General features: G+C 38.3%; 4 protein-coding genes, 2 long non-coding RNA genes and 1 other non-coding gene across 23 annotated transcripts in view; 1 reads left to right on the forward strand and 6 right to left on the reverse strand.

Moving 5' to 3' along the window:
- Positions 1–93,651: 93,651 nt before the first annotated feature.
- mctp2a (multiple C2 domains, transmembrane 2a) lies at positions 93,652–132,240 on the reverse strand. Of its 4 annotated transcripts, none has more exons than XM_047822469.1 (23): positions 131,968–132,231; positions 128,411–129,142; positions 128,268–128,321; positions 126,266–126,377; positions 122,615–122,757; positions 122,441–122,517; positions 122,210–122,321; positions 122,071–122,106; positions 120,057–120,206; positions 119,369–119,502; positions 118,928–119,108; positions 118,729–118,822; positions 118,460–118,562; positions 118,002–118,104; positions 117,712–117,813; positions 117,417–117,491; positions 117,074–117,193; positions 105,342–105,461; positions 103,616–103,657; positions 99,661–99,770; positions 98,892–99,001; positions 98,100–98,197; positions 93,652–94,260 (listed from the first exon to the last, which is right to left on the reverse strand). In XM_047822469.1, the coding sequence occupies exons 2-23, from the start codon at positions 129,104–129,106 to the stop codon at positions 94,201–94,203; spliced, it is 2,832 nt and encodes a 943-aa protein (XP_047678425.1). In that variant the 5' UTR covers positions 129,107–129,142; positions 131,968–132,231; the 3' UTR covers positions 93,652–94,200. The 4 variants fall into 4 exon arrangements, with proteins under 4 accessions (XP_047678425.1, XP_047678426.1, XP_047678428.1 ...); XM_047822470.1 differs by lacking the exon at positions 131,968–132,231 and adding an exon at positions 130,770–131,868; XM_047822472.1 differs by lacking the exons at positions 93,652–94,260; positions 98,100–98,197; positions 98,892–99,001; positions 99,661–99,770 and adding an exon at positions 99,781–100,603 and having other exon boundaries at positions 131,968–132,240.
- A 1,839-nt stretch (positions 132,241–134,079) lies between these two features.
- On the reverse strand, positions 134,080–213,364 carry mef2aa (myocyte enhancer factor 2aa). Of its 8 annotated transcripts, none has more exons than XM_047822474.1 (12): positions 213,054–213,364; positions 206,640–206,762; positions 186,430–186,647; positions 175,063–175,266; positions 156,220–156,351; positions 156,018–156,152; positions 153,410–153,638; positions 142,293–142,477; positions 140,610–140,633; positions 138,414–138,540; positions 137,911–138,034; positions 134,080–137,696 (listed from the first exon to the last, which is right to left on the reverse strand). In XM_047822474.1, exons 3-12 carry the CDS (start codon positions 186,481–186,483, stop codon positions 137,363–137,365), a joined length of 1,548 nt encoding a protein of 515 aa, XP_047678430.1. In that variant the 5' UTR covers positions 186,484–186,647; positions 206,640–206,762; positions 213,054–213,364; the 3' UTR covers positions 134,080–137,362. The 8 variants fall into 8 exon arrangements, with proteins under 8 accessions (XP_047678430.1, XP_047678431.1, XP_047678429.1 ...); XM_047822475.1 differs by lacking the exon at positions 213,054–213,364 and adding an exon at positions 210,519–210,916 and having other exon boundaries at positions 186,430–186,643; XM_047822473.1 differs by lacking the exon at positions 213,054–213,364 and adding an exon at positions 210,519–210,916.
- On the forward strand, positions 193,607–195,308 carry LOC125146204. Its single transcript, XR_007144700.1, has 2 exons — positions 193,607–194,599; positions 194,867–195,308. It is a non-coding gene; the product is annotated as an uncharacterized LOC125146204 (long non-coding RNA).
- Positions 213,365–240,279: 26,915 nt separating the features above from the next.
- Positions 240,280–241,972, reverse strand: LOC113652748. Its single transcript, XR_003442932.2, has 3 exons — positions 241,819–241,972; positions 241,540–241,714; positions 240,280–240,685 (listed from the first exon to the last, which is right to left on the reverse strand). It is a non-coding gene; the product is annotated as an uncharacterized LOC113652748 (long non-coding RNA).
- Positions 241,973–253,292: 11,320 nt separating this feature from the next.
- Positions 253,293–262,690, reverse strand: fan1 (FANCD2 and FANCI associated nuclease 1). Of its 4 annotated transcripts, none has more exons than XM_027162025.2 (15): positions 262,374–262,690; positions 260,164–260,244; positions 258,309–259,446; positions 258,009–258,149; positions 257,698–257,905; positions 257,105–257,338; positions 256,865–256,996; positions 256,674–256,782; positions 256,187–256,306; positions 255,700–255,864; positions 255,438–255,606; positions 255,221–255,321; positions 254,887–255,081; positions 254,489–254,617; positions 253,293–253,761 (listed from the first exon to the last, which is right to left on the reverse strand). In XM_027162025.2, the coding sequence occupies exons 3-15, from the start codon at positions 259,381–259,383 to the stop codon at positions 253,624–253,626; spliced, it is 2,916 nt and encodes a 971-aa protein (XP_027017826.2). In that variant the 5' UTR covers positions 259,384–259,446; positions 260,164–260,244; positions 262,374–262,690; the 3' UTR covers positions 253,293–253,623. The 4 variants fall into 4 exon arrangements, with proteins under 4 accessions (XP_027017826.2, XP_047678610.1, XP_047678612.1 ...); XM_047822654.1 differs by having other exon boundaries at positions 258,309–259,443; positions 262,374–262,675; XM_047822656.1 differs by having other exon boundaries at positions 258,309–259,443; positions 262,348–262,675.
- Positions 262,691–265,982: 3,292 nt separating this feature from the next.
- The window catches only part of cbfb (core-binding factor subunit beta), a 37,643-nt gene continuing 15,267 nt past the window's right edge, over positions 265,983–288,358 (reverse strand). Inside the window, exons 4-7 of one of the 4 annotated variants that reach the window (XM_027161540.2) lie at positions 274,635–274,751; positions 274,219–274,314; positions 273,691–273,738; positions 265,983–268,567 (exon numbers count right to left, since the gene is read on the reverse strand). In XM_027161540.2, the coding sequence (XP_027017341.1) occupies positions 273,709–273,738; positions 274,219–274,314; positions 274,635–274,751 (243 nt within the window). In that variant the 3' untranslated portion in view covers positions 265,983–268,567; positions 273,691–273,708. The remainder of the gene's footprint in view (positions 268,568–273,690; positions 273,739–274,218; positions 274,315–274,634; positions 274,752–288,358) is intronic. The other 3 variants (XM_027161542.2, XM_027161539.2, XM_027161538.2) reach the window with 3 other exon arrangements.
- LOC113652801 lies at positions 276,795–276,905 on the reverse strand. Its single transcript, XR_003442948.1, has one exon. It is a non-coding gene; the product is annotated as a U6 spliceosomal RNA (small nuclear RNA).

Genomic DNA, 288,358 nt, shown 5'->3' on the forward strand with positions numbered 1-288,358 from the left:
GTGGTAGACTTTGTTGTTTTGTTGTGAACACACAGTGATCCTTTACTACCTTTTGTGTGTACAGGCATTCCATCTCAGTTTTAAATGGAAAACAACTTCCACCAAATTTTTCATTTTCTCGCACATGTATGAAAGTTCAACCATATCATATGCATTCCATGCCTGGAAATGTAGACTAACAGAGAGCCATGAAATTGCATTAATCAGGCTTTTGAAAGTCAGGGAGTGCCTATGAAATGTTTAAAATTCCAGTCTAAAGGAAGGAATGAGATGATGTGTTAATATCAGTCACCCTTACTTCATGTTTCAGTTTGAAGGAGCTGGAAAGAAGCTGACCTGAGCAGATGAACACATTGTGAATGCACGCCTGACAGCAAAGAATATCGACATCATACTATCAAGTCACAAAAAGATGATGACCCACTTCATCTGAGCCTGGCCTTAACCTAAATCTTTCCCATCAGCCAAGCCCCCATTGAGTGCTGATTATCAGTCACTGATTATTCATCAGTTCCTTAATGAAAGATTCTGGTGGGACTTCAAAGTACTCACAAGTCACCAGCAATGACCCAGTAATTGTAAGCAAGTAAAATGGAGAATTTGATAAAAATGTAAGTGCTCAAATGCATTCTTCTGTTTTGATTCATGTATTATTGTACTGATTAAACTATCTATTTTCCATGTTGTATAGAATTATAGCAGTCCAATCTCCAACTTCATGATGTACATACTGTATTAAGAGAACTGGGAGAGGTACCTCTTTTTTCAACATAATTATATTACAATTATACAAATATCTGTTTCATTAATTTGTAGATGGTTCACTAGTATTGTTAGTATAGTATTGTTAGTATTGCTCTTTGAAATCCCACCATGACACACAACCAAAAAAAGAACAAAACAGCATATTCTCTCAAGCTGTGTAGTGAGTAATGTGTAAATCTGCTGGATACCATTCTCTTGCTGCTCAGGACCAGCTTGGTATCACCTGGGGTTGGGATGTTCTGAGCTTCTTTCTGTCGCATGAACTTCTACCCCCCTACCTGTGATGGACAGACAGCCTAACAACAGTGGCTATTGATGCCATGCTGCTAAAAGAAGGGTTGAAGAGGGCACATCTTTGAGAATCAGCTTGCCTTGGCCTCTGAAGGACCTAGCAGCTTGATCCCATGTCACACGAATGGACAGAGCTCATCTCTCCCCATGATTTTGTCTTTGAGCACTAAATGGTTAATTGTGATCGAAAAAAGATGGATTTCACATAAAGGGTTAAGCAAAAGAATATAGGCAAAGGGAGGGGCCTCTTTATGAAAGTATCTTTATGACAGTGTCAAGCTGCAAAATAAAGTGCATGAAAAGCTAAAGAAAAAAACTGAATCAATGAAGAAGTATAAAAAATGGTGACAGGGGAGGGAGGCGGAGAAAAAATTGAGAAAGAGATCAAGTAGAAAAATCGAGTGTTCAAGCTCAAGATGCTGACCCTTTGCAATGCCAGAAAAAAGCAGAAGATTAGAAAGTGTTTCCTGCTAATTTCCATGGAGATTTCTGTCATTCCTACAAGATGATTCATTCCTACTTTGATTGGTCCAACCCCCTCAGCCCCCCACCGGCATGGCTGGGGTGGTCTGGCCCATCAAGCTGCTGCTGCTCTCATGGGTACTGCCACGGCCCCATCTCTGCACCCAGCCGTCCTAAGATTACTGGAGCGGCGCTGACGTCTCTATCATTGCGTACCACCAGCTTGCCCTTATTCTAACAATCACACACATCATGCCCTCCCTCCCATAGACACACACACACACACACACACACACACACACACACACACACACACACACACACACACACACACACACACACACACACACACACACCACACAGACCTGTCAGATGATGGCTTCATCAGTTCACACTGCAAATTCCGACCTTTTTTTTTTCACCTAACCCTCCTATCATGTTTTCCCATCCATGGCCTCTTCGAAACATGGGCCACACACTTTCATGTTCTCCCAAATATGGAAACTTTGAAGCAGAACATTTCACGTTCTGCTATTGTTCTGCCTTTCTCCCTCATACTTGCTGCTTGCTCTATGGTTCTTCTTGCCACATCAAAGGAAAGGCAGAGGTCACAGGTAGCCACCGGCATGGAATATGAATGTAGCTGGCAATGTGGCAATATGGGAAATCAATCCACTAAAGATAGTAGCATCTACCTCATCATTCTCCATCATGTTCACCAGAATACCCTTCAGAATTGCTGTATGCAGGAAGCAGTATGCATATAATTCATTAAAGAGAGCCTACATTTTATGTTTTGGTTACATTTCCATTATAACAGTCTTGTAAGGGATCTATGTATTCTTGATTACAGTGCATTAAATATATACATATTTAATGTCTGTCATTAATGGTGCCACTCATTGCTAGTATGCTCAGCACATAGGCTCTGCACATTAATGCATGATAGGGACTGTAGTGATAAACATTACACTCCTCATGTTCTCAAAAGTGGAATGTCTTATTCTGAGTCCATTTACATATCAATCCTGAATTTTATTTACATGTCATATGCCATATATTACAGCGGAAAACTCAGTGTTGTGATGATTTTTTGGATCTGTGGCAGTGAGAAAAAAGCTTATGATCAAAACAGTATGGTGGAAATATATCAACTAAAATGTAAGTGGCACTGTGCTAAATCCCATTGTCAGAGGATTTGAGGTTAAGGCCTTCTGTCCATATCATCCTACCCTTTGATATAAATATCTATGAAATGCACCTATATCTTTTTTCCACTGGATTGTCTCTTTGGAAAATCTTCGATAACACTACTGGGTATATTTTCTGTTCTGAGAAATGGTTATACAACCTAGCACACTCTTCAAAAGATAAAGTTATGAGATGTGAGGAGTTGAGGGAAACACATTGCAAGGAACCATTGATTAACTAAAATATGGCTTACAGCTGGATAATCTTGTTTTGTGTGGGTACTTAAACATGATGATTCACTGTATTGAGGCTCTTGGTTTTGGTGGTTAATGACACCTCTCAGATAAAAATGATCTGGAAGTCAGCTCCTGTGTTAATGCTGGCTGCACATGATTGAGACTGAGGTTTGGGAGACGAGACTGAGAACTTGTATCTTGAATACACAAAAGCTAAGTTAGCATGTCTAATGTCCGTCACTTCATTGAAAAAAAAATAAATTGAATAAGTCCCTAATTTAAAGTGACTTGATCTACCTAAAATGATAAAAATTAAACATATACCCTCCTAGGTATGACTACCAGACCAGGCATTCTCACCAAGCTCCAGAAACCACAATATAAAAAGATGTACATTCAGCACTTTGGTAATGCACTTAAGGCATGCCACAAGTAGTGCAGCCCAGTAGTGCTATGGCCAGGATATGGGTTTTTCCACACTTTCACAAAATGGACAGTGAGTTGTTCCAGTCAAATATGGAGCCACTCTGTCTAGAGATCAGATGAAGCTTTTTTTCCTTTGATGTGCAGTAAACAGTAAAGGCATTTTTCAAAATTAAACATTCAAATATCCACCTTAGAACCTATTTATCTTTAGAGACCCATTTGGAATGGCCACCAGGTTAAGATTCTTAAAGGTGAAAAAACTGGGAGAAATCTAATAAAATCCTGGTGATAATGTAGTATTTTTAGCACTATATGATAAGACATGTGTTAAACATTTTATCAGTAATATTACTTGTTCCATTAACAAAACTAAATGTATTATTATTATTATTATTATTATTATTATTATTATTATTATTATTATTATTATTATTATTATTATTGTGTGTGTGTGTGTGTGTGTGTGTGTGTGTGTGTGTGTGTGTGTGTGTGTGTGTGTGTGTGTGTGTGTGTGTGTGTGTGTGTGTGTGTGTGCATGTTGTGGGCTGGGTTGGGTGACATTAACCCCATTAACCTATTATTCTCCCTTCAGGTCTCTTCCTGCTTGGAAAATCTAACCCCATAACCACAACACCAGCTGTGTCAATTCATATTCACAGTTAAAAAAAACTTAATGTGTAATTTTGTGCATCATTTATGTTAATGTTCAAATATTAAATAAACAAAAGAATCAAAATTAGCTAAATTTGCTAGAACTACTTTAATAATAATAATAAATTTTATTCTCATTCATCTTTTTGTTATTATTACTAAACACCTGGGGCAGGCAGAGCATATGTGGGCTTGCTCTGCCAGTCACCAAGCAGCCAAGACTCAATAAGACTAGACCTCTAAGAGCTCCTTGGTTGCCTGATGGCAGGGCCAAGCCAGAGTGGTGTGCTCTTCCCCCTTAATGCCCCTACTCCATTGATCTTTCCCGTAACTGCGGCCCTCCACACAAACCCATACTGCCCCCCCCCCCCAAACACACACACACACACACGCACGCACACACACACACACACACACACACACACACACACACACACACACACACACACACACACACACACACACACACACACACACACACACACACACACACTTCAAAGGTACATATTTACTCTTGGAAATTTAGAGAAAGTGCAGCTGTGGATGCATCGGACAACCTCAATCAATAATGGGACTGGTCCTTCTGACCCCCCCCCACCTTCTTTCCCCACTGTCTAATAAAGTGCTTCTTAGGGCCCGTGGTCTTCCCTACTAGTCTTTTGAGGCTGGCTCCAAGCAGCACTTACAGGTCCCCTCTCTACTCAAATACCCACCCCATATCACTTCTCGTAAATAGAGATTCTTTTTTGTTTTTTACTTCCACAGTTTTCTGCATCTCATTGTTTTGTAGCACTACAGTTGTATAGAATTTCATTAACTTATTATGTATTATATGTGATTTAAACTTTGCATATGCCATATTTATTCTGATATATATTTTGGTTGATTAAGGTAGCTTATTAAATAAATTATGGTAGAGGTGGGCTATTAAATTTCAAATATGGGCAATTTTGGAAGAATATGTAAATATATTTGAAATATATTTTGAAAATTTTTGAAAATAAAGGTATAAAATAAGTTTGTACATTGTTGAATATTTGTTATTTAATATGTTAATAAACTTAAAATAATGTAGCTTTGAGAATTAGTTAGTGTTTTAAATCTTTCTTGTCTCCATCTCTGAAACTGCCACAAATGTGTTCAGTTGTTCTTTGATAATTTTTGGAATGAATATTATGCCTACTTGGAAGATCTCTTCTCTTGTTTTAGACAAAGTTTCCTACTGAGAAGCTGATTATCGTAATTGTCTTATCCACTTCTGAGACACAAATGTGTATTAAGATGAAGGGATAGGCTTTCTGCAGTTGCAGAATTGAGGCAATCACAATCTTTTGTAATTATGTGCAAAGATATACTAATTACTGATGATTAAGGCTACTGCCTGCAGATTTCTTCACCTGTCTACATCAATTATATGTAAAAAAAATTTATATATATATATATATATATATATATATATATATATATATATATATATATATATATATATATATATATATATATATATTTATTTGCCCGCTCCGTGTTCAGGGTCTCCACAGCTGATTGTGTGGTCCACATATTAGAATTGGTTTTCTCCCCAATGTCAACTAACTATGCCAACTAATTTTTGTTCTAGCACAAACTATGTTACATTCCTTAAATGTTTTTGGATTATAAAGATATTAGAAACTGTTAAACTACTTTTTTAAGTCAAAGTGATAAAGTTTTATTTTCATACATTTGTATTTTCAAACATAATTTGATAAGACCACATGTTTACTATAAATAAGTGTCTAGAATAAATGCTAATGAAGAAGACAAACAATGGCACAAATAATAAAATAGAAATTGAGAGAAAACAGTAGCTATTATACTCTCCTTATACATTCCTAAAGTCTAATAGACATTATTTATGCATTGCAGTAAACGGTGTGGTGAAGCAACAAAATAACAAGCCCAAGGTAACAATTATTTATATGTATGTATGTATGTTTGAGTGTGTGTGTGTGTGTGTGTGTGTGTGTGTGTGTGTGTGTGTGTGTGTGTGTGTGTGTGTGTGTGTGTGTGTGTGTGTGTGTGTGTGTGTGTGTGTTTCTCTTTTCTATTACAGCCACATCTGTTACATGGTGCTTTGAGGTTCCTTCATTTTTACAGGGATTCCATCAGAATGTGCATTAGGGAGACACCTGCCTCTGCTGCAGTTGTTTGAGTTCTCAGATGCTGCCACATCTGTGACAGACAGCACTAAAAACACAGCCTTGCTTCACTATCATCAATCCTGACTGTTTACTTTCTCTCTCTCTCTCTCTCTCTCTCTCTCTCTCTCTCTCTCTCTCTCTCTCTCTCTCTCTCTCTCTCTCTCTCTCTCTCTCTCTTTCTTGTCTCTTTCCCCACGGCTTGCTAACTCGCTGACAGCCATTTGTTAATAGGTATCAGTTTGCAGAGAGTGCAGCTGGAGGGACATGCTGTAATCATCTTTATCTTAGGGCCCTGTTGGCAACACACCTCTCTCACTCTTGTTACGCTGGCGCACACTTGCCATTGAATGGCTGTCAGGCAGAAAGGGTGTGTGGGCTGTGGGAGCAGGTAGTGCAGGGGAACACTTACTTTTCTCAGAAAGTCAGAGAAAAGCTTAAATGGCATTTAGCTACATGCACTGTCATTGCTCACACTCTCAATTATTTAAAAAGGAGACCTCCCAGAATGTTAAGCAACTCCACATTTCCACAGATTTATTTAGCAGTGTATGTGTGTGGGTGTGAAAATTGCTTACTACTGTCTGTAACAAGGAAAAAACAAAACAAAAAAAAACAGCAAAAGTAAGCAAACACTATACAAGACAACCTTGTACAAACGCAAAGATGAAGAACATTAGGTTTGATGGGAACTTGATGGGAACTGTTAAAATTCTTACATAAGAAATGTCAAAACCATTTATTCCCTTTTGTCCTATCAGTATAAACTGTCAGGCTGCATAACTGTCCTTTATAGCAATAAAGGAACAATTCAGCTGCAACACATTCCTCCTTTTTTCTGTTTGTGTTTGTTTTGAAGATATGACAGAAATCAATTATAGAATACAACCACAGGTTTATCCAATGTATATCCTGTTGAACAGTTAGTGATATGCAGCCTTTATTGGAGTAATTTCTTCATCATTCACACTTTAGTGGTAGCAATGGTGTGCTGCTGAACAGCTATTGGATCTGGTGCCCAGAGGGGATACAGAAATGCCTGTGATGCTAAACCATTTTACTTTTTGTTCAGCTCTGTGTTAACAGTGAGCCTAGCTAAAACTGTTTTGGTAGTAACTGGCTCTAAAAAATTAGAGTTGATAGGTTACTTTGAAGTGAAAAAAGACTATTTATTACTCCTTTGGCCACTTCGTTGAAATAGAGGGGTAGTGTTCAAAACACAATAATAGATGTCTGCTGTAAACATGCTGGAATTATGTATACTTAATTAAGGTTTCAAATAAACTTTTTTTTTTATTGGGAAGAAGTTATTGATAATCTACTTTCTGAGTGTTTACAATTAGTTTTGTCATACTGATTGACTGAGTTTTTTTTACTAGCTTTACAGTATAATTGAATAGGAGATGATTGGAGAAATCTCCCTGATTGGCCAGGGTCTCTGTATTTTCTTTCTTTTTTCCTTTATACTCTTTTTCTCTGTGATGTCCATAACACTCCTGAAGTTGCTGCACTACTTCTTTTTCCCTATGATAGTTTTTCTGCATTAATGCAGGTTCTTCTGTAGGTTCAACAAGCAGGGCCCATGCAGTTCATGATGTGTCATCTGGCAGCAAAACTAATTACCAATCAAAATCTCAAGCTGCAACAAGAGGTTATCCATATAAAAACTGCATATGAAAGAAAGATGAAACGTGTATGGATTGAGAATTGGCTCATACTCAATATGTTACAAGCTCTTGTAACCCAGACCTCATGATCTTTTGAGGGATACCATTAAGTTCAGAACAACAAATGCACTTAGTCACTTTGGGAGAAGCCATGTCTCTCTGTAGGCCAATTACTGGTTCTTAAAAGCCTGGGGCATTCTGCAAACTTTGACACTTGGATATAAAGACCAAACTGTGAGAGAAACACTGCAGCTATTAAAATCTTTATAATTCCACAAATCACAAGTGAGCCGTTTTGCCCCATAGCTTGTTGGGATACATCCTTACTGCTATTGTAAGGGTCAAAAGGCCATAACAATGGAGGGAAGAAATCGTATTTTTGCAACTCGGTCTGAAAGAAAGATCTGGTCTTTTTAATTTATTTATTTATTTTAATATATGTTTTCAGAAGATCTCCTCTGTGATATAATTGCCTAAAGTGTGTGAACAATTGTCTAGGCCTTCTAATGGAGGGATGAGCCTATCATCAGTCAGGAGTCAGAAATATCTTTTAACGGGTGTTGTCTGCCCTGTGTTGTTAATGTGCTTGACAAAGTAAAAATAAAAGATATTAACAAAAAACCCTAATAGTCAGCTTCTCCAATTTAGCTTACATGTCCTTTTATTGTCAACAAAATGATATTCAAAACAGTGAAACTTTTCGACGTTGTTATCTTGGGAGGATTTACTGTGTGCATTGCCCTTGAGTCATTTAAATTTCATGAGTTAAATGTTTTAATTTTCAAATATCCAATGATACATGTGTAAATTAATTAGCCACTCATATGGTGATGTTAGATTACTTATCTCAACAAAGTGAAAGCCCAAAGTACCTGAGAGGGTCATGTAATTATGTGTAAAATCACTCCAATTAAACATTGCAGTGTTAACTTTTGGAGTGCACACACTCAGCTTTCAACTCTGCATAATATAATTAGGATTTTTAAAAACATTCTAAAATGAGGTACAAGCATTGGGAGCTCATACTGTTTCCAATGCTTTTGAGTTAAGAATGGTACTCCAACCCTAGATGCTTCCCAACTGGAGTGCTGATACTGTACTGTAGGTACTCTGATGGTTGAGGAGATTCTCATCTTCTGGTTGCTAATTACCAGAGCTGATAGTGCTGATGGACCATATGGGTCATGCAAAGGATGTTCTATCTATAAATCAGAAGGTCAGGAGGGTGGCATCTCATCAAAAAGGTGAATTGCCATTGGGATCCTAGAGCCTGATGCTCTGTAGGGAAAACATTTAAGGTTCTCCCAACAATTCAGAATCAATAACTCTTAACTGGGTTCCCACCTCCATAACATTAAAGAGCCAGACCTGAACTAGCAACTGTTTCCTTAGTCTGTTACTGGCATAAATGAAAAAGTGTTTTTGCATGGCTGTATGATGAAAGAATGATGAAAGAATATAAAATTGAACAAGCCACGCATTTTACTTCTTCTGAGAGGAAATACAAGGAAGATATACTGTATTATTGCTTGCCCTCAAGGCCATTGGGTGGGCTGTTTGAATCACAACCTCATTCTACTTCCCTGTGATCTATTTGTTATTACTCCCAGCTTCAATTGTTGTGAAATTTAGGTTTATGACATGGACAATAGCATGATATTCTATTGAAATGCTACACTACACCTGGTATAGTTTCACTTTTTCATTTGCACTAATGCTTGCATGTCTTCCACTGTCACTGACACTGAGAATGTATAAATATTAAAATAAAAAATATATATGTCTGCATAGTTCAACTCTTTCAAAACGGTAAAGTCTTGGAATACTTTAAAAATGCACACCAAAAACATTTCCATCAGAAATATGTGAATTAAAAAAATTGAGACTGTTGCTAAATAAATGTAAAATCTACTTTATGTGCTATACTCTAAATAGTACTACCTAACATATGTAATAAGTGAATTCTAACAGATTTAAAACTGCTTTATTACAGTACCTATATGTGCTGTATTTTGTATTGTGACATGATTCTCTAATATCAGAAATTTTACATCACCTACTGTATGATCACATCCTGAACTGCAAAGTACAGAAAGTCTGCAAAATGCTATTGACTCTTCTAATTAAAGCACATGCCCACCTGGGAAATCACAACTATTAGCAGACATTATTTGTAAGCCAGTGAGAAAAAAAAAAAAGCATTTTACCACTTTCTTCACTGAGATAGTTATCGTCCTTGAGCTATGCTGGAATGTAGAAATGGTGATAGAGATGCAGGAAGGAAGTGACCTCACCTTGACGTTTGTTTTGTTATTGTGGTGCAGGGTTAGCCAGATTATAAATAAAGCAAAGCTGACACAGGGGAGATGTAGCAACCTAAGGTGAACACCAGATCTGGCCTACTCTTCAAAATCTTAGTTAAAGGCTGCCAAGACTGGATGTACAAGAAGGATTGTTTAGTTGTTTTCTTGCCTTGCAGCACCATATAGTTTATCTAAAAAATATTTGGCAGTTTTTCCAGAGTAACACTTTAGGTTTAACTTGTTTGGAAAGAATGGCATGTAATGGATATATTTTATGCCCTGTTTGTATTGTACTATTTTCTTATTAACAAGACAGGAAGTGAGGATGAAGTGAGAACAATTTGGACAAATGTGGAATGTCTTGTCTAGTGAATTAAAAAAAAAAGCCCACCAAAGTATTCACTGTTTATAGCAGTTTTCTATTTATCTGATTCATCTGATTCTAAAGTGTTAAGAAACAACCCAGAAGCAATCAATGGCTAGAATGTTGCCAATAGAAAAATTAGCAAGGTAAACGGATGTTAACTTGCAGATGTTGTGGTATAGGGCAGCATTGCAGCTTATGACAAACAACTGATTAATTTGTAAATTCCCATTGCACAGCTGTTATTCAGGCTGTTTGCCATGGACAAGAGAGGGACGGACAGAAACAGTGCACATCCAGATGCTTTAGGTGCAAGAGTAAAGGCAATCTGTCATTACTGGGTACTAACTCTGATGGATGCTGCTTTGAATGAGTATTGTTATTATTTAAACATGACAGAGTAAAGAATGGTGACAGAGGTTTTAAGATGTCGCTAACTTTTCTTTTTCTTCACAGCAGAAATGACCTCTCGTTTAAGTACCAGCTGGTAATTAAGTCAAATGCAGCTTTTTTATTCTCTTGTACATGGGACAAAATGGACATGCTGACTTATCTGGATTTAGTTGGTCTCAGAAATCTGATTTGGTTAAATGTTGTAAATCACATCATGTTTTTAAAACATATTCTTAAGTAAACAGTTCAAAGAAAATAAAAGCATGAAAAGAAATGTTCACAAAATCATATTAGTTTTTCATTATTATTTTTTAAGGAATGCATTTGCATTACCACTGTTTAAATACTGTGTTTTTGTTAACTTCAAACACATATTCATGCACATAAAAGTTCTTGAGGTCCTTCGATGAATTCTTGGATGAGAACATTTAAAGGTCAGTTCATGAAGTACTGTTCTGTAAGTTATGCAGTGATGTGTCTGAATATATATAACCACAAGTGCACCATGGAGGGCAAAGGGGATTTCCAGTTGGGAACTCAACCCCAAAATTCATTGAAGGACAGTGATTGGTCGATTGCCCCATGAAGCCCACTGACCTTTCATTCCTTAGGGTAAGGCCAGGTAAAAGTGGACCTTCTATTCAGCTACACAGGATCAGACATGTTCTGCACAAATAAATGCCACTAGGGACAATGCTGTGGGATGCAGCCAAGCGTTGGGGTCTCCATCTGGGACTCAGGTGAGGCCTGGTCAGCCAAACACAAGGGCAGAACCAGAGGAGTGCCTCTATGGGATCATATAAACAACACTTCTGCAGAACTAATCTCACACTTGGCTTACACTGGCTGCCAAACCTCATTAATGTCTTATCTTCATTTTTTGAGAAGAATATGAGTCAGAACACATACAAAAATGGAACTTCTGTATATTTTCTTAAAAAATTTATTGATTTAAAAAAAATACATATTTTGATAAATAAGATAAATTAAATATTGATCATTTTATTAGACTTATTAGATTTAGGTAACATTTATTATTTTCTCTATCAATCAGCTTTTATTTTTTATGGCTGCTGGTAGAATAGGTATAATATGATGTATACCCCTCAATACATATATTTTTTATAGAAATGTATATTATGTAACAAAAAGAAAAATGTCAAAATATAAAAAGCAAAGAAATGTTGTAAATGAGTATTTCACACAAGATTTAAAGGTATTTTAAGATATTATGTATATTATAATTCTGTGCGATATAAATTATTTATATTTTATTTTTTAAAGTGAAATTTTTTTTCTGAAATTCCCAAAAGTTAAGCAATTATATATTTTTATATTGACAATATTCCAGAATTTTTCTTAAGGAATAAATATATTTTCTGTTAATTGCATATTTTCTATTAAAACAAAAAGTTTCAAACTGTTAGAAAAATGAAGGTTTTTATGAAAGGTATAGCATGCTACAGTATGTGGAGAGAGATCCTGGGTCAGAAACGGTTTCAGCCAACATATTTTCAGTTGTAGGATGGAAAGCAGTTCTCTCTCCAGCTTGGTTTCACACCACAAATCTTGCCATCTAGACTTGGGAAAGTGCAGTCCTGTTTGACTCAAGAGCTTTGATCTTAGGCTGGCTACTCTGATGATGGTTGTGACCACTCAGTACAACCATCTGTCTGTACCAGGTAAAAGGAAGAAGGGTCTTGCTGCTTCATTTAAAAGGAGGCATGAGTGGAGTAAAAAAGGGAAACCAAGAAACCTTTCAGCCAGCAGGTCTTCAGACAGACTGACTCTGGAGGAAACAGCAGAAAGCCATTAACTAACCACAGTATTGTGGTAATCTATTTGCAAGGATGAGCTACAGACAGCTCTGAACTAGCCCTGAAACTTTTTCCCTTTATCTTTCTATCTCCTCCTTTATCTCTCTCTATCTATCTATACCCAGTAGCCCAGTGCTGTGGCAGCTTTTGCCTGTACAAAACAGCATGACAGATCAATGCCTGGTTCTAAAATCAACGGAAAAGGTTATCCTCTAATCCCATACTGCTATCTCTCTTGTCTTTATTTAATGCTCTCCCCTCTCACAATTTACAACCAAATAACTTCTCTCTTTCCCGCACTCCCTAATTAAGATGGAGGCAGAGGGAGCAGCAGACTTTTTTTCATTCCCTTACTTTTTTGTGGCCTTCTTGGTAATGCTTGCAACCTTGGTGGGAAGAGTATGAAAATGGATCTGATGGACTGCATATCTCCAGCTCCACTCAACAGACTCCAGCAGATATGGGCCACATGACTGACAGCTCTTAGGTCATCCTCCTATTTCTCACACTGGTGGAGTGTGGGTGATAAATAAGGAGGGAAAATAGATTGAGAGAGAGATAGATATTTGGAATGTCTGAAACCTTGATTGCTTTCATCATGTGGTGCTATCTGAGCTATTGTGCACCACAGAATTATTAGGGTTCACCATCTATTGTCACATGGGAGGCATCATGTGTGCTGCAATACCACAGAAACTATTCAAAAGCCTTTTCCTTGAAGAAAGTAGTGTGTATGTGTGATGGGGAATATTGACAAGAGAAAGGCAAGCAAGAAATGGTTCATTTGGGCTGTCAGGCTGGGTCACCTACTGCTCCCTTGAAAATGAGTGACATCAATGGAAGATCTCAATTCCATATTGAACACTGGGTAACGCTATAACCAGCATCTCATATCATAAAGCTGTCACTGCATAAGGTTGAAATACACAAGAAGTTTTAAACTGTATTTGGTGCTTATTTATGCCAACTTTAATATAAGTTTGACAGGCACAGTGGAAATTATATATGTCTTTTTTTTCATATACAAAAACACAAGAAAGAATTCCAGCTCCTGCTCCATTTCTATCTTTTGATTCACAAGGCCACAATAACCTGACAGCCTGACAGTTTTCTGAAGGTCAGGGGAGTGGGCTCCTGTGCAGAGTATGTGCTCCATGAGACCTTCCCCAACAGCCTTCTCAAGTCTCCCATTGCCTTTGGGGGGTTTGGGGGATTGATTATTCTCTAACTCTTTCTATGGAACATTGTTGTTGTGCCTTTCTGCACAGAGAAATGACAGCAGGACAGACTCTCACCTTTCTGGTCAGTGCCTTCCCAGGCTCTCCACTGGGAAATGGCTTCATCCTCTGTCTCCTTCTCTATTTTTAACTTTTTGAATGTTTATGTTGGTCTTTAAAGCTAGTCGCGGCGCGTAGTGGGATGCTCTGCAGCCTGGCACAGCCGGCCCCCATAAAGCCTGCTGGGAGACATGGTGAGTAGACCTGCGAGTCTGGGCAGGGCCTGAGAGGGGCGGAGGCGCGCTGGGACTGGCCCATCCCGTTTGGACAGAGGGGGGTGTGAAAAGCAAGTCTCCCCTCCTGAAAGATCATTTCATCGTTGGCTGGAACCCCTCATTTGTCCTGTTGTCTCTTCCTGTTCTCACAGCATGCCACTGTTGGGGCCTTTTCAGGATGTGGTTCTGTCTTCTTACTGGGTTAATGTATGTACTATGAGCGTTGTTTCCCACTTTGACATCTTCGTTGACTGAGAACATGCATGTCTGCTTTTGTGGCATTCACATCAATATTGATTGTGAGTAAGTCATGTCTCTTTTCCATTGTGTGTATGCCTTCTGATCTGAAAAATAAGTGTTAACCTGTTCATCGCTCTGCCCTGGCATGTCCTCAGCAGACGCCATATTGATTTTGTTTTCGGCAAGATCTTCCATTGTCCATGGCCTTTACCGCTGGGATTAATCTAATTGTTTATCTCTGGATCCCGTTCCTGCCTTTGCTCCCTTCTGCCTCATTATGTGCCAAGATTTGACAAGTCGAGTCTCCACACTCTCCAATCACGCTTTACAACATGTCGATCAGCGGAACACTACAGATGGCCTGCCTCTCGGCAGACCCTCCCACATGGAATGTTACAAATATGACAACATGGCACACTTGTGCAAATTCAGCAACACACATACACTTCTACACTGCATACACTGTTGGATGCACTTGAGCACACACAGAGAGTCTCTCAACGACATATTTTGCGACAGAGGAACAGATATGAACTTTCAATATGTGAATTCTATACCTGGATAAATCTTTTCCATAATACAAAATAATCACAATATTTCTTTATAAAATAAAATCTTAATAAGTTAATTTTACACTTGACAAGGTAACAGCATGAATAATGACTGAAAGCACTTAGTACTAGAGCCCTAGCATTGTAGCGGGTCACATTTATAATTCTGCAACACTATTCCAGCAAAAATAAATAAATAAACATTGCCAAAAAGACTGTCAAAGTGCTTTTCTCACCAGGCTGAGTAGAGTTTACTTGTATTACAGAGATCTTTTCCACTTTTTTATATATCTTTTTCTCTTATTCTTCTCTCCTCATTGTTTTTCAGCAGCATCCCAAACGGTCTCAGGCACATGGAAGCCCTGTGGTCAGGTTTTATCACTGAGTTAACTCTACAGAAGTGGACCAGATCAATATAAACATTCTCCAAGAGTAGTGGGGTGATGCATGAAGCAATCCAGAGCCTTGTGGATGTGTATGTGTGGGCATGTGTGTGTGCATATGTGTGTACGTGTGTGCTTGCGTGTGTGCATGCATGTGTGTGTGTGTGTGTGTGTGTGTGTGTGTGTGTGTGTGTGTGTGTGTGTGTGTGTGTGTGTGTGTGTGTGTGTGTGTGTCTGTGGATGCCTTCAGGAGAGAATCGATGGGCTGACAGAGGCCTTGCTTTGTTCTCTCTTAGCACTCAGATGTTCAACGTGCTTTACATGATTGCTTAAAGGTTTTTTGTTGCTGGCTTGCTTGTTTACTGCACATATTTTTTTGGTTTCACTTCACTTATTCTTTATTGGGGGTTGGCATTAATATGTGCTATAGGAGCTACAATTACATTTAATGCTAGGTATCCTTTCACTTATTATATTGTTGCTGTTATAAGTCTGTTATACATACATTCCATCACCATTTACCTATTGAAATGCAAATGAAAGAAGCACCCCTAAATATTCACATCAGAAAATCACTATCTAAATCTGTACTAATAAATTAGTGAAAAAATAATTCATTATGAGTTATCTAAATATATTTTAAAAATAAATACAAAATAAAAAGTACAAATTAAATAATGTGTACTTTTTATTTATATTTATTTATTTATTTATTTATTTACAAATATATACACACATTAAATGAAAGATAATTTTTAAAACAAACAAGAACATGTTGAACTGAACTATTGTTTGCCCACAGATATCTTCAAATTTCCTCTTTAGAACAACAATGATGGAAAAAATTAAAAGACTCTCTTATGTGCAAAACATAGTTGATAGGTTAACTGGTGTAGGCAAGGCTTCCTTTTGCACATCTTTGCTCCTATAGGTTTTTTTCTTCTAATTATATGTGTCATCTCTTCCACTATCATTTTCATTAGCAACACATTAGCAGTTAGCAACAGAGTCTTCTTTATTTATGTGTATAGTCATGTGTCAAAAGCATTTTAGCTGTGCTTTGGCTGGCAGGTGTAATTTCTTATCATGTGCTATGAATTACTGGACACTCTTCCTCTTTGTATTAGATTATTATTTAGTATTTTTTGAAAATTGTGTCTTTCTGATTTCATGGATTATAATATATTAGTTTAGAGAGGCTCTTTAGTGTCTGTCAAGGCCAGAATTCTTTTACTGATTTCCAAATGTTGACATTTATTTCTAAATTATATTCCAAAAATACAGCAATACAGCAAAGTTCATCATAAAAATGTCACGGGAATCATTACTATTCCTATTGTTTATTATTACACTTATTTAATTCGATTAAAATTCAAATTTGTTTGTAAAAGCACTATGCAAGTGAATTTGAATTGAATTAAATTTAATTGAATAATTGTATGAAATGGTTTTCAAAAGATATTTTAGGATTTTTTTAGCCATAAAAAGCAGCTGCATTCCAAATATTGGCAAATGTAACCTACTGTGGAAAAATAATATAACGAATGTATTATAAGAATCTTTGTACTCTATATATTATTATTTTTTTAATTTGCAATAATGACGACAAAATACACATGTCTTCGGGGTTATCTTAATAATATTTTATTTCACATAAAATATTTCTAGTGTATGCTAATCAGAACATATAACAGCTATTGTGCTAGTTTTACTAAGTGCTCAGTTATGGTTGTAAATGTCTTCACAGTTCTCAAACACTACTTAAGAGATTTCTCCCCAAGCACTTGCAAATAATAACCAACACTATCAGGCCACTTGTTCATGTGGTGCAAACTTTTTAGACACTTCCTAAAAAAATTCCCACTCCACTTCTCAACAATTCTGATAATGAATGTTGCTGAGAATAGTTGATCTCAGCATCTAAGTGTCTGGGTCCTTGTTCTGCACATTCATGTGAAGGGCTTTTTTCAGAACTTTGTCAGGTTTAAGTCGAAAGGACTTTTGCTGTATATCCTTGTCCATTCACTTATGCAATTCCATCTAAAATTATTTTTTAAAAGTTTGCTAAAATTCCTTCTCCCAAGACCTTGTGTGTATGAAGGCCATGTCTCTTCTGAAAGGTGCTGACCACTGAGACACAAGTAGGTGTCAGTAGACATGTTCTGTGATTTTGTGGAACCTTTAGAAGAGTGAGTTCTTTGGTGCACCCTAATAAGACACACAGATGCTCCCTTGTTTGAGTGCGGCCCCCATGTCTTATTTGTACTCTGGCCTCACAATCTCAGATAGAGCCCCCATCGGCTGAGCTGGAAGGTCTCATTAAGAGAGACGAACGAAAACCCAGGGTCAAGGTACATAAAGGTGCTGTGAGCTAAGGAGCATGCTGCTAAGATGAGCTTGGAGCTTCTCCTTGGATCAAGGATTCAATCCTCTTCAGACCTCTGGCCCTCCCTGCCATGACCTCCCATCTCAGCTATTATTTGATGAAGCGGCGCTTGATAATTATTTTGCGTGGATGGAGAAGAGGGCACATGGTGTGAAAGGAGGGTGTCACTCAGAGGGAAAGGATAGCAAGGGATGACAGAAAGGAGAAAGCAAATCAGGAGAGAGAGAGAGAGGTGGAGAGAGAGTGCAAGTGAGAGAGAGAAAAAAAGATCAAAAGCAGGCCTTTCACTTTTCATGCCTCAGAAGGCTCCAAAGAGGATAAGGAACAATCGGTCCTAGGGTCTCCTGTCCTCTCTGGCAATTAGACTCAGCTGATGAAGTGAATGGTATGAATGGCAGGGTTCAAGGCCTTCTCCAGGATTCACACAACAGGGTGTGTTTTTCCCCTTCTCGTCCTTTCTTTTGCTTTCCCCTCTGAGTGGCACGAATGCAGCTGAAATATTTCCAAATGAAGACAATGTGGTCCAAGGTGCCAAATCTTAATCACGGGGGCTGATGAGACTGAAGAGGCGGGAGGGAGAGAATAAGGGTGTGAGAGCTGTTCAGGAGAACACAAACTCGCGTGTGCACGCACATACATTCAATACTGTGTATTATTGTGCCATATCAATTCAAAAACAATTCAAATAAAAGATATACTTTCTCCAGAAAATTGTCTTTGTTCAACTATCCACTGTTGTTTGAGTATATGAAAGAAAAGAAAGCAGGAAAATACAAGACAGTGTATATTACAATAAGACAATTACCAGAGTGTTTTAGATTAATGGACCTCACAGATGGTGCTTTGTCTGAAACTGATGGCACTCTGGGGTTTTTGTGGGGTTTTTTTAAGAAATACAGAGGAAATACAAGGCTACAATTTATAAACATATAAAAAAGATAAATAATTTAAAATGAGATGTTAAAGGAAACCATGTTTAAGGAAACTCTTGGACATTCTTATTAGCTATCTTCCTTTCTCTAAGCTTACTTCTTTCTTTCAAGATAATATCTTCGTTTTTTCTTATTTAAACTGAACTTAATTTAGCATGAGTGTAAGGGTTTTCTCTTTCTTCCACTGCACCCTTTGGTGTGTTTTCTCAGCCATTCCTAATACACTATATAGCAGTAAATGGCTCCAGAGGCCCTGCCCATGCTGCCACATTGCACTAAAACCTTAAGATGCTTAGTGATATTCTTTAATCTGGCCCAGTGATGATGTGTTTAAAAGAACAATTCAGCTTGTCCAAACTTTGAGGGTTCAAAGTCCCAGAAGTATGGGGTCAGAATGCCAATGAGCTAAATAAAGATTGACCAGAATAGACTTTGAAGGGGATTTGAAACTTAGGCTTCTGAATCCCTTTGATCTACACAGAGTTGCAGAGTTGCACCACTATGATGCTAAATATCAAATACAAATGGCTGCCAGCATTTTATGTGCTTGGTCAATAATTATTTATTATTTTATAAACAAATAACATTTGCATATAAGACTTATCTCAGTAAAGTTCGTTGTTTTGTAGATGGTTCGTTGTTTTTGTTTGTGATAATACACAGTATATGCAAAATACATTTATATATATATATATATATATATATATATATATATATATATATATATATATATATATATATATATATATATATATGTGTGTGTGTGTGTGTGTGTGTGTGTGTGTGTGTGTGTGTGTGTGTGTGTGTTTTTGTAGATAAATATGTACCATATTTTAATACACAGATATATTCTACATATAGAACATATAGAATGCACCCATTTGTCTTTTTCTGATAAGGTGCCAAGAATTTGACTACAATATAATAATGTGCATTTGTCAGCAATGTAAATTTCTAATTTGCTGCCGCCTGTAAAACAATTGGTGTAGTAATTCACATTACATAAATATAATCACAAATAGTGCTAATGAAACATAAAAATGCAGCCAGGATTTCAGATAATGGCTGTCTTGTTATAATTGCACGCATATTTTTCTTTTTCTCTGTGACATGGTCATTATTTGGCAGTCAATGCTTATCTGCAAAATCACCTAGGATTAATCACTTGGACTGTTAAAAAAATGTTGAAGTTGTCCAGATTATCAGTGTAGGAAAAAGAATAATAGTTATTTGTCACTGTTTTAAGCTGGCTGAAAAAAGGGATCTAACAAAATTTAAGCACTGTCATCACTGCATAATCTTTGTGGATGGCAAAATGCACAGATTGCTATGTTTACAATTGTCTATATGTATATATATATATATATATATATATATATATATATATATATATATATATATATATATATATATATATACACACAGGAAAACCTTTGTGATCACGTTTACAATTTTATCTGCAGACAGGGATTGGGTATAAACTTTGGTTAAGTAGTCCTAATAAGTGGAACATGCACACACACTGTAACAACATCACATAGTCAGACTGTACATTTCAATGACTTCATACATGGAATGTACTATGCGTCGTGAATGTGACAGTTTGACAGGGAAAATGAAAGGTCATAGTCTCAATACATTCAAACCTGTGCGTTCTGCATTCTGAAGTGGCTGGGTAATAGATTCATACTGTGAGTTGTCATCATATCGGTGTTCTGAAAGTAGTGATAATTACTAAGAATTAACTAATTAGAGATTGTTAGAGATTGTTTTAAAAGACTCTGGTTTAAAAAGAGACTTTTTTTAAAAATCTGGTAGATTATTGTATTTCAAGTTTGTGCCATATTTCATTGGTTTCAATTACAATTTTTAACATAATGAAAATGTGGATACACAACCTCATACATTTCTTTATAATATTGGAATCAAGTGACATTTCTGTATTCAAAACAGACTCTGTTATATATTTCCTGCCTTAAGCATCTAATTTAAGCCCCTGTGTTTTCCAGTTTTCTCACACACCAAACTACATTTTAAGTGTCTGTTTTATTTTTAAACCATGCCAACAGTTGATCAGCTCATGTAATAAGGAATTGGTGCTTCTGTTAAACTGATATTGATTTGTGTGGCAGTTTGGCAAAGGGCCAATAATATATCTTAGTTCACACAGCACTTAGCTATTTGCATGCGGTAGAAGACATGTTTAGACGACATGCCGGCTTTCACCACCATGTGATATGTTAGTTTTCATCACCTTTTATGGCTCTTGCAAAAAAAAAAAAAAAAAAGGCTACATTTAAGGTATATTTGGCTGAGCTCTACTGCAGTGGTTTTATTTTAATTACCAGCAATATATGAGATTAACTCTTTTTCTTGCACTATACTAAATAAAATGAATTAGTTTAGAAGGAATAAATAGATACATTCACAGTGGGCTCAGACAAGGGTGAATTCCCCTGCCTATAAGTATGCTCACCCTGGGATGGCTTGCTGCACAGAGAGGGCGGAAGTTCTCACATGGGGAGCTATCTTCATGGCAGCACCTCCACTTCATTCTAGCCATGTCTTTGCCTCTTTTATCTACATTAATTTTTCTTGTCTCCCTCCTTCAAAGTATCTATTAGCAACATACCACTATCTGTTTGTGGGGTATTTGCTCCTTTTTTTTCCTTGAATGTTTGATATATTGGAGAAAGAATGATTCTTCGCTGCACTGAAACCAGCCCGTGGCCTCAGTAAGACAAATTGCTCCAGAACGCCTAAATGGCAGTCAATGATAACTCATTGTAAGGAGAGTAAGTGACTTCCAATGGAGTGGCTGGGGGACTGGAGAGTAATGGCAGTGCACTGGTGAAAAATAGATGTTTAGTTCCCTGTAATTACTCCATTAGGGGGCTCTCTGTTAATCTACCAAACGCTGGCAAGTCATTCTCATGGCAGTAGCCAGTCAGTGAAAGGAGCTGCTAGTAGATAGAAGGGATTTGTTATACATTTTGAGAATTTCTCAATACACAGAATATTATCAAATATTTATTTTTATTGTAATCCCATCTAGAGCTACTCTGTTATAGTATATCGTATTTCATTAACACATTTATAATACTGTATTGTAGGGGGAAAAATCCTATTTGGTTATGCTCTATTGGTTAGATCAATAATATTTTTTCGTGTTGAAGACTGCAACACCTTGTCTGCTATATCCCTGACAACTAAAATATTAAGCAATTCAATAGCCAGGCAGCAGGGACAAAGGAGGACAATTTGTTGTTGCCACATCCAAAGAAGTCCCATCCCTAGACAAACATAATGATAAATGTTTTGGGGACCATTCCTAGAGATCTATGGCCTGTACTTTCTGGACAAAGACTAGAGATGGTGGTTGAGGGGAAAATAGAGAGGAAACAGTATGGACAAAACTGTCCGTTATGTATTTATTTATTTTTTTACTAGACTCTTTAAAGCATCTACAATTTGTGCACCCGCAGTTTTGCAACAAACTATGAAGGCAAACAACCTGCACTCCCCATCTGCTTGTAATGTCATCACTCAAGATTAAATGGTGCGCTTCTTCTTTCTGTGGTGGAAATCAGTCCTTCATTTTGTTTAACTGAACGGACAGTAAAAGCCCCTAATGTGACACCTGCCCCATCACGATAACAAATAAGATCTTTCCTTCCTTATGCTGTCAGTAAAGGTATGAACATGATAACTGTAACTTAGCATTATACACTCATACTGTGTTTTAGGTTAATCTGATATTAATTATGTGTTTCTTTTTTCACACCCAGGCTCATTTCATGTTAAGGTCTAATACATACTGTGTGCTCTTCATAACTTGTTCGTTTTAAGATGTTTTTTTTATTAATTAACTTATGTTTAATTAAGAAAATACATAATATGATATACTCATAAATGTAGTAAATAATTAGACAAGTTGAGAACAGAGGTTATAGCACATGCACTTAAGAATCAGCCTTAAAATTCAGTACAAACGTTAGAAGTCAAAACTCTAAATGTATAGGAATCTAAGATATAGAAAATATAGATAATGGAAATATAGAAAAGGGTTATTCTTATCTTAAACCCAATACTATCGTCTGTTTTTGTCTGTACATAATTTCACCTAAGTAAACGGACCCAATAAGCGTTTTGGATCATTCTGAGCGCGTGGAGCGCTCGCGCGCATGTGAGTTCACAGGGTTTGTCTGTATAATTTCGGATATGTTTCTGAGAACGTTTCCAACTGCAGATACGGACAAGCGTTTCACACAGCTTCAACAATGGCTCGACGGCTCAATTTTTCCAATTTGATGGACTATAGCGCCGCTTAGTGGGGTAGCGACATCAGGCTTTGCTTTGTGTTTTGCACTTTTTTTATTAAGAGGTGTTTTGTGAAGCGTGACACTTTGCCGAGTGCTTTCTCAGGTCAGAATTCATTTTATTCACTGTACTGTATACCTCACTTACATGCCATCCTGTTCCTCAGCTTATGGCCATATGGCGCTAATAAGGTAGTGTATTTTAACACATATTAAACAGTTAATAAAATATTCTTATGTATATTGTAAGGATATGTGTACTATATATATATATATATATATATATATATATATATATATATATATATATATATATATATATATATATATATATTCTAATGTTCCTCTATAAATGACATGGTTAAGCTCTCTGTAAAGCTATAATCATTTTAACTCAAAGATGAACATGGTTTAGTGTTTGTGTAGGTTGTAAAGTGTTTCAGACTTCAGTTTCAATCTCCAATGTAAAGCTGTACTGCAGGAGAGCTAACACCAGCGTGGGTTCTGACCTGCTTAAAAAACCAAGGTTTACCTTGATTAGCTGTGATTGATTAATTAATAACAGATCATTTGAGCCTGCACACTGAGTTCTCACTGTGTACCAGCCCTGTGGCAAGGTGGGGGATCAGGCCAGGAGCATGCTGTGGGTATAATTGTGTTCAGCAGGGTGGTCTTGGGCTAAAAGAGAAAGAGAGACAGACAGCGACACCCACCTCCTGCTCTTGGGAGAAACCTGTTTTAACATGTTTGCTCAATGCTTCCACTCTTTCTATGACACCTAACTACAGGGTATGAAGAAAGAGCTTGCTGATCTAAAGCTCCCCAGCCATATGTTGATGGGCACTCCTTCTTGCGCTAGTAATCACATCCAAGTGATGTCCTCCATTTAAGGTTACTGTACACCATAGCAGGGCAATTGGTACTTCCTTCTTTGTGTTTTTTTACCTGCTATTTAACATATTAAGATGCCTTTGGTTTCAGCATCATTCAGATCAGACTGTATGATGGACATTTATATATATATATATATATATATATATATATATATATATATATATATATATATATATATATATATATATATATATATATACATACGTATATATATACGTATATATATATATATACGTATATATATATATATATATATATGTTCTCCTACTTTGTGTCTGTATCCCTCCTTTTGCATTTGGAAAATTCAAAGGGTATGTTGTCTGGGTTTGTCTTGGCTTACGTTGTATGAGCTACACATAACATTTGCTATTAAAAAGCTTGTTGTTTCTTTTCCTTTTAGATTCCTTTTTTTAAATAAAAAATATTTTGTGTTTGAAGCCATGCAGAACCAGTGACTGGCATCCTGTAGGATGATGGAAAAGGAGAACAAGTGGCATGCCTTGATTATCTGTGAAGAATGATGTGCTGAGTGGAGCTAGGGTTGTTTTGACATCATAGTCTGCTACAGTTACAGTAACACCAGCTCATTTTTTTTTTTTTTTTGTGATAAAAGAAATACTTTATTTTCAACCATAAACACGGGAATTCCTTTAATATCTTGCAAGGTAGTCTGCACATTTATCACATACCTAGTTTAAATTTATGTAATGTAATGGTGTGATGCAGTATTTTAAGAAGATAAAAATATAGGACCTAGTCTATCATCATACAGAACTACACCAACTGGCTGGTCGCTGCTGCTCAACAGCTGGTTTTGTTAAAATTAAGAAATCTCAATAACCAAATGGCATGACATGTTGATATAAAAAAAAAATTTGCAACTATTTTAGAAATGTTATGTTTTTCAATGTATTGTGGTGTTCATGATTATCCACAGGCAAATATGTGGAGCATCAGTAGGCCTATATCTACTGTAAATGTGTCACAGTCTAGTTCTAGTATTTATTGTCTGCTCAGATCTGGGATTTCTGCATCACACCAGTCTAGTAATAAGTCAACTTGTACTGTTAGATGATATCTGAAATCCAGACCCAGGATCTTTGCTCCCTGGGTTTTAAGGTGCCACTCCTCTGTGAAAAGCTGTTTTCATTTGACGCTCCTGCTGCCAGTTATTGTCAACAAATTCGAGAGGTCCTAAGTCCTGAAATGAGTCTTGTATTATTTTAGACTGGCTTGAATATTACACGGCAGGAGGCTGAAAATGAGACCTTCCATCAAAAGATTGCCTGCAGCGCGGTCTACTCTGTGCAGCCTTCACCAGATCTCACACAGAGTGAAAACACACTCTTTGACCACATGATTATATATTTATTAACAACTCTTTTGATGATTTCCCCCCTTTTTGTCTGCTGTAGGAGTGAATAAGAAGGGAGGAGATTATAAACTTCTGTAAGAAAATAGGAAATAGGTGACCTCACTGAACTAGGGCCATTTAAATATTATAGACAGTGCATGCAAGCAGAAGTGAATGATAAAACGATGTTTTGTCCTCACTCTAGGCTCAGTGCTTCACAGGACAGGGGGTTGTTTTTTTTGGGTAGTGGAGAATAAACAAACACTATAACATTAGTTAATGTTGAAATAAATTGTTGTTATTGATTGCATTATTTTAGTATTTAGAACAGTATGGCTCAATGAAATTTCTCATCATACTGAGACTTTATCTAATCATTTATGAAAGATCTATAATATCCTATATTGTTTCTGCATGAGTTACTGTATGGAGTAAAGCATGAAAAATATAGTACAAACCTCCCAGAGAAACTAATTTATTTTCATATAAACATTTGCTGGTGCTTTACTGTATTTGTTGACCTATTGATAAGGTTAGTCTGATTTAGCTTTAGATCAGTTTAGTTGGGTTTGTTAAAAGAGGTACCGCAGGGAAAAGGGAAAAGTCAGAGCACAAACCCAGGGCTTAATCAAGGCAACTTCAGCTGCCAGTGACCTTTGGGAGGGATCCATATCTCTTTTCCCTGGAAGAAATGGTGATGATGGCAAGCAGTAGTGTGCTTTGTGTCTAGTGAAGATATTGAGTGTTTGAAGTGTTAACACTGACACTAAGCCTCTGGGGCATGTGGGCCAAGGCAGCGTGTCACACAATGGGATGGAACTTGGATCTTTACTTCTCTTATGCTGACCTATGATCCCGGCTGGTTTTAGGGTTTGCGCTGGCTCCCGCTCCTAGGAAGCAGTGTCTGCTTTGATCAGGTCATCAACTGCTGCAAAGATTAAGCATTACACAACCCATGCTGGGAAATGATGCATTTTACTGCACCAAGATTGGATTTGAAATATACAGTATTTGAACCATTTTTAATTAATAGCTAAAATAAGCCCTGAACAACTTATTATACTGCCAATTCTGTACATGTTTTTAAATGATTATTTGTAATATAATACACCCTTTATGTATTTAAATAAAGGTATAAATTATATTATTTATGTATTTAATTATTTTAGTATTCGCAGTATTGGCACATTTGTTACAATAGGTTTTCCTGTGATTGCCTGCGGTAGTCAAGCTGGTGTGATCTATTGAGGCTGTACATAAAAGGGCTTTCCATTCACACAGAGCATAGCTACACCCTAGCTACTTTTTTTTCAACTGCCTGACCCTGCTCTTTCCTTTTTTCAGGCTGAGTGGCCCAAAATGAGGGATGCTTTCAAAAGCACTGTCTGCTTAAATCAAATCAGAGGTCCTTTTCGACTCAACCCCCTGATAATAGCAAGCTGGAGGTAGGAAGAATGCTGACCCTATCTCCAAGCCTAGATCAGAACTTGGCCCAGTCAAAGCAAGCCACATTTACACAGGCCAATGATCTGTGATAGTCAGGGTGAGCAAGGGCACCAGATTGGGTCAGAAAAGCACACTGAAATGTGTCACTCTGAGGGGTGTCCTCATTGTTTTTAGTCATAGAATGAGCAGGTCACCCTTGAGGTTTACTGAAGACATGGAACTCTAAGGATATTGATTATGAGAAACCTTGAAGCAGTTAGATAAAATATAGAATTATATGTATTCCTATTAATAATTTATGTATCTATTTAAAATGTATACCTATTAAAAAAACAGTTCCCATAATCTCTTACGTCATATCTTAAACAGACATAAGAAACTTTTAAATGTAGCAATTAATTCCTATTCTATAAAGCATTAGTGTGCAGTCTCATGCTTCATTCATGTGTAGATTAAGCCCAACAAAGATTGCCCATAAAGGATGCACTTTACTGTATATTTTGCTGCATATTTGAGAATGTAGAAGCTAACAGTACTCATGTTGACACAGAATTATTGCCAGAGTGATTTTGCCCCTGGGGGGCACGGTGTTGGGGGTTTGATTCCCGCCTCTGCCTTGTGTGTGTGTGGAGTTTGCATGTTCTCCCCGTGCCTCGGGGTTTTCCTCCGGGTAGTCCGGTTTCCGTCCAGGGTGTATCCTGCCTTGATGCCCGATGACGCCTGAGATAGGCACAGGATCCCTGTGACCCGAGAATAGTTTGGATAAGCGGTAGAAAATGAATGAATGAATGAATGAATGATTTTGCCCCGCCTCTGCTTGACATACATATACACACAAAACTCTCACACTTTTTACACACAAACACTCATACTCTTTTCACAAGAAAACAAGACTTGTGAATTCATCAGGCTTCTGAATGAATTTAAACCTTGATTTCCTTTTATAAAGGCATGCATGCTTTGTGCATGTGTCTGAATTTTAAATGCAGTGGTGTCTTCCTTTCCCAATGACTTCTGTGGAAAAGCCCAGTGATCTCATTCTCTGCTTGACTAGAATGTTGCTGATTCTTTCCATTGCAGTGTTACTTTTGCTTTAAAATAAGCCTCAGTGGAAGCTTAACAATAGTATATCACTGCAGGCTACTCCTCTTCGAGTCCACTGAAATTGGAGAAAATGCTTAATTTGTGCAGCTTTGATATTGAGATCCATGTTGACCTCCTGCTTTTCAAAGAAAGAAAATTAAATGTTTCACTAGTTTGAGATATGAGAAGACTTGCATTGTTCGTGTCTGTGCGGTTGTACTTTTATTCTGTTATTCATATGGGAAATGACTACAATGTTTTGATTACAGTTGGTAATTATCCTGTAAGCTTACAAATATGCCACCAAATTCTAGTAGTACCTGACATAATGTGAAAGTAATTCCAGAATGAAATACAAAGTAACCCTTGTGCGTGGAGAATAATCAGTGCACAATAAGCAATTTACAAGTAGTCTGAGTGTAGTTATATTACCCTGTTTATAGAGATAAAGTCTAAATCACTGCTTAGCTGCTGAGGTTCATGTCCCAGCAGGGTTTTTTTAGCAAGTCGATACTCCTTGGCTTTATTGAGCGTAAACTGAACCCGGTTAGTCTCAAGGTTTAGAGACCCAGGCACAGAAATAACGGCCATGCATGAAGAACGAATTATTCCGCCCACTCACACGGATCAAAGGCTAAGATCATATGGCCGCGAGCCACTGTATTATAGCTGTTGCTGAGAGTCGCACATGGACTCTCTAGCACAGAGATCCTCTTCCATTCGCTCCTCCGCTGTTTGGAGACCAAAGGAGTTTAATAGGGTGTATCTGAGGCAGTTGGCAGTTGTTCTTTAGAGAAATCAGTCAAGCAGGAAAGCAGATACTGTCGAATACTGACTATAGTTTACATATTACAAGTCTCAAATGAACTCATTATGACTTCAGCAGGGACTTTTTTCTCATCTTATTTTGTGAACAGTCTTAAAGGTGACACTTGGAAGTTCTTGCACAGTCTCTTAAAAGCAGTAATGGGGCTGACTTTTATAAACTGCTTTTTGGAATGCATGGTAGGATTTCAGCGCTCTTTTCCCCTTGCCGCTGTGTGACGGAACATGTGTATTAAAGTGACATGTGACAGTCACTCAGAGATTCGCTCTGTCAGGTGTCACACCACCACAGTAGTCTGGTTAGTGAAGCCAAGCATTCAGCATTCAGGAAGAGAGACAGGAAGGGCATCACAGACAATGGGTAATTGTTGACCATGTGTTGTTCTTGTCAGAGGGTGTATTTGAGATGAGCATTTTGTCAGACATCGGCTACAGCTCATCTCTCACCAAGGTTTCCATTGTGTTTGTGTTCACAGTCAATGAGTCAATCTCACATCACCAGTTTTTGTAGGAACAGATTACAATAGATATATATTTTTTTTTATGTTGTGGACAGAAGTGCATTAGTGTATTTAACCCCCAAGCAGAGGGGTTTAAGGTGGTTAACGGAGCATAAATTAGAGATTCCCTGAAGATCCTGGGTTCTGTGGTCAAATAATTTGGTAAATTAGGCATAAAAATGAGGATGCTCATAGAGAAATGAACTTAATCGTCATTGTTTATTTATGATGAAGGATCTGTTATGGCCATCCCATTGTATTTAAGCTCAAAAAGTGGAGCCAAAATGCTTTGACATATAAATGGTTAAGGCAAAAAGATTTGTGTTTGCAATGACCATTTAAGGGAATTGAACCCTCATGAAACTGCCATCTGAACTGAACTGAAAAGTATATGTGCATAAGCCTAAGACTGTGAATTCATGATGCATTCAATCTTCACAAATGTCTCTGTAGACAAGCCTCAAAACAGCCATAAAAAAATCAACAATCCAGCTCTGTATTTTCAAGTCAGGAAGCTTTTATTGTCATTTCAATCACATATAGCTGATGCAGTACCTACAGTAGTGTTCCTCTAGTACCTCGGTGTTACATACAGTAAAGACACAGAGCTATAAGACAACACAGAACTAAGGGCTAAAAAGTACATTAATCTACAGTATCCACACGCAGTGCATATGTGCAACCTTGAGCAAACATTCAAAACAATACACTCAAGACCGATACATAAAATAGTGTCAACTAGAATACAGTCTGTGTGGTTTTAAGTGCAAAAAGGATGCTTTTATTGTAAACATTTATCGACATATGACAGATTGCTGAGATGTATAGTTGAATGTGTCTCAGTCCTGTCTTTGCATATTGAGGAGTCTGATGGTTTGAGGGAAGAAACTGTTACATAGTCCCTTTGTGTTGAGTACCTTTTTCCAGACAGTATGAGGGTGGAGTGTGTTTGTGGGGGTACTTGGTGTCGTCCACAATGTTGTTGGCTTTGCAGATGCAGTGTGTGTTTAAATGTCTGTGATAGAGGAAAGAAGGGCTCCAACGATCTTCTCAGCTGTCCTCAGTCTCCACTATACAGTATTGCAGTCTGAGACAGTGCAATTCCTAAATCAATGCTATTCGGGATTATCGTGTTTGCTTATATGGAGTCCCGCCATATGGAATGTGTGCATATTTTGTTATGACCATAGCACTTGATTTTGGTCCTGTCTGTTCAGAACACACATTGGCAATTAACGTTAACCATTAGTCTAACCATGAGCAACATTTTGAAAGTCACTTTTCACAATACATCATACCTGATCTGACCCTTGTTTTTATGCACTTTATATTTTCCATATTCAAATAAAAATCTAAAACTGGTTCATACCTTAGAACTAGCATGAACTCATATTTACCCTAGTCATTTTGAGTTACATGTAACATTTTCTCTCTGTAATTTCAGGTCCAAATAAATATAATGGTGAATTGCAAGCATCCAGCACTCAGCCATTATTTGAAGAAACCTTTCCCCTGAAGGTCAGGGGTTACAAGGCATCGTGTAGTCACATCTCATTCCAAGTAACTGTAATGACCTTTACTTTGAGATACCAGTAAATGGAGGATTTGTGAGATCTCTGTACTGTCACATTCAATATGCTCCGATGGTTATCAAACATAGCTTCATTTTGGTGACCCTTGGCCCTCTGATATGACCTATGCCTTGTGGAGGACTGAGCAGCTCCATTTTGCCCTTTGTAAAAAATTAGCTAGAGGGTAAGATGATGAGACCTTTGAAGGATGAGAGCATTGTGTCATTCAGAGATATTTTAGTTGGCTATAATCTGACAAAATAATTATAGCAGTGAATATCTACAAGCAACTGAAAAAAGACTGCCTTATGCTACCTTATATAATGTAAAGTGAAATATATTAATTGATGCTCTGGATGATTCAATTTCATTATTCCATGATTTCTATGAATACAATCCCGTTAGAGTTGTTGTCTGTACTGTATAAGTGGTGGTTAAAAAAATAAATATGAAAATATATTACTTTTTATGTGTCTTTATCAGTTTACTGCAAGCTATTAAATGTCCTTTATTAATTAGTATGATTTTGTGAAGCTTGAAAGGCTTTTGGTAAAAGAATCACAAGAAACTACACCCAGAGAGATGGTCTTAAACTCAGTGGTTGCCAATTTAATGCACCTGATCGAAAGCAAGATTTACCCTAGTTTTGACACTGAGGTCAGGTAGTCAATATTTATAATTGCACAGCCCACTGAGTTTCAGGCATCAAAATGACGATCTCCCTTTTTATCTGTGCAGGCAGTCTGTAAAAAGAGAGAGAGATAGAGGTCAAAATGTAGGCTTTTATTTAATCATGTTGCACAGACCAACCTTAATTAATGTTTCAGTTAGTTGTCAACAATGTATTTCCATTTTATTATTATTATTATTATTATTATTATTATTATTATTATTATTATTATTATTATTATTATTATTATCTAACTTGTTTTGTTAATTTACTGATGGATGAATAATAGGGATCAGTTATTCCAATACTATCTGATACTGTTCCACATATTGTTTTACAGCAGTATGCAGTTTACCTACATACAGTATAATGTTTTAACAGGGCAGCCAAATATTGCAGATAGGTGGTGATGCTTGGAAATCTAATGTAATTATACATTGATTTCAAGAAAAAGGGTGTTCACTACATTCTCACTGAATATGTTGACTGATACACCGATTTGAAATAAAAATGCTTTGCCTAAACACATTTTGAACCAATATGATACCTAGCATACGATACTACACTACAAGGCAATTTTTTGTAACTTTATGGACTTATGTGGCACTTCCGCAAACTTTGGCCACAGAGATGCAGGCACATGATTGTCAAGAACGAGCATTCCAGGTTCCACGTCAGTTTTTGACAGTTTTTGGAAGGAACTGGACAAACATGTGGAGGCAAGGGAGAACAAAAGGAAAACACACACACACACACACACACACACACACACACACACACACACACACACACACACAAACAGAAGTCCTTTCCATCCTATATGCTTCAGTGAAAAATGGTCAAACAAAATCTTCAAATTGGGAGCTTCTCAAAAAAGCTGTTCTCACATATACTTCCTACATACAAATCATCTACAAATTGATTAAATTAATAGAGTTTTTTTGTGCAGCCATCTAGAGGCCAGTTCTGCAGTTTAGCCAGCACCCCAGTAAACCTACTTGATTGTGAGGTAGCATTTAGGTAGCACCAGACAGAATCTTGCCAATGCTTGCAAATCCCCTAAAGGTCTTGTCATTCCCATCTGATCTTAAACGATGCTGTAAAATTGCAGTACTGTTGCAGGCACCTATTAACTGCCTGTACTTTCTAAAGCCATTTTATGGTCAAATGCCCTTGGCTTACAAACTTACCCATATGTCTTTTTTAGTGGTATGTTTTAAATCTACTCTGTAGGGGCAAGCCTGCCAACCATGTCTTGTCGTTTTTTTGTTTGTTTGTTTTTTAACATCGACTGATCTAGAGCTAGGGGGCATGGTGGCTTAGTGGTTAGCATGTTCGCCTCACACCTCCAGGGTCGGGGTTCGATTCCCGCCTCCGCCTTGTGTGTGTGGAGTTTGCATGTTCTCCCTGTGCCTCGGGGGTTTCCTCTGGGTACTCCGGTTTCCTCCCCCGTTCTAAAGACATGCATGGTAAGTCGATTGGCATCTCTGGATGTCCGTAGTGTGCAATTGCGTAAGTGAATGAGTGTGTGTGTGCCCTGCGATGGGTTGGCACTTCGTCCAGGGTGTATCCTGCCTTGATGCCCGATGACACCTGAGATATGCACAGTCTCCCCGTGACCCGAGGTAGTTCGGACAAGCTGTAGAAAATGAGTGAGTGAGAGAGTGATCTAGAGCTAATCAAGTGTAAATGATATCTACTGTATGCTTAAAACAAGGCTGTCACTATTTTATTGATAGATTTGCTTCCAGATGACTTACTGCCTGATAATTTTTCCTTATGTAATTATTATAGGTTATTTGCATTTTTTCTGTGATTTTTAACCTAAAATCTACTTAGAAATATTCATATTTAATGTTGTACAGAAAACATGAATCATTACAGTGCTTTGGGTCCATTCTTTATGAGCATGCTGAAAACTAATATGCTCTGGTAGGATAATAATTGGCTCCAAATGCAAACATTTGGGCTTGCTCTGCACCCTGTCTCCTGTATCCCCTTGTGAGAAGCCCCAGTCACAAATCAGAACATCTGGAGCTCCTCAGAAATAAAGTAATCAAAATTGCCGCCATGCTGGCCTGTGAAGTTTATCCCCAGGAGACAACAATCTGGTTTAAGTCTTATAAACAGTGCTCTGATCATATATTTCAAAATGCATCTGTTGTCAGAGGGTCTAGTGCACATTTCAGAAGTTCTGTTTGGAGACTGACATTACTCTCTGCCACTTTATTTCCTGGGATATTGTCATCATCGGTGTCTTGTGGGTTCTTTAGTCATTTCTTTCTAACTACAACCTGACAGAGTAAAAAAGAATGAAATGTATGTTATCTGTACTTTTCCATGGGGAAAGTCCTCTTATTTATGTTATTTTGTAAGGTGAACAAATGAAGACAGACAGAAAAACCTGAAGTAAACACACACTCAGACACACACACAGAAAAAAGAAACCCACCCACTGTCAAAATGCACACAAAATTAACAGCCCATGGAGCTCTGACAGTCACCACAGCTGTGCATTTTACGCTATGCAAAGCCCAATAATTAGCACCCAGATTTAAGCAAGGAAGAGAAAAGGAAGAACAAGGGGAAAAACTGAGCCAAGAATGCACACATACATGCATCTATCCACTACTGTGCACAACATGCTGCCTTCCTTGACTTGCCCATTTGTTTCCAGCCCTCAGTACTCTTTCTCTCTGTCTCTAAGAAGGAAAAAAAAAGCACAGGACTGATTTGAAATGATTTGTGTCACTGTTACAGTTGTCAGCTTGAAGCTGTCAGGGAAGGGCCATATTCTTCCTCTGTGAATGCAAACATGCCAGCTCTGCCTTCATACGACAAGAGTGGATGACAGTCCAGGAATATCTCAGCATGTGCTTTTCTCCCTCTGTAGTCTGCCAGCTGTTTGGGTCTGGAAATATATTGTTCAGAGATAATGGTGGCATATTTATATTTTATATAATGAGCTGTTTCTCAATTAGGGCTTTCTTTCTTTTTTTTTTTCCTTAGCAGTACCTATCTGTAAAATAATTGCGGTTATCTTACGTTTGAGTTAATTTTGTTCAGAGGAACATGCTAAGGTTGGACGTTTAAGAGAAATACACTCTTCTGTCAGGACCATGCCTTTCAGAACCTGTTCAGTCCCGAACAAATAAAAAAATATAAGATCTATATTCTGCTGAAGTGGAGAAAGAAAAACAGAATATTCTGTTATTTGTTCTAAAGACTGTAGTGCCCGGATGAATCAGCAGGCTTTTAGGACAAACTTGGCTGTCATGAGAAATGAAGAGCCTGGCCAAGCATGTTGACTGATTGTTAGCATTAGTGGCTGTGAGGGTGATTAATATGGTAGCCCCTGCTGTACCACCCCAAAAAAGAGAACAAGTACAAGGGAGCAGGAGAGAGAGTCTAGCTTGAGTATCAAACAGAGGTGGTCGATGTTCATCCCTTTTTGAAGTGGATAGTGCAGAGACTGGACGTAGGGGGCCACCCTGGCAGAATGAATGGCTGTGTGATTCCAGGTGCCAGTGCATTAATTTTTCAAACCTAAATAAGAGTGAATGTGTAACTAGGCCTTAATGAGCTTGTTGTGTGGGTTGCTGAGAGAGCTGCAGCGAGCCAGTGAGTGCACTGAGCACTGGGCTGTGCACAATTCCTTCTATACATAATGGCTACAGCAGCCCGACACAGTATCCTGTAATATATCTTGTGTCCTAGATATTTATAATAAACATTATAGTACAGTACACTTACAGTAATACATTTCATTTCCTGTGAATTGTATATGTCAGCATTAATTATTATTCACCATCAAATAAGTATTAATCATTATGGCTAATGAACATAATTATTACCAATTTTCTGCTTAAAAAACAGAGTTGTAAACACAGTGCTCTAAGGGTTACAGTTTGCTTCTTAATTAATAGAAAACCCTGTTTCATCGTGAATAATGTTTAAGCAATAATGTCTTCCTTCAGTAATAAATTTATGTCTGAAAAGTCACACACATGAAGAGAATTGTTTGCTCAAACTGAGTCAAATATGACATAAAATGTACTAAATTTGCAGTAAATTATTATTGTCATTATTGGTCTTGACTGATTTATTTGAATTTAATAAAGAAGTCCTATTATCTAATCCACCTACTGATTGGAAAGAAACCTGAGAATCCAGAGGAAACCCACATACTGTACAGTGATGCAAAATAGTGTTGGCCCCCTTCCTGATTTTCTATTTTATTGCATGTTTGTCACACAGTAATGTTTCAGATCATTGAAGGCTAGCACTTTTTCACACAGAGCCATCTAGGTTTGGATTTAATTTTCCCATAAAAACCTTCATTTAAAAACTGCATGTTGTGTTTACTTTTATCTTTAACTAATATTTAAATTTGTTTGATGATCTGAAACATTAAAGTGTGACAAACGTGCAAAAAAAAAAGGAAAGGGGCCAACACTGTTTCACACCACTGTATATCAGAGAAGAGCACTCCACACAAGTAACCAAAGCTCAGATTCAAAGATGATCTATGGGCAACAAACTAGCTGCATGAACACACTTCTCTGATTTGTATAGGTTTCTATGTTAATACACAATATTCCAAATTCATTAAAATTCATTATATATCTGCTGTGCTATACAATGCTTAAATAAATGACTGATCCAAATTACTTCAATTAAAATCTGTATCAAATAAATAAATAAATAAATAAATAAATAAATAAATAAATAAATAAATAAATAAATAAATATTCTAATCCCTATTATCTATTATTCATTTACATGCAGAGTATCTGTGTAGGGTTTTAACTGTGGCCTGTATATCCAAACTTCAAGCCTTCTAAGAAATTCTACAGAGAAAAGTGACCTGCCAGAATGAGAAATTATCATATAGGCTTTGACAATTACAATTAATTGTCTTTTAGCCATGCAGTGTGGCATTCAGGCCATGGCAGATCCGGACATGGATAATGAGAGCTAGCAAGCTGTTTCATTGGTTTGTGTTCAGCCAATCCTTAACAGAGGTGTTTAAAAGCCTTTTCAATGCCAGAGAAATTGGCACCAATCAAATGAAGATAAAGAGGGGAAATGTGTCATAATAAATAGTGGTCACTGTTTGTGAAGGCTTAAGTGCAAGTAGTCCACTAATAGTTTCCATTGATGGTGATAAAACAGTTTCACATAGTGAAGTTCTCTATTACAAACACACAATCATCTAAGAGTCCATAAATCATCTATACATCACTATTATCATAGTAGCTGTAAACTCATTGGGCTTTCATTGCCCATGGTCATGAAACGTGACAGAGATTCATGTGTGATCTGTTTATTTTGTATTTTGCCTAAGATTACTTAAGGACTATTATGCAGTGGTTGCTGTTAGCGGTCTTCTACCCTTCTTAATAAAACCTATGCTGTAAAAGCATAGCAAATTTTGGAGCATCTAGGATGTTAAATTATTATTACTGGCTATTTTCTATCAGCTTGTTATATTATGTATTATACACAAATCTTTTTTCAAAAACATTATTTTTTAATACAAGTTCTATTGTGCTCCCCTGCTAAAACTTGTCTTGTATTCTAGTGAAATGGCCTAAATAGTTTTGCATCCATGTCAAAGTTAAAAAAAACATGGTTTTGGGAAAGTTACAAATAGATGCCTCACTGCAAAACAAACCATCCAAACAGCTGTCACCTGCAGGCATGTTCATTTGTCATTATTAGATAATAAGTGGTGAAAAGCCACCCGAAAACCTCTATTACCTTTTTGTACTCTGCACAGCTTTGCTGCTGATAACAAACGAGGTTGGACATGATGTAAAATTAAATTGCCTTTTTTGGCCAATTAATGGCTTTAAGAGGGAGTGCAGCCCTGGTGCTTTTAGGGGACCTCTCCTATCACTCCCTCCAGGGACAGGCCTATCAACTCTTCATTCTAATCTGTTCACATTTACACGGGGTTTTTTTTCCCTTCCAGCAACTTTGAAACACTGCAGTGATGAAATGTCTGTCATCTGCTTGTACATGATTAAGTGAGCCTGATACCTGTCAGACCAAAGTTTAGGAAGTAATTTTTTACTTCCTTGTGTGGAAATTAGTTTCTTCACTCCCTGAAGTGGTTGAATAATTAGTTATAGTTAAAAAAAATGTTTGATAAGGTGTCGACACCTGATGTAATACTCATTAATTTGATTTTGTTGTAATCACTGTTGTCTGTTTCTCGAATGTCAATTCAATTAAACTTGTCTCTGTTTACAGCAACAGCATGGTCCTCCAGCTCCTCTTCAGTATTAGTGTAATTAACTCCATGTTTTTCTCTAGCTGCCAAATGGTTTTTGTGTGCAGTTTTCATGTTCATTTACTAGAACATTGGATTCATGGTAATTGTTTGCATTTGGCATCTGTGGTCTCTAATTTAAGCATTCATTGTGTTAAGTGTGTCTTGACTGGGTCTGCTATAAATATCCTCCTGACCAGCAGTGTTTTCCACAGAATGGTGGTAAGAGGATTTTACAGATTTTTTAGGGTATGATGTATTTAAAAAATACTAATAATTGAAGATAATGATCCTTTTTTTTTTTCATTTATAGCTTGGATACTAGGAACATATTTTCTAATTCCACATACTCAAGTCTCTCTCATATCTGTCATTCTGCATATTTTACTGACATTTTGACATTTCTTCTCATATCTATTTCTTCGCCTAGATAGTTTCATATCAAATTAATTTTTATATTTATGAAACTCCACACAAGTAACTCAAATTGTAGGTTTTTATATTCCAGCTTCATTAAAATTCATTATACTTCTGCTGTGCTATACAAATCTTAGATACATTACTGATCCACATTAGTTCAATTAAAATCTGTATTAAATAAATAAATTCTCCCTCTGTATTTTTAACCTAAATTCTAAAATATTCAAAAATATCTTCTAAAATATCTTCTAAATATATTTCTGTGTTGCCAAAGAAACAATTATGCAAGAGTAAAAAGATTCATCAGTACAGTAATTCTTTAAGTGTTTATATTAAATATAATATGAAATAAATGTTTAAATAATCTTCCAATAAGGATAAGAGAGCTAATTGCTTGTGTACTGCTTAGCTATAAAACAGTCTGATGCTGCTGAAAGAGCACCCATATAACTGGCAGCATGAAATATAAAAAAAAAAAAAGGGTTTTATTGCAAGACTAAATTAAAGTGCTTTATTTCACTCAGCAGGGTAATGGGGACCTGTGATCCTATTGCTGTAGTGCATTCTCTGTCTAAAAAAAATTGGTATATATATATATATATATATATATATATATATATATATATATATATATATATATATATATATATATATATATATATATATATATATATAAGACCCATATATATATATATATATATATATATATATATATATATATATATATATATATATATATATATATATGTACAATGTATGTGCGTGTGTATATAAAGTTAAAGCCGTAATACATGTTCAGATATTTGTAAGTTATATTTACTAAACCAGTGCAAAAAAAACTCTACACACTGCATTTTCAAAGTGCATGAGTCACACCCAGTTCATTGAAAAGTGAAAAGTAGGCTGCTCTCCCCTTCCCCCATCACTCACTCACTCACTAACCCTTACTTTTCCTCACCCTGACCCCAGCTTTGTTAATGTCCATGCCAAATTGGCAATAAGGCAACATCGTTTTCTCTGAACTGATAAAAATAAATTGTGCATTTACTTGGGCAGTCAACAGAAACCTCTTATCTGGACTGGCCACCCAAGTATCACCTATATGTGTGCTAAATACTGCCAAGTATTGGTAAGAAGAAGAATACATCAGTAAATACACTGATGTGGAAATATATGGCTCAGATCAACATGGCCTCAGGTGATGATTTAACACTGACACTTAATGAAGCTAGTGAGCATGAACTAATTCATGATTGAGGAGGATGCATGTCTCTCCCAGGCTTTCTAAAGGAAGTTAGGGGATACAGCCTTTGGATTGAGAATGTTTCCCATCCAACTCCATCCTGCAGTACAGCTCCACTATTCCAATAATAGATTAGTTCAAATGCCAAATTGTGCTTTTCTCCGACATATTGCCCACACTATGTGGTAACATCATTGTGTTTGTGTTTAGTGTGTGTGTACATGAGCTTGTCTGGTGGGGGTTGGTGTCAGTGCAGCAACGAACCAAGAAGACTTGGTTTACCATTTCAAAGACGGCTGTTTTTCAAAAGTTTGCACACACACTTGCACACAAGCGCACTCCCACACACTGGTTCCCCAGCTTGTGGACGTGCAACGTGGGCCGCCAAGCCTGGTGCGAACAGATGGGAGAAACAAACCGGTGCAAAATAAAGTTAAACTAGAACAAAATGACTGTGTGAGCGGCGCTGCCGCCCTTTGTTTGCCAGGAAGGTGATCCTCAGCATCTGGGGATGATGGAACGCATGATTAAAATTACCAGAGGGAATGATTAATATCTCCTTAAAGCGCACACTTCCAGCTTATCAATCATCCCATTATGCCGCAAAAGTTAATTGTATGAGGGGAGGGTTGGACCCAGTGAACCGTGGAAAAGTAGCCCGGCCCTCAACATGTTTACTTACAACAACAGAGATCTGGAATTCTTGTCCAGCATTACAGTCTTACCTCGACCAGCATATTATCCAGCACCGTGTGTTTGTCATTTATAGAACAGTGGCAAACTTTTCTGTCTTAGTTTCTCATGGTAAAGGTGCTAAGCAAGATAACTATTTTAATGATATCTAATGTATGGGTAGATGTAAATTTTCATGTAGTAAAATAGGACTTTGCTTTCATATAGCTTATATTGATTATTTAGTGTAATTTTATGTCACATGCATGCTCAAGGGTGTGATTGATGGGGATTATTTCTAAACTAAGTTTGAATGTGTGTGTGTGTGTGTGTGTGTGTGTGTGTGTGTGTGTGTGTGTGTGTGTGTGTGTGTGTGTGTGTGTGTGTGTGTGTGTGTGTGGGTGTGTGTGTGGGTGTGAGTGTGTGTGTGTTGCTGTGACAGAGGGCACCAGTGGAGGTACGGGTGGGGGGTCTCTCCTCTCTCACCAGCCCAGCTTGCCCTTGCCTGATCTCCCTCCCCCTGGTTGCCGCTGTGTCCTCCTCTTTGCCCTCTCTGCTCTGCTGCACTCATACCCTTCCCTCAGCTTTCTCCCTTGCTCTCTATCTCTCTCATCCCCCCAAGCCTCTCCCTGTGTGCCCGCGCTGCCTGAGCCAGCTGCTCCCACTTCATCTTCTGCAGCGTCACTAGCCGGGGGTATTAATCATGTTTTTTGAGAGGGACACTCCGCTATTTATCTCCCTGACACTTCCTGCATTCAGAGGCCCATTGCTGGGCACAGCCCATTGAGTAGTAAGATTACACATTACCGCGCTCCATTGCCTCTCCCTGCCCTCACCATTGACTGGCCGCTCAACGGTGGTATCGCACTTGCACCGTTGAACGTAATTTATGCTGTATGTGTATGAGAAAGACTATACTGTTCCCTTTTCCTCACTGTTCTCTCACCTCTCTGCCTTACTTTTGGCATATGTGAAGCATGTGCACCCTTCATTGCAGTGATCCGTCCGTGCCTTAAAACACATGATGCAGAGGCTAACTGTTTCCCTGTGTGTTTATTCACAGAGTGCACTGTTCATACAGCATAAAGCATAAAGGAACATTTTGGAATTCTTTAAAGAAGTTAAACTTTAATTAATTTAAATCCCAGGGTTACACATTTAACTTACAGAATGTACAGAGTTTTTTCAGTATATTTAACAGTAAATTGTTATGTATTAGAATACAAACTATTCAGCTATAATGTTGTGTCAGTCAGCTGTATGGTCTGGTCTTTATCAGCAATCAGGTCTGCGCTGAACTCAGAGTTTACGATGACCCATTAGTTCCTCAGTAGCTCTCGGCTGCACTATTATAAACTGTTGTTGAAATTACATTATTTACTTTTACACAATTTACTGTCCAGTGTCACCCAAATAAGGATGGGTTCCCTTCTGAGCCTGGTTCCTCTCAAGGTTTCTTCCTCTTATCATCTCAGGGAGTTTTTCCTTGCCACCATTGCCTCTGGCTTGCTCATTAGGTTTTTCTAATTTAATTCTTTTAATTATTTTTACATTTTAATTGTATATATTCACTTATTTATTTTTATTCTTATTTCTTCTTCTTCTTCTTCTTCTTCTTCTTCTTCTTCTTCTTATTATTATTATTATTATTATTATTATTAATAATAATAATAATAATAATATATTATTATTATTATTATATATTTATTTATTTTTCTCTCTCTTCTGTTTCCATACTTATGTAAAGCCACTTTGAGACAATGGGAAATTGTTAAAAGCGCTATACAAATAAATTGAATTGACTTGAATTGAATTCAGCTATTCCCGTCATTGGAAATAGCTTGTACTGTAACATGTTTGACTCACTGATTCAGTTGTTATATTTTATGATGCATTTGTATTTATGCTGACAAAACATTAAGCTTCAGAAACATCTTATGTCATAGTCTGTGCTGCTAAATAAAAGCATTGGAAGGACTAGAATGCCAGTAGTCAGTGAATGCTTATGCTGGTTTTTAATCCAAGTTAAAAATAAAAATCATTGCTACCACAACTAGGAACAGCAAACAGGAACTTAGGACAATCTGTATTTTTATAGTTTAAAATGATGTAAATTTAGGCAAAGGTCACTGTGAAACCTCCTAAGAAGTAGGTTTTTACAGCTGGTATTAATGAATGGCAGATGACTGCACTGGGGAATTTAAACACACACACACACACACACACACACACACACACACACACACACACACACACACACACACACACACACACACACACACACACAAACATTTATAAAGGAGTATTCTTGTAACCATATACATCATCTTACAGATAGAAACAGACAAACATGCTGTTTTCATCAGACATTTGTCCACATGTCTTCTGCATATTTGTACCATACTTGCAATTTAACTGTGGGATATAGGTGGTGAAGTATGGAATTGATTCAGAGATATGGCTCAGGGAGTCATCTTTTATGCCACATCAGAACATCCAAGAACAGTACCAGCAGTGCTTAGTGTAGCTTCAGTGTGGGAAGTGACTTAATGACTCTACAGTGGGACTAGTACTAATTCTCACCCACTCATCTTACAGTACAATGAATATTTGAGAGATTTACACTAGTGCAAGTACCTTACACAAATGCCACCTGACATTCTGCAGGAACGCAAATCATGTCATGCTAATTTGGCCTTCACTTATCTTGTAAATCTTAGTGGAAAGAGTGAAGGGGTGAGAGGTGGTCATTATCAAGAGAAAACAGCCTGCAGCAGCTCTGGGGCTTTAGTGGTACAGGCTTTTTCTTTTTTCTTTTTCCTTTACCCTCCACTCCTCTCCCTTGGCTGTCCCTATAGAGATGTCATTGCCTGAAGAGATATAGTAAAAGCAGGGGAGGAGTTAGGAACAAAGTTAGAAAAAAGAAAATGCTATCCATCCTATCAGCATGTGGGAATACCAGATCATTTTCCAATCATAACTGTTTTCTTTGGCCTGAGGACTTCAATGGGCCTCCAGAGAAGTGATTACTGGCAGAGAGAAATGCAGCCTATAAACCTCTCTTCCCTCCATCTTTCTCCCTTCTCTCATGCTTTCCTCATATACTCCCCTTTACTGAAGAACTGATTTCAGGCCCATATGATCTGAATTCCAAGTGTGAAATAAGCCTAAACAAAAATTATTTTTAATAAACAAAAGAGAAAGATTTTCAGGCTCGTATCTACTTACCATTACATTAGCTTTGTTTTCTCGTGCATAAAATGGGAAATAAAAACATTTTTACTGCACATTTTTATGTCAGAGTTACTTTAGATCACGGCTCAGCAGCAATCCTTTCTGCTCCTATGCTTTAATAAGGCTGTTTAAGCACAGGCCCTTCCGAGGCTAAGTTGTTCCTACATTGCCAGCTAATCTTTAACAAGAAATATAAGCATCAGAGCAGCATGGGGGGTGTGACACTGTTTACCCAGCCTGTAATTGGTTGGTTTCTAGAGCATGCATAATGAGGTGAAGCTGATGACCTAAGAGGTTGCAGACAACTTAATAATACATGCATTCAGCTAGGCACAAGAGGCCAAAAAGGTGGTGTGGCCTTGTTCATGTTTACTTGCTCTGTAACTTTGGAGAAATTTTCAATCCCTTGAAAAATCAGTGAATATAGTGGTATATGAAGCTTTCACACACAAATATTGAGTGCATTCTATTATTATTATTATTATTATTATTATTATTATTATTATTATTATTATTATTATTACTGAATATATTATTATTGATATATTATTACTAATTAAAATCATCCTGGAGTATTCAAAAAAATCATATCTTTTTGAAAAAAATTCTGAGTAATCTGTGTCAGAAACACAACATTGTTTGGGTCAGGTTTAAGGCCATTGAGAAAATGTAAACATATAAATTCCTTCTTTAAATGTTTTACATGTTAATTTAATAATTAATAATTTGTTTTTGTTTTGTTTTCTTCAGTGTCAGCTATCAGTATTACTGTTATTGTCAACAGCTTTTCTGAGATCAGCATGTAGGCCAATTCATACAGTATAACAAATAAATAAATGTATTAAATTATTAACAAGCACAGAAATATATTTGTATTAAATTAAATTTGTGCCTTAAGAGATTAAATTGAATTTTACTATTTCATATTATTTTACAAAGTGGGCAGTGTACACAAATCACGGACAGTGTGAAGTTATTGTATCTGTCGTGCAGGAGCCAGAGGCTGCTTATCTCCACAGATAAGAAGCTGAGAGGCAGTGCTTATGCTCGGCTGGCTTTGACATAGAGAGCATGAGTGTAGCTCTCACATAAAAGCCTCTGGCCTGCCCTCAAAAAAGCCAGGAAATGGAGCCCAGAACAACTCTCTGATAACAAGGATCTGGCTTCAAACAGGGACAACTTCAAATACCTCTGTGTCTGTGGTTGTGTGTATGACCGTCGTGCGAGTGCGTGTGTGTGTGTGCCTGCCCTCTCTGTCTCACCACCTAATGACACTATGCGGCTTCAGCCACAGCACGAGGACATACATTCCACTCACTTTTGATGAACTGAAATTTGCTCCACTAGAAAGCAGACAGCACATGCCACAGAAAATTCTCCAAAGGGAGGGAGATGAAAAGGGCAGGACTGTCTGTGCACTGAAAAATTCTGCCACAAGTATCAGAGCTCTGACAAAGTCTTATTCTTGTTCTGTTATTTAGTACATTAGGGCCTCTCTAGATGATGGCTGTTTTTACTGAGTTTGTTTGTTTAATGTCTTCAGTGGAATGGTACAGTATGACTAATACAATATGGTTTTAGTCATGGCATATTGCCATATTATATTATTTTGTTATAAAAAAAATAGAAAGCATAGAATACAGTTTAGATATTGAAGTCATAATTCATATATTTGAACTATGGATAAAGTACACATTTAGGATCTTACGGTTTTGCTATTGCTGTATTGTTTATTGAGCAGGTGCAGTTATTGGGTAGCTTAGCAAAGCAATGGAAAAATACTGTTTGATCTGATTTTCTCAATACTGTGGTAAAATGATCTTCTAGCAATAAAGATTAAGCTATTGGGAATAATTATTACAGATTTTCTTATCGCATTGTACCATCATATTGATATATCAAATCCCTAGATAGAAATGTGACATTCTTTAGCACTTTTTTGAAGCAAATGCACTCACTCTCTCTCACTCATTTTCTAACACTTATCCGAACTACCTCGGGTCACGGGTGAAGCAAATGCAGTGTGGGTAAAATGTTTTCTGTAAACAGTCATGTAGACAGCCCGCTATAACTGAAATAGTATTTCTGAAAAATAGATATCTCCATAATTCCACATTCCCATAGAACATTCACCTTCCTTCCAGATATTCTTTATGATTATTATGCTCAGGACTGAGCATGCCCAAAGAGAATTCCAAGCAATAATAACAACAATACTAACATGATGAATCACCCCTATATATCAGAAATTCCTAGAGGACCAGGGCAACCTCTCCTTCCAAATGTTCTATTGATGCTGATCACGGCGTGTAAAGCTGTGGCGTGACCTCTCTTTACCCACCTCCCTGAGACCCCCCTACCTACCCCCGAATCCCCCTACCACCCCTCCTTTTCCTCCAAAAGAGAGAGCTTTCAGTCTCCTCTCACTTGATGAGCATAGCATATGTCTTTTGAATAAAAAATAAGGGCCACAATTTATTTTTAACTGTCATTGTCTCTTTATGTTCTATTGATAAGTGTTCGTGAGGTTCCAGTGTGGGACTAGATTCCTTCTTATATTTGAGGGTCATAATTTGAGCTGAAAGTGTGTTTCATCATGTACTAAACAATTTTCTAAGAAAAAATAAATCTTATAAAAATAATTATTTTTAACAGGGCTAAAATAATGTAAAAGGGAAATTTAGTGTATTTTAGTTTTGATTTAAAAAACAGCCATGCACATTATCATTTACAGTAATAGTCAACATTTATACTTTTCCCTCACAAAAAGACAAAAAAAAAAACACAATAGAAATGTGCAATTATTTCAATCTGACTGTTTAAATTATCTAATTGAAGTGTTGTGTATTTAATGGCTTGTTCATTAAAGGTGTTGAAATGAAATAACCTCCTGTCATTTCTTCCTCTTCTTTTTTTTAAATGATCAGATTTTTGACCGTTTATTATAATTAGATCAAAATGAGATAGAAATATTCTGCTCACTTTTGTATTATATCTAATTATGGAAATGTGCACCAGATGAGGAAAAACCCAAATGACAGAGTGCTGGTCATGTCCTGTAATTAACTGCACAAAACTCATTTAGAAATTTCACTCTCTAATCAGAGTACACTTAACTTTTCCCTCCATTGTGATTGTACTGGGCTTTAAATTAATTTTTAGAAAAAAGTATAATTAATCTAAGATTTTTATTTGATCATTTGTAGATGGAGGGCTGAAAGCATATAGAAGAGACACAGATTTCTTATCCTAAAAGTGTCTATCATACATAGATGTCCCAAGGGGTCTGAATGGCAAAGTAAAATTAAGAAGAGCTTAAACTGTGCAATTGGCAGTAATGAGCTATCATTGCTCAAATTACACCAAGCACTGATTGGGTTTAAAGTAATGAAGAAAACAACATGATCAATCATCATCAAGGTGCAAGTGCCTTAGGGTTGGTGGCCAGAGTCTGACACTCAGTCTGTGGTGAAGCTGCAAAGAAGAGACTGCAGCCCTCTAGCACATGCTAACCTGGACAAAAATTCCTTTATAAGATTAGAGACCCTACTCAGATGCAACACCAGACAGCATTATTATGATGATTCGGTATTGCATACCTCCACCCTTGCCATCATCTGCAAAATAAATGACAGATTGTGTCCCCTGTGGCACTCTGGAGTGTGTGCATGAATGTTCATTGTGTTGTGCTAGTAAGGCAAATTTTTATTCAAAGATTTCAGTATTTAGTTATTCTACAGTGCTTTTCCTCAAAAATCCCTCTCTGAAGCAGAATATGTTTAGCAAAAAGCTACATTAAATAGCTATTTTAATATGCTCATTTTGTTGAATAGGTATGCAGAGAAGCACTCACACCACCTATTGTCATTTAAATCTGCCGTCCTACTTATGCCAGTCAAAGTATGCTGACAAAATGGTTTTGAAAAAGTAACTTGTGTTGGATGTCATTTATACCACAGTTCACTAGCCGGTTATTCTAGATAAGGAAGTCGCATAATGGAGCAATTCTAAGTAATATTAAGAGGAATATGCAGATGGCGATGGTGAAAAATCCCTGTGGTGATTAAGTGCTATTATGAGATGAATAATGTAGCTAATCACCAGAGGAGTTGGATCTGGGTGGGATGGATATAAAGCATATTTTAGGGGGGGGTGGGGGGGGGGGGGGGGGGTCAGCTAATTTGAGGAGAAACAAATTATACATACAGCAAAAGTTGTTTCTTTGTTATGCATATTTATCGACTAGCTTCATGTCTGTGTTTGGCATTTCACCTCCTTTGTTTTAAAGGACCAGAACTTTCCCAGCCTATTGAATGGTGGTGGTGGCATTAGTGTGCACAAAAGCTTTCAAAGTTGCCCATCATCAATAATGAGGTCTCATTTACACAAATTACTCTGAACGCTGATTAGGTATTATCTAACAGCAAGGGTCATCTTGATCAATCATCATCAGCATGCCAGGCGCCAATGGACATCAAAAGGTTAACCTAGATTCAGAGGGCACATGGTGATGTCAGCAGAAATCATTGCAGCCAGGCCACCACACTGTCGATAGAGCAGCTAGACAATTAGGTAATGATTAAAATAGCCACACACTGAAGTCAATAAGAAAATGAGCCATCTCGGCATAATTTAAGAATGATTTGTTTACCGATCCATGCGAAAATGGGGGAGTAGAGTGGTGCAAATCACACCAAACCATTGGTACCTCTGTGAACTACTTTTAGGGTTTAATGTTTATCTAAATGTAGTAAATATTCTAATCAACCTTTTATAATTAATCTATTCTGGTTTATTGTTACTCCAGACATAAACGCCCTAAATATCCCCCAACACACACATACAAAAATGCATAAAGAAATCTGTGAATGTGCATGAGCTTGCATTATCCTGTAGTGTTATAATGTATGTATCTATAGTGTGTTATAAATGTGTTTGTGTGTTGCTGTGCTTTGGGTCAATGCAGCTTCATGAGAGCCAGAGGAAGAGAGGAACAGTTGGCAAGCGACTCACTTATGCAGAGAAGTGCTAATGATGTCCATGACCAGAAATGATGGACATACAGGTCTAAAAATAATGAAGTGCTCTAGAGTGTGTGTTGTTTGGACTTATATGAAAGGAAAGTATCTGAGAAATATCATACTCTAGAAATCTGGGTGTGAAAAGGGCAGTAAACAATTACTGGTTTTCATAAACAAGTAATGTTATATTGATTTTAAAAATACATTGTTCTTATCAGGGCTAATTAGAACATGAAATCAGGGTTACTTGGCTTTTACTCCCAATCATGGACTGCATAAAAATATGGCATTTATTTTCAGCATTGTTTCCCAAGCAGTGCTGCAAATAAATAAAAATAAATAAATAACTTGAAATTCAGACTTTAAAATGAGCACAATGTTCCCAGACATGTCTGCCATATAGATATAACACTTTCCGTATTTCAAGAATACACAGGCATTATTCATCTTATTTATTATTTTATAAGTAAATACAAGAATATAGACCGTAGGAATATTGCACTTCATATATAAGCAAATTCCTCTTCGATCTCAGTGCTGAGATTCAACTCCAAATTCCTGCTGATTTGAATAAGGAAATGAAAGGCCATCTAGGCTCTGCGCTTCCAGTGTTTGCCTACCACTTTAATACACTGAGCTGGAGTAAGAACATGTGTCACCTAATTTTTGAAATTATTTGCTCTCTGCAGGGAAAGAAGTGACTGCAAATATGAGTGCAGAATGAGAGCACAGGGGGTCCTCCAGAGGCCACCGTGCATATATTCGACTATACTCATGAGAAAAATGTCTAATTCTATGACATTGCTGCCTGCCCGATTGACATTCATAGTATGTATTGTCAGCTAGCATGAAGAAGCTCTTGTGGTTTTGCCTTTACGGTACTATGATCTGAACTGCTTGTTCTTTCTCTCCTAGGCAAAGAGACTCCATTGTACAATAAATGTAATCATTGTGAGATGATACTCCGATGTGCAATTCCAATCAGTGTTTTCATTTAAAACTAAACGGAAAGCAGAGAAGCTAATTGTGTTACGGATAGGCCACTTGTCTCCTTCTCTTCCTTCCCTAATATCCTTGGATGGCTTGACATGGTATTTAGGCATTTCTGTCTTGGATTACTTGAAAGTAGAGCCGTGTTCTCTTCACACGCACTAACTGGAATCAGATACGGAAGCTACGAAGCCCTTTAGTTGAAATTTGGCAGCGATAATTTCATTGAAAACATGTTTTGTGCCGAGAAAATAGCATTATTACCTAGTTATCTGGATTATCTCGTCCATAAGGCCTTTGATGTGTGCACAGTCACTGAAACACAGTCTCTGATCTTTAGGGGCTTGGATGAGTAGATCAGATCCAATTGGTGAGAAAAAAGCCCTTCATTTCAAACATAACAAATCATATCATGAGAAAACCCTAGCATCAAACTGAGAGCGAGAGAGTAATACAGCCATGACAAGTGCAGCTCTGTTTCATCTGAAGCTTCTGAACATACGTAAATTATTGAAGATATAGTTATCCTCTTTACTCAAGTTCATCCAAGACATGACAAGAGTCAGTGTGATATTTTATTGCCTAATATTCATATTTGGATATTTTGTAGTTATTATTTCTGGGGATATGTTTTGCTAAACAGCTTAGCATTTACTTACAGTAGCTTGCCCATTATAGACTTGTAAGATTATTTCTGATTTATTGAGTGATTGATTGCTTTTCATTTGCCACATTTAGCATTTATAGCTATACTGTAATATGTATATGTTTCTTCCATCCCAATGCACTTGTGAGGAACGGTATATTATATTCAGAAAGAGAAAAACAACAGCATGAAAAGATCAGTTTAAATGGAAAAGCATACAAACAAAGCAGTGTTTACAAATTTCTAACTGAGAGTCAAATTGCACACCGTAAGCAGTGTTGTTTAAAGTAGTAGAAAGCAATACTTGAGTAAAAGTACAAGTATCGTACTAGAAAAAGACTTTGGTAGAAGTGAAATTCACCTTTTAGAATATTACTCAAGTAAAAGTCTTATAGTATCTGATATTTACTGTACTTAAGTATCAAAAGTCATTTTCTGATATTTAATGTACTTAAGTATTTGAAGTACAAGTAAAAAGTAAAATTTCAGTGATTTTCGGTAGGCATACAGTAAGAGCAGGGGCGGTTTTAGGGTTTCATCTTTAGGGGTTTTAGCCCTCAGTGAGAATTTAAAACAAGAATATATTATTATATGATTACATAGTAAGCCAAAAGTTATGGTATTATTAAATGGCAAAAGTGGACACCACAATTTTATGCATGATGTAATGATGTCAGTCTTGAATCAAATCAGTTCATGTATGTGTGCATTCTCTACGAACAGTGTGTCCAATGAATGCAGTCATTAATATAAAAATATTCACAAGACAAAAACCAAATCAATAAATGTTATTTTTATTTAGTATTGAATGGATTGTTTGCATTAATATTTTGTTTGTGCTACAACTCTGGTAATAAGAACAGTGAAATTTCACTGCTTTTGGTTGCCGTATTTGCAGCTTTCCGTCGATTAACGTTATAGATAAACGCCTCCTGCTCTGACTGCGCGTGCACGCTGCGCGTACCTGTGCTTCTCCGTAGAGCGTGCGTACGTGCGTAATACAATCTAGGAGCAGTGATTCGCCAAACCTCCCTTATTACAGTCGCACACATTTCTTCTGATTTTATTTTGTAGTAACGAGTAACAAGATGCTTAGTGGAAATATAACGGAGTAAAAGTATACATTTTATCTAGGAAATGTAGCGGAGTAAAAGTGAAAGTTGACATAAATTTAAATAGCGAAGTAAAGTACAGATACGTGACATTTCTACTTAAGTACAGTAACGAAGTATTTGTACTCCGTTACATTACAACACTGACCATAAGCAGCACTTATGTGAGTTCTTTTATAATCATCCTGCTCAGGATCCGTGTGTGTTGGCACACCCAAAGAAGGTCTCCTTCTTTCTAATGTCCTATCACCAATAAGCTGCATTATTTTGAATTTCTCTGATTCATATTTAATAACAACCACAGCATAACATTTTTACATGCACTAATACTGTATGTATTTAAAATCCCCTTTATTTAAATTTTTCTTTGCAAAATCTAGTTTTCTGACTAATCTATTTTTATACAGTGCACAATGTGGTGCAAAAGCTGTTACCCAGGTCAGCTGGTGGTCTTTAGTCCACATGTTCTCTACTATAGTGAGGAAGTATGTGGCATGCTGTGTTTATCCACCTCCTAAACATACTCCTCCAGCTTAGATCCTCTAAATAAAGCAAATCTAATAACCCGGAAAAAACACTGTGGTCACCTTGCCTATTGGATAGCAGTGGGGCAGCATGCTGATATGGCATGTGGGTAAAAAGAAAAAATATGCTGTAAAGTGGGATTATAAACCGCACTGCCTCCAATTTTCTCTGTTCACTTTTCTCTGTTCAGTCAGTGTTACAAGTATTATTACTCCCACTATTTACAACCACCTGATTGGAGAGATTATTAAATTAACCACAGGACACCAGCCATTTATTTACTGGAACAGACGAAATTTGTCATGTAATGGATCCTAAGTAGGAAGATTATGAACTGACTCACTTTAATGCTGCTTAGGGAGTATGATTTGTACAGATAACACCCCAATTTGAATCTCAGTGGCTTTATATTTCACTTTGTCTTTAAAATGGTGGTCCAAGAAGTAAGACAGAATACAGGCCATATACAGAGGTGTTGAAAAAAAAAGTTTCTGTCAAATAAACAGAAATAAGGGAAACCGCTGCACCAACTGTTCACTCTCACTCATTCTCTCTCACTCATTTTCTACCACTTTATCCGAACTACCTCGGGTCATGGGGAGCCTGTGCCTATCTCAGGCGTCATCGGGCATCAAGGCAGGATACACCCTGGACGGAGTGCCAACCCATCGCAGGGCACAGACACACTCTCATTCACTCACACACTACATACAATTTTCCAGAGATGCCAATCAACCTACCATGCATGTCTTTGGACCGGGGGAGGAAACCGGAGTACCCGGAGGAAACCCCCGAGGCACGAGGAGAACATGCAAACTCCGCACACACAAGGCGGAGGTGAGAATCGAACCCCAACCCTGGAGGTGTGAAGCGAACGTGCTGCCCACTAAGCCACCATGCCCCCCTACCAACTGTTCATTTCAATAAAAATATAGAATAAAAGTGGCAAAATTTTAAATGTAATTTATCTGTAATGAGCAGGCCAGAGCCAACAATGGCAAGGAAAACTTCCCTGAGACAATATTAGGCATAAACCTTGTGAAGAACTGGACTTAGAAGGAAACCCATCCTAATTTGGCTGACACTGTAGTGTGTAATTATAAATATTGTCCTTTCTACAGCGGTATAAAATCAAGAGATGTTGTGCATCCAAGTGCTCATGAGCAACTTATTGGTCAGTGTAATTTCTGAGCTTGTTACAGATTTAACACTTATTCCTTCCTGCTAAAGCCTTCAAACGTTCATTCATCAAGATAAAATGTTTTAATAGAGCTACTGTGATTGCAAGTCCAATTCTACTATACATGTTTCTATTTATCATTAATTTATATGTAGCTGATATAGATGATAAATGTACTGGTTTGTTGCACAAACAAACAAAAACCTGGAGACATAAAAAAAATCATTTGGCGATAATTGGGTTTGTAACAGAGTTGACATTGGCAGTCTTCTTTTACAGCTAAAGTTAAACTAATTTAATTTAAAGGAATTTATCCAGAGTGTCCTGGTTGTGTCCCAGCAACTGCCATACTACCACAGTCAGGTTCCTGACTATCATCTCAGCTGTAGTAGTCCTTCCTCAGCCAAATGCACTGGATTATGTGTTATTTTATATCATGTGGAATACTTTATATATTTTATATAGTTAATACAGTAGGTTTTACAGTATTTTTTACTTGCAACCTAATTGTCAGCAATTTTTAATGTGCTTTTCTAATGTTCATTTTCTAATATGACATTATATATATACACAAATATATAAAGAGAATACAAATTCAATCCATAATTTAAGTGCATATTAATATTTGTTACCTAATTACGTAATACAAAAAAACCTAATACCTAAACCTAATTTAAACAGCTCTTGATAGTAGACTGTTAACTTTCAATAAGAAATTAATATAATTCATACTTTTCTAATATACATTCAATTCAGGTTTAGCATATTCAATTAATTAGATGCTTACAAGCTGTGATTGGCAACCGCTGCTAAGTACCTCACACTGCCTAGCATTTATTAGCATGATTCTTTCATGAGGACTGGACAGAATGTCCTACTCTTTAAGCTATGCTTTTCAAATGACAGATTCACTAAATCATTGGCAGTAAATAAATATGATCCCTGTGCAGACAGCTGTTGGTGACAGCTTTGTTGTCTTGAGTGTCTTCATGCTGTCAGTCTCACAGAGCTAGAAGTGAGGTTTATATACTCTGACTGGTAGCTAGTGAGTGGAGGACATCTGTACATGAATCAATTGTCAACATCATTGTTTCTTGACAACTCCATGACAGCAACAAATCTCAGAGATACGTTGCCATGCACGTTCCCCTTATTATGGTGGCCAAAGTTTGTTGTATTTATCTATATCGAACACAACTATGTTGGCAGAATATTACAGCTATCTTATTAGTAAAGAGCTTATTTAAGACTTTATTATTTAAGGAACAAGAGAGCGTTGGGCAGTGATTGTTGAAGTTCTTGCTATAAGTAATACTTCAAGACCTTGGAAATATTTCTATTTGTCAGAATTATTTTAATGAGTATTGTTATAAATGTTACTTTAATGCCACTTAATATATGTATGTGAGAGGTTTTTCTACAGTACCAAGATTTAGCAAGAACTTATTTAGAACTGTTTTGTACTTATTGTTGATCAAAGTTTAATGTCTCAAAAATATCTTGAAATCAGAATCAGAATCAGCTTTATTGCCAGGCATGTTTTCACATGCGAGGAATTTGTTTTAGTGACATAATCTCCACATTGTAACAGAATGACATATGTAGTATAGATGAAATTGTATGTACACATTTACAGGTGTGAAATGTGCAGTTTAAATAAGCATGAAATATACATATGCAAATAGTATACAATATATACAATTTGTATGTACACATGGGCAATCAGAGATACCGTTTTATAATAAGTCAGATGGAACTTTATAATTCCTTATCATGCTAAATCAATTGCTGCATAAAACATGGAAAGCTTGCAAAATGTCTTTTTTTAAAGGTTTCTCTTTGAATTTTCAGAAGATTTAGTGAGCTCACTTTATTAGTCAAATATTTCCTTCCTTGAAAGATCAAATGAGATGAAAAACGTGAAATGAGTTTTTCTGGAAAAAATAGAAAGAAAAAAGAAAAAGAAAGGACAGGCTTGACATCAGAAGAAAGTATGGAAAATATCCTTGTATTATTACATCTAAAATAACAGATTATTTGGCAGCTAGATGGCTTTTCTTCAGATATAATTATAGATACCAATATATAAGAAATACACTAGTGTCTTTCTTTTCAACTGTATCAAAAGTAATCTGCACATATTTATACATTAGTATGATTGTAGTAAACTTGGTAATGTATTTGCAGGGGTGGAAAATGTTTGTTATTTTACTTCATAATTATAATTATTGATATGTGGCTGAAACAACAGCTACATAGCTTTGATATAAGCTACAGGACTGCAGTGTTGAACTTGAGGATGTGTGCCACTAACTCTACCTCAGTAAAATATATAAACATGCCATTAGATGCAATTTGGTTAGCTTATGGCTAAGAGCACTGACACTTAATAGAGACCAGTGTTTGTTTGTTTTAAGCTCGACCAGCCACAGTAATCGGCTTGGTCTCTCTAACACCTAATGGCTCTTAAGCTCCATTGGCTCTGTTCTTTAAACACCTCACATCTTTGTTTTGTCTTCCTCCATGCAGCCTGCTCCATTCCAAATCTGATCAATTAAAATGACTTTAGCACTTACAGGCACATCGATAAGTACTCCCCTCTGATTCACCTCTTCCTGCTAGGTTGGACTAGGTTGCATCTAATCAAAGGGCTTCCCTGTCATAAATAAAGTAGGGTTGGGTGATGACTAAGATATCATGTCAAAATTCTCAAAAGCAAAAAAGTATAAACTTTCCTGATGAAGTATAAAATGTTCCTGATAAAATACACACATATAAAAGCAATTTTCAAGCAATGCAATAGTCACGCATTAATAAAAATGCTAAATGACACTTTTTCTTAATAAATACAAAAATATTTTAACAAAGTGTAAAAAAAAAGATAATAATATTATATTAAAATAATAATAAAAAATACAATAGTGCTGGGTCTTAAATGAAAGCTGCTTTGAATCCTTCTATCACTTTATGTAATCCCAGATAGACTCAATGATGTTGATATGTGAGGACCAAACCATCACATCCAGGACTCCTTGTTCTTCTCTACACTGAAAATAATTCTTAATGACATTGGTTGTATGTTTGGGGTCATTTGGGGGCCAATCAGGCAGTACTGAATGATGGATAAGTATCTGCCTGTATTTATCAGTATTGCAGACAATATCAATCCTGAGCAAATCTCCAACAATCTCTATTTGCAGAAATGCAGCCCCAAACTTGCAAAGAACCCCCGCCATGCCTCATTGCTGCCTGCAAACACTCATTATTGTACTGCTCCTTTGGCAAACAAACTGCCACATCTACAGCCAAATATTTCATATTTTGACTTATCTGTCCAGAGCACCTGCTGCCTTTTTTCTGCACCTCAATTGTTTTTGTGTCGCTTAGCTGTGATTCCACGTTGGATGTATGGATTTTTGGCCTCACTTTTTTTATGAGGACCACTTCTGGCCAGACCTCTCCAGACAGTAGATAGGTATACATAGGGCCCACTGGTGTCCACTTGTTCTTTGGCATTGCTGGACATCTCCTGATGTCGAATTATGCGTTATGCGTACATATCCATAACCTCAACTTAGTAGCAGAGCTTTGCTGTTCCTCACCCAGGTTTGAGCTCCTACATAGCTGTTTCAATTAATGTGCTTCAACCAACCTATGAAATTGATGATCAATAGCACCTGCTTTGTATAATTAGTTAATCATACAATTGACTCTGATTCTTCAAAATCTCTTACTTTGTGTAAGTGTACAAAGTGGCTAAGCAAATGGTAGTCACACCAAATATTGAATCAATTTAGATTTTTCTTCTGTTGGCTCACTTTGCATTTTATAAATTGATTAAAAAATGAGAAGCTTCTAGTCCTCTTGGGTACCTTGAAATGATATAGAAATATGAAACTCCAAGTTAAGAACAATACATATGTAAGAATTATACTATGTGATACTGATTTTTTTTTTAAAGGATTTTATGCAAATGGAATTATGTGCAGCAATTCTATCCCACATCATAAAGACATTTGCAGTAACAAGCTCACGGTGAAATATAAAAGATCCTGTGGAGTTAAAGAGACTAGATACCCATACACCTATTTAATACAACCTTTTATTTGCCTTAATTGTTCTACAGCTTCTGTATTGTACATAATCAGATATAACTCAGATGATGATGAGTCATGTTTCAAGGTTTCAGTAAAGTTGTAAATAAAGAGCTGTGTAAGGTTAAGCTGTGTGGTGTTTCTAATGTAACAATAACGTCCTAAATAATTTCTAAAGCTTATCAATAAAGATATCATCAGGAAAAACAACTCTGAGCACTTGAAATCTATGGCAGTTAAATAGATACAACCTGAAATTCAGACATGAAATAATAAAAATACAGATTAAATGTAGTTTGCTTCAGCTTCATGATTGGGTCAGTCATATGTTGTCTAAATGTGTGAATGTGCTGAAGAAGCATGCTACAGTAAATGGTGAGAACATCCATCCACCCATCAATCCATCCATCCATCCACCACTCCATCCAATCTACATACACTGGGACATGGGAGATCTAAAGCCTATTCCAAGGGACTCTGAGGACAGGGGACATCATGGATGGGATGCAAACTCATCTCAGGACACAATCAAGATTAAAGCAGGCCACGTAGCAGAATATTTACTGACCATTTCATAGCGCTGACAGTGAAAATTGTTCCATAGCAGCTCTACAGTGTAATGTGTTTCCTTACAGAGAACTTCACCACTTTAACAATTAAGCACACCACTTTTAATCCATTCATGTAGAGCATCTGCTGTACAAGTCCCTGTGAATGTGCTGTAACATAAACATATTAGAATGAGGACAGTTATATAAACTAAGGATTACACAATATTCAGAACTGCTGTACCAAAAATAATCCTCAGTACTTCTTGAAAAAGAATTAAGAATTAAAATCTGCTGAGGTTTATTGTGGTTTTTTTATGTAATAAAAAAAAATTCTGTTTAGGAGCAGATGATGGTGTTCTATTTAGAATTTTTTTTTTATTTAAAATTATAAAATGTTTTTCATGGAATTGTTCATTTTTCCTATTTTAAAAAGCAATAAATAAAAGTATCAATATTAGCTTATTTTTTAATGAAACATTACTGCTTTGCTGGCAAAATCTGGTTTGGAATATACAGCAGCCTTTTAAAGAACAAATCTTTTTGCCATTTTGGTAAATAACCTCATACTTCATGTGTTTGACACACAGTAAATATGTGATGTGAATGGGTGTTTCTGGGGGAAGGTTAGCGAAGCATAACTTCTCCCCAGCTGTTTGTAATGCCAGCTAAGGGAACTGAATTCACATTCTGAAACTGAGTGCAATAAACAATATAAATCATTCTTTGCAGAAACATAAAACTATCAAAGTGCAGATACTGTATGTATTTGAATGAGAAGGTTGAAAGAGCAGCATTTATGCGGCAGTTTCTCTTCTGATGTGACAATTTTATAAGAGCTCTATGAGCCACAAATATTGCCTGGAGTAATATTCAAGGCTATGTAAGTATTAAATGTATGGCCATATTTGTGTGTATATGTGTGTTTGTGTGTGTGTGTGTGTGTGTGTGTGTGTGTGTGTGTGTGTGTGTGTGTGTGTGTGTGTGTGTGTGTGTGTGTGTGTGTGTGTGTGTGTATGTGTGTGTGTGTCTCTAGTCTGCCTGTAGTAGAAGGCAAGGAGGTTAGGCACCTCAGGGTCTAGGGCAGTACTCAGGCAGCAAGCGAAAGCAAATATGTAAGGTCATTCTACTTGGACTCTGACTGTAAATTGAGGCCATTGCCTTTGGCCGTTGACATGATGCCAGGAACCTATTGGAATTTTTGTGTGCCAGGCACCTATTATTAGCTGAGGAACAATCGCTTCAAAGACACAGGTTATGGTGCATTCAATTAACAGGTCTGTTCTATAGTAAAGAGTTTAGAGTGCGCTCTCTCTCTCTCTCTCTCTCTCTCTCTCTCTCTCTCTCTCTCTCTCTCTCTCTCTCTCTCTCTCTCTCCCTCTGTGTGTGTGTGTGTGTGTGTGTGTGTGTGCATGCCTGTTTCTTTATGTGGTGATGTGGTGTCAAGGTTTTGTCCATGATTAAAAGCTGGCTGCAAAAGCAAAGCAGTGGAGATAGGGGTGGGTAGAAACACTTGCCCTGGAGCTCAGGGTCATGACTTTGACATTCCAAACCTTCCATCTGTACAACTGACTGACAGAGGAGGAAGCTTGCTTATGTGTTTTCACATGGGAATCACAGCTTGCAGCAATTTAAAAAAGAAAATGCAGCTAGGAGAATTTTGTGGGAACATTTAATTGAGGATGATTTTTTCTCTCCCCATTCCATTGACGTGGTAGAAAGTTTGTTGATTCAAATAACATTTTTAGTCAGAATAAAGGCACAGCTGTGTTTTCCATTCGCCCTTAAGGTCACAAACTTTGCATTAGCTAATCCCCATTTCTGACATACAGCATTAAGGCTGATCATAATAAACCCCTCAGAGAAAAGGATTTATTGTGCCATCATTTACTTAACATCAGTAAATTGTGTATCATTCTGTTACATTTTCTTTAATGTGAAAAGGAATTCTAATATTTATTAATTATTGTAGATGCATACCCATACACATGACCATACCTATATGTGCTTATTGAACATTGCCATTCCAACCATAAGCATCAATATGGAACTGATCCCCCTTTTGCTGTTCTTATAGCCTCTTCTCATTTGCGAAGGTTTTCAATTAGATTTTTAATCTGGCTGTTTCATTTAATTCCAAATGTGTCTTTATAGACCTTGATTTGTGCACATTGGCATTGGCATTTTGGGACAGGTTTTGGCTGGGTCCAAAAAGCTTACAGAAACATTCAATTAAAATATGTGCCTCATCTTCAGATATGTGCCTCAATGATGTGCATTCTGGGATGCTTTTCAGCTCACTCATTACATTTTGATTTTTTATTAGGCATTTTATAATTCTACACCATTTTATGTAAATTTAAGACACAGTTGTGTGTGAAAATCCCATGAGATCAGCACTTTTTGTAATAGTCAACCCTACCCCTCTGGCACCAACAACCTATGTTCTGGTGTTTGATGTAAACTCTGTAAAATCTGTAAAATGATGTAAAATCTAAACTCTGTACCTATATCCACATGATTGTAAGCAGATTAGCTGCATAATTCCATGAATGAGCATGGAATTAAAGTATTTCTAAGTGTTTCTATTAATGTGTTAACTAGTATTTTCTGTGAAGGTATTCCTACTGGGGGATTTTGGTATTGCACTGTGAATTTTCTTTTCTTGAGTGGAGATACCTGTATCCACAGTGTTTTTCCTGCTTGCCCCATGGGCATCTTTTCCAACAGTAATGAGGCCTGCAGGACCAAAGAGCTTCTTGTAAAAACAGTGAGTAATGAGAAAGAGCTTTCAGAAAGCTCTTCACTGAGATCTCAAGGTTGTAGGAAGGTGTATTTAAAATCTGCCTGTTTTCCACAGCAAGCAAACAAACAAACAAAAAACTAAAAGAGATACTACAAAGCCTGGAACAGAGGAAGTGTGTGCTATTGACATGTCATGCTGACATCCGTTGAAGGCTGACTTCACCTTATTTCCAGTTAGATTTTTTTTTTTTCAATGATTTCACTAAAAAAGTTTCTGAAAGGTGTGCCTTTGACTTCTGTTAAATCACATGTATTTTTGACATTTCAAAGATGTTTTCAGCTAGAGTAATCAGAGCTCTGGGCAGGAGTTTCAAAACAGTGTCACTTCAGTCAAGCACTGCAGAGTAGTTCATTCAAATGTCACACATTTCTGTGTGCACAGCATGAACTGTTCAAGGTCAAAAGATGATTCACTTTTAGATCAGCAATTTGAAGTGCTGATTGAATTAATTGAATCTAGAAAACTGGTTTTGCTTCTTTTGAAGTAGCAACACTTCCCCAAAGTGAATATTTCTACTATTTCTTCTGCCGCAGAGTGAAGATATATTCAGTCCTGCTGTATAAGCTTTGTAGTGGATGGGCTTTTATTAAACTGCACATTTTCACTTTCTGTTACTGCCATTTTAATTGACTTTTCAACAGTGGACAGCACGTTTACTACTTTTTAATCTTTTGTAACTGTCAAAACACACTGTACTTAAGCCATGTAATGATAAGTTTGGACGCAAATGGTTCCATGCTCCCTAGAAAAGAGAGGCTTCATCAGTACCTGCCAGCCTTAAGCTGTCCTCACGTCATGCGTCTCCAGCTGTAATAACACTTTCCTGGCCCTCAACCTTGCCACATTCAGTCGTAATTGCCCCTGACAAGAGGGCAAATCATCAGTGCAGCGGCCCTGATAAGCATTGCAGCCAGATGACAGCCCACAGAAGTGTATTAGCAATACTGTGACATATCACATTACCACTGTGAATGTAATAAACCTGATCACTGAATACGGGGGCCTGAAGAGAAGCTAGTTTTCTTGCAGCCCTGTGGGGCTATTATGGCCCATTTATTGATGCTGATAAGTTGTCAAACCTCACTATGTCTGTTCCCCTGTGTCTAACTTTGATTATAAATGCATATGCTCATATCGCAGCTGATTAATCAGTTATGGATGATGATTTGAGTCATACATAAGCAGCAATAGTGTTTATAAAATGTACTTGAATTATTAGAGTTCATTTAGCATGGAGATCATAAGCTGCAGTAAAGTTTCCTCAATTTGTTTACTTTTGTTTTTGATTTTCTTTTCACTTTCCAAAAGTCAAGGTTGTTTGAGACAGTTTGTTTGGGAAGTTCATATACAGACACCAAGGTCAAATGTCAAAGGAGAATCAACTTGGATGCCTTTGAGTTGAACATTTAGGCCAATTTAAGTTTGGCATTGATTTGAATAGGAATTACTATCTGACCTTTGAATATTCTTAGGACTTCTTCCCTTTTTGGCTGAGAATCAACTCCATCTCTTGGCTGTATGAGGAATGATACTGTAGGTGAACTGTAAAGTGTTATCTAACTGTTCTATAGAGAATTGCTTAAGATAATTTTGGGTTTTAAAATAAAGTGCTTTATTATACAGTTTAGGGAGTGTTGGAGTTATTCATTCATTTATTTATTTATTTGAGAATTTATTTATTTGACAATTTAAATAAACAGTCTTTACAAAAAATCTGCACAGTGTTGTGTATCTATAGATTTTTTTAATTTACCACAGTTGTTCTAGTAGTTTGCTATTAAAGTGCCCTTTAGTTTGACTCAAATATAAAATTACATTTAAGTGTCAATTTTTAGAAGTCTATTTTCTTTAACTACTTAAACACTTGTGTTCTGTCTAGAGTATAGAGTAACCAGATACCAGCCAGGACACTGGCACAGGTCTCGAACCTGATGACTTGTACATGTTTCAGATATAAATTATTTCCATGGCTGCTGGGTCTTGAGGGATCATATTGTGTCAGCTCTGGTTCCTGGTAACATTGTTTAATGGCATTAACAAATTTGCTGCTCTAGTGTTTCACTTTTATCTGGGAAATCTTAAACGCCTTCATGGTGAATGCTTGCTTATGATATTATCATGACTGTGCCGATTCTCCACTGTGGGTATATCGGATGGCTATTAACTGTGGGGCAGCAGTGAAAATAACCCAGCTCATAAAACACTGTGACTATGACTAACAGTCTCACTGCATTTCCTGTTGTAACTGAGAGGTCAAGCAGAGAGGCAGAAAGAACAATTTTAATAGAGGCAGACATAACCTTTGTTACTTTTTTCCTTTGCAGCTCCATAGGGCTCTGTTAAAACTCTCATTAACCTCCTTTTTAAGTTCCCCTGCCACATTTGATACCACTTTTTGGCCTAACATCAATGGTGTCATGCCTAATGAGGCCAAGTGTAAAGTACTGTGTCAAAAAATGAGTGTCTCCCAAGGTTTGCAGTGTTAAACAAGTCGCCTGTTTTTCTGTAATTTTCAATTAGGAAGATATTTTTAAAATGTGTTTCAAATATTTCACAGGCCTGACACTATGCATTACTATTATGTCATGCTGAGTGAACTTGCTACAGAATTTCAGATTTATTACAGAATTATGATCTCAGTGTAAAATAACATAAAGAGTTTGTTTATGGTTAAAGCATCTGCATTAATAATGTCTTTTTAAAGGAAATGTATTTTTTGATTCACATCATTAAAACATCCAGGAATTCAGTGTAATAAAAAGTAACCACCAATAGCTATAATTATAAAAAAGTCCAGACTAACAGTTTTAGATGACATACATATAGATAGCCACCTTTAATTTGACAAATTAAAACTGTTATAGACATAGCAAGTAATCTGGCATTTCTAATGTGAATCAGTGTTTTATTAAGCAGGAGAGAAGATTCTGTCCATACTGCACACAGCACTCACCTTTCCTTCTGTCTCTCAGTACTGTTTCCTTTGTAACAGTAAAACCCTAAATATAAACATATTTGAACCTAATTGCTATACACTGGGATTGTTCACAGAGCTTGGTGGGGCTTGGTGGTGGTCCTATATTATTAGACAAAGTAAAAAAACTTCTCAGAAAAAACATCTCAGAATGTTATCTCCTTTATCCACTTTATACAAACAACAAATAATTTGCAAAGGATGGAATATCATTCAATTTATTTATTTTTGTATTATGGCAACAAATATTACAACTATTCAGCATTTATATTAGTATGTGCTCAGGGCCTAAGTGGACATTTCTGTTTTCACTGCCACCTGACTAGAGCTTGTGACGTTAATCGGAATGTACGTGGAATAAAGGGCTGCCACAAATGATTCCAAGGGACCATCTAGACATGTTCTGTTTCTCCAGCCACAGCAGACATGACACATTTTAATTTCAGCAGAAGGAAATCTGGCAGAACCCATTTCATCCTGCACACAGGGAGAGAGGGATTTGCTATGCCTAATGGAGTTCAATGATTGCAGCATGTCAGATAACTAATAACCATAAGGAGTGTATGTATTTGCTTAGTGATGAGACAGGAGGGTGTTAAAGGATGATAGAATAGGACATTTGTTGGTGAAAAAAGGAGGGGTTGCTCTTTCTTGTCATACAGCAGAGCCAAACTCGACGATTTCCAACCAGCATGTCAGTCGGGATGAAGGAAACAGTGTCAAACGCCTCCTTTAAACCGGACCTAAGGGAGTGTGAGCACTGTCATCACTGACAGCTATTTATCAAAGGTGACAGTTTGCAAATATCTCAATCTGTGTAAAGGCACGTAGGGTGCCACTGAGCAGGGCTATGAAATTGGAGGAGCCAGAGTTTATATTATCGGCCCCTTAGCAGAGCGCTCCAGTCAGCTCACAGGCAGATGTTGTAGGCAGACGCATCATGGCTGCCCCCCTGGACAGTCTAATCCTTTCTGCAAAGATTCAAATTAAGTTGTCTAATAAAATTCCACACTCAAGGAACGTTAGAGTTGTTTATTGGAACTGGGTCACTGGTAATTACAGGATTATAAAATGAGAGAAGTGGAAGAAATGCTTAGAAATCCTCTTTTCCAGGACAGTATAATAAAATTAATAACTAAATAAAATATATGACTCATGGGAAAATGCAGTATATAGATTAATACATTATTATTGATTGGTGTAGGATCCAATATGGGCCTGGATTAGAATGTTCTTGATTTAATTTGTTGACTAAACTTGAAACTGTAATTGAACTTGAAAGTGTAATTAACTTACAGTACATGTAGGGCAAAAGCTCCAGGATCCCCAGTTCGACAATGAGCTCGGGTTACTGTCTTTTGCATGTTCCCCTGTTGTCCATGTGGGTTTTCTCTGTGTTCTCCAGTTTCACACTACTGCCTGACATGTTGGTAGGTGGATTAGCTACTCAAAACTGCCCCTTTGTGTCAATGAGAATCTGGATCTATTTTTACCCTGTGTCCTTGTTCTTGGGACTGGCTCAGGATCCACTGTGACTTGGAGCAATATAAAGCTGTTATTATGAATATGATTTTTTTACAGTTACTATATTTAGTGAATGTTTATTAACTTTTACAATTCATTATATAAACAAAAGATAAATTAAAAAAAAAGATTGTGAGATGCACTTCACCTGACCAGCTTATTACTCATTGGAAATCAATTTGATACTTGAAAAGTTATGAATCCGAACTAAGGTCAATTAATTTGAATGATCATTAACCAAATTTGTGCTCAGAACCATATAGCTCTCATGATATCTATAATTGTAATAAATATAACCAATATTATGTTTAATTATTTTTTCAGAATTTTCAGATTTTTCATTCTTTTGTCCTTTAGGTCTCTTTCTGTGTGGATAATTGTAAATAAATGGCATCTTCTGCACACTGGTGGTTGATGCTAATGACTGAACACTGAATACCAAGTTAGTACTCGTACTTGTCACGGTCGTGGGATAAACCAGACCCAGGATGGCAAAATAAACAGGGTTTAATAACAAAGGAACACTAAACATGACACGGACTAAAGACAGGACAAGACAACAGTAGATTCCGAGCTGCACAAGGCACACAGTTAAATAGACAGGGTGATCACAATGGGAAACAGGTGTGACAAGGGCGGGGCAGACACGTGATGAAGAACATAAACACATGCACGTGGCCAAAGTCCGGGCTGTGTCCTGACAATGCTGTCATTCAATACATTTATTCGTTTATTTTTATATAAAAACTTTCTATTATCATACATCAGAGTGAAATTTCTAAAAGAAAAAATTTGATCAGTGAATGCCATGACTTTCGCTTATATTGCCACTTGAGGTCTCAAAAATGCATTAAAGTGTGTCCTGTGTTTTAAAAAATAGGTAGAGCAATATTTGGAATAATTGTTTTCCAAGCATAAAACCATTGCATAAATTGTACAGCTAAAAGCAATGAGTTGCTTGTTGAACCTGAGGTATAATTATTAGTAAACGTTAAGACTAATAATCGAATCAAATAAAACAGCATGATCTGTAATTTACATATTTTGACAGTAATACAGACTTGAAAAGTGTTAATTCCATTTTCTTAGATTAGGTTATAAACTAGTCGCTTTATCCTAAAGACTAACAGCTTACACATGTTGTATTGTGTTTTGTGGGAAATTTTGATATTTAGCTACATAATAAAAGTTCAGTAATCTAAAATTCAGCAGAATATTCCAGGCCAAAATGTTACAAATAGAAAGAAATCTCTTATAGAGAAAATTATATGCATATTTATGTTTTGGTGTTCTGATTAAAGCCATACATCGCTTCAAGGGTCATGAAGATCAAAGTGAATGGGAAACTCTGGGTCAGTCAGCAGCTGAACACTGCAGCTGTACAAACATTATTAAATAAATCTGGGTAATATTTTCTAAAGGAAGCGAATAATTCAGTTAAATAATGAAGAAAGAGATGTTTGGAGGAGGACGAGTCATACATGGCTTTCATGAAATCATTCCCAGTATGTTGGTTCTTGTAGTGTTTGCTTAATTGCTGCAATATTCAGTCTCATGCTCACACAGCTCTTACAAACATGGACATGGTGAAATGCACATTAAATTGTAATTATGTTAAGTGCAGGCATGTGTAGAATTAGGAGTTCTTACGGAAGAACCAATGGTCCGGTGAACTCTGAGGTCAGCAGCAGACTGTTATAATTATTGCAACTGCTGAAATGGTTCCATTCAGAATTAATGCTTTATTTTGTTGGGCACTTGTTTCTGTGTTCACCGTTTACAGTGGCGCTTAGCCCTCATGTATTCTGTTTAAAATAGAGGACTGGCTGGGTAAAAATAATCCCACATATGCAAGCATTCAAAGCCATAAGGTCATGGTTTGTTTATAGATGAAGGCTATCAACTGTGCTCATATGTAATAATGAAGCTAACCTGCAGAGAAAAGACCATACAGCAAATCACTCTCTATTCATTATAAATGCAGGCATTATAACCGCATGGAAACTATGCAATTCATTCAACTCATCACACTTAATAACCAGTGATAGCTTGCTCTCAGGACAAAACCTTTCATTAGTAGTTTCATTCATTTAATTATTTTACAGACCTGTTGGTCATTGCTCTATTCAATAAGCAGAAAGTTGCTGCTGCATATTATATGAATACATTATTTATGGGAATATACTTTAACATTTATCAGAGCCGAGCAACTTACATTTATCACATCAATCATACATCTGAGCAGTTAAGTGTGAAGGGCCTTGCTCAAGGGCAATAGTGGCAGCTTTGCAGTCCAGGAATTTGAACTCATGACCTTCGGATCAGTAATCCAGTAGTCCAACAGCTTAATCATTGTGTTACCACTCTTGTGAATCTTGGTTTGGATTGCATTCTTTCTAACTGAACACTCTTGTATAAATGTAACCACAAGTATAGATTTCACCTAGTAAATACAATTATGCATTTTTTTCAGACTACACATTCTGTCCTGAGGAGAAGAATAGGGAAAACACACACACACACACACACACACACACACACACACACACACACACACACACACACACACACACACACACAAACAAAGAAATAAGAAAAAAGCCTGAGAGTTAGTTTACGTTGGTAATATTTTAATTGGGTCTGACAAATTTGTTTAGAAACAGTAACAGAATCTAACACATTAAAGTGCATAGCCAGCAGATGAACACGTAAAAGATGCTTCCTAAGGGAGCTATGCAGCATTCCCATAATGAGTGAAGGTAATGAAAAACTTCACATAGACAGATGTATCCATTTAAAACAGTAATAACTACAGTTAATATGGCAAAGAGAAGATTAGACCCAACTTCCATTAAAGCACATGTTTATCCAGGCACTGTTGGGACCTGCCATTTTTTATTCCTGTCCCAGGAAGCTCAGTAAGCGTCTGGGCACTATCATTGCCCCTCAAACAAGGTCAATTGAGTGATAGAACTAGGACAACACCGGTGAATGTCTTTCCCCTGAGAGCTGAATACATTCACTATGTGTAAGTCTTATGTTCCAGCATGTGTCAGCAAGTTGACTGCTTCAGTGTGTGTTAGCAAGCAAAGAGAACTGAGATCATCTCATAGAAACTAATATTTTTGAAAAAATGTGTCTATTCATTCCTTCATTCATTCATTCATTCATTCATTCATTCATTCTTTTGTTTGTTTGTTTGTCCATTTACTATAAACATCAAAATGAATGAGTATTAAATTAACATACATTACATATGTTAAATGAATGACTTAATTCTAGTTGTTTTTTAATGGGTATTTTATTAAAGCTTTTTAACCGTAATGTGATATTTACTGCAGAACATTGTTTAGTGTTCACTTTACATGGCCTTGAAGAGTAGTTATATAAAAATATGCCTTTACTAGCTTAATGCTTTCACTACCACAGCGGTAGCAAAATTAATTCACCTCGGGTACAAATGCTTTGATTTCCCATTTTAGTTTATATCCCACAGCACAACACCTTTGACAGTGTGATAAAAGAAGATAATAAGCTGAGTTGCTTATATTACAGCCCAGCTGTTCAGTAATATTTAGAGTGATTGACATTTAAAGTGTAAGATGTTTGTGGACACCTCACCATCACACCCAGGCCTTTCCCAAAAATGTTGACACAAAGGTGAAAGCAGCATAATTGTCTAAATATGTCTTCTGCTCAGACAGACAGTGCCTCTGTGTGAGGTTTGTGAAGACATGGCTTGCCAATGTTGGAGTGGAAGAACTTGAGTGGCCTGCAGAGTGCCCTGATCTCATCCTGACTCTACACCCTTAGGATAAATTGAAACGCAGACTACATGCTAGGTCTCCTCTCCTAACGTGCTTGACCTCACTAATGCTCTAGTGGCTAAATAGGCAAATCCCCACAAAAAACAAGTATACATGCTGGCTTCAATTATTACTAACAAAGTGACACTGATGTCAAAGTATAAGTTAACCTGTCTATCACACTTGACAGTATTGCCAAAATAATTAATGTGTTTGAAAGTTGACTACATAATCATTGAACATACAGTCTAGACTCTAGAAGCTTGTACTACTGTATGTAACTCTGTACAACTGTGTTCAATATTAGCACTTGCTTTTTCTCTTTTCCCCCATTTATTTTCCCTTTTCCACTTTCAGCTCAACACATTTCTGTATGGACATTATCCACTCCTTAATCTTTTCCTTTTCCTTTCCCATAATATAGTAATATATGTATTTTTGTAATATAGTATCTTATAATAGAAATGTTTCTGGATATCATAGAAGCACAGCCTGCTCCCATAATTTGTTTTTATTAGCAAAAATATATTCTATTTAAATCTGATTTAATATAAAGCAGGATCTTGCCATCCCATTATTTGAAATATATCCTTATTTGATGTAAAAACCTGGCAAGCCTGTTATTAACCGTCCTGTCTGCTGCTCATCCTTTGAGCATATTAGCATTTATTGCAGTTCCCATTTTTACCACTTGAAGGAATAGCTAAATAGCACAGTGCTCTACAACTGTTTAAGAAAGTCTAGTAAATCAAAGGAACATTAGCTTATATATGCAAACAAGAACATTTTGTAAATTTGTTTGTAAACTAAAAGAGGCAATTAGTATTTCAATGGATGGGATTATGAATAAGGTGCCCCTAGACCATGGAAAATTCACCACTGTGATGTTAAATTTGCATTAAATAATCCTGCTGGTAGTAAAGCTTATTTCGCTATGCACTGTCAGTTCACCTTTCCCCACAACTACAATTAATGCATGTGTCACCTGATTAGATCGCTTTTGTTTTGTTATATTATATTATATTATATTATATTATATTATATTATATTATATAAGAACTGAAGTATTGTTTAGAGTCCTACCTGCATTCAAACTCTATCACTATAGACAAAGAATTTATAATTATGGTCAAACATGAAGCTATAAAAATGAAACATCTGATTATATGGCATAAAAATAAAAATAAAAATCTTTTTTTTTTTTTTTGACAATTTAGCCCACTGCTGCAGAGTGAGGAAGTCATCAAGCACACAAATATGTTCAAACACTCATTCACACCTACCTTAATCTGGAGCGTACCTATCAGATTTACATAATGTTCAACAAGCTTTTTCTTTAGTTTTAGGACAAAATGACATTGTAGAGCATTTTCATACAGTAATTATTATTATTATTATTATTATTATTATTATTATTATTATTATTATTATTATTATTATTATCATTATTATTATTATCATCATCATTATTATTATTATTGTTGTTGTTGTTGTTGCTGTTGTTGTGGTTCTGTTGTTGTACTCTGATCTCTGAGATTGTCTCTAAGTTTTATAATTGGCAAGCATTTTAATTATGTATGAAAGTTGGCATCTTCTATGGCTTAAGGTGAATGAAATTCATATACCATGATGTAACCTCTATATATTTGTTTTAAATCAACTCAGTGACTCAACATCTTGTATGCAGTATACACACAGACATGCCATGTTGGCTGTTTCCACCTCACGCCTACCCACACGCATCACGTAATGGCCAGGGTGGAGAAATGAGCATTTGGCGAGGGCTGTATAGGCGGAGGGGACGTGTTAATTGAAAGTTAGGATCACTTTGTGGCCATTACAGGGAGAAACATGAGACGTGTTAGGCAGGCAGCACCTGCTGTCGCTGGGCTAATTGTGTCGGATTTGCCTGTGTTTATCAGGAGCTGCAGCTCATCATGCTCCTGCCTCTAGTTACAGCTGTATTAATACCTGAGTTTGACATTACAGCAGGAGGTTTGACATTACACTACATTCTGACCCTCAGCACATCCTTTCCAGAGATTCCTGCTTTAAAAGCCACAGACCCGTTTATGGAAGCTTAAAATGTGAAAATGAATATTCCAGCACTTCTACATTCATTATTTGGATTATTTTGAACGTGTATATCCTTACTTTTTGTAAATATTCATGAAAAGACTTTTCAGCCTTAACCCTGGCAATTCATTTTGGCACATTCGCCATTTATAGCAAGGCTCAGTCTCAGAGACGCTGTTCTGTTCCAATTAGATGTCATGCTATAGGAGGGTGTTTGAAAGCTCTTGAATACCAGCTTCCTTGCATATGAATGGGCTGCACACAGACCCCGAGTGCTATGTGGGTGACTGGCAATGAAACCATACTGTGCTTTTGAGGGCCAGCTAGGGGCGATGGCGTATAATCTGATTCCGACTCCAGCAACCCCCGCTTTTATTTTTAATTGTCCCACTGTAGCATTTAAGAGCTATTGATCCCCGGAAAAGCACTAAGTTAAAGAATCGCTATTACTGTTTATATTCCCCGCTTGGAGAAGGCACATCAAAGGACATTTTAATGTCACAGACTTTCTGAGGGAATTTGAAGCCCAGGTTTGAACAGGCCAGCCTATGAGCGAAAAGGACACGCAATAGACAAATGCAAAAACAAATGCGAGGGCAATTTACGGCTAATCAAATTGTGTCCAAGCATTGATTTTTTTTACAAGTAGAAGTTTACCATGCATGGATTTCAAAAGCTGATGGCATTTAAAAGTCAAATGTTATGTTCCCATGGTTAATCCTAATTCGGGGAGAAGAAGAAGAGGTGAGTTATTATTCATGAGGTAGATCAGTTGATAGACAATGACCAATTAGTGTTAAGCCATGTAAACAGTTTTGAAGGTTTGTGCAACATTTTTATTTTTAAGTACATAAACTCTTTCTCCTGAATTGTATATTAGGTATTAGGTTCTGCCTGTTTTTTTTTTTTTCTTTAGAATTTTTATGCCAATACATAAGAAATTTTAAACCATCAGTTCATATGTTATAAAAAAAAAAACTTTAGATTAAATAACTTATCACCAGTGATAATGTTTAAATTAAATTTGACTTATTAAATGATCTAGGATGAATGACTGTATCCAGGATCGGCGCTTTACTGCTTCTGCTTCCTTCAGCACACATCCTCCCACATTTAATCCTTAAGGCAACCTTTCTTTAACAGACACCTTACATATTTTTGCTCACAAAATATGGTCCTTTTTGATGAGGCCTCCTCTTTCTTGTACCTAAACTCCCCAGATGTTTTGATTAGCAGCGACTCGTATGCTGGTCAGATCCCGGGATTAATGACGGATAATTTGCCCGCGGTTGGCACTGCATTTTGTGGCTCTGCCAGCCTTTCGGATGCCATATGGGCAGAAGCAGCTGTTTTCATTACTCTCCCTTGCCCAGATGTGTCAAACAGGATGCCGGCTTCAATCGGCAGCCTTGCTGGCACTCGACAGGGGGTACTTTTGACTTGCTTGGCAGCTAATTACTTTAATGTAGCTGAGGACGGAGGCCCCTGCATGCTTCTTTAAAGGGCCTTTTGCAAACAGCCGAATGCCAGCTGTCATCTCTACACACAACAAGGGAAGATGGATAGGTTGCAGGCTGGAAAAGTCAAACAGAAGTATGGTGTGCATAGGCATGTTCGAGAGCCATATCCAGTCAACACAGAGAAGGACATGAAAACACATTCAGTGGCTTCTTGGACCTTCATTTCAGATCTGCCTTGGCCTGTTGCATTAGCACTAACTTTCATACAGAGCATGGATGATTTCCTATAGTTTAGTCTTCATTTGTAGGGTACACAGCAAAGGTGTGGTGGAAGTGTCGCCAAAGCCCCATGCAGATGTTTTAGGCATGCTCTACGCATGTTTGGCTGGCATCATGCTGCATCAGCTGGCAAGCCAGTATGAGAGCAGAATTGAGACCACTGCCAAGGTCACTGTTCCCTTTTACATAAGAAGCAATATGGTCTTGACAGAGCAGTGTGGGCTTGTAGACAGCACTTCTGTATTGTTGACTTCATGTGATGTGCAATGACACATTTTTCTAGAAGAATACCAAACACTGTTGAAAAATGACAGCCGTTAAATCGAGCCTTTCACACGGTGCATTATTCCCAAGAGCTGTATGACATACATTCAACTAAACTGTTCCTTGATTTTAAGTCATTATCACACCACAGCAGTAAGTTGTTTGATAACTACAAATAATGGCTATGTGCATTTCATCAATACCATCATTACACCAAACACATTCTATTGATGCAGCTTCATTATGGCGATTTCCCCTATGTACAGCACAATGGCAATGTAGTAGAGCAGCCCCACTTAAAGGGTTCCTACAAGTGTCTGTTCATTTTGTTGTGCATCAGTAAGCCCTCACATTTCAGGCTCTATAGGTTTAATGCTGTCATAACAGATGGAATTAAGGTGAAGACAAACTACTGCTAATTGCCAATCAATATGAATGTCATCATCTGCTACATCAACAGTGATCAAAAACAGCCAAATGGAAGTGCAAAAGAGGGGTTATCATTCATATATAGAGTATATGCAGTAGTTTCATGGTGCAATACAACATATAAGAGAAATGACTCATGAGCAAGTGTGCAGACTGACTGTCTTCCCTGTCTGAGTGCTGGGTAGCTGGCACGATGTTTTTAAGTATCGATCAGTTGTCTGTCTTTGCAATCAATAAGGTAAACACTACGTTTACAAGTGTTTACAAGTACAATTATTATTATTATTATTATTATTATTATTATTATTATTATTATTATTATTGCATTTCTAAGATGTAGATTATACCTTCATTTTTTACAAAGAAACTTTTGATTGTGTTTTATTAAGATTCTGTGCCAAGATTCTCTAGCACTCCTGCCCTTTTCTCTACTCACTAGCAGCCATTAGACTCTCTCTCTTATCTGCTGTAATTCTTTGCAAACGTAACAGTGCCTTGCATTGAGCATCATACTAAAGGACTTGACACTGTTTGTGTCTGCAGCCCACTGCTTATGACTGTTAAGAGTGCTTCAGGCTGAAAAACTTCTGCAAGTGCTTTACGCTGAGAGTCGTTCAAAGTTTGCTGAGAGAAAGCTACAATTAATTCTCCAGAGAAAAGTGAACAATTGTGATAATTTGAGCTTCTGTGAATCTACAGGTTTAGTCTTAGATTTTTACCAGTGGAACATGAAAGTATGATGTACTGTATGTGTAATTATAGCTTTGACTGTAATAATTATTTATTAGTCACAACTAATCATTACTTTATATGGTTTTATCAGCTATTATTAGCTGACAAAATATCCATGCTTATGAAAAGGATTTCCTACTGTAGTTTTTAGCTACTGATTTTGAGAAACAGAATCAGAATATGAATAAGAATATGATGTATTGTCAACTAATGATGTGAAATTAAATCTTAGTCCTGATATTTTCTGGTGCATTATGACACAAAACCAGTGGAATAGGAATTATATTTGATTTTCTAAAATTTGGTATTTCTAATTTCTGATAGTTTGGTATTTCTAATTTCTGATAGTCACAAAAATATAGTTCAGAAAGGAGAAGGGGAGGTTTTGGCACCATATTACGCTCATTCAAATCTAACTTTGTTCCCTAAACTGGAAGATTGGATTTTCTTTATTAAATTATCTCTCTTGTTCACACACTCAAGGGGGCCATTGGCTCTAGGCACTAAAAGAAGCAGGAGAGGGGGAGGCAGGGAGGAAAAGAGGCAAAAGAAAAAAAACCTGGTCTGATTGTTAGATGTGAGGCTGGCATAATACTGGTTTGGGGAGGAGAATGAGATGTTTTGTTCTGCCAGTGCCCTTCTGTAAGAAAGGGTGCATTCGGTCTGGCTTTTTCTTTTTTAAACAGACATCCCATCTCTCACTTTTTCTCTCTCACTGTCTCTCTCATGTGAGAGTCTGTTGTGTGCCAGCATCAGGCCTTGAGCCTCTCACCACTTTGGGTCTTTGATGTAGCCCCACTGTGTTGTGGCCCCCCTCGTGCATTCTGATTGGTCGATAGCAGACAGGGCGGCTGGAGCATCGTGGGATTGGAGCAGGGATGAAAGCAAGCAGGGCAGCAAAAGGGCACCTACACACAGAGCCTGGCCTGTGCCTCTAGCTCCAGCCTCAACGGCCTTCTCTGACCGCAGTGTGAACCCCACTGTTAGGCACCTTCACATAGCCCCATAACCCTTCACTATCCCTCTTTCACACTTTTTCTCTGTTTTCTCTCTTTGTTTCTTTTCTATAATTCTAGACTCGAGATGTTTCTACTTGCTAGGTGCTATGCTGGACAAAATTTTGAATTTCACCTACTGAAAATCCTTTTCTTAGGGATCAACTGCATTTAATGCTCGTTAACTCCACATATGACAAAGAACTTGATCATACTGTATGCTCAAATAATTACAATAGAAATGAACATCTGAATTCCTTGGCATAAGTCAATATCCATTTAATGCGAAGCAGATGAACACTGTCCAACATCTGTCAAATTCTAACTTGAGCTCCGTGGGAATTTGATTAACCATAAAATGGTGCATTATGTTATCCCTGTCAGGGCCATTTAGTGTTGCCAGAAGGTCACTTAAAAAAAAGACATTTTTGGAGCAATAACAGCTCTGTTTCAGCACAGCTGTATGCCAAGAGACCAGACCATCTCAATGCTTCTCTGTGTGTCCATCTCCCTTTTTTATAGAGAGAAAATGTGATTTTCTTTTACAACCCCAGAAATAGAGAAATAGCCCTATAATATAAAGAGCCTTATAATTCATAAGAGAAAGTTTAGTCTTGCCACTGTTTGCATCAAAAAACTTGATAGCATGATTGTGACCTAATAGCATTATACTGTGTATGTTTGGACAGTCTGATATTAGTATATGTGGTGGTTTCCTATAGTTTGCAAACAATATATCCAATATTTAATCGCAGTAGTAACAAATCAATAAGGTGGTTAAGCAAATTAGTGTAGGTGACCTCATGCATGAAGATACTATGGAAACACTCATAGACACACAAGATGAAAATACAGAAAATAAATGAACACCACACTACATGCAACAATGCATGCTCTACTACTTCATTTTAAATATTAGAAACTGAAAAACAGCCCAAATCTCTCCTCTAAACAGGGTCATGCCCCAGCTCTCACAAGGTGCCTTGTCTGACTCTCAGAAAGCCCTGCATAATTAAGATCTATCCTGGTTTTTTTTTTTTTTTTTTTTTTTTTTTTGAGGACTGAGATCTTAAAGCTGACCCTGTGTAAATGCAGTTGTCGCAGGGGTGACCTGCCTTAAATGAGGGTCACATTTCAGGTGCTGGAAGGTCAGGAGGTCACAGAGGTTGGCTGTCTTTGTGAACCTGGTTGCCACGCTCTTTCAGCCCCTCAGCAGAAATGTGCTTTCGATTGGGTTAGTTCCAATAAGATGCTGAATGGCAAGGGGTCACCTCATCACTTGTGAGATGTGAAATGTGACAGACAGCAGGAGCCGTGCCAGTACAGCCACCAGACGTGTGGTGTCAGCAGTCATGCAGCATGTCTCATCTTTACTATCTATCTATCTATCTATCTATCTATCTATCTATCTATCTATCTATCTATCTATCTATCTATCTATCTATCTATCTGTCTGTCTGTCTGTCTGTCTGTCTGTCTGTCTGTCTGTCTCTGTCTGTCTGTCTGTCTGTCTGTCTGTCTGTACAATGGATTTAAAATGTCTACCCACCACAGTTAAAATGGCAGAACTCCTCAATGTAAAATTACAACATATAAAACATAAGTGGAAAGTAATTATAACTCTTAATAGTGTTCAGCTGTTTCTGTAGGATTTTCTTGATATCTTCTTGATTTCATGTGACTGCTGAAACCATGATCCGCAAAAAAAGATTAGAAAGCACAGTATGCAGTAGTATCTCACTTATTAAACGGTAACAAGCATGAGAGGGACATACAAAAATTTCCAAAACGTTAGATGTACCATGGAATTCTGTAAAGGCACATCATAAAGAAATTATGAAAATGGAGGACCAGAGTGACATCAGTAAGAACATCCAAAATTCATAAAAGGACAAGACAAAATCTTACAGTGAAGGTTGCCAAGAGACTTATTTTCAACATTAAAGGAGCTGCAGAAATATCTGACAAGTACTGATTCCACTGTCTCATATTCTTAACATGTCTGGGCTATGGGTTAAGGTGGCTAGATAGAAGACCTTTTTTTTAAAAAACTTCCAAACTGAACTAAATCACTCTAATACATCCTGAGACCAATTACAAAAGGAAATTCAATAATTCCAAAATGTTTATTTTTCTGCAAAAACGTGCATCATCAAAAGAACACCATACCCTCAATGTAACATGGTGGTGGCAGCATCATGCTTTAGAGTTGCTGTTCTTCAGCCAGCACTGGGGCATTTTTCAAGGTGGAGGCAATCATAAGCGGTTACAAATATCAGTCAATTTGAGTGTCAAATCTTCAGGTCACCTAGTAAGCTGAAGATAACAAGGAATTTCACCTTTCAGCATGACAATGACCAGAGAAGCATACATCTAAATCAACAAAGGTATGGCTTAACTAAAAGAAGATCAGTGGTTTTGAATGACCTGAGAACTAACTATTAGATAGACTAGACAAAGTGGTATCATAAAATCAAAAGGTGTAGTTTTAGTTTAGAGTAATAGTTTTGACCTCACTCACAGTTTTTTATTTAATATTTACTTATTATTGTGCTAAAACTTACATTTATTTCCACATATTGATATTAAACTCAATATTTAATGTATAATGTGTTATTTTATATATTTAATATTTAATATTTAATGTGTTAATGTATCTTTTATGCTTTTAATCTAGAAACGTGTAATTTCTGTAATTTATTAATCATTGTAATTAATCTGAATACAATATAAACAACACAGTGTTATGAAATGTTCATATTTTGCATCATAGCTAAGAACAACTGTATATTTACAGTACCTTTATATTTAATGTGAATTAATGGAAAGTCATTCAATCTAGAGGAAAAAATAATTACATTTATTTCAGTTGAAATCACTAACTTTTAAAAGTCAGCAAATCATTTTGTTTAGCATATTTAATGGAAAAATCTTAAAAACATAAAAGGAAAACTCTTCAAAGTCAAAAGCCTTTATATTAATTGAAACTTACTCCTACAGTGTTGTCCTTACATCCGTTTATTGAAGTAGTAATTTTTAACACTTTAAAATAGTACAATCAATCTATGATGCCAGAAATATTTAATAAAGCTTATATTTATCTTTTTCCCCTTGCTGATGGTGTAGGCATTTTAAAAAGTGGAAAATACATGTGAAAGTGCTGCACTGCTGGCTGAGCTTTTAGGCTCTCAGAGCATAGTGTCGGTCAGAAACAGCACTCGTTCCAAAATCCCAGAAGCCGTGCCTGGCTCAGACGAGCCCACATTAGCTCAGGCATGGCACTCTGAGTGGAATGAAGCACATAAGCTTGCATGCACGCCACACAAGGGGCTTTATCAAACATAGATCAATGGACAGACACATTCTCCCGGAGCACCCGCACTGTTAGGGTAAATACTGTATCTTCTGGGAACTGGGAGGTATTGATAGGTTTAGTCTGTTTGTATGTGGTGGGTAGAGCGTATGCATTTATCTGTATATATGTATCCCTGTCTCCAACCATTTTTTTCCCTTTATCTGCAAACAGAGTGGTAAGTAAAGCATTGTGAGGCATGGGAGCTTTTCACAAGGGGACAAAAGGTGCTAGAGGCCAGGGGAGGCCGGGTACATCCCACTCGGCGGGCTCCACAGGCCCCTGGCCTTCCAGCTGTAAATTGGCGGACAGTGAGTATTTAAGCCCTCTGCACTCTTTAATGAGTCCAGAAACAACTGGGAAATTTTCCCTTGCTAATTGTCCCCATAAAAGGGCAGTATTTTTCTAAAGACCAGCAAACATTAATAGCCACAGATTGCACATGTTCAAGGACCTTTATCATAAAAGAATAATGTATGATAAAATGAATGAATAAAACGTGTATTCGAATTTCGAGTGCTGCATTGCTCACTATTATTTCTTTAACCTTTTGTATTATGCTGTGGATTTCAATAGGACTGCAATTGTATATGTAACATTGTGCAATTCAATGAGCATGCTATAAGTGCTTATAATGTGCTCACTGGAAATAAAGCCAAATACAATTACTTTAAGACAGTGTAATGAAATAAAGTTTAGCCATGTACATTGCTGTGCAGTCTCTGTGGAAAAAAACATATTGATTTCCTTTTTTCCATGGCCTTTTTAAGAGGGAATTGAGCTAAATGAAAATATTTGTGCCCCTGAAACCATGGGGATAAGCTATTATTTGAAAGCAAAGGTAGAGGAAATCAATGGTAATGTCCCAGGTGATTTTGTCTCAGGAACAACCATTATGAAGGACCCTGCTTACCTTCTTGCATTTACATGATGGAAAAACTGCTTTAAACCAAATGCTACCATCAATCCTCTTATATTTTCCAACCTTCTCAGTATGCATGCTATTGCAAGCAAAGAGCTGCCACATGCCCTTTCAAATGGCTGGTTTAATCAGAAATATGAAAATGCCATGGAAGATGTTAGCCTTGAGAGCTGACACCATGGAAGGAGGATTTACAATAAAAAGGCCTGATTAGAGAAAGGATATGACTCTATGAATCATGTGCAAATGTATGAAATTGAGTGACGACAAGGCCATGGCACCAGGCAGCCAACAGAAGGCAAGCCTCAGTCAGAACCTCCAACATGTTGTTTATTTGATTCTTGGTTTTCCTCTGTCAATCACAGCCACCTTCTCTCCTTCAACATCACTCGAGATCCAGATACCAAAGGAGAGAGAGTAAGAAAGCTGGAACTTTGGCCCTATTGTTTAACAGCTGGTGAGTAAGGACGGACACTGCAAAATTATTTTGAAGAGCAGGAGGCACACGCCAAGCTTGGTGACCTTTAACTGCACTCCTTTAGCTGAATCTCATCCAATTAGAGCACTGTATATTTTCCCTAATAGCAGCTGATGAGGCAGGGCGTATGAGGCAGCACGCCCTGGCCCAGCGTTGCTATGCAGCGAGATGGCTGCTTAGCAGCGGCGGAGCGCTGGGGGATAGGTGAACAGAGAGGTTTAATTTGATAGGGTTAGAATCCTGCAGGCTCCGAGGTCGTGGGTCATCACAAGCTCGTCTCGCACTGAATATGAAGAAATCAGAAGTAAATTGCTTACATCTGCTGCTGGTGGCTGGGGGCCGGCTGTGATTGGCTCCCAGAGGTGGGTACCTTCTCGCACTGGTGTAGTAAGGGGTCTAGGTGTAAGGGAAGCTTACAATTGAAGTAATTCTGCATTAATAGATGTTAAAAGCATTCCCAAGGAGGCTTTTTTTTGGGGGGGGGGGGGGGGGGCAAGAACAAACCTTGTATGGTGTATGAGAGTATATTTATATTGCTTAAAACATAGTTCTGGAAAACTGAAAATTGAAAATGATGAAAATGTTTGGAATTTCTATCCGTGTTAGATGTGAATTGATAGGTAGGTCATGTTTTAGCTGAGAATTCAAGCTCAAGTTTGATAATAATATGATTAAAGTCACTGATATTCATTAACATATGGAAAGAGCATTTGTAAATATGTACAGTATTTATGTAAATATCGATTAAAAATGCATGTATAAGCTAATGTTGGATTACAGAAAAATAGATACAAATATATATGAATATATGGTATTTAAACACTTGGATAAAGATTTAAAATATAAACCCTTTATCTTTAATTGTCAAATCTCCCGTATACTTCCATCTCTATAGCCCACTCGTTTGGGAGTGTGTCCAATGGAAAATTAGACAGGCTGTGAATTATTACAAATGTTCTGGCAAATGACACTCTGTTGGAAGGTCTTTGTCACCAATTATGTGTCCATTAAAAAACAGTCAATCAGTCAATGTGCAAATAGCTAATCCTCTGAGGGCACCGTCATTGACAGGCCGCTGTCGATAGTCCATCTGATATGATTTAGCTGTTAAGATAGTCGGCACTCACCTTAATCTGTCCTCTCTCAAACAAACCGCATGTATGCCCTGTTCTATCAGTGCTGATAACTTTAGTAAATGAGAATTGATAGTCGATGAATCATACATTTAAGTAAGTCAGTTTGTGCCGACATTACCAATTTGCAGTATTTACTTGTGTCTTGCTGCAGGCCACAATTTGATGTGTGTATTACTACTTAAATTGTCTTCAGAGTTCAGTTTATTTACCACCCACCAGTGCTGCACATCTGTCCACACAGCAGCCTCTACATTTGACTAAGAAATAACACAAACTTGATGTCTAGCCAGCTAATCTGATTTCTAAATAAGTGGAAACTGAGACTCTGTTAGGTCCTGCGTAAAACTCTAGCATTATGTTCTCATATTGTAGTTATGGTTTTAGTGGGTATCATTTTCCCAATCAAAACAAGTGCTGCAAAACATTATTACGTTATGTTACCATTTTCAAACAAATAACTAGATATGGTCCAGATTTTGAACAGTCAGTAGACCTTCCACAAAGCCATTAGAGTCTGAGAGAGAGAATAAATTATATTACTTATGCACCATTGACAGCCCCTTTGATTTGCAATATAATTTAAAATCCTGCAGAATTCAAGAGCAAATTTCAAAGATACACAGATAAACATAAATCACTCATATGTAGCAACTTCTATTTATAACTTCTGGTGATTATTTTTATATTTTTTAGCATTCTACTAGCTTTGCACAGAGATTGTAGGAAGAGAAAGGAGAAATTTTAGATATTTCAATTGTTAACAAATCATACTATTTGAACAGTTTTCTGAGGAAGACCTCTTTTGTGTTTATAAATGGTTCACCAGAAACAACTCACTTGGAACCTGGATGATAGGTTTGAACTTTATGATCTTTCAAAATTTATTTCCTGTGTCAGTGGCTAATGACAAATGCTTTGTTTTCAGAATTTAATTTCAGAGTGTGTGTAAATCTGTAGTCTTTGTACATTGAGATAGATAGATAGATAGATAGATAGATAGATAGATAGATAGATAGATAGATAGATAGATAGATAGATAGATAGATAGATAGATAGATAGATAGATAGATAGATACGTTTCTTCTCATTCATCAAAATAAAAGTGAAAAGCAAAAGTGCTTAGTGTTGGAATCTAAACAGGAAAACATTTTATAATCTCCTCTTGTCTTTCATGTTTATTGTGCTGGAAGTGGCTTGCTTTAAACATAGGGCCAGGGTAATAGAAATATCAGAAGGTCAATCGGGGGTTAGTCAGTTTCCCTCCACAGGAAATGAGCTTTTGCCGGGCTGTGTTCCCAAAGTAATGAGCAATGCTGCTGTGTTTAATCTTTGCTAATATAGTAAAAATAACTAGATGAATTATTAAAAACAAGCAAATATGGCCACATGTCTTGCAGACCACAGCATGTAAGCTGTCACACTGATGTGCTGCATGTCGAGCTGAACATAGCTGAACTTGTGCTGATCTTGATCCTATATAGTAGCACATTGAATTCTGGTACATCAAAAATCAACGGCTGACAAATTTGTTTGACAGTAATAAGTATTTTCTGCAAATATATAAACATATGCACCTTTTACATTCTAGCTGTATAAAGTATATTAAGTATATAAAGTATATTTTAGTTTTTCATTGCCATGTCCTGAAAACCGTCTTTGATTATTTTTAAAATTCACTGTTAATTATTTTGTAATGAAGTCAAAATACTTGTTTTTACTATATAGAAAAAAAAATAATAAATATGAATTCATAATGTGCAAATAGATTCTTTGTTTTGTGAAGTGTATGATTGGGCCGTGAGACACAAATTGTCTGCAGTTGTCCAACACGTTTGGCGACTCAGCAAAAGCTACCATTCTTGTAGCAAATAGCCTCTGTTCCAAATTTCCATGATAAAGGTGGGTATAAAGATGTAAAAGCATGAGGAAGAATAGCTGAAGAAATGTAGAAGCCCTGTTCATCTCACATAATATGTCCCTTTTTATGCACCATATACAGCACTGGACACACTCGGATGAAGGCAAATATTTTGCCAATAGTATGTACATACTTATTCCTATGATGCTAATTTGCTCTGGTCATTTCCATCATGTCATTCTGCCCTGAAAAATTGCAATTAAGTTTGGAGAGATAAAAAAGAGAGGAGGAACGTCAGACATGCCGACTACTCTGCATTTCAAGGCTTGATTGGACTATCAGCTAGTCAGTATGCCGCCATGGGTTTTGTCGCTGTTAATTGATCCTTTCTGTAATTAATGTGAAAAATGAAGGCCGTGTCTCAGTCCTCTGCCTATCTGAACCAAGTAAAAATGATGGATGTAGCGAGAGATATGACTTGGGATCTTACAATATATTAGAAAAAAAAAGACTGGTTTTAGTTCACCTTCAAAACCTAAATAAAAATAAAATAAATAAATAATTTTTTTTTTATTTTTATTGTGTATGTGTGTGTGCTGTGTGTGATCTGAGTTCATTAGCTAGCCCTTCACAGGCTAGTTATTAATTTGCATGTAGAGGCTTTATGCCTTTAATAAGAATTGTGTGGGTTATTGTAACACCAAGCTTCAGAGTCACACATTCACTGGGTCTCTCTCTCTCTCTCTCTCTCTCTCTCTCTCTCTCTCTCTCTCTCTCTCTCTCTCTCTCTCTCTCTCTCTCATATCTGCAGTGTGTTGTTTAGCCCACATGAACCATGTGAACAAGGCTCCATTAAGTTTAGAATAGCATGAGATCCCAGCTGTTTCCTTTCATGTTATAGCGTGGTATAAAATCCATAATTGTGCTGGATAGTCAGAGAGTGAGTTCACAATCATTTTTGTTTAGAAAATGCTTATCATGCTTATTATTTTACACTATTGTTTATCTAATTTCATCTGTTTTTTAACAATTCTTTTTTATTTAATATATTCCAATCTTTTGATCATAATTATATAAATTAACTCTTTCATTTTTTGCTTTCTAATTATTACCATTTTTCAGTGTGGCTTCATCTTGGTCCAAGTCTGAATGCAATTTAAAAATATTAAAAATAATAATAATAATAATAAAAAGTTACCAGAAGAGAAGTGAAAACAAATAAAAAGATTTCAGCTAAAGAGTGAACATGGAAGTGTCTGTTTCTATCTAATTAAATGTGAGTAGGAAGTTCCTACCTGCATCTGCCAAATGAGTCATGTTTTTGCTTTTTGTGGTGCCACACTGCCACCTACTGCTGATATATGTCCACTTAACAAGTACTGCGAGTTACTACGGTTTAATTAGAGCTTTATTGATAAAATATCTGCAAATACCTGGTTTAAATTATAACAGAGGGTTAAAATAGAGAAACCATCAGCTAATGATGTCGGTATATATACAAAGAATATGTTAGATTTGAAATGTAAAGGAAAAAGTGTAGAAAGGTTTTCTCCAAGAGAACTGCTCATTGAAAGCACATCTCCATTGGCCTCTGAATATTAGGCTAATAAATAGATTACTGACAGAATGGAACAGCTGCAGAAAACTGGTCTATTGAGAATTCAAATTATTTATCTTGTGAGGTCTTCCAAGGATGTGGTCAGGCTCTCAGCCCTAGAATAAGTTTTCAAAAAGACCAAGCATGTTGTTGTAGCTAGAGGACACAGACAGAAAGGATGAGCGGGGGGCCGAAGTATGTTTCCAGAGCCTTTTCCTCCCACGGCCTGAGCAGTGGCTGTAAGGAAGTCTTGGCCAGGCCACCTACACACATCTTCTCACTGCTGTTCCACTACCACTCTTTCCTTTATTTACTCATCTATTTTAGATCACCCTAGCCTGCTTCCCCACAGCTCATGCCCAGCTGTCTGGATATCAAAGAAACTCTAGTTTTTGATGATTTTATTAAATCTTCTCTTCTTTTTTCTTTTCTTTTTTCTTTTTCTTTCTTTCTTTCTTTCTTTTTTTTTTTTTTTTTTTTTTTTTTTTTGCTCCAAACTGTTTTCCTACATTTCGGAGTAATAACACACTTGGATATTCCGGGATATAAATATCACTGGTATACACACTGGAATTAACGTTGCAAGTTCTGTGCAGTTCTCAGTAAAATGGACTATACAGGTGCAAAAAATGGACTTACTGTTCAGTGTGTATAATAATCTCTAGAGCCATTTCTCTCCTATGTGACTGCAACCTCAATGTTTGTATTCTCATGTGTGTACATGTGTGTTCTTTTAATATCTGCGTGTATGTTCAAAAGCCAGCAATACTAAGTAAAATGCAAGGAATCTGTTCCTTTAATTCTAAAGGTTAATGGAATACAAAGCGTTCAATAATTTTAGACTATAATGCTATGTTAACATGGCAATTTCAGCAATTTCATCAGGGATCCCATTTGTCAGTAAGGTTTTAAAAAGATTGATATTACAGATATTGTATTCATGTAGTGGTATTCAGCATTTAATTTGTAAAAAAAAATTACTTTTTCAGTACAGCATATTCTACACAATAATATATTTATATTCACAGCAAAGTCCACTAAATCATATAAAAATAAGTAATACATGAATACATAATTTTTCTTCTTTTGATAGTCGTCAAGTGATTTCAGTGGTTTATCCTTCTACATTTTTTCTCTCTAATAGTGCAAACCCTTCTCATATCGGCGGCACTCAATAGCACAGTAAAGTTTAATAACCCTGACTCACTGACCCGCTTTCCCTCTCTTTCTTGTGTTTTCACAGGCATGGCAGCAGAAGCCTCTCCCCCAGCCGTAGCTGCCTGATCAGGGACCTGCACCGCCACACCAGCGTGCCTATCTTTGATTGTTTTAGTTGATTATGCACTCCTTTTTAGGGCCAGCTGTTTCTGCGCCGCTTGACAATGCCCTCCAGGTCAGGTATAAGAATAACAACGGGGGCGTCTCTTTCTGTGCTCCTTAGAGACTCTGCCTGGACCGTTCCATTAGCATGCATAATTCTGTCCATCAAACTGGCTTGTGTGCAACATATAGAGGAGAGTGTGTGAACAGTATAGAGATGTGCTTTTCATTAATTCTATTGCTTGCCTCTCACTGACTGGCATTTGTAAGCTGAAGTGGCAAACAAAGCTGTGTTGATGAGAAGGACAAGTGGTTCATAGAAGCTTGAAAGAAGCATCACCATGGCCCAATTATGTTCATTTTTTCATGTGCACGTAGACTGTCAGGTGATTTGGGCTATGGAATTTTTTTTAATTCTTTTTATCACCTCCTTAATTTTTTGCTGAACCCTCTTGCAGTGATGGAATCAGACTGCAACTGTAATAATGATGGTAATTTGCGTGATAATTGTTATAACAACCAAGCCAGCTCCTACCATCCAGGGCCTTAACCACAGTGGGTCCCCAAAGAAGGAGCCTTTATCGTGAGCAAAGAGCAAGCAAGCTTCCTGCAAGCACCTCGCAGATAGCTAGGCAAGCCACACACATGCTCTTAATTCCCTTTGACAGTCTGGGGCTGCTTGCCTACATGCTTAAGCCTTGGCTTTCTCAAATTGCATGCAGTTCTAAACTGACGAAACAGCAGTGACGAGAGCTCTTTAGCTTTGACTGACAGCTCCTGTCAGCATGGCACTGTGGGTAAGAGGCACCTGCTTAGGCCCTGGCCATGTGCATCACTATAATTAAGCAAGGTAGAGAAAAAAAGAAAAATGAAACTAACACAAAGTACCAGATTATACCCTCAGGCCTGATGCTGAAATTCCACCAGACCAATAAGATTAAAGCTAAAATTTCTTGCTTTGATTATGTAAATTTTTTTTATGCAGTTTGCCTGTTGAAGGAGAATCTATCACAAAAGTGCCACAAACCACACTGAAAAGTGCTGGCAGGCACTGCAGTGTGTTTGTGTGTGATCAGAGAATGTGAGAATCTGAATGTAAGGACCACAGACAGAGAGTCTTCAGGCCATGCTTGCATGAATCCTTGGTCCTCGGCCATCTACATGGGAGGTGGCTTATTCAGAGGCCAGAGGCACAGAGCTTCTGATTGAGACGTTGATGGCGCAACAAAAGTGGGTGACTGTGACGGCGCTTTTTTCTGCACACACTTTCAACACAGGCCCTACAGGCAACGTGAAGAAGGAAAGAAGAAACACAGTGAGCTAAAGAACGGTCTTTTCACTCAGAAGAAGGCGAATCAAATGAGAGCCTGGGCATGAGGTCCACAGGTCACCAAGCAGGTGGGGGAGAGAGGCATGGAGAGAGCGAGAGAGGAAAAGCAGGGAAACGTCACATCTGGGCTGAATTAGAAAGAAGTGTGAGAGGATTTGACAGGCAGATCTGCTTTCTAAAGTAAGTCCAGGTTATAGAAGCAGTGGGGGGCCCCAGATGAGAGTGATTAAGAGCCAAGTTCTGAGTAGCAGGTGCCCCAGGAAAAGCCTAAAATCTCAGACTAACACTCCTCAAATGTCTGAAAACCATATTATTTTCTGATATATTTACAAAGCAAATTAGCATAATAGAGGTGTGAATGCTGTCCGCGACATCCAGATATAATATGCTGGAACCACACGGGTAAGCAAAATTGTACTTCTGCCTAAAGTATGTCATTCCTTTGTTATACACTTTTTATTCCCTACCAGGCCGACATATTGTACAAATTTGCCATAATTTGTAGTGACTTGGCTGAAAGAGATTTAGCAGGACTCAAACTTTAAAACTGCACATGCAGAAATTTTGCACAGGTTGTGATTGCTTCCAAGAGCAGTGAAAAGTGAAATAAAAAAATTGTTCCTGGGTAAGAATTGTGCATTTAAAGATTATTACTGTATGCCACCTGTCTGGCATCTATTATTACATTTGTGAAAGTATAGGTATAAAATTGAGACATTTTTCATTCTGCAGAGTTTATTTTAAACTACTTTTATGTATAGTGTGCCATCATGAATCACATCATATGAGACATCTAAATCATACGGTGCATATTATCTCGTCAAACTTTCCCTTAGGAATGAACTGTGATGAAGAAAACCTGACTTGAGACTTTCCTAGTTTGCCAGACAAGGCTCAAAAACCTCAAAAACAGAGCCATATTAAACAAACATTAATGTCAGCCGCTCATAAATAAAGTTTTTAGGCACATTTGAGCTTAATCTGAGAGTGAACACATATTTTTCATTCTTTTTTTGCTCTTCTTGGAAAATTCTAATTGTCCACCTGACTTTGCTCCATGCAATGCCATCTTAACTTAAATCAGTTATTCAGCTTTTTGGCCTTTAAGGAAGACATTTTTAGAGGATAGTTTAGAGGATAGTTATTATGTAGTGTCTACCTGTGTCAGTGGTGTTAGTTAAAAGTTGAATCCACGGGGGACCATATGGAGCTCAATATCAATTTACAAACAACATCAAATGAAAGACGGAACAAATCAATAAATCAGTGCATCCCTGGGTAGGTAGCTGGTTTAGTCTTCAAATTTCTTGATTTGTACGTGGCTCTATGTTCATCCTCTATATCTCCCTCTCCTTTTCTGTTTTTCCCTTAGCTTGGGGGAAGGAATCCCAAATTATCCAGAGGGTTAGGGGGCGCAGTGCCCCGAAGCCCGAGGCCCCATAGCATAGCTAACATATTCAATGGCCTGAGGCGAGAGCTGGGGAGAGCGAGGCTGCCTGCATACTGATACCCAAACTGAGCAGACAGTAATTGGTGCAGTGCAGGAGAGGGGCGAGGAGGGCACGCATGGAAAGATGATGCCTTTGTTTCTCTGTGTGTCTGACACCCAGACTCCTCCTCCTCCTCCTCCTGCCACCATCATCAGCCTACCCCCATCCTTTGCACACACACCTCTCCTTCACACTCAAAGTACTTGCTAATTGGTCTCTTGCTGGCTGCCTAAAGACCCGTGGACATTCCTCTATTCTTGTTTTGTGCAGGAATATGTGTTATGTCTTAACTTGACGTGATTTTAAGACTATTAGTAGAGTGTAGCCTGGGGTAACTAAAACTGTAGCATTTTGACAAAATGATTAAATGTTTCATTATATACCTGTATTTTACCAAAGATCTAAAGTGGAGGATAGTTACTTTTAATTAAAATGAATATAATTATTATTAATATAATATAATTATATAAAATGGATGCTTCTTCATTTCTAAAATAAGTAGTATATATTTTGATGCTTAGTGTGAAAGAGGCAGATGATTAGTTTGTGTTTGACAATGTAAACCGTGCACTAAAATCACGGATAAATTTGCCTTTTAAATTGCTGCTAAGAAATGTGACAGGTTTTATCTCTTCTTTATCAGATCCAGGAATCAAAACAGAAATGCAAAAAAGATGTGAACACACTGTCTGCCTGTCATCCTCTCATTCTTTCATACAACTTTTTGTTACATTTGAGTCGAGTTGTACCACAGCAGTCAGTGGAAGAACATGACCACGTGGGCCTCTCAGCACTGTCAAAGCTAAAGAGGAGGATCTAATGCAGGCTTCAGTCACTGGCTAATTGGACCCTGGTGGCTGACATTGCAGACTCACGAGTAAAACAAACAGTACTTTAGCATTCACCGCCACCGGGTGCTTTAAACCATGATCATAGAGCAAAGTGGTTACACTGCACCACCATATCTAATTAATCTGAGTCTGAAGCTTTTTCATGCAATTATATCTTTCCAAGAATCACTGGTATGTTCATTTAGGACGTGCACAGTGGCATGCTTTAGATCTTGAGCAGAGTTCACACAGGCCATAATTAGCAGGCCTTGTTAATGAGAGTGATGGAGACTAACTAGGCCCTGAGCATGCCTGCGTTATCGGTGGCAACAGAAGATGACGACTCTGATCCTCCAACTATGTGTCAAAGCCTGAAGACTAGCATAATGCAGCGACATCTCTGACCATAATGAAGTAGATAATAGATGACAGATAATAGTAGATATTATGAGTGCATTTATAAATACTTGACAATATTTAAATAGTATTCGCTATGTCCTTATGTTTTTATGGATGCTTATTTCTTCAAGAGAATGGGCTGGGGAAAATTCTTTATTTCTGTATAATATCAGTATATGCATATGATAATCTGTGTTTGCATAGTGCTCGCCCTGGGCTGTTTAATATGAGTTTGGCTCCTGATGATTTTAATGGTCTTCAAAATATTTCAGCTGCTTATTGTCTCTTTTTGGCTGTTGCTTATTTCCAGGACACTATACATATTCATTCACGTACTATGGAATGTGTCAAATAAAGGTGTCCTAATTGTGTCCTTGATGAAAGGCCATTAATATTGAACACTTCTCCAGTCACCCACTCACTGTGGCAAATTCCGTTTTTTTTTTAATCTCTTTTTCTGCGAGACAAAAAGCAGATCTGTATGCGTCTCTAATGATACCTGAATCCCAGGGGCAAGAGCAGGGACTGAGTGCGGCTCTGCCAGATTCATCAAACCAAATATTGTGCTCTGGTCTCAGGAGGCTGTGAGTCGCACTGTGTTATATCACTGTTAATTAAAATGAAATATGCTATTAAATTATACTCTGTATTGTTGTCTGACAGAGTGCGCGTCGGCTAAATGCAGACCATTTGAGGCAACAATTGATAGTTAACAAAGGTTTTACACTTCTTTTTTCTACACCATGTTTCTATCGCAATCTCAATGCTGTTGCTTCTGAAAGACTCTCAAGGTGCTTCCTCAAGGGTACACAAAGCAATTCTGCCGAACTCAAAGAATGATAAAATATGTCGAAAGCTCTAGATTTATTAAGAAATTTTTATTTTTTAAATTGTTTTGTGAAAGATCATCTTTTCCTATTAACATTCTTTAATATGGGAAATTTCCCTTGATTAATGAAACAAGAAAAAGAGGGCAAGAGAGAACATCTCTGTGCACTTTCTTATCTGTGTGTTGAGCTTGTCTGGCATGGCCATTTGGATGTCATGACATTGTTCCCAAAACGGTCAGCTGGTCTCCACTCTCTCCTTTCATCTGATCCTGCCCTTTCTGATCCTGGAGCCAAGCTTGTCAGGCCTGCACCTGTAACACAGAGAACCCTCACCCTCACAGGGCTGCAGGCCCGTGCGCGCGCACACACACACACACACACACACACACACACACACACACACACACACACACACACACACACACACACACACACACACAGAAATGCTGCTGCCTCACTGATGCCTCGGTGCCTAGCCATGAATTGTTGAGATTAGCAATGAATAGTTTTATTTCAAAATTGGAAACATTTATTCAAGCAGCACCTCCATAGAGATACTTTTTAAAAGTCTTAAATACTCCGCTGTCCACATTTAAATGTGAAGAAATTATGCCTCTGTGTTCGTAAGTGTGATACTTCTTTTCTAAACAATTTTGAACACACAATAATTTTTCTGCACAGTTGTGATCTTAAATGTGTTTAAATGATTCTGTTCTAGATGAGGATTTTAGCTCATTGGCACACTGCACCAGCAGGAGAAAATATATTGCTGTTGTTTATTCTAGAGACTTGGCAGTGCTATTCCGTAGGCCTTACTGATCTACACTGCACGGAAAGAGAAAAGTGCCTTTTTCACCAGTGTTATTAGCTGCACTCTCAGCATAAAGGTTTAAGGTCCTCAGGTGATACTGGCTATGCTACCACCACAATCTCGGAGTGTTGCAAATCCAATCAAGACTGCCATTTGGATCTCGTTAGCGGCTGATTCTAGGCAAGCACTGCTCTTTATTGGTGTCACAGTTCTCTCGCATGGTCGTCCCTGACCAAGCCTCCTCTGGTTAGGGACTAATCTGTGTTTATTTGCACTAGCTCCCGAAGAAAAATAGATGAAACCGAAAATGATGTGACACCTGTTAGTGAGCAGGAAGCATTTGCCTTCTGCTACTTTGTCTGGAATACAAGTCTGTGGCCTTAATGAAAGCAGTCACACAGCAATAATGGAGGAAGAGGTGTTGAACAGGCACAAGCTTATTAGAATGAGGCTGGCTTCAGACTGGCATCACTCCTGGAAACAAAAGAAAACTGCCCAGCAGCAAAAGATGTCATGCAGCAGTTTCTTTCAGTTTCTCTCCCTCTGTTTGGTGGAGGCAAGTTTGATTCCTGCTTCAGGGCTGCAAATCAGAGAAATGACTAAAAAAAAAGAGAGGAAGAAAACAGGTTGTAGGGGTCCTTGCACACAGCCTGCCCGTGGTGCTGCCTGAAGGACTACCATGGAAACGACAGGCTCTTGAGGGACATGCCACAGCTGCAGGCGCATCCTTTCTGACAGACTGATGAAGACATCAGTAGCACGCAGAGCACGATGACAATGAGGACGAGAGAGACGATACAAGCAGTGTTAACTGCTGTGCTGTTGAAATGTTCATTAACAAGCCTGTGAAACATCGAGGGACTTGAAATGCTTTCAGGGACCATATTGCCTGTTTAGTCTTCTGTCGAAATCTGGGTTCCATATCCCAGGGGATGAAAAGTAAATTGATAAATAATTTCTTGAATATGATTATGACCATAAAGTGGGTGCTGCTGCAAGAACATTTCCCCAAATCCTTTGTCTGCTGTCATTGAGTGTATGGAAGGAGTAATGTATATAACACTGGCATAAGCTAACTTGACAGCTAAGGAAGAAGTTTTGGATCAGCAGATTTTTTTCTATTTTACTGACAGACACAGTGATGACAGCTTCATCTGCAAGGGACAAAATCATGAACAGTGTCACAGTGTTTATTTAATGCGAAGTACGTTTATTTATAAACATGTGTGTAGACGGAATTAAATGTCACTTTAACTGATAACCGTGGTAGATCTTTGATCTTTTTTTTTACTAGAACTATAATTGGATGCATTTCACTTCATTATCAAAATTGGCATATTTAAAAGAAATCACACCTACAGCCAAAACACTTTATGTACACTTAAACCCATCCTTTTAAGTTTTTTCCAAACCCAATGTCTAGTGCTTTTCTGCAAGCAACTATTGCAGTTAAAACATCGGGTGTGTTTTTAGTGAATTGCTGTCTCTGTGGTGGAGTGTATGTCTGCGTGTTGTGTGTATGTGTGTGTGGGATTCCTCTAAGCTCACCTCCACTCCCCCTCACTCTGAAACGGACCCCTGGTGGCAGCTCCTATGAGAGTACTGTGATGTCTTTATCAGACTGTCAAAAAGAGAGAGAGAGAGATTGCCTAGGGCTCTGACGGCTCCCCTGAGGCCAATCAAACTCTTCACGCTGCACCGAGCGATGCTCTTTCACCAGAAAGCAAACTGTGGAGGAGAGAAAGGAGTTGGGAGAAATATTCAGTGCTCCATTTGGAACAAACTTTCCAGTGCGCTTGCTAGCATGGCTATTTTTACAAAGCGGTCTGTTTAATTATTTACAAGGCTACATAAAGGAGAAATAGAGAATGACAACTTTCTCTTGGTCTCCAGTTTCCTGAAAGACAAAGGATATATTCCTCCGATGATGTATAGGAATTGAAGTCCATGCCAAAACTCTTCATTCACATCCCCAAAAGAGACTTCATAGTTATAATTAGTGTAATGATCATCATTCAATAAAAACAATCATATGAATTCTTTCCATGGTTCGGTTTAAGTTGCAACACTTTCAAAATTTAGTTTTTTTATGTAAAGGCCCCACTGATGGAGGAGAGAAAGGAAATGTGTATATAATATGAATAAATAAGTTGATGAGGCAGAGAAGCCCCATTTACTGTACTTGGGGCTCCATCACAGAAAGCAACACTACACACTGATGGGTCTGCTGGAGAGCCATTAGGCACTGGAGGTGATTTTAATGAAAATGGGAGAGACTAAGTGCAGGCAATGGAGAGCATTCACTCTCTGTATGTCTGTGTGTGTAAGAGAGAGTGAGAGATGAGCTCTCTCATCTGGACCTTGTTATTGTGATAGAACAACAAAAGCAGTGCATTAGCCTGCTGCTCTGGACACATGCAGGTCTTTGATGTGTTGATGTGAGTGTGGGTCTGTCATGGCCAGAGTCCTCTAGTGAAGCTGGGATACGCTGGATAATCACACGGCCTCACCACACGCCACTGTGTTTACACAGAGATAACATCCTTCACAGTTAATGGTAGTATTGAGCATGTGAGCAGAAAAAAATAACACACTCAAGAAGTCAAATCATTAGTTAGCTTTATAAGTATAACTTTTTTTATATAGAAAATAAATAGAATGAAAAATACAAATCAAATGAACCATACACATTCATTAGTACATTTTACAAAAAGCCATATTTGCATTATTAATAAATATAACTTTGCATCACAATTTCTGATTACATTAGTCATCACTGTTTGCTTTGTACATACACATGCTCTTTTCATTAAAAATAAAATTATTAATAGACCAACAGGACATTTTGTGTTGCTTATTAAGTCATAGTTTTATTGTATTCATTGATTTATTAATTGCTTGTTGTTTTTCATGTGTTCTGCTTTTTTTTTACCTTCTTGATCTCGATCATGATCTATTAACTGCATTTCAATATGCTGGTCTGCAAATCACTGAGTGACATAATGTTTGCACACACACATACACTGCCATTTGAGAGAAGCTGAGCAGCCTCCCCACAGTGGGCAAGTCTGATCGGTGGGGGCTCCACCTGATTCTACAGGAAGGGAGGGGACCACTTTCAACCACTGTCTCGCCCTTTTATCCATGAGCACTAGCGCTTCTTCTTCTGTGCACTCTGGATGCCAGGCGCTCTCATCTCGCTATACTGCACCTGTAAAAACAAATAGCACTTTGGTGGGAGGCAGGTAATCTGAGCTCAGGCCGACACACACTAATGGCTCCCCTGAGAAGAGTTGCTTGCAGGGGAAAAGCACAGCGGCATACCTGTAATGAATCATTTTTTAAAACACAGGAGCAGAGGGGATTAATCACACCAAAGAAGAATTTGAAAAGTGAATGGTTCCTCACCAATGCAGCAGCATATAAAATAACCCCCACCCCACCAACCCAAAACACCCCAAACCAAACTATACTGGATGCAGATGTGTAGCAGTAAAGTAGCCCTGCTAGCCCAGGGCACTAAGAGCTGGCAAGTTGCAAGTTATGTCCTTTCATGGAAACTTTCTGTTCAAGACTAATTATAGCGGCTCGTAGGCAGGAATGGCTGTGTGTCTGGGCTGTGCTTCGCTTGATCGTGTGCTTCTGCTGGTCTTTCCAACTTACACAATCCCTTTTATTGCAGACATCTTGATCTACAACCTTTGCCCCCCCGCCTCCTTTTAGAATCGCTCCAGAGCCTGTGTCAGAGATCTCTCCATAGGGTTTTGCTACAGACCCACACAATGTTACTAATCATTCACATCTTTAAATTTAGTTTAAAATAAATGGATGCCATATCCAGCTTACCATCATCCGAAGTTAAAAATACTAAACTATTATTACATACATCAGTGTTACATGCCACTGCAAAGTTCTTAAGAGTAGCTTATGCAATAGTTAACTTATCAGGAAATGACACAGGCACACGTGTGGATATTAGAAACCTTGTGTAGACGCCTGTTAGACACGGGACTGAGTATTTAAACTGCAAACTGGCCCGAGTAATTAATACAAGCAGTGATCTATTACCATAAGTGTTTAAAAGTCAACCGCATCCTTACAAAAGGTAGGAATAGTTAAGTAGATTACAGCCACTTAATCCTGAATCAACACTGGGTTACACTCTTGGGGCTGCCGGGGCAATAAATTGTTAAGGGAATTTGAAAAAAAAAAAAAAACTCCAGTAAATAATAATAGTACACAACAGCCTTATAAAAAGCGATCCCACTAACAAGACAAGAGGGATTACATGTCCTCATCAACCCTGTCCTCACTGTCTTTGAGAATAATCATAATGAGACTAAGTGCAACTTTTTCTCTCACTAATACATATCGTAATTCTGTTTCTCAAAATAAGTGTCTACAGTAGTAATCGAAACAGTAGGACTGCTGAGAAACACTGCTAGAGCCATGATATTTATATTTAGGCAGCTATTTTCAGATGCTGTACAATCTTAGATTAAAGTGATCATGCTCCTATGTATGCTTCCAGGACTTCTATTTTTTCAGGTAAAAGCTAGTTTCATTTAATAAATAGATTTAGGATTGCTTAAAAAAAGCTTAACACTTGACACATATGGGAAAAAAGTTATGTCCAAAGCCTAAAATAAATAAAATGCAACATCAGCAGGAAAAAAAGAAAATAAAAAAGGACAAGATTTGAAATTCAGCTCATAGATCTTTTGTGTTTATTTTCTCACAAAACAATTACCTGGTGGTGTAGCTGCAAGGTAGATGAGCACACATTAATTACCTGCCCAGATTGGAAAATGGAGAGATACAGAGAGAGGGAACAAAGATAATGGTGGTTGCATAAGAACATGAAACCAGCCTCAGTACTGACAGATGCTTTTTGTTTCAGGACAGAGGAGCTGTTGTAAGAAGTCCAGTTTTGGGGCTCTGGGTTTGAAGATCTGCATAGGCACTAATTACCAAATCACTTCTAAAAACAAAGAGATGATTCAATCTGAGCTTTTATAATATTCATTCATTCATTCATTTTCTACCGCTTATCCGAACTTCTCGGGTTACGGGGAGCCTGTGCCTATCTCAGGCGTCATCGGGCATCGAGGCAGGATACACCATGGATGGAGTGCCAACCCATCGCAGGGCACACACACACACACTCTCATTCACTCACGCAATCACACACTACAGACAATTTTCCAGAGATGCCAATCAACCTACCATGCATGTCTTTGGACCGGGGGAGGAAACCGGAGTACCCGGAGGAAACCCCCGAGGCACGGGGAGAACATGCAAACTCCACACACACAAGGCGGAGGCAGGAATCGAACCCCGACCCTGGAGGTGTGAGGCGAACGTGCTACCCACTAAGCCACCGCGCCCCCCCGCTTTTATAATATGTTATTATTTATTTTATTATCATATTCTTTTTTGTCTTTGAGATTTGTAATAAAAGGTTTTTTTGGCCAACATTAGAAGCTCAGTGTTGCTCTGACTCACTCCTACCTATCGGATTATTTTGGCACCTTAGTGCAGAGATTCTACAAAGGAAGCTAAAAATGATAACTAAAGTCAAATGCTAATCAAGACAGAAATGTTTTAGCCTGGATAAGTGCCTTAAGTGCAAAGAGAAGGCCACAATTTCTATTGCCAACTTAAGACAAACCGAATAAAACCTAAAAGCGAATAAAATAAAAAAAGCGTTATGAAAAAGTATGCTTTAAAGAACCTGAAATTAATCGTCTGTCCATGCCATGGAAGTTCTTCCCTGACTCAAGCCACGTTTACAGTCATGTCAGAACAACCTCACCCCTCTGATGTCACAGTGAATCGTGTATCAGTTCTATACCATCACATAGGGCCTTGAGTACAGCATTGCTTACTTAGATCTTCATTACTCCAAGATCACCATGGTTCCATCACACACAAACAAAACTGATAATGAGAGAAGAGGCTGGAGTGAAACCACCGAACAGAGATCAAACTGGCCCTTATTCATCAAAGCTGTGTAGAAATGAGTACATATTTAGATTTATTGCACCCAGCAGACACACTTTTCAGAGCAGCTAACATTTATTTCTATGAACTTACCTTCCAATCAGTAGGACAACATCTTAAGCACTAGCTATCACTGCCAATTTACTGATATACCATTGAAGTACACAGAATGAGGTATAAAGTGTATGTGTACAAGTGTAAAAGATTTGATTTATGTGCAGTTCATAAATCAGCTTCAGCTTCATGGAAACACGTTTTTTCCACTAGTCCCTTATTTATACTGTATAGAATGTTTATACAACACGCCCACCTAGGTTTTTTTGCAGGTGTTTTGATAATGATCCAGGAAAGAGAAAACATTGAGCATTTTTTTTGTACACAATCTGAAAAAAGAATAGGATGAAGTTGTTTGAAGTTGATTTAGATGTGTTTTTCTTTGAGGATACAGCAGAATAACATGATTGTTTAGGACTTGTGCTTTGTTTAGATGCCCCACTCCCCCCATAAAAAAAAATAATAATAATAATAATAATTCACCTGCTGAATCCCAGCCATCAGCCTGCTCTCCACATAATACAATAGCTACCGACTGAGGAGGTTGAAGGCTAACATGTGCTTCCTTCAGGACATGTGACGCCAGCCAACCTCATCTTTTCAAACGGCTGTTCATGCTGTGTCACAGTGCAGCGTAACACACTTGGAAGAAACATCTATCTGCCATCTTCTGCACACATGAGCTCACAGATGCCCAAGATTGGCTAGTGTTACTGAAAGGGAGGGTATGCCATCATTCCCACCCAGGGAGAACAGCCAATTTTGTTCCATTGGCTCCCAGCCACGGAGGGCTGCAGCATCGTCAAGATTTGGTGTTAGGATTTCACACTGTTGCAGTATCATACGTGTTAACATTTTTAAACACCCTATATAACAGGTTTGGCAAACCAAGCCTCACCTGACTGTAAATACAGTGATGGTGAGTAATGTATTGTCATGTAACTTTGCAGTAGATATCAGTGAATCAGATATTGATTATTTTTGTACTCTTACCTTCTGAACATCAGATGGTACTCTCCTGAGAAAATCCAGTACTTCGTTGTTTTCAATGGCATGTGGGTTGCGGAGCTTCTTTGTAAATTTATTAACACCTGCAAAAATGATAGATAGCTCGATAAACAGATAGACAGGCGAGCAGACAAAGACAAACATTTACTGAAAGGATAAAAGTGTAAGGAAACGGTTATTAAACTTCCCAGGATGTAAAATAAAAATAAAAAGACTATGTGTTTGATTGCTATGTGTTGCTATTTGGCCTAATCTTTGATATAGTGTGGTTTCTTTGATATAGTAGGTGTTATAGTGTCTTTCCTTTTTGGCAAGCACAGACCACAAATGACATTTTCATCACTAATATATTACGCTCAATATATACAAAGAAGGCTTAGAAGGGAAAATCATTACATCTTTGTACTGACTCAAGGCAGAATGTTGTCAACATGATTTTAAGAAGTTGAAAGTTTTTATGAGTTTCTGCAGCACAATCATAGATATGTGATATTACCATGCAGTTTACCTTGAGGGCACACACAGAGCCTCATTTGAGATCAGTACATCTGCGCGCCCCTACACTGCCGAATAAGCAACAGTAGATCAAATTCCCAATTCTGATCTGCTAGTCTAGGCAGCACGGTGAAAATGGATGACTTTTATAATGCCTTTAGTCAGCCGTCACTAAGCTGCCAGGTGCGATCATAAGCAACGGTGATGTGGTAATATTTCCTAAAATGTAGATGGAATAACAGAGTCAAACACACTGCTGGAAGTGAATGCTTGCTTACTTACCCCATAACAAGACAATGTAGCGCAAAGGGATGAAGTAGAGTGTAGCTGTAGCAGTGAACAGGACACAGCAGGCCATGAAGGACAAGAATGGCACTGACCAGTTGAAAGTGCTGCCAAAAATGACATTTCAGTTTATTTAGATAGGGAAATGCACAGGCTTCTCAATATACATCTTTTTTTTTAACTTTATTTCATCCATATAATTACGAAATTATTTCAAATCATTTTTTTGTATAGCAGTTTTAAAAACGGACATTGTCACAAAGCAGCTTTACAGAAGTATAAATATTCAGAAGAGGAATTATAGTATTATTTACAGATTCTTTTAAATAAGCTGCAGTGTACATTAGCTGTAATATTATTTCTTGCAATTTAATTAAACTGTATTTGCTGGTAAATTCAACTTTGACATTTTGGTCATTCTTTGGACAAGATCATGTGAGCTAAAAGTGTTTACTCTATGCACCTTCAACAACAGCTTAGCAGCTCTTACAGACTGCTTCACAATCCCACAACCTGTCGACTTGAGAACTGCGATAATTATCCATGAACATGCAGTACTAGTAATGAATATATAAAACATCTAATTACACTGGCAGGAATGCAAGTTATTTAAAGTATTGTTATATTTGTGTGAAAAAAGGGGCTTACACACAGCTTCACTGGCATTTGAATATCATTTAGAGTAAAATGCATTCTTTTTCTGGCCAGCAATGTATATATGAATAAAGTCCATAGCAGAAGGTCATGTAGAAAATTCACCACTTACTTCTTTACCCTTTCTCCTAAGCTTGCTATTTCATCAAGAACACATTGGACAGTGAGCACAATTTCATGTACCATATGGATTTTCTCCATCAGGCCTCTTTTCTCTGATTCCTAAAGAAGAAAAATACAAGTGATGAGGGATGTCAGTCACTGGAAAACGGCAGATAAAGAGAGGTTTATTTCCAGTGTGCTATCAAAAGTAATTCATCTGCTCAATGGTCTGTAATGAGCAACTGCAACTTTGAATCTCCTCAGTGTTAGGGAGCTTTACAAAATGAGCAACTTACTGTGTTTCTGAGTAAGTAGAAATTCAGCTTTTTCAACCCCAAACAATAGAACAGCATCACAATCAAACATTAAGTGTTGAAAGAAAAAATGGCCATCAGCAATCAGGATGAACACACATTGATGTGTGTGTGGGGGAGAAAGAAAGAGAGAGAGAGAGAGAGAGAGAGAGAGAGAGAGAGAGAGAGAGAGAGAGAGAGAGAGAGAGTTGTCCAATCCACAGCTCTACACTGGACAAGTGTTGGCTTGTTTTTGCAGAGTGCACACCAGCAGGTATCACACTTCTCAGTGCGAGGGCTATCAGCGAGATTGAGTGTAGCGTTGCACTTGAAAGATAAATCTATTACTGTCTGTGATCTTATGTAAGTGAACTTGCGGGAGTGTACGTAATCTTATAATGCAGAGTGATGTTTTTACTTAATATGAGATGAATGGGAAATCCCATTGCCGTTTTGCACTTGATGCATCATGGAGTATCAGGTTGCAGTGTAATTCAGACACACACACACAAAATGGACTTTTGTGTGGAGGCTGTCCATTTTACTTAGGGAAGATTGCGAGTATAATCTCAATTCCAAAGTAGAATGATCCCATCAGAGATTCCTCCAGCAATGAAGCCCTGGTCTTGGAGCTCTCCAGAGGCGAAGGGATGCAGAGAGCTAGAGATAACAGGAGTAATGTAAGCTAAAGGGAGCCAAGAAGCCCTACATCAAAAGGACAGAATAATGACAGGAATAATGACATCTAGAGAGAGTGGCGAGTCAAAGAGTGGGGGATGTGGGTAGGCGAGGCATGTGATTGAGGGGAGGATGAGTGGTGTCTGTGTTTGTGTTTAAAAAGCAGTCTCTTTCCCCAGACAGTGCAATGAGAGTCTATATCAGCCCCTGGGAGAGAAAAACAAGACTTACAGTCATTTTTAATTCCCTTAGACACAGGAAACCAGAGGAAACTAGCCATTCAAACACTCGTTATGTCTACAACATACTGAAACCAGGGTGCAACCCAGACAAAATGCCATGTTTTATGCTCCCTTGCACTTTGGGACCAATCTGTTTTGTTTAAGCTTACATCAAGACTGAATTGTATATTTGAAGAAAATGTATTTGTCCTACAGAAGTGAAATGTGACAAAAGTGAACTAAATCTCTTAAATTCTCTGTCTTTTGACAACCACGTGGACTTTTACATATGTGGCTTCCCAATGTAGAACTCACTGACTGTGTGTTATATGTTTAGGTCTAATGGGGTTTAAAAGAACACAGAATGATTGAAACATGTTAAACTCATCAATAGGCTCTTCTTGTTCTTACAATTTATCTTACAAAACACTCCGAAGGAAATAACAGTTAACAGATAACATTACTCACTTCATGATTACATGTTTTAATCTGTGTATTGATTTAAGCTCCTTGAAAAACCAAACTTCACAAGAACAACAGTCATTTTCCCAGTGATATATTCTATTGACAATTCTACTGATTAGAAACCTGTGCCATTTGAGCTGATTTAAGAAATAGATATAAATACTGGAGATATAATTCACAAGGGTTTTGAGTCAAATTAAAATTGAAAAGGAAACGGTGAAGGACAATTTCAGCATTATTCGCTTATTTCACAAAGCCTTAAGCCATGTACAGATAATTAAAATGCATGTGGATTGGGGTTCACAAATGTAACACAAATGGGAACAAAAGGAATTACAAAACAGAAGCCGCGAGGCTCAGAGTGTCCGAGAGTATACCATATGGATCTACTATCAGCATTATGTCCTTGTGCTTCATGATGAAGGTGACACATTGGAGGAAACTGACAGGGGTGGAAAGGGCAGAAATATTACAGTTAATTCTATGGGGTGGGTTGGATTTTGTGTGTGTATGTGTGTGCATATTACAGGTTTCGGTCAGTTCTCTTTCTGTGTGATCCTCCCCAACCAGACCACAATGCCTCCCAGTTATCTGGGACACAGAATCAGGGAATTATTTTCTCTGTTCCTCTCGTTTGCTGATGCGATTATACCAGCGTCGATCTGCAAAATATGACTGTTACCTAAGGCCAAAGGGACATCTTATTGCCTTCACACATGATTGTACATGATCTCTCATAACCCCAGGATAGATTTTTGTTCAAAGGCCAATTTTTTTAAAACTCCTTTAGGCTTTCTTTTACTGAAGTTTACATACTGTCTTCCGTGCAGGAAAAAAAAGACATCAAAAGTGGTAGCTGTAACCTTCTAGCTTTTATTCGTTTTACTTATTATTCATTCATTTATTTATTTATTTCCATGCTTTCATAGAGGGTGGAATGCTCTGCTTTTTAATCTGCCTATATTATATAGAATTTTTAAGTTACAGCTTTTGAGCCAATTAGGTCCATTAAACTGATAAAAGTTTATGATAAACCAATTATTTTGCTTAATTGGCTAAATTAAAAGGACACATTTAATTTTCATATAATGTGAAAGTGCTTGGAAACAGTAAGTGTCTGAGGAGAAATGAATCCATTAGTTCTGATATTAAAAACAATCTCTGCTCATTGGCAGTAGGATCTGAGCTGTCAGCGTTTCTTTACTGCTAAATATGAAACAAATTAAACAAATTGCTGGATAATAAAATAAGCTGATGTTATTTTCAAGTCAACATGGCAAACACATATAAATTGAATGTACATTCAGTACTCATATACCTCCTGCAATTCTAATATCACTATTTCTTTGGGTTCAAATAACATTATTTTCTCCGTCCAAGATTTATCACAATTGCCTGGCTGCTGGGCACGAACACATATATATTGCGCATCATCTTTGAATTAGCTGTTCAGCTCTGTATTTGGAAGAGAGACCTGCTTTCAGCAGAGCGGTTCCTCTCTGAAGATGAAACTTGCCTGCAGTCATTGCAACTGAATATATTTAGCACTTTATGGATATGAATCCTGGGCCTGAAGCCACACAGTGCCGGGGTCAGTGCTCACAGGCTCGGAGCTTCACACTTCCACAGTCAGAAAGCAATAACACATCATCTTCCTTAAACTCAGTCCTCTGTGGAGAAGACAACATGGATAATATGGCTATAAGCTATGACTATGACTATACACATTTTAACTGGTTAAGCCACACACTAACTGAAATTGCATCTGCAATGAGATTTAGGACTTTTAAATGATTTATGATTCGTAAAAAAGGAGAACACAAAATTTGTGTTTACCTGAAGCCTGTAAATGATTGTTGCACTTTGAGAACGAGGCACCATTTATTTATTTAGCCCAAGTTCAACTAAAGACCGGCCTCCCTATTCATAAGTGTCTGTTGTAAAATTTTTCATACTGTATCTGTTCCCCAGAGGAAGGCTTACTTCAATTAATGATTCCATTCTGTGCTTATTTCTGGGTTTTAAAGGAGTGCAACGAAGCAACCAAAATCCATTTGTGGTCTGAGGTTATTCCCATGAGGCCACACTGACACTGGAGGAAAAATGTACTTTACTGAGACAGTCACAGTGCCTGTCCTCATTTCAAGTCAGTTTAACTTGGATGTTGCGAGTTAAACACAGGCTGAACAGACAGTGCGACATAGAACAGCAGCACAAGGTCAGACCCAGAGCTCAGTGCACTTACAGACTGTAGCTAATCAGAAACAAGTGGAAAAAACAAAGATAAGACAAAAAAAGAATAAAGTACCTTTTCATCTTCATCTTCTTCCTCTGCAGCAGAAGTGCTCTCCTTAAAGAAAAAGAGAGTGCATTTAGAGAAGTCTGGAAGGTGGGGACATGGAGGCAGCAGAGCATTTTTTTTTCTAACAAACACCTCGTAATGAAAACCTTCTCTTGTATGTCCACCCCTATTGGGAGAGGCCCGTTGCCTTAGCAACTACATCATGGGGTGACCTCACACAAAAAAGAAAGGTGAGTGTGATGGGGCCTTCTTCACAAGAGCCATGTCACTGCCAAGCAATCTCATTTCTTTACAACATAAACACACACACACGCACACACATTCACACAGAAAACAGAAAGGGAGTGAAAAATGAAAAACATTTAATTTGGACTGCCTGTGCTTGCATCGCTTCACATCAAGTCATTGCTCTCCCTGGGCATATATGGGATGTGACGCTGGTGTTCTGATTCTACTGGGGAGAAGAGGTCAGGACTCTGCTGTGCCCAGACTTTAACATTATTCAGAGAGCACAGCTCTGCTCGCAGCCTGAGACCCAGGCTACAAGAAAAGGAGAGTGTCGCTAAAATGATGGGATGTATTCTGAATTAGGACTAAAGGGACAAATATTGCTTTTGAACCAGTGGCAACAGAGGTCACACCAATTGCATAAAAATATACATTAAATCTAAATTTAAAGCAGTTTATAAAGTAGTATATATAAACCACATATATATATACTAAAATATATTAATTCTGGTCTATTTTTTCTACTATTAGAATGATTGCCATAGTTTGTATATATATGTATATAAGAAGGGTAGACAATAATAATAGGTACAGTAATGTTTACATGACAAAATCCACAATGAGAGGTTGATAAGCTGTGTGAAGGTGTGGGACAGCCAATAAACATTGTGCTATTTATGTAAATATATATAATACTAGGTAGATAAGATATAAATCAAATAAAATTATCATAATAAATATAGTGTAATATTGTAAAGTATCTAAAAATATATAATAATATCATCAATAAAATAAAAGGTGCCTTAGGCAGTCATTGTCAATGACCAAGTTGCAGGTTTTTTTCTAAAAAAAAATAATAATGTATACTAACAGTTTGTTATTGAAATGCCCAAGTGCAGCTTAAAACTTAAATAGAAATAGAAATATAATAAAAGGTCTATTGCATTTGTTCCACTGTATTAAATTGTCTACAATATTACAAAAAATATATGGTGTAATTATAGAATTGGTTCAATGTGGGTAAATTACGGGGCTCAGAATATGTGGACACCAGACACTCATACATGCTGGCTGAAAATCTGATTTAGCTTTTGGTATAATAACCTCAACTTGGTAAGGCGTCCACATACTTTTGGACATATAGTTTATTTTTAATAAGATTAAGCTTTTCTGTTTACTGATTATATTATTGGTTTGTAGGGGATATTTTGTCAGATAAATTTAGAACAGAATGTTGATCTTTTTCAGCAGTGAAACTTTGTAGACTGTGACTGATAAGCACAATGCTGTGTGTGTATATGTACATTGACATGTATATGCAGGTCTTGATTGTGGCTATATTAGCTCATATCATTACCATTAGTCTGTGAAAATGTAAGCTATTTGGTTGTATTTTCGAACACCACAACAAATGTAGAGCATGCTGTTGATCTACCTGTTTGTACAGATGGGGGTTTGCTACAATACCGTGTGTGTGGTGTGTGTAAGGTGTCACTGCACTCACCAGGTCCTGACTGTGGCTGCCCACGCCTGCCGTGATGTGGAAATAGTTCCAGCCGATGAGCAGCAGGAGGAAGAGAGGCAACATGAACAGCTCAAAGTGCCACACTGTCAATACAAAGATCTGAAAGAAGGAGAGATGGAAAGGGAGGACAGATAAAGGGAGGCCATACAGAGGGTTAGACAGACAAACTGTGCAGTGGGCAGCAATATACAACATTCTCATGCCACCTCCTCAAATACAAACAAATGTGTCATAAGCCCTCTCAGCCTACAGAAATAACCTAAGCAGAATGCCATGCCACATTAATGTCTCTCCTGAGCATTGCAATCTCACAACCTCTGTCAGGCAGTGTGTGTCTGCATGCACACGTTAGCAGCACAGTAGCAATTTTAATATTTCAAAATTCCATTTGCATCGATTAACACCATGCTGGCGCTGCGTAATTCCTTAGCAGCAGAGCTGGCCAGATATTGGCTGACATACTGTTTTCTGACTTCAACACAGAAAGAAAAAAAAAACAAGTGCTGCTAGCAATTTGCTTTCTTACTCTGTGAAAAGCCCATAAAACCTGGTAGCAATAATACAGATTGTGCTGAATGAACAGTCCTTGATAATGGGAAAAGAGGAGGCACTTAACACTCTGCACCTCTCAGCCGAGCACTAATTGGACAGCCACGCTTAAGCAAGTTCAGTGGTGGCCTAATGAGTGTGTCTGTGGAGCTTTCACAGGATTTGTCAATCAAGAGGGAAGATGAAGAAAGGGTTAGAAATGAGTTAGAAGTGAACGGAGTTGTTTGATTTGTATGTATAGGATGTTCAGCAAACCATTGAAAGGCATTAACAGTTATGCTGTTTAATCAAACATGAGGCATAATTAACAATAAATGAATGCTATTCTAGAAAACAATTATGTGTTTTAGAGACATTTTTAAAAACACATAGGTGTTTTGGATTTACATGCAACTTCTCACTTTCTTCTGAATGAATGCATTATTCATGCTGCACCTGGAAGTGCTCAGCAGAAGAAAGTCAGCTCAGTAGTTGCTCTGATCGGATTAATGATGTTCAAAAATCTCCCACAGATTCCCACTGCTGGACAGTGCAAGGTGATGGACACAGCAATGCAAGCCTCCATTTAAGTCTCTTCTCAAATGTTTTTTTTTTAATAATACAACACACACTTCCTACTCGTTGTTTACTCACTCCATATGACATCTATTTTCTGAATGCAAATCTATGAGGAAACTGTGCAAATACAGTATATCAGTTACTTCTGACATGCATCCTCACTGCTAACACTAGTCAGCTCGCAAAGATGAGCATTTCAGAGAGGATTTTATCTAATATTCCTAAATGTCTCTACACTTTATTTAAACATAATAATCATAACAGATGCAAGCAAGGAGCCAACATAATATTCAGTTTCAGTTGTGTAGTAGTAGCAGTTCTCTGGATTCATAGTATGCAATGACATCTGGCTAACAAAGCAAACATTGAAATGGTATCTAAATAAACCTAAATGTGTTGATTACTAGTATTTAACAGAAGACATGTTATAGATGCAATTTATCCAAAAACAATTGACCCAAATCGCCACTTCTACTCGTTTGTATGGCAATATAATATCAGTATTAAGATTAAATGATGTCTCAATAAGCTCTTCTGAAATATCATAGACATTGTTACTTATGAACTGCTGAAATTTTTTACAGCTTCATTATTAAATATTTGTTTAATATTTGTTAGAAATTCTAATATTTATTAGACTTTTTAATGTATTTATACGGACAGTAAATAAGGCATCATCAAAGTTGTTGTTTTGTTTTTTTTATTTTTTATTTTTTACTGCAGGATTATTGTACTTCTGGCAGTGTGTGTGAGCAAACAGATATATCATGGAATGTTGTGTTGAAATGCCACCGAGAATTCATGATATGAAATTTTTGATATAGAGCCTACACCTAGAGTCTAGCCTTAAGAGACAGGCATATATTGTTAGAAATAGCAAATAGGTGAGCGTGTTTGCACCAAGCCGACCCTCTAATGTAATCATGAGTCCTCTGCCAAGCTCAGGGTCAACTTCAAAATTTCTGTCAGTCTGATAAAATAAGCAAAGTATATATACAGTATATATATAAAACACACACCTGGTACAGAAAAACAGAAGTGTGTGTGTGTATGTGTGTGTTTTCATGGTGAGTGATGACAAGAAAGTAAGAGCAATTCCAACAAAAAATAACAAAAGAATTTCTTAAATTCTTGCAATATACTTAGGGGGTTAAATACTTTTACCAAATGTCTTTTCAGAAAAATAGTTCCTTAAGTATAGAGCAATTTCTTCAATTTCTTTATTTTAAAATTTATGTTGTGGAATGATTTGTGCATGTTTTCCTGTGAAGTATCAGTATTTTTGGAGGTAATCGTATTTTGCCTGCGTGGGTATGCATGGATGTGGACTTCATCTGAGACAGGATTAAGACAGACTGTTGCTGCAGGCTTTAGGTTTTAGCACCGCTAAATAGCAGCATTTCCTATCATACGAGCCAGTGTGCTCTGGAGCCTGAGACTCCCTGAGCATGATGCTCAGGACAGGTTCACAAACACACACACACACACACACACACACACACACACACACACACACACACACACACACACACACACACACACACACACACACACACACACAGCCACTGGGGATAAGTGAACTGTGTCTAATGTGCATGTCTTCTAGCCCACTGAAATGGCAAGATACAATCACTGGCCACTTTAATAAATAGAAGCTGTACATTCAAAGAATTAACCAAGTAAGCAATCATTTAACAGAAGTACAATGCATAAAATAATGCAGATAGAGGTCAAGAGCAAGAGCTGATGTGCATGTCAAATTTCTAGAATGGAAAAAAAAATTGTTCTGTGATCTTAGTGACACTGGGATGGTTTTTGGTGCCAGATGGGAAGGTTTGAGTATTTCAAAAACTGTTCTTCTGGGATTGTCACATCCAGCAGTCTCCAGAGATTACACAGAATGGTGTGGAAAAAATGCAGTGACCTTCCATTCTGTGTTGATGTTGATGAGAGAGGTCACAGGAGAATGGGAAGTGGTTTGAGCTGACTGGAAATCTACAGTAACTCACATAATCACTCTTCACAAATCTAGTGAACAGAAAAGCATCTCAGAATGCACAACACATTAAACCTTTAGGCAGATGGGCTACTAACAACAGGCTCCACTCCACTCAGCCATGAACAGGAAACTAAATCCTCAGAAGGATAATAAGACAAATATTTGTCTTAGGAAGATAGTCGGGCACACATTTGTGTGTGTGTTTGTGTGTGTGTTTGTGTGTGTGTGTTTGTGTGTGTATGTATGTGTGTGTTTGTGTGTGTGTGCGTGTGTGTTTGTGCGTGTGTATTTGTGTATGTGTGTTTGTGCGTGTGTGCGCATACACAGAGGGAGAGCTGTGCCTGTCTGGTCTGATTGGGAGTAATCTGCATCATACTGTGTCACAGTGTCACAGGTAACCTGCTGTTGCTAGTACCTTTCCAGAGAGAGAGAGACAGAGAGGAAGAGAGCAAAAGGAAGCAAGTCTTCAAAAATGACACTAGCCCAGCAGGAAAGCTGAACTCCTTCACCCTCACTGCAAAAGCTGCTACATTAACCACTAAAGTGGAATTGCCTGGTCTGTATCTTCCCGAGAGAAGAGAGGGAGCCCATTCATTTCCATGCAGGGAGCCAGGACCGGGAATCTGTCACAGGTATTCATAATAACACACTAATGCAAATTCTTGCTCAGCAGCATACAGGCTTGGTGGACAAGATAAAAGCACAGTGCAATTCAGTGCCTCGTGCCTTAAACACAGTGCTTAAATGAGAGGATAAACTAAAGTGGCAGAAAAATCTCCAGCTTGCCTCCCACCATGTGTGTATGCTCAAGCTTCAGCCCAAGTGTACTCAAAGTACAGCCTTTCTTAAACGCTAATAAAAATGTCCCAGCAAGTGCCTTGGAAAGCTGTTCCAATTCAGTCGCTAGGGCATTTAGACAGGGTCCAACTAGTCAAATGGCCTCCAACTAATGAGCAGAGACAGTGCTCTACCTTCCCCCATCTCCAGAAATATTCCACCATTCCTGCAGAACTAATTCTCCTCTAACTGGTTTGTGTATTATTAGCAGAGAGTGTCAGTGATTAAAGAAGGTAGATAAATTGCACCCTGTCAGCCTTCAGAGTAAATTAGTGCTTTCTTCTATATTGTAAAGATGTGGTGTAATGCTTTATTGATTAAATTTAACAATATGCCAACAGTAGATCTATGTGACCAGCAATAATTATTAACCAATTATAAAGAGAGGAACCAACTAGAAGCCATAAGTCATCATTGGGTTATTTGTTTTGAAACCATGCACAATTGAATAATGAATGAGAATTAATTTGAACAGGCATCGCCGTGTTCTGGCAATAAGAGCTGTCTTTAGTGAAAACCATTCACGTGAAAAAAGGTGTGCACAATGTTTAACTGGATGTCTAAGGCAGAAAAAGTTGACAGGTTTAATCAAAAAGTAGCAAAACAGCAGTGTACGTTTGAGTCGGCTTGACACCCAGAGAACGTGTGCTTGGGGAAGAGCGGCCATGGCACAGCCACTCCACCTGCAGGGTTAAGAACAGCCCGGTTAATAAGATTCTGCCTAATGCATTTCTGTGGATCGTTGAGCTGATCCGTCTGGCTGGGTGTAATTCCTGCACCTAATAATAAAGCACTCAGCGATTAAAAAAGTGTGAATAAAACAACTCCAGGAGCTGCAGCTAGAGCTGGCAGAGGGTGCTGCCACCCACGCTGTCCCTGGAGGGGGAGAGGGAAAGTCATGGCAGAAATGAAAGGACAAAAATGCTGCACGATTAGTTTATACAATCCTGCAAATTGATTAAATAGGAAATGGGGGGTTTACAGAGCGGCAACCAATCCACACTACTGACTGATGCACAAAACAGCAGCTTCTGGGAAAAAAACTGCTCTTTACCGTCAGGGCTACGTGTTAACATTTACCATAATGGGAGTACATTACAGCTCCCTCCTGCTTAAATCAAATTCCTCTGCATTCTGCAGATAGAAGGGAGACATAATTAACCAAATAAATGAAAGGAGGAGAAGCTGAATAAATCAAACCATAAAATCAACTATTGGCTTAAAAAAAGAGGTAACTTGAACACTGCATTTCAGCCCGCTGTAAAAGAAAGATTTGCAGATTGATTCAGGTTAAAATGGTGTGTGTGTGTGTGTGTGTATATATCTATATATATTTATATATATATATATATATATATATATATATATATATATATATATATATACACACACACACACACATACACCATTTTATAGATAGATAGATAGATAGATAGATAGATAGATAGATAGATAGATAGATAGATAGATAGATAGATAGATAGATAGATAGAAAGTAATATTAGAATTTTTGTGAGCTTCCTTCCAACTGATGATATGATTCTGTATGTGTCATCTTTCTGTATGCGAAAAAACAAGATGGGGAAGTTTCAGTCTCTCTCATAGATTTATGTTGTGTAGCTGCCAGCCAACGCACTGAGGGTCAGTGAGAGGGCTATGGAATGATGCCAAATTATAAAAAAATATCAGAAGTTTAACAAGACTGACTACTGGTTATAGGCTATGTGTGTGTGTGTGTGTGTGTGTGTGTGTGTGTGTGTGTGTGTGTGTGTGAGAGAGAGAGAGAGAGAGAGAGAGAGAGAGAGAGAGAGAGAGAGAGAGAGAGAGAGAGAGAGAGAGAGAGAAAGATTTTAAATGAAAAGTTTTTTTTTTCTAGGTGAGTCGAAGGGCAGCTGCAGTAATCTGCATTGCTTACTCAATTAAAATACAAGAAAGATGATATTAATATTGAATCAAAGCCCCAGTGACTCGTGTGCTCATGTCTGACTTTCACAGCCTGAGAAATAGATAGAGAGAGACAGCGAGAGAGAGAGAGGAACAATACATGCTGTGTGGATAATGTTGGCTAAAATTATATGCAGTTCTTTGTGAGTAGAGCAAGGACAGAAACAATAATGTGTAATATGTGCAAACTGGGACTTAAAGTTTGTGTGTAGGCCAGGTAAAGTGGCTAAGTGACCAGGCACCACCCACATAATGTGTAGGAAAGAAATGGATGGAAGACTGAGATATTCAAGTAATAGTGGTGAGAATGGCTGTGTATGTGTGTATTTTTTTTAAATTTCAGATAGACTTTGACAAGAGCATACTGCTGTGCCAGGAAAATATACAGGACAAAGATCATTTAAAGGAACACATTCAAAGTGCAATTACACACATAACACCAGATGTGTTAACACAAGTTCATCATGAGTGGGACTCTGAGAAGACTCTGTGTGTTTCTAAGAAAATGTCAAGCATGTAGAGGATGTTTTGTAAATAAAGTTCCATTTGGCAAAATAGAGTTAATTTCCACAATGTATGGAGACTTTTGGGGCACCCTCTATATATCATAAGCTATTCTAATTCTAATTAGTTAAATACTCATGATTATTATTTGAAAACAAAAAAAATCCACAAAAAATGAAGTAGAACTTGTATGTACAAGACCACAGAGTTTCTCATTTTTCCCCACTGAGGCCCTGCAGTTGCCAGTGAGATGTTCTGATGTGTGATTGTGTGATGCACAGGGAGAAAGAGAAACAAAGGCAAAGATGAGGGGAAGAGGCCATATACGAATGGTGCCGCATGGCTGTCAGTGGCTGCCACACTGACCCTGCCTCCATCTCGCTGGCCACCAGTGTTTAATCCGTGTCGGGAGCATTAACACTCAGCCACATCCTGGGTGACAGATCCGCCATGCGAGCCTTCTTCCCCTGAGGCCGCTGGGGCCCAAGTGTCAGTTCTGCTCACACACGCATAAACTCTGCTTACACACACACACACATCACAGCGAGTGGGGCCAAGCAGAGGCCAGAAACAGCCATGGGCAGTGATGCCTGGAGAGAACTGTCCTCTCTATCCTGAGAGACATAGAGTATCTTAGCACTGTTCATTACGAACACACACATTGCATAAGGGCTTGCAATAGGAACAGAAGTGAAGCACTCTTTCTTTTTAGTTAAAAGAAAAAAAGAAAGATTGTTTTATAATTAAAGAACAAATATACCATTCTTTATATTCAGAATTCTATAGTACATACGTATATAGTATATAGTTAAAATATCCAAATAAAAATCTCCTCAAAAACTTACCGAAGAATAAATCAGTGAATGGTCTTAAGTATGTTGGACTGTTTTGAAGCTGTTTTCACTGGTGCAAGGACATGATTGGCCGATAGTAGGCCTGTCAGCATGTGTGATGAGAGCTGGGTCTGTGAGGTCAGCACAAAGCTGCGATGACGCCAAGCATACATGTCTCAATAACGCTCTCAATAACTGTCAGAGTGGCAGCCGTCATACCACGCTGAGCGCCTGCTGCACTCTGCCTCGTTAATTATTAATCGATTAGAGGATGGGTTAAAGAAAATCCAACCTGCATGCAGTGTATATAAACGCCATCAAGGGTCCTTGTGCTGTCATTTCCACAACATAAAAACTCTGGGACTCGATGACAGGTCCCTGAAGCACCCAGAGCCTGTTGCCGAGAGGAAAACACATTCAACACACACTCACACACACCCCTCAATCCAACTGTCCAGGCTGAAATACTTGGCAAACTTTCAAACTTGTAAAACAAAGATTATAATACAGATAAAGAAGGATTTGCTCACACAGTTATGTGTGTAAAAGGCTATGCTTTATAATTACTAGTGAATTAAAAAGAGCTATGCTGGTTAGAGTGCTAATTGAATCGATTACTACAGTCCAAATAAGTAAGTTTAAGGCTCAAACTGAAGCTGCACTGTGACCCTCTTTGGTTCTCATCCTGTCAGCTCAGAGAGACAGACACAGAGGAAGAGATAGAGAGAAAACCCTCCATCATGGCTGCCAACTGTGTTTACAGCTGCACGACATCAAACATTCATCAGATGCCATCTTTACAGTCTGTGATGTGAAGCAATCAGCATTTCACAGCCTGTCAAATGATGTCTAAACCGCTTGCTACCTGGCAGTGTCAAAAAGAAAAACGTCTCTCTCTCTCTCTCTCGCACACACACACACACACACACACACACACACACACACACACACACACACACTCACACACACATACTCGCACCCACACCCACACAGATTTTCCGTTCCGGTCATGACTACTGACAGCCAAAGCAAACTAACGTGTTAAAATATTCACATCACTTAAATACTTAAAACATACTAATGACAGTAAAGCATGCTTCTCTTCTCTTCTCTTCTCTTCTCTTTCTTTTTCTTTCAACAGTTTTTTGACCTTTTCATTTATGCTAAGGAATTTTTAAAGTTACGAGGAACTGCAATTTGGCTGTGTAACTCATTTAGCCTGTAAAACAAATTTTCATTCTATGTGAATAAAGACAGAAAGATTTTCTCCAGCTCGCTGCCATAAAAGCCTTCATAGTTTCCTCTTGCCTCGGTGGAACAATATATGCTGTATATGTTTTTGGTAGTGCTATAACACCATCTGCAGGCCGAAGTAGGCAATGCAGAGAAGAACTCTGGCTGACCCCTATACGGTCCCTGCATGCCATGGCTCTCTCTCTCACTCTCCATCTCTCTCTCTTCTTCTCTCACTGAGAAAGAAAAAAAGGTGGAATTTTATAAAAAAAAATATAGCTTTCTTACTCTTTCTTGCTTTATTTCTCCCTCTTCTGTCTGTCTCTCTCCTACACACAAAGCAGTGTGTTTGTCAGGTGCAATTTCTAGACTCATTACCAGAAGATAAACAAGTGATAAATTATATTCCTAGCTTTTTTCTGTTTGCAGGGCTGCAGACACCTTCTAAGCGTTCACCAGGTGTTTCTCAGACAAAGGGCTTTCAGGATTATCTAATGAGCCGGTTACTATTTTTAAATGGAATGCCATGGTGTGAAATAGAGAAGAACTTCAAAAGGCCCACTTTCATTTACAATGAGATTTATGCAGTTAAAAACAGCACCATCGCTAGACACAATAAACTCCATGCTGAAGTACACACTTTAAGGAAATTCTGTAAGGGCTTCCATGACCTGCTGTGCAAAAGCTTAGTGAATGGCCTTTAATAGCATTCGGCACTGTATCCATAATATCCACATATAAAGCAGTTTTTATATGAGGCTTCTGAGTCAAAACATATCAATGTCAACTGAAAATAGACCACAAGTACAAAATATTAAAGCCAGTGTGACAGCTTGTGCTTAGTCTGCATGATCACATAGAGATGCACTTTATGAGGCATACACATACAAATCTCTGTGTGTGGATTAAAAAAAGAAGACAAGCTGGGAGAGGGACTTGGTATAAGCTCTATCCTGTCAGGAGGTCAGCATCGCCCTCTTGGGTATTTCCAGCAGCAGGGTGAGTGTGTGTTCCTGGAAGAGGTGTGGTTACCAGAGCCTATAGCGCCGACAGTCAAACCACACTGTGGTGAATGCATTAGAAGTGTAAAACTGCGATAGAGTAAGAACTGCAAAATCCAACTGCTCTATAAATAATGAATTGCAATGTATACTATAGCCAAGGTTCACATGTGGTGTAGCCTGGAAAGCAGCTTTCAGAGGAAAGATGCACAGTGTGGTCTAATTAGGCACTGAAATCTGAAAAGCAGGCAGCGTCCCTCTGCCCAGGTGTGACTCAGTACCTCAGCTACTTCCATTCTTAAGACTTACAGACAAGTGACAAATTAAAGTACAAACCACAGTGTTAGTGGAACAGCTCCAGTGTGCCTTGGAATAGATTCTTCAAGTCTGTAAAATTGTAGTTGACGAATGAAACAAGTATTCTTACAAAAGATGGTGGTGAAGAGTACTTTCTTATATATCAGTCTAAATTCTCCTATATGTGTTAAGTAGGCTAAAATCCAGTGAGTGAGAAGGGTATAAGCATATAACTATTGTTAGCTACTGCCGTCTTGGAAAAGAAAATTAAAAACTATTGATAGACAGTGACCTTTCCTGCAAAGGGGACCCAAGACATTAAATCAAAGAGAGATCAGTCTTTGCATGTGTGACAGTGACTATTGTTTTATCATTATGTAATAATGGGCTTTGGTTATTGATCTACACTCATTGGTCAATTTATTAGGTCCTTGTCTTTAGTATTGAACACCTGAACATTTCTGCAATTAAACAGTAAAAAGATCATACGGCATATACATTTCTCTCTAACCTGCTTTCTCCATCTTTCTCCCAGGAGACCTAGTTAACCACCCTTCAACACTTTACATACAGGAACACTGTTCATTCCAGCAGCACAGAGGAGGTTTCAGGTTGAACTCAAAGCGCCTGAAAAGCCTGGAGTCTAAAAATATCGGCCCAACTACAGTGTAGCAGCACACTCCATAGGCTTCTGGAACAACGCAGCAAGGGCAAGATCTGGTAGTGTGCAGCATGGCACAAAGGTAAAGCTGCACTTTGTTGTGTGCTAAATGAACTCCCACTAAAGACAATACATTTTGCACTAGCAAAAATGACAAAAGTCTAAATTATTTTATTTTCAAATTTGAATAGCTGTCATAGACTTCTATTGCAAATAATCTGCAATACCTTCTTTAGTTCAACTTTAGTCTCACAAGCCAGAAATCTAGCACCTACAACCGCAAACAACCGCAGGATTTACCTCTGGTCCAGCTGCGTATCACATTTACTTTCCACTAACTGCTTTAAACAAAACTGTAACAATCAACTGTTAAAAAAAGCATATAATTGGGAATCTATTTTTTTATTTTATTTAACTGACTGTGATGAATATGAATGAAGCATAAAGATCCAGAATTACCGAACAAATGTGGCATTTTCATATATTTGAATTTTCATGATACACCGCAAATAAGATCTTGAAGTCATATAGTCAGAGATATGTAGTAAGTCCTATTATAAGATAATAATAAAACAAATATAATTATTACACTCCATTTCTAGTCACTACTGCACATTTCATGCTTGAAATAGTCTTGTTGTATTGGTAGGTCTTTTTTCTCATTTTAAGTAGTTACTTCCAGAAATCAAAATTATTTACCAACAGAATAAGAACATTTATCATCTAACCTGGCTAAATATTAGTTCATTAAATGTAATCTCATAAAAAGAACTTTTACAAAAAAGGTGCCTATGTTCAAGATATTTTCAATAAACAGCACCACTGTTTTATTGCACTGATCTCTGCTTCCTAATGTATTTTCACTGAATGGTGTTGTTGAATACAGGCTGGTAAAGTGAACAAGGCAGGGTTCTTATTTGTGTTTTTACTGTTTATGAGATAAACAGCAAATTGGAGCAAAAATTGTACAAACTATAAACACCAAATCTTTAAATGTATAACATTTTGTGTATACAAGCCTGTAGTTTGTATTCCTGAAGTACTTAAGTTAAATTACATTTATAAAGTTAGAAATCCAGCAATGGCTTACTTGCTAAATTTCACACTGCACCAAAATTGCCAATTATTTGTTCTCAATTAGGAAACCATTTGTTCAAGGACAGATTAACAGCGAATGTCTACTTTGACTGCAGCTTTAAAGTGAGAAGATAAATGTTCTTAATCATAGATGAGTGATTACTTTGTCAGCAAAGGCTCTATGGAGGCGTTATATAGACATCCGTGGGAGAACTTACCAGGAAAGCAATGATGCTCCTCTGAGTGCTCTCCCACTGAAAGCAGCTCTTAATGTACTGCAGCGTATACAGAATGGCCATGCTGATCCTCCTCACGCGGTAAATGTTGCGTGCTAGCAGCTAATGGGCGACAAATCAGTAGTTAGTAAAATGCCTGGCATGAAATAATGTTCACAATAAGTGAGGTGCGTAGAGGCTTTTACAAAGGACACTTTAAGGGTGATAAATATTAATCCATCTAGTCCACTTAGGACTCTATGATGATGGGAAACCATGTAAGAAACATAGTGCTACAGTACTGTTCTGAGAAAGATGTAAATCTACTGGTAATAAGAATACCAACCTTCTTATTGAACTTTGGATTATCCTCGTCAAGTTTTGTTTCTTTGGGGTGGAAGGTACGGATGGCAGCTCTGACCTTAGACATGAAGAGATTGACACACTGTTGAGCTTAAACCATTCTAAACAGTTCACAATGTGTTGTTGAAGTTAAAGACAATGTTTCATCAATCTTCACCACATCCAAAATGTCATTGTTTTATTAATCTTAAACACTTTCAACCCTCCTCCACCCCTTCCAAAAAAAAAAAAAAAAAAAAATCAATCAATAAATAAATAAGAAACAGGGGTATTCTTACTGGATTATAGAAAATTTTCATCTCCAGTGTAATGCTTCCTTTCGAAGTGTCTTCCAAATTGTACTTTTTCAAAAGACTGGTTACTTGTTGTCCATTAGAAACCTACATGATTTATAAAGTGTGTTAATACTATCATGAACATATGTTTTTAAGTTTATTCTAATTAATAAAATTAATAAAAGTAATTATTCTATTAGATTATTTCTAATAAAAAATATAATCAAAGCAAGTAAGTACAAGAAAGTAAAAAATCTATTTGTTTATATTTTTATATATTTTTTTTAACTTACAGTAAGCAAAGGAATAGCAATTTTCCCCAGAAAGTCTGGTGCTTTGTCTCCATCTTCACTAAAAACTGTCAGCATAAGGACATCGTGGATATCCTTAACTGGACTGTGGAAAAGGCAAAAAAAATAAAAAATACTCAAAGTGCTTCACACTAAATGATATTCCGCATGGCTATGTGGAAATTAAGAGCATATGAATAATAAAAAAAGATCATTGACTACTTTAAAAAGCAATGTATACAATCTAAATCATGTGTGTTTAAATATTATTGTTATAAATAAAATTATAGTACATGTGTTACTTGTCCTGAATAAACATTTCTGCAGCGAAATACTTAAGTGTGTTCATGGTTAGCACCAGCTACTAATAAGAGATTGTGATGCTTTGTGTTGTGCCATGGGACCAAACCGAAATCTGTATGTGAATGTGAGCTGCATTAAATGATTAACATGCCACTCACAGTGTAAATGCTGTTCTCCATTCTGGATTGAGGGTCTTATAGATGGTTTGAGTTTGCAGCTTGCTGTTCCCAAGTTCCAGCACGCAAAATGGGTCACTCTTACCTAAATAGGTGAAAATTAATGGTTGCATACTGTAAATGTTAAACATTAATTTCATTTTTAACTTTGTAATTTGAATTCTAAAAAAGCACTATACAGATAAAACTGAACTGAACTGAATTCAAGGGAAACTGCAGAAGCATTAGTTAGCTTCTCAATAATTGAGTACCATTCAGATCTGTAGATGAAAGGTCTGTAGCCCGTAAAACCTTGACCTGGAGATAGCCAACATCCTGTAAATTATCCAGTGTGTTCTTCAGACTCTGTGCATGAGACAAGCAGTACCCTTTAATTTAAAATTCATTTTTATTTAATTTTATTCGAACAAAGAATGAGATCATTTAAAAAATGAAGGACCAGACACTAACATATTTCTTGAGTGTGCTTTCATAGGTGCTTGGATTTTCTAAGGATGTGGAGCTCATCTCAGAGACAGAGACTCCAGAACAGGGGTGCTGTGTGACCAGAAACACCAGCCGACCTTTGCCTGTAATCATATTGAATGTCTGTGTTGTATTGGCTGGCAGCTGTGAGAGATCACGTTCAATCCTGCACATAAGAGCAGTTGCTGTTAGAAATCAATAATAGGCCCTTTAAAAAATACAAATCTATAGATCAATTTAAATAAACAATTAATAAGCAATTTATATAAGCAATTTAAATAAGCTAAACTTATTTTCCTCCATCCAACTGTGTCTTGAGCAAATACACTATTGTTTTTTAAAAAGAAATTTGACAGAGAGGGACTTGTGTCACTGCTTGTGTTAAGGAGAATGAAATGTAGGTGATTTGTGGTGCTTTGAGCTCACACGCCCCAGCATTCTTCACACTTTCTGCCCTTCTTGCAGTAGAGCTCGACCAGCAGCACATCTGGTTGTCCATCCTCAAAACGGTTGAATTCAAACTTCTCCCTCCACTGTGGATTGGTTTTAATGCACAGATTCTGATGGAGAAGAAGAAGAAAGGTGTCATTGCACTAGGCAGACTAAAGCATTGTCACAATCAGAAGCAAGACTATTTAATCTTTCACTCTAAGTCTGAGTATTGATGGGAAAGGAGGAGGCATGAAATGATCATTTTGGAGAACACACTTCTAATTCCTCCCTGGGATTCCACATCTTGACACCAACCGATTAGAATCATCTTTGCTCAACAAACAAGCAAGCCCAAACACAGCTGAAGCTGTTAAAAAAAAAAAGACGAGAACACAACACTAGCACTGGGTGGATTCATCAGGGGGAGGCCAATGCACTGAGGTAGAGCCAGATGAGCAATGCATGCTGGGAACGCAAATGAGCCTGGAGAAATGCTGCTACACAAGCATTAGAAGAGCTGCGGTGACAGCCACAACCAAAACAATGAGTCAAACAGTGAAGCCTGAGAGAGTGCAATCAGAGAGACATAGATGAAGGACATACAGAGCTTCAGATTGTGCTGCAAAATATGAAAACAGCCTTTGTTTACATGAGAGAGAATATTTAGAGACAGAAACCTCACCTTACTTCGGAACCTCTGATCCCCCAGTTTGAAGCGGACAAAGACATCCCCTTGGCCACCTTCAGGCATGTCCTGCCCCTCCACAAGCACCACAGTGTATACCCCATTCCACACTTGGCTTTTCTGCATGGCAGCCGCTCGAAGCTGACCCTGAAACCAGCAATGCATAAAAAACAGACAGAGGCTTTGTTTCATTTTCAAACAACAATGTATGTAGAAATAAGCAATCAAATAAGATTACAATTGCCATTAAATTACCAAAGGGAAGCAAACATAAAAAATTATGTACAAATATAACAAGCATCTCATGTGTGATGAGAATGGCTGCATCAAAAGCATTTCAGTTATAACTGCTCAAAACTGGCAAAGTCCCTCCTGCCGATATGCACACTGAGACTATTACAGGCAATGCAGATGGATTGCCTTGTGGTGAAGAGCTTGATCGCCATGCACTTTAAAAAAAAATACGACATATATAAAAGGCTGGCCAGGTCTGCCAGAAATCAAGCAGCACAGAGCTATTAGCGCAGCGATGCTGGTGTGGGACAGAGCTGAGCGTATTCCCCATTAACACCCCTGCCTTACTTCTCAATGTGATGGTCATGTCTCCATAAACAAGGCTCTTTAAAAAGCGATAAGGGGGAGGGCAGAGGGTTTGGGAGAGAGATAGAATGCTTGTCTGAGCCAAGTCATCCCAAGTGTTTATTTTGGACAAGTAGTACTATCAGCATGGCCAATAAAACAATTCCACTTAACAGTAAGTGGGCCCTAAAGAGAGGCTATTCCTGGTGCTAAAAGGGTCAGGGGGATTGACTCCATATGGTAGGACAGCATGGGGACGAGGGGGCCCGGCCCATTTGGCTTTCTATCTATCCACAGCTGGGATATTACATCTTAACATCTGGGTTATAGCTCTCCATGCCTGGGAATGAGCCACACCATCCCACACTGGCAGAGTGCCTCGGAAAATGGAAGGGACCCACATATACACACACACACACACACATATGCACACACATACACACACACCACACACAGTGGAGCTCAAGCGACCCTGTCAGAGAGAAGCAGCACCACACGCTGTGTGTTAGTGCAGTTGCCAGCCTCCATCTCAGAGGCAGTGTGTGTGTCAGCGTGACTGTGATGGCGGGTGTGTGAGAGAGGAGAAGAGCAGATGAGAGGACCATCTTCCGTCTCTCTCGTATAGGTGTCAAATAGAGCCGGGCCTCAGCTGCACTAGCACAGACATGTGATTCGGAAGAACCATCAGTGTAAAGCCCACAAAAAAAATCTTCACAAATAAAAAAACAAACACATTAAAAATCTCATTAAAGCCCTGGTCTAGTCCAAAACTAAGATTTTGATTCTCTTATTCCTCTTTGCACTTGCTTGTGTTTGTCAACCTTGACATTTATATGTTGAAATTCTTTGAGTAAGGTTAAGGATATACTGTATACGCGGATATGTGAGACAAGTACTATCATGACACCAGATATATGCAATAGCAGAAAAAGAGCAAAAATCAGCCTCTGTCCATGAGCCTTAAAATGTATATGCAAACTGACTCTTTGCTCTGTTAACCAAATGAATGCTAGTAAACACTGGCTCGAGGCTTAAATAAATCTTTAGTGTCTTAGAGCTAAAATGCAAAAAAGTTAACATGATCAAATCACTGCAACATGTCATTCAGTCCAGCAGTTTCTTAGTATTTTGTGTGAAATGTATGCTTATCATTCTAAAAGCAGAATGTATGAACCATAAGGTGAGCTGGGAAAAACAAAAGATATTATACAATGATTTACTGCCCTCCAGTGGCCAGTTATAGAACAACCGAACATATTTTATGATTCATAAAGAAAAGGGAAACCTCAAGGATTTCACTGCTATTATCTCTCAGACTGTGAGACTGAGATAAAAATTCTCAGAAAGAAAAATATGAGAAAGAACACCAGGAACATTATAAAATATCATGAAGTTATCTTTATGAAACATTCAAGTAGAAAACCTAGTCTACCTTATTGAAGCTTCCTTTCCTCTTAAGTGGCCATTTCTGAAATATAAGCAAGAGACATGTTTGTCACTCAATCTGTTGCTACATTAGACTACATGCTTGTTGTGCCTGACATCTGTTGTATTTTGTATTCAGGACATACATTTCGTTTGGTGGGCCCCTCACAGATGGACACACAGGCGTCTAAGATTATTACTCCCATGTCTTCTTCCAGACTGCCAGGGTCTTTCAAACGCAAGATCATCTCAGATGTTCTGAAAGAAACACCATCTTTATAGGTTGAAGGTCAATAGGTTGAGTTATTCTAAGACTGCTACCGTTGATCAAGCCTGATGATGAGCAACAAGAAAATATGCAAATGAATGTGTCATACTTGTCCAACTCCAAGTTACTGAGACTGATGGTGCTTGAACCCATGAAGTCCCGAGATCTCAAATCCCGGTCGTACACCTGCAGCGGAATTACAAGTAATTGGAAAAAAGGTTTCAAGATATTTATGTTTAGACACAAAGTAATTTCAGTGGCTGTTGTGTGATCTTGTACACACCTTAACATAGACATTCTGTTCAAGGTCCCTGATAGACATGGAGAAACACTCGTTCCACGCAGGATTAAGGTTCTTGTATACAACTTTGCTTTTGTAGACTGTCTTGCCATTTATTTGGAATTTGACATACGGGTCACTGGTACCTGTAGAAATAGTCAGAGTGAGCTCAAATAAGACATTGTGTCTTATAAAGGAGGTGATGAAGTAAAAAATATGTCAAAGTGTAATGAATAACAGATAAGCAATTAAAGAATGAGTCATGTGATTGAGCATGCATGTGGTCCACCCAAACTGAAATCCACACACATATACTCACTACCTCCCATACACACACGCTTGATATAGCAGCACTGCCATTGCATCGGGAGACGTGTCATAGTGTGGGGGAGACGGACCTCACAACTCTTAATTGGTTAATTATAGAACAAAACAAACTCTCAGCAGCACGAATCCTGCATATTAAAACGCCTGAAATGAAGCGCAACCGGTGTTAAGCTCCAAACCCTGTTAAGTGACTCCATCCTGCTCAAGCAGGACAAAGAAAAGCAGATGGACAGACCGTCTTTGTCCATGATATGGCATGCAGACTGAAGTAAAAAAAAAAAAGAAGAAGACAAGGGGAGAGAAAAAAACAACAAAAAACAACATGAGCGGATAGAAAGAAGCCTGTGGCTTCGTTTGTGTGGACGGATAAAGGGGGTGCTTGAGAAAAAGCGGCGGGTAGCCTGGAATCACATGACAAAAGGCCCTGTGGGGACGGGCTGTCAGGACTGTCAGCGTGCCGCCTATCCAAATGAACAGCTCCAGGAGGCAACCTGACAGGAGGAGCTGCGGCGGGACTGAAAAAAAAAGTGACGGCAGAAATTAACGGGCACAGAAGAAGGGAGGGAAGGTGAATGTGAGGGGTTTGTGGGCTTGTCGGGACGCTTTTTAGAGGACATAGAGGCGGTTTGTGTGTGTATGTGTGTGTGTGGTGTCAGCCGGCCGTGGGCTGGGCGTTAATTGTTAAGCAAATAGAGGTAGTATGGGGGAGGGGGGTTTACCACATCCCCATTATGCCATCCTGTCACATAAAGTAAGGATTCAACTAGTGAGGAGACAGTGAAAGCCCACGGTCTGAATGGGGTACATCAGAACTGCAATTTTGAGAGCTGTCAGGTACAATATGCATAGTCCATCATGGTTTGACCGAGGTATTTTCTACTCGTCAGACAAAGTTTGAAAAGTAAACGGGAATATAATCGGGCAAATCCATTATGCTGAACACATGACAAACATTGTATAGGTCATTATCATTTGTTAGCTATTAACATCTGCTGTCCGCTTCAAACTGTAACTTGTACCACCTGCTGCCCAATGAAGGTCATTCTTCATAAAGGCATTCTGCTAGACACAGACTACTTCTACTACATCCCATGCTACTACTGCCTAAAACATTCATTCATTCATTCATTTTCTACCGCTTATCCGAACTTCTTGGGCCACGGGGAGCCTGTGCCGGGGATCTCAGGCATCATCGGGCATCAAGACAGGATACACCCTGGACGGAGTGCCAACCCATCACAGGGCACACACATACTCTCATTCACTCATGCCTAAAACATTTCTTTATATAAACTTAGGTGAAGGAACCTTAATAATAATTTAATATTATGGCTGCAAACACTATACTGTATATGTGCTCCTGGTTTTGAGACTACTCTGTGCTTCATGCTACAAGCTTAACCTTGGATTAGTGGTCTATAGTGGTCATATTATTTATTATTACTTTTATATTCCTGATTATATTCCTCTACAATTAATTGCATTGTAATATTCAATATATAAGAACAAAGGGCAGTTGTGGCTTAAGCAGTTAAGGCTCTGGATTGTTGATCATGGTTGAAGCCCCAGCACTGCAAAGCTGCCACTGTTGGGCCCTTGAGCAAGGCCCTTAACCCTCACTGCTCCACAGGCTCTGTATCATCACGCTGACCCTGGGCTATGACCCCAACCTCCAGATGCAAAGAAATAATTTCACTGTGCTGTAATGTATATGTGACAAAATAAAGGTATCCATTCTATAGGTTTCTGTATTAACAGAGCAATCCTTCTGTAATACCAGTTCATGTTATGACCAGCAGATGGTGATGTATCAATTTCAATTACTATTAAATCCAGACTGTGTCTGTCAAAAGAAAGAGAAAAGTTTGAAATCTTCTAGTCTGTCTTTATGTCCATAAAATTCCTGTCCCTGTTTTGGATGATCTGTTCATCCTTCTCATAACAGATGATTGATCATTCTGGAAATAGGGGGAGTCGAGTTATTGCCAGATTGAACTGGCCACGAGAAATATGCCGGGTATATTGCAATTATGAGAAAATAATGAGGGGATGATAGTAATTAACAGCCTCTGGGCATACACCTGTGACACTCATCAGGAGAATTAGGTGCCCAATCAGGTTGGCAAAGCCTTTCACATAAACTGGCACAAGATCTGAAGAAATGTTTCTGGGCATCAAATAGAACTGCACTTGTTCCATGTGCGCCTAAGATTGAAGTAAACACATATCAAACCCAAGGCTGTTGGAAGGATTCATGTGTGTCAATTTCTCATCAGCAAAACACTGCAGAACATAATCTAAGCCATCGTTCCAGTGGCTCGTCACACAACAGTTAGGCCTGGCTGATCTCATATTCACTCTACAGCTTGTTTTACCATTGAGTTGGCCCATTTGCATACTTTCTGCTCTGAAGAAAAGTCTCTACAACACTGCATTTGTTCATTAACATCAGCATAACAAATACATGGCCTCATGATTTGTTTGCTAGGCCAAAACACACTGGCCATCAGGTGGAACAGCTGTTTGTGAAACTGTTTTAACATGAGAACCATTAGGGAGAACCTACATTCTGGTTAGACCACATGCCTTGCTGTTATCTCATGACACCACTGCTAGCGTCTAATAGCTGAAAGTCATTCCATTCATTGAAAAGAATGGAAGAAGAAAGTGTCATCTATTTTGGTTTGCATCACTATGCAACAGTGTGTTGCAATGGTTAATGCTAGGCACAACAGAAACAAATCACACGTACACACATATATATTATTTTATGACAAGTACAGCCAGAGCATTTCCCTTCCTCATAGGTTTTTTATATGAGAAGATTCTTTAATATATTTTTCAGGTACACATTAGCAAGATCCGTTAAAGTCTGCATTGTCTTAGATGTTGAACATGAGCTACACATTAACCAGAACATTTTAGATTTCCACAACAGGTTCCATTAGAAATGCATAAATAGCCTGTTGGATCAGTTTTTCCAGGTGCATTCCAGAGAAACAGTAAACCACACACTGCCCTTTAAATATCCAACATGACAAACACTGCAGTCAGACAATACCTGGATTAAGAATGCTGCTCTTCAAGATACCTCTCATACTCCCTCAAGTTAAATATATCATGTACTAAAAGGCATGAATCATGAATGCCTTTTGATATGATCAAGCTCAGAAAACCAACAAAAGGGTTGGATCTCTGTTGCACTATGCAAGTAAAAACAAAACGGAAGTATTAAAGTCATTATATGAACATAAAACGAGGCGAGAAAGGAGGAAAATATGATAAGGAAAATGCAGATGGAACACCACAACATAATGACAGGCTTACCACAGCGGTCTTTGATGGCCAGGTTTCTTCCCTCCTTCAAGTTGATGGTGAGGAGATAATGAAGTTTCTGACCTGCTGGAGTAACCTGGGCTTCACTGCTTAATCCTGAGCTCTGTGTATCACACATAGCATTATATACTTGGGTATTCTCCCTCATTGTGGGGTTACAATGTGAAGGACAATCGGAAGCAACAAGGAATGATTTTTTTAAGGAAAAAGGAAAAAAATTCAAAACTCACAATAAACAATTTGCATAAGTTTGCACATCGCTAATCCCCGATATTCTTTGTTCAATAACCTTTTGATTTTATTGCAAGTCTCTTTTTGGGTAAGAATCTCATCTTGACTAGGCAATGTGTTCCCTCTTTTATAAGCAAAAACATTCTAGCCTGCTTCAGGTCAGGTTTGTTGATTTAGACGTATGCCTCTGGTTATTGTCATGTTGAAAGGTGAAATTCCTTTTTATCTTCAGCTTACTAGGAGACCAAGATTTCATAAATTGAATCTATTGAAATTGACTGGTATTTGCAGCTATTCATTATTTTTTTCTACCTTGAAAAATGCAGTTCTGCTGAAAAACAGCAACCCTAAAGTATGATGCTGCCACCACTATGTTACATTGAGGGTATGGTGTACTTTGGTGATTCATTTGACATCTTTGCAGCAAAATAAACCTTTTCGAATTATTGAAATAGTATACCTATTATAACTGGACTCAGGATGGATTTGGGTGATTTAGTTCATTTTTTTTTTTTTTTTTTTTTTGAGAACAGCCCTAACCCATAGCCCAGACATGTTAAGAATATGAGACAGTGGAATCAGTACTTGTCAGATATTTATGCAGCTCCTTTAATGTCGCCATAAGTCTTTTGGCAACATTCACTGTAAGATTTATTTTTGGATGTCTGGTCCTTAGTGATGTCATACTTGTGCTCCATTTATTCTATATGTTGATAAAGGTCTCTTTTCTAATTTATACCTTTTAACATGTGAGATACCGGGTGTGTTTTTGCAGACCACGGTTTCAGCAGTCTGATGAAACCAAGATGATGTGAAAAAAATCCTATTAAACAGTTTACCTTTATTTGGGAATGTTTTTTACTTATTCTGTGTGATAGTTGAATGAGAGTTACCATTTGAACATGAGTTTAAATGTGATTGGTTAATTCTGGCCACATCCTCAATTATAAATGGGTTTGCACACCAGATTATTGTAACATTTTTATTTTTTTATATTTTTTCCATAAAATTGATTGTTTTTTACTTAATTCTTCTATGGTGTGATTTCACAAATATGTGTATGTTATAAAGGCATTCTAACTGTTTGGTTTAAACTTGTTTTTATTTGTGTGACCTGACAATGACAGTGTCGAAAATTGTTAGGCAGTAAACACAAGAGTTTGTCAAAGATGCTGTTGGTGCCATAAGGATATGAGTTACATCCAAGGCCATCTGTGCTAACCATATCTTGTTTTTTTCTTTGAAGCAGAACTCCTTGCTCTAGCAGCAGCTTTCCATTTCATATGTGGCTATACATAGAGATACACTCTCGGGGAACACTTTATAACTCAAGAGCCATAAATAATCTTCCTCAGTTTACAAACACACCAGAAGTGAGGTTATCAACTTTTGGGCATGTCATACGCCCTTCTTTGATATCCAAGCAGGTGAGATTTTGTTGCTTTTGCATCCTGACACCTCATTAGAGCTGCCTCCAGCCAATAAACGGATCAGTGTCTTTCTTTTTATTTCTCTTGACCTTTAATGCTCTCATGTAAATCTTTCTTTTGACTGGTTTATTTACAGCCTAGACCACTGCAGCACTTGTTTTCAGTAGTATTAATCTTTATAGATGTTCATAGAATTCTACCTATAACTCTTCAAATTTAAAACCAACTCACATTTAAAACTAACTATACATTGAATTGTCTGAATTTTGTGAATTGGTGAATTCGAGCTGAATAATTGATAAGCTAAAAAGACGTTTCTTCACGTTACTCACTTTAATTTCTCTTCCTGCGAAATTGGTGTCATAGTCATTGGTCTCGTTGGTAATCTGCAAGAAAGAAGACTGGTTGGTTACAAACATGAAATAAGTAAAAGCAGAAGCGCTTCTTCTACTCGCTTCAGAACTCCCCAACTCACTTCGTTCTTGTCCTCAGCTGATCCGATGATAAACATCTCTGTGGACCTTGGTGTAAAGGGCTCTAACACTGTCAGCTCATGCTCAGGCCAGATGTAGGAACGGTCTTCAGATGGTGTGCTACAAGCTGACTCACTGTCCTCTATGTACCATATGGTGTTTTTTTCCCGATCCTCCATCCGTTTGTCTGGTTTATCCTTTGTAGCAGGTACACTGATAAATGCTGGCCTCTCTGATGCTGAACACATGCTTGCTGGTGGTGTGTACAGGGGAGTAAACGGGTCCAGGTTCCGGCCTGTATTTGGGGTAATAATTTGATCCAAAGGAGTGACTGAAGCACTGTACATCCCAAGAACCTTTTTTGAAAATGGGGATTCTGGGACAGCGTATGAGTCAGTGGTCTTTGCAGATAATGTTGTGTCTGTGGCAGTGAGACTATCAGTTAGGCTAGAGGTTTCATACTTTGTTTCATCATGAACCAATACAGGCATTGGTCCAACAAATGAGTCTGGGAATGAAGACTGAACAGTTGAGTCTAGAAGAGATGGCATGGACTGATCACAACGCAAGTCTGGTACTGAAATGCTCCTCCTGTATTTCAGGGGAGTCTTCTTAGCTTTCTTCCCCACCTTCACATTAAACAGGGGCTTGGTTTTATCTCGCAGTTTGGAAAAGACATTATTCTTCTTGGGGTCCATTCTGACTGGAGATGAATTTGCTTATTTCTTTGATGACTGAATGAAAAAGAAAAAGCCCACATGAGTTTTGCTCAAATCAGTTGCATTTCAAACAACATTTACATACAAATTACATACAGCTTCCACCAAAAGGCCAATTCTTATGTTTGCTGAATACTGAAGATGTTTGGGTTTGAGATGAAAAGATGAATATGAGATGATAGATATAACTAAATGTGTTAAACAGTTTAAAAGCCAGAAATTTTTATTTAAACCCACTCAGGGGGAAAAGTGGAAAGCCAAACCCAACTGAGCAACAGAAAAATAAGATTATTATTAATAATACCAAAGAAAAATGTAGAAAATGTATACAAAAGTACAAATATGATATTGTATGATATGCAACCAAATATTAAATGTCATTTATGTTTATTTACCTTTAGGACACTAGCTATACCACCAAAGGTGTTATGTTCCAAAACTCATCTACATATAAAATCAGCAAATTAAAGCTAAAATCCTGATCTCAAACCCTAATGTGTTCAGTGTATAACTAACAGTAAAGGACTGGCCTTTGCTGTTTCAAGAGTGCAAGCTTATGACAGTAGAAGAAAAGAAAATTAAAAAAACAAGTAAATAAATGAACAACAGTGAAGTGTGCTGGTGTCAGAAACACAGGAACTTTACTGCCACTGGTAAGCATATGGGCTCTGTTTGAGGTAATAGACTGTAACAGTTAGAAACCACTGTTTAGCACAAAAGAAACTACAGAATTCAAAATGCAATCGCAAGCATTTAACAATAATGGTGTTTTCTGTGGTTTAACACTCTTAATCTTTATCACACAGTGAGCAGCTCATTTTAAATAAAAATACTATTTCATAAAATATAGTTTCATCTGACTGTATATCTGATCCCACTGTTATACAAAAGGCACATGAACTATATCTCATCTAGTTGAGAATGTTGTAGATCACCTGCCCTGTCGAACACAGAGAATTTAATCTATAGATACCATCAGTGGTGTACTGGACTGAAGAACTGTATGTTTCCTCATTCCTTATGTTAAGGAACACATTCCTTAAGTGTTGGAATCGTTCTACTTTACCATTAGCACAATAGCTAGACTGGCAAGTCATATCCAATTTTATCTAAGGGCAAAACCACAACAGCACAGGCATGTGTTGTCATTTACTAAATCAGTATATTTTACATAAATGTTGCAGATTAAGCAGATAAATGATTGGAACGTGTTATTCACCCTGAAAGCTTTAGAATGTTTATGGCTAGGTTTGTTTGCATAATTAAACATAGACAAGACGAAAGCACAAACACAATGCAGATTTAAATAGATACTGATTTCTGCAGCATGAAACAATGATATAAACACTATTATTGTTGTTATTATTATTATTATTATTATTATTATTATTATTATTATTATATTACTACACTGTGTAAATGAACTGCACTAAACATAAATATAATATATATTATAAACCTGACTTTTCCCATTATGAATTGAGTTCATTACCAAATGCTACAATAGACTTTAACACATTTAACAACATTCAACAAGTTTCAACGATTTTTAGGGATGGCACCGAAATTTTTTTGAAAAAAAAAAAAAGACACGTTTCCCATAAAGTTAATAGTGATAATCATAAAGTGACTCAAGGATTACATCAAAATGTTCTCTTCTGGTCCACTGTCCAGCTGAGTGTTGTGATTGCCACAGTTCTTCACTTCACAGCGTATTACTAAACCCTCCTCGACTCTCCTTCAACCGGAAATGCTGGAAATGTTTGTGCTTGCAATGTCAAAACATTTGATGAAAAAAATACAGACACAACATTCTTTGTTTAAGTGTTGCCGGTGATGTATTTTTTAAATTGATCTGAACACGGTGGTCCTATCATATTCTCATGTCCATACTAGGGGTGTACCAACACATCATAACACAATGCATTGTGAAGGAAACGTGTGAAATCAGCATCCTATTAATCATGCAAATCATGCAGTTGCTCTGTTAGTGCACCAGATGTCCCAGTCTGTTTAACCAATAGAGTTAAACTATCTAGAGAGCACGCATGCTCGTTCACAGAGAGACTGCGAGATCATCCATTCATCACCATCAAACAAGATCATGACTATGACTACGTTCTATGGTTAGCACGGCCATGTCATAATAGCTTCACAGAGCACTTTAGTAAAACAACACCATCCTCATGCCTCTTGTGGCTCTTGCGTACAAGAAAGAAGATGTGGGCATTTTAACGTTGATGCTGTATTTTGGCTATGGATCCCATGTTTTAGTAAATCATTTTCAATGGATTGGAGATAGAAAAGAAACCTATTTTCCCACTGTGCACATAATATTGCTTAATATTATACACTATTGCAAAAGCTATGGGTTTCACAACTGCATGAAAAGTTGTAGATTAAAGAAAGAGAAACATTTTAAATCCTGACCTTTTGACTAAGACTCATGACCCTCCTAAAGTCCCTGTATTCCACCCAGTCCACTGTAGGGAAAGTCAAGCTAGCAGAAAGCTAAACCCATGCTACAGACACCTGACTGCTAACCACTATGTCACACTATTGACCTGGGAATGTTGTTTATACCACATTCATGGTGCTTTATCCAGTTTCCTCAGAAGATATTTTCCACTTTAAGTTTGTTGCACCTGTCTAATAAACGTGCTAAACGTGTACTATGAATATGTACAGGCTGTAGTTAAGAGGTTATATCAGGAATTGACCACAGTTTTAACCGCTCAGTTCACAGGAAATGTTCGTTAAGCAGTTGCTATGACGACGCTGAGATCATTAGCATGTTAGCTGGAGAGAAGACAACAGGTAAAAACAAACCAAGTGCTTACCTATAAGTACTGTAGTTAAAATTTAGTGAATTTAGACTCGTGAGTTTCCTTGTGTAAAGAATTAATCCGACAAACTGTTTAACACGCAGAACTTGTGAAGTTGTCTGTCTGATTTGACCGGTTTGTTGTGTCAGTTAATGGGAGGAGACCAAAATGTCATCACTGTAGTTTCAGCTTTAAGCGCCTTCACTGTAGTTTCCTTATAAATCCAGTCTGATCAGCTATTTTTAAACCACAGTGTTACTCGAACTAAGCTGACATTCAACATGAAGTTTTTTAAAAATAAAATTAGAGTAAAAATAAGAGAAATAAAAGAGCAGATAAACCCAATTACTGAACAATTGGGAAACAGAGGTGAGGATGGTTTGTGTTTAGCAGCTGGTTTATTATCATTCTTAAAAATAAGAATTTATTTCATAATCTTGTTTTTTTTTCGGATTTTAGTGATGTATCAAAACGTTCTGGTATGAATATAAAGGCGTATTATTGTGACTGAGGCGATATGATGTGATAATAATTATGTTTTGACTTGTAAGTGTGGTGTCTCCCCCTGCTGGGCATATTGTGTAACAGCAAGTCACATCAGCAGTGCGGAAGCCGCCTGTAAAAAGAATGAAACTATTACAGTAATAAACAATATGCCATAATATTGTAAGTATAGGGATAGATAATAGGGGTATGTGTTAGAATTTGATGTTAGAGTTAGATAGTGATTTAATTTTCATTTTGTTTCTGTAAAGCCACTCTGAGATAATGTCAATTGTTCAAAGTGTTATACAAATAAAATTGAATTGAAATTGAATTATAGTCTTGTATAAAAGTCTTGTATCTTTGTGATATATTATTTTAGAGAGAGAGAGAGAGAGAGAGAGAGAGAGAGAGAGAGAGAGAGAGAGACGTTTGCGGTGTGTAATAAATTAATTCTAGGTTTGTGGTTCTCTCTTGTGGCACTATTCCATCCATACGCTTCAGCTGCCAAAGGCATTCATGAAGACTTTAAATCAGGGGTGTAGCGAAAATATTAGCAAGGGTTTAGTCAGCAGAGACTAACATCATATTACTGATACAAAGGTCACTGCTGTATTTTGACATACTATTAAATACTGCAGTCTGCCTTACTGACAACTGGCATGTGTAGATATAGTATTCCTATATTTTTTTTTATAACATATTTATTTGAATATATTTATAATATGGTTTGTCACTGTATACTAATAGAAACACAACAGCACCCATTATGTGGGAAAACTCGTGTGTAATTAAATGGTTATATGATTTCCCAGAACATGTCATCGAAAGGTTTTATGATATCCAAAGGCTGCTGTGATGACAGAAAACATGATCATAAAGAGAGTAGGAAATAATCAAATTCTATATTTTAGGCTGTTGTTCTGTCATACATTATGTACCAGTAGTTCCTTTTTTTTCCCAGTAGTTACATTTCTTTCTTCATCTTTTTCTTTCTTCCAGGTTCTGAGTAATGTCATGTTAAAGCTTTCGGTTGTACAGTTTATGAATGAAAATGAAAATGCTGATTACATTCCTACTTTTAATTGAATATCACTACACATTTAAACCGAAACTATTTACTCTCTAGCTTGCTGTAGGATTCTGTACATTCTGTACATATATATAAAATCCATGGCAAGAACAGGAAAATAGCATAAGATTAAGTTCCTGCCTGTGCATTATGGCGTATGGAATGTGGCCAACACCACGTGTGAAATTTCAGACATCATACACATTCATCTTCACACATCCTATCTAATCTGCAGTGAGATTTTCCTAAAGTGCTTCATGAGATGTTTTCATGTTTTTTGGATATGACGATCAAGGTCTAAAACTCCCTCAATGATGTAATAGGAAGGCACATACAGTAGAGTTTATATTTGAGGTTACATTTAGGTTTTTAATAAAGCGGACAGTTTCTAATGTTCTGCACTTCACAGGTGGACAACGTCTACTCATATTCAGGGATTTGTTCACTTCAATTTGTACAGAATAAGCAAGAGAATCTATGTTTACACAGTTAAAGCCAATATATTTACTTAAGTGAATGCAGAATACAAATTTGTACAACAATCCCTAGCATAATATCTTAGTCATTCAATAAAAAGTTCACTAGAATATTTATTGTATAATGAAGATAAAACAACACATTCAAGGGAAATAGAATGCAGATTAGCTTAAATTTTCTCTTGAGTCTTTTTTTTTCATCTAAAACATTTCATTTCATTCATGGCAACAAAGTCCAGCTTGTGCCGCCAAACGGTTTGAGCATCCAAACCGCAAACAGCTTCTTGAATTGAACTAGTAACTACAAACAATTACCAAATACATAGTTCTGTTTTTAGAAAAAAGCCATAAAGCAAAGCAGTGTACTCTTGCACAGCAAAGTAAAGTTCTCTACAAATTGTTTTCCTCCTGAAACCCTTCATTTCACATTCAGTTCATTTTGTGATGTCATAAGCAGCACTCAGACCAAGACGAGCAACTTCCTCTCTTTAGATTTCCTATGTATTTCTTGTATGTGTCTTCTGGGGGATTGATAGAAAAAATAGCGGTTTGCCCATTTTTTAAAACATTGGGAATGAAATTAATGTTGATGTAAAATATCATGCACAATTTAGAACTCTTTGGAATGAAGCTCTAAGGTGTGCATGTGAGGAAAAACTCCCTGATTCCTAATCTAGCTCGCGCGCACGCGTGCGTGTGTGTGTGTGCATGTGTGTATGTGTTTGTCAGTGTAAGTGCCCTGCATAACATTGCTCCACAGTGCAGTTTACAGCACTGCAATGGCATTATTGTGTTATTGCTTATCTACCCTGAAAGGCATTAATTGTGGTAACAAATTAGTGATAGACATCAAAATGGATTTTTAATGAACTTTTTGAAACTTCGCTCGCAGCTAAGCTTGTTCCCACACTAAGGCAGAACAAGCGGCTGACACCAGGGTCTACTTTAAGGTTATTCAGCATGAAATGGCTTTCTGTGGTACTTATAAAGTAGCCAATAAAAGAGTGTGCCTTCTTTATGTACAAGCACTTAATGGTTTAAAGGTTAACAGTCATTTTCTAAACTGTGCACATACAGAGCATTCTGTTCATAAGCAAGGAAATGTCTTTAATGGCCAGATGATAATAACCAATTTGAATTCTAAACCCTAACATTGTGAATGTTGTGGGAATGAGCCTTTGTGATAGCGCTGTGTGCTGGGCTGTGTGTTCAGAGTCTGCATAGATTAATATCAGCTTATTGCCAGCTGCTATGGTGCCTGTGAGGGCAGAGAGGTATCTAAAAAGGGGACGAGAGCACACAAAGTGGGGGAAATAGATAGCAAATTTAAAGAGAGTAAGTTTTTTATTTTTTGCCAAACCTGACTGTAGAAACATGTGCAATCCAGCAGAGAGATTGGTTTTGCATTGTCTAGCATTTGAGCTGTCTTTTTGCTGCTGAATCCCCTGATGCTTCTTCCACCTTAAGGGGGCAGTGAGGTGCGAGGCAGGCGAAAGAAGCATGGACCAAAGAGCCTCAGTGTGGAGAGATAGATGCGAAAACAGAGAGTCACGCACACACACACACACGCACATGTACACACACAAGATCAGAGTGTCTGGCGCTTCCAGAGTGGCCTCACTCAGTCTGGAGAGGATCAATAATCTAGCGAGCCAATTCACCAAACAAAAATGGGAAGTGTGTTCTGTACATCATATGTATGTATGTATTAGGTTATAGTATTTACAATATGTAGATAATAATGGGGACATTACATGACTGATGAAGAGTTCCATCAAAAGGAGTTAAGTGTATCAAGGTATCAAGTTTTGTTTAAATTGTGATTGGAAAAAAAAAAAGATTCCAGCGAGAGATGTGTCACTAATTGGCTTGTGAAAGGTTCATTGCCTTGAGGCTTGAAATCAATCCTTGGTTGTGAAAGCAGGCAGTGTGTTCAGCAGCCTTGGCCAAAACCCCTCCCACAAATGTGTACAGTAAAGAAAGAAAAAACTTTCCTTAATGTTACAGTAATCCTTTTACAAAAACAAAAATAGAGAAAAAAGAGACAGTGGAGTTTCAAACTTACAACACTGGTACAATTTCTTAAGGACAGACATTTACCATTATTAATGGGAAAGCGACCCATAAAACATCCTTCTTTCAAATAAAAACACTTTGATTATTAATAGCAGTAAGTCAAATTCAAAGAAAGTACAGTATAGTTAACAAAATAGTAAATATTAACCAGTGAATACTCTACTTATTAAGGATCTCGCCTTGTAAACCTGGCAGTAATCCACAAAAATATACTTTTTTTTCTTCAATCCAGTGAAAGTACAATACGTACGTACTTACACCGATGGTGATATATATTAAAGTTGCTATGTACATAACAAAAAGGAAAGGTTTGGCTCAAATCTTTAATTTACAAACAGAACACTGAGTGTTCATGGCTTTAGATATCTGTTTATAGATCTGGTTTGTAGTTTTTTCCAGAGTAACAAAATACATTACAACAGAACTAAGAGGAAATGAATAGTGAAAGAGAAATGAGAAATTTTCAAACCAAAATTTTAACTAACAAACATACTTTGGCTTTTAACCATTGTTTGAGCTTCAATTTCATTTAGGACTCTTGTCTCCAGTTTAGCTGGGCTACTGTTTAACTTGTTTTTCATTCTAAAAAGAAAAAAGTTGTGTTGCAATAACAAGTAACACAAATGTTAGACATGAACCTCCCTTTGTAAACCAAAAAACCTTTTTTTGATACATGGTCAATCCTGCAATAAGTTAACTTATTTAGGTGTGTATAAAGTTAGATTATTAAAGAGGCCAGCTGGTGAGGTTGCTCTGGTTGTGTGCAACCTTGCAAATTCAACAGCAGAAACAGCTACAAGTGCCAGACCAGACCAGACTACACTATCCTGATACATCTCCATACATCTTTTTGTTTTTTCTCCTTACATGTTGGACCTTTGCTAGATCTAAACTGCATGACGTACCTGGTTACAGCTGTTGTAAGTAACGCAACGTCTGAAGAACTGATTTCTCTCTCACCACTCAGTTGCACCATTAATTCTGATATGTCAAGACAGCTGAAATTTCCTTCTGTGCGCCCACCTCCTTCCAAAACAAGTCAAATTAAAATAATCCAATAATAACAGTTTACCCAACTTCAATTTCAATATGTTGGGATATCTTGAATTTTCTTTGCCATGCCCACAGCCTTCCCAAATCAAAATAAAGTTAAATAATAATAATAACACTAATAATAATAATAATAATAATAATAATAATAATAATAATAATAATAATAATAATAACAATTATGACCCTCCCTACATCTGGCCTGTCACTCACTCACTCTCTTTCTCCCCCCTACTCGGCCCTCCCTGGTCATTTATGTTACCCAGTCCATACGCATGCGTTTGACAGAGGGGCTGTGGCGTTCGTCTGCTCCGGGTGCGAGGGCTCGGCTCAGGCCAAGAGGCGGTGAGTGAAAATCAGCACGTGGGTCCTCGCGGTCACTGCCATCATACGATGAGCAGGAGGAGCTCAGGCTGTCCACTGGTGAGCGGCCCATGTCAGGACGGCTGGAGGAGGGAGGGTGCTGCTGCGGGAATCCGGATGGAGTAACGCGCTCACGTGGAGGTGAAATGGGCTCTGATTTGATGGTTAGGTTCGGGCTGGTGTTAAGGGACTGGTTGGAGCCCTGAGGTAAATGACCACCACCCCTGAAAAAGAACAGGATAAAAATAATGAATACATGTGTACATCCATACGAGGGAACTCTGGACACACACATAGCGGTTCGCACTTTTGACTAAGAGTGTGACGTTTATTCCATGTAAAAATTGTTGTTGCCACCATGTGCTTTTGACCATATGGCGGCTTGTACGCATGTATGTATACATGCATGTGTTTCTGCACGCTGTCTGTATTACTCACACCAGTGAGCTGAGAGCTGCTTGGCCCAGTTGGTGCTGTTGCCATGCCGACATGGAGCCCAGAGAGAGCCCTGGAGAACCAAAGCCTTGCAGCGAGGAGAGATCAGCGCTGCTCAGGGAATATTCTAGAACAACACAACACGGGTCAGGGGTCAGTACAACACACACCCACACACCCCAGGAGAACACACATCACACTCCTCCGCATCTCAGAAGAACACACCTCACACACCTACGCGCCTCAGAGAACATTCTGCGTGTAGCAGATGAGTGTGTGTGCATTCACGGCTTGTGAATCATTACTTGATGATGTGTATATAATCATATACAGTATATCATATAGGTGACAGATGATGCTATGTCTGTTCACAGTAAGAAAGGGTGAGGCTGAATGTCAGTGTATAAAATGTGTCTATGTGATTAATGAGAAGTGTGTGTGTGTGTGTGTGTGTGTGTGTGTGTGTGTGTGTGTGTGTGTGTGTGTGTGTGTGTGTGTGCTCTCACCGGTGTTGTAGGCGGTTGGCATGCCGGAGTAGACCAGGCCCTGCGGTGGTAGGCTCGGTGTGGTGACAGATACCACAGGTGTGGCAAGGGGCTGGGTTGCCTGGGAGCTGCTTATCCTCTGAGTGTTCTGCACAAACCACACCAAAGCCAGATACACTTCATTAAAACACACACCCCTGTATTTGAGTATCATTACTTTGAACTATTAAGAACTATGGTTTTAATTTAAGATATGATATATCTACATTCAGCAGTTTTTTTACCAATGGCCCTCTATCAGCAGTGAGTAATTACAAAACTAGCTAATGTATGTCTTAGGAATAATAGTAAAAAAGTGCTAATAGCTTTTTTTTGCCCACCACAGTGGGTCGCTGTAGCTTCATTAAAATAATACAATGCACTGTATTGCTTGGCTCGACAGCGTTCACCAGCCACCAGTTCATAAGAACAACAGGACATGCTCCACATTACAAGTGTCTGTACCATAACTTACTTTAAATATCCAAATGAGCTTATACTTCAAATGGCTTGTGCTACTTAAATATTCATGCCATTCTTCCCTTTATGTTCTATTATCCCAAGCCAAAATCATTGCAGGCAAATCTTTCCTCAGCTAATAACCTGTACAGATTCATACAGTAAAAAAACAACTCCACATAATCTTAGACCAGAAGAGCACACACATCTACTGTATAGCGATTACAGTCAAAAGTCATTTTCAGAAGATATCGTTATAGATTTAATTTAAAGTAAATAAGGGGAAGATTCCTTTCAAGACTTTACCTTGAATTCCCCCAAGTGCTTTATTCAGTGTCAAAACAAGCCAGTTGCCTGGTGTGTTTAAGGTATTGCAGTGACTTGTTGTGAATACATCTCAGTGTGGTGACAAGCATGCAATGTGTGCATTCCCTCACTCCTGGAAATTGTGTTCATGCGGTTTAAACACTCATGCAAGCATGCACTTCTATCATTGTCGAATATTTCCATTGACTTGTCTGTAATCATAGCTAAATAACTGCATGTACCCTCTTTTGGCCATTTTTGCAAGCTATTTTACTGGGACCTGCCAATTGTCCCTTATAAGGACAAAATTGGCACATATTTCTTTCATTGTGGAGACAATTACACCCTTTACTAACAGGCATGGTCACAAAAACAACACACACACACACACACACACACACACACACACACACACACACACACACACACACACACACACACACACACACACACACACACACACACACACACACACACACTCCAAACCAAACACTTAAAAAGAATGCAGTACTAATAAATTGTAAATGATCTCAATTCAAAGAGTTAATCTTTAACTTCAGAGTTCAGCTGCTGAATATTTTCACATTAATACAGACTTCATTGTGGTTTAAAAGTGAATAAAGGTCAGCCTGTTTCTGAAAAAGTCATTATTCTGCAATATATTCATTCAAAAGTTATGGTGAGAAGTTATTCTGTCTGAAAACGAACTCAATGAATATTCATGTAAAAGACCTATAGGCATCTCTAAAGGAGTTGCACGTCCTCATGGCTCAGTTAATATCTCCATATCATTTTGCATAAACCTCTGTTCTTTTTGGAGAGAAAAATACACAGTTAGCTGTGGCTGGCCTCTCCCTGCAACGGATGACATCATTCCAGCCTGTGCTCTATCTTTGTATGACATCATCCCAAATGAAGTAACCAGACTCTAGAAAAGGAATAAAACTCTCTGGAGAGCAAAAACTTGAAAAACTAGAGAGCTACATGTAAATACTGAAATGACTGGTCAATAAGTCTCTCTCTCTCTCTCTCTCTCTCTCTCTCTCTCTCTTCACACACAGAAGGAAATAGAGAGAGAGAGAGAGAGAGAGAGAGAGAGAGAGAGAGAGAGAGAGAGAGAGAGAGAGAGAGAGAGAAATAAATCTACATACATCAGGAACTGAGGTAGTTGGCACTGAGCAGACTGAAAAAGAGCATGCGAGTGTAAGTGAGAGACATGAGCTCAATCCAGACTGGCTTTGCACAGCACACTGGTAAACACATCCAAAGTCAGTTAAGCCAGGTTTAACCAGCATCCGGCTCAAGTGCGTGCACTCGTATTAGTTATGTCTTTTTTAAAAGAAAAATGTGTCACTTTGCTAGTGTAAAAGGTGACAGCTGAAATTCTACATTCAGGCAAACTATGCAACTCACCAACTCCATCTCCTCCTCCTCTGACTGATTCCAAACAGAAAAAGAAGAGAGGATTGGATCAATGTAGAACACAGAGACACCCCTCTTCCATACCTTTATAAATAAATTCATTCAAATCCAGCTGGTGGAGATGGTCTTTAAATGCTCTCAGGGACTTGACCTCACTACTAAGATGTGCTTAACCTTTTATGTGAGTCTCATCAGTATGGTGGCCACTGAACCCAAACGCTGCATGAAATTCTTCTTTATATGTAAGGCTTTATACGTCCCTACACTTCCATTACCAGACCTTCCTGAAGGGGATGGGGATGGGGATGGGGATGGGGGAGCGACACCACAGGGGAGTAACAAAATGCACTGGGCTGAGGATATACTGTAGTAATCCTACAGAAAAGTGATGGCTGATAAAATTAGCAGCTAAACAGCTTTGGTTTAACATGTGAGAATAATGCTATTACAGCTACTCCATCAAAAGTTTGATAATTAAGTGGGAAGATACAAAGTGTTACGGGTGTAAAATATGTATATCAGAACAAAGATGTGAAACTTTATTTAATTTGTCTAATTGTCTGGATCTGCACAAGTATCATCAGCTTCCATGTACCTAACAAATGAGTTTCTGTTAATCAGGAGATTCAACTAAATAGTAGCAGATCTGTCTTTACACGAGGATATAGTTGTGGCTGGTCTTCCATTTGTGCCCAACTGTCTTAACACTCAATCAATAACATTGAGGAGACACGACAAGGGCGACAAGATATTATCTGGCTCGCACTCTGGGCTTCTGATTAAGCCTTCATCCCTACTCTGTCACACTAGGGATGTGATTAATTTAATGCCATTATATCCTAATGACAGGCTGTCTGCAGGGCACACCGCCTGCCCCTGCATTAGCCTGTCTGTCTGAAGCACACAGAAGGGGAGTCCTCAATCCTTACACACACACACACACACACACACACACACACACACACACACACACACACACACACACACACACACACTCTAAACCACTTAATCCACCAGGCAACTATCGCCAGCCTGGAATGTAGATTCTATTTTGATTCTTATACAAACCCCACTACTTCCAGATGCTGAAAAACAAAAACCCACATACTCACATCTTACACGAAGCAGCCAATGTACGAGAATGACCCTATGTAACCTTGGCAATATTATCGCAAACAACTCAGTAAGAACTCCAAACCGAGTGGCACGCAATGCTGAAACAAGCCCATCATGGTCCAATTCTGGAAAGCTTTTTTTTTCCATTTTCCTTTTACCTTTGCAATGATTTATGAAGGCGACAGGCTAGCATTGCCTCAGGTGTTGAATGTGGACTGAACTGTCAGGGCCTTAATTATAATCATTAGAGAGGCCCTCTAATTTCTATATAAATAATTGAGAGAGTGCGATGGCACCTGGGCCTCAGAGATATTCCACTTTGCTGCTTCTTTCACATCTACACCCTGACTTTTCTTTTGGTATACACAAATGCAGAGTGAAATAAAGAACTTCAGACAGTAACACTGTGCAACAAAGCTTCATTATCAACAAGAGAAAAACAAAAGTAAAATTAGAAAGCTTTCTCCTGCATGTTTCGGTGTGTCCTGTATTACATTTATGCCCAAAGTGGAGACAAATAACATCAAATAACAAATAACATACTTCATTCATACTCACCAGTGGAGGCATCATCCCCTTACTGGACGGTGGTATGACCACTCTCAGGTCTGGCTTTCGGTTCCCCATTACCATGTTCCCCCCTGGCGGAGGAGGTGATTTTGTGGGCATAACTTTTCCCAGTCCATTCCCACTGCTGGTACCCAGAAGTCCCGGCGAGCCCCTGGGGTTCACGAAGCCGTTTCCTGTGGAGACACACCGAGATGTAGCGCATCATGGGACGTTGTTCCAATCATCCGATTCCCATCAGCCGCAAGCCGAGTCGACAACACGCCATTACGCAGCTGCAGTCATGGCATAGAGTGGCATGCAACGTTAAGCGTTCCCAACCCTCTGGGAAAGTTATAATAGACTCTTTAATTATCCTGCACATTTACGAAAATAAAACGAGCATTTTAGAACTGATGAGCCCTCGGTTCTCTCAGTGAGTGAATGTATCAAAGCCGGATTTGTGCGTCCATGGGTGAGGGAGGCAATTCGGTTTAACAAATGTAGTGTGACTTGAGCTTTTTAAGATGCGAATGGCTAAAGTCGTTAGAGTTGAGCGCAACCAAAAAAACTATTAAAGCTCCAGTGGGAAAGAAAGTACAAAGCTTTACTACCATTTCGTAAATAACAACCTGTCCTTTTATGTTTACAATCATTTCTGGACCTGTCCTAAAAAGAGAGATCCTGGACAAAGGATACAGTATGTATTTCAGATTTAAAGGTTGCAGACATTTAGGCTTATGCAAAACTTCTCTTTATACTACAAACAAAAAATAATATATGTTACTTAAAACAGTTATAATTGTTCTCATTACGCTTAAAAAAAATTTTAAAAAAAAAGTGCATGAACACAGTTCTAAAGTGTAGTTCCTGATGAGAAAACCAGCGCAATCCATTGTGACTTTATGTTTGACGTCATGACCATCCATATATTCATCGCTGGATTTTCCAGCACCCTGTGTGAACATCAGCTCATTACAAAGCTGTCTTTCTACCATCTGCTGGTCCACATTGTTGGAGTTTCCTTCACACGGCCGCTTGACTTATTCTCCAACAATCACAGGTCACTTAGCCACACAAACGTGCAACCCCGGCAAAACAAACACAGGAATTACTACTGGCCACTGAAAATAACGATCAAAACACAAAGGTCGACTGTACACAGTGGAGGCAGAACATGCTTCACTTGCTCTATCTTTTCCTGTAGTGTGTGATCATACTGTATGTTTAAGGCCTTGATGGTTTTAACTGAGCAACCAGACAAAACAGCTGCTTAAAGCACACACGAGTGTAAGAAATCCATTATAGGAAAAGAATCATTTAATTTCCACAGGTTTGGCATTTAGCATGCTTAGTAAAGCATGACTGTATTTCTGAAGGTAGTTCTCCATGTTCTCCCTCACGTTGACTTTCTCTGAGGGACAAAGTTTCATGTGAAAAAAAGACGTGGAGATGTCTGAGCAGAGTTCAGGATTTATCACGCTTCTGAACACAATAAATGAATCTACTGTCACCCACTTAGGAGATGCACTGTACCATACATATGCCTAAATTAAGTAATATTTTATAATGTGTTGACAGCAGAAGTTAACTCATAGAAGCCATACAATGTTGTACAGCTTCTTCTGTTTCAGAAAATATGTTCCATATGTATAGGGAATGTATTTATAGTATAAAGCCTAGATCTTAAATACTCCTGAAATGTTCTGAATTAATTGTTTAGTGTGCATAAAATAAAATTTGATTCTTAAAAAAATAAGCCAACTATAGAGTAAAAGATATCTATAAAGAGTTCTGTAATGACTGACATGAATATATATATATATATATATATTTGTCCCAGTGTGGAAATCTATTCAAGTCACAAGGAAAATTTATTTTTCAAAAATCTAAAATACAGAAGGAATTGATACCTAATGGGAAAAATCATGTTTCTATCACTAGTGACTTTATCCAAATAATAAAGGAGACAACAGACAGAGGTGATGCATTTAACCCTAAACAATGGCTTTGGCATAACTTGATCACTTAAAGATATTTAATCATAAAAATGCTGAACAACAACAACAACAAAAACGCTTTCTGAAACACCACTATGAAGCACTTTCTGGACCCACACAAGTATTAGTAAAAATATACATTTATACCGGAAATTTAAAGTGCATGTGCTGCAGGCAGTATGTGTATGGCTGCTAGGAGGGAACTGTGCAAAACTGATGCAGAGAGGAAGGAACACGTGCTGATATAACTGTAAAAGGCTCAACAGCACCAGGCAGCAGCAGCTCTGATAAAGATCAGAAGGAGAGCTAATCTATGATATCATTGCCTTGAAGCAATCCAAAAGTTCTGCTATGAAACTTGGAGGTGTTGCCTTGCACACAGTAAACGAAACTCAACAGAGCAACAAGCCTGTGTAGTTGTGTGGTTTTAACCCACACTTGCCTCAGCATTAAAAAAAATGCAAACACCTTAATTTGAAGAAAACATTAAAAAATCTGCGATGCTCATTATTCAATAACGGATGGAATATTGACCAGGACACATCTTTGAATTATATAGCAAAGCACTCATAAGCAATAAGCAATACCACACCACTGTCCGCAGAATTGTGTTGTATGCATCATTAACACTCAGGCATTATTACAATTAAAAAACAAACTTATATATATATATATATAATTTGTTTTTTAATTTTTAATTGTATATATACTCAATTGAGTCATAATTTATATGTGATAAATAAAAACAGAATATAAAATGAAATCATTTGGTGGAGCTAGAAATTGTATTTTTATATACAGTATCTATTGATCTATAATCTAGTGATTATATATTTATACCTTTATTTATATGTCTTTACACAGTACTGACATATGGTTTTCTAATAAAATATGATAAAAGATATGCATTCATAAAAGCACACAACACAGCATTTAATTTTTATCAACTGTTAAGAATCCATGCAGTTATCTCATACTTGAGATGCTGTGTGTCTGTTAGAAAGCAAGGTTTATGTTTGATTCATATTGGATCCCATCCCATGCAGTGAACTTGGTACAAAACTGTCCATAAATGAACACAGGAGATGGAGGCGATGCATTATTACTTTGCACGTAGCCAAACAAAGCCTCTTACAGCTCTGAATAATGCAACGTCCTTTGGGAACCCACTTATGTAATGGCTTGGCTTTACAAACACAAACACTTTGTTTTCTTTTAAAAGTGAAAAACAAAAAAAAATGCCATTTCTCCAAAAAGCACCACAAGGCGCTAGATGAGGCCTGACTGCTACTGAGCTATCATTACCTTAAGCAACTGTAGCATGTTGGATGGGGGGAAAGCCAGTGAGAAAAGTCTAATGGATTGCCAGAATCGAAGCTTTGCCTCTCTAATAGATTAAGTGGAAAACAGACCAAATTCTAATTATAGTTTTAATTAATGAGGCTGAAAAGTACCTCCTTAGTGGGTGCAGACGTATTGTTTTGGCTCAGGAAACTGAGCAGAAGAACAATGCAAGCCTGTAAAAAATCTCCAACAACGCTCGCCAAGAAATTTCGATTTATATTTTACTTGGAGAGACTTCTAGTTTAAAAATAAATATATTTTATACTGCATCTATGCAAGTTTAAATGGTTTAGGCGTGGAAACTGGATACAGTGGCTACGGTGGTTACAGACCTCATGACAGGATATAACATGCACAGAAAAGTTTCTCCCAAAGTGTTCTGAGTCAAACCAGCGCTCTTTAACAGCCTGGAAATCCTCTGTATTACTTGGGGAAACTGCTACGCTTCTGGCCGTGGTGCATAGCAGAGTCGTTTTTTTTTTTTTGTTTGTTTTTTTTTTTTATTGGTAATCCAAATAGTTACAAAGCATGATGTGTTTAAAGCAGATTATGAAATTGTTCCAAAGATCACAATATCTGACTAACTGGTGCTCATCACTACACCTATTTTTGAAGCAATTACATCACAACACATAATTTTATTAAACAATTGTGCAAAAGTGCATACAATCACACACTGCAAACTTGTCTATGTGAAAATGTATGTATACACATGAGTCACAGCTCTTTGTGGTGTTAATGGTGAATTATTTAATAAAAAGAAAAGAAAAAAGTAAAACAAAACAAAGTGAAACATCGAAGCACACGTCCCAAAGAACATGGATTGAACCTTATGTGAGATGAGGCTACATTTATTTTGAACTGAATTTTCAAGAACTAAATTACATGAAATGATTTAATGAATGAAATATAATACTTCAACGTTTCATTTATTATTTAAATTTAAAGAATTAATTATATTGTAAAACAGACACATGTAAAGCAACCTCCACTTCAGCAAGCCGGACACACACTTTGCAGTCAGCTGGGCTTAGCCGGGGGGGGGGGGGGGGGGGGAAATGTATACATTGACAGTACCATGCAGGCACAGCACAGCCCAGTCCATATGAGCAGCTGCCTTTTACAGAGAAGCAATAAATCTGTGATTCTTGTCTATACACATATGATATGCCACTGATCTCTATCTGTAACCATGATTAAACCAGACTAATAAATTACCAGAAAGGAATAGTGTCACCTAAAATTCCATCATGAATAACAATATATGCATGTTAATGAGAACGATTTAGGATTATACATTCCTGTCATCTAAGTTTTCAAATTAGGGTAAACACTTCTTTAGCATTTTATGCGTATCCTTTTAAGGAACTATTGTATCCATCTATGTTAAACGGATTAGTGGAGTATAGTAATGTAATCCTTGTAAGGAGAACAGTATTTTCTCTCGAGCTATGTTTGGAACTGCTCACTACACCATGTGTGATGAGATTTTACTGCTTCACGTGAAAATTTGGTGTGCCAATTAAAAAAAGAAAGAAAGAAAATGTAGACGACTGGCATAAAGCCATCTGTTCTTTTCCACACATAAAATGTGAAATGCAAATGGAAGCACAGCGTCTGGAACTCCAGCGCTCTGCAGCAGCAGGAGAACTAAGAGCAAAAAAGTAAGCCATTTTGTTCCAGAGATGTGATGAGTCACCCTGTCCTCTGGCAACTGTGCACATGGTTAAGTAATGTAGAAAAAAATAAACATGACAAATCATGCTCGAATGAGACCAACAAAAAAAAACATTTCAATCGAAACGAGCATGGCAACATGAACAATTTTGAAAGAGCAGGGTGACCATTACGGTGTGATTTGCCCATATGTTTACCATCCCCTTCGTTTAAGGAGTTATTCAGAGTGGATTCCAGCTCTCTATGATGAAGTGGCATAACCAGAATTGCTCCTCAGGACTGTCCCAACTCCCTCCATACCTGTGGCTTGAGAAAACCAGAGGTATGGTAATGAACATTTTACAAGAGTGCTGAATTTGTTCATTTTCTAGACTGTTGCACTAGGACAGGGCTCAGTGGAACAATCAACAGCTGAGCTTTGTGTCCAGAGAGCCAAAATGCTGAGAGCCATGGACACCACACCCTTTATTGGCTGTGCTTAATAAGCATGGCTTTACAGTTTTAGAAAAGCTCACACTCTCACTAAGAGATATTGCACTGGTGAATGCTCTCATCTCAGATGAGTAATCCTTGGTAACACAGCGGATGATTAATCGAGACTAAACTCATGCACTACCAAAAGCCGTGGATGACTGCAAACTTGTGTGTGCTGCTGAAGCCATTGTTCTTCCATGCCTAAAGTCCACCACCACTGTCCCCATGTCAAAGAAGTCTACAGTGTCCTGCCTCAATGACAATCGTCTGGTTTCAGAATTGCAGCATCTTGGATGTGGATAGTGAGGACAGCTGAGAAGATCATCAAAAGTCTGTCTTCCCTCTATCAAGGAAATTTACACCAATGTCCCTGACAGAGACCCAACACATATCTCACACACACTCTGCCATCAAAAAATGTACTGGAGCATTCAGGCTAACAACCAGACAGTTTCTTTCCTCAAGCCATCTACCATCAACACCCAGAACTCAACCGTACCAAAATGCCACACACACTCATTCAATATACATCCATGTTTACAACACCACTTATATAAACACCGTTTACATGCTGTTTTCGCACATTCATTTTAATGCTGTTTTGCACACCACAATTCAATGCTTCCACCAACTGCTACTATTATATAAGTGTATATATGATTACAAGATCCTTCTATCCTCCTTAAATGCTCAATCACAGAATGTATACTGGTCTGTTCCATTTTGTGTATCTGTCTTGTGGTGATTTGTATTGTCTGTCTGCACTGTCGTTTGTCTTGTACTGTTTTGCACTCTGTTGCACATTATGCACATTACGTGGTTAGGGCAACTTACTTACAAGGTGTTTTGTTCGATCCAGAGTTTGTTAGTGTATGCGTTCGTTTCGCCAAATGTTCTCTCCATGGATGCATGGGTTTTCACCAGGTTCACCAAAAAAGAACATGCTGATAGGTGAATAGATTACATTAAATTAGGTGCCCTGGGTCCCATACGAGGTCTTGTCCTGCCTCGCCACCTAGTTTCCAGGAAAGGCTCCAGAAAACACGCTGAGTAGGATAAAGTGGTCACTGAAGTTGAAAGATTGAATGAACTAATGAGATTTAAATTCTAATTATATTCATATTGTAATGCTCACATTAATCAGCTATATTTATGAACAATAAAGTAAAAAGTTTTGAATAATCAGCAAAGCAATGGCAACTTTAAAGACACACACACACACACACACACACACACACACACACACACACACACACACACATGTACTGTATACACACACAGAGCTCTAATTTGTTCGTGTCTGAATGCGATAATCACTACACTGTATATAGATGTCACTCCTGATCATCACAACTGGGTGTCCAACCCAAGCACTCTCAGGCTCAGCATACAGTAACAGCCTATATAGTGTATGTGCCCACACACACACACACACACACACACACACACACAGGCAGACGGTCAAATGCCAGCTGTCTCTGCCAGTCACATACTCCAAGGGCTTATGACAGCCAGTCTGATCATTGTGTACGAACGACTTAGAGGGATGTCATGGCCCAAATGCTTGGGTTAGGTTATCTTGCAAGCCTGCACCCTCCATATAAGGACTGCTGCAGTACAGGGAAAAACAGATGCACATGTCAATATGGGAAAGAAAACTCCAAGAGGGAGGGAGCAACAGAAGGGGGCTTAAAATAAAACAGCTTGTTTATTTGCTGGACTGACGGAATAAACTGTTCGAGTATTCCAGGTGTAAAGACAAACAAAATGCTGAGCTGCTCAAAAAGCTGCTTTTACAAAGTAGAATTGTATATAAAACCAGTGCGATGTAGCCATCTTAACTAAATGAGACAAGTGTTTACTTGAGAAGAGATTTTCAATGAGGACACGACATAGTGGCAGTATCTAACATAAGCAAGAAGTGATGGCAAAAAAAAGGCAGCCATGCAACAATGTCACCAAGTCAGGCAATCCTACTATTTGTAACTGTCAGAGAGGAACAGTTGGACACATGACCTTCTGTGTGTCCTTCAACAGAGTGTCTGTATACACAAGCAGCAGGACAGAGGGACACTAGCAGCTGCCAACACTTTTTGAGTATTCCACTGTTTACCTTCACTCTGTTGAAAACACAACTGGACAGGTGGACACACCTGACTGGTGAGACCTGGCTTTTTTTTTTGACACCCAACAGCTTGGCGTGATCTTTTAAAGCCCATTAAAAACTATTGCACACAAAGTGGCCAACAAAATGCTAATGTTAATACGATGCTGGTCACTAACCCTCATTTACCACATAATGATGAAGCTTTCTTTGACATTAGCAAGACGTTAATGCAGTCTGTGCAAGATGCTTCAGAAACAAAGCCTTGGTGACCTCCTTCTATTGTCCTCATAAAGGACAAAGTCACTTTACCATCAATCACAAGCTCGTAACAAAAGTGAGTGCACATGACCTAAATTCCCAAATATCAGCGGAAGGACAAAAAATGCTGCTACTATACTCCAGTTCTCATATAACAGAGAAGCCCAAAAAAATCTGTGTAGAAGAAGAAAGAGTGCACAGATGTCAATATTGCTACCCTTTTGCTGCTATGGAACAAGAAACATATACTTGAAGTTTAAATATATATTTCCAGCAAATATGTATTATATAATACCATTAATAATGAGTCCTAGCTTTCATCTTCTGTTCCCAATGTTAGTTTCACTGGTTAGATTACTCTTTTTATTGTTAAAAAAAATAAAAGAAATAAAACACAGGTGTTATATTTAGCAGATAGAGTAGCTGCACAAAGACACTAGACAACACACTGCTTTAATTCACACAATAACTGTGCATATCACAGAAATGAATTAAATAAGTGTTTACACTGGTAGTAGGTTAAAAAAAGAATCCTGTGCTAGCTATTTCACCAAAACTTCGGAAAAAGTAGTTTTCCGTAATAAAAAAAAAAAAAAAGAACCTGAACACTCTGCAAGTTGCTTTGCAAAATTTGACTAAAAAAATAAATAAAAATTGCAGTAAAATCAAGTATTTTGGGCTGCAAAAATTAAAACAGAAACCTCAGTGAAAAACCACATAAGACACTTCTAGTTAATTCTCCTAACCACAAGATACATAAGATACAATCAGTATCTTCAGTGTACTTCATTGTAATGGTTGCATTTATTGTTCATATAACATTCACACAATAGCTAATGTCAACCGCCAGGCAGTTTTTCAGTATACTACAAAGAGCAATTACGAGAATTTAGGCGACAATTTGCTGATTTCTGCTTTCCGTGAAACTGTTTCCACAAGCAAGACACATTTAATACTGAATAATAGTGAAACTCCTGATTTTCCTTCATGTATTAACTATTTATATTATAGTGGTGTTATTGGTGTTAATGTGTAGATATGAGATTAGCAAAATGCCAGATCACAAAATGTATCACTATATAAGCAGCACTGTGCATCACCCTTAGCCTTAAAAAAAGCTCTGAGATGCTCACAAAACTTTTTCTGAAACTGCATTTTGTGAAGCAAATTTCCTTATAACACTAATTAGTCACACCAAATATCAACCTTATCATCACGACTTTGAAAAGTATCAATAATATTGTGATAGAACAGTACGTACATTATCGTCATATAAAATTGTCAGCTCTACATTCAGGAACAAACATGTTATAAAAACTATCAGAGAAAAGAAAAGTGTCTTGTATTCCTAAAACTAGTTGTTCCACAGATCATGAAATGTGCAGGAGGTTGTACTGTAATAAAACAGACTTCTACAGACACTTAATATTACTCATAAAGAGTAGAAATGAAACTTCAGCTTTCAGACACAACTGCACACATGTTTTGACAGGAAGTGTGTACCATCAGTATGTGGAGTATATATGGCCATAGCTGTGGTCAGAGTAGGAGGTTTTGTGGCAACACCTCAGTTGTGTTCTGAAACACTGATGAAAAACAGGTCAACTTCCCCTGCCAGTACCTTCAGTCATGCTTTTTTTTTTCGGACCGCCTGAACTCGCTCTCATAAAAACTGTGCGAGATTTCCAGTTCTTAAAAAAGCTGTAAAAAAGCCTGCACATTGAAGTGTATTAATGACAAATTCCTAAACAACCATTAGCCTCTAATAAACTGTCACAACTCTCTCTTTCACACACACACACACACACACACACACACACACAACGACACAGTGATGTTACTGCTGCAAGTCGCAAGTCGCTGTATTATACGTTCCGTCTACTGGTTGCCATAGCAATAACGTTTATTAGCAGGTGGCGCAAAAAGCTGTCCACTTGACAGAAAATCAGCTTTCTTACTGCTAAAATAAAATATTGTAAAGATTTATTGAGATTCTATATAAAGTTCAGCAGTGTATATATGCATTATATCATATATGAGATGAAGGAGAAGCAGCCTCTGCTCTTTGCCTTGGATTATGTGGCCTGTACTGGCTTCACTCCCATTGATAATCACTCAATATTGCAATAAAGTTAAACTTTTCTCAACTTTGGTACGCTGCTCGACACTCCCACATCTAGAGGTTGCTAAAGGTTTCTATCGCTCAAGGTGCTGGAAGTCACCAGCTCTGACTGAAAATACATGCTTTCTGCTCGCTTTGTCACTGTAAGTTGCTGTAGGTGTGAATGTGTTAGGTGTGTACACTTTAAAGGAAGTATCTGCCCTTAAACTCAAATTATACAACTGTTTATATATTCTGGTGCAAATTTTTGGTTTGTGCTATAACTCTGCTCTTCGTCTGAGAAGCTAGTTGTGTTGCACTGATGTCATAGACAAACATTGCTAACTCAGTTACAATTGTGTTTAAAAGGGAAAACATTTAACCTTCTCAAACATATGAGATAATGGTCAGATTTTGCTGTTAGCTCCTAAGAACAAGAGAGAGCTTTACCATTATTTAGGCTAACTTAAAAATGTTACAATACTGAGAAGTCCAGCATAGAAGTAGTGGAGACGACAGTATCTGGAGTCTAGTTTAGCGAACGCATTGCATTTAAACCACTGAGACTCGTTCTTGGCGATCTGGACCATGACAACGACAGTGGGTTTGATTTAAAATAGAATCATCAGCATGAATACTCAAGCTATAAATACTGAACTATTATCTGTTTAAGAAGTGTGTATAGATGAGGAACTGAGAGGTGGCCAAAAAAAAAAACTAGATTGTTGCTTTGTTGGTCTCTTTACACAGAGATGAAGCAGAAAATTGTCAAGTCAGCATTTTATCATAAAACAATTCTTAAATAACCGAGGATCAAGTATTAACCATAAATACTGATGTATAAATGTTCAACCAAGAATTATCTGCTTTTCATCAAGATCCATTTTGTTCCCACATGCAGTTATCAAAGAGACCATTTCCAGCAAATTAGTTTGATTGTTACTATTTACAGAGATATTTAAAATAAAAATGCCCCATAAAATTGTTGATTGGCAGAGAAAAAATAGCTTTTCTCCCCCAAGAGCTTCAAACCTCTCCACAGGTTCATGCCTCAAAGCAGAAAAACATAAGAGAATCAGAAGGAAAAAGACAGCAGTGATGTAAACATGGAACAACAACAGTCTTTTTGCAGTTAGACCCCTAAGGAGTGAGGTAACGCTCTACTGACCTGCGCTGCCCGTGCTGGGCGGCCTGTGTGGAGCGCCAGCAGGCACCACGTTTCTTTGAAGAGAGGTCTGCGGAGGGGACAGCATGGTGGCTTCACTTAGTGAGGCTGTAGCAGCAGCTTGCAGGCCCTGGCTACTCAGAATGCCCCCGGGGTTGTAGCTCATGGAGTTTGGGTTTGTCACCGGCACGGCCACATGCATGGAGAAATTCTGCTGCGGCAAACCTGTGGGCTGCAGGAAGAAGAACCAATGCACACAAAACAGCAACACACGCACACACGCGCACACACACACACACACACACACACACACACACACACACACACACATACACACAAGAGGTTTAGTGGCTCTTGATTAAGGAATGTATCATCTACATTCACGTAATACCACAGAATAATGTAAAATCAAAAATCCACCATAGAAGTTGAGGTGGATTTTATTCATTTGAAACACATTAGCTTTGTGTGTAAGCACATACATATCTTCAGGCCTCTATCAGAAGTGAAAGATGATTCCTGGCCTTTAATGCTTTTAACAAACAATAGGATAAATTAGAAGATGGATAGCACAGTGGAAAAAAGGTAATCTCAGGAGAAAAATCTCAGGATCACCTTCAGCCATCCAGTGTAAGAAACACAGTAAAGAAACACAGTAAACTGTCTGTTATAGGATGTTTTTGCACTGTGCAATTAGACCACTTTTCATCCAGGCAACAAAAAAGAACACAGAGATAATACGTACACAAATTAACATGCATTGATCAGTATGACATCACCATTCCAGCATGGCAATAGTCAGCACTGCACTTTACTGCATCATATATATTTCTATAATTTGTTAGATCAGACTTCTACAGTTCCTATCATATCCTGATTTGTGCAAATGCTAAGCTATTTTTTCATTTCTGTTGTGCACACACACACACACACACACACACACACACACACACACACACACACACACACACACACAAACACACACATACACTCACACGTTCACACACATATACAGTGTCGCTTGAAAGTTTGTGAAAACTGTAGAAATGTGCAAATACATATGGGCATTCTATATACTGGGCTTAAATATGAAACAAAACAACATCAGCATTTTACACAAGTCCTAAATGTAAACAAAGTATGTATTATACTTCTGCATTACATATCTGTGAATGGCAAAAGAATGTGAACCTTTGCTTTCAGAATCTGTATTAAAATTTAATCTTAGTGGTTCACATACTTTTGCCTCTCACGGGTACTGTATCTAACACTGGAACATTGTCCTGAGTAAAAAAAAATAACAAGTACAATATATTTGTCTGATCTGGACTTGTTTAGGAAGTGGTGATGTTTTGGGTCATATTTATGCAGAAATATAGAAATCTCTAAAGGGTTCACAAACTTTCAAGCAATGTTGTGTGTGTGTGTGTGTGTGTGTGTGTGTGTGTGTGTGTGTGTGTGTGTGTGTGTGTGTGTGTGTGTGTGTGTGTGTGTGTGTGTGTGTGTGTGTGTGTGTGTGTGTGTGTGTGTGTGTATATATACATAAAATATTTTTTTTGCCCAAGTACAATATAAAGACAGTGCAGTGCTGATTAACCTCAGTGAATTCTGGGTGGGTCAGTGTGAACAGTGAAAGTGAAACCACTCCATTGGCAGCACACTACAGTGAGCACGTTAGTGATATTATTAGTGTGTTAATGGCACAAGGAAGTGGTGCTTTATTCATGTGCAGATTGGACAGTGGATGTGGCTTGTCTCCTCAGAGTCTCAGGTACAAAATGTTATGGTCACCACAATAAGATCACCATTGTATCAAGCAACAACACCAATAAAAAAATCAAATGTAGTGTCTTCAGGTTGTATAAAATGTCTTCATTTTTGCCTGGTAAGTCTGGAGGATGATGAAGCAAGCAGATTTGGGGAGCGATTATGTGTTTTCATGACTAAAGAAATTAGCCAGTCGAGGAAATGGGTCTCTAATGAGAGAACATGAGGCAGAAAAAAAGAGAGACTGTTTAAATTTTCCCCAATCCTTTTCTCTCAAACATGACCCAAGTATAATGCAGCTCTGAAGGAAAAAGATTCAATTTCCAGATCTACAAGGATGCAAAAATTCAGCATGTGGAAAAAAACGCATCAATCACTAAAACCTTTATTTCTTTATATCTGTCTATAGGCGTACTACTACAGCAAAGAAAAGGAGATGTCCTGGGGAAGTATTTTTCTCAGTGGCAGTGTCTCTATGGTTAAAAAGAACGAATATCCTTATTATATGAGGCCTTTAGCAAAATTCAATAAATTGTTTGATTAAGCCAAAGACTAATATTGTGAAATTAGCTCTGCAGTTAAGCTTTCCGAAAGGATGATACCTATCCAAACAATGTGATCTTATCGGGGTGTTTAAAACAGCGTAGAATTAAATAATGAACAGAGGAAAACAAACTAAAACTAAAAAAACGTGAAAGGTTAATACTGCTTAAAAAGAACTGCATAAAAATTGTGGACAGAGATTGTAGGACGGGATAATGAGGGGAGAACAAGAAGAAAAACAAAATAAGGAGGGAGCATCCTTTCTGCCACAAAGCCAAGCAAAAATATTACATTTACTTACGATTTTATGACTTCGCATCATATTATCAAACTCTTCATTTATTTTTTTATATTTTTCTTCTGTATGGGGTGTGAGGACATATGAGGCATCAGGGTCCGGGCTATCGCAGCCTCTGTGTTCTTTCTTGTTTAAGGCCTGTAGTGAATATCAACATAGAAACAGGGATCAACAAAAAACTGCAGAAGAGAAAAGTAGTACTTACACCAGAGCGCTTGTATATTAAATCGCTCTCTTCATTTAGTTTGCCCAAACGGTCATCCATGAGGGGACTATGGCCAAAACAGTCATCGGGATCAGGACTGGCACAGTCACTATGGCCTTTGGTTCTTAATTTCTGCAATAAAATTGGAGAATTCACATACAATGCACACAGGCACATGCAAACACAGTGAGATTGTAGAGGCTTATATGTTTGCTTACTGGTCTGAGGATACAAAGCATAAACATATACACACATTTATCTATGCTCACCCCACATACATACTGTATTTACTGGAAGTATGATACAAGGGTACTATATGAATTTATTTATATATTTATTTATCTGTATCCAGGTTTGTATCTGAACTAGATTTTTTTTTTGTGAACCCTACGTCTTGCCTCGAAACAGTTAAAAATAAAAACAAGGCTAATAAGGAAAAAGGGGCAATTTTTAATATACAAAAGTTAATAAATCTGTTGATCTGTTTAAAAGTATTGTTTATATCTGACATTAATATGTTGACCACTTATTTGGTTTATTATATTCTTACAAAAAAGCAAAAAAAAAAGTGCCTATGAAGCTGGAACAGAGTGCTGCTGTGAGTCAGATTGGGATACAATAAACCGCAGTTCATTATAATGTGTGTCTGAGGCATTTCAGAGAGATTTTCTTTTAAAATAATGACGCATAATTCTTACTGATGAACAATGAACACCCGAGTGTCTTATCAACCACATTGAGCGCACATAACATGGAGACAGTATGGCATTTTGAATTTACACTGTTGTGCAGTGTAGCCAGCTGTCCAGTGAGTAATGATGTACATGTGTCTAACATGGCGATGCTTGTTCCATGCCTACTGCATTAGCCACTATAGAGGAAATAGTAAATTCTTAAATCTTATCCTATACTGTAAATCCCTTTCCCTCTGAAAAAGTTTAACTTGTGTGTCTTTGATTCTCTGTCTATATCTCTCATACACACTCATATCCCTTCTAAATGTGTGTGTGTGTGTGTGTGTGTGTGTGTGTGTGTGTGTGTGTGTGTGTGTGTGTGTGTGTGTGTGTGTGTGTGTGTGTGTGTGTGTGTGTGTGTGTGTGTGTTTCAATACATTTTTCATTATTTTTCAGTTAACATAAGCCACCCAGCTGGATGGCGGCCTCACATAAGAAGGTCCCACAGCGCAGCCATTTGGAAGCTGCTTTGAGTTTCTTCCAGCACACTTGCCACTCACAGAGCATGTCAAGTGCTAAAATAATGGATTGTCATATCTGGCCACTAATGCTTATTTGAGCATGAAATGAACTGATTAATTTAAGAGAAAAGAGCACATTTGTATTGATCTTATTACATGAAAAAACATTTTCCTTTTGTGCATGTGTGAAATGCGAAAGCCCAGGGTGGGAGGGTTTAGAGCTCTGATCAACATCCTTCCCTATTAAAAAGGTACACAGACACATCCGTTTTGTTTCTAATGTCATATACATGGATTAAAGCAGTGTCACAGACACCATTTGTGTTTTTCTGTGTGTGTTTGTGAGTGTGTGGTGGGGGGGTGGATGGTGGTAACAGCTGTCATTCTCAGGCAGGTACGTACAATAAATTAATTTTTTTTACACCATTTACACATTTATGATGCTTTAATTCAGGAATTATTTAATGAAAATGATAAAAAAAAAAAAAGCTTAAAATAAGTGTATGCAGCAAGTACAAAGTCCCTGAAACAAATTTTTTTATAGAACATCATCACAAACTTTTATGTTCATAAGCTGTTTTTACTGTGACTGTGCTGTAACAGACATATTTGACTCCTGCTGCTTTACAAAAGCATATATAATAAAAGCAAATAACATATGTATATACAGTACATACACATGCCCTGCACATAAAGAGATTTTAAAACACTGCATCCTGCAGTGTGTATTGTCCAGTGATGGTTTGCTGCTAACAAATTAAGTGTGCCGTTTGCCCATACAACTATGGGTGGGTCGTCAAGAGTGGCTTTTGCGCGCTCTTTCCGAGCAACGCCTTCCTGAGTCATTTCCTGTTTATTGAGGCCTCTTTGCACACGAACGCCTATGTTTACCCAAGAAACTATGCACTTTCTCCCCAAGACTGCCACAGATTCCATCAGGACCTGCAAATTAAAGCCCCAACCTGCTCATTACGTGGGCAGCAGTGTGGTCGGGCTGGAGGATTGAAGGCGGGATAAGAACGGAGCACCTAAACCAGTGGCACACCCAGTGCTTGTGCTTGAACACCAAGCATGAGCACATAATGCAGGTCATGAAATATGTGACACTGAGACACTATGACATGCCCAAACAATGAGGGCCTGTTCATGCATGCCGTGGGGGTGAAGGTTTATGATGGATGGAGCTGCCACATTTATTTTTTTGCTGGCTCAAGTGTTAGAATTGGGAATAATATGTAAGGGTGAGACATGAAGAAAACCCGACGCTATATATGTACATAAGAGCTGTGACTGGGAGAGTGTTACAGACTGCACACTCCTAAATCCTTCTTAAATGACTTGGCACGTTTTGTCTGTCCTGCGGACTATGCCTGCGGCTCCTAGTAAACGGATCACTAAATCAGCACACGGCTAAACAGGTGGCCTTATCCCCAGCACCTGCCAACCAGCCTTGCTGCCCAGCCCAGCCAATCAGCAGCCTCTGCACACCAACATAGCCTTAGAAGGGAGCCTGAAGGTCATCAGCTATGACCCCCTGCAATACCTCCTGCACCCAAACAAGTACCAACACAACCATCACACTAGTTGTCATTTGACACCTTATTGGATCCACAAATGCCCCAACATTGTATGAGGTGTTGCCAAGTGTTAATGCACATGCACAGATGGATCTGTTTCCAACTCCAAACACAAGAAAGGGCTTCTATAAGGGAATCTGAGGAGATCTGTACTTCATACAATACGGTCACATGCCTATTGCTCAAAACATATCAATTACTAAAGTATCCTCTTCCAGAAAACGAAAAACAAAAAAGCTGTCATCTAGCCAGGAGTGTCTGTATGTGAGAGCAACACAGAGAGAGAAAGACAGGCACACTAAAGAAGACTGTTTTTTGTTCCTACTTGTCCTGCTACTTTATTACAAAGCTGAACATTTTCCAGCATCTCTCTCTTCTACAGATACTATACATTTATCTTGACTAGGAAATTAGAAACTAATACCTTGAAATATCCACTTTTCCACTCATGTATCTCAGGAAAATATTTATAAGGTGTATAAAGCATGCTGAAAGCTGATAGTAACAGAGCCATAAAATCCTGTTAAAAGTGTTTGTTTGTTTAGGTCAACCATTACTGATCAAATTATAATCTCAACAGATTTTTGGGAATCCAAAAATAACATTCAAGTGAAGCTCTTGCATAAGCCACCTACATTACCTGTTCACGTGATTTACTCACAGTAAAATGGCTGGGCTCTTTGCTTTGAAACACCATTAGCTTGCTGCAACCTTTTTGTGTCTAGGCTTTTTAAGTTTGACTTATTTATGCATTGTGTATGAATAAACGTTGACGGAGACTGCGGGTCTAAAAGCTCAACATTGAAAATATATGAGAAATGGACCTGGGAAGGAAATGTCTGGAATGGGGTGGGGGTTGGGGTAAAAAAAAAAATTAAAATCTAGAACGGTTGGAAATCTAATCCTCCCTGATAAAAACCCAGAATGTAGTGATGCGCCCTTGTGTATTTATTTAAAACTGAATAGAAGTGATCTGACACCACAAATCTGTTCTAAAAACAAATGTGTTTGTCAGCCTTGCATGTCAGTATGAAAGCTGGCTAAACTTTCTTAAACTTGAGATATATATTATTTTTTAATTTATTTATTTTTAATAGACCTTGTGGATCAGATGGAAGATCGTGTCCACATGGCCACATAGGTAGGGTGGGACGCAGAACATTAAAACCTTGCTGTTGTGTTCAGACAGAACTTCCACCTGCTGTTCTATATAAGAAGCTCATTATAGTGGGCTTTTCAGTGTGGAGCAAAGCAAAATAAAAATGATTACAGCAAGGTGGCAAAAAGGAAGCCTTTTATCTGCTTGACAAGCATTTCTGCCTGTACAAATAATCTGCACAGTTTACAGTGGAAGCATGCTCCTGCTCTTTTTGGCATAACCAAAGAAGTGTATGTATGTTGTGCATTATCCTACATACTAAAACGTATTTTGTTGAGAATCTCAAAAGCTCTTGAAAGCCTGGCTGACCAGACTTCAGAGCAGGAAGTGACTTCATGCTTGTCCTTCCTGTTGAGGTGCTATTGTCTGCTATCTGTACTCACAGGAAGTGTGATGATGGGGGGCCCACTTCTTTGGTAATTATGATTGCTGAATAGCTGTATAGAAAAAAAACAACAATAAACTTCTATATGTCTCCCCAGGATGCTGATGTGTGCTCACATCTCAACCCTTCACATGTAAACACAGCAAATGGATTTATGTGCACTTTGAGAGCCTGACTGATTGATCTTGGCAGGCTGGGAGAAATAGAATGCCTTAATATCGACTCAGCCATATATGGTAGATAATTACCAGTGGTTGACCACAGAGATTATCGTTTTTGTGAAAATGACAAACTCCTATTAGCTGATGTGTTGCACTGCAGGGAGCAATAGCTACCCCGCTAAGAAAGGCAGCTGCCCAGAGACAAAACACCATCAGACTCGACAAAGCTATTAGTTGCCAGAGTAAGAGAGAACACAGTTTTAGTTGGGGGTATTTTGAGACACCAGTGCAGACTGGGAATTCAACTCAGAATTGAGGATGAAGGCATCTCAAAGTCATAGCATGTGCTTCGCAGTAAAATGAGACGGTGCAAACGACATGGCAATAAAGTGCGCCACCCATCCCCACTGACCTCAATCTCATTCCCAACTGTAAAACTTGACTTGTTCTACTGTAATGTACAATAAATGAAAAGCAGAACATCTAAAATTAAGATTTCCTAAAGCCTGTGTTTAAGCAATCCCGGAACAAGCCGTCAAGCCAGATAAAGTGCATAGCTTTCTTCTGTTTCTCATTTTTCTCCTACCTCTTTCTCCTGTTCCTTCACTCCATTGCTCTCTGATTCCATTCCCTTCCTTAGATTGGATCATTAGCCGTTAGAACCTTGAAACCACATACACCCCCAACCCCATTCCTGCTGCCCAATAAAATATTCATAAAGACAATTAGGAGTTCCGATAAGGCAAGAGAGAAGGATGAGAAGAGGGCAAGCAGGACATGCCAGCACTACTGCAACACTTTATACCTTCTCTGCCACAGACTACGCCTCATAAATCTGTGGCTAGCCAGATCTCTGCAACACACAGCCTTCTGGTAACATCTATGCCATTTAATCCAGATCTAACCTACCACCTCTACACAAGTTAATGTATGAGCATGTACATGAATCAGGGTTACATATCAGGGTTTTTACAGTCTTTACATGCAAGACTGAAAGACAGCTTAACATTTGCACAAACACACCTACAAAACAAAGCTCTGTAAGGTCGAGCAGAGCAATCATTTGCGAAGGTCACGAGTGGCTTGATGGTGAGATCTACCTCAAACCCACAATGTAAATTCAGGTCACAAGCTTTAGGGCTCAAAAAACCACCGGGTATCACTTTGGTAACCCTCATTCATATCCACATGTAAAGAGGCTGCCTTGCTGTCATTAGCAATTCCAACCAAATTAGGTCAGCTGATGACATACTTCAAGTTCTGCTACACTAAACTGCCAAAGTAACCTTGCTCAGTGAGAAAAGCTCTGAAATGTGGGGTAGCATACAGGAATGTATAAAAAAAACAGTTTGATAAGAGTGATGCTTTTAATCCCCATATGATAATAGAGAACTTTCTATGTTGGTAAACTTGGTAAAGAAAACTCAAGCTTTTATAATCCACTCTTTTTTTTCTGTCTGTCTGTCTGCCTCGCTCTCTCTCTCGCTCTCTCTCTCTCGCTCTCTCCTAAACGTGAGTTAACCATCTTATTTATTATGTATGCAAGAAAAGGACATTGTAGAATGAATCTCTGTGCATATGTATGTCACTGTGTATGCGTACAACCTGAAATCAGGTTGAGGATGGAAGACAGATGAAGTGAAGGATCAGGCATATACATGTCTCCCATGGCATAGCTGTGTATACCTACAAAAAATGTTCCATAGACTTTCTTTCTGAAAGCTGAATTAGAATATATACACCTAACCAAATCGTGAGCAGTGTAAATATAATGAAATCATCTGGGGTGAGCCATAAAGCCATCAATGAAGCGCAAGTAGTAAAGTCAAAGAACTAATCGAAAACATAGAATTTTCTAACAGTTAGCACCGAGTCTAAGCCTTAGCCAAAAAAATTTATCTTTTACTTCAGCACTACAGAGGACACTGGAAGAAAAGTCAAGTGAAACCGGTATGGAGACAGTAGGCCTGAACGACTGGAGTAGAATTGGAGCGGACAGGGAAAGTGTGTATCAGAGATTATGAGATATGGGATAAGATAGATCGAGCAAATATATCAAAAAGGATGGATAGAGATTTATTCTTGCTTTATTGAATTACATTCAATCATGTTTTTCTGTGTTGGTGATGCTTTCCCCTCTCTCACACGAGAGTAATCAATAGCTCAAGAGCAGGCCTCCATTAGCCTTTGCTCTTGTTGTCTGGGGACTGATTCTGAGGAACGAGAGAGGGAGAAAAAGACTAAGGCAAGATCGGTTAAGTTTACGTAGCATGGTAAACAAAGCATTGTACTTCACTGTTACCCATTTTTTCTTTTGTCACTATAGTCAGCAGTAAAGCAGAATAAATAGCAGGAGGCCTGTAGTTTAAAAAAAAAGGCTACAGAATGTAAGAGTGATACAAAGCAAAGCTCATTTCCAATTATGCTCGATTTCTATTTGCACATTGCTGCTTGTTACTATTACAACCAGCATTTCCAGCCGTGTGGCTCTTTTGCCTATTTGGATTTGTGAGAGTGCAAATTACACAGCTATAAGTTACATTTCCTGGTAATATATTACAGCCCAGTCAGCTCACATTACAAAGAAATCTGATATTTTGCTGTCTCTGCATGAGCTTTCACATTTCATATTGCGGTATTATTTTTCTGCTTTGGTGTAGGGCTACTGAAAGATTCATTCCTTATTCGAGTAAGATGTGCTTTGGAGCCACACAAGCAGGTTTCAAAACCTTGTCACTTGTCTGGAGAAGGAAAAAATGCTGCTCAAGATGAAACACTCAACTACACATCATATAAATAGTACAACAATTAGAAGACTTGATCTGCAAAACTGCAGTTCAAATAAAACACAAGTGCAATATAACAAAATAAACACCCAGGGCAGTTTGGATAACTACAGAACATACGTCCAATACAAAGTAGAGCAGAAAGAACAGCAGGATGAACTGAGAGAGCCTATATATCTTATATGATATTCTAACCCACCATTAAAAGGAAAGCCACACGTAGTTTCAGTGGGAATAGACTTGAACATGAGAGTATATGCAGAAATATTGGTCAGTAGCTTTCCTGTATACACTAATGGGTAATAGGCATTAATGGTATTAACTATTTGCGAGTTAAATTAGCCTGTTTTTCTAACATTGCAAAAACAAAAACCACAAACAACATCATTGCTATTCACCTGGACCTCACTACCTCAAGAAATTAAATAAAAAAAAAGTGACTCAAGACAACAATGCGTATCTCAAACTAAAGGGCTAAAATGACACAGTGAAATGAGTCATTTGCTCATGCTGCACTTCTCTCGCATTTAATTTTGGGGAATAAAAGCATAAAGATTAGCTGTAGTCAGCAAAGGCTGCACTCGAGCACTCAAGATTAGAGACTGCCTCATTAGTCTTATTCATGAATAATATTTACAGAGGACAAGACTTTGTCTGTTGTTTTTGTCATGGCATTTTGAAGAATACTTGGTTTTGAAGTGAAAAATATCAGACTCGTGAGAGAATGGAGGCTGAGGAAGCAAGCAAAAAAAATCACTGACGTCAATGAGGCATGACATGCTGAAAATAAGACTCTCTTGGCAGTAACTAGGTAACAAGCGTTGCACTCAAGAGGGCAGAAACGCTCTGTAAGAGCTGCGTATGAGAGGCTATGACACATGCGCACATACACACAACTACTTGAAAACATGTACACACATCTCATCACTGCTAAAGAGCTTTTTAGACACAGGCTATTAAGTGATGCATCATAGTACTAATGGTCAACAAAGAATGAGAAAAAGGGCACCTGGAAATGAAAAAGTGCAAGTTTGATAACGCTGTGTTGCTTGTGTTTTTCTCTTTACATGATGTTTTTCACGTTATTGGACTCTAATGTTCATAGTGCAGATGAGGAAGATCTAAACCACGTTTCTCACTGTCTGTTCTCTGCTAGGAAGCAAACATGCAACAGTGTTTCCACAGCAACCTTCTCACACTTAACATATGAGGAAAAAATGACCATGCCTTGAAACCATTCCTCAAGTCTTATTTAAAACAACAAGCACACAAATCACTGCTTTGGTTCAGATTCCAAAGGAAGAAATGGGATGTTCTGAACAAGAGTGTTGGTCCTGTCCTAGTGAAAACCCAAAGGAAAGGGAGTCCTTGTCCTATAAAAGAGGGCACTTTGAAAAGCGGTGGGAGGCTCAACACAACACAATTAGTGTTATGGCCCTCAGCATGGTATATTAAGGCAGTGCTTTTTAAACCTGACACATGTACTTCACCCTGGCAGAAGAGAAAGAATAGTGCAATTCATTTACATAGCAAATGTTTTTATAAGGCTTTCCAAAATGGAAATGATCGATTTCATGAGACATGCTGTATATTGTATTTGAGCCTTTCTGAGTGTACTTTAACTGCTTTATGCTGGGCAGAGACAAAATGGATCGAGGGCATATATTGGGAACACTGGGCCTGAAGCAGGAATAAACACCGTATTGGACATTACAGGAGTCAAAAGGATAAGAAGTACTCCATAAACCGTTTATGGCCATGGTAATGGTATACCATGACCTGTTATCTCTTCAATTAAGAATGAATGCTAATTAACCATTTAATAATTAAATAATACACATTAATTATCTATGACCATTTTCCCTCAAATACTGAATAGGAAATAAATCCTCTCTTCCAAACCTCTTTCAAGGTGTTTATGTTTATATTGGCTTGTTTGTGTAATAGCTCAAGACAATTAGGCTCTGTTCTGCATCAGGGCATTTTGCTGGCATGGTTTGTGTCCACCTGTCACCTTAGAGGGAAGTATCACTGCAGATCAGTACAAAGTTATTCTGACAGATCACCGTATGCTGAAACATTTCTTTCCTGATTGAAGTTTCTGCACATATTGGCTCCAAACGTTTTTTGAACACCTTTGGGGGACTTTTGGATTAGACACTGCTCTTATAGAAAACTCTAATATAATTACAGGAACATGCGAAGATGTGTTGAAGATGTTCTGGCAGTTCATGCTGATCCTTGTTCTTCCTTTAATTTAATCACATATTGTTAATCATGATGTTGTTCAGAAGCTTTACAGATTGACAGACCAGGTGAAATGGACGAGCAAGCTTTACAAGGTGGACTAAGAGAATGTGGAAGCTACAACAGCTTCGGTGTGTTGGGACATTAAGTTAACAGCACATCACTTTGTCAATCTGAACGACTAAAAGTTGTCTTCTCTGGCCAAACATAGAAGGCAATCCCAGACAGTGACAGACTACTGTACTTCTGAACTGTTGTGATGTGTTATAGTAACTTGGCACATCTATTCTGGCCTTTGCTAATTAAACACCAGACAGTCCTGATGTGCAGCTGAAGCAAATAAAAAAACTTTTACATTTATGAGACACCAAAAATTCCTCAGATAAACATGAGGATAGTAGAAACAAAAACTTGCCACCAATAAATATTACGTACACGCACAGCAAACCTTCAGATGATCTCATATAATGCTGAAAATGTGAACATAAAAAAATTGTGAGGAAGTCAGATTTATTAGAATACTTTAAAACTTCAGTGCAAACAACTGTAATTATTTGTGGCTGGAACACGTTATTAAAAATACCTTGGCTACACCCAATTGATTAAAAAAAATGGGGGAGAAAGAGAAAGAGAGAGAGAGAGGCTTAGCCTTGTGTCAATAGAGCTGACATTTGGTTTGGTTTAATCGCTCCTTTAATAAGGAGACGTCTCAATGTGAAAAGGAAACGGGTATGAAAAGATGTGTGGTGAAGGGAGGGGGTTAAAGACTTGCCAAGGAGAAGACATTAAGGAGTGAGCGCTGGGGAATTGAGCAGAGAGACGGAGATGAGGATCGTTGAAATGAAGCGAAATGTTACAGATCATGAGGGAAATTAGACAAGCTTTAATAACCGTTACATCAAAAAAATAGTGCCAAAGTGATATCTGAATCGAACTGACAGCTGTTAAAAAGAGGGCTGCTAAGATGACTCAAATTATCATGTCAAAAACTTTCTTCCGGTGTACAGAAGTACAAAAAACTTTTTGTCTTACTGAGGCTCTACAATAATGGCATTCCTGTCATTTCTTTTTCAGATGTCCATTTTTTAAGGTATGGAGGCTAGATAATAAAAATCATTCAGCTTTACATTAAGAACAAAGGAAACTGCACCTGATCCTCTTCAAATCAAGTGCCAAGCAGTGTAACTAACCATGCAGACCCGTGGCCTGCTCAAATGTCAAACAAGGCTTTAGCAGATCACACAGCGAGCCTGGCCTGTGGCCAGTCACAAAGTCAAGCTGCTAAGTTAAGCACTTACCAATTAAAATGTAATCTTACTCCCCTTCCATCTCTCATGTTGTCGTCTGTGCATATCAAACATAAATTAAACGCCTGACACCTTTTAGATTTATCCTTGCAGATATGAGAGTATAGCTCAAAGATGGCTTAAGTCAGTGGCAGTTCTGTGCACTGTAGGTGTGTGTGTGTGTGTGTGTGTGTGTGTGTGTGTGTGTGTGTGTGTGTGTGTGTGTGTGTGTGTGTGTTAATAATTAAGAACTCAAAAACCCCTTTTTCCACTAAAGTGTGGGTTCTCACTATAGATATCCTAGCCATGAGCTCATTCACACTATGTGGTTTCAGGGTGAAATTAAAGGCACCTTATGAAGATGCTAGCTTCTATTGTCTGTCTGTCTGTCTGTCTGTCTGTCTGTCTGTCTGTCTATCTATCTACACTTTACTAACAACTGTTACATCTTCGTCAACACTATCAGAGATTACAATGCAGTATCTGCCTTAAAAATGGCCACACGTCCAGGAGGAAAATCTATGCCAGTGTATTTGGTTGGAGGCTGGGAGCTTAATGCCATTACGGGAAGCCTGTATGGTAGTGACAGGCCAGGATGGTGCCAGCTCCAACAGCATGGAGCACCGCTCGATTATCTAGGCATGTCAGGATTGCAGATCCTCGGCACTCCAGGCCTGATCTGTCAGTGAAAGAGCCCAGACAGGGCCCCTCTGAGACACCCAGCCCCCTAATGTTTGGAAAATGAGTTTAGCCACTAAGGCCGAATCAACAGCGGCATATAAATAATACCCCTATTAAGATTGCCACCCCTGCCTGCTAAAAGAGAAATGGGTTTGTAATTGCCATGGTGTTAACAGTGCATGTTGTGCTTGCAGAGCACCCCAGAGCAGTCTTTGATTTAACAGTCAGGCAAATGGAGACAAATGGCAATAGAAAAGACAATTAAAATGATGACCGTTCACTATTTTTTATTTCAGTTATTTTTAATCAAAAATGCATATCTGTTTGCTTGATGCCATTGTTTAATTGAAGTACTAGCTGATTTACTGGATGACATAAAAATGAGATTATTTTTTGAGTCATTTCTCCGAAAGGTCCAAATGCACATGGAAACAAGAGTGTTGAATTTTATTGACTGTGGCACCAAGCTACTGCCGACAAATACAAGAGATTTTCCATGCTTTTTCAGCCAAGATATGAAAGCCACATTTATATCTCATCATAATGATTTTAAAGACTGACTGATATTCAATATACCCAAATGACATTCTAAGTTGTATTTTAATGGTTGACCTTAAGGGATTTCTTGCCCTTCCACTCTTCACAATGCTGTTGCTATTTCTCCTCCTTTCTCCTACCCAACACCAGGAGGAGGATAATTGATCAATCACGCTAATTGAACAGTCTGGCCAGCCAGTGCACAGAAGCAGATGTGCCAATTTGCATTCATTAAGACAGACTGGGGGTCTTAATCACTATGCCTGCTGTGATTGACAGCACAAACAATTCTGTTTCTTTCTTTCTAAACATAAAGCCCATGGTGTGCTTTCACTGACTTTGCTATCAGTGTAATGATGCACACTGACATCTGAAGGAGCTTGTATCAAGCTGTCTTTTATAAGACGGCAAATGTACATTTCAGAACTCTTTTGGATCACGTAAAGGAGAAGAAGTGACCTAACTCTAGTGGTATTTCTAATAAAAATGAAGCATGGGCCTTCTGCACAGTAGTCAAATCTCTGAAAAAGTCCCCTGTGACATCATGGCATCAGCTAAACCCCTTTACCCACGCCTCCACCTTCCCTTGAGGCTACAGTGATGAAGGAAGGTCCTTTATCAGAAATATCTCCCAGGCCCAGACATTCAACTTAGCCACATTTCCTTCCTTTCCTCGCCCTCACTCCCAGACAACTGTCTTTTTTTTCTCAACAGCTTTACTCAGTCTGCCAGCTCATTGTCAATGGGACTTTATGGACTCAGATGGCTGTGTATTGAATATGCATGCTATAGAAATGCGGTTGTGCTGTTGTTTGGAAGCTTTGTGTGCCAGTTTAAATGTTCAGCTTCATGATCTCAAGCATAGGGACCAAGGGACGTTGACTTTTTTTTTGGTCCCATGCTTTATGAAAAGACAATGGTGCAATTCATGTGGAACAGAAGTGGAAACTCACAGAAAAGGAGAAAAAGGGATAGCTGGCATTTTAAAATGGTCAAGATTTACATATCATGCAAATTTTATTTTGACCATTAAACATCCTCAGTAGAATACCATTAAAGGACAGGCAGTTCTTTTTCAAGGACTCAAAAATCCATTATAAGTATGCTAACTATTACATGCCCTTACCCCAGATTTGCTTATCCTCCATTCTCTATAGCAGATGACTATGTCTGTTTCATACTCTACTGTATCTTATTATATTATACCAGCACTCTTGAATTCTCAATTGTGATTAGTTAGAAGGCGTTGATGAATTTTATATAACAGCACAGCTCAGGCAGTAGTTCTGGCTGCAAAATAAATGACAGGTTTAGATTAATCAGTGATTTAATAAAGTATCACTTCTATAGTAACAGCTAACACATTGTTGCACACACTTGCATGCATTGTAAGTAATAGTATAGTGAACACTTTAGAACCGTCAGAGCTAAAGATGCTTCTTTAACTTTTCAAACAATGCGAAGTTTTCAGGCCAGTCGTTTATTATTTATATATATCAAAATTTCTAAGCAACAAATACAATTCCACCTTTGAAAATTTGGATCAGTCAGGAAATAAAGAATCATTTGTTTCTGAAAACCACAAGTTAAAATGTCAGCCTTACATGGCCTGTGAAAAGCAGACATTGCATTTGCCTCTCATTTGTTTAATATTCCACTGAACAGGAGATACTGAACACTAGCCAGCCTCGAGACTGAACGTCAGCTAATCAATGAAGATCGATCATTTAGTCAGCAGTCATTAAATCGAGGATTTGTTATGCACTATGTTAAGAAGGATGGTACTTCCAGTCACACATGATACATACTGTATGTGTGTGAAGTTACATGGAATCTTCCATGTACTGTGAGTCTGCGTTGGACTGAGAGAGAAAGCACCTAGAGCAACTCAGGGAAGATTTCATTACTTCAAGTCATAGACCAAGAAGAGTAAAGATGATTGAATTATTTTAATTACCTGCAGCAGCTTTTTCATTTGCAGTGCAAATAAAATTGAATTTGAAACACACAGGAACACGAAGAGGAACTCCAGGGGTCTTACTACAGTGTGGAAATTGCAGACATGCTGACTGATTCAATACTGCACTTACATTTATGCTATGCATTTCCCATATCATGTACAACGATAAATAATGTGTGAGTTCCTACATCTAGGGACCATTTTAGTATGCACAGATCATTCTTTTGTTGAGAAATGAACAATTGAGTAAAAGCTAAAAATGTTTTGACTAGAATCTCGGTCTCTTTAAGAAGATCAGCTAAACGCTCAAGACATAATCTTGTCATTACTTTTCCCACAGATCCTGTCAGCAAAGTAGTTCTTTGTTGCCTACACATTCTATAACCATTTACTTCATAGCAAGCAAGCACAAAACAGTTGAACGGTGTGTGTGTGTGTGTGTGTGTGTGTGTGTGTGTGTGTGTGTGTGTGTGTGTGTGTGTGTGTGTGTGTGTGTGTGTGTGTGTGTGTGTGTGTGTGTGCGTGCGTGCGTGCGTGTGATATGTTGTTCATAGTGCGTGAAGGACATCCTGTAGCCCAGAATCCTCCACTGACACATTGTGGTTAAGGTGCTGCACTTCCAGCTGAGAAGTAAAAGTTTACTTTTGTCTCAATGGTTGTCACAGAAACAGTTGTCAATTATGATCAAAATATAACAAAGTAGTTTGTCAAAACTTGTACCTTTACTAAATTGTGGCTAAAGTGACTTATGTACATTCTCCCACACTGACAATGCATCTTTTTAAAGCAAGCAGCTGAATGTGCTGGGAAAGCTAATAGATAATATGACTGCTTATTGCCTTTCCGGGTGTTAGGGGAAATAGGAAAGCTTGCCATCCTACAGTACCTAGAATGTGGAAACAGTTGTATAGAACCCCTGGCTACAAATGGCTGTGGCATTGTCAGAATTTCATATCACAATCGCCCAATGATAGTGGGAATGTTTGGACACTCAGGACACTCTTGTCATCCACTATTGCTTTGGCCAGTTCAGAATTCATAAGCATAATTAATTATTAATACTGCAGTTTCACAGTAGGACTGGAGTCTATAACACTGTGCTTAAGAGCTTCAGGCTGTCCTTTAGATTAGTCTACGCAAATGATTTCTATTTATTTAACTCTATGTCCTATTACATTCAGCTTTATGCGATTGCTCAATTTGCTCAAATAAAACCCCTTCAGCGATGAAATGCAAGGTGGGTTTTTTGTTTTGTTTTCTGAAGTTTTAAAAAAAAAAGGTGAAAGCAAGGACAGAGTGTGCTGGTGGAGACCTGATATGCTAGAACACCTGTGGTCCTTAAAGACCCCACACACTCCCAGAATGAGAGCTGTAACCTCGGAGGAAACGCTCCATCAACCCTGCACTCCTATTCAGTAAATAAAAGGGATCGCTTCAGACCAGGAACCTTTGAAAAGGGAGACACAGATGGGATCGTGGCCACTTTTAATCAGACAGAGAAGTGGACAGGATCCACAAAGGGAGATTTCATGCAACGCTTCACCTGTCGCCTGGGGTGTTACTGAAGCTGAACTGCTGCTTGCTGGCCATGCACACGTGTACACACATACACACAAAGTAGATATGCATACACAGGCACACACATGGACTCTTCACCCCATTACCCCTATTTCAGAAACCCTTCCTCAAGATCTCAGGCTATGGTTCTGGTCCCAACAGACAAAGTCCGTCGCCCTGTACTAAGTTATCAAATTGCACCCCAGGCAAAAATCCATCTGTGGAAAGTGTGGCATCTGTTCTAACATGCTACAAGGCCAAGCCTTTATCTACAGATGGTGCTGGTGAGGAGGAATGTGACCTTTGATTTGGCTTCTCACATGGAACGAGCACCAATCCTGCCCAATGGAAAAAGCTAGGAAATGTTAGAACAAACAGTCTAAGTACCTAATGTAATTCTTTAATTTGGGTAAGTGTAAGTGTCTTCATGTAAATCACGATTCACCAAAAGTGATGAGAGGGAGAGAGGAAGAGAGTGAGTGATGATAGTGAAATGAGAATTCATCCATTAAATACTTGTTCTGAGCCTTTCATGTCCATTAGGATGAGCTGAGTGCATATTCAGAGCAGACAGCATAGTTACTATGTTACTCTCTATTGCAGGGGTGTCAAACTCAAATTCACAGTGGGCCAAAATATAAAACTGAGATAAAGTCACGGGCCAAACATTTATTGAAAAAATGAACTGCAACTGATATGTAATGTTCAACCTTTTTCATATGGAAACAAACTCTCGTCTTTACAGCAGCTTCACTTTTTATTTTGCTTTCATGAACATAGTCTGCCGGGAAACCAGACTTTTTTCATCTCCTCCGCCTTCTGGAGCTTCTGCTTTACGTCCAGGTCCTTATACTTCTCATAATGTTTCGTTTCATAGTGTCGTCTTATGTTATATTCTTGCTTTAGACATGTTAGCTCCGTTAGCACACAAGACAAACAGATCTGTCCTTTATATACGTGAACAGATAATCTGCCTCCCACCTGTCTTGAAAGCTCCTATTGTACATTATTCGTTTAGCCGTTTTTGTGGAGGGTGAATTAACTTGCCCGATGTGACTGTAGCATGGTTGTTAAAGACTGTCAACAGAGAATGAGGGGTGCTTGCTGTTCGTGACTACGCGTCAATACAGTGGCAAGGCATTCTGGGATTTGTAGTATTAGCGGAGCATGCGGCTAGCCAGCTGTAATGCACATTTGAAATGAACTCGCGGGCCAAATATAATTACACCGCGGGCCAAATTTGTTTGACACCCCTGCTCTATTGGGAGACAAGTCTGCCATTTTCATAGTCAGACTTGCAGTGTTTCATGTGAGATTTTTTTCTGTCTTTTTCTCTCATTTAGGACAGAGCCTTCCTCAGCCTCAAAGCCTTACATAATACGATTGCCTGGATTACCTTATGGCCATGTTGTTTGGCAATGCACTCACATGGTGCTGATAAGAAAACAGAGACCAGGCTTCAGGTGGCTTTTCTAAGAAGGCAGCAGGGTTGAGGGGGAATCTGTGCAGCTCGGCACTGAGCAAGGACAAAAACTGCTTAGTTGGACATTTTCATGCACAGAGCCAGCTCTGACATGGGGAAAAAAACAGCATCTCACCACCCAGCCTGTACTCTTCTGCTCTTGACTGATATGTGTGTCTTATATGCCACTTGTACAAAAATGTCACTCCATCAGCTGCTGAACACATCAACCTTAACACTCATGTGCAGCGGGGCACTCAAATGAAGTACAACCAGACTGCCAACAATAAACTTTTGTCTAGTTCACAAAACACCTGAGCATGATTCTGTAGCATATTCCTCAAAAATGAAGACAAGAAACATCAAAGTTAGGGGTGGTTACTTACATAAGAGCATGAATCATGAATCTAATCCTTTTACATTAACCTATTTCTTTTTAACTCAACTGAAGGCAGTTTGCAGAAGGCAGGGCAAGCATAAGGGCCCTTGATAGGAAAATAAAAACACTAGCAATTCTTTTACATCTCTGCCAAGCAGGTAATGCACTTGCAGTGGCATCAGCATGAATAAAAAACTAATGCTACACAGCTGATGCCTTTCATACCATTTAGCCCATTTATATAATGACTTTTATTTAGCAGACAGCATGGTGATTCCAGGGTCCATTCAGTACTTGAGTTACTGTCTATGTTGTGTTTTAACGTGTCCTCCATTTTCAATGTTTTCCTCTTATCTCCCAAAAATACACTGTAGTTTATGTTACGTACTGTATGTGTGACCATGTTAACTTTTTTCTAGATATATTAGCATGCCATCTAAACCAAGTGTTCCCGAGACTGATTTTTTCCTTATTTTTTTAATTCACATATCCCAATTTGATAGAATTAGAGGATCATACTGTAAGACAGGATCTGTGTGTGTGGCAGGTTGGCTATGCTGGGAATCAAACTCCTAACCTTCTGATCTGTGATACTGCAGAGCATTCTACACTATGTCAGAAGACTGAGCTATTAAATCCTCTTGTCAAACCAGAGGTGTAAAGTGTGTGCATTTCATTTGGCCTGAGCCAGAGAAATCAGAAATACAGCAGAGCTGTGATGAAAAGATTGACTAATGACAAATGTGTTCAATAAAACCAGTTCAATCAAAGAAGGTTTGGGAAAAAGCAAGCTCCTTTCTCTTGTAGTTACTGCTACTGCACCTGCATGGTGGCTTTTCATTTAGTAAAAAATAAAGTACAAACAATAGCTACAGAGGGTGGCATTTTAATGAAAGAAATACATGCGGTGTGAAATGCTTATACTATTTTGTTTTTAAAAAGCTTGCAATCTTACAAAACTAAGACTTCTCACTATGTATCCGGTATAAGTGTTCATGGAGCTGTTTGGTGATCCTCACTGTCTGACTCACACTGAAGCTGAGCTAAACTTATCAGACCTAGCAGATATCCTGAAAACCTACCAGAACAGGGATGAGACAGAAACGGTTTCCCGTCAGCTAGAGTCCCTAACAATGCTGTGTGAGCTTCACAATTCTTTTGGAATTTTAATTTACAATATGAGCTATAACTATTAGATTCTATTTAAAAGTGATGTGCAATGAATCTCCTTCCAGGTTATAATCCATTGCCATGATAATTATATGCATAACTCAAATATATTGTTTTAGTCATAAACATTGGAGACTTCATCAGTTGGTAGTGGAACTGTACATGTATATCATATTAGGGATTCATATGTTTAGTCAGCCTGAGAATAGCAGATAAAGCACATCCTCACATATGTTTCCATGTGTACTCCTCTGAACTGACTGTTAGCCAGACCCAAAGTAGCTAATGAAACTCCACTCACCTCCACAATGTCAGAGTTTGTCCTGCTCTCATGAGGCTCGTTGTACTCTGTATATTTGAGCAGGACTTTGTCCATGTCAGTGCTGGCATACTGAAAGAGCTTGTTGGAGCTGTTGAAGATGATCAGGGCGATTTCGCAGTCACACAGGACACTGAGCTCATAGGCCTTCTTCATCAAGCCAAACTTTCTCTTGGTGAAGGTGACCTGAGAGACAGGAGGTAATAAAAAGTATACCACATGTAAGGCAAAATGATAATAATGAGGATAGTTTTGGATTGTTGCTTGTAGTGTAATAGTTTATTCTAAAAGGACTGATGTCCAGCAGTTATCCAATCACAATAAAGTCATTGTCAGAATGTGTTTTTCCAAACTAAGGTGTCTCTGCCTTTCTTATTGATCAGTATACATGGCTCATTGTGTATGCTCTGTTTTGATGAGTTTTGTTCACTTAGAGGAAAGAATTGTCATCCATCACTTCAACTACTAAAACTGTAATTTTGGGAACTGGACAAGAATACTTTGGACACCATGACAGAAATCACCAATTTAACAATCCTGCATGATATATATTTTACAAACCACCAATAGGCTACATGGGCTGAAATGTGAAGTTTGTTTGCTGTTTTTAAAAATTCATAAATATGGTTACAACAGAGACTGAATGAGCTGATGGGACTGGGGATGAACTGATATTCTACAATGCAAAAAATGACATCTATAATAAGTGAAAAGTTATTGCATACAGTATAGCCCATAGTGCATATTTTTTCCAAATATAACAATATTAAACCCATTTTTAGACGTTTACTAATTTCAAAATTTTAAATGTCTACTAAAAGTCCAGATAAAATGGTTGAGCTGAAAGTGTTTCGATAGTCATCTAAACATCAACAAGCATAAACATATTATTCAGAATTAGTTGACAGGATGATTGATGACAACCACCTGCCAGGCTGTTAACAGTTTATAGATGATTTGTTGACTGGAGTCCTTATAGTGTGGATTGTCTAGATTCAGATGTCCTGTCTTGGCGTTTAATAAGTCCATGTTCAGGCTCTTTTGGCCACTGGGCAGCTCATTGACCATGCTCGTGTCACTGTGGGTCATCAATAAGGACAGCTGCATGTATGGCTCCAAGCCTGCACAATCAGGGTCATCACTCTTCCCATGCTCTTGCTCACAGCCCTGTTCTGTAACTGCTCTAACTGTAACATGAGGACACTACTGCAGCTCACAGATCAATGCTGTAGAAACCTGAGCCATAAACAGATGACCTATTCACAGGCTTTAGGCTCTATGAGCTGTGCTATGCTGCTTATATTTACCTGCAGTATATACAGCAGAAATCCAGGAAAATCTTTCAAGCATCATTCACAAAAGGAAGTCAATTCAGAACAGAAAAAGTTGAAAGGCATAAAAGCATAAAGGAAAAGGAAAAGCTTAGTTCTCTGACATGTTCTCCTTTAACACGCAGTGTATAAAAGAGGTGAACTGCAGATTTGCATATGTGATATTGAAGTGACAGAATGACAGTATGCAGAAGGGTGGTAATCTGCTCTCATACAGAACAGGTTGGCAGGGCACATGGCAAAATATCCATGGATGGTAAAGCTGTGGCTTAGAAAAGCAGTGCCTTAGGCAAAAAGGAGTCATAGGGAGTGTGAATGTGTGTGCATTTACTTCCGCCAATTTCTTTGACCTACTAAACAGAGCTAAGTAGATGTGCTGGCTTTGTTCAATTTTAATTGGTCACAGCTTGCAGCAACCCTTTCAGTGCAATATAATCCAATGAGCTATAGAGTGTCTGTGAAAGCACACAGCACGTGGGTCAGTACCAGTGGAGTAGGAGTAATGTCACATGTTGCAAATTGCAGGTGATTACAGTGCTCAATGTCGTCCAAACAACACCAATCCTCTCTCATTACACCGTATTCAAGTAATGGGTATTTAGAGTGATTCATCTGACATATACAAAAATTCAACAAGATTACAATCAAAATCATATTCAGTTTTTATGTTACAGTTGTCCTCTATTAATAACTGAACTTTTTGCTGAATTATTGGCTCTGCTCTAGAGCACAGTCAGACAGAAACGATTAAATATTAATATGGCTGTGATGCTCGTATGGTTTCATCAGTATGGATATCAATACCATTAATTCATTTCAGCCTCCTAGCCATTGTCCCAATCAAAATCCAATGTAATGGTGCACAGAGTTAAACTAACAACCATGCCACCTTCTAGTCTTGCTGTATAATGAAAGACATGTAGTGTCCTAACTGAAATCTTAATAACACAACTTCAATACGATTGCAAATGTTACAGATGCATTTGTCCATCCTGCAAGAGCCGAGAGAGGAGGAAGTGTAAAAACGCTGGTTCTGGCTGAGCCAGTAGAGTAGGCAGTCCTTTTGTACCTGTGCAGTCCAGGATGAAGAGCAAGCTGAGAGCAGCCTGCACTGTGTTCCTCTTAATCCCAAGACCCAGTAAAAAACATTGCGTTCCCAGATGTCATTAGTCTTGCTTTCTCTTCCCCAGCAGAAAAACACATAGCTGTGGCAATGCCAATCTGCTCCACATATCACAACACAACACGAAATCTCCCAGGATCAGATCTGCCGGGTGGGGTGTAAAAAAGGCACAGCAGATAACAGTAGAAAGGCAGTGATCAAAATCACAGTAAGGTATTTATTCTAGCACTTTAATTTGAGCTTGTAGTTGAAGTATTACATGTTACATTTTAGGGACCAAACATTTCATCAATTGGTTGTAAGTTAAATTGTTTAGAAAGTGAAACAAGGGCAGCTGATTGAGAGTACAGATTCCATGGTACGCAATACAAAAAAGTATTCTGGCACAGAATTTTTACCTTCATGTGGGTAAGTGTGAACAGTCAGACAAACAAAGACCAAATTCAGTAAGATACGATGCATTTAGGGTCATGTGCACATTTCTAGTTCGGACCAAATAAGACCCAAGTGATGTGTTTAATGTTAACAAACTTCGACCGTGCCCATGCTGGCAGTGCTGGGATCTCTAGCTCTTGGCTTTCTTTTCTAATTTACAGAGTTTCCCAGTGTTTCTGACGGTATAGGCCACGAATCCTAATACAGATACAGATAGTGGTATTGGAGAATGTCTAGCATGCCCTTGCAAGAACAGTGAAAGCCTGCTGTGATGGACTATGCTAGAACATTTTTCTGTCCAACTGCTGCTCAGCATGCATGGGCCGGCTGATCCAGGACAGGACTTAATTTCACCTGCACAGCAGGATACTTCAATGTGCCCGCACACATGCATGCACACACACACACTCACACACACTCCGACACTTTCATGTGGCAGACCACACACAGGAAACATATCCTCCCAAAGCCAGACTATAAAAAGGAAATATGTATGACATCAATATAAACATGACAATGAACAAAACCTAGCAGCACTCCCACAGTCCTGATGTGTTTCAACATAATCAGTGCAAGCAATTATGCAACTATTGTACAACACCATGAGAAAATGACACTCCCAAGCTTGAACCAAGACACAGTTTTATGACCCTATTTGCATAAAATACATTACATATAGGTCATGGCATTGCTCCCAGTAAACACCACCATAGTCACTGGTGACTGCTAGAGATTACATGAGACAACATTTCTGATCACTGAAACACACAGACACACCCACTACATGCATCCTCGTAGGATGTGGTTCAGCAACATTTGACAAAAGTTATGAATGTGGGATGTGGTAGCCTAGTGGTTAAGGTGACGGGCTACCAATCGTAAGGTTGTGAGTTTGATTCCTACGTCCACCAAGCTGCCACTGCTGGATCCCTGCGCAAGGCCCTTAACCCTCAATTGCTCAGTTGTATAAAAATGAGATAAAATGTAAGTCGCTCTGGATAAGGGCATCTGCTACAATAAATGCTGTAAATGTAAAATGCTTTCAAAACAAGGAGAGTATTAGTAGAGAATACAGTATACTGTACCATTATAAACCAAGTGAAATATTAACAACAGAACCAGTTATATGTTTTGAGAGAAGGTTTGAAACCTTCATGTTTCCTGTAAAATTGGAGGATTAGTGTATTGATGAATGGGAGGTACAAATGGTTTGGTCAATATGAAAAGATATTTTGGGAACAGCTTCGACTGACATCTAAGAGATATTGAGTACCTGAAACAAAGAAGTCTAACTATGAGTCATATACTGTATGACAAACTTCTCCCTAGTTCTTTTCTAACTTTTGTGTAGCCTCTGATAAGGTCACTCTGATGACCTGCAATGCCAGACATGCAGTAATTATATTAGCATTTCTCATCTAATTGTATGCCAGAAATGAAAACGCTGACCTTTTCAAATATTATTTTTTTTCTAGTGAGCAGGTTTCCAGTGTAACTCTGTTCCAGCTACACGCTCGTCTGATTGGTCTGTCTTTGGTTCCTCCACTCTATCATCTGCTTTTCTCTCCGAAGCCATGCAAGCAGGTCTAGTTACGTGCTCATCTTGCTCGCGAAGAGGTTTAATGTGAATGTAATGAATGTGTAACTAGGGGTGATAACAGAAGAACAAGGAATTGTGATGAAGAGAGTTTAAAAAAAAAAAAAAAAGATCGGAAAAGGAATTGGGGGAAACATTTGGCAGTGAATGCATTCTTCAAGCCTTGAATGTGGTGATGGAATATACAGAGGGCAATAAGGTTTCTTTTTTTTTTTTTTAAGTATTTATCTATTTGTCTCACTACATCTGTGGGAGTGTATGTGTGTATGTGCCATCATGCTTGTCGTGTCTGTGTTGTCTTTGCATGATTTTTTGACAAGGACTGGCTTGTCAGTCAAGCAGTGCACCACAAGCTGTCCTTAGGGATGATAGCCAGCATGTGAAACAAGCCATGGTAGGCTCTAACAGTCTGGGGCAATGAAGGTGTAGATGTCTGTGTGTCTTTTATAATGGGGGAAAGTGTATGAAAAGCATTCAGTGAGAGTAGGAGGTGCAGCATAAGTGCTACATGTCAATTCCAGTCTTCATATTGCGGTTACTGTATAAAGCCAAGTTTCCTAGCAAAGGGATAAGCAGGCCTAAGAAGCAGAAACGGGGTCTCTCCTCACTGTCTGATCATATCAGAGTCAAATAACTACAATTCATGGCTACATGACTACAATTCATGGCAGGGTTCTGGAAGCCCGGGGGTTCGAGCAGGCCAGCTGTGGCCGTGGTGGGTTAACCTTGGTTTCTCTAGGTCTTCTTGTCCCTACCACGGCTAAATAACAGTGATGCCTTAGTGTCACAAGCCCAACTTTGAACTTTTGCTATAATATACATGACCAAAACCCTCTTACTTTCACAGAAAGAAGTGATCTGACTAGTCCATCAGCAAACCTGTGAGAGAAGATGCTTCAAACAAAAGCTCTTTAATAATGGAACTTTTTTCAGCCTGCTGACTATAATTTTCAGCAAAAGGTTCATTGTGTCAGGGTGCTTTTCCGCTGGAAACAGGTGCACGGAAGTGTACGTGTACAGAAGTGCAGACAGCCAATCAGACTGCAACCTAAAAGATTCTGATGTCTGGCCAGAAAAGAGCATAAATGTTGGCAGAGTGCCTGAGGATCAGGTCAGTGATATCCACTGCATGCTGAATCTGATCATTTATACTACAGGAAATACTTCCAATTTGTCTAATTTCTCCAAAATGTGAGACACTTTTGAAGCTGGGAAACTGGGTAAAACTTAACATAAACAAGATTCTAACCAAATTTATTCGGCAGATTATTTAACATGAGCTGTGTTTAAAACTAAAATCACAAAATAACATTAATGCTACTGTTGCTGCAATTAAGTAAAAATCGAACACGTGGGAGCAAGAATTTCATGACCACTCTCTGAATGATCTAATCATGATCTGGTGCACTTAGATGATTTTGTTTTCGCTATTACAATGAATCATCAGACACTACACTGTCTCGCGGCTAGGAGGGGAGGTGGGGAATGATGTAAATGTTGACATCAGCCAGAAATTACACACAAAAGCCACCTACACTATTTCCCCTCAAAACCTACTACTGCAAGCTAATGTAATTACACTAAAAACAAAACTTGCTTCACTTTAAATAATCCACTATAAATTTAGCAAATATTGCAAGGCCAGATATCTACAGTATAAAAGTAGCTATGACTAGCGCAACCTTTTAACTCGACTTACGTCTCTCGCAGGCCTCCATTCTATAATTAAGCTTGTTTTAAGCCATTAAAGCAAAACAGTGTTAACTCAAGACCTTCTGAGACTCCAATTGTGTGAGAAATGTGTGTTGTGCATTTCTATAAAAGTGCTGAAGAACAGATGATGTGAGATAGACGTAAAAAAGAGAGAGAGAATGAGAGTCGTGAGCATGCAGCGTGCCTATGTCAAAGTGAGCCTGAGCAAGGGCGAGCAATGCTCCTCCCAACAGCGAAATCATCAAACTTTTAATGACTTGGGCAATTACCCCCAGTGAGCCTGCTTAATGGTGTACAGAGGACGTTGTTAGGCAGGAGGAACACACATGTGCACAAGGAAATTTATTTTAAAAAAAAACAAAAAAACAGTCTACTGAAAAGAAACCGGGTATGATGCCTTTAACCTCTTGCATCCGTCTCTTTCTCTTTCTCTCTTTCTCTGTCTCTCTCTCCACTTAAACAGGTTTTGTTGCATGCTTTCGCAGAACTGTCCCCTGGAGTCCTTACTTACAATGGCACTTATCATATTATGCTCTGTTATCCATGAGGCAAAGTGCTGTCGCTACACAATCTAGCAAACTGGAGAGCTCATTTTTTATTCCAGGAGAGGCATCTCTTATTAGCACTGTTTTTAAGTCCACTAGGGTAATTAAGACCCACTTGATTCTGGGAGCTAATTTAATAGCACATTTTTGCCTAAAAATTCCATGCCGCAGTCCAGACAAGACAGGTGCACTTCATCGTCAAGGATAGTAATTACAGGGTTTGAGAGCTTGAAAAGTAAATCAGAGCTCAAACTGTGGGGAAAGACAAATAGGCTGAGGAGAACGGAGGAGGGAGAAGCAGGCCATGTTACGTGATAATTCTGCCCTCCTGCACTATTATGGCAGAAATCCGCCCCTGCAAAGCTTTACAATTAGCTTGTCAGGACCAAGCTGAGCTGCGAGACTCGCCAGTTTCTTTCCTTCCATTCTTTTCCTGCTTTCCTCCTCTTCCTCCTCCAGAATGCATGCAAGGGGCATCCAGGGGAACATTCCTGAAGGATGGTGCAGCGTTCATGACAGGGTCTACACCTCTTCCGTTTTTAATATGGTGTGAATACACAGCGTGGAGTCAAGAAGAGAGGAAGAGACTCAACTGGCATCAGCACAAAATACTGTTAGGGTTATACTCAGCCCACTCAGAGACAAAACAATCCCAATGGTTCAATCAGCTTAGACTGCAATAGTCATTCTGAGAGCAGAACAGAGCACAAAATGTCACCCTGAACCCTCTGCAACAATATCAGAGCAGCAACAATATCAATATGATGCAAAAACAGAAGTGTGTCATGTCTTGCTCTTGAAAAGGAGCCTTTTTTGACAGATTTTTCAATTACGGACTGTATAACAGGTCAGCAAGGCTTTCTAGAGCACGTCTCATAATGCTGGAAGAAGCAGTGTGCTGCATTGCCAGTTTATTTAATTAGCCTATTTAAGATGCTTCAGTGCTGTGAAAGCAAACTGGTGATAGTGCAAATATACAGATAAAGATTTAAACTGATCTCCACAATGAGCATAGTATACTAATAACCAACTTTAGAGAAACAACAGTCATGCGGTGAACGAATACACACACATATACATACACACACACACACACACACACACACACACACACACACACACACCCCTACAAGCATGCGTGCACACCCTCACCCACATCCACACACCTGCATTCATGTGCATACACACATAAACATACATACAGTATATAAACGACTACACTATATTGTGCACACACACACACACACACACACACACACACACACACACACACACACACACACACACACACACACACATGCTCCATAATAAAGGAGTATGAGGCATCTCTGTCTAGCCTCCAGTGAGAAGTCATCTCTAACACCAGTGATAACCTCTAACTAAGATCCAGATGCTGACATTTGAAATCTGCTGGATGCAATAACTATTAATTACAAGTCAGTGAGTGTTGTGTGTAGAGCTATGGTTACATGTACAGTAAAGACTCGAGCCCTGCTAAAATAATATGTTCCCAATGATGACTTGCAAAGTGGTGCATTTTAAACAGCCACTCCCTGCCACTTCAGCCCGTAGTTTCAATTAAATTAGACTTGAAACTCCTTACTCCAGCATAAATGAATACATTTCATTAATTCAGCACTGGGCTACAAAGTGATTCCACACAAACTTTTTTCCCTTTCCTTGTATTTCTCTGTAATTTTTTTTTTTTTTTTGCTGATGTTGTAGGCCAGGGCAGAGAGTACAGATGCTGATGCTCCTCTCAGCCATCTCTCTGTCTGCCTGCCTCCCTGTTTGGATCCCACCCAGCGCTGGTGTTATGCTGATAATTGGCCTGTCCTGTAAATTTGGAGTTTTCTCACTCGAATGAACTGCAAGCTCCACACTTGCTGTCGGAGAGACGGGGATGAGCGGGAGCGAGCCGGAGGGCGGGAAGGGGGGGGGGGGGGGGGTTGCAACTGGCTGTTATGTTATCACCCTCAAGAGAGTGAGCAAAAACCTCAATTAGCTTTCCGCCAGTGCGGCAAGAAAGTTCTTTCGCTGGCAAGACGGTGCAAATGATATTTTGAGAGGGTGTGAATGGGGTGCATCCAGGTTCTGACACGGTACTTCTTTTTCCATTATCGAATCCTTAAACAGGAGCCCTTATAGTCTTAGAAAAATCTGCACATGCAGTATAATGGATGAATCACACAGAGGCCTCTATTGCTGAAGGATGCAATGTTTTACATCAGCCCAACCCAAAAACTCATGTACGGTGTATTCTCCTTACAAGAAAGAGTGCTGAGGAGTAGTTGGTGGAGACATCCGTGAATGAAAGGGATGTGTGTGGGAGGCAGTGGTGGAGCAGAGCAGACAGAGCTGGCTTGCGCTGTTTATATTTAGCGAGCGCAGACTAGGGTGAATTCCAGCCTGTCTCTGTGGCTGGCCAGAGCTGGCACTTTTTTTTGCCAGAGAGCAAGAAGGAGACAAGAGACAGACAGAGATAGAGACAGAGAGAAGGATGCTGTGTGTCCTGCTGACCCTCCCTGCTAATGAGAGGGTGCTGTGGTGCAGTGGCCGCTCCTAATTACTAGCAAGCAGCTGCAACCACAGGGAGTGCAGGGCCCCCTCTGGGCCTGAGCTCTCCACTGAGGATAGAAAGGAGAGCAAGAGAGAGAGAGAGAGAGAGAGAGAGAGAGAGAGGCTACATTCAGCCCTCTTCACCTCAGTCACCTCTTGCTAGCCTCTGCTCCCATCCTGTCTGGCTAACACAGGCTTTCTGCTGCCTCATCAACTTTTCCGGGGGCTCAAATTGTAGGGTGGCGTGTGGGAGCCACGTCTGTATATATCTCTGTAAACGTGTCCTGGTCTAACAAGCGTCTGTGTGGTAGGCGTAAGATGGGGCAGTCTAGGAATGTTTCAGAAGAATGCTGGGGCGGTCATTTTAGCCACTGCACTATTGAACTTAAGACCAATAGAAGATGATCAACTTGCTTCTCCACTCTGTCAGTTGTGTCTTTTGTCTAACTGCTAAGCTCAGTGGATAGTAATAATGAATACTATGCAAATAAGCACTTAGAAGTCCTTAGCTAACTGTTTACAGATGCTTATGACATTTTAAGTCCTAAATGGTTTAATAGCAGCATAATGTTCTGATGTGGTGAAGCTGAGCATCTCGAGCACTTTGCTAAGCTGTTATTCCTACATTCTTAGAGCATTTCCTTTGCTTCCTAAATACATTAGAAATTCCCCAGAAAGCAAAACAATCTGTTTATTATTCATTTAATAACATTTAGGAGTTTCCCCTTATATCATGTTTTTATATTTTTGATTTGTTTATATTGTAGTCACTTGTAGCTTAATCAGTAGTTCCAAGTTTCTGATATGACACTTTACACCCCGGAGAATATTACACCAAATCTGTAAATCTTGTAAGCGCAAAAATGACAAGAATTACAATTAAAAACAGTTTAAGTTTTATACTATGCTCAGAATAAAGCACTTTGATATTTTGATATACTTGACAGGCATATGGCAGACTGACAGGCTGAGAAATAACTAAATAAATATAAAACATATATGAAAATGACAAAATATAATATTATAGGGGGGCAAAGTAGTGCAGTTGGTAGCATTGCTTGGTCGGAACCTGAGCTCAGGTTACTCTCCGTGTGGAGTTCTGCATGGTTCCTCTGGGTTCTCCAGTTTCCTGTCTCCTAAAAAAAAATAGTTGCAGGTGGATCTGTGATGCTAAATTGCCCCTTAGGTGTGAATGAGTATGCAACTGAGTATATACATGGTGCCCATGACCAGGAGAGTACATGTTTTCTTCTTGTCTGCATGCCTTTATTCTTGATTCTTCAGTTTCCTTCCAGAAACATGCCAGGAGATGAAATGGCTAGACTGCATTTTCTCTAGGTGTCAATTTGTGACCCGCTGTCCCTTTCTAGCTGTGTCACACCCAATGTTCCAGTCTCCATTGAAAGAGTGACCAGGCTAAAGGACTTACTGAAGATCAACAACTAATAAAATAAATAAACATACAAATAAATAAATACTACTACTACTACTACTACTACTACTACTACTAATAATAATAATAATAATAATAATAATAATAATAATAATAATCTTCAGTAATGGCTTAATCCTAGTCTGGCTTATGGTGGATCTTGAAACACCGGTTGCAAGGCAGAAATACACCTTACATGGAACACCAATACATTTCAGGGCAACGTAAACACCCACAAACACTCACACATCTCGCACAGCTGATCTACCTGCTGACATGTTTCTGAGAGATCGGAAGAAACCAGAAATCCCAGAGAAAATGCGCACAGCCACGGTGGAGAACGTGCACAGAAACTCCACACTAACAGTAACATGAGCTTGCGATTGAACCGGTGGACTATGAGACAGCGGCGCTAGCTGATACATCACCACGCTACCCTACTGTTATCACTGCAATTGTTGGTTTCATTAATTTTTCAAACCCCAGCATGTTCAGGAAAGATTTTAGTTCATTTTCTGTGCAATAGTTATTAGAGTCAATATTGTTCAATATCAGTAAGGTAAAGGACCAACAATCTCATGCTACCAAAAAAGTGAAAGTTGAAAACGTCATACCTGGCGGTTCCTCTCATCCATAATCCGGGTGATCTGGATCTTCTTCCGTCCCATCTTTGCGTCCTAGTCAGTCTCTCTGGCACCCAGAGAATATCAGAAAAACACCCGCTCTTGTCTTCCTCTGCTCCACTAGCACATTGTACACTCTCTCTTCCTCTCTCAATCTTCCTCTCTTTCTGTCTCTCCTTCTCTTTCTCTTGAAGCACTTGCACTGCTATCTGCAAAGAGAGGGGGAGAGAGAGAGAGAGAGAGAGAGAGAGAGAGAGAGAGAGAGAGAGAGAGAGAGAGAAAGAGAGAGAGAGAAAGAGAGCAGGAGTTAGTGACATTCGAACTCATAGGAAGTGCTGCAAGGCAGATGAAAGGAGGCGAGCACTCTGTGTTCTATTGGCTGCCATTCGTGAAGAGGATATGAGAAAGAGGCCCATGATAATATCTTTTCTCCACACCTGCATCTCAGAAAACAGCTGGGGCTCAACCCAAAGCCACTAATACAGAGCAACACAACACAACACAGCGTACTCATAAGCCTCCTCTCACACATTCCAGCCATGCCATACAGTTCACTGGTGGCAGAGTGTATTTAAGAATGCACTCTGTCCGTTATTAAAATCTAATATAGATATGCGGATGGGCAAAACTAAAAATGAAAACTCTATTGGAATGCAATACTTTCTGCTGTCTGGGGGACTAGCACTTGATTAAGTGGGAAGTGAGAACTTGTAATCAATACGACACCAGAAAGTAGATCAGACGTCTGTCTGGTTTCAAAATGTATACTACCCCGAGACTGCCTTCTTGTGTTATGTGTTCGCTGTGCGAGTTTTTCTTTTTACCCAGTTCCCGTCCAGGTTTGTCTCCCACTGTCGTGCTGTAGGAGATAAACACGCACACACATGCATGCCTCCAGAGACAGCCTTATTCTCTCTCTCCTGCTGCCTGCTCTCACTCCTAAGATGATTAAGTGTGCGCCCATTCTCGGGCCGATATTAGCCTTAATTCCTCAGGGCACTGGATGAGGCAATTCGCACTGTGGGCCCGTGCTTCAGAGCATGCTTTGCCCCCAGAGAGCCCGCCGTCTGCCCCTCCTCTCTCGCCCTTGCTCCAAGAGCCAACCTGCTCACAAAGAACCCCGCCACTGAGGCATTCATCATCTCTGTCCAAATAGAAAATGCCTAGGTAAACACATCTCTGATCAGAGAGTTGCAGCCGAGAAAGCTGGAGAACACTCACTCTACTCCTGAGATGGAGAGGTGACATGAAACACAGCCGTCCTGCTCTTTGTGCTTGTGCTCTGGCAGAATGTGATGACCAGGAGGATTGAGAAGGAGCAGAGGCACAGAGGACCAATAATTAGTAGGTTAAAACATAGATGGTGTCTGGGTGTCCATGAGTCACTTTGTGAGCTTCAGCACTGCTGAAAAGTTTCGCAGGAGGTCACGTCCCTGGGAACTCACAGTAGGAAACTGTTACCAGACTGGAGCCAAATGAGAAATTTCCCTATGGCCCAAGTGAATGGGCAACACTTTTATTTATCAGTACACCATGTCCTACACAGCCCAGGCAGGAGGACCATGGCCCTGCATCTTATTCTTCTTAATTCTGTTCTGGGATATTAGATATGAAGTACAGAAAACAGAAGACTATTTTTTTACTTACGGACTTTTCAATGTGTCTACAGCAACCTCTTTAAACCAACAACTTAAAGCCTGAAATAAATGAGCGAAATATAAAAAAATTCTAGATATAATAATACATAAATGAGAAAGACAACTTACAGAAATCAAGTACGTAATAAAGTGAATATCTGTAGTCATCCAAATGCCGCACCACAGCTAACAGTTCTACTGTAACCTGTACTTGACGCTGTTATGGCCATCTGCAGGTCTGTAAGCACGATGCATTGTGTCATGACATTTTGTCAGTATAATGGTAGCAGACATGCTTCAGTCCTGTGGCCAGTGATGAATAAAGGGAGCGTTCGTTCTGAAAGGAACTCTGGCATGCTCCGCTTTGTGTGCCTGCGTTTGGATAATGCATTATGGAGCAGCAAGATGGCAGATTCGGCCCTGCACTCTGCTTTCACTCAGGGTGTCTCGTGGCTTCTAGCTCATAAAATGGATCATTCACCAGTGCCTTATTGCTCCTTCTATTTCTCTGCATTACAGACAGATTCACTCGAGCCATGCTTCATACACCCACTCGTCCTAACGTGTTCAAGGCAAGGGCATCTGCTTGAACAAACTATAAACTAGTGCCCGAGCTGTGAGCAATAACCTGCCCTGAAACCTCTAATCTATTATCAAATATTACAATGAGCACAGGGAGGATTAATATAAACCAAACACTGGCACTAATGATGAAGCATGCAAATACAATAATGTACAGAGGCTGATGAATGTGTTGTGCTTTCTCCGGTTCCCCCTCTCTGTGCCAGCGACACACTTCCTCAGCCTCAGCCGAAAGGCCGATCTCTCTGCTGTGTGAGACAACTGAATGTGTAGTAAAAATGAAATTCCTTTCGTTTAAGACATTTGACTAATGACAATACATGTGAGTCACATGTGAGACATGCAGAAAGAGCTGTTCAGGCAATCAACACCTTGTCAAGTGAAAACCTGTGGTGTCTGTGTTGCGTTATTTATGTGTCTATCAGTGCAGCAAAGCTGTCACAAACGCTGTATATGTCGTACAAGCAAGTCGAGTGCTTGCAAGAGGTTCCAGAGCTCTTGTGCAAAGGTGGATTCAAATGATAATTGAGTAATAATGTTTTCCAGTTTTTATATTTTTCAAAAATCTATAGAGTAATAGGAGATCAGTTCTCGTGGGTGGAATGTGAATTGAAGCTTTTTAATACAAACTACAAATGCTGATCCAGAACCCTTCTGCCTCCCTGTTTAAGAAATATCAGATGAATGATTTCTGTACAGTGGTTAGTTTTAAGGCACACACACACTCACACACACACACACACACACACACTCACACACACCACTCTTAAAAACAACATTTTTTACTACACAAGATGTCTTTCTGCATCAGTGCTCCTGTGTCTACTGCTTACTACAGTATTTATCAAGAGACTCAGTTGCATTTGAAGTGCACGCTAACATTATTCAGTATTGTCCAAACATACAGTCACTTCATCAGATGTGATTCGAAAGCTGTGAGTTAAAACAGCAAGGCTGAAAGAATTGATCACAGCCACAAATGCCCAAATCAGGACAAGCAGATTATACTGTATATTTGAGCTTATATATCAGTATTTCTTTCACACTTGCCTGCTGGACAGTTTCAGTAAGCAGTTAATATAACAGTCATCATGATTTTTTTACTGCATTCATCCATCCTGAGAAAGAAAAAAAAAACCTTTACTTCCTATGTACTTTTAATCATTATGATGTTTGTTTAAATGTACCACCAACATGTTTATATATTTCATGGTGGTGGAAAGTCTCTGTTGTATTGTGTACTATTAGTTTGAAACCTGTGCATCACGAACGTTGGGCATCACAAACGTGATCTGGATCTTGGAATGTTTTTTTGTTGTTTTTTTTACCATTCATTCACGTGGATTTAACTGAAATGATTGGATGATAGACAATCTTTCTAGATTCAGGAAACGTTGGATAAACTGAGCAAAAAACAGTAAAGTGCAGCACAACAACATTATATAACTCTAACATTAGCACAGCTCTCAGTCACCTGACATTTGAACACTACATTGAGTGAGAATAAAGACAAGACGTTGGACATGACAATAGCACAGCTCACAGCTCAAATGTTTAGCAGAATGAAAATTTGACTTTTAACGCTCATAACCGGCTTGTCCTTTTGTGAGCTGTGGTTTAAGCCTTGTTAATTGGGCTTCTGGAGATTCCTGGAGCTTTCACTTGCCCACTGATCCTCCGCCAAGTCAAGAATTTCTGTAAGGTGTTACTAACTGTTTGTAGAGGAACTGATCAATACTCTGGGAACATTTCTCTGAAGCAGTCGTTGTCTGTGTTTGAGATGAAAATCAATGGGTGTACATGGTGTATGGAATATTTTCATATCCACATGTTGTCCTGAACTTGACCTGACCTGACCACAATCACATATATAAAGGTGTTTAGTGCCTTCTCAAAAATTTACTCCCACTGAATTTTGTAGTTAGGTGATTTTTAAAAAAAAATAACCCTAAAGAAAATAAACCCACCAGGGAAACTCCTTCTATATGCATGCAAAGATGTTTTATACAAAAATAGCAGATTATTAGGCGTTTCAAGAGTATTTAATTACCCAAAATTATAAAATAATGCTTTAATCAAAACTAAAAGTAGCAAAATCAACAAATTTTACAATAATGTTCACATCAAAATGGGGGGGGGGGGATTTCTGTGACTTTAACAGTAGCATGATTGTTAGCACTAGATAGTTTTAGTTTTTCAGAAACTGCTGATGTCTGGGGAAATTCACACACTCCAGTCTCTAGAGTTTACACAGAATGATGCAACAAATAAAAACACAGTAAGTAAGAGACAGTTCTGTGGTTAGAAACACCTTGTTGATAAGAGAGGTCAGGGACAGATTGGTTTAAGCTGCCAGGAAGTCTACAGTAACTCACAATCACGTTTTACACCTGGGGTGAGCTGAAAGGCATCTCAAGCACAAAACATCAAACCTTGTACCAACAACCATGCCATGGTTAAAGTCAGCGAGATCGCATTTTTCTGGTTCTGATGTTTGATGTGAACATTAACTGAAGTTCTTGGCCTGTATCTGCAGGATTATTTGCACAGAGCTTCCACCACATGATTGGCTGACTGGACAAATGCATAAAGGAGCAGGTGTACATGTGTTTCTATTAAATCACAGTCTTTGAGTACACAGCAGGTGAAAACACACACATATTGAAGTGTATTTTAGAGGAGACTATTCTGTCTATGTGTGTGTGTGTGTGTGTGTGTGTGTGTGTGTGTGTGTGTGTGTGTGTGGCTTTCTCTGTCCCTCTCTCTTTATTTTCCTTGTAGGACATGGGGGAGTGGGAGGCTGATTCAGGGGTCAAGACTTTCACACTCAATAAAACACTCTGCTACCACTATAATTACCATACAAACACACACCAGACTCGTGTACACATACAGACCATACTGTATTCAACTGCCAAAACCTTTATATAAGACCCTGGCACCTCACTGTTATTTTGCACGAGGCTGCCCTAATCCCCTTACTGCGTTTCAGCCCTTAGGATTTAGTGGTTTGTAATGGGCTGCACATGGAAGAAAACCCCTGGAGTTATGCACCTCTCCCTTTTCAGTGGTCAAGTAAAACAAACATGCATTTTTTTAAAGCATTACTAATACCTTTTGATTAAAGACCCAAAAGATGCTAATAATAGATTCCAATTCAATACTACTACTACTACTTCAAAACTACTACTACTACTACTACTACCACTGTACTACTACTACTACTACTACTTATAATAATAATAATAATAATAATAATAATAATAATAATAATAATAATAATAATAATAATAATAATGATCTTACATAACACTTTCTTATCCCTTCTGGTGCTTCAATTCAAGGGAGTTAAAAGATGCCTCAGGATGTCTTATCATAATGTGACAAGACTCTTTGTCCTATCTGGGAGGTTAGGAAGGCTGATAAAGGTGGATATGCATCCCAGTTGTCCCATAAGACAGCTGGCTAGCTAACATAGCTATGAGGAGTGTCCAGCACTTGATGCAGTCATTCCGCTACTTAGTCCTCAAAATGGCAGACTTGAGTATGACGACTCAAGTACAGTTTGACGAGCCAGTTTACCCAAGCTTTACAGAGGAGGAAAATAAGCAACCTTCTCTCCTAAAAGTAAAAGTGGATTAAAGCAGGGGACACAAAATAGGCACAGTTTGCCTCCCAGTCCCTCATTTCTTCTACATGTAGGTTGTGGCCTGAATCTTGTGCACAACCGTGACACTGCCACTTCCTGTGGAGTTCCACATCACAGGCCATGCGTAGAGCAAAGCGCTCTCCTACATCCTGCTTTCCCACTTCCTGTTTTTCAGACCACTAGCGATGACCACTAACAGGCGGTCGTACATAAGACAGAAAGAGAAAAGAAAAAGACAAAAAGCAAAATGGCAGCACGCCTGTGGGACAAGCATCCGCTCTGATCCTTCCGCTTGTTATCTTCCTGCCTGTAGAGTCAGAGACTAAACAACACCACAAGCCCATCTCTGGTGGATTCTTAAACCATGTTTTGCTGTGTTTACAACCTGGGCTGGGCTTTCTCTGCCATGCTTTCACTTGTTTGACAAAAAAAAAAAAAATGGGAAAAAGGCAGACCTTCCCTTATGTTGGCCTTGGCTGATAAGCAGCAAAAACATGCCCTGGCTTACATAACTGTGAATAGACATGCAATAACAGCAGAGTAAAGAGGTACATTTTGAGTTAGTTGAGTCAGCTTCTGAGATAACTCTATACTGCAGACAGGAATGCAGTTCTGAGTGAAAGACAGGATCTGATGATATCCTCATATGACTACATTCTATCATAAGAAATTCTGTAATGAAAAGCTATCCTTACATGGTGCTATATAGAGGCTGATGTCAATCAAACATGTGATGGAAATTTCTATTTTAATATTGTGTTGGAAACTTTGCAAAGCAAGAGCTGTAATCTGATCAAGATTGTTTTCGAAAATATAGTAGCTTCTGTAGACAAACCTTTCAAACATCTGTTATAGCTGTCCATAGTGTGTAGGGAAATCACTGTGATACACAAAAAAAAAGAAACGTGATATAGGGCTGGACGGTTTGTACTGTACATGTTTTTCCTCACTTCAGCAGCTTGATATGACTTTGAGCTACGAATCAGCTACATGAAGAATCAAATACATGAAGGAAGGGTTAAAGTGACCGTTCAGTGCAGCTTTGGCGATGATTAGTAAAAAGCCATTAAGCAGTCTGAAGAGAGGAGAATGTCTTTTCTTGACATTTTTACAAAGAGAAACAAAAGTGCAGCTCTCTTTTTGAGTTTAGCGCTTGACTTCAGCAGGCCTGAAGCTAGGCCTCAGTTCCCACAGGTAGTGCTACTGATGCTAATCTAACACTAGCCTGATCCTACTGGAGCCACTTCTCTCTTTTCTAATCTTTCTCGTTCCATCTTGTTCCTCCCCTCATTAACTCTCTCTCTCTCTCTCTCTCTCTCTCTCTCTCTCTCTCTCTCTCTCTCTCTCTCTCTCTCTCTCCTTCCATTCCTCATTCCTTCACCTGTTTCCAAGGCAACTAATGAGATATAATTAATAAGATCTACCGAATGGAGGGGATGGGCTGTGTGCAGAAATGAGTGAGACGGAGGCTTCAAACAGAGAGTGTGAATTCAGGCGGAACAATGTAAAGTGGCGCGTCTATCTTCCGCATTTAGGACTGTTCACACATGTTCACACATGTTCACAAAGCTCCCTGTAGCAAATGTAGCTGAATAGAATGATAAAACCCACGGATTTGAAACACATTCAAACAGATTTTACAAGATTAACAAATAAGTAAAAAAATAAATAAAAAATTTCTTCTCTTCAGATTTTCTTCGGTACATTTGTATCAATGCATTAGGGTTAAACAGGTCTAGGTTTGTGTTTGACATCTAACATATCTAAAGCTCTACACCGAAGTGTGAATTCTTGCACTTCAGATCTTTAAAAACCTGTGAGAAAATGTTAACAGTATTTTGTTTACAGGGGTCAAAGGGGACATTCTGAAAAAAAAATCACAGAATAAAACCTTTATTTAGCAGATAGAAATCAAGAGATTCTATTATGAGGCAAAATTTCCTCATTCTTACATGTGTGATGCGACCCATGGTATCTTTGCTTCCTTTGGATAAATTGTGATTTCATGTATATGTGGTGGGTGTAGCTGAGGGAACAGGGAAGGATGAGGTTTGGTTCAAAATAGCACGGTATCATTTCTCCAAACCGGACAGAAATAGGTCCTGACAGCATTTCCTCACACACAGAGTGTGTGTGTCTATTAAGGAGGAAATCTCAAAACCTATAAACTAATGGTTTCATGAAGCAGGGCCTGTGTCCTTCCCTGGTGTTAATACAGAGGTGTGTCTGAGACCTAGAGCTTTTTATTCTCAGAAACTGTAACACCACAATGACAGCAAACTTCCTAAACCAGGTAAGTGCAATGTAAACATAAACCTTTACTGAGCTGTGGTGAAGAATTGTGGTGGTTTGGGTGTATTTCAGAGGTAAACGGAAGCTGTATTTGTTTCTTGCCAAGGCTATCACATCAATCATCTCTTTATCATGAAATCAGATCTCTCACGCAGGCCTGAGTACAGGGTGAATTTGTGTATGCTGAATTGTAGGCAAAAGGTATGCATGCACATGTGCTAGTGTTTACAGGCAAACTGAAATACAGAAAGTGTGTGTGTGTGTTTAGTTGCAGCGACAGTTTTACAGTCGGCCCTGCCGACTTTCACCACTGAGAGTGCAAACAGCAAGTGGCTAATCTCTGCCAGCAAGTGCCAACTCACTCCAGTTCTCCACTAAACTCCAGTTCTCCACTAAAAATGCTGTAATCCCAGGCCGGATTAATGCTGGTTCAGGCGAATGCCTCTCCTGCCAGTAAAAGTCCTCAACCAGCTACGCAGCAGGACAGAAAGCCACTTATCACTTCCAAAATGCCATTGCCACATTCAAAACTCCCAAGATGGACAAGTCCCCCAGCTGCCTGATATACAGAGCCTGAGAGCTGATGATCACATACAACAAACCACTGAGCAAACTATTGGCATTGGCCATGGATAGTTTTTGCAGTGAACTCTGCTTGCAAATTATATTTTATTGCAGATACCTGTAACAAAATAAATACTGAATGTAGACGGATGTGGAAGTCTTTTTTATGTTCAAAACATATAAATAAGCAAATCAAAATCAGACATCTAGCCTTTATTAGTGTCTGGTACTTTCTCGATCACTAAACTTTCATAAAAAGATACCATTTGAAAGCCATGGCAACTAACTGGAGAATATTTTCCTAGACCAAAATGTATTAAGTTATGAACTTTTTTTAATCATGTATATAAGACTTATATCTTGTATATAAGAATATAAGTCTTTCTCTTAAAAGCTCACTGTGTCACAGTGTTAAAATGTTTGCTTCCCTGTCGGAAGCTGGTGCATGTACAATACATGTCCAAAGGTATGTGGACACCTGAACATCACACCCTCATGCTTCTTGAACGTCCCCATGATTGATCCCCTTGACTCAGACCCTTTTACACTTATAATACCCTCCACTAGATTTGCGATAAAGAGCATAAGTGAGGTCAGGCACTGAGGTGAGGCGAGTAGGCGTAGTGCACTCTCGGTGTTCCAGCTCATCACAAAGGTGTTCAGTAGGGTTGAGGTCAGCGTTCTGTAAATTGCACACCAACCTAATGAGATGGCAACCTTCAAGATTCTGAATTTCATCACAATTCAGGCAACTTGGTTTAATTCAGGCTTGATTTATTATTAGGGGCACTGATACTCTTTCCTATACTTTCTTTAATATGAAAAGCAGATCAGTCAAAATTCCATCTCAGTCACACATTTAAAAAAACTCAAGCCAAACGATCGACTATAAGACATACTGAGACACCCAAACAAACAAAAAAAAATCACAAGCAAGTTTTAGAAAATTCAAGGCAACAATATGAAAGGAAACAAGGTCATGATGGTGTCGGCATCTCTACAATGAATTATGGACGTGAGCAAGGGTAAGAGCTGGGGAAGGAGAACTGTACAAGGTGCTTTTGACTAGTCCTGATGCCTCAAGGGCTGAGATGAAAAAGCCATAGTGAAAACTTCATCTGGCTTTGAAAATTCCCTTGCTGCATTCATTTATTCTGTCTCTGGTAGAGACATCATTTTTTAAGTTCAGTTATTGCACAAGACGACCTGTGCAGTCAACCATAAGCTAGCTCAAACTTATTAGGACAAAATCCCAATTAGTGACATCAGATCTGGGTTGAGGGTTGCACTGCGGCCCTCAGTGGACCCTGTTTAGTATCTGCGCATCACGCCATTTTGTTTTGTTTGGGCAGAAACTTCAGAAGGATAAATTAGCACTGAGTCTCAAAAGGGCTTTATGAAGGGCCATAGACATAATCAGGATATTTACCGTCTGGTTCTGTTACTCAGTGGAGATTAGACACCACACATGGGACTGACTTATGAAATGCAACTTCTTTACCCCATGTTCTTCCACATAGCATGCAAATGTCAAAGTCAAAACTGGGTCTGACCTCCTGGTGTAACATTGTACTAGGTGTGTGTGTAGGCATATGTCTTTATGTGTACGGCAATAAGAAAAGGACATGCGATTAAAAAAAAGAAGAAGAAGAAGAAGCTTGCAGTAGAACAAGAGATGTGCCATCACTGCTCCCCCACCTCACGGTCGTGTGCGGCAGAAGCGTTGTAACATAATTACTGCTGGGACGCTCCTATTCCCAGTGATCCATTTGCGTCAGTCAGGTTTCGGAGCCGAGCCGATGAATGGATTCTCAGTTTCTCAAGGATAAAGCGATGACCCTCAGCGTATGGTTAGATCCATTTCATGCAGGAGAGGCCAATCTCCTGGTGGAATTTTTGTTCATGCTAAATGTGTCACATCTGCCATTGTTTTAGGTTTAGCAATTAGATACAACTGTTTAGCACCAGATAACACACATGTGCACATCATCATCTTAAAAGTAATAATGTGAATAAGTAACATTTTTGTGTGCCTAAGGTCTAAATAAATATTGATTTTTATGAAATGTTGGGAATGTCTTTCCTTGAAGTAAAATGTAGCTCATCTATATTTGAAACCAATTCTTAAGCTAGGCCAAGGATGGAAACTGAATTTCTGATGAGCTAAACTGATTCTGCCAGTTTGCTACAGATGGCGTTGAAGACATGACTTAAGATGTTAATCTGAAGAATATTGATATTCCATGCCTGAAATATCAGCAGACAGAATCCAACAGTCTTTTCACATGAAGCCCAAGATTTCATTAAGTCTTGTCATTTGCATCAAGTATCATAGTGTCTACACTCCTAATAATTTTAGCTCCTAAAACCTAAACCTATGTCAATGCCAAATGTCTTGATCTCGTTGGAGGAATATTTTAAGTTTATTTCTCCAGTTTAATCAAACTGTATTTCTAAGCAGATAATGAGGGTTGATGTCTTGTTTTTAAGAATCATTTTTGCGATCTTTCATAAATTGGTCGGTAAGTGAAACTAAATCAAGACCTTACATGAAGGAATAGTGTTTTTCCTCTTTCATGTCTACACAGCCATACAGTATTTGCAGCAATTGACTGCTAAAAGTGAACACAAAAGCATTCTTTTGGTACATGTCTGAATTGATGGCATGTGTCCACGACTCATTCTTTAGGCTTTTCATTAGCCAAGTCAGACAAGAGGAGATAAAGAGGCATTGATAGAGAGGCTGAAAGACTGAAAGTAGCAGCACCAGCAATAACTTATCCCATAAACACATGGAGGAGTGCCTGTTGTCTCTCCCATTCCCCCACTTTGCCCCCAAACACAGTCTGCGAGTTGCGTTAAGTGGCTTGGCAACCTTTTGATGTTACACAGATCTTAACTTAGAAATGATAAACAGCGCAGATGAATCGAGATCTTCCTCCTGAGGGAACGGAGCATGTGGAGATATTAGAGATGCGTCATATTATTGCAGTATTCTCTCTCTAACACACTCAAATAATTCACTAAACTACAGAGGTGACACAACCATGCGTGATAGAGATCTCTAAGATTATGCCCTATCTCCATGTGGGAAGAGATAATGTAGTGAAAAAATAACCACAGTGGTTACATCAGGGAACAACAAAAATATTCTCTGTTTAAAACAGACCAAAAAGACATTATTTTTGTTTCTCTCCCTTGCAGTTACGTCAGTCTTGTCGGTGGGTCAGTACTTCTGCTTTTCATGGGAAAACTTTCTTATGCCTTAGAATAAATATTTGATGTTATGTTCTTCCCCTTAGACATTTCAATCCTCTTCATGGTGGCTGTGTTCCACAACGCTGTATTATATAAAGGGTTTATGCAATCCAGACAGCATGGAAGCCTGTGACTCACCAACTGGGAAAGGTTGTGAACTTGCACAATAACCTTTCACCAGCTTTACAAAGACGATGTACAAGGTAGAGGAAAATAAAGATATTTAACAGTATGTAGTGGATAAATGTGAAATATTACCAATCTACAAAACAAAAGCTTACTTTTACTCTTACTTTTATTTTTAAAATAAATTAAAATAAATGAAAATTCTGAAGCCAGGATCACAAAACACAGAAAGTACAGTCAGTCATTTCAGTTATCTACAGATTTTAAAAGGCTGTTTACTTCATTTAAGTATGTTAAGACTATTAATAGAAAAGACTGCAGGTAATTTTGTTCCTTTCCAGTCATGTGGGGCAAGTGGAAGAGTCAGCTGGGTCACTGGGTCTTACTACATTATGCCATTTAAACAACAAAAAGAATATAATGTGTATGGATATGAGTGCAAAAAAAATGAACAGTCAGTCGTACAACTTCCGGGCTGCTCCCAATGTGAAGATTTGCTCTGCTCATCTTTGGTATTTTGATGTCCATTAGAAAAAGCCATCATATGGCACACGGTTAAATTTGCTACGCACTTGGCCAATACGTTTCAGAAACAAAAAAAACTCCCCTGCTTTCTAGCACCTCTTTCGGTTCTGTCAGTTTGGCATCCTTCTCAGAAACGTTTCCAGCATATCCATGATGCATGAACACATGTAACACTTCACATGATTACTAGTTACCAACCGATCATCATGGAAGTGAGATGACTGCTTTCACACAATCGAGGTGACACAAAGAATGATCTACCTTTCAAATGATTTTATTATTATTATTATTATTATTATTATTATTATTATTATTATTACTTCATTTTATTTACTTCAGCACAAAAATAGACCTCAGAAGTACTGTGGCCTTTGCTAAGACAACATGCTGCTGTTTAAAAGTAGTCACCTTTATCACTACTGGATCCCTCATATGTTCTGTGATAAAGTGTCGCTGTGATTAAGCTGCTGTGGTTGGTAACATGTCTGCTTTTTTCAATCCTCCCAACTTGCTCATTCAGGCAGTTGGAGTAATGGGAGGAGCTCAGCTTATGGCCGAGCATGAAAAAGAAGACAGATAAAGCCCTGAAGGGCAAGACATTCCGGCCAGAGTAAGGCCAGAGAACAGCTGAGATATCAGTAGCCCATGTTTTCTACTGTTTCACCTGTACCAGGATATCGGGCACAGAACTGGGGGGAGAAATGAAGACATAATGAAAAACTTGTATGATTGCTAAAAAAGATATCGTGAGGTAATTCCTGGGAAGCTCTATAACTAGGAACATTTAGTGTCTAGATATCTAGGTTATCTCGGATTAATGGATAATATTTATATTAAAAATAGTTTGGGCAAAATCCACTGCTGCATTTCCACACTGGCCTATTTTTAGGTAAATGGGAAGCCTTTCATCGTGTCATAAAACACATCCATCAAGTGCATTTCTCATTTTCAAAGTCTGCTGCACACTGTGATTGTGTAATTGCACTTTTTTCCTAAAGGGAATGGTATCGTGTTTTCTTTGGCTCAGAAATTCCAGTGCCTGTTGAGACCGTAGGGAGACTGATGTCATGCCAGTGAAGTTGATACCGTCTTGTCCGGGCTTTCATTTCTTGTCCTTACATGGCAGAGGTCAACTGTTCCGCAGCAGGCTGGGAACCTTCTCATCCGTCTGCCTGTATCTCCGGCAGCCTGGTGACGAATGGCCATTGCTGACCCTTTCAAGTACTGAGCTATGTTCCATGGGAGTAAAGTCAATGCTCTGGTTACACTGTACAGAAACTTAATAGGACCAGGTTACCTTTTCATGACAGAAAAATAATCCTTCTTCTTTGAGGCCAGAATCCATAAAGAACTTCATACTGGAACAATTTATCTAACTATCAAAATTATTACATTTTTTGCCTTTAGTTTGACCAGTCAGTCATAAATAAAAATCAGTGTAGGATTCAAATGAACGTGGACCCAAAGAACACGGATCAGTCATCTGTCAGTAAAGCTACAGACACCATTTTCTGTCCAACATGCGTACAGGACTACCACGGGAGTACAGAGGCCATAACAAAATGCTCAACGTGTACATTATAGGAATTACATCATTTTATGTATTCAAGTAAATTAAAACTCTGAACATGACTCTGAGTCAGCTCATCATGTCTTAGCTTAAGGAAAGACAGCAAGACAGTTTTAGCTTTGTGCCTTCCAGGTACTACTGTCATGCCCACCTTCCCTTAATACCTTCCTTCCCTTAATACCTTCCTTGTGCATTAGTGCTTTAATTACACATTTCTTCAGTGTTGGCAGATTTAGAAGTCTAAGCATAAAGCAAATGAGAACATTTACTGTAGCAGGCAACCAAAGGGATCTCAAAAGAGTGAAGTTCTGCTGGATATTCAGGCAGGCCAAGCAGGTCAAGTCTATCACATCCTTCATCACACTTCAGACTGCTTCATCCAAACTGTTTCAGAGAGGCATCTGAAATGAACTTCAGTAAGCCCTGAGCCCTGGCACTGTACAATGATCTTACCTGTCCGTCAAACAAGGCTGTTGGTAAACAGTGACTCATGCCATGTGAAAGTAGATTGTTTATTGGAAGGTTTTTGAAAATTTATTGGTGCTCGTGTCCAAAAAAATATCCTTATTTTTAAAGTGAGATCAGAAAGGTACTATTGTTGCTGCAGCCCATCTGCAAGTGCTCATAGTTATAAAAAAAAACCCTACAGTATATTGCTTTGTATTAAGCTATATAAGGATTTAAACTTGAATCAAACACAATAAGACTATATTGTTAACCAACTAAAACAGTGTTTCATTTTCTATGTTCATGAGTTCAAAAACAGAGAATTTGTTAAGTGATTATGCTGCTGTGGTGTTTGTCTGTCTTGGCCATACAATAGTTTCACTAGTCACAAGCTTAGCTAGTGATAAACACGTCTCTACTGGCCAGCTACGCTCACACACATGCAGTGTCTTTCCTTTGCTCTGCAGAAGGTAAGAATCTGGAAGCATCAATTGAGCTAAACGAGTTAGTTTGAGCTAAAACCAGTCTGACGGAATCTTGCTGTTGAGACTCAGGTTCAGCAACAAGTTGGAAGTCGAACAAAAAATGCATGTCTCTAATAGAATATGATGTTAAACAAAAAAAGACACACCTACAAACAGTCAACATCTTGGTCTTTGTTCCTAAAGTGCCAAACATTTTTTCTGCTCTGTGTGACATCAACCTGCCGTTAAAGAAAGTCAAAGTGAGGTGGTCAGAGTAGGATCTAGGATCTGATCAAATTTGCATTCCCGCTGCAAACCTACACACAGCTAAGGCAAGAAGGCTTTATTTAGTTGCACAGTATATGCTGGTAGGAGAAGCTAAACTACTCATTTCAACATGTGTCAATGGAAGTCATGCAGCAGGCGTTAGGAATATGTCACTCATGAAGTGCACACTTGACAAAACACAATCCAACTCAGATATTCTGAACATGCACATGACATGCAGCGCAAAACACAGCTGCGGTTTGAAGCTACCATAGCTCACAGAGCGGGGTAATGAGACATGGGGGTGCAGAACACAGGTGCAGGCTGCATCGTGCAGAGCCATCAGCCACTGTGTGTGTGTGTGTGTGTGTGTGTGTGTGTGTGTGTGTGTGTGTGTGTGTGTGTGTGTGTGTGTGTGTGTGTGTGTGTGTGTGTGTGTGTCTCCTGGGAGCACCTCAGAAGCCCCATTTCCTGCCATGCAACTATTGTGATTGATTGTGTGATATGACCCCAGAACAGTTGAGTTTTTTCCCTTTGTTAACCACTGCCTAAAAATGCAAAAATATACTGTGTATTCAATAATATTATATATGTTAAAATAAATGAATTAAAACAATAAATTAAACCAACCTCGGTTTAGCCTCGTTCTTACGCTGATTGGCATCTGAGTCAACATGTACTATTAACACGATGGTTTAATGTGAAGTAAAAGTAAAAGAACTCAGAATTAGTTGCTTGCAAAAAAAAATGCTTCAAACTTATTGAAATTTGGCATTTTTTCCCATATATTGTAAACAACTGTATTCCTTAGTGACACATTTTATATTTACTACCCATTCCTGCAAAGCCTGCAGTAATAAAGGGACATAGAGAGGCTTCTAAAGATAGTGGGCTGAGTGTTGATCCCCTGGGACTCACTATGAAAACAGCATGGGAAGATATGAAACAAAGACAGACACTGCCTCACAGCTCTAGCCTCTTCATCAACACAATAAATCCTAATTTCACTGGTAAACACTTTTTGAACTACCAACAACCAGATCTCCATCAGAAATGCCAATTAGAGGTTTATAATAAAGCTAAACAGAACTAATCACAGCGCATGTTAACACACGGCCATTGTGTCTACTAACATTAACATTAATGCTTATGTTAACAGAAACTCAGCTAAAAGTGCTTACAGCAGTAGAGACAGCATCAGTTGCACAGATCAGGCCAAAGGCAAGTGCTAGAGTGGGGAAAATGATGTAATCTCTACTGAGTCACCCAGTGGTGAACAAGGCCAATTAGCCTCCGTGTTTTCATTTTAGTTCGGTGGGGCAGTGAACCTCCACCCCGCCACCCCTCTCGACACGCCATGAGCAACAGCATAAGCAAGCCGAGACGAGGATCAGTGTGGGGTGCAAAGAGGATTAGCTGTAGATTTGGACCACTGTTCTGGCTCTGGGGTTAAACACACCTCTTGAACACACTCTGACTCTATGACACTCTGGCTACAAAACATAAACACACTGCATGAACCGTGGGGCGAGGACAAGATTTGTGCTTGTATTACATTATCATACTATGATAATCGTGTGTTACATTTTATAATTTTCTTGGGATTAGTTTTAAAAACAGATAACAGTCTCAGTGAACTGGATCCTGTCCTAGGACGACTAGGAGCAAGATGATAAAACAATGAAACACACGCTCACTCACGGGCATGATTCAGTGTGACAAATCCACTTACACAGGTTTCCCGAAGTGGGAGGAAATCCACGCTGACATGGGAAGAACACACAGAAACTCAACATGGACATCCTGAACACAGGATTGAACCGAGGACCCTGGAGCTGTTAAGTCGGCAATGTTACCTTCTGCTCCACCGTACCACCCGAAAATGGTAAAAAAATCTTTTTAAGAAAACGAATGTGTTGGAACAACTACATAATTCAGCTAATAGAAGTATCTAAATATATAATAGAAATAGAAATAGAGAAATAAGAAATAACTAATATAAATATAATTCACATTATTAATCATACTCCTTAATCATATTTTAGGCTGTTTTTTTTTCTTTTTCTTTTTTTTCCCCCCCGAATTCTCACATAATTGAATGGAATTACAAACGGGGCTGCGGAGAAACTTGAAATTATTGCTGATGGTGGAACAATCAACTTTGAGGGTATAAATGTAGCCCTTGCGTGCTAAAGTATGTTGAAGTGTAAAGAATGTGCTTTATAATAATCCCTGCATGCGGTACAGCTGATTATCGGTGTATAACCCATTCACCTAGTGAGGACGCATCCTTCATGCCTGCAGGACGAAGGGTAAAGCGGACAGAACAGAAGAGAAAGCACATTGATCCCTAAGCTGCTCTTCTCCGCTCAGCAGTGCATGTGCTGATTGAGCTGTATGAGATGGCTTACAAGCGCAGGTCAAGAGCAAGGGCAGTCGAAAGGTCAGGGGAGACTCATTCTTTCAGCTAAATGCACCACCTGCGCTCTTAGCAGTGTGTGTGTGTAAGCGTTAGCTGCTCCTGTGATAGTCTTACATGGGGATTTGTGTTCATTCTTTTGAGTGCGTGTGACAGAGCCGTGGTGTTTCACAGGTCAAATTGGGTTAGCGTGTATGTGTAAAAGGCAGCAAGTAAGTCAGGAAAACTTTAGCCTGCCTGGCTGAAAGAGTACACAGTGTCGGTTCTACCGGGTCAATTCTAAAAGTTAAATTGAAAGATTTACATAAAAAGGTTGTACATTTGATATAAGTATAGATATATGTTGTTCTTACATCAAATAAAAAGAAAATAAAACTGCTTTTATGAACATTTTATGATTGTCACCACACGAGTCTTCTCAAAACCCCGCTATCAACCCTCCAGCATTCATTAATGTTAAATAAAATAATATACATTAGCCAAAAAGAAAAGTGCTCACATACCACAAATTCCTTTGGCTTGATATAAAACATAACATGACACATTTAGCCTAAAATTTCAGTTCTTAGGTTTATTTGTTCGTCTGTTAATTAAGCCATCGTGCTTTACTTGTTCCAGCATGCATTTCTAAATTAAGGTCTTGAGAAGGCAGATGACTATCAATGTGTGACTATCCAAAAGGCTTTTCATACAAAAATGGATCAACAAAAATATATTCAGCTGACACGGGTCTAGCCAGATAATTTGCCACTGTAAGTCCCTCTCACATGTTCCTGTTTAATTATAACTTTGCGCCACCCGGATTCCCCACAAGAAAATGTATAATCATTGGATACGTGTTTAAAAATGAATTGATGAATATTCACTTTTGAAACTTAACCCACATTTCTGAAAGTGTGCAGTATTTATAAATCACATGTGGCCCATGCCAAAGTTGTTTGCTAATCGCAAGGGTTTGGGAATCATCAGCGCTACACATTAAGGAGCTACAGTACCAAATAAAGTTCAACTGTGGAGCCAAACACCCTGATAGATGGTTTTATTTGGCAAGTCACAGTAAAGCCTATTTACAGACTATAACAATCCTAGGTTTGTGTGAAGCACTGAGGTGAGGGAAAAGTGACGAGTAGCTAATATTTTCCTACAGGTCTTAAGTCATCTTTTTGTTTACTTAGCATGTTTCTTGTATCCTGAGGTAACCTTTTTATTATCAAACATGCAGCAGGATGAGGAGCAGCCAGAGGTTTCTCGTTTTGAAGCCACTCCTTGAGGCCGATTGCCGGACTGACCCCGCAGGGACACTGTGAATTCCACTGGCTTTGCTCACCAACCCAGAGCCCACAGATAATGAAGAGAAAAGTTTCTAATGGCTAAATCGGCCAAAGAAATTCAATAGAGCACTACACGTTCATAGTGCTGGCCTTCTCAGCTTCATTGAGGCTATTTTGTCATTTAATAAAAGACCCTCAGTGAGGTGACTCCGTGTTGCCCACAGAAGTAAAACTATGACTAAAACATTATCTGCTGGGTTCAAGATTCTGCATCCTGCCTCCAGGTCTCACGGGAGAATGCTGGAATCTCCAGCTCAATGGTGATGCTCCAGTAAACAATGAATCACGTTGGCCATGAGCATGCGCAAGATCAAGAATGTGTGTGCGTGTGTGTGTGTGTGTGTGTGTGTGTAAAAAAGAGAGAGAGTGAGAGAGAGAGAGAGAGAGAGAGAGAGAGAGAGAGAGAGAGAGAGAGAGAGAGAGAGAGAGAGAGAGAGAGAGAGAGAGAGAGAGAGAGAGAGAGAGAGAGAGAGAGAGAGAGAGAGAGAGAGAGAGAGAGAGAGATGTTAAAAAAATAAGTGTGCCAAAAGTATGGCACATTCCTTTCAGCTGATCTGGGAAATATTTGAAGCACATTTGTCAAAGTGCCTTCGCACTTAATTCTGTGAAAAAGGGGCGTTATGAGCGAGCGACGATACAAAGATGCATTCAGTAGGTAGACAGTAACTGCTTAGGACAAGTGCTTTAAATTTTTTTTGTTTTTGCCAAAAAGAATATTCGTCAAATGCAGCATCCTTAACAACAACGTGCTAATGACATTTTAGGTTGGTGCCAGTTACACACCTAAGATCTGAGTGCTGTACTCACAATATGACCAACACAAGTACTGCAATATTCTTGCAAAGCTGAAACACAGGGCTACTGTATTCAGCGACATGTTTGAAATCATTACAGTTTTGAAATACAGACAGAAGATTCAGTCTGCACACTTCACAGCTGTGCTATCCATCATGCATCATCATTAAAATCGTGCATTCAAAGCACAGAGGGAGCAGTAAAAAAAACTTTTTGGTGTGCTTTCTCAAAATAGCCACACAATACAAATGAGAAGTGAAAATAAAAAGACTCACCCGATGATCAAGGCGCAGGCAAACTTCGTTCAGGCCACAAAGTCCAGCTCAAATCTTGCACTCTTCCTTCCTGTGTAGCACTTCGCTTCCTGCTGGTTCCTCCTCCTTTGGAAAGAAAATTTCCTGGGGGAGGGGGGAGGGGGGTGGAGGGGGTAGAGGAAAGTGTTGCACTCAGTGATTCAGAAGCGACGGTGTAAACGCCAGCCTTCTCTCTTCTGACAGCCAGCGTTAATTGCAGATCAGACTCGCCCACACACTCCAGCCTCTCTCTTTCTCTCTTTTTCTTTCTCTCTCTCTCGCTATCTCTCTTTCTCTCACCCTTCCTCTAGCCTAGAAGAAGCTGAGAGCAGACTGTTAGATGGAGGAGTGCTGTGAAGAGCATGGCAGGAGATGTTCAAATACCCCACCCCCCCACCACACACACACACCCAACCTGCTCCACACACTTCCTCTGCTTTATTCTGTGATGTTACTAGCATTTATTTTGTATGTAAACACAAAAGTATACACACATACATACATACATACACTCACACACACATATACATAACATGTAGGACTTTAAAGACTTTCTGCAGTTTCTAACACAACTGAAGAAGAAAGAAGGATAATAATAACCTCCACCTTCTGTAACAGCGATGTTGTTGATAAAGTGTTCACTGATGCAGCCGTAAATCTCTTATTTCTGCAGGTTTTATAAACCTTAGGTGATCATAAAGATATGATTGAGAAAGCAAACGTTCTTTACAGCTAAAGTTTTACATGGCTTGACCGTGTTGATGCTGCATTCTCACCAAACTGAAACAGTAAAACATTCATTCGTCTTCACAGTACAATATGGCAATTATTAATCAATCCCTTTCACCGACACCACATGCCCCGGGTAAGAACACCTACTGTATATGTCTTGTTCTCAATAGCATATTTTACTGCTTATTTAAGTTAGTGTGGCTTGGGTCCAGTCCAATACATCCAGAGCAGAGTCCAGAAGAGTCCTCATGCTCCAGAGATCGGCTTTTATCTGCTATTCATTTTAGACTCCTCCTAAAAAGTCTATTAACATCACTTCACTGGAGTTAAAAAAATAAAAAATCTCTGCAGCTAGTGCCAGACAAGGCCCTGACCACTGGCCTAAGTCTGTGAAAAATAAACAGGCCGTCTGTGTGGTGAACACTGCTCATAAAAATAAAGTCATTTTTTTTTAAATCATATGCTTTACTGAATATAAAATTGAAAGCATTAATACAGTTAATTTAGTTTCATTTTCCCCTGAAGTTCCTTTACTGTCACAACAGCAGCTAGCAGTGCGTATGTGCAATACTGAAAACATGATGATGAACGCAGGCTGACGGGTGGCAAATATGTTTAGAAATAATGCCCAGGGAACTTAAGAAATGAGTGGCTGATTGTTTTATTGGGCATTTCTAATAATTAAAATGAAAACTTTCTCATTTTATGTGGCAAGAGTAATATATGATCTTAGTCAAAATGTGTGAGGGAGAAAAAAAAATCAAGCCTGTCAGTTTGAATTGACAGTAAATACAAAAAGTTGGCAAGAAAACTACCACAATATTCACATCACAAATTCCCCCACGGCGTAGGAACTCATGAGTTAATATCACATTTTTTGATCTCACTGTGCTTAAAACTAACACTTTCTACTAACAATCAGCAGTTTACAGGAACAGTTAGTAACAGTTCACTAATAATTTATAAACTCCTACACAATTTAGTAATTTATTAACATGTTATTAATGTGCATACATTTTAACGGGACAGGTTATTTAACAGTATTTCTTCCAGCCACACTACTTGTAGTTAAAATAGGATAAATGTTTATGTAAGAATATATAATCATTACCATCAATATTTGTTTATATTGCCTTACAGAATTTCTACTTCATTCAGCTTAGTTTTCTACTCTGTATTACTGTTTGCCGCAATTTCAAGCTGTCATGAAACATAATTCACAAGGTGTGTTTTCTTAAAACACTCAGCTACTCATAATTACTTACGCTATGAATTGTGCTTCAGAAATTCATTATAGTGAAGATGTGTGTAGAAGTGGTGACCCTGTGGCTGTGTGAGAAGCGCTGTGCCAAGAATGAGACGGACCTCTCACTGGTGCTTAACAAGGCGACCTGACATTATGAATAACATTAAATCAAATCAGAAATGAACATGTTATTGCGCTATAATTGATGGCATCAATTAGTGCTGTTCTCGAGAGACTCCGGCTCCAGTTTTCCATCAAACTGTGCCAACTGAGCACCAACGGGACACTATGTGCCAGCTCTCTTGAATACATGAAGACTGACCACACAGTGAAAAGCCTTATGAATCCATGTAAACACAAATAAACACCAGAGGTTCACATACTAAAACTTTGTTTTACAATCTGATTGTTCATTTAACACTGAAAATGTTCCTTTAGCAGCAAAGCAATACATGGGCTAATATAGCAACGTTCACTCAATGTTTTCATATATAATTCAAAACAACATATTTTTTTTAATTCAACACTGCAGTTCAATCAGCGCACACACACACACACATACATACATACACACACACACATATATATATATATATATACACACACACACATATATATATATATATACACCAATACTGTACATAGTATTTTAATCAACACGGTAAGACGATACAATTCTCCCTCTTGTAACTTTTGGAAATTTGTCATTCCTGTAAACTTTGTTTGTTTTAGAGTTGCTTACTAATTTGTAACAATCACTGAATAAAATCTAACAGTTTAATAATTGAATCATTTCAGAGTAACATGAAAGAAGGCGTAAACGCTTAATTCAGCATGGTTTGATCAAGTATAATTTAACACTTAGTTTAATAGTTATTAAACACTTCTTTTATTGAACATTTCATTCAACATGGTAAAGGTTTGTTTCACAATGAAGAATTAACCCCTTAATCTCCTTTGCAAACACAGAACACATTTCTAACTTTCCTCACAATTTTACAGTAGTTGGTAACTCATTTACAGCAGATACTGAACTGCATGAGTTAGGATGAACATGTGGATGTTAAAAGGCAAGCATTAGCACTGTAAACAGTATAATATACAGTATAAGATACAGTATAATATACAGATAACAGTATAAGAATCCATCCTAAGTGTGATATTTGTTCTTCATGCGTTATTTTAAAGGCAATATTTTGAAGAAGGTATGAATATTCATGCACGTTCACTATCTTAACATTAAATTCAAACTCAGAGATGAATATTAAACACTTAATAATGGCCAAATTGTTCATATGTAGCCTATTTTGTGCCGTTAATCTGAAAGGACGAGGAATGGCAGCTGTTTTATGGGTTAAAAGACACTTAAAGCACTTCAGACAGTAGCATCGATACTGGAGTTAAACTTCTCTCCCAAAGCAGAACACAAACTGCTCCTGTTTACAGCTTTTGGGGGGGAAATAAAGTGTCCCAGTGTTTAAGCCCGTCAAAACAGCACATAGGACTGAAAATGGCTCACATTCATATCATTAACACTAAATCTTCTAATTAACTTTGAGGTTTTTATTTTCGTAGACAATAAACGTAGACAATTCCCACGAACAACTACAGTGTAAAGTAGAAACAGAAAGAAATATATTTTGATGTGTATAAGAATAAAAACATGAGCCCGCGCGCAGCGAGCGCACGTCCTCTCTGATACGTTATAAAACCTAAACAGATGACATTTATAATTTTCCAACAAAGTTTATAAACACACAGTAAAACCATTAAACACTGAGCAGTTGGTCTAAACGCTGTAATATTCGTGCTCCACTCCACTGCTCCCTCTCGCGCTGTCACACAAACTCACTGGAACATTGTTGCTATTTTTTGCTACTCACCCTTTTTTTTCCTCCGCAATCCCTCGCTGAATATAGACACGGTGTATCAGTGAGTCGAGGGGACGCGGAGCGACATGAATGTATTTTCAGTCACATTGACAAGCAGGGATGCTTCTATTTTCGGGATCCGAACAAACTCCGAAGAAGCAGCCGCTTGTCAAACAAAGCCCCTCCTCCGAGACGTGACGTCACCGGGACTCCGCCCCCTCGTGTCTCAATTAGCAACTTGATATGGAAACTTATGGGCTCGTGGCCTGAGGTGGCGTCAAAAAAAAACATAAATCCTTCAATAATAAACGCCTTGGAGCTCCGAAACGGTTTGTTTAGAACTGTTTTAGCCTGTTTAGATAACAAAGGGACCAGTGTGCAGCGGATAAGTTACTGAAAAACAGGAAACTCTTCCGAAGCTAATGTGACGTCACCCGCTGGCGGGGGGGAGGGGGGGGTCGCTCAAAGTACAGGAAACGCTTAAAATACATAATACTGACAAAAAGTAGCACGTTGGCGGACAGAAAAGGGGAGATTTGTGCGCAGTCTTATAAAGAACTTGCTACGTAACACAGTCGTGCTTCTTTTGTTGTAGACCGCGTTACAATAAAGTATTTAAATATTTATTGACGTTGAAGGCTGAGCGGCCTTAGATACCATTGACGTCATTTGTAGAATACAACAGCGACAACAATAGGACCCGCTCTTTAAAACTGACAGCTTTCTCAACCAATAGGATTCGTTAGATTGTCAGCGGCCAATCAGCGAAACGAGGCTGGATACGCTGACGTCGCGTGTGGCACAGTCACGTGCAGGAGTTGAGGAAGAGGTGTGGCGCTTCACAACACCAGTTGTTTTGACCGGGATTTAAAGGAGTAAGAACTCGCCTCGTGCCGCAGATCAGTTCACCCGAATAAATCTTTCAGTAAATAAATAAAAACCTTTATTATTTATTAAACTGCATTTTACGTACAATCTGCAGTTATAATGGTGCAGCGGTAAAAGTACAACTGATTTTGGATGATGCTATGTAGCAATTTAAAAGCCAGTAATTTTATTACCAAACATAACAAAGTTCTCCATCATAGATGAATATAGTACATAAGATATAAAGTTTGTTATTCAAATGTGGATTTCTTACTGGAAATAACTCTTAAAGTAATGTTCCATACAATAAATAAACGGTTTATAAAAATAGATAGATAGATAGATAGATAGATAGATAGATAGATAGATAGATAGATAGATAGATAGATAGATAAATTTAAAAAAATAAAATGATAAATAAAATAAAATGTTGATAGTGACATTTTATCTGATCCAACTGTCAGGTTATTAAGTGCAATAAACAAGCAAAAAGGTTACGCAACAGAGTAAAGATTGTGAGGTGTTTGACGAATACACAAAAGATTTTACACCAATTGTGAGTGAGCATCTCAGAGTGATTGTCCACATAATCTTACGTGTAATAACTTTAATAATTTTAATAAATAATCATACAAATAATTTAAGTATTAGTTTACATATGCGAGATAAAATAGATAAATATAGCATTAATAAATATATTAATTAGTATTTATTTTGTCAGGTTATTTGATTAAGGTTTCCTGTGCTAAATATGTTGTATTTTTAAGACATGCCGGTGATCGGTCTGCTTAAATCAAACCATCAGCACGGCTCATCATGTTAAGATCACTTTCAGATATTGTTAGTAATAAAAACAATACATCTCAATACATTCTCATTTAATTTATACTATTGAGCATATCAAAATATACAGATTCACAGTCCATTCTTAAAGGTGGATTAACAATTACATCAATTAATATGGGGAAACATATATTAGATCTTAGCACAAAGAACTGTATAATGGCTTTGCAGATGAAATGCAAGTTTACTCTGCTGTGAGCATATTTATACACTTTATGTACATTTCTGTGAGTCTATTCATCCCTATCAATTTTCCTCTTTCAGCCCTGTTGAAGCTGTTGCTGCCTGTAAACGAGATGCCATGAAGGGCTGGGCACATATACACAACACTTGTTGGAAACAGAGACTTCACCGCCTACACTAAACCTCAGCCACCTGTGGTCGTGAGATTAGTGTGAGAAAAGCAGGACATATTTTATGTATTACTTGTGTGTCACAAAAGCCTTCATGATGTTATGCTTTTATTTCATGTCTTCATGAATGCAAAAGTTTATATTAAATTCAGAAACTCTCAGGACATATTTATTATAAGAATTGATGGGTTACATGCAGGTTACATGCAGGGACTCTAATTAAATCAGAACAGACACATTTGAAGAAAAAAAAACAGAAACCTCAAACGCATGATAAACTTTGGGAATTATTAATAAAAGTTATTTTCTTTAATACCTCTGAGCCCTTAATAATTGTTTGCCAATTGACTAAATGGATATAATAGCACAATGTTAAGACATTTGTATATTTTTTATATTACAAAATAACTTAATGGTATGATTCAGTGAAATCATGCTACTAATGAAAAGCATAGTTTTTACCAAACCCCATGTCATTTCTCACCTGTATCTACTGTGCTGCTGCAGCTGCCTTCACAGAACCTGCTGTAAAGGCTTTCTCCACATGGGTCTGTCTTCACTTCAGCTAAGCCACACTTCCTTCTAACACTCAGAAACTTTCTATAACAGTAATACTTTCTTTTGCTTCTCTTTTCATAACTTTCTTTTCTTCCTGCTTTCTCCTCTCACTTTTCCTCTTGCTTTTCTCAAAGCCAGGCCAGCTGGCTTTGGACAGCTTCCTCTCACCTATGAGGTTTTCCTTTACACACTCTGTCTCCCCTCGTCCCCTGGTTTTTCTGCTGGGAGGGAACTCAGTCACAGCACTTTGAAGGCTGGGATCCCAGATGGACACACACACTCAGGACACAAGTGTGTGTGTGTGTGTGTGTGCGTGTGTGTGTGTGTGTGTGTGTGTGTGTGTGTGTGTGTGTGTGTGTGTGTGTGTGTGTGTGTGTGTGTGTGTGTGTGTGTGTGTGTTGTACATGACTTGGCTCTGGGGAGCGCTTGTGACCAGCCGCAGCTGTCACACACACAAAGGGTGTTGGGTGCCTTTTTGTTTTGATTATTAATATAAGTGAGAAATTGACAAGAGGGTTCGAGTACATGACTTTTAACAAGAGAAGGACAAATTATTGATTGCATTTGTTTATGAATAAAAGAGAATGGTTCAGTGATTTTGTCATCAAAATCAACAAATTCATTTTAGTAGATTTAGTATATTTTATTTATCACATAATTTCAGCTTCAGTACAATACAGGAACAAAACAGACCTCGATTAGTTGTTATAATTATTTTATGATATGTTTAATATGAGGTTTCCGTGAAAGATCTGACAAACTGCACAAATTGTATTCACCATGTTCTGATAGAAGACAGCTGATATTTACAAGATTGTTTCACACCACAAATAGCTCCTGAGTACACAGCTACTATGGCGCCAATTAAAAAGAGATGGTCCTTTCACAACAAACTCCAAAAGTCAAGATTATTCACTGTACAAACTCTAAAAGAGCAGGTCATTTTATTCCTACATTTTTGAATGACAGAATCCTTAAAAGTCACACTCAGATTGAAGGTCATGATTTTAGCTTCACTATCTTGCATCATGCATCATTATCTTTTTCCTAATTAGAGGAACCAGCCCCAAGTCCCAAAATGTCTTTTATGGGCCACCATGGTCTCAATCTGTTTTAGCTGTGAGGTGCCTTCTGCCTTGTTTCACTGAAAAACTTGTCCATCAAACCATAATTTTGACAAATGTTGTATATGAACTGAATTAATTCATGTAATATTCACTTCTTATAAATAGAGACTTGTTTAATGCTTTAAATTAGTGGAGGAAAAGTGTGATTTTTTAAAGGTTCAGTAATTTATTAAACGGCATGGACAGATAAACTGAAGAATCAGCCAACTGTGAATAAGTAGATAGTTCGTGAACTTGTCAGTGATCAGCAATTTATGAGCAAATTATCGTTTCACCACACCCAGCATTCCGGCATAACCACAGGTGAGGATATGAAGCTGAGCGAAAAACTGAATCTGGTGTTAAGGCACAGCACTCTGTGTCAGTGCAGATGCTGGCTGTGCATTAGATAACTATGTAGGGTCTCTAAAAATATCCTGTGTCTTGCAGTCTGGTTCAGCTCTCTCATTACTGCCTGTAATTAACACTGAGCATGCCATGCCAACTTATTGCACAGCCCCCCACCACTCACAGATTCATGCAAAGATATAGAGGATCAAAACTACTGAAGTTTTAAGACTGCTTCCATTTTTGATGCTATTTTTTCTTGTCTGCTTCAAAGACAGGCATCAGCTTAGGTTTTTTAGTTACCCTCTTCCATTAGGTTGGTCCCAGCAATGCTTTTTCTTCCATATTTTTTGTTCATTTAAAAAGAGATTTATTGTTTTTAAAAATGTGGGCAGCAGTACAAAATCAGAAACAAATGATAATGAGGAGAAATTCCATGGCATAATAATACCTACTGTTTTGACTTTGAACCATTTCCATGTTGTGCTCTATTCTTAACTCCCATGAACATGGATTAGTGCCGTCTCCATACACTCCTAGTATTCTATTGTATTTTGTGCCTGCCTAGTGTCACTTCCAAAAATGGTAGAGGATCTGTAATTATCTCGCCGTTTGGTGAAGCTACTGTATAATGCCATTTATAACAACGAGCCAGCCATTCTGCATGAACTGTAACAAGTTCATTAAAAATTGAGCAAGGTCAGAAATGAAACTTCTCTTTCCCATTTTTCATTTTGTCCATAATGTCATTAATCTAGCAAAATGGCAGCAGAATAATTCACCCTGACAAGCTGTTGTCAGGTAGCATTAGCAGAATTACTCTTGATAAACAAAGATTGAAATGGCAGAGACACAGCAAACCTGAAATGAAAGACATTTTACAATATTGGGAATGCAATGAACAAAAAAGTGATGTTTGACTTCTTTGTAATGATGTCAGGTGCTCTCTGTTTAAAGTCATTTGTAATACTGATGTTAACATTGGCATGAATGAGATTCTGGTTTAATTTAAATAACACACTGGTGTCCTTTAACATACAGTACTTTGGGATTGCAAGGTCAAATAATTTGACCAGATAGTTGGTTGCAGTACAGCTTGGTTGTCATGATACATATCAGGTTCACCATGAGGAGCTTGTGATAGGAAACTGTTTAGCTGTAATGACACAGGTCATCTATCTTGAAGCCTTTTCTCTGGCTGCATGAGCTTTTACACAAGGTAGTTTTTCTGTTTTTGAGAGACATGAACACACCTTAGACACTAATATGTAGGCAAACCGGAGTGTACTGTATACGCTTTGTTCTATGCCTTTCATACAAAGAGCATACACTATGGTGCAACTGGTTGCTATAAGATTTAGGAAAATTTACAACCACATAGGCCAGAATGTTTATACTGTATGTTTGCCTCTGCATATATATACTGTGTGTGTGTGTGTGTGTGTGTGTGTGTGTGTGTGTGTGTGTGTGTGTGTGTGTGTGTGTGTGTGTGTGTGTGTGTCTGTGTGTGTGTCTGTGTGTGTGTCTGTGTGTGTGCATAGATAATGTACGACATTCACTAATCATTCATCTTTAGTAACCACTTTTTCCTTATCAGGATTGTAGTGGTTCCAAAGAGAATGCCAGAAACACTGGCTACAAAGCAGGAACATTCACCCTACTGTAGAAAGGATGCCAGTCCATCACAGGGTGCCATGAACATGCACATTCACACACTCATTCACACCTAGGGGAAACCAAGTGTAGACAATCTGTCTACCTACATGTTTTTTTTTTTCAGTGGAAGAAACTGGAGTTCTTGTAAAATACACAGGGAAAAAATCTTATATTATTTTGTGTAGATATGTAGAGAGTGAAACATTAATTTGATAAAATATATTTGGTTAAGTCATTCTCAGAGAATAACATATTAATCCACATTTTATCATATGTTATTAATTTTATGATAACAGCTCATTTATACTAGCTCATTAAGGAGTTGTATTTCATTAATTAATACAATTTTATGGTAAACTGCTGTGGTATAAGAGCAATAGAACACTTCAAGACATGCTGAAACTTCAGGTTGGTAACAGCTCATTTTCAAGTCAGGCTTAATCACACCACCTCATTACTGCTTATTTTCCTTTTACAGCCTGCCTCATGACCTTTTATCCCCTTTTTACCATTAGTAATTTGATTTAAGAGCCAGGCTACTAAGCGTGTTGATGTATAAAGTAAAATCAGATCACTGTGTGCAATTGTTTTTTCCTGTGGTTATGCGTCATAGAAATAAACCTGTTTATTTTCTACAAAAACATTATTTTTCCCTTTTACTGCTAACCTACCATGTTAAGGTTGATGCTTAATTCATACAATGACTGTAATTAGGTGGCGTTGATAAATGTACTTATCATGTAATAAATGTAATATCATTGCAGTCCAACATAGTATTACATCTTAGTTCAGAATTGACAGACAAACTCATTTTTTAAACATGAGGATGAAAAACATTTACATCTGCTCTAGATTAGAAAACTTATGTAAATTAAAATATTCAGTAAATCACAGCTTTCCATCTCATTAACTTAAAATATAGGCAGGTGCATAAGAAATCAACTCAAAGATGCCATATAAAATAACCTTGAAACAGGATTGTTTTTTTGTGAAACAAGAAGAGTCGTGTGTATACATTCATGTTTATGGGATTTCTTGGGTGTACAGTAGTAAAAAATAATAGAATAATCGTAGCATTCCAGTAATTTCTTTAGATTATTGGGGGACCTTTTACATGCTTGTGCATTACATGAGCTAAATTACTTTAAAGACTGCCGAGATTTATTCGAATGTAATGGATGATAAGCCCTTTCTCAATTAAGGATGGTCAAAGTATTAAAATGCAAGCATGAACAATATGCATGCTATCACAAATAAAGGTCAGTGGGCTTGTAATTAATGGGCTCATCACATGCAGACAGAGTTCAACAGCTTTGGCCTGTAAGCCTTGAACTACACTTGATTTCATGTGACTTGTGAAGTACTTTATTTTTGAAGATTAAATATTATGTATGAAGAGGATATGTATATTGTGTTGTGTATGTCTTATGTATTATCTTTTGTTTGTTTTCTGAAAGCTTATCATTATCCATAATGTGTCATGATGATTGGAGTAAAAGAGAATAAACACGGTTTACATCATCTAATAGAATTATCAGGTTTTAGAGTGAACTGAAACCTTGTTGGCAGTTTTATCTGTTTCTATCCTGTCCAGAGAGTTTGTCAGTGAATCTTTCTGAAATAAATTAAACTCCATGTTAGTTGCTTTACTCAGTTTATCCACCAAAAAATCCAGACTTAAACCTGGGTGTTCCCTTTGGCACAAGTTTCGCCTGGAGCTTCTGAAAACAACTATGGCTCAATTTTGTTCTATGCCATGTCTTCTTCAAATGACATGCTTTTACTACAGTGGTTAAACAGGTGCTGTCATGTTGCATTCTCATGAATGTGAAAGAAAAAAATGGCAGGTAGCAGCAAATTCATGTGGTCAACGTTGTACAGTGCAAAGAATATGAATGCAAACTTTTTTTTATTTTTTATTTCTATTTTCCAGTAACAAAAATGAACTAATTTAATTACCTTAATATTTTGTATAATATTTGTTTTTGCTGACTATTTTTAAGGAAAGACACTCACGATCAGCTGATCAGCGATGGTTAATCAACTGGTGTTAAGCCTATAGCAGGAGTTTTGCCCTCTCACCTAGTAGAAGCTTGTTCACTTAGATTTTACCTCATTTTCAGTTCTGCAAAAGGCTGGTGCTGGAACTGACTCTTCACGATGAGCATGTTTACTCCATGACATGAACAAAGCTCAAATCCACAGGGAGGAATCCTATTGCGGTTTGCCATGGCTCTCACACCCTTGTTGTAATCGGTCTGGTTTTGTCTGCAAGAAGCCTTAAAGGTTGCAAGAGGACAGGCTTAGTCCATATTGTTTGGCTACTTTAGATGTTGGCCCCAGTGATTTTTGCGCACATGTGCATATTGAAAATGGCAATACCCATGACAGCTCTCATTACTATTCCATATAAAATCTGAAAATCATTTTTATATGAACACTGAGGAAACCAAATAAGAATATTTTGTCAGAAGCAAAATTATTCACCAGAAAGCTCTTTGTCTGTAAAATGAACAAAATCCAATTTTTACCCATATGGTTTAATTGTCTGTATATCAACTTATTTCTTGTATTTTAGTACAGTATAGGCAGCAATACAATGTGAATAAAACCACATAAACCACTTAAAGCTAGTTTATATATTTTCTTATTCTGTTGTTCTAGGATTATGGTTCTAAGAATTTGTTCTGAGGTGCTTTTGATGATTCAGTACCCGGGAATCTAAAACCGCTGTAGACTGCTAGCTCTTTCTGCCAGCTTAATCCCTGAACAAGACAGAGCCATTTATTCTTTAGCAAGAAAATCCTTAACATCCTTACCCAATGCAATAGTGCAGAAACATGCACTTTTTCATCCATTCAGATTAACCAGCCTTGTAAATGTTTTTGTTCCTCACACTGAACCAATAGCAGCTGCTATCCCCATTGCATGTGGATAAGAGTTATTCCAGTATTCAAGCCATTTAAGTCGTTTATTCTGTGCTTTCTCTCTCTCTCTCTCTCTCTCTCTCTCTCTCTCTCTCTCTCTCTCTCTCTCTCTCTCTCTCTCTCTCTCTCTCTCACTCCCTCTCTCTCTCTTTCTCTCACCTGGTAAACAGTGGCTTGCAACTGCAACTCTAGCTCAGGTGATAAATTTGTGTGTCAGGCCTGTGCGTCACAGATTAAGTATGTTTTGTTTGGTGGGTGATTTATGAGGTTGACGGTGGCACGATGCACTTGGCAGCGACCAGCTAAGGTTTTTGGTGATGGTGCTAAGGGAGAAGGAAAGGGACAGGAGAGGAGGTGGATGAGGGAAAGAGAAGGTGTGGCAGGTGTCATGTTTGTACTACATGATGAGTGATCTGTAGCTGCCTGGTGGTGCCTACTATACCACATACTTCCACTATTAATCATGCCAAGACTTGACAGAATTACATTTTCCCACCTTTGCTTTTTGTAAATTCAATATACAAAGGCTTATCAGTAAGCATTCTAGGACAAATCAAATGAATTGTGTTGACAGAAAAGAAAGAAACATTACAGCCCTAAAATTAGTAATCATTTTAATTCTTAAAAGATGTAAAGATCAATGAGACTTTACACCTACCAGTTTTTGGTGTCTAAGGTAAAGCAGTAGTTGTGCACTAGTCACGCACTAGTTAAGTCCCCTTTATATATGAATGAAAGTTCAGGGTACAGAGGAAGGCCACCTTTTTTTAACCTTTCCCACAGAGCTTTTTGTAGCCCTGCGGAAGTCCAGAGTCTGACTTAAGGTGTGCCAATATTTGTCACTTCACAGAAATTAATGTGAAAATAAATCGTGCCTGACAAGTTAATCACGCATGATTCAGGCTCGATCAATGCGGACATTTAAATTCATATTTCACATGGGCAGACAGCACAGGGAACTCTTTCACATGCATTGCATGCCCATTCCTGCTTCAGCAAATAGTCACAAGATTTAAATAATTCACTCACCCTTAAAACCAAACAGCTGGCTCAGTGACGGCTGGCAGCGTGAGGCACACACAGTTCTAAAAATGGTAAGTCTGACCAACTGCAGGGCTGGTATTCAGAGCCCATGTGGGTATGAGTCGCACCTTCAGGCCTCCAAGTGTTCTCAGGGTTAAAGCCGTCCCAGGATCACCCTCTGGTGCTGTAGCAGAAATGTCCTTGGAGTTGACATTGTGCATAGCGCAAAGAGGCATACTACTGTTTGACTTTGATATGAGCTCGGCCTTGAAACGTGTGCATTGCCTTTATATTTGCCATTGGATATATTTCCACCGATTTTGAAAATAAATAGAAGCGATAGTTTCCATTACCTATTAGGAAACTGTATAGAAATTAATTTTTATTGGTGATTTATGCTGAAATCTCACTATATTTTGAATAGAAAATGTGTATTGAATCTTTTATTGGCCTGTGAGGCAATTAATATTAAAACTAAGATTAGGTAAAGTTCAAGTGTTTTCTGCTGAGTTTTATAGTGTTTCTTAATATGGTAGTTTATAAAAATAAACTAAATAAAAATCAAGTTGCGTTAAAGTTTGGCAAAAATTAATGTCTAACAAAAATTGGTAAGGTGTATCACTCAATAAAATATGATTTTTGCGGAGGAAATACATTTTAACAACCAGTCATATCGTCTACCACCATATAAGATGTCTGTTTAGAAAATAATCTATGATTTTGTGAACAAAGATTTTAAGGAAAAAAGTCATTGAAAAATCATGAGGAAACATGATCACAATATTTCAAAAATAAAGTTATAATGCTATGATAAAATGGTAGTCTGCATATAACATGTTTAAATAAATACAGTAAGGATTTTGTGAAGTAATTTTCACTCTTGTTTGAAGGAGAAATCGTTGGCAGTGGTCCTTTAAGGCTACTGATTGTTACATCTGTATACCATTAAAACAGGGTGTGTAGATGAAAGATCACAATCATCAATGTTGAGCCCCTTCGTGTTATGTCATATGGACCTGTTCAGTATTAAACCTTATGGTCTATATACCAGATTTACTGTCCTGATGGCACCAGCTGCATTCAAGCAACATAGCTCTGTACAATGAAATCATTATTAGATGTTCCTTCTACTGGTTGGCGTACTTTATTAGTGTAATACGCAACTAATATTCCACTTAAAAACAAAATGAAAATGTTTGTATATAAGTTCACCAGTGTATACACATCATATCAATACAAGATGAAGGAGAAGCAGCATGTGCTATGGATTACGTGCCATCTACTGTTTTTAGTCCCAATTTGTACCAAGCTCCATATTTAAATAAAGGTACATTTTTCCATCTTTTTGCTGGACACGCCCCCAAATCTATTCACCAATGGTTGCTGTGGCTTCTAATGCCAGAAGTCTGCAGCTCTCACTGAAAATGAATTATCTCTGCTTGCTTTGTCATTTCAAGCAGCTGTATGTGTGAATGTAGCTTCATGTTATCTACTCTGTTATCTGTTATGCTGCAGATGTAATAACTGCCTATGCTTTCTGCGAGATAATTTCCTCCATGTTCTTGTGGTTCAAGCTTATAAATGAACAGTTTCTTGCACAGTCCTTTTTAATATAGTACTACACAATAATTTATATTGTGTTGATGACCCAGAAGATTAAGTATTTGATTATTTGCAAAGTAACACATTTCTTTTATCTGACATGCATCATTCTGTCATTAAGATAAATATATATATATATATATATATATATATATATATATATATATATATATATATATATATATATATATACAGTATAATATGTGTTGTGTGCTGTTTCAGTTTCAAATCAATTTCTGTACCAAGTTAATAAATCTGTTTTTGTCAAGAATTGCACATATAAACATTGTATGTTTGTATTTTTAAGCTTTTAAATGTAATACTATTGTACACACAGTATGTATACAACGATTGCGTTTTTATAGTTTTATTTTTTAGATATTTTGCGTTTGTATCAAAGTGTGCAGCTCCTTTCACTATAAGCTTTGAATACTGCCTGTGCAGAGTTTTGCATATACTCCATGTGTTTGTGTGGGTTTCTTCCAAGTTCTCCAGTTTCCTTCCACTCTCCTAAACATGCAGGTAGGTGGATTGTTTAAGCTAAATCTCCTGTAGGTGTGAGCAAGTGTGTGGGTCTTTTGTGTATTATGCTCTGTGATGGACTGGTGTCCCATCCTGTGTCAATTCTGACAACTTCTTCCCAGTGTCGATGGGATAGGCTCTAGATCTTCTAAGACCCTGATGAGGATAAAGCAGTTACTGCAGATGAATGAATGATGTAACAAATGAATAGGAGCATAGGTAAGCACTCATGGTCTGATCAACATCTTTTGGCAGATTCTCAATACAGCTTTCTTTTTAATCACACATCACTGAACTTCCCTTAGTATTTTGAAAGGAGACAAACAACATTTGATGACAGTCCTTAAATGGAAATGCATACAACTGCAATGATACCTAATTTTTTGTTCATTGTGCTCGTGTGCTTTTGTTCATCCTACTAAAATGGGTGTAGTCTGAACAATAGGGTAACATAATGGTGAATGTACAATGGCGGGCTCTGGAGAGAGCAGGGGATAGGGCCATGAACAGCGGGACATGGAGCACTAGCAGGATGACAGGCAAAGTTAAATGTGCGCAAGGAGGAAGTGTCCCACAATAGCAGGAAGCTCATTATCCACACAGGTTAAAGGTTGACCTGGCTTCGCATCAGCACAAAATGACCCTTCAGTGAGCACTGTTGCCGATGAGGTTTCCACTGGATCCATAAATCTAAACTACCGTTTCCAGAAAGTGTAGGTACATTCTCTACATCCCTACAAGTTCTCTGCATATATGAATAGTTTTAATACTAAATGATTAGAGCAGTTAGAGAAGAATAACAGTCAGAGCTAATAAGACTTAAGAACACAAAGGTGTTCTTTCACTGCCAAAGGTAGAGTATGTGACGATTATAATTGTATGCTCTGTTGGAAATATATTGCATTTTATGTACCATTGCAGTTTTCCTGTCAAAACATCCCAGAAAAACATATTTTATGTGTGTAAGTAAATATTTGTAGCACTGTATTGAACTCGGAAGCTAAATTAGGCAAGAGAGGGCAACTAGGGTCTTAACAAAACCGCCTGCATCCATTGGCACAGTGCCGTCCCTCACACAAATAGGTCCTAATCACTGCAACGATTTAGAACTGCATATACAAGTTCATGCATGCATTCACACACACACACTCACACACACACACACGCACGCACGCACGCACGCACGCACGCACGCACGCACGCACACACACACACACACACACACACACACACACACACACACACACACACACACACACACACACACACACACACAGCAGATTTAACAAATCACACATTCTCTGACACTGTTTTAATTTACACATGCAGCCTGTATTACAGTCTAACTCTTAATAAGTCATTTCGCTCGTCTGACTCCAGGCATCCCTGACCAGATCATTGGGATCACTGTGAACTAGTCTCAGGGGAAGGTTTAGGAACTCTTCACAGAAAGGTTTAGACAGTATACTGTAAATAAACAATCTAAAATCAGGTATCCATTGACATGCATGAACAAGGTTAAAACAATAGCCACTAATGTTGCATACACTGAATAGTAAATAAACAACACTAAATGAACACCCAGCTTTGTTAAACACTGTAAATAGGGCCTTAGTATTTGCTTAAGGTTCTTCTTAAGCACAATATAGCCAACTACATTTTAGGATATAATGCCTTAAAGTAGTGCTCAGGTCCTGAGTAAACCCTGGATTAGCTTTACCTTTAACGGCTGTATTGTGGGTGTACCATATGCTAATATTAACTAAAATAAATTAACAAAAACTAAATGGAACAAATTAAATTTATATCATATAGAGAAAATATTTCTATACTATCAAGTGGCCCAAAAATACAAATTGTATTTTCTGGTTAAATTATGCTGTTGTATGCATTTTGCTGTTGTATGCATTTAAATGTCAGTGCAATGTTCCTGATATATGAAAGGGTCAGAGAGGTCATCCATGCTCTCTTACTGTAATAGTGCTCCATGCAACTTTTGTCTGGAATAAGGCTTCAGCATCTGCTGTGGCTGATCCCCATAGCCCAAGCTGTTGCATCAGTTACTAAATTTTTAAGTGCATGTGCGTGATTGTTCACAAGGCTGCTACATTAAATGAGAAAGCCAGCTGTTCTCAGACCAGCTGTACTCTAAAGTTACCACCCTTCCAAGCAATGACTGTTGGAAGTGCCAACAATATCCTGTATCCATGCAGAGGAGAGTATTGCCTGGTGCCAAAGCTTCTTCTGGAGAGCCACTGCTATCTATCTGTGGACACATAAAACAATCTGTATAAAAAAACTGTACAAAAAACTGCAAGCCCATATAAGTCAGTGATTCCCCTTTTTCGAACAGACAACTCTGAACAATGTAAGGTAACTCTCTCACCTGGATTTAATGCAGGCAGTTTATGTGGTTCAAAGTACAGTATAGACAAAGTCATATGTGGCTGAACTAACCATGCCACATTTCCCTTGTTTTTTCTCCCATGCTTACAGATGATTAAAGACTTAATATGGCCAAGAGACTAATGACTCCACAGGGTGCAAGGCAGACTTGAGAGGCATAGCTCGGGATGAGAAAGAGACCTCTTGAGGATCTGTGTGTCGTCAGGGGGTGTGCTATAAAATATACAAATTTATTCATCAGAAAAGCTGCTTCGGCTCTGGGGCTGCAGGTGTCACATAGAGAAAAACGTGGGAAACTGCACAAGTGAGATTAGATGCCTTGATTGTGGCTGTTCCGCCATTTCTCTGAGTAAACACAGTAGGCATCAGCACAAAAGTTTAAAGCAAATCTGCATGCACAGAAGAGCACCAGAGCATTTGGTATACGCTAAAGATGAATTGATTAATGGATTGTTGACCACAACAGGATCATAAAGAACCGATGATATGGGAACTGAATCAGTACCTAAACTGCTTCCTGTTTGAAGACAGTGATCAATTTCCACAGTTACAGGGTTCTAAAAAATATAAATGGGGAGAAGAAATTACAAGGCACATAACATTAGTGTTTGGGTCTCAAGAGGCTAATACAGTGGAAAAGCTATCAAACACTATCTGCCACATTCTCTTGTGCACCTGACTCTTTTTTGCCAGTCCTGCAGTTTCTCCAGCACATTCGCTAGATACATTAAATGGTCCTTGTCCTCTCCCCTTGCAAAAAGCCACTGGGTGACAGAGTGATAAATGGAGCCAGGTCGCCAAGCCCAGTGAGCAGAGATTATTGTCACTCACTGAAAAGGGGAATGGGATTAATGACCTGGACCTAGTGGCAAAGGCTAATCATTGGAGATTAAGAGAAAGAAACCCTGCAGGTATTCAAGACAAGAAACAACGGGGTTCTTTTTCAGCCTCACAAAGTAGAGATATTACCCAAGACAGGATCACTGGTGTACAGCTACCTAATTAGGCAGACCTTAGAATGTAATGAGAAGTCTGACCTTTAACCTATCCCGTACCTGTTTTAATTGGGAAATTAAGAGATGAAATATAGTTGAATTCAGAATTATTGGCACCCTAAGAGAATGGGCAAAAAGTATTTTATAAAATAAAGATTACACACAATTTTATTTTATTGTTTATTGTAATTTGATCAGTTATCATTTATCATACATGTACAATCATTTATTATTATACCCATGTTAAAAGAAACACAAAGAACACAGAATACAGTCAATAAACCTCAACAAACCTTACTGGAAAAAATAATAATAAAACCATTTGGCCATCCGCATAACTGTTATGTTTGGTTAAAAATGCCATAAAGAAAGATCATGTAGCTAAAATGATTAGTATGGTGTTTTTTTTATCTCAGAAATATTACTAACATAACATGTACAGTGTCACTATATGATGGAGAAAAGCTAGTTCATTCGTTTGTTACATTACTAGGTTGAATTTGTGTAATGTCTTACTGTCTGGACTCCTTACTAGAGCAATATGATGACATAATTACATTTACATTAATTAAAAAATACTGCTGTTGAGCGCTTAAGTTTTAAATAGCCTTGTGCTTCAGTACCAGATCATACTATTGTTTTTTTCACACTTTAATTGAGAGGTACAGGCTCATTGTTGGTACCTTCTTACAAATCCTACCAATTAGTGGTTAGGACTCTAACCTGGATAGAGTCCCTACTTGCACAAAATTTACATTTTCTTAAACCATTACAGGAAATGAGCATACCTAATAATCTTTGTCCACTCTCACTTCACCTTCTCTCTCTTCCTCTATGTCAAGCTACACATGCTACTCATGAGTTACAAGTGATCCTGACTCTTTCTGCTCTACAGACCTACTGTACTTGAGCCATCTTGATGCCCTACTTCTGCTTGGAGTTTTCATCACTTCAAAATAATTTGCTGCTGTTAATGATGGCCCCACATATAGTAGATACATACAGTAAAGTACTGTGATAATTACTGTGGATGGTACCACATTGAAACAATATAAATGCATGTGGATGTTCTTCCTTGGATAGCCTTAGGACTGCAATTACTAAAACAGCTTGCAGTCCAGTCTCCATCATTAAACAGTTAATAACTCCAGTTTGATACAATAGACTTAAAGTTAAAACTTTAATGAAATCAGAAATGATACTCCTGCTCATGTTCAAGTTTCTTTTAACACAATTACCACTTTCTGACTATATACTATACTGTAAAAGATGAGAAATTATTTGTAATTACACTATCCAATGTCACCTAGATGAGGAGGAGTTCCCCTCTCTTCAGTATAATTACTGAGAAATCATGACAAATCCATTTAGAAATTCTATATTTCTAATTTAAATGTGCAATTTCTGTAAAGCTTTTTTTGTGACAATGTCCATTGTTACTGTATGTACGTTTAATTTAATTGGATTGACAGAAAGCACCTGATACACACTGGTAGTCCAAAGACTCCATGACCACAAATAGACTTTGCCATATGAGAATGACCACTAGCATATATTCAAGTCAACAGAAAAATTGCAGTGTAAAAATAAATGTTTTGCCATGGTCATTTCAGTCTTTAGAATTGAAGTCGAGAAAAGGGAACTTCACATATGCATGTCAAAGATCCCTTTACAAGTGCCTCCCATCTTATTAGACAATACAGGAAGAGACTTTGTGCTGTATGTAGACTTTGAGGCTTCACCGTGTATTGCCTGTCGTGTTCCAAACATTTTAGGGGTAAAAAAAAATCATGAAGTACATTTTTTGTATATGTAAAAAGTTGATGAAGCAAGACTATAGACTAAATATTTAAGCTCAAAATCACTTAATGCTTGTGTATTTTGGTTTATATTTTTTCATTTTCCAGAAGCATGCCTGTAATTTGAGCTGTGTATAATATTTTTACATCCCCTGTACTCCACACAGCAGTGAAGGTATTGTACAGTATTGTACAGTATTGTATTGTTCTCTCCCATTTATGTGCAAATTTGGAGAATGTCAGCATTTTGCTTCAGACCACAACAGGGTTGCACTGTAAAGTGGGATTAAAGTGTAGCAGACACTTGTTATCTGTCTTCACAAAATCCTACTGTCTAGCAATGATAACATTGTAGTGACATCCAAATTAGATTCATGATTATCATTGTGTGGAGCTAGTGACTTTCTTGTGTACCACATGATAATAAAAATCAGAGTAAGAATTGTAAGAATAGGACTGTTGATGATGTCCAAACCCAGTTTTAAAAGTATGATTGTTTTTCAAAATAGGAAAAAAATAATATATATTGTTTGCCACAACAACAGAAGGCCCCACTGGCTTTCACTCCTATCAGCCAACAACTGGAATCTAATGCTAAACCTGGAGGGTTGATTATTGGAACAATTTGGTTTAATGCTGTGCATTCTGAGATGCTTTTTTGCTCACCATGGATGTAGAATGGCTATTTGCATTATCATAGCATTCCTGTCAGTTAGCCATTCCACCCGCAGAACTGCAGCTCACTGGATGTTATCTGTGAAAATCCCAGCCTGTCAAACCAGCCTGTCTGGCAGCAGCAACACCACTTTCAAAGTAACTGAGATAACGTTTTCACCATTTGATGTGAGCAGTACCTTCTTCACCTGTACCTGCATGGATGTATGCATATTACTGCTCCCAAATTCTTTAGGTAGGTGTATGAATGAGAAAGGCTACAAATGTTCACAATAAAGAGGTTACTAATTGTACATTGTGTTAAAGAACACAAGGGTGTGCCTATACTTACTGAGAAATGTTAGTGTATTTATTCAGTTTCACAGAACAGAAAGATGTGTTGGAGGTTTATAGTCTTACATTTCACCCAACTTCATTACATGAATCACTGTTTTTCTTTTCTGTTGTTTTATACAGTATATGAGCCATGAGTAAAAAAACGATGGCTGGTGCTCTAGCATATCCACACTTGGTGGGCTAAATACAGATTTTGATGCACTGGTGAAATTCTATGCAGAAGTTCATCAGTACCTCCAACAAAGCTTGACATTAAATAGAATTACCAACAAAAGTACTTCGTAAAGCTAGTTGCATTTACTTTGGGAGATTAAGTTGGCTGTGCTCATGTCATTTCTACATGGTCATCAAAACAGGTCTATTCCATGCCCTGTTACAATATGAAAATTAAATGTAAATGTAGACTATTAAATGTATAGTTTATTCTTTGGTCATATTACAAGGGGCTCATGAGGGCACAGATCTTTCTACCAATTAGGGATCAAGAAGAGGATGTAAACAATCGTGTGTTGTATTTATCTTGGGATGAAACTCTGGAATAGAGATGACAGAAATGCAGATTGAATTTCTGTCTATCAAACTTATTTTTCTTGGTCATTAACCTGTCATTTTTTGTTAAGATAAATGAAAAAAGATGGTTAGCATATAACAAGTGCGACAATGCTGGCACACTACTGTTTTTTACATATTACACTGGAGCAATCAACAATAACTGATTTGCCATTCTATTTCACTGTAATTGTTTGTGACAGTATGTAGTTTTGTGTGTGTGTGTGTGTGTGTGTGTGTGTGTGTGTGTGTGTGTGTGTGTGTGTGTGTGTGTGTGTGTGTGTGTGTGTGTGTGTTACTGTAGCATGCATGACTAAGATGGAAAAGGGAAGGGAAATAAGGAAATGTAAGCTTTGCTTTCAGTGCAGACGTGTCATGCTTGGCAATAGAATTTTCTGTCAGCTGTGGCTGCAGCTCCAACTTTGTATCTGGTGGTGGTGATTTGCCCCTCACAACCTCATGTTTTCAATCAACTGGTCTCATAAATTATTGCAAGTGATAATCAAAGAATGTCTGCTTGGTGGTCCCTGTTTGTCTCCATGTATTGATTCACACTTCCACAGAGCTTCACTACATAGTTCAGGGGCCAAGACCTAAGCAAGTTTCATAAAGTCAGTGGTAATGAAAATAATTAACCTGTCTGCACAGTATGCGATTACAAAATCAAAACTCATTACTTCAGAGATTAAAGTAGTCCATTGTTAGGTATTCAAAAATGTTGTCACCATGTCTCAGCTGCTGCTCTGCTTTGACCTTGTATCCTAAAATGATAGGGGTGACTGCTTCTCAATCCAAGTAATCTCAGCGTAGCCTTGTGTCATACTTTATTATGTATTTTCACTTGTGCTCCCAGCATAGGCTACACAGCACTGTTCATTCCACCACTGGCTATACATTTGTGTTCATCCAAATCAGCACCCAGGCAGCCTTCGCTTTCAATTAGTCCTCATCTTGCCCAGACTGGCACCAGGAGCAGTCCATTCCTGGCAAAGAAATAGCAATCAGGATCAGGTGATAAGCTTCAGTACACCAGCTGGAGCTACGACATGGTAAACATGAGAGACCTCCATGGATATTATAGCTGATTGGAAAAATGATAAATAATGGCAACAATGAGGAATGGCCTGTACAACTAAATACATTTTCTTGTGTGACAGACAATGAGTCAAGAATTATTTAAGAATTTATCCTAAATTCAGGTTTGTACTTTCTAATCATTAATACAAATATGGAATGGATAAACAAAGATGAATCTTACTGATAAGATTTGTCTGGTGGTGAAGAGAAGGGAAACAGCCTGCAGGTTGTTTACAACTAACTGTGTAGTCCGGGGGATTCAGTTTGCTGCACCCTTGTTTACCATGTACCTCTCTGTGGGCAAGAGTTTGAAGTAGAATCTAATAAACATGGCTACCATAAGAGGGGCATATTCCCAATAGATCCTGGCACAAGCTCCAGCAGCCATGTGATGAAGGAAATGGTCACCTAAATTGTTGCTTATTGTCTCTAGAGCAAGTTTTTTTCACTGACATAGCAGGACAAAGTACTAATGCTCATAGAATTGATGGCAAGTGACCCCGCTTGAGCACAGTAGTATCTACAAAATGTTTAGGACTGTGCAAGAGAGAAAGAGTGAGGAAAAGTATTTATTTGATCAAGCCCTGTTCATATAGCCAGGGTCTGAACATAACACAATATACAGAGTGCTTGATTCAGCCTTCAAACCTTAACAGTCAGTTCTTCCTTTTCCAGTTCTCCTTGGTATTTGACTAAACACTGCCAAGTGGTCTGGACAAAACCAGACAGCACAAAAAGAACAGGAACCTTTGCAAGCAGTCAGCTGCAATTAGTTTTCATCTCACTTGACTTCAGAAACAGAGCCTGAGATGCTCCTCCACAATGAGCTCCTTGTGGTTGGCTGTACTACAGAGACCCATTGTATGAAAGCTTTGGCCAAAGCTTCACTTTCTGTCACCTGCAAAAACCATATTGAGACAACATGCGGTCAGAAAAAGTGTAGATTCTGCTACACAGCATTGCCTCCTGGGTGGACACATCATGAAATGAGGAATACTCACTAGACATTTCATTTTCTGTGTTGAATGTGATAAGCTCTCATTATTTAGAGTTTTGCTACACCCACAGTAAGACACATGTAATTTAACTCCATAAAGTCCTAGCAAGAATTACTGGGTTCCCACTTATCAAAATATCAGAATCAGAATGTGCTTTATTTCCAATTATACTCATGCATACAAGTATTATTTTATTTATTATTTCTCATTAAAAAAATTTTTACTGAATTTCTGAGTATCAGTAGTTACTGCATAATAAGCTTTTAGATGAATAATGAGTAACAAGTTGGATGTTTAAGTTGTTAAATGAAAAGTGCTCTTTATGAACAAATAAGAATGATGAGATGATCGAGAACATCCGAGAGCCAAATAATAAAGAATAGGGGACATGGTATAATACTCTGCTGAGTGTGCATCTCATAGAAGATTAATATACTATATTGTGATAGGGAAGTATAAAGACCACACATGTTTCCAGAGGTTGTCAGCCCTGGCTAAACTCTCATCATTCTCTATATTTTCTCATTGTCCTCTTCTATATGCTTCCTGTTGGAAAAATCTGCCATTGATATAATCTCTTTTTCCCTTTGTTCTTTTGTCTACAAAGATCTCATATAAAATTCAGGATTAAGTGGCAGCCTCAACTAGTACAATGTGGAAAAAAGTAATGATTTTGTATGCTTGTATTTATACTGAATATAAGAATATCTTTAGACTTCAGTCAATACTCTTGAGAATAAAAGTGTAGATTATTAGACAGATCAGTAATAGTTAGGTAACATTATCACCTAGATTACTGTCATTAATTTACATTTAGGCAACTGTTAGCCATCAGAAACATGGATTGTTGTTAATCTATATTATAAGCTTCTTAATCAGAAGAAGAGAGAACATAGATAAAACAAAGGTAAGGAAGAAGATCTTGGACAAAGAACATATTTAAAAGCCGATACAAAGAGACGTTACAAAGGACACTGCAGAAGATGAGGTAGAGGCCATCAGCTGTCACACAGCATTCACATTAGTGCAAGGATTAAATGAGTAGCCTTTCAGGTGAGTGCAGGTTGTCAACAGAGACAAACTGCAGCTCCCGGGAATGCCCCAGATCTGACAAATCCTCCTCCACCATCATTCACCAACTCTGGGTGCAGCGAGTTGCCCTACTCAGGGTCACACCAAGCAGCAGCCACAAGCTGTTCATCTCCAGGTGTTTGGTAATGATGCTACACATGCAGATCTGTTCTAGAGCACAGTACCTTACCGTGCTAATTACGAGCGAGACGACAGGCGGCGTGAAATTCTCTAATCCGCCACTAAATGTCAAACAGTAAACTGCTGACTCTCTAGGCACTCCTCAGATGTTGCAGAGCACTGCAGAAGCATCAAGTTTGTATTTGTGGCAGCTAATGAAAATGTAAACTTGAGGAAAACTCATAGAACAACGCTTTTGAAGTGCAAGGCAACAGGGAATGTATTGGAGTGGTGATAAGAAAATAAGCAAATATGAGCTGTTAGTGTATATGCTAATACTACATCTAGTATTAGCATACAAAGCTCATTAGTATCCCACTGCAAAGACTCATGAAAAAAAAAGACAAGCGGATAAGAAAAATACAATGACTTTTGTGTATTACATATAACGGTACTGAATCTGTTTATTAATTGTGGTAAATTTTGGTATTAATTTTTCAATCCCATACTTTTATTTCTCAGAAATTGTGGAGTGAACAATCCTGGCAAAAGGCCTAACAGAGTACTTTGCAGCTCCAAGTGGGTAACTATCTCCTTCATTTTCCATTAAACAGCTAAGACATATTGTCAATTATGCCATTACACAATGGCGAAAGCTCATACAAGGCCCAGATAATGATACGCTTTATTGGTTGTGCAATGAGAGGGGAGGGGGAAGCCAGACGATTTTTCATAAGGAAAAGGCGAGGCAATGAGACGCTCCATTGCTACTAGTATTATATAAAGACCATGGAGTGTGGTGCCATAATGGGGGACATTCAGGGATATTCTTATTAAGCTGTCAGTTCTGTTCTCTGCTATGGCCCTCTACCACTCTAGCTCCTCATGCATCATCATTGCTGGCTAAATCAACTAGAAATTTGTAATGCTAACACATGCAAACTGCCACATTATTATTGCTATGCCCATGTTGAAGTAAATAACAGAACAAAAACACTGAGTGAGCATTCTGCATTATGCAGAAAAAAACTACAGTAAATGTTTGAGCAGACATAATATATAAAATCTCAGCATAAAAACAACAGACATGACAAAATTAGAGCTTTGACATTAAAAACAACATACTCCTGTTTAATTACGCAGGCAAATCTGATCTACTCTCATTTGAACCTCTAGCTTAATTGACTGGTCGTAATGTATTTCAGATTGGCTAGTTATACAACAAGTTAAAACAGGTTTTCAGGTTTGCAGGTTTTTGTATACTTTTTAATTTACAAGACAATTCTAAATTGTGACATCTGGACAGAAGAAGGGTTTTCATGTTTATTTTAAAGGAGAGGGAAGCTGTCCATCTGCTGAGAACTAAGCACAAAGCCACAAAGGCCCTTTTCATGTGGCTACATTGTCTGCATCTGAAACATTTCCATCCTGTCCTTTTTTCTCACACTGCATACACAACCCTCGCTTCCAGATCAAAGCCCTCTCCTGCCCTTCCAAATGTCTGGGAAATGACCAACAGCTACTGAGTCCATTCTTGAAACAAAACATCAGCCTTAACTCCTCTGCTTCATAACATTAGCATGTGCCATCCACATGGCTGGCAGTGAACAAAACACACACTGTAGTCGACCTTCACTATTGTTTGAAGCATGTTCAAAGAGAGCGAGGGCTGAGTTGACGTGGAAGCATCTATTAAACAAGCGAGCCCGCCCAGTTCCCCTGGGAGAGAGGAAGAGAGAAAAACAGTCCTTCTGAGGACTGGTAAAAGCCAACCCCACAAAGGCAGAAGAGAGATGTAAAGAAGATAAACGTACAGGAGTGCGCCACTTTTTTAGGATTTGTCTGAATAGGTTGCTGTGATTAATTGTGTGTCTTATGTGTTATCTATTTGCATGTATACAGTATATACAGGTAGTCCATTACTGTATATGTTGTAGAAAGTTTGTATATACTGCAAGGTGAAACAACACTATCAAGCATTAGCTTTGTGACTATATATTGTATGTTAACATTTCAACATTTCACCATAATGCTAATTCATTCCAGAATGTGGGTGTTTAAAGTAAGAAGACATGATTCAAATCAATAGTGCTGCATCTGAATCAATAGGTCCTCAGAAGAACTACGAAGAAGAAGAGCTTGGTAGGAAACAGTTAGCACTTTGTGTGAGGCTGGAGGTGTAAGGAGTCAGCATCTAAACACAACCTTGTAGAGGTTCAGACTATGGGGGCTGATGTTACATGTGTTAGCATCAGTTTGGTTTATCATAATATCCTCTCAGGTTAGGTGCCCTGCAGTAATACTACAACCACATGTGACTCACAGAGAAGGATTAACATCATATAAGCATTTAGAAGAAAAGTCATATAGATGTTCTCATTATATAGAAACCTTCATAATTTTTTGAAGCAATACATAAATACAGTATACAAGCTTAACAGCCTAGTTTGGATTACAATTTGAGATACATGAAGACACTCTGAGCCTTTATGAATCTTTCAAGTCTGTAATTTATTTTAAAGAAAAAATATCTAATTAATGTTTACCTTTTCCCCTCTATTTTGTCCTTCACTTTTATTTTATTTTTTTAAATAAACATCTTTCTAGCCAACCAAATCAGTCGCATTTGCAAGGCCAGATTCCCTTCGCTACAGCCAGGCTGGCTCCGCTCATCCTCGCACCCATTTTCACACTGATATTTTAGCTTCGTCTCTAACATAATGACTTACAAGTTTTCCCACCAGCTTGATTTCCCACTTCATACACACGCACACACTTCTCTCACTCATTGATTTTTCAGTTTTGATAGCTGAAGTATAGGCTATTAAAGTCTAGTATGGAATGTCTAGTCATCGTAGCAGAAGAACCTGGAGAGATTGTTGAGATCCGAGCATTTCCCTCCAGCAGGCCTCTGCCACAATATTTATCTGTATTATGAAAACCCCTATGAAGAAACAAAGGATCAGTTCCATTCCACAAGGGCTTTGTTCATACTAACAGTAGGTGAGGAGTGTCACTTTTCTCAGCAGTTTCACACACATTTATTAATCTTTTAAGCTGTGAGATGTGCTCATGCATAGATATAAGAAATGCAATGTGACAGTTAATATGACAGCATTGATTTCACTATACATAACAATGTAATACGTTAACCATTATCAAGCCTTATATGGAAAAGCTGGATAAGAATTCAGTGTAAATCAGCATCAATAAATTCAAATTAATTGACTTGGTGAATTATAGACTTCTTGTACATATTATATGCTTTTGTAATGACAAAGTAAGAACAGAAAGGCACTAATGCATGTATCAACTACATGTATTTATGTGATGACATTTATGTGATGTTTTATGATGACTGGTTGAAAATTTAATAACATGTTATTAAGGTTCTGTAAGAAATGTAGAGAAATTTATTATTAGTTACTAAATCATTCTACTTTAGTCAAAATAGTAGTTTGTTGGAGATGTTAGCTATTATTATGAACTACTATGGTAACAATTGGAATTGAGTCAGTAAAAACCTAAGGACTAATTAAGAAACTGGCTATTAAAATGTTTTTAATTAAAAGTGTTTGTATGCTCTTTTCTTTCATGCTTCTTTCAAATACATGTTTTCCTATGCTTAATTCATACTATTAAATGTATTAATCAAGGGGCTGTGGTAGTCTAGTGGATAAGGTGTTGGACTACTGATCGGAAGGTTATGAGTTTGAATCCCAGGTCCATCAAGCTGTCATTGCAAGGCCCTTATTGCTCAGTTGTATAAAATGAAATAAATTGTATCGTCCCTCTGGATATGGGTGTCTGCCAAATGACAGAATGTAAATGTATTATATATAAATATGCTTGTCCCAGCCTTTAATTTTTTTTTAAATCTTAGTCACATAGTGAAAATATGCTGTACTGGAGTTTCATGTTGCATTGTATTAACATGGAACATCTGGATCACACAACAAGAAAATATCCTTAAATAAATGAAAACAGTTTCAAAGAATTTAATATTTAAATACCATTTATATTTTAAAAATATATTCAAATCTATCGGCTGCTAGTTTTCTTGAGATCTTAACTTACATTTTGTCATGCCAGCATCAGAATCAGCATTGAGGATTGTCCACAAGTTCTCAATGGTTAAGGTCTGGGGGTTTTCTGGCCATGGACCTAAACTTTCAATGTACTATTCCCGGAGCCACTTAGTTATCACATTTGCCTTATGGTAAAGTGCTCCATCATGCTAGAAAAGACATTGTTCATCACCAAACTGTTCTTGGATGGTTTGGAGAAGTTGCACTCAAAGGATGTTTTTATTCATAGCGTGTTCTGAGTGAACCCACTCCCTTGGATGAGACGCAGCTCCTCGCATGAATGGTCCTAGGTTGCTTTACTTTTGGCATGACACAGGACTAATGTAGTGTCCTGTGCTCACCTTTTCTTCATGTGCTCTGCTCACCATGTTCATCATGTTTTCTACTCCGGACAAGCTTTTGTCCGTATGGCCAAACAATCAGAAAGGGGATTAATCAGAGAAAATGATTTTAGCCCAGTATTCAGCAATGCCTCTAAGTTTTTGGAATATCAATCTGTCCCTGGTGTATTTCCTGGAAAAAGTGCTTTCTTTCTGCCCTTCTTAATACCGGGCCATCCTCCAAAAGACTTTGCCTCACTGTACATGCAGAGGCACTCACACCTGCTTGCTGCCATTCCTGAGCAAGCTCTGCACTGGTGGTGCCCTGATCAACTTTTGGAGATGGTCCTGGTGCGTGCTGGACTTTATTGGGTGCCCTGAAGCCTTTTTTAAAATGAACCTCTCTCCTTGAAGTTCTTGATAAAAAAAAAAAAACGTCTATTTTGGGGCTGTGTTACTAGCTGCAATATCCTCACCTGTGAATTTCATTTTTGATGACTGCACTTGTTTCCTGCAAGGAACTATTAGGAAGATAGAGGAAGAACAACGATTTCAAGCACCACTTTCCTTTTAAAGTTTTGAATCTGTTATTCTAACTTAATCAACATGACAGAGTGATATCCAGCCTTGTCCTCATCAACACTCTCACCTATATGAATGAGAGAATCACTGACATGATGTCAGCTGGTCCTTTTGTGGCAGGGCTAAAATGCAGTAGCAATGTTGTTGTTGTTTTTTTTGGGAGAAGTTTAAATTTGTTTTCATGGCAATTTCATCTGATCTCTCTATAACATTCTGGAGTGTATGCAAATTCCATCATAAAAACTGAGGCAGTGGACTTTTATTATACATTATTATACAGCGGAAAATTATACATATGTAAATATATATATATATAATTATTATATATGTAATTCTCAAAACTGTTTGCCATTGCTGTACACAGGTTGTTGCTTCATACAGTACAATGGTTAGGTAGCAGAATGAAAGAGAGAGAGACTATATGGATACCTTGTAGACAGCCTATGCAGGATATCTCCAGTCTCGGATATTTTCCTTATCTGCTCAACTTAAAAATTTAAGCAGACAGGTGACAAATTGAAGGGGAAAAACTAAGGGAGACTGTGTAAGCTGTTGGCAAAATACAGTACAACCCTCCAAAACAGCTTTAATGTTTCTTTGGAATAGGCTGTGCACATCTCTGGATTTCTAGGATGGACACCAATCTCCCAAAATATATTCCTTTTGGATGGTATATGATGACTGTAGTGGAGAGTCTTTTACATAGCAATCTAAAATCTGGTGCTCAATTGGGTTGAAATCCTCTGACTGAGGAGGTCAAGTCATATATCCAGAATGCAGTAGCTAGAGGAATAACTAGAACTAAAAAAAATAAACACAGCACTCCTCTTATTCACACTGCATTGACTCCATATCAAATTTCTCAATGATTAAAAAGTGCAAGTACTTACTTATAAATTACAGAATGAAGCCACAGTGCCTGGGTAACTCAATCAAAATGTGCAGACTATTTTTTTTTTAAAGTGAAGTGACGTGACATACGGCTAAGTACGGTGACCCATACTCAGAACTCGTTCTCTGCATTTAACCCATCCAAATTGCACACACAGTAGTGAACACACACACACCGTGAACACACACCCGGAGCAGTGGGCAGCCATTTATGCTGCAGTGCCCGGGGAGCAGTTGGGGGGTTTGGTGCCTTGCTGTGGCCAGACTGTGACTCAAACCCACAACCTTAGGGTTAGGAGTCAGACTCTCTAACCATTAGGCCACGACTTCCCCAGTTTTTGATGTATTTGTATTTGATGGTACCTCAAGTAGAGAAGGCTACAGCAGGGGACAGAGCTTTTTCTTACTGAAGTTTTGGAAGAGACCTCCAAACATTTTTTCGCAGATCTGCAGGTTTTATGTAGAGTTTTTTGGTAAACTGGGATGTTTGGATACTCTTGCCCACAACTTTAATTACATTTTATTTTATTCAATTTATTTATATAATGCTTTCACAATTTACATCTTCACAGAGAGAGGGGGGGGATTGTTAGGTATGATTGTAATCAGTTTTAAAGTGCAGACAGGGACTTCGGCAAGACTAGCTATGACAGCATAACTAAAAGGACAGAGCCAGAAAGTGACACAGACATGAGGTCTTCCTGGGATGTAAAGTGTCACACCACTCCAGAGTCTACAAACCTGAGCGAATTGCGACAGTGGTAAGCCGACAGCATCCAGACATCCCAGTTCACCAAACACTCTATGCCCATGAACCCTCCAGATCCGCTTCTTTACCTAAGAAAAGCTATTCATAAAAAGCTGGACTAAACAAATGTGTTTTTAGCATGGACTTAAACACTAATTGGAAGTCTGTTCCATAACTGTGGGGCTCTGTGAGAAAAAGCTCTGCCGCCTGCTGTAGCCTTTTGTACTTGAGGTACTACTAAATAGCCTGCACATTTTGATCGATGTACTGTAGGCATGGCAGAGGATAAAACAAAAAAGATCACTCAGGTACTGTGGTGCGAGACCATTAAGTGCTTTATAGGTTAATAATAGTATTTTATAATCAGTGCAAAATTTGACTGGGAGCCAATGCAATGTGTATAAGATAGGGGTCATGAGTTCAGGAGGTCAGGAGTAACAGGAGTTTGTGCTCCTACTGTAACATCCAGACAGTAAAACATTACAATAATCCAACCTAGAGGTAATAAATACATGAGCTAGTGTTTCTGCATCATGTAATGACATCATATTTCTTATCTTAGCAATATTTCTGAGGTGAAAGAAGGCTACCCTTGTGATATTATTTATGTGAGCTTCAAATGAGAGAAAAATGCTTTAACTGCTTCACATGATGTAATAGAAAGTCCATCCAGGTTTACTCTGTAATCAGAAAGCTTTAACCTGTTTACTCAGGTTTTTTGATGGTGGAGTGGCTGGATGCTTTATGTCCCTGGGTATCCTCATGGCTGTGTCACACTCTCTTGTTTAGTTGTGCTGTCATAGCTACTGGAGTCCCTTCTTGCACTTTGCACAAAATGTCCATTGTTGTCCTTAACTATTAACTTAATTCTCTCTCTCTCTCTCTCTCTCTCTCTCTCTCTCTCTCTCTCTCTCTCTCTCTCTCTCTCTCTCTCTCTCTCTCTCTCTCTCTTTCTCTATTGAACTAAACATGCTACCCTTCAGTTCCCAGTGTTGCTGATTGCTTCTGCTACCCAGACCTGCCCAATCCATCCTGGTGCCCTACTTCTGGTTGGGGTCTCATCACTTGGAGGTACTCACTGCTGTCGTTTTGCACTCGGATCTCCACCATTGCACATTTGTCTTTGTCAGGAAGAAATTTATGCTTAATCTAAAATGCATTCAGAAATTAAGTATATACAGTAGTAGAAAGGAAATTATTTAATCACACTCTTCGTTGTCACCCAGATGAGGATGAATTCGCTTTTGAGTCTCATCAGGATAGGAAATTTTATCAGGAAAGAGGTACTCAGTCAGAATAATTGTGTCTTAATATTCAATGCCCATTTTTCTTGAATTTATTACTTATGTCTACATATCCTGAGTCTAGCACAATAATTTTTTTTTTTCACTTTTGGAGAACATGCAATACAAGGAGAACATGAAGGTCATTTAAAGAGCACCAGGTTGTGCAGTGCTGGAGGGGAGCCAGGGGAAAGTGAGCATGGGGATCCCGACTGTGAGCTCACGGTGCAGGGGCTGGAGCTCAGGCACTCTCCCTGGCGATCCTCATCAATCTCCCTGTGTCCACAGAGAGCGTTGCCTGACCCATATACCAGCCTTGCAGCAGGGAGGGGGCTCCTTTCTTCCATTATTGATACCGCTGCATCACACGACCCCTGCCAACCTCCAGCAACACGACAGAGGAGCCTCAAAGGTCAGAGAACCTCCTGCAGATAGTCTGGCAGACATGTGACAAATGGGAGATGCTTTATTTTTCTATTATGTTATAATGCATACATGAAACACTTTTTTGTGATTATTTTTATTTTTCATTGTGCATTTATGTAAGTAAAAACTATTTATGTGTCACCATGATATTTACCTATTATAATACCTAATCTACAAAAAAACAAACCAATTTCAAAGTATAAATTCTAATTCAGAATCAAGCTAATGTTGATCATATGGCCAATGTTATATTCCTGTCTGCAACATACGGCCCTACAAACTCCCCAGCGTGCAGCCATGTCACTTGATCTGCAGTTTATCCCAATCTATCCATCTTCTCCCTTACCAGATCATTGATTTACCTCACCTCTTCTCAATTACACAAACACCCTGAAAAATAAGACAAACTCAATGAAATGGCAAAAACATTTAAGAGAGAGGGCTCTGTTTCTAATGTGGAAATGCATCCCACAGCATGACGCAGTCTCCACCTTAACCACAGAGGTCATCAGCAAAAACATGTGGTCTGTATTTCCTGTATTATTTAACCTAAACAATTGCCACAGCACCTTCTCTCTTACTATACACATCAGCACTGGGGTGGCTAGGAATTTCATAGATGTCATAACTGACATACAGTACTGTAAGCTTTCCAGTAAAGTCTCATTTTTAGCAAACTGGCATTGCAGGATTGGCACCACTGGAAAATCACCATTTATAAAATACACATCAACCACAAGAACATTGAATATCTGGAAACAGCTAATATACTTAGACCAAGACAAGTCATATTGGGGTCTGTTCTCCTCCTGATTTAATATCACATTGTCTTATTGCCCAAGTTCCAAGAATGTCACAGCTTACCTATGAAGTCCCAAGCCAAAATCCACACATTCCTGCTCGAATCCTGGGTCATCATTGCTATCAACTCGTATGCCGATCAAGATAACTCAGGCTGCTCAAGAGATCCTAGTTTCCACTAGACAAAAGCTGTGATCCTTCCAATCTCTCAGATGCTTTTATCTCCTGGTGTCACATCCTAGTAATTACAGTACATCCAGGTGTTCTTCTATCAATGCTTTCACATCTTGTATAATTTTTGCTCATACCAAACTACAGGAAACTCCTCTATCAGTCCCTTACCATCCATGATCTCACCTCACCAACCTTCGTAAATGACTTGTTCCCTCTCAATTCCTGACAATCATCTTAGTTGTAATTGCTTCTTTAAATACCTCAGACTCTTGCCTCTCACCCAGCTTTGACTACTTTCTTGAAAATGGCAGAAATCTAATTCCAGAACATTTGTCATTATATTAGCATACCAGAGGACACTCTATATTAGATACAGGGTAAAGTCTGGTGGACATTTATTGAAAACCTGAGTTTCTGTAAGTTTGATATCTGAGTATCCCCAGAAAAAAAGGGACAAACCAAGAAAAGTTTCTCAGTACCTTTTGTACTGAATGACCACAACATTCCTCCCATGAGCAGTCCAAAAATACCTAATTAACTCGGCTGCCCAGCTCACACCATTCCAATGTGTATTCATTTGCCAACCATCCCTCCTTTGGCAGTTGACAAACGGTTCAAGAAAAGCCAGTGTATGCAACTCCAATTCCCATGATCCTCAGCCTGCAAACATGTCAAATCTCTATCCCTGTTCTCACAGATTTAACAGATTAATATAATTTCACTCATCTGTTTGTGATCACATCAATGTCCAAATAATCCAGACTCAACAGCATACTTTTAAAAAACTTTACTAAGATTTTTGTTCACTGCACATTTGCTTAATTTGTCTTGACCTCAGTTTTGTTTAACATTCTCTCATTTGCTATAACTACAGTAGTTTAATACCTATTCAGCTGTTCCATCCCCTGTTTATTGTTTTGAGTTTTGCCTTTTGCTTTAATGGGTTTAAATGTCAAACGCTGTACTTGTGTCCACCAACTCATCTTTATGTCGGTCTACAGTATATGACACACCTGTGCTGGAAAGACATGTTCAAGTAGAATAAATCCTATTTCCAGAGGTGGAAAAGAATGGATATTATGTGTATACTTCATTTGTGTAAACATGTAACTAGATGATTGTACAGGCATGAACATTTTAAAAATGTCTAGACATAAATGTAAAGGTAAATGATTTTAACTAAAATTAGAACCAAAAAAACATCATGGATGGCAAAGTGTATTTCATACTTTAACTTTTTATAACTTAACATAATAATAATAAAAAAAAACGGTGTTGTAAAATAAATAATTAAAGGTCTTGCATTTAAAAAAGATGCATTTACATCAAAATTGTGGAAAAAGAGTTATGCACCAACCCTGGACCATGAAGTTCTCAGAAGTAAGAAATTCACCATATTGTACTGGAGTATTCCATTTCCTTTGTAGTGTCTCAGGCTCAATTTATTTATTTACATAAACAAAGCGTAACACAGGAACAAGTAAATATAATAAGAATAAGAGTAAATATATGAATAATGTTTGTTAGTTTAACCAGCCAAATAACCAACCTCACAGGTGACTGATACAAGTCTGTGACTTTAAAAGTGGGCAAGAATGCATGTTTGATTTTTTACCTCATAATCTATCCCAATCTTTTATGATCACTGAGCTCCATGTTTGGAAAAAAATGTTATGTTTTTTTTTGTTTTGTTTTTTTGTAAAAGAAAAGGATATCAGAAAAAAAAGTTAAAGCAAAGCTCCATTCTCTGTTCAAGATGCATGAGTCTAGGATGAGCTGCCAGGGTCTCTGAAACAAGGCCTGCTTCAGTAAACAAACAGCATTTGTTGACAACATGTTCACATTCACACCTCACCTGCATTTGGATACACTTTTTATTACAATGGTATTTACATGCAGACCGCAAAACCAAATCATGCCTACTGATTTGAAGCGGCTTTGTGGAAAGGCCAACAATAACACCTCAAAAGCATGCCATAATCTTCAGTTTTAACACAGAATACATGAGGGAGCTAGAAGCGTTGGTGTTGCAACAATTGGGCATTTGTTCTCTGTTTACATTTCAAAATTTGGGCCATGGTTTTAGAAGATAAATACCACTCTAAGCCACAAAAGTCCTATGTAATGCACAATTCGCATTTGAATGTGGACATCTTGATGCTGGAACTATACCAAGTTTGTGCATAGCTAAATCCAGTTCATCTTGGTGCACTGACAGTTGTTATTGATTTGGCTTTAGCTAACTTGATTGCCCTTGGCTAAGAGATTGGCCTCAGTTTCATGTTCTTAACTGCTCTGTCACTTGCACAAACCACCTTGAATTAACCACTTGGAAACATTCAAACACATTTTTCTGTGCATATGCCGCTCTTTATCAGAAGTGAGGCAGCTGTGAGTGCATTAGCATACCCACTGTGAGACATACTAATCCATTTCTGTGTTAAAGTGTTAAACCACTTATGCTATTTTACAGCCAGTGTCCTGGCTTCTGCTGAATTTGGTTTTAGTTTAATATGCATAAAAACAAGATTCAGATACAGTTAAAACTTGTGTATCAGGCAGGTTTATTTTGGGCCAAGTACAAAATGTCTATATTAAAATACACGTTAGACCTAACACTAAACAAGCTAAAAAAATATATATACAAAATTATGATGCTGCTACACTAATCTGACTGGAACACCATTTAGAAATTATGCTCTATAAACACCAGAAACAAACTGGTGAATAGAGACATGGCTTACTTGGCCAGTGATTTATTTCTTTACACGGCCACAGATTAGTCAGCGTTTTTCTCAGCATCTTGAAAAGTACCTTATAAAAAAGTGCCCTATAAAGCTTGGAGTTGTGTTTTATTTAACTGTTGCCATGTTGATGAGTTACATACTGTACTGTAGGCACTATCCAATTTGAGAAGATAAAACTATTGTATAATTTTATCTCTGACCTTACCTGTGCTATGATATGGGGAAGAAACTTGGGACAACAACACTCATGAACATGAAAGAAATCCTCAGCTAAAGCATGAGCAGATGCACTCAATGTGGAGAAGTAGACAAGCCTAAAGCTTGGAGAGCAGTTTTAAAGTCCCTAACTTCTAAAGAAATAACTTTTAATCTAATTAGGAGATTGTCTAAAATATCTACTGACTTTATTATTATTATTATTATTATTATTATTATTATTATTATTATTATTATTATTATTATTATTATTATAAATGCCATGCTTTATCCCAAAAACATGCAAAAACACATTTGTCCTTGTTTGTATGGTACCTGCTTTAGCAGAAGTCTTTGTCATCTTCTTCTGACAATTTCTGTGCATGTTCTCAAACTGATACAACTACACAAAACAACTTATATGTAGTGTTACCAACAATAAAATTGTAACTTGGCACCTCTGAAATGCTGTGTTAGAGGCTGTGATGTGGTATTTCTACATTTTACCACCAGCAGAGTTTTTCACACTATCTTGACTGAAGTCATGTCATATCATGACAAGGTTTCCCCTACCACTTCTAGGTGTTAGCAGCGGTTTAGGTGTAACAACACAAAACTTTTATGACACTAGTGCTAAAGCAAATATGTTTCTAAATGAATCAATGGTGCATTTGCACGGTTTTGTATTTTTATTTGTTTTATGCCAGGATTTAAAACACGGGAAAAAATATTTTACCATTGTCAACTCTCTATCTTATAGGTGACTCTTAAGAATTAATTTGGAACTGCTGAAAGCTCTCGCTGTTTAAACACTGTATACATTATTTCTTAGTGGGGTTTGCAATTCTGACTTTGGCTTTGACAGTTTTGTAAGGCACACAGCCCAACATACTGTGAGAGGCAACTTAGCCAAGACCCGTATATACAGGTCTATAAGAAACACAGTATAATGCACCTGTAGAAATCTCAGAATGCACTGAATAAATAACGGTCACTCATATCCCAGTAAAAATGCAGTAAATATTTAGAATAAATACCTCTCCCTATAACTGAAATATGATCTAGATAAGGGATAAGAGTTTGTGCCAGATGAATCAATCATGGACAGACAAATCTTACACTCTGTGGCTATGTTTGTTCCGTGCTGATGCTAGGCTACATTCTTGTGATGGTTACAGTGATACAGTGATATATCTAAAGCTTTGGAAACTGGACAAGAATAAGAGAGTCATTAGTTAACTAAAGGGAGAAGTGTAAGTTATTCGATGTGTTTTTGGTGAAACAAGGCATAGGCAAAAGTAGAAGCCCTCTATTGAACTTAGGACAATTACTCTGTATATACTTAAAACACACCCTTAAATAAAAGTTTTTTAGAAAATATATCTCAACCAAATATAAACACTTCAGCTTTACTCAGAGATATGATATACAGGTGCTGGTCATATAATTAGAATATCAACAAAAAGTTGCTTTATTTCACTAATTCCATTCATAAAGTGAAACTTCTATATTATACTCATTCATTAATATAATATAATATAATATAATATAATATAATATAAATTCATTAATATATATAATATACAAGTTTAAATTTTTAATTTAATTAGTGAAATAAATCAACTTTTTGTTGATATTCTAATTATATGACCAGCACCTGTATATTTTGTATATCAATAGCAGTGGAATAACAGTTTTAATGACCTATTTTAGATCCTATGTATATTTTGTCAAAAGGACAAGTTTTGGTCCTGAAGTACCCCATGACTTGTTCATTTGATGGTCTTTTCTGCCCTAACACAGGAAAGGCTGTTAATTAGCTGATTATTGAATCAGATGTGGTGGGAACAGGGAACACACTAAACTGTGCCGGAAATGAGTACTCCAGGTCCAAGGTTTGGATCCTGTGCTCTAAAACATTGAATTAAACATGTAAATACATACTGTATACATATATAAATGAATTCATTCATATAGTGAATTTAGTAAATATCCCAAACACACAGTCTAGTTTGTATTCTAAAAGGACAGCCCACTAAACCTTCTAGCAAAATGTGTTTATTCTTTCATGGGTAACAGATTAATTTATTAGTAATAACTTTAGATCTGTACACACTTTCCTTTTACACATGCACACACACACACACACACACACACACACACACACACACACACACACACACACACACACACACACACACACACACACACACACAAAAGCATCATGGGAGGTCTGGATGCCAAGAATGTTGTCTTAAACATCAGACATCAGCTGAATGCCTGTGTACAGTAACTGGTGTGTGTGTGTGGGGGGGAGACGCCATGTTAGCTGCTGCTTGTGATCTGCTTGATGGTGCTGCACACATGGACTGATGACTCAGAGTTAGGCTCAGGCTGTCAGGGCCAGGGCCTCACACACACATACAAGCAAACATCATACACACATCCGCTCAGGGACAGGCCTAAGTAAAGACATTCAAAAGTACATGCACTCAGACATTGATTTGTGTGTGCACCTACACACACACAACCCTGAAGCAAAAAGTACAGTATAATGGTGCTAGAAAGTGTTTTTCAGTGTGAAGAACAATGAATCTAACCATTTTCTTGATGCCACAAAAGACTTATTTTCCCACCATAAATATAATGAAACCCCGAAAAAGTGTATTTCTGTCTTCACTAAAGAATCCTCATTTCTCTGTTATTAAAAAAGAAAATGACCATAGTATCAAAATTTGGATTAACAATATTCATATTAGCTGACAGATATGTCATTGCTCATATGGTGAGTTAATGGGCCCATGAACTAAATGAACAGAAACATTGTACAGTGCCAAAGCAGATATTACCTTTTTCTGTCATTTATTATACATCACTGAGCTGGCTGGAAAGCCACCATCTTCATGGTAAATCTAGCTTTACCTTTGTAATATTCACATTTATATATCATTAACAAGATATCAACTTAACATTGTTATGATTTACGTTACACATTATGTGTTTTATCATGGTTATAATATCAGTTATTGTATTACTACACTACAGCACAACATGAGAGTGTGTACTCTTTGTACTTGGTGGCCTCACTGCACTCGCTTCTCTTTCACAAGTGAAACCCCCCTCCTACCCCTCCCTTACCTTCCCTTCCCTTCCCTTCCCTTGGACGCCAGCCTGACATACCAGACCCTGTTCGTTAGCACATATTTTTACCCGGCCGTTACTAAATTAGGAAAGCAGTGAGTGTGAGCTGGGGTTGCTTGCCAAAGGAGAATAAGGAGGGTCTGCTGTGGCTTTGGGCTCCAGCAAGAGTATGAAGTGCCACTTAGCTCTCAGAAATAGAAGTCCAGCAGGGTTGTGGGATAGGCACAGCCTCAATGTCAGGCCAAAAAGTATCTAAAAAAAATAAAAGTAAATAAACTGTTGTTTATTTAATTCCCTGGAAATGGCAATCAGGAAACAGGCACCTCAAGGTACTATAATAAGGTACACCTTGGGCAGCACTGCAAACAAGACGTCCAAAGGCACAAGGATTATAAGCAGCACCAAGCCACAACTCAGGCCTGAATGATTTTGAATAGACTAAACACTGGGCTTCTGATTAATGACAATCAACCACACACATATGTTCTCAGTGTCTTCATTAGTAGGAGTTTAAATATGATGATGGACTTTTATACAGGAGATGATCCACGGCATTCCAGAGGATAATGTAATGAGGCTACTTCAAACAGCTCAGCAAACACACTCTGCAGTTGTAGGTATGAAAGGCAAAATTATTAAATCCCTCTGCTTTGTCAAGTAAACAAGTTGGTTCAGAGATATTCTTGGAAAATACAAACATATTAAAGCATATTGTAAAAAAAAAACCTAGAAATACCAAAACAAAGCATTGCTTTTGACTGCAGCTATCTAGAGTTTGATCTTTTTTATTACCAGCAGAGCAGAGCATCATCAAGCCAAAGTGCAAATATGTAGGAGTGGCTTTCGCTATCCTTTATCTCTCGCTCTCTCTCACAGTGTGTGGGAGGCTCTTTGCAGTTCAAATCAATAGAATCTCTCTCTTAGCACACACTGCCTCGACACAGGTAGCACAGTCTCTGCACAGCCCCTCTGAGATGATCGTAAGTTGATTGAAAGCATTAGCAGGAACATGGAAAATGTTGCAGCATGTTTTTTCTTTGTTTGTTTCGAAAGCAACGTTACAAGTTAAAATTAACTCAGGTTTTCATCAATTCAAAAACTATCAAGGCACAATTTAGCTTAGATTTTAGCCCTACAATAATTTTGATACAATAACATTTGTACACATTTGGACATTTGGACTAGGATGGTGCTATAGCTGTAGCACATAATCAGGTAGTTTGTTTAAAACTACTTATGAAAAGTGAAACACAATGTCGCTGATGGTACAGCAGTAGTGAAGGCTTTGTTACTTGCTCAGCTTTTTGAAGAAAGCTGCAATTTGTGATAATACTGGCACCTAGTGACCAAACAGAGCTTTGCGCATTCTATGCTAAACGAAAATAACTGCTCTAATATTTAATATTTGTTGAATTTGTCTCTTTAGAAGATGTAGAGGAGCATGGGATTTGGTGACTACTGTGAACTGCATCAGTTCTACTACACATTAGCTATAACAATATATATCTAGCAATAATATTTAAGTCATTTAGAAGTCACCCTTACTCAGATTGATTACATTTTCTCATTTATACAGCTGGGCAGTTGAATGCTAAGGGCCTGGCTCAAGGGCCCAGCAGTGGCAGATGGGTGGCCCTGGGATTTGAACTTATTAACCTCCAATCAGTAGGCCGACATCTTAAGCACAGATCTACCAATTCTATTCAGGAGCTACATCTGCTCATTCATACAATCATCTAAAGAGACAATTATCCATCAATTAGCCATCAATAAAGTTTACAGCAGAATGGAAAAAAATAATCTGTTACTTTGACGGTTGCATAAATGTTTTAATATTGCTGATTTCCTTTCTCTATCACGCAACGCAGTCCACAATCTACGCAGAATAGTGTAAAAATAAAAAATAAAAAAAATAAAACCAAAGAAGAAGAGGAAGAAGAAGAAGAAGAATCAGAAGAAGAAGAAAACACCCACCAGTAAGCAGCAGCTCTGTGGGCAGAAACATCCTGTTGATGAGAGAGGTTATATGAGGATGGCCAGACTGGAGAGCACACAGCTTAAATGAAACTGTACATGATGGTAGACCTGCAGCAAACAGCAGAGCAAACATATATTCAGTGTTTTCCTGTATAACCAGGTTACCTGACTCTGCTGCCAAAAGAAATAACATAGATATAATTGTTTTATTGGCCATTCACTTGTACAGGCATCATAATATTGCCAGAGAAGGAGCCATTTAGCAAAAGTAATAAGGTTGTAGTGGGGTCTCTTGATAGATAGAGTTTCCTTTAACTGAATTTCCACTTGGCTGGAGAGAACTTTTATTAAGCATCACTACTGGAAAAATGATGGCTCGTAATGTGAACACTACTGTACGTCTTCATGTACTGATCTAGCCCAGCCCCCTCATAAACCTTAGTTATGGAGGAAGTAAAAGGGATATCAATCTATATCTCTATTGCCCCTGCCTCATAAATACAGAACATTCAGCCCCTTAGAGAATGGAAAAGGTTTGTTCTTATTAGTCTCAGCCATTGTAAAAGTAGGTAGACTAAATGGCTGCAATTATTGGCAAAAAAAGAAGAAAAGACAATACAGTAGGTCTGTTGCGCTGTACTGTAAGTAATTAGCAACAGGCTGTCGGCACAACAAAGTGAGGTGTAAAATTCTTTTTGTTAATGTTTTTTTAGGAATAAATGTGAGGAGATGTCCATAATGTCAAAACATGTTTCCACCACCCAATAGAGTGTATACACACACATAGACATTTCCTAGTCCAAGGTCAAAATGGGTCTTCTTTAAACATTTTGGTTGCTTATTAATTCCACATAGATGGCAACATTTTTTAATAGCTCATGTGTGAAAATTTTAATTCCAAAGTGTTGATAACATTTTGAAGATACCATTAAACATTCATATGAAATAACATACCCAGATTTCCTTTGTGCAAACTTTTCTCTGACAATAAATGTACTAATGATTAGCACTTGTCTTTTTAGCTAACAGATTGTCTTACACCTTTCTCCTAATATTCTTTAAAGAATAGAGTGAGATGAAATAGACTTTAGAGTTTTCTACTAGTCGAAGATGACAGAAAAAGGCCTTGCGTGAATTTTTTTATGGACCAGTACTCACTGTTTTTCACTGGTTAGTTTACTGAATTAAGTTTCTTTTTAAGTGTGCAAGGTGAAATCAATCATAAATCTTAATTTCAGTAAGAAATAGTATAGAAATTGAATAGAAATATCTTTATATTTAAAGTATTGCTAGAAATATCTTATTAACATTTTCTTTACATGCTGGTTATGAATTCAGATTTAAGTAAGACATATGATGTAGCAGCAGAAAGGTTTTAGCTGAATCCTCAGTCCAAGAAATGATGTTTACTGATTGGGTCACTCAATAATCTGGCTGTTGTTATATATAAGATGTAAGACACTGAACATTTTAGCATTTGTGGTGCACCTTTTGAAGAAATAAAGCACAAAAATGTCACACTGGTTCAGAGAAGAAAACTAGTATAGAGAGATTAGCAACACCTTGTTATGTAGAAGTGCATCATTATCACCAAAGCATTGTAATTGACATGGTCTGAGACCATCAGAACAAAAAGTAGTCAAAACACCATGAACCTTCATAAATTCATCTAGTCGTTATTGTATGAAGCAAGCTTATTTGTCTTTGTCTCCACTATTATTTATTTGTGTATATACATTTTGTATATCCATGTGTGTGTGTGTGTGTGTGTGTGTGTGTGTGTGTGTGTGTGTGTGTGTGTGTGTGTGTGTGTGTGTGTGTGTGTGTGATGCTAAAAAACAGAAATAATTAAGTGATATGATTAAAATTTTCATAACAAAAACTCTATCTTCCAAATCTACTCAAGCTTTTATCCTGCTGCAGAGCTAAAGTTTTTAAGGCACCTAGGAAACAACATCTATAGCAAAGTTGGATTTAGTGCTGTGTCAAAAAACTGTTGAAATGGAAACACAGATCAGAAATGCAGCATGACACCAGAGAACCGAGACATGATCCAGCTCAGAAAACCCACTAGCCCGTGTTAGGGTTTGTACATCAAGCTGGTCTTGACAAAACGTAAACTTTGGACAACTCTGTTAGTTAAAGCTATTAGAAGGTAACTATTTGAAATTATACTAATATTTCAAATAAACATTTATATCTCATTATTCGCACATTTTAACTGGATTTTGATTGTTAAGAACACAGTGCTTAAAATATTGCACCATTTTTTGTAAAAACTATAATGGTGTGTGTCAAATTTCAATACATGATAACAGTTCTTTAATTCACTTCATTAAGGTCCCATTTGCAGGAAACACACCCTGCACACACACATGCATAAGCTGCATGGTCAAAGGATGTGGACATCTGACCATCACATCCATATACTTGTCTTCCAGGCTACCAGAAAACCAGACATACACAAGTGCCTTTGTATGTTTAAACATTAAGGTTTCCCTAAACTGTAAAGAGTCTGAACCTGTTCCAGCATGACCTGGTGTACAGAGTAAGGTCCATATAAACACGGTGTGTTAAGCTTGGAGTGGAAGAACTCGAGTAGCGTGCACAGATCCTTGACCTCAACCCCACTGTACAATGGCAAACTCGCTCCAGGCCTAATCACCTGACATCAGTGCCTCTTCTTATTAATACTCTGAACACACTAAATAGTCACAAAACTCTACAGCCATCTAGTGGAAAGTCTTCCATGAAGAATGGATGTAAAATGGGGCTCAAAACCATATTAGAGAAGTGGTAGCTGATAAGAAGGTTAAATCCCAGGACCAACAAGCTGTCACTGTTGGGTCCTTGCAAAAAGCCTTTAACCCCCAATTGACCATTTGCATTAATGAGATAAATGTAGGTGTCTATGTTTGATGGTATCTGACAAGTAAAATGTAAATATCAAATATTAATGTCTAGGATTTTAAAATGAGCTGGCTGTGATAGTCAGGTGTCCACATACTTCTGTCCTATAAGTATATTCACACCGATGATCAAGTTAGAGTCACCAGTTCAACTACCAATGTGTTTTGGAGAGTGGCATGAAACTTACACAGACACAGAGAGATCAAGCCAAACTCAGTATACTACAGATTTGTGTTTAATTGACAGTGAACTGGGCACTTGATCAAACCAGGGACCCTGGAGCTGTGAATCACTACCCACTGCAACATGACTTATTAAAAGGAACCAATAGCACGCAAGAAAATCTTCATCATTTAGAGCTATAGTTGCTATGTCTGTGGTTTAGGGTTAATTAATTATTTTAATTGTGTGTGAGTACTAAATCAGCAATGACTTCATTAAAAGCTGTATTACAGTACAGAATATGCAGAAAGCTGATACACTAACAATGTGTTCATTCTGCATCTAAGATCTAATGTGGAACAGACAAGACATTTGTTCAAGACGTTAAATCTGAGCAGCAGAACATTTTTACAAATGCCACATATCACAGAACCAATACTAACAAAAAAAAGAGACATATTCTTAATTTATTTGATTTCTTTTTACTAAAATATTTAACAGGGATCAGGATACTGTTCCTAATGCAGTTTTATTACACTTTTTATAACATCACTTATATTCAGAATATTATATACAATCACAAGCATAATAATTACATTATTAAAAAAAAGACAATGAAAAACCCAGTTAAAGCAGCAGCCACAGGAATTCAGTCAATGATCCCTTCATACTGTATTATGTGTTGTAGTGTTATAGTTGTATCAGAAGTACTGTTACATTAAATCAGCTCATACTGTAGGAACACAAGGACCATCTCAACAATCCTCAGAGAAAATTTACTAGCATGAATAAAATGTTTTGTCTATTAGTGCTGCAGTATGTGTGAAGGCATTTTTAGTCTCTATTCCAGTCGCGCTCCACGAGCTCCAATAGCAGTGACGTGACACACTTCAACATCAGCACCCAGCTTCTGTAACTCATCCAGCCAGATCTGTTGTTTCTGAGACAGACGGTCATTAGGGCCCTTCACCTCCACCAGCTAAAAGAAGAAACCATGAAAATTAACTGAAAATCAAGAAACTGTATTTACCTATTTTCATATGGCATCCATCCATCCATCCATCCATCCATCCACCCACACACTGATCAACCATAACATTACAACCACTGACATATGATGTGATTAACACTCATTATCTCATTGTATCTTATTGCCCAGTTGTCAATGGCTGAGATATTAGGCAGCAAGTGAACACTCTGTTCTCAAAGTTTATGAAAATTCAAGCATAAGGATCTGAGAGCCAGATGTCTAGCTGACTAGTTCAGAGCATCTATGAAAAGTGGTTGACCTGGCCTCCAGATTGCCCAGATCTCAATCTATTCAAGCATCTGTGAGATGTGCTAGACAAACAAGTCCATTACAGCACACTAGATGTTATTTTACATCCAGTAACCCTCTGCCCACCAATTTTCTCCCTAATTTAGCCTAATCTGTACACATCAGTCAGTTCTCTTCTCAACATGCAAAAAATTACGTTTAATTTTATAATGTCACATGGCCTGGCCCTCTTGTGCTACCAGTAAATGTTGTCTAGCCAGAATCACCAAAATAATGACTACTGGTAACTGCTAGTATCAAAGCAGGGAATGAAGAAATGAAATTAAATACAAAATAAAGAAATGAAGTATTCTCTTCAAAAAATAACCATCAAAAAGTTTGTATTCAGTGAAGGTAACTTCCTGAAATTCCTGTCTTCAAACCTTACCTTATAGCTGTTATTTGAGGTGTTCCACACAACCAGGTCAGGAAGTCCTCCTTTGCTATGTCTGTAGTCCTTTGCCATTTTAAGCACCACACCACTTAAAAACTGTCCTCCTAGACATGCTACTAAGCTCTAAAACAGCACAAATGTATTTAACCATTAATATATTCATTAGATTTCATTTCTTTATAACAACAAGCACCTTGCTCATCCATTTAAGTGAAGAGAGCTTACACAGTTTAGGAGCTTCAAATCATTACAAGCGCAACCTCTTTATATGAACTACAACAACATTAATGGACTTGGTACAATACTAAAGCTGTTTTTCTATTCATGTGAGGCACTTTATTCAGTTTTACACCTAACCATAAGCAAGCAGAAGAACAAATGTGTTAGGTAACCTGGGCTTGCTGAAGACAAGAGAATCTCTCCCAGTTGACAAGTGCACAAACTCTTCCCTCCTGTGAATTCCACACTTCAGCCAGTAGCTCCTGCAGTGTTTCTGTGGATGCCTCGGACAACAGCTCAGCCCGGGCCTCGATAGCCTCCTTCCGATTCTCATAGAAACAGTCAGTGTACAGGTCCAGGGGACATGTCTGGAAATGTATCAAATAAAGTTATTTGAGAAACAAGGCAACGGTATTTTATCACCCGTACAAACAAAGTACTTCTTTTGCCAACCTTCATTTTATATGCATAGAACATATACAGCAAAATATATGATTAATGTTATGCCTGATATGATGTTCTGAAGACATCCAAGACATTCATGTAGACAATGTCCCACATCAGAAGACCAAACAAAGTAGAGAATGTAGAGCCTTCACCATGAATGCCTGCAATAAATGGATTTATCAGCAACACATTTCTATATATTCAGCTTTGACATACAACAGGGATTAAAGTCAGCTAGTTCATGCTTTACTGCCTTAGGAAAAAAAACTTTAGAAACCTTGATCGAAGCCAAGTTCTCTGTAGTGTGCCAAAGCCAGCTCCTCGACAGAGCATATAACCATGGCATCACATCCTTCTCCAGAGCCTTCATGCCCAACAGCAGGCCTGAGGAACACAGATTTGCCTGTTCCACCCTCATGAGGAAAAAGCTGGCCTCGAATAGTAACCTTATGAAAAGACACAAAAGCAGTATTTATAATGGTGGTGAAGACTTTTAGACATCCATCTCGCTTCTTTTTTACAATACAGGATACACTTACATGAGTAACACTTTGCACACTGATAGAAGGAAGGTCTCGAAGGAGCAGGCGGTACTTCTTAAAACTCGCTGACTCCTTCATTCTGGTGGCTCTCTGGTGCAGTGACAAACGGTGACCTGTCCGTACAAGTGGATCATTCAATCCATCCCTGATGCCGTGGATAGCCTTTAATGTAGGACCCACCGTAACAGTTATAAGCTTCACAGTGTTACGGTAAGCTCAGAGTTTACTGTATTACTATGTTCATTTGCAATTATTACTGATTTCCATAATAATGATTTGCACAAAACTAATAATCATTATTATCTCCGTTTAAAATATGTATACATTATTTAGGGAATATGACTGAATGGATGTTATATGTTTTGTGATCTAATAGTGAGACAATGTTTTAGTATGACCAAATTAACCAGGTGCCTGAAAGTGCAGTTTTTTAAGACATACTCCTCCGGAAGTGTTTTCACATCCACAAACTGGATCATGATACCTGCTCATGGCATTTTAGGTGCTGCTGGAGATTGAGTGCCAGTCTGTCCCACCAGCGCCCTCTGCTGTCTGGACAGAACATTGACTGAGACAGCAGAGAACGTAGCTCATCCACTGCATCCTACAGGGACAAAGGAGAAACCTAACTACAAGAAGTTTGGCAAATATGTCAATAAATCATATCTTTATTACTCCATCATACAGCTCCACTGCCCTCTGTAACATGCATTCTAATTTATTCAATCATTTTGAATCCAGCCGCTGCAACTGCATTGCTTCATTAGCATAATAAATATTGTAATTATATAATCCTATAAATAATTAAGCACTGAAATATTATTTTCCTGTCATTTTAGCACTGGCACTATAGGCTAAAGGCATAAAAACAATAGTTAAATAAAACAGAGTTGATTGCCAGTAGCTTGAGTATTGTTAACTGAAGCCTTAAATGTCTCAGCTTTCTGTTTCTGTGCTATATATACACTCACCTCATAACGACGCAGCCTTTGTAGTATCTCAACTCCTCGAGACAATATACGTGTATATGTCCAACCGACTGTAAAGCAACGCAGGAACAAAGGTAACTGCTCCTGCCAACTGCACACAAACATAAGCTCATGAATCTCCTCAATGAATCCAGAAAATGCCTGAGAACAAAAAGCAATTTTGTAACTCCAACCTTAAGTCATAAGTTTGCTTCAAGTTTTGCCAGCTAGTCTTTGCAGAAGTATAAAGGGCTAAAGCATCCTCCCAGCAGCCAGCTTGCATTGCTGTCATCACCTCTTGAAGGGTTCGCATGGCAGCTTCATATCTGTTCAGAAGACTGTCACTTAATTCTCTGCCCATTTTAGCCTGGCTTCATTTTCTCATTTCCTTTAGAAGGCAACCAACTAGAAGATATTACATGAAATACTGTTACCTGATTAAATCTTCCCTGTCTCTAAACACTTGTGCAGACCGCTGAACTGTGTAGGCAGGAAAAGCCAGACGTCCAGAGTTGACCAGCAGAATGGTGTAGAGTTGTCCTTGACCCCCTGATGCCATTTCTTCCTCCTCCAGAGTGTCAGTAAGGGAGAAAAGTAGGAGGACACGAGAGAACATAGCATGGGGTTCCCGGCACAGATAAATACAGGAGCCTGCTAGCTGTTTCGCCCTGCATGAGATGTGAAAGTACAATATATGGCTAAATGTTGGTTTGCCAAGGCAGGTAAGAACTTGGAAGGAAGAAACTGATAAGAACCTTGATAACTTTGAAGATGAACTAGATACTGATTATAAAACCTCTCAGAATAGTGGAGGTTATTCGAACAACAGGGGGCTAAAGGGGGACTAAATTAGGAACGGATTGTTCATCAAGCCAGTAAGGGTGTGAGCCATATAGAAACCTTTAAGAAAAGTCAACGCAATACACTTAATATAAAAAAAGGGATTTTGAAATCACGCCTGACACCAAAATAGACCAAACTATAAATCGGGTATAACTGCCCATATGACTTGCCACAAAGATCTAACCTTTTGAGAATGACTGCACCAGTGTTGCTTTGGCCAGGGGCAAGAGAAAAGAAGGAGCGCTGTTTGGACAAAAGGAGAAGCCCTTCCACCAGCTGCTGTTTCTGGCTACTGCTCCCTGGTCCTCCTAGGTGGAAAGTCTTGGCCAGACTTCGGAGCTCCGGAGCAGGTAGAAGATCTAATACATCTTGGATCTCTGTGAGTTCAGACTCTAAAGCAGAAAAGAAGTTGCACGGTGTTACAGTAAATGCCTTGGGCTTTAAACAGCAAAGAGCTAGTGTTGGAAAGAAAAAATCCCACTCTTGTTCACCAACCTGTCTGGAGGAAGGCACAGGAGACAAGTTCTTGCACAACAGGATTGAGGTCTGAACTAATCTCAGCATAATCTAGTTTGCTCACTTGCAGCCATTTTAACTTCCTCTGAAACAGACGCACATATAGCATCTGTCCAGGAACTACATGAAAGGAAGAGTTAGTATTTATTAGATAATTCACTATCCATATGTATTAAACTGTCATACGGCCCATGTAACATAGATGAACACTAAACATTGTACTAGATTTCTGATTAATCCACAGTGTGTGGATGTTCTGAAGTACAGAATATTCCCTACCTGATAGCTGCTTGAACCTTTGGATAGATGAGAGTTCCTCCTCACTGAAGAGTGCTCGGTCATCCTTATTCTCCAGCACTGTTCCGAGAACAGTTAGGAAGTTCTGAAGATAGTATGGTCGTCTGAGGGAACCATGGTTCACAGAGGAGTTGCTAGCATCTTGTTGAAGATCACTGCTTCTATCTGGTAATGGATCAGCACTTGCAGATTTGGCACTTCTTTTCCCTGAAAATCGTGTTTTCTTCTGCATTTTTGTGGCTACCCCTGCACCAGGAGTCTCTTCTTTCTTCCTCTTCATTAATCTCAACGAAGCAGCAGTGTTTGCTGACTGAAAGGTATCAGGACCCAAGGAGTCTAATTTTGATGTGGCCTGCTTTATTTCTTCAACACAAGGTTCAACACGATTTTCACTTGGTACCTGAGAACTTAAATCTGAACAACTAGTGATGACTTCAGCATTAAGGCTTACATTCTCATCAAAGTTTTCTTTTTGTGAACTACTTGGCTCACATAAAACTGGTTCTTCTTTAATAGATGTTTGGGGGCTGGGAATTTTAGAGTCCTCTAAAGAAAATAACCCCTTTTTCGAGAGTTTTGAAGACAACCGCCCAAGACTGACTATCTTGGGCTCTCCAGAATGGGGAGAACTGTTGTTTGGTGATTCTTGCCCTGCCGTGCCATTCTTTTTAAAATATGGGCTTGTTTTTCTATCCTGATCATTTTCATGCATGCTTGCATTTTTCTCTTCTTCTGCACTCTGAGGAGCATTATTTAAAAAGTGCCTGGATGTTTTCACCTGTTCATTGTCACTTGCAGATGCTGCCTGTGTGTCATTTTCCTCAAGAAAGTCTTGACACTGTGAGTCGATGTGTTCATTGATTTTGAAACGAGGTATGAACTTGCCACAAAGCGGGCAGGCCAGTTTTGAGGGTGGCGTGTTCTTGAAAAATGAAGTAATAGAAGGACCTTTCTGCAGTTTTGCATTACCCTGCTGATGAGCATTTTTTGCTAGAGAAAGTCTTCTTAGGGGCCTGGCATGGTCTTTGGATCGACTTTTACCAGGCTTGGGACCCATGCTCTTCAGATAAATAAAGTAGTTCAGGCGAAGCCCTGGTCTAAAGCTAGGCTTCTAAACCTACTGTACAGTATGAAAGCAAACAGACAAATTCAATACAGTACAAAAATAGGTTAGAACCATGTATAGGTCTTTGCATATCTGTTTTCAAACACTTAATTAACCCTAAAACAAACTCAGAAGTACTGTTTAAAGTACACCATACAGAAGTGTACAAATAGGTTTCAAATACAGGTTTCCAGATATTACCTTTAAAAAAATGACAAATATATTTGTATGTAAAGTAAAAAGACCATCAAGAACAGAAGAACAGAAACAAGTGGAACAGTCAATTACTACAGAAGAACCGTGGTAGGTTCCCCAAGACGCAGAGTAAAACTTATTAGCCAATTTTCTTATAAAACTGCACAAATTGTACCTGAGAAAACTGATGCAGTTGTAAAAAGCATAAGGTTTACACTCCAAATACTGACTTAGTCTTCAGCAATACATATTTCTCATAAAGAAATTCTTTATTTGCATTTTATTATTTTTTATATGATAAGGCATCTCTGCTTTTCGTTCCACATCTCCTGCACAATGTATATGATTTTAGCACAAATTAAAACAAACAAAACAAAGCCTGGACATTTGTTCTCGAAACAGTTAACAGGTTTTAGTACATAACCACAACCTTTCAACATGTATGCATTTTAAAATAAAATAAAACAATATTAATGTAAGTAAACCAGAAACTGTTACAGTGTTTGATGGCTTGCTCATGAAGATTATTTACATTACCTTCTCCTGAAATCAGCGTGCATTCGTACATCTGGTCAACTTCTGTCATCTACAGCCAAAGAAATCTGTTGCCATGTAAACCTAACAAAAACAAAGATAATGAAAATTAAGCATCTCTGCAAAAGAAATCTAACCTATAAACCATACATTTTAAATGTTTTAAGAGACTGCTTATTAGACATCATTTATAACAAACGCACCATTGTTTTCAATAATTATACAAGTTATGCTATCAAAATAATTAAGTATTTTAGTGTTGCCAGCAGCAGGAAAAGAAAAAAAGAGAAGAAAAAAGAATGTAACCATGGTGCAAAATTGCATTTATAAACATTTACGTGCCTAATTAGCAAGGAATGCAATCATGTTCCTGCTTGTACTGTACAAATAATTCTCACCAAAAGCGATACATTTCCCATTTTTCCAAATGTTTCCATTCTGAGTGTCACAAAAGACTCTAACACAATCAGCTGTGCAGGTATTACTGTATACTTAGCATTCAGTTTCCACCAACAATTAAACCATCACTAGCACTAGACAATAATGAGCATAAGCCTTCAATTTTTCCTGAAAAGACAAAATTCTCCATTATTATATTTTGAGCATTTTTACTGCTCAAAAATATTTTAAGCATGTATCGCCACGGTTTTTTAAAATCTTAACTTCACAGCAATAATTTAAAAAAATTCTCATAGTTTTTCTACACTCCTTGTTTACGTTTTGCACCTTGAATCTGTTCCATTTGACCTTTTTGAAAACATGTTATTACATTAACTCAAATGTGTTAAAACATCTCCATAATCTCTCAGACTGGAAGACATGTTTAGGCCAGACTAGTATTCACTAGTGAGTCTGGCAAGTTTAGTAAAGTGGTGCTTTGTTCAAACTTTTCTCTCGGTAGGCCAGATTCAGTGAGGAGTAATCTCCAAAGACTTAAAGAGACTCCTAAGAGATCTTGTCAAGGGCATCTGCAGACTACTTATATCACATCTCCTCCAGATTAACATATGAAAGCACTCGAAGTGTCAAAGTAGTAATAAATGAATGAATGAATGAATGAATGAATGAAAATAAATAATTTAAATGTTAAATGGTATCTTTCAAAGTCGAAAAGTTGGCATGAATAATCAAACTTTTCATTTAAAAAGTTATTGCAGAATTTCTTTAGCCTGGAAAGGACAGGCAAAAATTGTGCTTCCCAAAGAGCTGGATTGTGATTGCTTAGTGCAATATCTGCTCATGCTCTGGACATATTATTAAAGTACAGTGTCACTGCTGACGGCATTGACTGCTGTGACCATTCAACAGCGGTCAGTGTCATCCTTTATTTTTCTCCATTCATGAAGATATTGTTCCATTTGGCAAAAAAATCTTATCTCATGGTATTCTGTAAAAACATCATACTGTATGTTTGTGCCCTTTTAAAGATCAGCCTTTCTGCCCCACTGCATACAGAAGAGAAATGTTTAATCCCACTGCCACATGTAACAGACTTAAACTCAGAGAAATCAAAACTGATTCTTAGTTCTCACAACGCCATCTCACCACAGCGGGTTTTTAACACTTTACCTGTTGTTGGACAGGATTTCTGACTTTAAACAAATGTAAATACAACTTTCTATTTAGGACACCCTGAAACATTTTCCTTTCATAGATTTGTGTTGGGAAATGAACAGCCACCTTTATATAACATGAGACAGGCACTTATTGTCAAAAACCCTGCATTGCCTTAAGCTCTAATAAATAAAATTAATCATGTTCAGTAAATGTACCGTTCTAGTTAAGTACTCTTCTCTCACAATGCACATGAAAACACACACAGGAAAAGAAAAAAAAGAAGAAAAAAACAAAATGACATTTGACATTATTCAAATAGACAGTACACTACAGATTAGATATCTTAATATGGCTAAGAATGTGTTAAATAAAAATAAATAAATGTTTATTCTAAAAACATCATTTTTAAAAGGTGCAATGCAACCATAAAAACTAAGACTCTAATAGCAGCATTATTGTAAATCACTTTCTTATAGTGTCTTGAAAGCTTATTATTATTATTATATTGTTTAGAGATATTTATACATTACATATAATAATGTACAACGTCTATCATTTAAGATCAAATTGCACCTCATTTTGTACTCATCTGTTAGTTTCCACATTAAACCGAATCAAACTTTCACTTACACATTCAGTAAACTTCACTTAGTTACCTTACTAACTGTGAAAGCTCCTTTTCTGCTGTAAAACACACAATCTCTTGTTTAAATGGTGCAAACTTTCAGCACAGAGCCACATATGACTGATGCTGATGTTTATAATAACAGAGTAGAAGATAAACCTTAAACTACCAGCTGACTAAAACAGCTTACAGCTTATTAAAGCAGACATTATTGTTAAACCTGTTGCTAAATACTCATAGCGTACTGAGAAGAATCTAAAAGCGACTCATTTATGCTCTCTATGTTGATCTAATAACATGCGGTTCTGTAGGATACCAGATAGCAGGAGGAAGTGCGTAAAGATTTTATATTTCAAAATAAAAGTCTTATCTGAGCAACGCTTTAAACGTGAAATGAAGTTATGGAGAGAGAGAGAGAGAGAGAGAGAGAGAGAGAGAGAGAGAGAGAGAGAGAGAGAGATTTGTTTCATGAGCTTTTTTCATCATCCTAAAAAACAGTGGGATTGAGGTCAGGGTCACAATTCTCCAAACCAAAAGCATGTCTACATGAACCTCAGTTTGTGCACAGGAGCATTGTCATGTTTAAGGCTCTCAAAGAAAGGAATCTTAATGCTACAGCACCCAAACTCATTCTAGACCATCCTAGGAAATAAAGTTTCCTGGTATTATTGGTTTGTTTGTTTGTTTTTTGCCTAAAACGAGTACAATATTGGGTTTGACGGTTACGACGTCTCTATTATTACTCAGAAAGGAAAAGGGAAAATATTCAGGTCTTGTGAGTGAATCTATTCTAACAACAGGTAGAGGTGCATAAGGTGGAAAATAATTTTCCTGACTTCCTCACCAAATTATCCTGACTCAAAACACACTTGCACTGCATATCTCTGTGCTGTCTGTGCACTGCCATATAACTCATTTTCTATCGGTTCACAAGAAAGATCTTTTTGTTAATCCACCAATCCAATTTGTCAGTGGACTCAGAAATGGCTTTGTCTTCATTCAGAAGGCACTTATGCCACACACACTGAACTAAATTGATTACGAATAAATAACTAAAAAAATTCTTGTGATGTTTAGGCCTCCACACGAGGTCAGGGGGATCACAATGTCAATGTCAGCAATGTCAATGTCAGATGTCACAATGTCACAATGTCAATGTCAGCTCAGACACAGCAGACCCAGAATGAATTGCTCAGGCCCCTTTGACCATTAGCATTAGCCAGTAAGAAACAAAACTTGAAAGAAACGCATTTGAAGTCTCTCCTTCACACACACACACACACACACACACACACACACACACACACACACACACACACACACACACACACACACACACACACACACACACACACACACACACACACACACACACATTTGTACTCACATTGTGAATATCCTGGCTGATAGAACTAATCCAATGTGAGAAACCTCTTAACTGGTAAAACATTCCATATGTGGAAGCTCCAGCGCAATATCATTCAGCTTTACTTTGTTCATTGTCCACATCCATGTCCCTTTGCAGCAGTTAAAAAAGTGTTGTGTTAGCCTTCAACCTCCCTGATTGCTAGCTGTTTTGTGATAGGTGAGAGCTGATTACCAAGTGAGAGCATATAGGGGAGAAAATGAGATGAAAAATCTGGAATACAGTATATAGCATTCTATATGGTCCTGTGCTCTACTGCAGCTCTACTGCCAAACTTGGTCCTTGGTCTACTGTGCTCTACTGCAGCTCTACCGCCAAACTTGCATCCTTATCTGAGCCAACAAACCCAGTGATATATTTTTTTGCAATCGTACTGCTATAGTTTTAACTTCATAGAGTGCCCCTATTGTAGGCATAATATCTATAAGGGAAATGAGCAACACATGCAGTGACAACGTGACTCAAGGCCATTTATTTTCAATGGGTTCTTTTGACCACTGGCATCATGAGCTACTGTGACTGCTTGGCAACCAGATGTGAGTGTGTCCAGAAATGAGCAGCACACCTGATTTGTGGCAAAGAGCACACACTGATTCTCCTTTCTCTAGTACGTTATGATGTGTAAATATAATTGTATATAGAAACACCTGTTTAATCTTAATGGGAAAAAAATGCTAGCAGTACCCATATTATTAATAAACATTACTATTGCAAGCAAAAATTGCTGTATGTATGAATGCAGCTTCAGAGATAACCTTCACACTCTCCAGAGTATCATACAATTCGGTAAGCAGTGTGTCAGGTCTTTTATATTCAGGCTTTTAATCAGCATGGATTTACAATCAGAGTTTCATCAGTCTGAAGCATGTCTGAGGTCACCAGTCTCTCTTCTGGAAGCACTTATGCTCCTGCATGCGCCACCACAGCCAGTATGCCTGTTATTAGCTTGCAGCTTCAATGTGCTCTTAAACATGCAGAAGAGCTCTATTGAAACTGGTATATTGTGAAATAGGACACTAAGTGTTTGCGTTTGGGTGCATGTACTACAGAATGTGTTCAATCAGCTGGGTTGTTGAGAGTTTTTCAGTGCAGCTTCAATACCAGTCTGTAGTGCACTCGCTGAATCACACGTTCAATATTACAGAATATTCTAATGATAGACAAAATATAAGCACTCTCCTCAGAGGTGAGGAAGCTTGGAGAACCAGCAGCAGAGAGCGAATCATGGTACGCTTCTGAATGCAAGGAATTTATGAATTTAAATCACCTGATCACTCCAGATCTGTGACACACTTTACTGAAGGTTTAGCATGAGCAAAATCAGCATGAAGCAGAGAAAAAGATTGGAATGTTATATGTTTGTTTGTTTAAATTCTCATCCTCAACTCCTTGGAAAAACAAAAATCGGACAAGGAATAAAAAGGATAATATGTCTAAGTGATGGCCATTTATAGGTTGTACACATGGGTTCATGATAACAAGGTGACTTTGCTATTTGTAGTGGGATTGAATGAATCCCCAGTGGCTATAAAACAAACCACACTGAAGTGAAGGTTTTACATGTTAATGTGCTTCAAGAATTGTACCTACTGTATAACTTGTTTTGATTTCTATGCAAGTATTCTATAGTTACATTACATTAACAGCATTTAGCAGACGCCCTTATCCAGAGCGACTTACATTTTTATACCCCCGAGGGTTAAGGGCCTTGCTCAGGGGCCCAGAAGTGGCAGCTTGGTGGACGTAGTAATCAAACTCACAACCTTCCAATTGGTAGCCCAACACCTTAACCAGTAGGCTACCAAACCCCCCTATAAGTATAGTTTTACTAATAAGTCACTACAGTTACCTCTTAAACTTCCAGTTTATTAACTTTACTCTTCTCCAGTCCATTGAACTAACAGAATAGAATTCATTTACATTAACATCTTTATCCAGGAGTTAAATTGATTATCAGGAGTCATCATTATGCAGCTGAGTTGTTAAAAGGTTAAAGGTCTTGCTCAAGGGTCTGGCAGTGACAGGTAAGTGGTAGTGAGATTTAAACTCATGATCTTGTAAGAAAGCCTTTTAGGAACGTTTTAAGCTGCTCTGCACTCCAGCTGCTCATTCATTGGGTCACGGGTGTTTAAGGGCAAATCTTTGAAATAGAAGCACATAAAGTTTCACAAATACAGTTTTACAAGCAGTACGGTCCTCACAGAGACATGCACATAATGTTTGTAAAAAGTTTATTTAGAAACAAGTCAAACATAACACTTCAGTTAACAGTCCTCCCGGTTTAAAAATGGGGGGAAAGCTTAAACCATATAACATAGAAAAAGCATCCTTAAGCCCTGATGGAATTAAGGATCAAAGTAAGCAACAAAAACAGAATTTCTTAATTCTTCATAGCATGACCTGAAAATGAAAAGGCAATCCTCCATCAATAACTTAAACGACAATTAAGAAAATAAACCATTTATTAAAAAAAAAAAAAAAAAAGAAATGTGTGAAAATCCATTCCCTGGTGTGTATCTTGTCTTAATGCCAGCATTAAGTAAAAGGTTGATGCATAATCTCAGAATGTTATGAGGTGCAGCAATGGCAGATTTTGACACACAACACAAGACACACCTGGCAGGGGGGACAGAGGGAGTGTGAGAGGGTTTCCTATTTCCTGTTGGACATGGCAGAGAGACTGACCACTAAATTTGCTGAACTGTATGAAACAAAAAAGAGACCTTCAAAGTAACCAGCTGTCTGATCATTTGGTGAAGCAGAAGTCAAGCGGAAACATCCTTAACATGGATGATTTCTGCACACTGTATATGTACTGTATCTTGCCTTGAATCTTTTTTGGTTGTAGCTGGAGGTAGGCTAGGCTTGATTAATAGGCTACATTTTTTATAAAACCAATTTAAGAGACATCTTGGGTACAACATTTTTGAGCAGGAATGAGCTTCTACCAGCATCATTTCCACGAGGTAATGCAGAGCTGCAATTTCATTCTTAAAGTCAAATAAATTTATGAAAATCTTAGAAATGATTCATGATTGACTCGATCATCTCCGTGTTACTGTGCCGTACCTGAACTTGTTCGAGTTTCCTTTTAAACCTACAAATAACTATTTATTTCCCCAAAAACAGTGATGCGATAACATTATTCCCAGGTTTACTAAGATTACAAAGATTACTTTTGACCCAGCTCATACTAATAGCACAGATCTTAGATGTAGTCTAAGTAATAGAATAACTTAGTAATAAATTACATCAGGAGTGGCATGGCTGAATACACAGAGTAGAAGAAAGAAAACACGGAACAGAATTTAAGCATGGTGCATTGGGGTTGGCGGTAGCGCACTGAGCCTGCGTTGCGTCTCTCAGTCCTTTATAAAGCACTATTCATTATGGCCACTAAGTTTTGTTTATTATGTTCTTTAAGGCTTCAACCATTTTAGGAACATCACATTAGACTAGTAATGTATAAAAGCCTTAACATGAATATTTTGGTGAAAAGCATGAGCTTACTTACACATAACCCACTACAACACTAAATACACAAAACTTAAAAAAAATATATAATTTAAAATATTTTTTGTTGTTGTTGTTGTTTATGGCTATTAGTATTTTCTTTAGGAAAAAAATATCATAATTTCAAACATGACTTTCAGCTTTTTTCAGCTGTGAATGATTTTCTTTTCTTATTAATGACACCAATTTTCATCTTCTTTGAGTAAATCATTCATTCATCATTCAATCGTTTCACAAGAGCTCCAGAAGCCCAAAGGACCAAAATCATAAAGAAAACAGAGCAAAAACATTTAGATATTTAGCTTTCTTAAAATATTTTGTCATGGTGTGAAAAAGGTAATGTTGCATATTTTGATCATATTTGCTGGAGTGAGTTCAAACAAGCAGCACCAGTTAGGAGGGAAAGCTAGCCTACATTTTCTGACAAAGCACAGAAAAAAGATCCTGAACTGGTGCAAACATGAAAAACACGACAAAATGGAACAATATAAGCTGGAAGCCAATAGGAGAGCGTTGACCTTAATATGTGCTTCCTGCTGCTCGGGAGCTTTCAGAGTGTGTTTTGATGTACACAAACAAGAAAAGCGTGGAAGACGCTGAGAGCGTGGGAGATGATGACAAATGATAAGCCTTCCTTGTCAACAAGTTCAGCAGCTTCTTTCACTTTCTCGGTTTTTCCCTACCCAAACCAGCACAAACTATAAGTAACTAGCAACATTTGCTGGTTTCTCCTACAAAAGCATGAGGACACACAAGTTATATTATACAGAAAATAAAAAAGTAAACATTTTGACTTTCACACGAACAAATATGAATAAAAAAGAATAAGAATGCCATTTCATTACAATAGTGCCAAAAATTAAAATAAGATAACTTGCATAGGGGATGAAAGAAAATGTAGGTAGGAACACTTACTGAAAGGCATCATGGGAACTTATTTGAAACTATTTAATAGTGCAAAACCCCAAGAAGGAACAGGGGAGTGGGAGAGGCAAATAATTAAATACAACATATCCCCCATAACCAGATTAATACCAACCCAAACCATCATATACCCTGTGAGAACATTTTAACCAGGGAGTGCTATGAAACCCTCCCCCACCCCCCATGTGGACTTTGGTCTCTTGTGTAATTATTTGGGGCGATGGAGTTGTGAGATTGTTGTGGTGATGAAGATGGTGTCACCCTTTCCCTGCCCACTGGATTGTTGATTGCCATTAGCGCATCTTGTGATCGTCAGTGTTGCCCATGTTGGAGCCAGGGCTGGGGTCCTGCTGTCGCCTGGGCTGTGCCACACACACACACACACACACACACACACACACACACACACACACACACACACACACACACACACACAGAGTTAACATTAATAAAGTGGTTGGTCATTTAAGGATTGAAACTATATATTCTCACGAGACTGGGTTTCAGTATGCTATAGTTCAGAAATGAAAATAGAAGAAAATGCCGTTTATTGTAATATTGATCAGAAACCACTGGAGCACACAAAACACAATGCTTTAATTACACCTTAAGCATGGACGTTGCTGTTCTCTCTGACATCACAGCACATTTTCAGGTTCAAATACAAACAACTGCCTTGTGAGGCACGTGTTTATCAAGGATGCCAACTCTAACGCATTTAGCGTGAGACTCACGCTCTCACGTCACACCCCCATATTCTCACACAGACTCATGCAGCAGAGAGGAAAAAAAAATCGCTCCGCATGATCTCGCTAAGCAACGTGCAGAGAGTTTTTTTTGACAATTGTGAGGGAAATACACAATTTATTCACTGTGTGAATTGTGAACGCAGGCAGGTGAGTGAGTTACAGGGCTCTCCGTGTCTCCGTCCAGTTTAGACTAGTTACTAATAGGCCTTTGCTGTTATATAGTTTATTTAGAATTAAGTTAGCATTAGCAGAGTTGTTTGTTTTGCAGCACCGAGCAGTTATTTTACATAACTTTATCATAAAAAACAGTACAAAAGCATTTCCAGATGACAAATATCTGGACATGCCTAGAACTCATCGATCATGTCAGGATATTTGACTGGTGGTGGTGTCAGTATGGATACATTAGAATTTTCTGTTATAGCATGTTATCTAAAGTGTCAGGGTTCAAGTGGGAGCTGCATCCAAATCAATGATTAAGGCTGCAAAATCAGCCAACAGCATTTACAATAGAGCAAATGTTAATCTGTGAACATGTTAATCACATGTTAATCCTATTTCTGTGAAAATTAAATGTAATGTAAATCTCCCAAGAAATTCTGTACAGATACCAAATACTTTGACAGTCAATATATACTTAATACACTTCTGCTAATGCAAGAATTTTGTGTTTGTATTTTTTTCCACACCAAGCCATGCCCCTCCATAAGCCCCTCCTCCATAACCAAAGTTACACCCCCCAGAATCTCACACTAAACTGAACTCAAAAGTTGGCAGCCCTGTGTTTATATTAGCCAGTCGTTAGCTCATCTGTACTTTACTTCAATACTGCATCCATTTAAGAACCATGCTGTAAATTCAGAAGCTAATTACTGGCTTTAAATGGACATTTATACAAAATGTGATTACGTGGCATGAAACTGTACCCCACTGTATAATGATCACATGTTGCCCAATGAATACAGTACATCAGCACTGTATCCTACAATGTAGGATTTTTTTTTACATGGATCAATAAACATGATAAATGTTTAGGTATCATAATGTGGGAACTTAAAATCTAAACACAGCTACATGAAATCAAATCAGAATGTTCTGAATGACTTTGAAAAAAGGGGCTAATGATTTGATGTAAAATCAACATGCAACACATTGTAGCTCCAGTAGAGGGCAGCAGAACTCAGCTCCTGTGCAGACTAAAAATAAAGCTTGTTTTTTGAGTGAGTGGCAGGCAGTCATTAGTCAAATCATTTAAAAATAAAAAGATGACTCCTGCCTCGTATCACGGATACATATGTTTATGTGCATATGCCTAAATCTCTCCCAACATAGACTTCTAGACACGGACGGAGCAGACGGACAGGCAGACGGCAAGGAGGAGAGGCAGACACTGAGGCAGACGACGTGTGAGCTCATCGTCCGCCTGACTAACCGTTATAGTAGCTTCTAAGCCTGGAGGTGATCTAAACTTTTATTTCTTAACCTCCATGCATGAACTTTAGCTTTACACAATTAAGCTGGAAGCCTGCTGTAGTTCTTTTTAAATATGATAATACCAGCATAAGAGGATGAATCAGCAATAGCTCAAACCCATTATGCCTTTTTTTCACTGGCTTTTTCCGCTGCCATTATTCCCTCACATTAGTGAGAGCAAAATGAGAAGAGGTTTTAATTCAAAGAGCTTCGAGTTCAAAATGCAAGCACACATTATAGTCTGTTTGAATTGTACAACAGAATGTCATTCGAAACACTGAAATATTAACAACGCTCTAAATTAGGCCTCAAAACAAATGTAACGTGACTCTAGAAGTGGGATACTATCAGCACGACAAACCACAACACTGCACACTACAAAACATGTTAGAGTGAATGCTGTGTTTATGGTGTCTTTTTTACAATTTACAAACTGGTATAGCATCATTCCCCACCACACTACACTTACAGGATTGAGTGACTCTTGGTACCGTTCTACTACAGAGAATTTCAAACAGTCAGTCATCATTTTCAACTGAAATTGCAGCACAGCAACAACAGCAGAATATAGTAAGTAGCTTAGCAACAAGTTAGCCCAAAGACTGTAGTGTCTAACACGGGTGATGTTTACAATGTTTATGGTTACCTTCTCAGGACAGTGATTAATTTGGTCAGTAATTTGGACAGATTTAATCATGCTATGTGTCTGTATATTACCAGATTTGATATTAAATGTAAAAGACAGAGAACAGGTAATGTTCACTGTGAGTGCACAGTGTGAGTGTTTGGACATCATTTTGTAAATAAGAACTAGTAATTGATCTAAAATGACCCAAGTTGATGAGCTGAAATTTCAATTTTTAGGTGGATTTTACCATCTGCAGGTAGAGAATTACACGTTTGCATCAAACTTTGGTCTGTGTGTTTTTGTGTGTGTCCATATCTAGAGAAAACAATATCGATCATATGGAGCCAAGCAGGAGTGTTTGCCTGTACCGCAAGTCAATAGAGCTTAGATTAGGCTGAGCGAGACAGCACTCCTAATGAAGATGATCAATACTAATGATATATTAATACTTTCTTGGCCTGAGCATCAGTCATGTGCTAATCCCACCTGCAGTAAAGGCCAAAAGTTGGATGAAAAATGGCCCATCCATTCTCCATCCATCAGAGAGAAGGCCATTAAACTCTTACCCCATCCCCCCAATTCATACATCTCTGTGGTGGGACCACACACTCACATGCACACAATGCTGTAAATATTACACATACAGACAGAAAAATGAGTCTCTCTCTCACACACACAAACTCAACATCATTTCAGTCATTTCCATGCTGATTCTTTTCACTCAAAACAACATATGTTCTCATTTGCAAGGCAAACCTTGCCTTTGTCCTCAGATAATGGCATGCCACCCCTGCCCTGTCATTTCGAATACAGGGCTGTATGTCATATGAGAATCCCAGCCAGATTTGAACAATTATTCCCTTAGCCAGTGTAAATAAATTGGGATAGGGAGCTGGAGAGAAGAGATAAACTCCAGAGCCACACTCTCAAAAGATCCTTCAAGATTCAAAGATGTTATGTGGCCAGTAGAAGGAGAAAGTGTTTATTAAAGTATAATTAAAGGGGTTCAGACATTATGGATCGCCTTGGCTGTCATGGATGAAATTTATTTCCCCACTAAAAATGCATTAAAAATGATAGAATAAGATTGATTGCTCACTGGAAGGATTGGTCCAACTCTCAGAGGGCTTTCCAACATGACAGCAGAATATATTATTATAAACACACTGCCAGTTTATACACCCAATATTTTAATATTTTTGTTTAAATTGCACCATATTAAATACTCTACATTTGTAAAGCTAACCAAGAAAAAGTTTTATTCTAATTATTAAATGTTAAATGTTAGACTTGATTTTATTGGAACAATAATTTTGTCAGAAAACGCCAATCTTGTAATCAATTAAATTAAGGAATGTTTAGAATTAACCCCCTTTCATATTTTCTTGACTTGAAAAAACAATACACAAGACTTACCCTTTATTTACCCATTGTCTCTTACGACATCCAAGCAAGAGAATGTGTTTATAGCAAACAATGCACTAATTATGACATTTTGTCATACCACCAAGACCCTGCTTGGATCAGGCCGTCCCTCTGAACTGGATCGGGGGCATGGAACAGAGCTCAGAGAATCTACTGAGAGCTCAAGAGTAACACTGGTAACATAGGGTTAGACAAAAAGAAGCCAATTCTCAAGAAATGATAAAATTAGCTCTAGTTTTAGATCTGCCAAAAAGAACCCTGAAGACTTAGATGACGTGGAAAACTCACGTCATCACGTTATTGAAGAAATTTATTTTTTTTTTTGCAGCAAGACCAAACTGTACATCTGCCATTAAGCCAATACAGTTTATTGTACAAACACCATGCCTACATTAAAGCATGGTGGTGGTAGCATCCGGTTGTGGGGGCCTTCCTCTTCATCAGGGAAAGGAGCGCTTGTCAGGATGGAAGAGAGAATGGATGGAGCAAATTCTTGAGAAAAACCTGCTGCTCTCTGCCAGAAAATTAAAAGTCACTTTTGGACAAAGACCTCAGTTCAGGTCTCAGTTATTCTTGTTGTTCTTTCTTATTTATTTTCAGAATTATGGCTGTTTTTCTTTGCTTGGATGTTGTAAATAAACTTGAAAATGATTTCCATAGCCATTACATAATGTTTTACAGCTAATACTGGTACCGTCTACGAGTGAAGACTACCAATAGTCTTAACATCTTTTGACTTTTTAAAACATTCTAAATATCTGAGAGTAAGCAGTTTTCAAATTCTACAAAGAGTTACCTTTTCTAATTTAATCGCTATTCTGTGTCATTTGGATTGGTCTGTGGCATTGATAGTGATTCAAATAGGATTAAACTCGTCTAGGTGTACAAAATTTGGCAGGCAGTACGAATATGGCTCATGACTGAGGTTTTGTAGTATAAAATAAATCAGAAAGTGCAGAAACACATATTAAGCATGAACACACAGATCAAGCTGCTATAAGGCATGCACATGCTCTAATAAACCATTTTCACAAAAGACAAACCAATGTAGTCTCTTTCTGTCACACAGCACACACAAACACACACATGCATGCACATACACATATGCACACATACACACATGCACACACAGACGCACACAGACACACTTACAAGCACAGACATGGTTTAGTGCATTACACAGGGATAGAGAGAAGCAGAAGAGACAGACCCTGGTCCGTGAATGCCATCAGTCCCAGATTTTTGATGCCACAGGGTCCTAAAAAACACAATTTGGTTTTCATCTTAGGAGCGCAGTTTGGATCGACTTCAGAATGATTCTGTACTAAGCAAAGATTCTGCATGCACTGAGCCACGAGTAAACAAGTAAAGCACATGGATTGCACACACTCACAAACACACACACACACACACATTTACCCTTAGTTATAACTCAGTTGCTTTTTTGCCTATACTAATTTATATAAGTTCATTACAGAAGTAACAGTTAGTTTTAAGCATCACACATTATGTTAGTGGCTGTAATGAAAATGCTAGCAGAATAAGTTAACCTGCAGGACAATAGAAAATACAGCACACAGAAAGATAGAACACATGTTCATACACACCCACAGGGTTACTTTTTGTCCCACCACAATTCTAAATATACAGAATATGCTTTTGTGTATGCATGCACTAAACTTTCTGCTAAAAAAATGACACATTCAACGTTAGCACACACACGTACATATACACACACCTCAAGGTCCTCACGGTGTGAACGATCCCGGTCCTCAAAATCACGAGTCCTCCTGCGAGCCTCCTCAAAGGCAGCCTGAGCAAGAGCATCCTCATGCTTCACACACACACACACACACACACACACACACACACACACACACACACACACACACACACACACACACACACACACACACCACACAAACACCACACATACACCCACACACACACCCCACACACAAACGCACACACACACCGCACATACACACCCACCACACACACACACACCCCGACACACGAACACCACACACAAACACACACACGCACCACACATACACACAAAGATGTGTATGTAAAATATGCTTGAGAAATAGCTTCACTGAAAAGTAAGACATTGTTGCAGATTATTTGCTGTCATATGTTTTCTGGTTATACCTGTGCTCGTTCTTCATCATATTCCAAACAGCCCATCCCATCCAGACGCTGCACATCAATCCAGCCTCTCCAAATGACACACACTCCATTTAAGATCATAGGGGCCTTCAGGTACACCTGTGCACACACACAAAGACACAATGTGGTTGTAATAAATAAATGCAATGCAATACCACACAGGCAAAGAGCATACACATGAACTGTTAAAAACAATGAACGGACATGACCAAGACTTTATAATCTCTCAATGTGTATGTTATAAACATGAGGCTAATACCAAAGAAAATTCAGCCAACCATGCAACAAAACACAGAACCCATGCATGCATGCCCTGAAATGAGTATACATGACTTTTTTGCATAGGAACTTGAGTCAAAATTAAGGGGAATAAATGATTATACAAAAATGTTCCCAATGAATTTTCTTCCCTGATGTCAAAACCAGCTCTATGATAATACCCACACATGAAAACACCTCTCTGTGTCATGTCCGGACAGACAATGGCCCATTTGCATTGTAAAACATGTGGCTCAGTCTTAAAAGCTTTAACAAAGTAAATAAGAGTGCAAGGTGTGTATATAATTCACTGTTATTGTTTCCTTTTTCATTTGCCCCTAGCATCATGCTCTCTGATGATCATCAACTTCCTGTGATGAAACTGTTTATTTTTAGAGGCTAGTGTAGCGGCAGGAACGACTACACTGGTGCTCTCTTAGCAGACATGAGCAAAGCCAAGTCTGAATTTATTTATACTGATCAGATGCAACGGCACACCGAGTACATGATTACATCCATGTGTGTGTATGTGTGTGTGTGTGTGTGTGTGTGTGAGAAAGAGAGGGGGGGGAGAGAGAGAGAGAGAGAGAGAGAGAGAGAGAGAGAGAGAGAGAGAGAGAGAGAGAGAGAGAGACAGAGAATATGAGAGTAAAATATGCTTGTGTAAATATGCAAGATGTGTTATGGAGCTGTAGGTGAGATACATGAAGAGAGAGAGAGAAATAAGGCTTGTGTTGAGCAGGGGGGTGGGGGTGGGATTGTCAGAGGGGTTAAGGTTGGCCTTAAGCCACAGGAGTATCATGTCTCAGAATTCAAGCTGAGACAAAAGTGTGAGGTCTATCAGTCCAGGACTGTTGTTAGTTTCTGTAGCAAAATAGAGCAGGAGCGTGAGTGAGGCCATAAACACACACACCCACACACACCCACACACTATATACAAACTTTTGCAAAGACACTGCCAAAACCATGGACACCCAAAACCCTAAATGAATGCAAAAGTTCCAACACAGTGGTATAAAATCTCCAGAAGCACAGAGCTGCTAAAACCCAAATCACACAGCAGTGTGTGGAGGGTCACTGGACACGTCTCTGCTAGTCAACATGCTCTTCCCAGAAACACAAACAACACAAGCTTTGTCTCTTACTAGACATCTGAACTACAGTGTTTTATCTCTATCTCCTTCTTCACTCTATGTGAAAAGAACGAACATCTTGTATTTCCTGAGTGAAATATTGACCAAAAAAGGGCCAAATAAGTAATGAATAAGGCATGAAGAGGCAGTCGGTTAGAGTGAAAATGCAAAGAGCAAAGTGGATCGTCTTATAGACCTTCATTGGAAATCTTAAACAAACATTTTTACCTGACTGCTACAAAGCGCTGATGCTAAATATTCCCTCCCTGAATGTTAAACAAACATCTCCTTATAGAAAGCTGCACCAGGAAAACAGATTTTGTGGAAAACAGTACATCTGTAGAGCAAAGGACATACAAGTCCCTGTGAACTGTAAAGTGTGGAATGTTTTACATAAACATAGATATATATTATAAAAAATATACATTTGTCTGCGGCATGCTGTTATAGAAAATGGATTAAAACCAAAAACAGACAAGTAAACTGATGAGCTGATTTAGTTGTTAGCTGATTTCGAACATGCTGCACAGAAACAATTGTAAGAATCAGTTCCTGAGAGCTTATGCCATAATGTGTTATGATCAGTTTTGAGGCAGGGGCAGGGATAGCCCCGACACACAGCACAGCTAAAGCATAGACGGTTAGAGCCTTGCTCCAGGGCCCAACAGCGGCAGCTTAGCAATGCTGAAGCTTGAATCCCCGACCTTCTGATCTGTAACTTAGAGCCTTTAAAAATCACCATTGGCCCTGTTAAAGTGAGAAACGTTTCATGGACTTGCATGTTATCCTTTCACAGGAACTATTCTAATCTTCTCTGTATCGATCCTGGCCAGTTTTAATTTATGTGCTGTTTGTCAACAAAAGGGAACTGCATGCAAGAAGCAGCACCTGATACCCAGCGTACTGTGTGAAGGTGGATCAGTGATGCATGTAAAGACTGAGTGCATTAGGAATTTTGCTAAGCAGAATAACTAGGATCATTTCATACCATAAACTCAATGCCTCTGTCAGAAGGTACAGAGTTGGTCATAGAGTTTTCAACAAGACAGTGAGCTGAAATAAAGTTTCACAAAAAAAACATACAAAAAGTCCACATGCACAGTCCTAAGCATATAATTCAGTGTTAAATATTCTGCATGCAGGAATGAACCAGGATACCTCTACAAGTGGCTCATTAGTTATTAGATTTTACTGAAGAGATTCAGAGCTGTTATGATCTCTAGGGTGCTAATCACGTTAAAAAATGATTTATTACTGTTTTTTTAAAAAACATTTTTCGTGTAGGCTTTCATGGTGAAGAGAAGGCTGACATTCTTTCAGTGGCTTGCAGGAGAAGCTGGCACTGTCGGTGCATTAGCACGAGCAGCTGGCGCTATGCTCCAGGCAATAGCTTCACTCCCACCGTCTTCCTGTGTTACACTGGGTGGTTTTTTCTCACTTGTTTCGTAGACAGAAAGTGTGTTGTATTGATGTATGCAAATGACACTGATTCAGGCCGGTTATGGATAGCTCTTAGGAACAATCTACTAGGAAGCTTTTAGACTTTCACACAGTGGCTGTTTTTCTGTTGGACCATAAATATATACACATATTCCTGATTGGGCATGCTGACGGGCATTCTGGTGGCTTAATCTCCAATCTCCAGGGTTGGGGGTTTGACTGCCGCTTCTGCCTTGAGTTAGCATTTTCTTCCCGTTCCTTTTCTCCAGGTACTCTGGTTTTCTTCCTCAGTCCAAAGACATACATTGTAGACTGAATCTAAATTATCTGTAGTGTATGAATACACTGTGATGGGTTGGCATCGTGTTCAGGGAGTCCTCCGCCTTGTGTCCCCGGAGAAAGAATTGAAAGAAAGTCTCCCTGCTATTCTGCGTAGGATAATCTATACAGATAATGGATGGACAGATCGAAGGATAAATGGGATGTGATATTTTAAGATAAGTTATTATTGGGGTAGGTTGTATGTAGCATTGCTGTGTGTGCTAATGTAGAGCTAATCAACAACTACATTACAATCGCCACTGTAGTTGAAAAACTGTACTTGCTCAGTTATGCCAAAATATCATTAGCCTCTCCCATTCATCCCCCATCTTGGCTTTCACTGATTACGGCTATGAGGTTGCACCACAAACACCCAGAATTCTCCATCACTGCCAACCACTTTGGATGTCATTTCCTAGCAGCCAAAAAACTACAATCCAGCCATGATTCAATCCCCAGCTCACAATTACTGGACATCTAACTAGCAGAGATCTGTGTTCAATCACTTACACCTTTAAAACAGACTTTCATTCAGTCACTCTGTTGTCTCGCCCATAGCACACTTCCACAGTTGATTCCAAGCTCCTATGTGGTTTGTTTCTCTGGTTTTGACTACAGTTGTCTAATGTTGATTCTAGTGTTTGTCCAGCTTAGTTAGTTAGTAGTCAATCATCTGACCTTTTTGCACCTTTGTTTATTACGTGTTTTGGCATCGTCTTACAGAGTATTTTCATGACAAGCAGTTTAGCTAGGTTTTCTCTAAACAAAGCCACAACAAACTTGGTTGTGCACCAGCAGCATTGCCACAATCTGCTGATTTGTTCTATTACTTTAGTAAACTTTGGAACACTATTTCTATTCTGGAGTATTTCGGTGAAATTCAGGGTCTTCAGTGTTTATATTGCTCATAATGCCGTATTTGAGGCAAAATACCCTGTCTACAATTGGTAAAAATCATTGCAAATCTTCTGTCATGTGACATTTCAGCTGGTCAACTTTACGTAGTCTTCTCAACTCAGTTCTTTCTCTTTTTTATGGAGTGATGTGAAGCCAACATTGCAGCACACAGTGTGAAAATTCTTAGTTTATAACTGGACTACCATTATAGACACAGAAGTTCAAGGCACCATGAAAGCATTATAACACCAGAGTTAGCTAGATATGTGGATCAGGAGTTCCATTACGTTGAATATATCATAGGAACGCTATCTATATGACTGCATCTGTGCACTCTCATAGCAGATTTAACTTTCATTTGAACTGGTATACCTGATACGTAGCTGCTCCTCTTTCTCAAAGGAGTCATATACAGTGTCCACTGCTATACATCTAAACTACTAATGAAACAAACAGATCCAACACACATTTATCTATGTACACAATTACCTAACTGTGACCTGCTGCACAAACAAAACAACTTCCTGCAACCTCTTCAAAAGTGTAGAAACATTTCACACTGCTCTACTTTCCCTCCTGTGCAGCATACGATATCACGACTCCTCATGTTATTCTGTAATGGCGAGAGTTTTCAAATTCTATGAATCTCTGTACTGCTCGCACTACGTTACATTTCAAGCTTGCCATCTGTTGTGTTGTCAACATGCGTACACGACATGAGCAAGCACAGATGATTCTCATATCCCATCTCATAGCCACACATACTGAACCTTCTGCAATCATGTTTGCAAAAGCAAAGTTGGACGAGAAATTAGTTGGGGAATGCAGGCGGTAATGACTGTTCTGCAAAGAAGGCAGGAGGAAAGAAATTCTTTTAATACTGTTCATCACCAGGAAGCAGGTGTTAATGGTGGTTATACAACCGTTTATTTGAAGTTAATATTTAACTCACAGGGCCCTCCAGTTTGTCAGCAACTAATCACGCCTTTAAAGTGTATCCTTACTCTTTGGTGCTCTCCGTATCGTTATCAGTCACAACCAAATCTAAAAAAAAGACACCACTGTATGTCATCTGCTTATTGTATAAACATTACAGATTATATAAACAAACAGAAGTCAATTCTGTTAAATTCCCCCATGGAGTGCAACATAACTGTAAATTCCCTGACTTTCTGGCAGGCCACGTTATTTCACACAATCTCCTAAAACTAGCATGATCTAAGGTTTTTAATTAAGTTTCCAAAATGAAAATCAGTTACTCAGTTACTTGATCCTGCAAGGTGTGTTACTGAAACTGGCAGCCATGGCACAGAACAGGGTTTCAATGTACTAAAGAAAAGCAACCTTTCAGGAAAAACGGGGTATATTTCTGACTGATTATTAAGCAACGTAACATGAAAACAACTCAACAGTCCCTAATATCAGAACTTTTTTCTTCATTTTAATGATATTATTATATGTGACTTGATTGGCATGTTGACTAATTCTGTAATGAAGTACACTAACACGCAAAATAATCAATTCCATGCATTTATAATGTTATGTTACTTCACAAACAGAACCAATTTTACAGCAGTAATGTTTGTTTTCAGGCAAAGCACCACATTCTTTTCAGTCAGTTAAATAACTAAAATAACTAAGTGAACGGCTTGTGGATTCTATAACACTTTTGATTATCATGAACAGACAAAAATATCACAATCTTATTTTATAAAACAATGTGTTTTGACACCGGATTCGTTTATTTGTTCTTATATGACAGCCTCTAAAACAGGTAAGACTCCAAAAGGCTTCTTATTTATTAAATATGCTCCCGACATAAGGCAGCTGGTTTAGCTCACACTTTCACAAGGCACTAGATTCCCACCAGAATGGCACGTGAGCTTTAGTCACAGACGTGACTCTAATTAATATATTTAGGAGTAATATATTATTCATACATTTAATTATATGTTTTTAAAAATACCCACACAAAATGTTTGTTACTTTTACTTGTGGGTGACGTGGTACAGTGTGTAGTGCTCCTGCCTCACCTCTTCAGGGAGCCCTGTTCAGTCCTGAGCTCTGCTTCCTGTCTGTGTGGCGTTTCACGTGTTCACCACGTGTCTTCACAACTTTCCTCCCACCTCCCAAAAATATGCTAGTAGGCACTTAAATTACCAACCGGTGCATGAACGTGTGTCTGAATAAAGCAATTAGTGGAGATGAATGAATGTAAACATCTGTATGATGTGGTTTTCTCTTTCAGCCACTTATCCACTCGGTCTCTGTTTTTAATCTCTCTGTATATCTCTTTTCTCTTTTGAGTTTCCTTTTGTCCTCTATTGCTATTGTCTTCAAACCCAGTACCTCCAGTCATATAGTGTCCACAGAATAAACAACCCCAAGCACACTGAATGATATGCTGAAACACACACTCACAAACACACACACTCAAACACACACACACACAAACACACACACTCAAAAACACACACTCAAAGACACACACTCAAAAACACACACTCAAAAACACACACTCAAAGACACACACTCAAAAACACACACTCAAAAACACACACTCAAAGACACACACTCAAAAACACACACTCAAAGACACACACTCAAAAACACACACTCACTCAAAAACACACACTCAAAAACACACACACACACACTCAAACACACACAAACACACACACAACTCCACACACAAAGCACTCACCAAACCACACACCCTCAAAACCAACACACACCACTACACGACACACCACCATACCAACACACCCACACTCACAAACAACACACCACTCTCACTCAACACCACACACTCAAACACACACACACTCACAAACACACACACACACACTCACAAACACACACACTCACAAACACACACACACACACTCACACACACACTCACTCAAACACACACACTCACAAACACACACACACACTCAAACACACACACACACTCACACACACACTCACAAACACACACACTCACAAACACACACACACACACACACACACACACACACACACACAAACACACACTCTCACACACACTCACAAACACACACACTCACAAACACACACACAAACACACTCACAAACACATACAAACACACACTCACAAACACATACAAACACACAAACACACTCACACACAAACACACACACAAATATGCAAAATAAAGGCTGGGAAGAATGACAGCAGTTTAAGCTAAATATCAGTGAGAACATGGTGTCAAAATCCTAACTGAAATTGCATCCTCATTTCTGAAAGATGAATACTCAAACATTTAGGTCAGTGCCCACACAACCACATTCTCTCTCTCTCTGTGTCTCTCTCTGTGTCTCTCTCACACACACATATACGCACGCACCCTGCTGAGAGCAACCATACTGTATAATTAGAGAGCAAATTTCTGACAAACTGCTAACAAATGACTAAAACATTTGCCTCAAACAAATAACAGTAATATATTATTTCCAAAGCCTGGCACTAAAATGACTTGGAATTTAGCACAAAAGGCGACAAAAACATGGAAAAACTCTGAATACAGACATTAACATAAATACCTCTATCGTTTTACTCTTTTCTTCCACGTTCATCCAACTCAAACAACTCTTTCTACCAATCTATACAACCATCATGGCCATTAATAACATACATAAAAAGTCTTGCTAAATTCCAGCCAGAGAGAACATTCATAACTCAATCTGCTTAAACACAGTTTTCATTGGTGGAATGCCAGCAACATATACAAATGAGGGGAACAAACTCTCTTTCTCTCTTTAGTCTTAGCCAATTCCCACCCACATTTTACGTTTCCCTTTTTATACAACAGCTACCACCAGGAGGGTGAAAGCTATGGCTGGGCTCCTTTGAGTTAGATGAAGGTTATCGTCTGCATGCATGAGCACACTACAGTCACATGGCTACAGTCACTCTAAATGATAGGAGACAGAAAGTAAATTACCCCTCGCACCCAGAAAGAACGTCCAGTTTTGCTGCCTAGGATCTCTGAATTTGGAAGAACGTTACTGATAAGCTGCAGTCACGCAACTGAAATGTCTTTGCCTTCCTCAATATTTCTAAAAATGTTTCTCATCAAATCTTTAAGGATTAAAATTACAACTTAATCAACAGGCAGATTCCAGTTGTCTTGTTGCCTTCTCTACCGCACTGGACTCTGTCCAGACCACGCTTATGACCACGCCCCAATCACTGCTATTATCTGTTCCTGTAAATCAGTCCGATTAGGTGTAAGCGACTGTGTGAAAGGAGAGGACAGTGTACATTACAAGATTTTAGCCTTGATAACCCGGTCGCCAGCTGCAAGCATGTACATTCCAGCTGCAAGTTTCCACGACGAATGGTCGTCTAGTGATTTCCTCAGTCTAGCATTGAGAAAGAGCCTGTGAGAGTCCGAGAGGAAATCAAATTCATCTGCCGCTGAATCCAGATTATTATCCATCTTTGTGTGGGAAGGCGACAAAATACAGTCAACACAGTAACATGCCATTTCTTCTATAACAACCTGTTTTATATTGTACCAACCAAATGGTTTTAAAGAGCAGCATTAAATGTAACACCTATGTAACATGATTCCTATATCGGTAAATGTGCTAAACTATGTTATTTTCCATCTTTCCTGCCTGTGTCTGTCCAAACAATACACATGACTGACAGCTTGAGCAAGCTGGGGATCAATTTAAGGATCAGACATCTGTGAGCTATCTTGTAGTTTGACACCAAACAAATGATCACAACAAACGCCAGACATTCAAAGATGTTAAAACATCCTGGAGTGCTGCACTCGGTATAAGTTATTAAGCTACGTTATGATTAGCTAAAGAAGTACATAAAAAATTAATCACAATTCTGGGTTTTAGACAAGTCTTTATTTACATCCTACTCCATCTGGCTTCTCTGTGATATGGTTTAAAAAAGGAACGAGACAAAGATTAACTAAATTAAAGCCTCTTCAGTAGTATGATTCGATGAGTTGTCAGTAGTTTGTGGGTAATGTGGCACCTCCAGATGGATGCTTACACTGCTGCAAGTCCTTGCTTGTCTGGCATGGGGTTAGAGTAGATAATACAAAGCTTTGGGATAAAAAGAACAAAACACAAAAGAGGTGGAGGACAGAAAGAAAAAAGAGAGCCTCAGTGTGTCTTTCGAACTGGGTTTTGATTTCCATTTTGAATTTGGTAAATAATATAAGCAGAAAAAAAGTTAGTTGGGATTGTAGAAGTAAGCGACAAGAAAGTATGTGCATGTGTGTGTGTGTGTGTGGGGGGGGGGGGGGTATGCCTGTGCATGCGCGTGTGAGTGTGTGTGTACAGAGGAATTGAGTTGTGCCAGACTTTTGATTCAAGCATCTAAAACAGCCCTGTCCAAACCAACCTTACCTCTCCTCTTTACCTACAGTATGTGCCCTAATTTGTTCAGGACAGTTGAGATAAAGCTGTTGAGATTTCACTCTGTTTCCTGTTTACAATGTTTTCAAGAAATACATCATCCGAACGTGTAGAACTTTAACAGTATAGCGTCCCCTTTGTCATTTAAATGTGAATATCTTAGAATGAGGATGTCTCTCCTTATTAAATCCTTAAATCTGGATAAAAACAAGAGTTGAACTAGACCTTCTTCTCAAAATATCATGTTTCATTTCTTATACTAAACCCCAATTCTCAGAGTTTCTAATGACTTGACAGAATGTTTCTACAGTAGTATTAACGCACACAAGCTATATGGTGAAATCTCACCAAGAAGTTGCAGAATTATTTAAGAGCTGAACTGAAGAACTGTTCAGTGGTAATGTGTCTGTTGCAAAGCACCAGTGTTGTGGATTTGCTTCTGAGAGCAGGTGTGTGCTCTGTGTTCAAATTGTTAAGCTTTTTGAGGATACACATCAGTTCAGTTTGGATGTACGAAAACGAAGTGTGCTCCTGTTACTCGGTTCAAGTCAATGTAATGGAAGTACATTCGACTTGCTTTTTTTCCTCAGTGTATGCCCTGCAGTGTTGAGAAACATATGGAAGAAACAGAAACACAAACAAGCATGCACACACTGCTGGAATATGTGTAAGATGAGTTACAGTAATATGTCTAGATAACACTCTATGTGAGGTCAATGACAACAGACCTCTGTATTAGCGTGTTTTGTTTGATGCTGCAATTTATGAGTTTTTATTACTTACAAATGCTAATGTGATTCTACAGATGACTCTGTGTGTGTGTGTGTGTGTGTGTGTGTGTGTGTGTGTGTGTGTGTGTGTGTGTGTGTGTGTGTGTGTGTGTGTGTGTGTGGGGAAGCTTTAGGGAAGGCTTAAACACTGAGGGAACATTCCAGCAGCAGCAGTGCCACGTCACTAATTTGGCCCTAAATTATAAGCCTAACTACTGTACGCTAATAAAATACTCAACAAAGTCCCGTCACTGATAATAGTAGGAGAAAAGCAAAAGAAACAAGTCCAATACATGCGAGATAAATACCCTGAGAGTGACAGGAAATTAACGAACACCTCCACCAGTGAGAAAACTGTACAAGCAGAATGTTGAAGAAAGGACACAAGGCAGCAGGAAGTGTAAGGCTGAGGCATGCCACCTGTGACACAATGCACTTCTCTGATGTGCTAAGAGGGACACACGTCAGTGGCAGATGGAGCTGCCAGCGGCCATGTGGAAATGATTAATGTAGCCAATTAAAGGTGATATACACACACGCGCGCGCACATACACACACACTCACACACAGACACACGCGCACACACACACACATTCACACACACACACACGCGTACATACACACACACACTCACACACAGACACACACACACACACACGCATACACACACACACACACACACACGCCTCAAAAGCATTTTTTTATAGCCAAGCAGCCAGCCACAGCTCGATAGGGAAAAGATTATCATATTAATGTAAACAAATGAATAAATCTGACAATAAAAAGAGGGAGTAATGAGGCGGTGTGAGACATGAAGTTTGTTTTTTATGTTAGATGCACAACCAGGCCTGCGTTCTTGAATTTAATTTCAAGGGCTATTTTGGGGCTGACTAGCACAGGGCTTTCATTTACAAGCTGCCCAAACCTGAGCCATTCCCAGCATGCTTTGGGGCAAGTGGGGTCTCCTTTACGTGCTCTCAGACAGGCTTGCCTGAATCCCATGCTTCATAAACTTAGGCCTACCTCCCACACACACATATACACACACACACCCTGAAATGGCTTCCACATCTGTAAGGACAGCCAGTCTTTTTTAAGCCCTGCTGCATGGAGAAAAACGGTCTAACCACAGACTTCCTCTTCAGAGCCAACCGACAGCAACCCCCACCCCACCCCGATTCGGTCGGTGACACTCAGGGAAGCACACACACTCACACACACTCCCAACTCTATACACTCTTTAATACACAGTCTGTACACAGAAGCTACGCAAGGACTCAGGATTTACATTGCTTTTGTGTGGAATTAAACCCAATCATTTAACTGATGTGATGTGTGTATCAAAACAGAACACAGACCCAGAACTGTGGGTTATGGGATCAAGCCTCTCTTTGTCTTCACATCTACGCAGGAACTGGGAGAAAACCAGCAGCACAATTATGCACAACAGCCAACAGAGGCCGCCAAGCAACTCGGTGAAAAGGACAGAGAATACAAGAACATGCTCAAGTGTTAGGGAGAGAGAGAAAGAGAGAGAGAGAGAGAGAGAGAGAGAGAGAGAGAGAGAGAGAGAGAGAGAGAGAGAGAGAGAGAGAGACAGATAGAGAGCTCTTAGACAGCACCCAAACATTTTTACATGGGGGTTTCTGAGGACATGCTTTGTTACCAGAGATCCAGACGCCTTGACGACTACGAGAGAGAAGACAATTACAAACAAAAATTATTGCTAAACAACTCAGAATTCAACTCAGACATTGACCTATAGTGTGGTTTGGGTCTGCTTCCGCTGAATAATACAAATTCTTTCAGCATTAGTGAACACAGAAGTGCTAAAAATATGAACAGAATATTACCCTCTTTATATTATCATGGTAAAAGGGGGAAGGCACTGATCAAGATATTTAAATGGACCGCACTGATCTGAGGGGATCCAAGTTGAATAGATCTTGAAATTAATGGATTCATTAGAGCTCGTTTGAAAAATTTTAGTTAAATTGATCTAAGCTAAGATGAGCAGAGTCTTGAGCAGAGAATACCAGGACACACACACACACACACACACACACACACACACACACACACACACACACACACACACACACACACACACACACTGACAGAAGGGCATTGTGTCTACACACCTCATAAGTATGAGGCGCTCTGCTTGTGCATGGCTGATCTAACACAAGTACTAATTATACAGCAGTTGCTGATCACAGACTTATTCACACAGCAGCTTGTTGTGTGTGTTATTCAGACATGTCTGTGTGTGTGAGTCAGAGGCTCACAAGGCCTTTTCTGGGTTTTCCCTCGCTGCAGAAAAAAAACAATGTGTGAAAGAGGGTCAAGGAGAGAGAGAGAGAGAGAGAGAGAGAGAGAGAGAGAGAGAGAGAGAGAGAGAGAGAGAGAGAGAGAGAGAGAGAGATGAATAAATACACTCTCATAAGTTCTATATATGCATACTGTATATAGCAAACATGCATTTTGATCCTCTTCTCCATACACTGTTTCCAATGAATGATGAGTGTAATGCATACGCAATTCAGGCAAAACATGTATGTAAACTGCATTTACTTACCATTTGATTATTTTACTGTGTGTGTGTGTGTGTGTGTGTGTGTGTGTGTGTGTGTGTGTGTGTGTGTGTGTGTGTGTGTGTGTGTGTGTGTGTGTGTGTGTATGTGTATGTGTGAACAAACACCTAAACACAAGCAGGACTTTAGTCTTTAGTCAACATACAGTACAGGAACATTACTATGACCAGACAGACAGACAGACAGACAGACAGACAGAAAGAAAGAAAGAAAGAAAGAAAGAAAGAAAGAAAGAAAGAAAGAAAGAAAGAAAGAAAGAAAGAAAGAAAGAAAGAAAGAAAGAAAGAAAGAAAACATAGTGAATAGGAAGTCTTTTGTATTGGGTCTAGTTTGTCTTACAACATGGTGGATTTTATTTGGATCAGAAATACTAAAGCCATAAGAAAGCATGACTAGTGTAAAAAGCAGAAGTAAAAAGTGAAAGATGAAATCATTGATTAAAATGGGATGTGGATGTTAAAAGAATGTTTTTGATTAATGTATTTCTGAACCAAATTCAGCAGCGGTATCTCAGTGGATATATCAGGTTCACGTGGCATGGACATCACGGCTGCTGTGACACAACTGCCCTGCTGCTAAAATGCTATTATGGTTTGAAAGCTATGTCTTATTTTGTCCCCAGCTCTCTTTCTTTTTCTTTTTCATTCTTCCTTTCACTATTGTTTTATTTTCAGCAGCTGACACAAAGAAAGCAGTCTGAATGCAGGCCTGTGAAGGTGAATAAATAATTCTTTAAATATGAATAGAAATACACAGTTGAAGTCTCTATCGCTCCCACACACATACACAGACACCCCCCACCCACACACATGCACACACACCCACACTTTCACAAAAACAGGTGCGGCCAGGTGCAGGTGCAGAGCACGCCTAGGCAAAGTAGT

Source organism: Tachysurus fulvidraco, chromosome 13, assembly GCF_022655615.1.
Source record: "Tachysurus fulvidraco isolate hzauxx_2018 chromosome 13, HZAU_PFXX_2.0, whole genome shotgun sequence".
NCBI lineage: Eukaryota > Metazoa > Chordata > Actinopteri > Siluriformes > Bagridae > Tachysurus > Tachysurus fulvidraco.

Excerpts from the sequence above, each read along its gene's own strand:
- mctp2a (XM_047822469.1), bottom strand. The coding sequence starts at position 129,106 with ATGGACCCCAAGAAGAATAATGTCTTTTCCAAACTGCGAGATAAAACC. Across the intron at positions 118,823-118,927 it reads AAAGCACACTCAAGAAATAT|AGTCTGAAGAACACACTGGA; the intron begins GTTAGTGTCTGG and ends TCTCATGCACAG. Across the intron at positions 118,105-118,459 it reads TGGAGAACAGCATTTACACT|TCCAGTTAAGGATATCCACG; the intron begins GTGAGTGGCATG and ends CCTTTTCCACAG.
- mef2aa (XM_047822474.1), bottom strand. The coding sequence starts at position 186,483 with ATGGGACGGAAGAAGATCCAGATCACCCGGATTATGGATGAGAGGAAC. Across the intron at positions 140,634-142,292 it reads AGGGGATGATGCCTCCACTG|TCAGAGGAGGAGGAGATGGA; the intron begins GTGAGTATGAAT and ends GTTTGGAATCAG. Across the intron at positions 138,541-140,609 it reads AGGAGGAGGAGATGGAGTTG|AACACTCAGAGGATAAGCAG; the intron begins GTGAGTTGCATA and ends TGGTTTGTGCAG.
- fan1 (XM_027162025.2), bottom strand. The coding sequence starts at position 259,383 with ATGGGTCCCAAGCCTGGTAAAAGTCGATCCAAAGACCATGCCAGGCCC. Across the intron at positions 256,783-256,864 it reads AAGCAAACTTATGACTTAAG|TTGGCAGGAGCAGTTACCTT; the intron begins GTTGGAGTTACA and ends GTTTGTGTGCAG. Across the intron at positions 255,865-256,186 it reads ACCTAAAATGCCATGAGCAG|GCTATCCACGGCATCAGGGA; the intron begins GTATCATGATCC and ends CCTACATTAAAG.